This window comes from Barbus barbus, assembly GCF_936440315.1.
Source record: "Barbus barbus genome assembly, chromosome: 22".
Classification (NCBI taxonomy): Eukaryota; Metazoa; Chordata; class Actinopteri; order Cypriniformes; family Cyprinidae; genus Barbus; species Barbus barbus.
Window position 1 is genome coordinate 21,468,335 of NC_136750.1, and position 288,358 is coordinate 21,756,692.

General features: G+C 37.0%; 19 protein-coding genes and 1 pseudogene across 34 annotated transcripts; 13 read left to right on the forward strand and 7 right to left on the reverse strand.

Annotated features, from left to right (window-relative positions):
- Window positions 1-22,217: 22,217 nt before the first annotated feature.
- On the reverse strand, window positions 22,218-28,280 carry LOC306888678 (thyrotropin-releasing hormone receptor-like; the record flags this gene model as incomplete). The annotated part of the gene is made up of 3 exons (XM_079447101.1): window positions 22,218-22,913; window positions 26,551-26,968; window positions 27,895-28,280. The coding sequence occupies 3 exons, from the start codon at window positions 28,278-28,280 to the stop codon at window positions 22,218-22,220; spliced, it is 1,500 nt and encodes a 499-aa protein (XP_079303227.1).
- A 2,905-nt stretch (window positions 28,281-31,185) lies between these two features.
- Window positions 31,186-56,721, forward strand: LOC306888627 (zinc finger CCCH domain-containing protein 18-like). Of its 4 annotated transcripts, none has more exons than XM_079447063.1 (19): window positions 31,186-31,720; window positions 32,844-33,736; window positions 34,428-34,512; window positions 34,860-35,017; window positions 35,114-35,209; window positions 35,541-35,698; window positions 36,126-36,155; window positions 36,245-36,356; window positions 39,297-39,592; window positions 49,084-49,269; window positions 49,423-49,548; window positions 49,699-49,794; window positions 51,196-51,438; window positions 53,801-53,917; window positions 54,033-54,229; window positions 54,622-54,812; window positions 54,898-54,997; window positions 55,154-55,250; window positions 55,674-56,721. In XM_079447063.1, the coding sequence occupies exons 2-19, from the start codon at window positions 32,855-32,857 to the stop codon at window positions 55,897-55,899; spliced, it is 3,396 nt and encodes a 1,131-aa protein (XP_079303189.1). In that variant the 5' UTR covers window positions 31,186-31,720; window positions 32,844-32,854; the 3' UTR covers window positions 55,900-56,721. The 4 variants fall into 4 exon arrangements, with proteins under 4 accessions (XP_079303189.1, XP_079303188.1, XP_079303190.1 ...); XM_079447062.1 differs by having other exon boundaries at window positions 31,186-31,375; XM_079447064.1 differs by having other exon boundaries at window positions 31,186-31,375; window positions 54,901-54,997.
- Window positions 56,722-58,134: 1,413 nt separating this feature from the next.
- LOC306842515 (interleukin-17C-like) lies at window positions 58,135-59,817 on the forward strand. The gene is made up of 3 exons (XM_079373436.1): window positions 58,135-58,213; window positions 58,314-58,570; window positions 59,081-59,817. The coding sequence occupies exons 1-3, from the start codon at window positions 58,208-58,210 to the stop codon at window positions 59,310-59,312; spliced, it is 495 nt and encodes a 164-aa protein (XP_079229562.1). The 5' UTR covers window positions 58,135-58,207; the 3' UTR covers window positions 59,313-59,817.
- A 454-nt stretch (window positions 59,818-60,271) lies between these two features.
- Window positions 60,272-79,254, forward strand: LOC306888135 (transport and Golgi organization protein 6 homolog; the record flags this gene model as incomplete). The annotated part of the gene is given in 19 exon segments (XM_079446289.1): window positions 60,272-60,323; window positions 60,750-61,229; window positions 61,232-61,398; window positions 62,488-62,604; window positions 62,704-62,851; window positions 64,060-64,169; window positions 64,318-64,480; window positions 64,674-64,741; window positions 64,851-64,963; window positions 65,044-65,220; window positions 67,455-67,581; window positions 67,924-68,118; window positions 68,475-68,609; window positions 69,516-70,037; window positions 71,141-71,198; window positions 72,563-72,721; window positions 73,969-74,120; window positions 75,908-76,021; window positions 78,499-79,254. Coding segments are annotated over 19 exon segments (3,234 nt in total). The 3' UTR covers window positions 78,676-79,254.
- Window positions 79,255-79,617: 363 nt separating this feature from the next.
- LOC306888286 (uncharacterized protein) lies at window positions 79,618-83,053 on the forward strand. Its single transcript, XM_079446484.1, has 4 exons — window positions 79,618-80,189; window positions 80,310-80,436; window positions 80,648-80,776; window positions 82,393-83,053. The coding sequence occupies exons 1-4, from the start codon at window positions 79,768-79,770 to the stop codon at window positions 82,444-82,446; spliced, it is 732 nt and encodes a 243-aa protein (XP_079302610.1). The 5' UTR covers window positions 79,618-79,767; the 3' UTR covers window positions 82,447-83,053.
- Window positions 83,054-86,641: 3,588 nt separating this feature from the next.
- On the forward strand, window positions 86,642-95,611 carry LOC306888465 (hyaluronan synthase 3-like). The gene is made up of 5 exons (XM_079446787.1): window positions 86,642-86,693; window positions 88,347-88,786; window positions 90,315-90,941; window positions 92,015-92,116; window positions 92,218-95,611. The coding sequence occupies exons 2-5, from the start codon at window positions 88,778-88,780 to the stop codon at window positions 93,145-93,147; spliced, it is 1,668 nt and encodes a 555-aa protein (XP_079302913.1). The 5' UTR covers window positions 86,642-86,693; window positions 88,347-88,777; the 3' UTR covers window positions 93,148-95,611.
- LOC306888466 (chromosome transmission fidelity protein 8 homolog) lies at window positions 95,080-96,667 on the reverse strand. Of its 6 annotated transcripts, none has more exons than XM_079446789.1 (4): window positions 96,593-96,667; window positions 96,414-96,507; window positions 96,213-96,330; window positions 95,080-96,037 (listed from the first exon to the last, which is right to left on the reverse strand). In XM_079446789.1, the coding sequence occupies exons 2-4, from the start codon at window positions 96,434-96,436 to the stop codon at window positions 95,804-95,806; spliced, it is 375 nt and encodes a 124-aa protein (XP_079302915.1). In that variant the 5' UTR covers window positions 96,437-96,507; window positions 96,593-96,667; the 3' UTR covers window positions 95,080-95,803. The 6 variants fall into 6 exon arrangements, with proteins under 6 accessions (XP_079302915.1, XP_079302914.1, XP_079302916.1 ...); XM_079446788.1 differs by having other exon boundaries at window positions 96,580-96,664; XM_079446790.1 differs by having other exon boundaries at window positions 96,414-96,499; window positions 96,580-96,633.
- Window positions 96,668-99,465: 2,798 nt separating this feature from the next.
- Window positions 99,466-111,762, forward strand: LOC306888598 (TBC1 domain family member 15-like). Its single transcript, XM_079447027.1, has 17 exons — window positions 99,466-99,587; window positions 100,238-100,333; window positions 100,872-100,943; window positions 101,120-101,261; window positions 101,479-101,683; window positions 103,689-103,791; window positions 103,899-104,096; window positions 105,214-105,342; window positions 106,790-106,893; window positions 106,982-107,076; window positions 107,195-107,311; window positions 107,548-107,648; window positions 107,862-107,961; window positions 108,145-108,242; window positions 110,180-110,296; window positions 110,886-110,972; window positions 111,098-111,762. Exons 1-17 carry the CDS (start codon window positions 99,564-99,566, stop codon window positions 111,302-111,304), a joined length of 1,995 nt encoding a protein of 664 aa, XP_079303153.1. The 5' UTR covers window positions 99,466-99,563; the 3' UTR covers window positions 111,305-111,762.
- A 651-nt stretch (window positions 111,763-112,413) lies between these two features.
- On the forward strand, window positions 112,414-116,729 carry LOC306888599 (tryptophan 5-hydroxylase 2-like). The gene is made up of 11 exons (XM_079447028.1): window positions 112,414-113,384; window positions 113,798-113,941; window positions 114,085-114,268; window positions 114,353-114,492; window positions 114,748-114,815; window positions 115,088-115,284; window positions 115,392-115,527; window positions 115,617-115,743; window positions 116,076-116,171; window positions 116,263-116,396; window positions 116,488-116,729. Exons 1-11 carry the CDS (start codon window positions 113,151-113,153, stop codon window positions 116,660-116,662), a joined length of 1,635 nt encoding a protein of 544 aa, XP_079303154.1. The 5' UTR covers window positions 112,414-113,150; the 3' UTR covers window positions 116,663-116,729.
- On the reverse strand, window positions 116,661-119,001 carry LOC306888679 (apoptosis facilitator Bcl-2-like protein 14; the record flags this gene model as incomplete). Its single annotated transcript, XM_079447102.1, has 6 exons — window positions 116,661-117,373; window positions 117,525-117,788; window positions 118,007-118,086; window positions 118,201-118,293; window positions 118,379-118,533; window positions 118,880-119,001. The coding sequence occupies 6 exons, from the start codon at window positions 118,999-119,001 to the stop codon at window positions 117,332-117,334; spliced, it is 756 nt and encodes a 251-aa protein (XP_079303228.1). The 3' UTR covers window positions 116,661-117,331.
- Window positions 119,002-123,167: 4,166 nt separating this feature from the next.
- Window positions 123,168-127,957, reverse strand: LOC306888039 (uncharacterized protein). Its single transcript, XM_079446136.1, has 6 exons — window positions 126,971-127,957; window positions 126,671-126,784; window positions 125,309-125,500; window positions 124,975-125,131; window positions 124,279-124,467; window positions 123,168-123,869 (listed from the first exon to the last, which is right to left on the reverse strand). The coding sequence occupies exons 1-6, from the start codon at window positions 127,149-127,151 to the stop codon at window positions 123,668-123,670; spliced, it is 1,035 nt and encodes a 344-aa protein (XP_079302262.1). The 5' UTR covers window positions 127,152-127,957; the 3' UTR covers window positions 123,168-123,667.
- A 6,011-nt stretch (window positions 127,958-133,968) lies between these two features.
- Window positions 133,969-142,554, forward strand: LOC306887993 (zinc finger protein 143-like). Of its 2 annotated transcripts, none has more exons than XM_079446077.1 (16): window positions 133,969-134,428; window positions 135,981-136,096; window positions 136,188-136,277; window positions 136,513-136,608; window positions 136,748-136,828; window positions 136,934-137,118; window positions 138,722-138,784; window positions 138,889-139,002; window positions 139,131-139,206; window positions 139,289-139,414; window positions 139,550-139,729; window positions 139,883-140,110; window positions 140,197-140,330; window positions 140,516-140,671; window positions 141,100-141,243; window positions 142,210-142,554. In XM_079446077.1, exons 2-16 carry the CDS (start codon window positions 135,988-135,990, stop codon window positions 142,291-142,293), a joined length of 1,866 nt encoding a protein of 621 aa, XP_079302203.1. In that variant the 5' UTR covers window positions 133,969-134,428; window positions 135,981-135,987; the 3' UTR covers window positions 142,294-142,554. The 2 variants fall into 2 exon arrangements, with proteins under 2 accessions (XP_079302203.1, XP_079302204.1); XM_079446078.1 differs by having other exon boundaries at window positions 134,321-134,428; window positions 136,525-136,608.
- A 622-nt stretch (window positions 142,555-143,176) lies between these two features.
- Window positions 143,177-148,248, forward strand: LOC306888316 (wee1-like protein kinase 1-A). The gene is made up of 10 exons (XM_079446532.1): window positions 143,177-144,227; window positions 144,638-144,843; window positions 145,170-145,236; window positions 145,464-145,636; window positions 145,747-146,015; window positions 146,116-146,208; window positions 146,308-146,393; window positions 146,492-146,662; window positions 146,784-146,929; window positions 147,059-148,248. Exons 1-10 carry the CDS (start codon window positions 143,757-143,759, stop codon window positions 147,213-147,215), a joined length of 1,839 nt encoding a protein of 612 aa, XP_079302658.1. The 5' UTR covers window positions 143,177-143,756; the 3' UTR covers window positions 147,216-148,248.
- Window positions 148,249-148,607: 359 nt separating this feature from the next.
- LOC306888076 (switch-associated protein 70-like) lies at window positions 148,608-176,521 on the forward strand. The gene is made up of 12 exons (XM_079446205.1): window positions 148,608-148,772; window positions 149,392-149,532; window positions 153,369-153,542; window positions 154,308-154,535; window positions 158,160-158,306; window positions 158,472-158,580; window positions 159,441-159,622; window positions 162,202-162,309; window positions 162,806-162,972; window positions 174,730-174,928; window positions 175,085-175,181; window positions 175,591-176,521. The coding sequence occupies exons 1-12, from the start codon at window positions 148,614-148,616 to the stop codon at window positions 175,707-175,709; spliced, it is 1,830 nt and encodes a 609-aa protein (XP_079302331.1). The 5' UTR covers window positions 148,608-148,613; the 3' UTR covers window positions 175,710-176,521.
- A 38,208-nt stretch (window positions 176,522-214,729) lies between these two features.
- Window positions 214,730-217,137, forward strand: LOC306888401 (pro-adrenomedullin-like). Of its 3 annotated transcripts, none has more exons than XR_013785738.1 (5): window positions 214,737-214,865; window positions 215,205-215,317; window positions 215,403-215,531; window positions 215,762-216,047; window positions 216,392-217,031. XR_013785738.1 is itself a non-coding variant. In XM_079446661.1 (4 exons), the coding sequence occupies exons 2-4, from the start codon at window positions 215,217-215,219 to the stop codon at window positions 215,946-215,948; spliced, it is 417 nt and encodes a 138-aa protein (XP_079302787.1). In that variant the 5' UTR covers window positions 214,730-214,865; window positions 215,205-215,216; the 3' UTR covers window positions 215,949-217,137. The 3 variants fall into 3 exon arrangements, 1 of the variants encoding a protein (XP_079302787.1); XR_013785739.1 differs by having other exon boundaries at window positions 215,762-215,998; window positions 216,392-216,938; XM_079446661.1 differs by having other exon boundaries at window positions 214,730-214,865; window positions 215,762-217,137.
- Window positions 217,138-217,992: 855 nt separating this feature from the next.
- Window positions 217,993-232,410, forward strand: LOC306888398 (AMP deaminase 3-like). 3 transcript variants are annotated; one of them, XM_079446657.1, is made up of 17 exons: window positions 217,993-218,068; window positions 218,603-218,628; window positions 218,767-218,868; window positions 225,761-225,983; window positions 226,084-226,261; window positions 227,343-227,508; window positions 227,770-227,989; window positions 228,551-228,680; window positions 228,769-228,963; window positions 229,047-229,178; window positions 229,305-229,468; window positions 229,806-229,932; window positions 230,338-230,501; window positions 230,629-230,749; window positions 230,866-231,039; window positions 231,169-231,279; window positions 231,972-232,410. In XM_079446657.1, exons 3-17 carry the CDS (start codon window positions 218,811-218,813, stop codon window positions 232,146-232,148), a joined length of 2,340 nt encoding a protein of 779 aa, XP_079302783.1. In that variant the 5' UTR covers window positions 217,993-218,068; window positions 218,603-218,628; window positions 218,767-218,810; the 3' UTR covers window positions 232,149-232,410. The 3 variants fall into 3 exon arrangements, with proteins under 3 accessions (XP_079302783.1, XP_079302784.1, XP_079302782.1); XM_079446658.1 differs by lacking the exons at window positions 217,993-218,068; window positions 218,603-218,628; window positions 218,767-218,868 and adding an exon at window positions 219,586-219,724; XM_079446656.1 differs by lacking the exons at window positions 217,993-218,068; window positions 218,603-218,628; window positions 218,767-218,868 and having other exon boundaries at window positions 225,563-225,983.
- On the reverse strand, window positions 232,402-238,117 carry LOC306888400 (RING finger protein 141). Its single transcript, XM_079446660.1, has 6 exons — window positions 237,998-238,117; window positions 236,715-236,909; window positions 235,465-235,573; window positions 235,128-235,309; window positions 234,915-235,022; window positions 232,402-234,175 (listed from the first exon to the last, which is right to left on the reverse strand). Exons 2-6 carry the CDS (start codon window positions 236,846-236,848, stop codon window positions 234,025-234,027), a joined length of 684 nt encoding a protein of 227 aa, XP_079302786.1. The 5' UTR covers window positions 236,849-236,909; window positions 237,998-238,117; the 3' UTR covers window positions 232,402-234,024.
- Window positions 238,118-238,450: 333 nt separating this feature from the next.
- On the reverse strand, window positions 238,451-243,543 carry LOC306888680 (annotated as a pseudogene). Its single transcript has 6 exons — window positions 243,519-243,543; window positions 240,442-240,607; window positions 239,483-239,622; window positions 238,916-239,287; window positions 238,703-238,784; window positions 238,451-238,626 (listed from the first exon to the last, which is right to left on the reverse strand). The product of its transcript is annotated as an uncharacterized misc_RNA (transcript).
- A 457-nt stretch (window positions 243,544-244,000) lies between these two features.
- On the forward strand, window positions 244,001-248,397 carry LOC306888681 (uncharacterized protein; the record flags this gene model as incomplete). The annotated part of the gene is made up of 8 exons (XM_079447103.1): window positions 244,001-244,273; window positions 245,069-245,209; window positions 245,799-245,999; window positions 246,100-246,287; window positions 246,458-246,671; window positions 247,439-247,537; window positions 247,645-247,712; window positions 247,789-248,397. The coding sequence occupies 8 exons, from the start codon at window positions 244,001-244,003 to the stop codon at window positions 247,940-247,942; spliced, it is 1,338 nt and encodes a 445-aa protein (XP_079303229.1). The 3' UTR covers window positions 247,943-248,397.
- An 837-nt stretch (window positions 248,398-249,234) lies between these two features.
- On the reverse strand, window positions 249,235-258,619 carry LOC306888066 (eukaryotic translation initiation factor 4 gamma 2-like). 2 transcript variants are annotated; one of them, XM_079446189.1, is made up of 22 exons: window positions 258,333-258,503; window positions 257,556-257,664; window positions 257,178-257,272; window positions 256,822-256,887; window positions 256,622-256,747; window positions 256,287-256,389; window positions 255,266-255,397; window positions 254,149-254,215; window positions 253,906-254,057; window positions 253,687-253,797; window positions 252,490-252,672; window positions 252,203-252,341; window positions 251,958-252,121; window positions 251,737-251,847; window positions 251,298-251,426; window positions 251,088-251,192; window positions 250,772-250,987; window positions 250,415-250,673; window positions 250,102-250,306; window positions 249,798-250,006; window positions 249,551-249,672; window positions 249,235-249,458 (listed from the first exon to the last, which is right to left on the reverse strand). In XM_079446189.1, the coding sequence occupies exons 3-22, from the start codon at window positions 257,186-257,188 to the stop codon at window positions 249,393-249,395; spliced, it is 2,676 nt and encodes an 891-aa protein (XP_079302315.1). In that variant the 5' UTR covers window positions 257,189-257,272; window positions 257,556-257,664; window positions 258,333-258,503; the 3' UTR covers window positions 249,235-249,392. The 2 variants fall into 2 exon arrangements, with proteins under 2 accessions (XP_079302315.1, XP_079302316.1); XM_079446190.1 differs by lacking the exon at window positions 257,178-257,272 and having other exon boundaries at window positions 258,333-258,619.
- Between the last annotated feature and the right edge of the window lie 29,739 nt (window positions 258,620-288,358).

A 288,358-nucleotide genomic window follows, 5' to 3' on the forward strand; every position in this document is an offset into this window, starting at 1 on the left:
ACAGAAGCTGTATGCTGGCAGGCATGATTTCACCATGCTGTTGCTTTTGGCTCTGTTTGTATGACAGAGAACAGATCAGTTGTAGTAGCTATGCAGAAGATCAGGGATACAAGATATACAATGAAGAGATTACTGTAATGCAGACATGGCAAGTCATTCTAATTCTACAGCAATATAGCCTAATGCTACATTTTTAGAAAATATTTCTTATTATACAGCAGCTAGTTCCAGTCCTCAAACCTGAATCCGGTCGATTAGATCATTTTTCTAGTAGGTGGCGACAAGTGACTGTCTTTATGAACGAGTCGTTGAATCAGTAATTCAACCCGATTGCTTCAAAACACTGTATGGTTTAGGAAAGAAGCACCACTGTTGTGTGTTGTTCAGTGTTGCAGTGGGTCTACTGTGGCTTTGTTTAGAAGTACCTGTAGATGTAAGTTACTCAGTTTTAACGTACTGTTTATTGAACTGTTGGATAAAAGCAGAAACGACCCAAGCCACATTAGTTATTTCTTTCCTTACTTATAAATAAATATATACGCTACCGGTAAAAAGTTAAGATTTTTTAATCGTTTGAAAGAATTCACTTATGTTAAGCTAGGCTGCATATATTTGAATAGAAAATACAGTAAAACCAGTAATACTGTGAAATAATATTATATTTTAAAATAACAGTTTTGTATTTGAATATATTCTTGTAAAGTAGAATTGTATCAATTAATATTGGTGATTTTTGTCGCTTAATATTTTTGTGGAATCTGTGATAGTTTTTTAAATTCTTTTATGAATAGAAAATTCAAAAGAATTAGAAAATTTGGAACATGATCTTTACTTAATGTCCTAATGATTTTTGGCATAAAAGAAAAATAATTTCTTAAAATAATATTTTTTTATTTTTTTAAATAATTAATTTTGACCCACACAGTGTATTTTTGGCTATTGCTACAAATATACCCCAGCGACTTAAGACTGGTTTTGTGGTCCAGGGTCACAAATATATTATGTATAATATTATGTATAATGTTATGTATGATGTAAAAAAAAAAATACATGCATGTTAATAATGTATTCTTCAAAATAATATGTATTTAAGCATATTGTTTTATTTTAAAATTGTAAAAATTATTAAAAACTCACTGACAGCCTAGGAGGTTGGTCTCAGATAATACATTTTATCAGTCGCTGTGATTTTCTCTGAAAGACTCATATCATAATTAATGTTTTTCTGTCTAATTCTGCAGCCTTGCGATATATTGAGTCACAATCATGACCAATATCTCGCCAGCATGTTACGCGGGGCGTTAGGAATGACATCTCCGCAGTCTGTCAGTGGAATATCTAATTAAAAACATAAAGGAGAGGAGAAAAAAAGAGGCCATGACGACCAGGCTCTTACAGATAAAAACTCATTTTCATTAGGCGCAGAGTGACATGCAATCTGGGAACGGCCTCGTGTGAAAAGTTCACTGATAGTCGCTTCGTTTCATCCCTGTTTCCATCTCTGGAATTTCTCCATCAGTTTTCTGCCCATTTGCAGCCCATCAACGCTCCCTCACGAGACATTATTAAAGACGATTTGAGAATATCACACAGGTTATTATCTGGCTTGTAATTACGGAAGCCTGCTCCTCAAAGGCTCAAAAGATTCGCCATAACATTCTCATGATTTCTCTTGATAAAAAATTATTTAGACTAAATAAAGTCTGTGTAATTTGTGTATACTTCCTTTTTATTAAAATTACTTGTCTCTCCATGGACCTGCTTGTCTATCAGCAGGCCTTTGCCTCCCTCCGTTTCGCTTTTGTATTCTTGATCTGAGTGTTTATTTGACATCTGGATGTGCATCTGATTTTATTATTATATTCAACCCCTCTAGATATACCATCCACTATTTCCCCAATGACTCAGCATGTGGTAACTGCTCAGTGACTGGTCATTTCGTCCGTCTCCCTTCACTACCTCTACTACCACTATCTCAACTTTAAAGGTCACTGTAAGTTTATGTGTTATACAAGTAATCAGGCATTTGTAAGTGTCTTTTTTTCTGACTGTCAGTCTAAAAGTGTGCGTATGAGAATAAATGGACCAAAGGCTCTTGTCATCCTCAGACAACTGAGAAGTCAGATGAATGTGTTTTTGCTGGTCTTTTGTTGATAGGAGGCTTGAAGGAACAGTTCACCCAAAAAAAAAAATTCTGTCATCATTTACACAATCTTGTGTCATTTCAAGCCCGTTTGACATTCTTCCGTGAAACATAAAAGGAATGAAGAAATTTTTGAATGGTTTCAGTCGCAATGTTCCATTCAAATAGTCATCATGGGCATGAGTCTTTCAAGCTTCAAAAAGAAAGCTTGAGTCCCAATTCATTGTAATTGTACGGGAAGTCATACAGGTTCAGAACAACATGAGGGTGAGCAAATAAAGACAGAATTTTCGTTTTTGGGTCTCTTTAAGTTATGGGATAAAATGACCAAAGAATATCTGCCATACAGTGGTCATATTTTCTAAATCTGGAGACCAAATAATATCTTTTGAGAATCCAACAGGCCTGTATTAGAAACTATTGTCCATTCACGTGCTCTGCAGTGGGTCTGTTATAGGAGACAGAGATCTGATGATGTTTCTTTTTCTCCTTGAATGTTTCCAATGCTTATAATAAAGATTAGAAACATTCGGCCAAAGCATGGAAGGGGATTTTAAGCTTTGAAATTTTAAAGGGGTCACAACTAGTTATGTCACATGAAACGTTATTAATTTGTAGTTTTGTGATGTAGATAAATGATGGATGCTCATTTAAATGGATAGTGCAAGCAGTTATTTTAATGTTGTCTCAAATTTGCATGATTTTCTTTTTTCCATAGACCACAAAATCAGAGTCTGGATGTTGATAGAGCTTCTGGATGTTTGTGTTTGCATACTGTGAAAGTGAATGTTGTGCAGGACCTGTGAAGCTCCATAATTGACAAATAGGTCCCATGAAAGTATGTTGTATTCATATATTGTGGATAAGTTAGTTCACTCAAGTAATTTTATGGTTCTTTTATGGTCTTTTTTTGTCAATGTTGCAGAGAGCTTGGCAACCCCTGATTCTGTGGAATAGGAGGGTTCAGATTTTTTAAGTTGATAAGTTTTAATAAAGCCTTTTTTTATTTTCTTTTGTCTGCAATACATAAAGTGCAAAGCGCTCGGGAGGTCAAGGATTTCCTCTTGGAATGAGCTCTTCAGGTTTCCTTGTGTTCACTCTGACATTTTTAAGTTTCAAGAACATCTTTTCTATACTGAGTTTGACTTCTGATCCTTTGGGAGTCTTGGACCCATTATTTTGTCAGCTAGGATCTTTCAGGGAGTCTTTTTATCTACAGGGATGGTGTTGTACCATTAGGTTTTTAATTAATTTGTTGATTATTTTCAAATATTGTTCAACTTCAACTGTACTCCAGTCTGTATAGTTTTAACTGAGCTAAAGGGAACCCATTACATGTAAATATGTAATGCTGTATTTACATAATCACCCTTCAGAGGTTTGGGGTCAGAAAAAAAATATTTAATTATTAAATTCATACTTTTAAATTTATTCAGCAAGGATGCATTAAATTGATTCAAAATGACAGTAGACATTTGACATTTGCAATGTTACAAAAGCTTTCTATTTCAAATAAATGAGATTCTTTAAAACTTTCTATTCATCAAAGAATCCTGAAAAAATCTATCACAGTTAAGACAAAGATATGAACTGTTTTCAACACTGGCATTGGCAAATCAGCATAATTTCTGAAGGACCATGTGATACTGAAGACCAGAGTAATAGCTGCTGAAAAAGTTATTTCAGATTTTTCATGATGTTTAACATTATTTGATAGTAAATTTCAGTGGGCAAGTTTGGGAACAGTAAAAGACAAGCAAACATAGCCTTTAGTTGGAACATAAAATGTTGCAGATTTACGGACATCTACAGTGTGTTGTGGACATCTGCCAAGCATTTCATTCTGCCGTACAAGGTTCTTCTTTATTCCTCACTCATTTTTTTCCCACTCATGAAGTCAGACATATGAGAAACTTTTCTTATTTGCTCCAACATTTTGTAGATAAATGTTTACTGGAAAATGACCAAGAAATGGGAGGTACATATAATCCTGCCAGTCACACAAAATTATAACTTTACCTCATTCCTTCCTAAATTTTAGTTTCACCCCGTCTCCTCCACCCAAACTACCACCATTGTCTCTAATTACAGACAGGAAGTCACACCTCTTAAATTTTCTCCTTGTTGGCAGAGGCTATTTACACTAACGCAACAATACTGAGGTGCAGATAATTCCCACTATTTGTAACAAGTATAGTAGGCTATGAGTAGCAGAAAATCCTGGTATTTTAACATGGTGCAAACAGAATCTATAGCTATTGGCACTTACTGTAAATAGCATATAGCTAAGAAAATACTGCTATTCTCACTTAGTATAAATAGAATCCATTGCTATTTGCACTTAGTGTAAATAGCATCTATTGCTAAGAAAATATTATATTTTCACAGTGTAAATAACAGAAATAAATTACATTTTAACTTTTTTTATTTGAATTGTAGTCATTCACAATATTTAGTTTTTACTGTATTTTTCATCAAATAAGTGTAGCTTTGGTAAGCGTATAATATAAAAACATAAAAAAATCTTGCCAACCCCAAACTTTTGAACAGTAGTTTTTTCCTCTTTTCTCTCTTTAAAGAAATAACAAATTTGTGTAAAACCCTGATGATCATGCTTTCCAGCATGATTTGCGAAGTGTCTAAAGTGCATACTGTGCTTTGGTGAAGGCAAGTACATCTTTTTCTTTCAGTTTGCTTATTTGACCACCAGTGAGCTAAAAATAGTGCTTATGCTATTAAATACTTCTCATTAATTTTCCATCACAATGTTTTTTGTTTAAAATTGTTCAGAATCCCAAAATTTGTTTTGATTTTCAGCATGGACTTTGGGCCTCACTGTATATTTCTACAAAGCTCTAAAAACGGCTTCAGTCATTTTGTCAGGCAGATTTTTGGCAGACATGCCAGACGTTTTAAAATTGAGACATGTTCTCAAGTGCTAAAAGCTATGTTTTCTCTCTATAATAGTACAACGAGAGAATTTTTTGGTTGTCTTTTCCAAGATATTGAGAAAGGTGAACAGTTCTTGGGGTTAGAGGTCCCAGTGAGGTTTATTTTTCAGCAATGATTTGGTTTATATTACCTCTTTCACCTCACTATTCTGGGATAGATAGAGTGTTCATGTGTGCAGTTATATTCCAAAGCCACCGTGACCCTGACTCTCCGATAACTAAAGAATGGCACCCCTTCAACCTGCTGTTCTCCTCCCCTAATCATAGCCACTTTCTCTCCCTGTCTCTTTTTCTCTCTTTCTCCCATCCATCGATCAGCATGCTGTCTCTATCCCCGATTTCCCACCATCTTTTCAGCCAGTCAGAGTCAATGCACATGCTTTGTCTCTCTTCTTTTCAGATGAAGCAGCTCAATCCCCAAATCAATGTCCTCTCTATTCTTTCAAATGCTGGGAATTTGTTTTTCATGCATTTAATGGAGCCTGAAAGGGGGAGTTGGATGTCGAGGGGATGCAGAAAAGGAAAACAGAGCGAGAGAGTCGTCTTCTGTGGAGAGTGAGAAACATAATTGAAGTACAATTCACCAATAGAGCACTTAGAAAACTGCTGTTTTTATCGCTCTTATTGCTGTTTTCTTGTCTGGGCTGTTTGAGAGAGTGGTGTGACACACATTTAAACTCTGAATAGCGGCCTATCATGCTACAATTAAATATTTTGCATGGACGTAGATGTAGATAAATCAGTTATCGTTTCATACAGAATGAAAAGCATAAAGCCATTATGAACAAATGCAACAGTGCAATACAAACATAACACAATATTTCTGAAGGCACAGTCTCACGAGAAGAGGGAATGTTGTGTTGTGGGTTATTACTAGATGTCAGAGGTCACTCCTGGTGTAGAGGTCTATGAGAGAGACCCTTCTGGAACAGAAATCTGATGGCAAAGGTCACTTTAATAGCCATTTCTACTCCCCTGGCAGGAGCACAGATGCAACAAGAACAACCAGAAGCTTTTTCAGAAACCTCAGGAGTGCAGTTGTGAACTAACATGAACTCTGACAGTTTTGTTGCTCACAATGATGGGCACTATATGACTATACACTGTGTAGTCCTAAAAAAAGTGGTTTAGTATTACCTAGTGGCCCAGTGGCTATTTTCTCTTATATTTATGTTCAGTCTATTGCTATGGTAATCACTCATGTCACTCATAGTTCATCACCATCTCACAATGTTCTGTTATAATCAATGAAGCTGTCTACACTTCGCAATGAATCTCTTATTTACATCATGTCTACACATTGTTATAATCAGAGGATTTTCGTGCTTGTAGGAACTCAGCCCTGGACAAATACTCTGGTGTTTCAAACAGTGAGTGAATACTAATTTCAACACCTCTGATTAACCATTGCGATCAAGAAATCGACAAATATGTCTGTGATTAGCTACGTTGCTCAACGCTGTAAAAACACGGTGTAACACATGGCCATGCTACCACCTTGGCTGTGCTTTTTCAGTTATTTCACTTCTCCTTATGTTCCTTTTGTGCATTTATTTATTTTACCGGGTGATACTTTGTTGTGAGAGTGTCCCCACTCCAGGGATGTAGCTGGGGTTTGCGGGCCACAGTGCAGGTTGTAACTATGGGCCCAGTTTGAAATCGTGTAAATTGCACAAATAAATACAGAACAAATATAGAAAATAAACAATGAACAGCATTACTTACTTTACTTACTTACTTTTGTCATTTAGCAGACGCTTTTGTCCAAAGCGACTTACAAATAAGAAAAAGTAACTAAAACTAAAAAGTTACAACTCTATAAATACTATCTACCCACATATTTAAGAAAATAAAGAAATTAAATAAAATTAACACATGCATATAACAACAACATTTCAATAATAAACATATCAATGAAAAAATTAAATAAAAAGCTACTACTATCCCTTGCCGGTGTCCCTGCCCGGTGGAGTCGCACGGTAGAGTCGATGGTCTTTACACTCTTTGGTCTTCACACTAAGAGGGCTTCACACGACGACTGCCGCGACCGCTGCCGCGGTATAATAACCTTTATTATACCAAACCAACAAATGATCATTTCAATTCAGCTGGACCCACTTTCCTGTTTATCAACTACAAATGGCCAAGCAAGTGCACACACTGACAAGATACACGATACAGTACGAGACCAAACGCGATTTCAGCAACTCTCATCCTAGTAAACAAAATAAGCGTTTCCTAGCAACGGCAAATGCGCTAAACACTGAGACAAGTAAATACACTTACGAGCTGATTTTAAACTTCCGCTGATAGACTGCTTCTCTTAAAGACCACTTCATTACACTGCCTTACATTAGCATTACATTGTCTTCACTGCATAAATTAAATATAGATTAATTCTTGTTCAAGAAGCAGTCAAGAGCAGTGAGCGATTTTCTCTTTTTTTTTGGATTATTATTACAGACAAAGACAGCAGTTAGTAAATTAGGTACAATGTGCGTGTCCAATATAATGATACACGTTCGATTTCTTTCCCAACCGTTTAGGTTCAATTCAGACAGTTTTTCGAGGATAATCAACAAGACAGGTATTTCGCCAAGTTGGTATGTATTTTGTCCATTCCATTTGAATATTTAAATTGTGAGGTGGTTACTAGTGTTCACTCACACATTTATATAATATTTTCTAGATATGGCTCTCAAGGTAACAAACTGTGTTTATATCTCTACCATCTATGTTTACACCCACTTTCTCTTTCTTCTCTTCCTCTTTTTCTTCATTCCATCCATGTCTTACTATTTAATTCATTGCCCCACTTTAATCCAGGCAGGTCGACTCCATAAAGAAGCAGGTGTTGTAGATGCAGGACATTTGGCTCACGTGGAAGGGGCTGCCATCGTATTTATCCACGCTCGAGTGCTCAGAGGAGCCGATTGCACACAGCAAAAGAGACGAGGAAAATTGCTCATGACCCAGATAATCTGGGCCGACCCTCTGACAGGGCCTAATTTAATTACAGGGCAATTAAATATCAGTATGAAGCAGCGCGAGGCTGGCCTCATCACAGAGCTGATGATCCCCGTACAAGTCATCTACCTGCCGGCATGACAACCACTCACAAGCATGATGCATTACACGCTGCAGGAGAGAGTTTACTCCAGAAGTAGGTGATGTTTTGAGGTTACCGTGGCAGGCAATTTAGCGTTTTTGTATAATGCCATTTCATTTTCAAACTAGATTTTTAAACGCATACATCATGTATAAAGTCAGAAGCCTCCACCACACAAATGAGTGTTAGCTCATAGTGTAAGCTGTTGATGCACATTATAGAGGGAGGGGAGAGACGCCACCAGATTGACCTCTCGATTCACGCATAAAAACAACCAGAGCGTATAAACAATGGTCATAACATCAGACTCTAGCACTGAGCCGTCATTTTATAACATCAGCTCCGGGTATACACAGATAAATGGCAGCAGTGCTGAGCAGATGTGTTTTCTGCCCCTTACAACCATCAGCATATGTTCACAAACAATCAGAGTTTACTAGATTTACATTCAGAGGAATACACTTCTCTGTGCTTGGTTCTTCTTTTTTTTGTATTATTATTTTCCTAACTAAAGAGACAGGCAGCGAAAACCCCCAAATGAGGCTGACTTGACAGTAGGTGCATTGATCTGTAATTACTTATAGTTGAATTGAGGTGCCCTGAGCTCCCCAACAGCCGCCAATCACTCTTCTCACCTCAACATCTCCTGGGGGCCAGAAGGAGGATTTCCTCCAGAGCAGAGCTGAACCGTGAGATTAAATGTGACAATTTCCTTGCCGCCAAAGCGCAAGGGCTAATCCATTTCCCATCAGGAATCGGCAGGAGTGTGTAACATTTCTTCCAGAAGGATCACAAAACTGTCATACACATGTGCTGCCCACAGATCTGAGTCATATAGATCTTATAGATGAACTTATTTTGATTCACAACAGTGAGTCATACCACATATTCGTATGTGTGTTTGTGTGTGTGTGTGTTTCAAAAAGTGCCAGACACTAAAGAATGCAAGATTTAGTGTGTCTCAGGAGAAAGCATGACGCAGACTGAACTGTTTGAAAGTTAAGCCAGGCAAACAGTATCACAACAACATATCTTCAGAAGTTAAAGTTACATTTTAGTGGAGATTAAAACACGTTTTAAGTCTTTGCCACAATGCACTGCATATATATAGACTATAAAATGGGAAGGATTTCTTAGATAAGTCAGAACTACTTGCAAAACTAACTGCATAAAATTGGCTTAATTGGATAATAATTTGCAGGCTCTATAATTTAATTTGTTTCATCTAAAAATAAATAAATAGAAAAATAATAAATTCAACCAAGACTTAAACCATGATTTATCAGCAAGTTATTTGTTGCTGAATACCATTAAAATCTCAAATAGATCAAATTGACATGGACTATGCCAGTTGAATATGTTCAATCAAATGAAAATAAAGCATATATTGACTTTTAAAGAATTTTTATTCAGTGTTTTCTTCTGGCACAATAATGTAATATCTCTGAATCATCATCATTTGAGGAGTTTTTTCCGTCTATTAAATTGATTAAGGAATTACCATATGGACATGAAATACAGATTTTAGTTTAAATTATTTAATATATATATTTCTTTTTTTTTTTTTATAGCCCACTGCAAAACACTGCAACAGCATTACAGTATTATTAATACTGAACTTCCCTGAGGTCATTTTCAGTACAGTTGATAACTATGGCACCAGTTGCCCTTGTGTGAAACGAGAGCGAATCTGCAGAGTGATACGAGAGACATGAAAGCAGGGCTGTTTCAGTTACCTGAGCCCTCTGATGCCCTCATGAACAATGGCAAACATCAGAAAATATGGCTCAATTTACTAATGGATATCAAATATCCCAGAAAGCCACGTAATAAATCACCATGTAGTTTATTTAAAAAGTGTAATCAACAATTTTTAATAATAAAAAAATGAGGTCTCACTTTGAGGCCACTTAAGTGGCCTTAACTGCTATGTACTTAAATTTAAATTAATCATTTGATATAACGCACTTATTGTGTACATGCATGTTTTTACATTGTACATTGTATATATGTATATTAAACTGCATCTAATTACATCTGTAATTAATTTCTTCAATTGCATTTATAATTACACTGTTGACCCATCCCTTACACCTTAGCCCACCCTTAAACCTACCAATACCACCAAACCTTTCCCTAACCCTACCCGTATCCCACCTCAATAGCAGCAAAAGTATTTTGCAATACGATATGAACACAATAAATACATTGTAGGGACCTCACTATAATATAAAACTATATATATTTTTCTGTAACTCTCAGCTATGCCTTTAGAGATTCAGTCTGAAGGAAATGCTCAACAGGAGCTACTAATATGCTGTCATGAAGCCTTCCTGCATTTTTGCAGCCTCTGATGGATGTTTTTCTCCGTCTGGCTCTGCTAAAAGGCTCTGGAGGTCGTCCTCCTACTCAAGACGTGGTTATCACCACTCTACGGGCATGCAGCTGTCTTTGTGCCAGTGTTTCTGCCATGTTTAATTCATAGAGCCAGTCTGGCATGTGACTGTCTTTGAATAGTTACACACGACACTAAACCCTGAAGCACTCCAGCAAGCCCCCACAATGCACTACTACTCTCACTCGCCGTGTTTTGATATTTTCATCATCTCTCAAAGGGGCGTCCTCATTCACTAAACCCTTTTTTTTTTCCACACTGCCTCACAAAGTTCTTTTTTTTTTTGCTGATTAAAAATTAATTGTGGCTTATGGAAGGCACTCATGGATGTATTAATATAAATATTATACTACTGTAAGTGCATTGTTTTTTTTATAATTTAATGATTAACAGTGTGCGTCATTTTAGTTAATCACAAAAACGATGTACTTCTCTTAAAAATACATTTAAGTGATTTCCTTTTTCAGGCGCAGCGGAATGTTCCCATTTGAGAGATAAAATGTGGAAAAAGGGTTAGACTTGTTTCCATGGCTACATGTACATTACTTTTCACAAGGTCCCATGTGCTTTACAGGTTCAGCAGTTTAGTGAGTGTGTATTTGTTCACTTTTGATCTGCTTCAGCAGCTGAAGTACAAATAGTTAAATTTTTTGCACTCAAATATCATCAAAACATCTCTCAGGATCGATGCACTGAACAAAATATATCCAGACGTCTTCTTACAAAACGCAACTTACAGGAGGTTGACATTCAAGTCGCTCCATGTAGCAGAATGTCAAATGGAGTTTTCTTAACCTGCACACAGTCTGTGACTAAAGTAACCTTGTCTATTGCCATGACTATAAACACTCCCACAACCTGTCCACCCCTTGCATTTGTCAACCTATGGCTAAATCAGTGCGGAACAGAAGGTAGGCAGCAATCACATCTAACTTGCTGTGACAAAAACAAGCTAATGAATAAATCATGCGGCATGCCACACAATAGCTCAGTGCTGCTTAAAGGATGACTGGTTTATGCTTTTTTGTTTTTGACATTATGAATTTGACTTTTGCTGGTAACGCTTAAACGACTACAAATTATTTTGTCATTTGTGTATAAATCACTTGGTTGGTTTGTTCGAAGCATTACATTTCCTTCTTGTTTGTCTGTCAGCAGTTTAATATTTAATGTCACTTCCTTGTTGTTTTTTAGGTTACGAGAGCCAATCTCATATTTTAAATATTTCTTTGCTAGACGCCTAAAAAAAGCAGACAAAACTACTGCTTTGAAATAATCTAAGTTTTAGTCTTTCTAGAAGGCCTATTCAGATTTTTTCCCCTCATTTTGCTCTAATAGTTTTTCTGTGAAGCTGAAAGGTAGCATGCTTTTAACCTTTAATGCTTTTGCTATATTGCAAGGGCTCTGAGTGCGAGTCTGCTGGAGATCTATTCTACATTATTTAATTGCTATAGACTTAATAATTCCTTTCAGTCCCTGACATTGCAAATGTACCGAAAACATATCTGTATAATCAGACGGTATGAGATCATGCGACTGATGCGAGCTGCCCATGTGAAGTGCTCTTTTTGTTTGTCTGTACTGGGTTTGTGTGTACACCATGTGTTTGAAGTGCCGTCCTCCCTCTGTTGTCTAACAAAGCACATGTATCCCCCAAGCTTGTGTCCTCCACATTTAAAAAACAGGCTCTCAGCTCACCCTCACAGTCTTTTATTCTTCCTACACTTTATTTAAAATTGTCATACAACTCATTGTCTGGCCAGCTACGTGGTTATTGTGATCCAAGCACGGTAATCCAAAACAGATCATTCAAGTGTGGACATCAAACGAGTGGACCTTGAGCTCAAGAACAGGTGAGCACTTTTAACAATTGATATTTTATTACTGTTACTGCCTTTCAAGGGATGAACAGGAGCACTTGCATTTGGCCTGAGAGGACAGGTCGTGTTATTTTTTTTTTACCTCTGTACAAGTGCACATGACAAGTGCACACAGTACAAGACGTTCAGCAATATCAAATTTTGGTTTCTTTTTCTAAAAATGGCCATGGGAGCAGCTGTATTTTGGCTGTGGCCCTATAGCAGAGCAGACTAAGCTTTGAAATTGTTTTTCAAAAGTGTGAGGTCAGTATTTGTATAAAGAAAGGAATACTTCCATTCAGCAAGTGTGATTCAACCGGGACAGAAAGACATTGTGCTGATTCAAAGAAATGATGTTCTTTTGAACTTTCTATTCATCAAAGAATCCTGAAAAAATGGATCAGTTTCCACAAAAATATTAAGAAGCACAAATGCTTTCAATATTGATAATAATAAGAAATGTTGAACACCAGCATATTCAACATGATCTCACGAATAGCATCTCAAAGTATCTTTTTAATTAAAAAAATTATTATTTTCCTTCACATTTCTGGCCATTACATTTTATATATTATTTTTATAATCTCAATAAAATGGTTATGTTTAGGTAGGGTTAATATAGGTAATATATCTAAAATATAGCTATAAAAGGTAAAATTGCTACTACACAAATGCAAACTTTATAATATAAATATTTGTAAATATTAGATTTTTTTTTTTTTTTTAGCTGTCAGTATGTTATAAGTTGACATTTTAGATGTTGCTGTCCATATTATACATTTCAGCATTTACCCAAACATATATTTTTTTTACCTGTAAATGTTATGCATCAATGGCAATGGTTACATATTAACAATGAGACCAGGCTGGCATATTAAAATTATTTCTGAAGGATCATGTGACCAGAGTAATAGCTTCTGAAAATGCCATCACAGTAATAAACGACATTTTAAAATGTATTTAAAAAGAAAATAGTTCTTTCAAATAGTAATGATATTTCTCAATACAGTCTCTAGTGTATTTCTGATCAAATAAATGCTTTGTTGGGGAGTATAATTAAGAGACTTCTTTTAGAAAAGAGGATACCATCAACAAACCTTTTAACAGCAGTTTATAATTTGAGATAGTTTTCTAGCTAAATACATTGTCATGAACAATTTCAGGGCATTTTACATTAATTTCCTCTTTGCAGGAAAGTTTGTTTCTGCACTGGTGCAATCCATTCAACTCTGAAAGTTGGAACTTCCTACTTAGAAAAGTGCAATTGTGTGGTAACCACATGTCCGATTTCGTGAAATGCGGGGGTTTGACATCACACAAGCATGGTGGCGCCCAGGGAGATAATGATAATTATACGCAGCTAATGATACACAGCTAACGATAAACATTCACTTCTTTGCGAATGAAATGTATCAATTAGTGAAAGCTTCTACAAAAGAAAAATCTGTTTGCAAATACTTGTGTGTGAAATACGCGAGCATTACCTCTGCAATCTGAGGAGGTGTCTTTGGTGACAATGAACAATTGCTAAGCAAATTCTGCCATAGCGATTTGTTTCTTTGAATGTCATCTTCATCAGAAGTTGGAGATGCCTAGTAGGAGCATCCACATGCTGAGAAGGCAAGCTTTTTCGTTGACTAGGCTTGAGTGTAATTATGGGAACTGATCAATACAACTGAATAGAACAGGATTGACCAGCATTTCTATTATTAAATTAGTATCGTCCTGCCTCAAGCACTAAACAACAGAAGAGGTAATTACCCTCCACACTCACTGTCAAGCTACACATCACTTTCATTTGCCAAACTCCTCGGCCCAGCTAAATTATCAATGTCTGAAAGGTCATAGCCGTTTTCTTGCAGAAGAAGGAACATATGTTTAAACACAACAACACACCCACACGTCTACACACACCGGAATAGAGGAAACACAGCCGCTGTGTGATCGCTGTAGTATCATGGCCAAGCAGCTCTGGCATTCAGCACCCTGCGGAGGCTGGAAAGGACAAATTAAGCTGCGCTGTGTAGAACCTGTTCACACTGACATACATGAAAACACAGTGTTAACGGAGGGCAGGAATGCCTTCAGTGATAATGAGAACAATAGAAGAAATACTTCTCAGAATCCTACACACATCATGACTGCTGTAATTGGTATAAGAATCTCACATACGGTAGGGTCCAAATATTTAAGACCACATTCAAAATGAAGGATGATTTTTTTTTCTCAGTTTAACCAGGAAATAACGTTTTTGAAATCATTAAAACCAAGAAAAATGGCAAAACTTTGCCATATGGTCCCATAATTAACATTAGTTAATGCATTAAATAACAATGAGCAAATTAGTATTAATATTAGTTAATAAAAATACAACTATTCATTGTTAGTTTATGGTAGCTCAGGTCCATGAAATAATATTAACAGATGCAGCTTTTGATTTCAATAATGTATTAGTAAATGTTGACATTAACTAAGATTTAAAAATGTTTTAGAATTAATGCAGTTAACAAATTATTTATTTAGGAATAAGGAACATTTAAAGCATTCTGAAATGCCTTAATGCTAGTCTAAAAATGTTAATAAAATTTGGGGTAAATTTCTCAAACTTCTCATAAAACTTTTAATGCTGATTTGCAATGAAAAAAAAATTATAAAAAGAGAAAAATGTTTGAAAAATATTTGAAAAAAACAACTTATGGTCACACTTTATTTTAAGGTCCAATTATTGCCATTAACAAACCATTAACTTCGACTTTTGCCTCAACAAACTCCTAATTTGCTGCTTATTAATATAGTAAGGTAGTTATTAAGTTTAGGTATTGGGTAGGATTAGGGATGTAGAATATGTGCTTTATGAGAGCTAATAAACAGCCAATATGTTAATAGTCATGCTAATAAACAACTAGTTAATAGTGAGAATTGGTCCCTATACTAAAGTGCTACCAGAAATGTTTAAGATTCTTTTACATTTTGTGTAATAAAATGTTTTAATTATTATTTCAGATTAATTTGCTTATATTCAAATTGTAAAATGCAGAACAGAAGCAGTGGTTCTAGACTTTTGAATTCTACTTTTTGTTCATTGATATAATTCACTGATGTTGTAAATATGGAAGGTAAGAAAGCAAATGTTACAGCTGCCATTTGGTAGATGAAGCCGCGACAGTTCAGTGTAGTAATTGACCCTTTTTAGAGCGAGATTGAATCCTTTCATTGTGTGATGTCTCTTTCTGTGACACGTTTAGCTCAACAATTCTCAGAGCTACTGTGTCTCTTTCACTCCTTTATCCCTTTGCTAAGATTCGATCATTTCATCTGTGTCATGGTTAGCAGAGAGCTTATCCACACAGTCTGATCTCCCACCAAATCCTGAGCTTTTCTACACAAAGATACGAGCAATCTGACAGGGCGAAGATTTAGTGAGAGCAAGAACATGTGATACTTCAGTCTGCAGATATGGCTTCTTTGAAAGAGCACCATCAAAACAAAATCAGACTTTTTACCCTTGAGTTCTTTTTTTTTATGCTTCTGACTGTCAGACACAACAAAATATAGGTTATCAGTCTTGCTGTGGTGTTGAAAAACTGAGTCGTTTTGAAAAGGGCAGCATGTTTCAGACTTCAGAAAAGGGCTGCAAATATCACTTTTATTTCTCATGGGTATCTAAATCTCTTTTCTGGAAGTTCTGATTAGTCTTGTCTTTTGAGAAGAACATTACAATGCCTGTTAGATTTTATACAACAGTTAATGCTGAAAGTTGCAAGCATCGTTTTTATCAATTCACTTGTTTGCTCATTCCAGAGAGACTGGCAGTATTAATATCGGTATTAGTAATCATTCTGATTTGTTCAAAAGCACTGATTCAAGGATGGCATTATGTTGTTGTGGCTTTGTTTGGATCTATTTTCGTTGGTGAGATAAAAATAGAGAAAACAAACAACTATTATATTAGGATCATGTATACTGAACTTTTATAAAAAAGCAAGCACGCTTGTAATTACTCTCTTTTGCTTGTGTGATATTGCCTAATTTTATCCTGGATTTGAGAAAAAATATTGTTACCATTTATTTCATTTTCACTTTATTTTATGCACTTTAGACATTCTACTATTAACTTTGCAACTACATAGCAACTCATTAATTTGCAACTACAGTACATGTCAACTAACTCTCATAAGAGTATTAGTAAACTGTTAAGTTAGGGTTTGGCTTAGAATAAGTTAATGTACTTGCAAATACATTTATGTTCAGTGGAATATCTGTTAGGGGAGCATACCAATAAATTGTTAGCAGATATTAAGCAGACAGTCTATATCAGGGGTGTCAAACTTCATTGGGCCACAGCCCTGCAGCATTTTGTGCCAACCCTGCTCCAACACACATACCATGTAGTTTTTAAATACGCCTGAAGGACTTGATAAATTGGATCAGGTGTGTTTAATTGGGGTTGAACCTAAACTCTGCAGGGCTGTGACCACCACTGGTCTATATGCTCTACTGACTGTTAGTTGACATATACTTGCAAAGTTGCTTACAGTTAGTAGAATATATGGACTATCTAGAACTGCACTATCAAAATAAACTGTTACCAAAAATATTTTCAGAAGAGACTACTATAAGGCTTTATCTTCTCGCATTTTGCCAGAATATAGCGTTATTTCATGTCCTAATTATTGTATTTATTTAAAAGACATGATTAAGAACAAAATTGATTCATCTGTTTTTGACAGCCAGTGAATATCAAGCTCTGAACTTAAATAAGTGTTTTTCAAAATGAAGAAGAGAAGCTTTCAGGTAGGCGGGAAACTAACATGTCAGAAAGAATGTGAGAATTAGTTTAGATTAAAAATATTCATACGATATGACTGCACTGTGCTACTTTAAAAAGGTCAGTCCAAAAATATTCTGTATTGTAATTATTATATTAAAAAATGACAGGTTTTTTTTTTCACCTCCTTAGCGCAATTTAACAGACAAATGGCCCATTTCTAACAAATTGCCTGACATTATACTAAATATATGAAATAGTAGAAAAACCTCACCACTTAACACTTTTAAAGCTAAATCTATTTAGCCTACATTTTCTTTAAAATAACATTTTTGTATTGAAATATTACAAGGTGTAAGAATTGATGGTATTAGTACTCAGTCACATATATATATTCTAATGTGGACTTCACAGAAACTGAACAGGCTTTACTTCGTATGGCTATTATATCTTGAGAGCAAAATGTCTAACTTTTTCTAGTTTTAAAGACTCAAAAACAAAAATGATTGTAATGTGATGGGCAGTGGGCAGTCAAGATCATAGCCTTCTCCTCCTGCAAGAGAAAGTATTTGTTTTCATCAGCAGCGTTCGGTGATGAAAGGATTCGTTCGCAGGCGCCTGACATCATCAGCTGGATCTGTCAACTAATGCCATCAGAGAGAGAAAAGAAGAGAGAGCCGAAATGAGAAGAAGATGGTGATAAGCAAATCTGATGAAGTGTTTCTGCTTCCCGTTCTTCCCGAGGAACACATCTAATTTTATCTGTCCATCTTTTCCGTCAAGGCACAACACTTCGGCTCGCTTGCCCGCCACTCTCTCTTAGAGAGAAAATCTGTTTTCAGCTCTCTATGGAAATGACTTTTGACAGTTACTCATAAGTGGATGATTCACTCTCCGAATGAACAAAAGATGGCACAAAAAAAAAACGATTTAGATCTAACCCTCATAATAGATATGTGTTATTAAGTTATTGAGCGTTTTGAAGGCCAAGGGCACATGGTGGAAAAGCGAGGGCCGCTGATGAACACCACTCTGTCGGCAGCCTCATCTTGTTGAATGACACCTCAGTTTTGAAAAGATGGCTTATCAACACCAGGATTGGCACCACTGCACCTGGCCGGAAATCCATTCTCAGGGCCGTCTTATCTTCCCCGGCTACAATCCTCCAATCTAATCAGGCAAAAGTGAAGTGAAAAAGAATGTAACCCTAGCAACCAGCTGCTAAGTTACCTGCAATGCTTCATGCAAGCCATGTTGAGCCAAATATTATCATAAGATCACTATTTTTACCTTCTAGAAATGTTAGAATATCTGCATCTTTTGCATATCGATTGGACAAGGGAGAGTGTGAGGCATTTCGAGAATGTGTGTGTTTGAGTGTGGCTATGTGCGCTGACCTTTAGAGAGGAAACTGCACAGCCAATAGATCACGTCCCGCAAGGATGAACACAACACTTAAAGTGCACCACCGATTGCTGTGCAATTCACTGAGAGGGAATACAAGAAAACTACACAAACATTTTATATCAGAAAGAAACAGCTCTGTGGTTCTATATGGGTCAGTGTTGTTGTTCTAGTTCAAAACTACATTGAAAATCAGATTCAATTCATCCAATTCACTTGAATGATGAATAAGTTTTCAATATCTTTTTCAACTTCAATTTTAAAAAAAGAGTGTGTAAGTGATGTAAGGAAGATCGAGTTTCTGAAGATCAACATTTTGGTGGAAAAAAAGGAAAGAAAACATTTATATGGAATAATCATTTACAGTAAGATCAATAAGATGCATTTAGAAAATGTCTAGGTGATATAAGCCTGATTTTTTTATTTTTTTGTAGTTTTTGAAATATCATTATCTGAAAATATAGTAAATGTAGTATAACATCATTACTAACATAATCACACCCTAAAAATTTGATTAGTCTCTAAAAGTTTTTTTTTATTTCTATCATTTAGTAAAAGGAACATTTTGATGTTTTTATTTTAAAAGTTGTAAATGTTTTTTAAACAATGTATTAAAGATGGTGAGCTGAAAGAATTTTAGTATGAAACATTTGATGAAAAATGCATTACAAACACTACATTTCTAAGACCGTTTGTTGTAAACTACATTTTTGAAATATTTCTCATTTGTATCATCCTTGTTTGTCATTGACCCATATGTAAATCCTCAGAATTAATACAAGCTGATATCGACTCATTCGCTTCATATTGCAGTTCCACCAAAGCTGTTGAATGTTCAAGATCACATACAATGTGAAATCATCATTACTAGACTTTCTGCAACCAGTAATATTTTTTCTCCTCCAGGACATGTGGCAGCATCAACACGAATAAATCAACAACTCATTAAAATTCTGCACTTGTATCCAGCTTTAATTTTCACATAGGATGCCAAATGAAACCAGCAAGGAGAAAGATTTCATATGTATGTTTTTTCTATTTTTAAAAACAAGCAGAAACTGAACATGCTCACAGATCACTTGCACATAACTCTGATTTCAACTCGCAATTACAATCTGAGCAAACACAGAACGGGCTTCAACTCTAAAGCAAAGAGAAGCTTCATATCGCAATACCAACACAATATCAACCATGGTCTTCAAAATAGATTATGTATAAATAGCTGCTAATAATAAAGCTCGCTAGGCTCACAAATTGGAAATGTCTTCTTCGGCAACACCAAGTGAAGCATCAGCCTGCATAGGAAATCCACTCCTGGCACAGAAACAAGAGTAAAAACCGCAGCAATCAACAATTGCGAAACATTATGAGAAAGAGACAAGCGTAACCTAAAAACTCATAGGTTAAGCATAATACATTTGTTCTTTCGAATGTCTCTTTACATTGATGATATAAACCCAAAACATCGAATTATACGCAGAAAATGAATAAACATATTTGTAGTAAGCATATTCACGGTACATAAATGTCATATTTAACTGATCTTGAAAACAGTGCTTCAGTGCAGAGCTGCATTCTTCTCCAGAGCAACAACAAAACACTTGAGAGAGCAGTTAGACTTAATGGCGTACTAAAATAACAACACAGGGTTCACATTTCGACTAAAAATGACTGTCAAAGTCATGACAACATCAGGAAATTCTGATTTATGACAGATAATCACACCGATGTGGAGTATTATATGTTTCTGTATAAATACGAGGCATTAAAACACACAAAATAGCACTTGCTAAACAACAAAGTGCTTTGAGAATATGCTTCAGCTCCACTGCTTTCCTCCGGGAAAGATCTGTTTCTGTTTATAGATGATTTATGGTTACATCTGTCTGCTTGCTTCAACAGAAACCGTCGGCTCTGTTCTGCGCAGAAGGTGTTTCTTGCGCTCCACATAAAAAGATGAATAACTACACCTGACAAATGGATGCCTGGCTTCGCTCATCTTCCACTAGGTTGTAAATGGGTCTAAAAAGCTCAGACATACCTCTGGGCACACAGAACGGGTTCTGTTTATTTGGGCTGGAAGAAATGGCGAGGCATTAGATCTCCGCGTATTATGGAATTCATCCAGTGATGGCAAATGTTGGCTGTGGGAAAACACAAGTGTGTCATGATGCTTCGGGCCTTATTGTTGGACAAAAGCATTTTAAATGGATCTTATGCCCTGTAGCATCCTGCATGTTTTTAAGGGATAATTTGTCTGTGCTTTAAAAGCAGGATGAGGCTTGTTTGTTTCTCATTCCGCTGAGTTTGAAGACACAAAGTGGGTAAAAAGGTTTTGTGTTGAGAGAAGACACATCCTGGAGCTAAGTCTGCAAAATTACTTACATTCAAGTCAAAATTGTGATATGACCTTGTGTTATTATTAAAAGGCTGAGATTTTAGTTAAATATTTTAGTTTGTAGTTTGAAAGTGAAGGAGCCCCACTGTTTTGTGTCTTTTTTTGACTTGACTGGAGATCACTTTTGGGTCAACTGAAAGAATTTGGTTCTTTTAAAGGAGACTCAAGTGAGACTGCATGTAATGTGATGTAATGGAAGTATTGACAGATATTTTCTCCTGTATTGTGATGTATATCTGAATGAAACAGATTATCAAAAAAGAGACCAGTTGTTATGACCTATGCCTAACCCCGCCCCTAAACCTACCCGTCACTGGGGTGTAGACAAATCGTACGAGTGAGGTCATATGAATTTGTCCGAATTAGCCACCTTATAAAATATGTACGAATTGGTCGTGAGATAGTGTTGGAATGAAACATTCTTCAAAATATCTTCTTTTGTGTTCCGCATAAGTAAGAAAGTCATACAGGTTTGGAACAGCATGGGGGTGAGTGAACTTTCCCTTTAAGGAAAAGCCCAGTTTGAACTTATTGGAATAAACTTTAATTTGCTCAGACTTGCAGTCTGGAAGAATTAGCAATAGTTCTGTCGAAGGATGTCAAACATGTTTGATATTTTGAGTTGATTTTAGAGCACACATTGCATTCATTTGTCATGCATCTCATATGAGGCGTATGTTTCTGCATGTTTTCTTCAAAATGTCTTGAAAGTCTGGTGGTTTGTGATCCTCAGTTGTTCAGTGTATGATGTCTAGTTTTTCCTCAGTAACCCTTTACAAAGTCGGCAAGTGTATGATGCCTATTTTAACATTAGTTCAGATTTTAAAGGTTATGTAGGTTATTTCAGCCTCAAGACTCATGGGTGCTGTTTCAGTGTCTATATTTTTAAGCAGCAGCAATATGAGATGTTAAATGTTTCTTCAAAATAATATGTTTTGTAACAAACTAATCACCCCTAGCTGAAGCTCTAGCATTAGGAGGAATGTGATGCTGGTGCTGACAGCCAAATGGTTCCACTTGTAAATTATGAGGAGAGAGTGGCTCCAGTCTTGCCACCTCCACTGAAGAGTGAGGATGACGCCTGTAAATACAAGTTTGAATTCCAAGATCTGGCTTTAAAATGAACAACCAGGCTCTACTGATCAACCCTGCCACTTCAATGAAATATGTACAGTATGTAGTGGAGTGATCTATACAATGCTGTGATTTAACTCTATGTCATTCTGTTTGGCTTTCCCCACAGTAGATTTGAATTCATCGGTGACTAGCTGTGTCTGCTCTGTGTTGCTCATGTCAGCGATAATATCCTGAGCAGTATTATCACTTTCCTCCATTATTTTCCCATTATCATTAATCTTGCTCATGTCCACGTTCTCCACTATAGGCATCTCTTTGTCAACTGAGCTTTTCAGTTCATCTATGTTGCAGTCTTCAACTGCGTTTTTCTTGAAGCTTGCCTCAATCTCATTTTTTACGCCATCACTAATTAGCTTGTCTATATTTTCCTTGTTGATCTCCATGCCTTTGCTTGGTTTCTGCTCAGGAGTGACTGAACCGATTTTCTTAGGTGTGCCGTTGGTGTTGCTGCAAATTCGGGGGTCCCTTCCAAGGCTGTATCCGCTCTGGAACATTGAGAGCGTCCGCTGGTGCACATCTTCACTATGGCAGCGGTACAGCCCACGGAAGGCCAAGCGAAACTTCTGGGACATCAGGTTGTAAACGACAGGGTTGATCGCACTGTTGGCGTAAATGCAGGTCCTGCAGAAGAGCAGGAACCAGGCATCCAGGTATGGCGTGCTCACGAAGGAGTTAATGAGAACCAGGGTCCTGTATGGCATCCAAAGCAGGGCGAAGAGCACAACCACCACTGCGAGCATCTTAGTGACCTAAAGAGGTGAGAAATGATAAAAGTGGCTCTTTGAGGTTTTACATAAATAATCACATATGCAGCAATGGACATAGGTTAAAAGTATTCTTAGTATAAGCTTCCACATGTATACACTTCCTTTTAAGTATTTCTAACAATGACAGCAAGCATGTTTGCATACATATGTTCTCACTAATGTTCAAAAGTAAAAAAAAAAGTATAATGTTTCAAAATATTTCTATTTAAAATAAATGCTGTTTTTTTGTTTTTACTTTCCATTCGCTAAAGAAAACTGAAAACAGTATAATAAAATGATTTGTGACATTGAAGACTGGAGTAATGTGACTGCTTTTTTAAAATAATTAAACAAGCTACAGCAAATAATTTATTAGGATTTAGATTTAAATATAGGTCTAATAGCTTAAATTAGCTATAATGTAACTATAAATTCATGAAAATATGTCTACTCAAAAACTGTGGCTTACTGCGTTTTATTAATAATTTCAAAACCATCATAAGTCGCTTTAACAATTTTGAGGAAATCTTTGTTAGATAGCTCGATAGACCATGCTTATATTAAAATCTGCAGAATTCACAACAGTGTTCAATGCACCACAAAAAATAAATCATTGAAAATATTTCTGTTTTCAAGGCATAAAAACGCATGTACACGATCAATGAAAATAATATGTGGACTGACAATGCAGCACTTGCATGTTTTTTTGTTAAAGCACATGTATTTAGACTAGAGGTATTTAGAAAAAATACACAAACAGGCTTAGACTGGGTGCTTTGAATTCAATTGAAACTCATCCTTGTCTGAATCTCAAAGAAAAAATGGCATTTTTCATTATTGTTGCATTAAAGCAAATGTAGTCCATGGCATGCAAACAGAGGGAGTAGTGGAGAGAATGACAGAGAGAGACACCAAGACGAGACGCACTCAAACGTCTTGCATCAAACATCAGTCAAACATCATCTTTGCCTTCCCAGTGACAGTTAACAGGCAAACATTACTGAACCCCTGTGAGAAGGGTGGAATATATCCACACCAGGTTTTGTCTGTCAAAGAAAACAAAGCAGTCCTCCCTAGTGCTCATTTCAAGCGACAAACACATACTAAAATTCGTCCCATTAACATTCACAGGGACTCCTGTGGGGTTCGAGCATATTCATTGTCTCACGCTGGAGATAGACAACCAGTGACGGAGACCTTCAATAATAATGACAAAATTGTCTGCACAACAAAGCATCTAATTGAAGCTGTGTGAGGCTGGGAGGAGCTCCTTTAATTAACAAAGCAGGAGATAATGACTGCATGACTGGCAGTGACAATTTGAATATGCATTTGAAATATCTGGTTATTGTTATTGCTTATCAATGGAAAACAAGGTCTTAACACAGCACAAACAAAGCCGGCTACTACTCATGATTAGGTTAAATAAAGGGGAGCCTCTACTGTAGTGATGACTTTATCAGATTCATAGGAGAGATAACTTCACTCAACCACCGTGGTGGCACAGGCATCTTGAATCGTATTGAACTTTATAAAATTTGCAGATGTAGTGATCAAAGAGCTGGAGGTGCGCCGTAATCGAGGTACATAAACGGAAGAAAGGGAGCAGCTCTTATAACCTCAAAGAGCATAATCTCCTGGAGTATTAAGCATACTTGAGTGAACATCACAAATCATATTATGCAAATGTTCCGCTCAAGTGGGGCACTCTTGAATCTTCAAGATTTTGATCTGAGACGAACGCGAACACCTCCGCACACACATAAGTGCACTCGTGGTAAATGTAGGGACACGTGCATGTCAGGTCACTGAATGGTCTTGAATTGCATGATATTATCCATTCTTATCTGTTTGATGCTCTGAATCTATCATTAAATTCATTAGATCTATATCACTGAACTATCGTTAAAGTCTCAGAACTAAAAGTATATCTCTAAAAGTATATCTGTCAGGGTTATTATAATTAACTAAAACTAGTACCGTACAAAATGTATTACATGAAATTAAATAAATGTTAGCTTAAGTAAAATAAAATTAAAACATTAATATTTATTTTAGTCTATCTATTTTATTTTTTATTTTTTTTTTTATTTACAAATCAGTTTAAAAAAACTATATTGACAAAAAGACTAATAAAAAATGACAAAAGCTAAATTATTAAAATTTTGACTAAAATTAAAATGAAAAATATAACACTAAAAAATATCAAAATATTTTAAGAAAATAATAATAAAAATATCTTAGTGATACTAAAATACCTGGGTAGTCAACTAGTAGATAGATAGATAGATAGATAGATAGATAGATAGATAGATAGATAGATAGATAGATAGATAGATAGATAGATAGATAGATAGATAGATAGCAGCAGTCACTGTCAACTGTGTGACTGTTTATATTCGTTTTCATTCAGGGCAAAAATCTTCTGAAATACTTGACCTTTGCATGACTTCATGCATTTTGTTTTCTCACTGCCTGCATCATATCTCTAATGTCTATGATCTATCACAGAGTCTATTATTCCAGAGTCACAACACAGCTGTGGCTGATGTAGTGACGGTAATGTAGACCCAAATAGTACCCTGATGGCCCCTAATGCCTCTCTTCTGATGATAGATCCTGATGATCTGCTTTATGATGATATTTTGCCATTAGGTACAGTTTCACATAATAAATAATGAGCTCAGATGTTTGGTCTGCATCCATATATGTGTTTATTTGCACAAATGAAGGTGTGCAGAGATATTATTTTGCTTTATACAGAACTCCGAACCAAAAATGACTACATTTAGAAAACATTTAGAATAAATTACTTCTATTTTGATGCTATCAGTAAACGGTGTTGGTAATGGTTCCAAAATGTCACCCAAACAGACTTTTTCTTATCCTAAAGTACAATTAGACCTCATTCACTACATAAAGATTAGCATCTTTAATTAAGCATTGTCATATAGACAGCAAGTCAATAAATAGGAAGGTAACAGTCATTTATAATCAGACATAGCCGAAATTTGAATGTGGCTTCTGATTGAGTGACTCTGATTCAAACCTCTTACTCGCAAGCAGATTCGAAGCTGAGAATTCTTTTGACTGAATCATCAAAAAGAATCAGTGTATAGGAGTCATTTGTTCACAAATCGGACACCAAGGTTTGCGCTGTGTTAGTTGTTGCAGTTGTTAAGTTTTAGGACTGCCACCAAAGGCAGCTAGGTATCAATTACTGTATCTTTTCTAATTTTTATGCAAAATTCTAGGCACTTGGCTTTTACTAATTAAGATGCAACCAAGTAAAATATAATATTAAATAAAAGATTGATTTCATTATCTAAATATTGCCAATTTAATTTGTCAGTTACTTTAAATAGGCCACTATTTTAATCTCCGCCAGAAAAATATCGACACATTCTTCTCCTCACAAACTGACATTTAGTAGAGTGAAACATTATTCTCATAAAAAAGAGAACTGACCTTTCAAAAAACAAATATGAGATAATAATCATAAGGCACGGTACAGGAGGGAAGAACTGCCCCTCGTTTGCCCTCAACTGCAATCTCAGTGGATATCAAAATGTGGAATTAATGTGGAAACTGTCTAAACACAAACTTTTGCACGCGCGCACACACACACACACACACGCACCTGTTTCCGGGAAGAAAGCGCGCTCTTTGGGCGTCCCTGACGACCCGCTTTTCCGGCGTCCACTGGTTCTTTGCAGCTCCTCCTGAGAGTGGGGGCGGTAATGGTACCTGAATCTGGTGGGTGGGGCAGAGGATTCAGGTAAAGGATTCGGGCGATGAGACCGTAAAGAGCTATGGCCAGGAGCAGCGGGATCACGTAGAAGATGGTGAAGTCGATCAGGTAGATGGGCAGGTAGAGGTCTCGAGAGACGCGGTAGCCGCACTGAACACGACCATCAGGGTTCACCTGGATGTCCACCAGGAACAGCCAGAGCATACAGTATACACAGGTGAATGCCCACACCCCGGCAATTATACGTTTGGCTCGGGATACCGTACAAACCGTTTGAGCCCTCATTGGGTGACATATAGCGATGTATCTGTGGAACCACGATAAAATAATAATGGTTATTATTTCCTGAAATATATTTAATATATTTATATAAAGTATTTCTCACTTAGGAGGCACACTTGTGATTCTCATCAGCCAAAACAGATTTGTTAAAGTAATATTTCCTCTTTAACATTTTGTGTTTTGAAGGGATTTAATGGTAGACAAACTCTAATTAACTAGACAAACTCTCTTCAAATGACTGCACGACTCTTTCTATGCATCACTGATTTCTATATAAAATAATACAAATATTAGGAAAAAAAAAACATTACAAAGTAAAGCAAAGGTATTTTGATTGGAGCCATCTGGTGGAAAAAATAAAGAAAGTCATATGTAATACCATTGTGTAACCACTAGATGCATGTATAAGCCTAAATATAATAGGGTTGTGTATTCTCTAGTTGTTTATAAGAGTATTTTCGGGCATACGTACGTCATCGTGGCTTATTTAAATTGTACCCTAAATATTTGCTCTGTATTTTTCATTTATTTCTTTCCTTTTTTTACTTTAAAGATCATAAGTAAGACTAATTTTTAAGACTATTTATTTAGCCTTTTTTGTCTTTATATAGCAAGTGCCACAATACTCACCAAGTTTTATACCATTCCAATGAAGTAAAACCTTTATAAAATTCAGACCACCAGAGGGCTAAATATTGATATTTAAATGGCTTAAATCCTCCTTGGCAAAAAAAGAAAATAAATTATCATGTCAATTTTTTTTTTATACCTAATAATAATGAGCCAAAAAAACTAGCAATATTAATTTTTAGAGCATTTATCTTATCTTATTATCTTCATAAAATTTTACTTACTTTCATATTACATAACTATCAAAGTCTTCTTACAGACGTTGAGTCTAGCTCTGAGCCATTTAATTTTAGTTTTATGTTACTTAATTTTAGGTCTTACCTCTCCACAGTGAAGGCTGTAATCGAGCAGGAGGACGCATTAATACCAAGGTACTGGAAGTAGGTGATGCCCAGGCACCCAGCATGACCATACACCCAGGTGCCCATCAAGCTCTCTGAGATATTCGGCAGACCCGCGGCCACCAAGACCATCAGGTCTGCCACGGCCAAGCTCACCAGATAGCAGTTGGTGGGTGTACGCATGTGGCGTGTGGTAAGAACCACCAGCACGACCATGATGTTTCCCACTATGCCCACACCACACACCAGCAGCACCAGGAACACAGATACCGTCTTATACTCCAGGGACTCGGACACAGCATCCCCAGAACCCACCAGGGAGATGTTGGTGGGGGTGTCCATTCTGGAGCTCACATTTTCCTGCATGATTAGTCCTCTTGATGTGAGTATTTACATATAAGATGTGAAGAAACAGGAAGAAATCAAATTGGTGGTGGAGAAAAAAAGCAGAATATAATCTTTTTGATATTCAAAAGATTGAATATGAAAAAAACTGTCTGTTCAGTTCCAGCTTTTATTGATGTTCTTTTCTCTTATTAAGTATGTTGTTTAATTTTCTTGGCTTCAACAGCATAATGATGTTCATCTGCTGACCGCAGCCCATTATTTCTTCTGTAACAGTATCCTTCCATTAAAAGCACCGCATTGAATTCCAGAGGCTAATTTTTTTCCCACGTTAATGCAAGCGTCCATCCAATTGATCACTCTGGAATAAAAGATTGCAGAAGTCAGCAGGGAAAAAGCAAGTCTCAATCACTGCTAAGAGGATTTCATAGCCGTCGGTTAATTACTAAATAACAGTCCATTTCATCTGGCGCAAAAAGATAAGGCGTACATTGAGGTGGGAGCATCACATATTAAAATACCATGATGCAGACACTCTTTACAAATATTCCCATAACACTTACTCTAGTAAGGATTTTAGGACTTCCTCTGAACATTATTGAGACAGGATGAAAAGCTTTTAATTATTCAAATGAGACATTTTTAGTGGTGCAAGACGATAAGCAGGAAAATCACAGAAAGACTTAAAGCCACACAGCTGCTGTGGCAAATGGCATATTTAATATCCAATGATCTTTAAATCAAATACAACCTTTATATTGTTTTTTTCTTACTATTCAAATTACCTCAATAACTCTTTTTCAGTGTATATTTCACCAAATGGTATAAGTCTGTTGTATATTCATCAAAATATAAGAACACAATGTTTACCACAAATATTCTTTGATAACATATTTGAACATTAATTCTAGTCTGAAAATTGTGTTTTGAAATCCATTAAAGCCCCTAAATGGGGTCAAGACGTTGTTCACAGGAGCTTGAAAAATCCAGACATCTGTTGCTCTTTTCAACCGTCTCTTTGCCTTGTAAATAAGACTGCATTGCCTCTCGGGGCTACTCTAATAAATTGAGGTGGACACGATGTGAAAAGTCATTTAACTCAATCCCGACTTCCCAACCCTGTTAAACCCTGCTTGGAATTCATCTTACTCTATTCCATATTCCATTATTACTGCTCTGGCAGTGCAGATATGTACAAGAGCACTGCGGGTTCCAATCATGTAAAATGAAGAGGAACACGTGTGTGTGTGTGTGTGTGTGTGTGTGTGTGTGTGTGTGTGTGTGTGTGCCCCTCAATGTTTATTATGCTGTCTTTGCTTGAATAAAAAAAAAAAAAAAAAAGATGATTTTTATATAAGGGACATGTTAGAATAATATATATATATATATATATATATATATATATATATATATATATATATATATATATATATATATAATAAAGTAAATGGCAAATAATAATGTGTGGCTACACCTGTTTTTCAGAAGCACTACAGCATTTGTAACATCCATCAGATTTCTGCTGTCACTTAGCCTTTATAAAAGAGAGCTCTTCCTTTTCTTTCTCTGGGCTTGATTCGAAGATGATGGGAGATTCAGAAGTGCTGCTATGAAACATTTGTTTAGCTCTCCTAATTGACTGTATCACTACCAGAATCATAAATCAGTAGAATGCACTCTACGGCAAATAACACGGCTGTGTTCCAAAACCTAGTGAGCTGCCTACCTAGACTGCATTTTGGGACGCCACAGGCTGCTTCCAAAATGGTACATGCATAAAACCGCTGTCTAGGTAGTTATCTCACTAGATTTAAGCCACAGCCTATACTGTCCGTGCGAAAATCACAGTCTCATAAATGTGTCCCTGAACAGGAAAGCAGACGTTTCATTAATACATCGGAAATATTCATAATGAATAATTTAGAGTTTTGAACATTTTTAAAGCAACATTCCGTTTTTAAGCGAGTTGTTGTAGCAACATCCAGTTTGCAAAATATTTTGGCGCCTTAAAAGATTATGAATTTATGAACCTCTCGATTTATACCAAAAAAAAAAAAAACACGCTCAGCTTTAATTTTTATATGGCGATATTACAGTTCAATGAAATATTTTATAGAACTATATAAACGTTAGTAAACATTAGCACCGATCTTCTACCTGAGCAGCTTTATATATTATATTAAAATAGACTTGAACGAAACAAGCTAGAAGAATTTCAGTTTTGTAAAACGCGCAGCTCTTGGAAAATAGGCAATAATATAAGTGCATATTATACATACACCTTTGTCTAAAAAAAACTTTTAGGAATGAAGTTCTGATTAAAGAAATCACTTAAAATTTGCGTATTATAGGAAACTGACATCGATAAGTTCTTAAGATAGAGAATAAAGCGTCTCCTACCAGACATCATTCTTGTAGTTTGGAACCAAAACAGCTCTCGTGCCCTGTATCTGTATCTGTAAACCCCAGATGAAAAACTACATGCACTGATATGAAGTATTTGACATGACGAGCAAATAATCTGATCTTGTACAGAAGCGCTAGTAAATGCACTCTTTAACTGGAAGTCTTCTCAACTATTGGTCCCTTCATCACAATAGCGCCCCCTGGTGGACGAAATAGCCGGTCATTCATGCGTGTGTCGAGTGATTTGAGGTACACTGTGTAGCTGTAATTAAAAATGCATTCACAAAATGTTCTACTACTAAATAAACGAATATTTCTTTTGAGAAATGTGTATAAATGATGAAAAGTTATGTAATTTTATAATTTGCTCCTGTATGACCTCAGTAGTGTCCCCGTGTGTATGCCTCAGTATATTTGTGTATTGAATATTTAATATATTTATTTTACATTGTTTTCTAATAATGATTTAATATTTCCTTTCTTTTACTTTGTGTATTCTATTCAACGGGGGGGATAATCTGGTCGCGCTTTGATGACGTCTGGATAATGGCCGCTCTCACTGTGTAGTGCAGGGTTTATGAATTTCTCCGGTAGAGAAAAATAAGTACCCCAGACAGATCGCTCATTATTGAACACAGTCACCCCAAGGAGAGAGACCGGGTGACTCCCTACACTGAGACCCTGTCTCCCGAGACTCTGTGGTTTGAAAGGTGACCGAATGTGTTTTAATACGCGATGTCCGTGTGTTGTGCAGGAGGGAGCGCTTTATTGTTGCATGAGATTTTAGCCTGTGTGCATCGAAGAAACATCGTGCAACGCAGTAACTCGTGAATTTAGACTTAAGTAACGCATGTGTTATTTAAGCTCAAGTCTAGGCGTTTAAGTGGCGCGATCGCTCGGAAAATGTCGGAAATGGTGTCGTTTTCTCGTGTGCGGGCAGGATTCAGGCCTGTTAGCCGCATCGCCATCGACGAGCTCTCCCGTTAAAGATAAAGCGGCTAGTAAGACGTGTGTCGGTCTCCCTCTCATGAATCCATTGCCTTAAATCTGAGAAGGTAAACAAGTTCCAGATGATTCAATGATTGGCCTTTGTGTGGTATGGAAGAGTTTATGAGTTTAAGTTTTGAATGCGGTTAAGCTATTTTACGTTAGCAGGCTAATATTGAGGTGTTGTTATGGAAGGACTAGTAAGGTAATTAATTATTTTTAATAGGGATTTTATGAAAGTGTACCTTTTATATAAAATCACCATTGTATCATTTTCACCTAAATACCATCGATATTAAAATGATTGTTGCTACAATAAAACCTGTTAGCTTTGTATAAGACACTGTCCTTCAAAAATAAATAGTAACAAGCGTTTAATATGTGAGATATCAACCGCAGTAAAGCTTATTTTCGGTAATTTTACAAACAGTATGACATTTTAAAATATTTGAACAATGTTAACATATTTAAAAGCTGACAAGTACAAATAGTTGTAGTTGTTTTATATTTAGTTTTAAGTCAACCCTCAGAGGTCCAGCATTGACTTAATCTTGTTAACTTTTCATATATAATATATTCAGATGCAAAAGCTTCTAAGTGCCATCTAATTTTTCTTTTTTCTCGGACTTCTATGTTTAGGTTCAGTAGTTTTATTCTAATGGGGGGTATAGGTCCTTTTCTATGCAATTAAAGTGAAATAACTGAACATAAATATAGAAACTTGATTTAAAAAAAAAAAAGCTAATTTTAAAAGAATTTCAGACGGAAGTTAGGATTTTGCATCTGAACTCTTCACATATATATAGTTTTTGTAAATTAATATATTTATTAATACTTAGAATTAAAAAAGATCATATGCCAAATATGAATGTACTAAATTTGTTGTAGGCAGTGTTTTAGGAAGCTACTGGTTTTAGGATGTCAATATTTAAAATATAATTGTAAAACCTTATTTTAATGGAAAAATCTGTTCTTATCTTTATAAATGTTATGTTTTAATGTATTTGTTATTAAATGTAATTAATTAATGTTAATTAAAACATTACCTGCCAAATAATTATTTAGTAGATTTGTTCTAAGTGTTAGATTTCCAGTAGTTTGCAAAGTGTTTGAATTATTTAGACTGGGTCTTAGACTTTTTTTTTTCTATTCTGTACTAACTGTTTGGCTGATACTAAATGTCTGCTTCAGAGTTCTTGCTGATGGATACGCCTGAGAGCCCCACCCAGTCCCCACAATCTCCTGAGGAGGAGGAGAAGGGTCTTTCCGACAACGAGCTGCTGGAGTCGCCCGAGTCCCCAGCAGAAGTAGACAAGGGAGTGTCAGACAGTGAGCTTTTGAAGGATGATGAGAATGAAGTACAGGAGGGTGGAGGAGACTCGGACTTTGAGGATGGAGACAGGGTAGCAGCTGGACGAGAATATACTGAGGATGTATCAGACTTGGAAGACTACAAGATGGACAGGGAGGAGAGAGAAGACGTCCACCAACAAGACCTCGGTTTGACAGTCCGAGGAAGCAAACAGAATGCTAGCCAGTCTCCTGAGGAGGAAATCCTTGAGACGCCGCGATCACCTGATCCTGACTCGCCAGGGCCAGAACACGAACGACCTTTCACCCCAGCAGAAGAGGAGCGAGATGAGGAAGATGAGGCAACTACCAAGTCTGGCCTTGGCCGTGCTGAGCTTGAGGAAGAGGATGATGAGGAAGAAGAGAGGAGGCGGCGGAGGAGGGCGGCGATGGTAGTGAGTGATTTGAAGGACGAATCTTCTGTGTCCAGAGATCTGGATGAACATGAGCTGGATTATGATGAGGAGGTTCCAGAAGAGCCGAGTGCTGCTGCTCCTGAGGAGGACGAGGGAGAGAAGGGTCCCGCCGGGGAGGATGGAGAAGATGAGGAAGAGGATGATGAAGAGGTGGAGAAAAGACGGAAGAAAAAGGAAAGAAAACGAATTTTGCCCCCAGATAACAAAGACACAATACTAAGAAAATCTGAGGACTCGAGGGAGGGAGGCAGGAGAGTTTCGTTCCGTGATAAAAAGAAAGAGGAAGATGATGGAGAGATTGATGAGGGAGAGATAGATGTAAGTATGTTGAAATCATTTGTGATTAGCATAAGATAATAGGAGCTGTTCAATCTCAGTTCACCACTGCAGAGCAAGTAATAATATTTTTTTTTCTTGTTTTATTTTTTGCTGATAAAACCATTGCTTTTTAACTTAGTCTGTTTTTTTTTTTTAACCCAAGGACATTTGTGTAAGTTTATTTTTATGTAAATAAAATACGTAGTTACACTACCATTCAAAAGTTTGGTGTCATCAAGATTTTTAAAAGTTCTTAAATGTCTGTTTTTTTCACCAAGGCTGCATTTTATTTAATTAAAAATACAGTAATATTGTGAAATAATATTAACATTTAAAATAACTTTTCTATTTAAAAACATTTTGGAATGTAATTTTAATTTCCAACATATCGCAGTCCTTCAGAAATCATTTTAGTATGATGATTTGGTGCTCAAGTAGAATTTGAAAACAGTTGGCTGCTTTATATTTTTGTGGAAACCATGATATTTTTTTGATGAATAGAAAGTCGAAAGATCAGCGTTTATTTGAAATATGTTTCAATAGTCAATTTAATGCATCCTTGCAGAGTGAAGTATTTAAAAATCTTACTGACCCCAAACGTTTACACAGTAAATCACCTACCTTTGGTTTAGATTGATTAATAACCAGTCATTAAGAAGTTCTGTAGTGAGAGTTTTTGTTAATTTTTTAGGATGATGATCTTGAGGAGGGAGAGGTGAAGGATCCCATGGACAGGAAGATCAGACCCCGACCCATCTGCAGGTTTTTTATGAAAGGTAGTTCTAAATTCATGTGATTTCCTGGATAGTTTAAATCTGCTGATACAGCTTTTCTACATGTCAAATGGTGTGTTTATGTAGCCCAAGGCGATAATCTAACAATTTACCTTGATGATAACACGCTTTGAAGTTTGATAAGCCTCACGTTTAGTTCAGTGTGTGCCTAAATTACAACAGTAGGGGGAGCAATTGAATGCAGTATCTTCAAATTTGTCCTAAGAGCAAATATTCCAAAGCAGTGGATGGTTTTGATGTTGATGCTATGCCATTATTGGAATTTTTTTTAAACTATCAATATATTATATATTTAAATATTGCAATGGTTTCTGTCTGGTCTCTTGCAGGTAACTGCACCTGGGGCATGATCTGTAGGTTCATCCATCCAGGAGTCAATGATAAAGGCAACTACTCCCTCATCTCCAAGCCAGATCCCTTCTCTCCTAACGGAGCACCCCCTGGAGGAGGAGGTGGACCCCACCCCCTCATGCCTGCTAACCCCTGGGTATACATCCTTTGTGATTAATTTTCTACTATTTTGTTTCTTCCTAAATTAAAAGTTTAAATTTCAGTTCAACATTTGAATCTTGTTTTCTTCCAGGGAGCCCCTGCTGTGGAAGAGTTGCCTCCTCCTCCACCTCCTCTAGATCCTCCGGTGGAAAGCGCCTGGGAAAGAGGCCTTAGACATGCCAAAGAAGTACGGTTATCACCACCATACCTGTTTTAAAATTGTTTTTGAGTGAACAATTTAAAAAGTTCCATTTCTAGGTATTGTTATATTGTTTCTGGGTTTTTTGAGGGGAACTCAGCTATTCAGATGAGTCTGTAGTGTGTTCTGTAGTGGTTTTGTGATTACAAAAAAAGGGTTAACTGTGCAACTGAGACAACATTATATGTATTTTTATACTCATGCTATGCTAAATACGATGCTTTCTTTACTGGGCAGAGAATTAGTTAAACAAGAAAGGTTACCAGTTAAACTGAATGCCATGATCCAACTTGTTCCAACTCAAAATATGTTCCCTTAGGTGTTGAAGAAAGCCACCATCCGTAAAGAGCAGGAACCCGACTTTGAGGAAAAACGTTTCACTGTAACCATAGGTGAAGATGACCGTGACTTTGACAAAGAAAATGACTTCTTCAGGGAGCGCGGCTATCGTATCACCAGAGAAATTAGAGATGCTGGGTACGAAACAATGACTTATCAGGAACTTAATCAGAGAGTGATCTTTTCCATTTTTACCTTTGTTTCTGCTGGTTCATGAAGTTCAAATGTGGTTGTGGCAGTTTACATACTTAAAGGTAATTGTCATCCATCTAAAACTATTGTTAAAAGCATTTTGTTAATTCTTATGCATATTGGTTTCCATGACCTAGTTATATTTTTAACTACTATGAAAAAATGTATTTGTCACACTGCAGGACCATTTAAAATGGCAAAAAGGTGGTCAAAATGGTAAACAAAATGTTGATCCATTGCAGCACCCAAAATATACATTGTTTCTTATTAGTTCATGTAAATTTGATCCTAAATTATTCTTGTTTATTAAAAAAGATGGACGTAAGCTCTGACCCATATTGTAATGTTTTTGTTTTCTCTTTCTGCATTGCAGTGATATTGAGTTCAGAGATCCAGCTTATGGGTGAGTATCATAAATCAATTCCCATCGAAAATGCACATATTAACTTGTCCTTCCCAACTGTACATTTATAACAACTATTTATGTGGTAGTGATCCGTATGGCGACCCATACTATGATTATGAGATGGAAGCTTTTTGGCGAGGAGGCCAGTATGAGAATTTCCGAGTGCAGTACACTGAGACCCCACTGCCATACTACCCTGTGAGTACATACTCATGTAGTGTAGCTGTTTTACTGTTTTGTTTACTATTGTTCCAAAGAGCTTTTATTAGAAAACTAAAGTGCAAAGTTACTGATGCTGGGTCTTTTAAATGTTTACAGTGTGCATGCACATGATGTGTAGGCCAAATTATATAACAGGAATTACCAAAATACAGTCACTGGCCACTTTAATAGGTACACCTTGCTAGTACCGGGTTGGACCCAGTTTTGGCTTCAGAACTGCCTTAATTCTTCGTGGCATAGATTCAACAAGGTGTTGGAAACATTCCTCAGAGATTTTGGTCCATATTGACATGATAGCATCACGCAGTTGCTGCAAATTTGTAGGCTACACATCCATGATGCGAATCTCCCGTTCCTCCACATCCCAAAGGTGCTCTATTGGATTGAGATCTGGTGACTGTGGAGGCCATTTGAGTAAAGTGAACTCATTGTCATGTTCAAGAAACCAGTCTGAGATGATTTGAGCTTTGTGACATGGTGCATTATCCTGCTGGAAGTAGCCATAAGAAGATGGGTACACTGTAGTCATAAAGGGATGGACATGGTCAGCAACAATGCTCAGGTAGGCTGTGGCGTTTAAACGATGCTCAATTGGTACTAAGGGGCCCAAAGTGTACCAAGAAAATATCCCCCACACCATTACACCACCACCACCAGCCTGAACCGTTGAGACAAGGCAGGATGGATCCATGCTTTCATGTTCTTTACGCCAAATTCTGACCCTGCCATCTGAATGTCGCAGCAGAAATCGAGACTCATCAGACCAGGCAACATTTTTCCAATCTTCTATTGTCCAATTTTGGTGAGCCTGTGCGAATTGTAGCCTCCGTTTCCTGTTCTTAGTTGACAGGAGCGGCACCCGGTGAAGTCTTCTGCTGCTGAAGCCCATCTGCTTCAGGGTTCGACGTGTTGTGCGTTCAGAGATGGTATTCTGCATACCTTGGTTGTAACGAGTGGTTATTTGAAGTTACTGTTGCCTTTCTATTATCTATAACCAGTCTGCCCTTTCTCCTCTGACATCAACAAGGCATTTTCGTCCACACAACTGCTGCTTACTGGATATTTTCTCTTTGTCGGACCATTCTCTGTAAACCCTAGAGATGGTTGTGCGTGAAAAACAGTAGATCAGCAGTTTTTGAAATACTCAGACCAGCCCGTCTGGCACCAACAACCATTCCACGTTCAAAGTCACTTAAATCCCCTTTCTTCCCCATTCTGATGCTCGGTTTGAACTTCAGCAAGTCGTCTTCACCACATCTAGATGCCTAAATGCATTGATTTGCTGCCATGTGATTGGCTGATTAGCAATTTGTGTTACCAAGCAATTGAACGGGTGTACCTAATAAAGTGGCCGGTGAGTGTATGTTTATTATACAAAAATAGTTGATTTTTCAGTAGGGATGCTCCGATCAGGATTTTTGCAGCCGACACGGAGTACCGATTTCTTGTCATAGTGATCGACCGATGCCGATTCTGATGCTTCTAGGCAAGCTTTATATAACATATGTAATAATGTTATATAAATAATCACAAAAATTATTCCTTATACAGTTAACATTTTAATATGCCTTTAAATGGGGTTTATGCATATCTATGTATATCAGGATACTTAATATAAGACAAAAATAAATACAAACAAAATGGAGCAGTCTGATGCAACCCACACGGTTTATTTGAACATTATCCAATAGTAAATTCAGGAGGACAAAATAAACATTCAATCTCCTTAAATTGAGAAGACTGATGTAACTTAAACATTGTCCAATACAAGTCTGAGCAGGACAAAATTAATAAAAAAAATAAATAAATTCAACTCCTAAAAGAACTAATTGGAGTAGTTTGATGCAACTCATTAGGTTTAATTTAACATTGGACAAAATAAATCTAAACATTTAAACTCCAGCATGGAGAAGTCTGATGTAACTCATGAGGTTTAATACTGTGCAATATAAGACTGAAGAGGAAAGAAGATAGAAACATTTAAACTACTGAAAGAACAAAACAGAGTAGTTCGATCAAGGTTATATCCATGGGAGCTGCGGATAATCCACAGAGAGGGCAATAAAAATGCATTCTGATTGTTTGCGGGTGGGTCACAGGTGGATAAAATAAATGACAAATGATGCAAAAATTAACTACCTTTTTTTTTTTTTTTTTTTTTTTTTTTTTTTTTTTATCAGGCAGACGATTTCATTTGTGTGTGTGTTCGCCTGATTGGGAAGTTGCAGTGACAGAAACGGTGACATTCCAGATAAAGTTTAAAAGGAGTAAAGCCTGTGTTAATGCTATTGAGTAGGCTAATATGGCCAAAGAAGATATTTTTTGTTTTATAAATAAATGTTCATTTAAAAGCAGCCTACGATCAGCGTATTATGTTATCGTTACCCCTTACGGCGCCGATGAGGTTTTGTTCTGTCCTCCAAACACACCACGGCTGGCCGGTATAAACACATGCACTGACTAGAGCGGCCGCAATCAGCTCTGGCTCCCGTGGAGCCGTAACGTGCCGCAGACACTTACACTGATGCACAGATCAGCTCTAACGTCACTGAATCTGCTGTTAAAAATGAACCATCAATTCATCATGCAAAACATACACAACAAATAGCGAATTTTTCATTGTTTCTTGAAATGTCATAGCATTTCCACACCGTAGATAACATGACTGCGGTGCCAAATCATTTCTGTTCTCACACGTTGACGTCATCAAATTGTGATCGGTTTGTGAGATCGGCCTAGTGTAGTGAGTACTGATCGAGTCGTAAAATGTGATTATCAGCCATTACTGCTCTCCGGCCAAACAGTCGGCCAATCCCTACTGTTCAGTGCTGTATTTGATCAGAATGAAGTATTCCTGAGAGACACACGCATGTATTTGTACTACTGAACAACTGAGAATTGTTTTGTTTGCTTCAGGACCGAGAGCGGGAAAGAGATCCACGCGAGCGCCACCGCGAAAGGGAACGGGAGCGTGAAAGAGACCACCGTGAGCGGGAGCGCAGACAGAGAGAGCGAGAAAGAGAGAGAGAGCGGGAACGGGAGAAGGAGAGCCGGCGCAGGAAGGAGGAATGGGAGAGGGATCATCAGAAACGGGGCGAAAAGGAGGGACGGCCTAGAGAGCGCCCTCCCAGAGAGCCACGGGAGAAGAAGGATGAGAAGGATGAGAAGGAGAAGCCACTCAAACCACGTTCACCCATGAACATGCCACCCAGGTGAGTTTAAAGCTTCCTGCTTAACACTAGTCTTAGATGGGATGCTAAGAAGTCACAGACCGTGATGCACATTAAAATCTGGTGAAAAATGGCAGTTCCAATTTGAATGCCCAGCTGCTACGCAATTTTGAGGGTGGTAAGTCTTTTTAGTCTGTAAAGACATTTTTATTTAAAGTCTGCTGCAATGAATGAACTTGAAGTGTGCGCTGTTTGTGAAGTTCATGGTTAGTTGGTACTTAATTTGGGATGGAAATTCTGACCACAAAATCTACATGCATTTCCATTTAATATTTCGGTGTTGTCTGTGCAATCATTTACAGAGACTGCTGCATTTTAAAGTGATTTAAATTCCCCTTTGTTGCATGTTGCTCTATTATTGTGATAGTATCAAATTCTGATTAAAGGTCCAAGTATACTTGGCCTTTGAAGTATAGTCCACTTGAGGTGTACGCGAACGCATGAAAGCTTAATCATCTTTAGAAAGCTTCATCTTTGTCCAGCGTCTGCTCTATTTTTCTTTAGAAGTTACAAAAAGTAACTTCTGCGTACGTGTATGTGATGCTTGTACTATTCAGATGACGACATTCAATTCAAGTTCAAATCAGATTGTGAGGTTGACGAACTGAGAAGTAGAAATTTTAGCTATGTATCTTTTATAAAGTAAAACTAACTAAAATAAAAAGTGGATAAAAGGTAGAAAAAATAATACTTTTAATATTTTTGTTTTCACCCATTCAAAGTGAGTACACTTGCACAAGGTTCTTCATTATAGTTGCTGTATATTGGTATGTTACATTTAAACTGTCAGTGAACATTAAATGAATTGAGAACGCATCTATGGCCCAAATTCACACTTGACTAATTCTTTGTGGAAAGCACTGCAGGGTGACTGTTCTTGCATTAGCACACTTCAAGTTGCAAATTTATCGCTCATTTTGAAACTTCCGGCATTTTGGTCTTTCCTGACACTATCACAATAGTCTTCTCCTGTTAGTATTATTTCCCTTAACAGTAATTTCTTCTTTGCTGTATACACTTGCATAACCAAAGACTCAGATTGCATATTTGATTATGGTCACTTTATGGGAAATTTCCAGGAGGATTGTATCTCATGGCCACACCAGTGCTGCGCTTTTGACCTTCTATGTCAGGTCAGCTCTCATTTTTCCTAGATAGATTTGCATTTCATTAATTAAGCCAAAATCCCACACAAAATGGAAAAATTTCCGACTCACTTGTGTTGAGTAAATGACTTGTGTTCTCAGAATTCCTTAAAAGGAGACAGTAATACTTGCATGAAGTCATTTACCGGCAAGTTTAGGGAGAGATTCACACCTAAATGATTTGTTTGACTTCAGAGAACTCTGTTGCGTCTCAAATTTCTAAACTTCATGTCATATAACCAATTTCGTGTGAACAGTTAGGTCAACTTGAGACTTGTAAAAATGCACGATCATACTCTTTGCCCTTGTGACTGATCTATAAACAGTTTCAGTTCTACTGAGCACTTCTGATTTGGTTAGTAAAGTGCTTTGTGTTTCATTGGCAATGCTGGATATGCAATTCAGCATTGTTATTTGGGACCTGTCTTCTAATGGGCAATAATACTACATTAGCACCACTCATATTCAATTAAATTGTATGTTAAATTACAGTTATATTGGTTCCAAATTGTTGTTAATGTACGTACATAACCTCACCTTAGGCTAGAAGGTTGTGTATTTTGGTGTGATTGTGTATTGTGTCTGGTGTGAACACTTATGCCTTCTATCGGTCAAAGTTTTGGAATAATGAAAATCTTATGTTTCTAATGATTTCTGAAGGATAATGTAACACTGAAGAGTGAAGACTGGAGAAATGATACAGAAAATTCAGCTTTGCTATCATTGTAAATTGCATTAAAATATATATATATATATATATATGTATGTGTGTTTTTAACTGTAATATGTTTTCAGAATATTACTGCTTTTACTGTGTGTTTGATAAAATATGCAGCCTTGATGTGCATAAGACACTTCTTTCAAAAACATAAAAAATCTTCATTATTCCAAACTTTGTGTTTAGTTTTTGTTTGTTTGCTTGTGTAGCCTGCCTGACACAATTTTATCTTAATCAATTGGCTCAACCACCTAGAGTTTGGGATCTCTTAGTTTGACAAGTTGAAGATGGGAATTGTACAGGAAAACCCTGTTTTAAAGTTCATTATTTGTTCTCGGTGGTATGGATTAGCAATTATTTTATTTTATGTGTGTAATTGTACAACATGCATAATACATTGTCAGTGTTTCAAGGTTGAACTTTTTTTATTTAATATCCTCAGGAAACTTGTCAATGCAGTGTGGAAATAAAGCCTCCGCGACTAGAACATGTTGCATGATTTTGGAATTACTACATTAGCTTTGCATTACCTGCATCACTGGTGAAAGGTTGTCCTTGTGCTACCTATTATAACAAGCTGAAGTAAATGATTCAGAACACATTATTATAGTAGCAATCACGTGATCATGAAACAAGGGAATTTTTCGACTTGGCAAAGAAATTCAGGAAGGAAATCATTAAAGCACGGCATTAACCATTTCCCAGGTGTGGTAAACACGAGTGTGAACTTAGATCGATTCTGTTTGCTCGCAAACAATTCCCTGTGACGTTGAGAGGTGTGTCATCACCGTTTCAGGTTTTACCTGAATGTGTTGGGGCATCGCTACTCAGTGCTTTGATGTCTAAGATCAGTCTGATTCGTTTAAGGAAATTGATATTTGAAATGGCAATAATGGAATTGCAATGGCATTTCATAACTTTGCCAATGGCTGAAACTGCAACTAAATACTGCATTTGACTGATACTACACCTGAACTGATACTAACGCCATTTGTGGCTCAGTTTACGATAGAAGTAAATGTTTTTTGCAACAACTTATTATATATATATATATATATATATATATATATATATATATATATATATATATATATATATATATATATATATATATTAGTGCTGTCAAATGATTAATCGCATCCGTTTCATTCTAGGGAGAAATCCTAGGGTTGTAAATGGACATGTAAAATCGTTTCTGGATATTTTTTGCCCTTACCCTAAGCCACATACCTTCTATGTAGATATCAGAGAACAATTTAAAATACTGTATCAATGCATTCTATGGCACCTTTAAATATATACATGCATGTGTGTTTATTTACAGTGGGGAAAATAAGTATTTGATACACTGCTGATTTTTCAAGTTTTCCCACTTACAAAGAATGGAGAGATCTGTAATTTTCATCGTAGGTACACCTCAACTGTGAGAGACAGAATAAGAAAAAAATCCAGAAAATCACATTGTATGATTTTTTTTTTTAATAGTTAATTTCCATTTTATTGCATGAAATAAGTATTTGATACAATAGAAAAATATAACTTAATATTTGGTACAGAAACCTTTGTTTACAATTACAGAGGTCAGACGTTTCCTGTAGTTCTTGACCAGGTTTGCACACACTTCAGCAGGGATTTTGGCCCACTGCTCCATACAGGTCTTCTCCAGATCTTTCAGGTTTTGGGGCTGTCGCTGGGCAACACAGAGTTTCAGCTCCCTCCATAGATTTTCTATTGCAGAAAAGCACCCCCAAAGCATGATGTTTCCACGCCCATGCTTCACGGTTGGGATGGTGTTCTTGGGATTGTACTCATCCTTCCTCCAAACACGGCGAGTGGAGTTTATACCAAAAAGTTATATTTTGATCTTATCTGACAGCATGACCTTCTCCCATGCCTCCTCTGGATCATCCAGATGGTCTTTGGCAAACTTCAGACGGGCCTGGACATGTGCTGGCTTGAGCAGGGGGATCTTGCACGCGCTGCAGGATTTTAATCCATGACGGTGTAGTGTTACTAATGGTAACCGTTGAGACTGTGGTCCCAGCTCTCTTCAGGTCATTGACCAGGTCCTCCCATGTAGTTCTAGGCTGATCCCTCACCTTTCTCAGGATCATTGATACTCCACAAGGCGAGATCTTGCATGGAGCCCCAGTCCGAGGGAGATTGACAGTCATCTTGAAATTCTTCCATTTTCTAATAATTGCGCCAACAGCTGTTGCCTTCTCACCAAGCTGTTTGCCTATTGTCCTGTAGCCCATCCCAGCCTTGTGCAGGTCTACAATTTTGCCCCTAGTGTCCTTAGACAGCTCTTTGGTCTTGCCCATAGTGGAGAGGTTGGAGGATAGGAACGAATTCTTAATTCATGGTCATGAAATATTTAATTTCCCACTCTTTACCACAGTAAGAGATGCAAAAACCGTGATTTAAAAGTGAATGACAATAAAATAAACCTGAGAAATTAGAGGGTGAGAGGTGAGGATTTGGGAAAAGTACTTACATTTAAAGGGTTCATCGGATGCAATATTCACTTTTCAAGTTGTTTGAACAAATATGTGTTGGAAGTGTGTGTACACATCCATCCTATAATGATAAAAATCCACCCAGTGGTTTTTTAAAAATTCTCTCTCAATTCAGGCTGTTCTTAGAATCATATCAGGTTACATCAAATGGGCATCCGATGACCCCTTTAAAATGTTTCATATAAACAACAGTGTGTTTTAGATTTACCATTTATATTTATCATATATTTACTTATTTATTTTACTGATGTGCCCTCATAATTGAATTGAGTGGGACAAACTCACTCGCTTGATATCACAGCAGTAGAAATGGCAATGACCCAATCAATTGCCAATGGACGAAATCAAGTCACTCAGATGTAAGTCACAAAAGGGAAGAAAAGACTATTGCAATGTCCATTTCATGGCAACAACATGGCACGTTTCATCAACTTGTGAATAATGTTTTGTACTGTGCTGTGCATTTATATTTACATGTCACGATCATATATATACATGTATACAGTGCCGTGAAAAGATTTTTTGCCCCTCTCCTGTTTTTTTTTTTGCATATTTGTCACACTTAAAAGATTCAGTTCATCAAACTAATTTTAATATTACACAAAGATAATGCAACTTAATACAAAATGCAGTTTTTAAATGATGATTTCATTTATTAAGGGAAAAAAGCTGTCCAAACCTACCTGACCCCACGTGAAAAATGTATTGCCCCCTCCTGTTAAATCATGAAAGAACTGTGATTAACCACATTACTTTAGAAAGCGGAGTTAAATTTCACTAGACACACACAGGCCTGATTACTGCCAGACCTGTTGAATCAAGAAATAAGAACAGACAGAAGAAATAGTGCAATATACATTACAAAATGTGGCTTTAAACGTTAATATACTGTTTATTTTCATGTCATTGAACATAAGCCTACAGTTTATAATCTATTTTGTTGAAGTATTAATTGTTAGTTTATTTTATTTTTATTATTCCATAAAAACCCATTTTTTTTAATCACAGCTTCTTTAAAAAAAAAAAAAGTTTAAATTGTCAGTCATAATTTATCATTGGGTTTATTTTGAAGTATGCATTTGAGTGATTTTTTTTTTTTTTTAAATGGAAATGTATTTTTATGGAATCAGGATTGTCCAAAGATATGGAGAGGCCAGAAGAGGAATTGATCCTGGTTCTCTTTTTCATTGTGTCTATGTCTGGTATATTCCTCTGTGTCGCCCCCTTCATTGTTATGTATTGATCTTTTGGTCTGCTTCTCCTTAATTTGTATTATTCGGCTTCCTGTGATATTCCAGACTTCACTATAATGTCAGGGCATTTTGAAACATTAGTTGAACTGTTAGATGTCGTGCCCAGTGTGTCTTTGCTGACCTAGCAGTTATTCTGTGGTTTTCACCACTCTGTACTCTACGCTGACTTTCATTGTCACATTTTGTGTAATGTGACAATTTAGACGTACAATTTGTGTAATGTGACATTTAGACGTAGAACTGGAACTATGCCAAGCCAAGAATAAAATGAATGTCCTGTTTATAGCAAAATATAGCACAATAGTTAAGTATGCCGCAAAACAGGTTATTGGTAGAACCCTGTTTATTGTTTGTCCGCTTATGACGAGTGGCTCTTGCAATACTGGAATTGTGCTTTAGCGTCAGTTTTCATGTTGGTATTGTAGGTTTCATCATTGTACGTCACAAAGGTGATACGTTCAGAGAAAGGATGAAATGACAGGTATTCTGGTTTGTTCTTTGTAAACAAGAGTCATGTCAGAAAGGGGTTGTCCACTGAAAAATAGCCAAACGTGTTCATGCAGTTAGATTTAAAACCATTTAAAAAAAAAAAAGCAAATTATTTTAATTTGTCATATTTCACAAAGTCGTGATCTTCTAAGCTGCTTTGTTATAGCCTGTTTTTCCTTAATGGCTTTCTTCCTGTCTGAGTCTGATTTTAGTACAGCGCACCTTTATAACCTGCTCATGGAGGTGTGACTGAAAGTTACATCATCGGCTGAATATCTTCCAGGAGTCGAGTTTCAGATCATGCCGGTTCCCGTGATGAGGAAAAAAATGCAATGACTTCAGTCTTAAACTATCTTGATTCATTTTCCGATATTCTCTGCAGAGATAAGATGTCATGATTAGAGATTCTTCTGCAAGCATGAAGCAATACACTCAAATGTCTTTTCCGGATAGATTTGTTTTTTTAAATATTATTTTTAGACGCATGAATTACAAGCGTTGTATTTATCCTTTTGTTATTACAAATGTCTCTGCATCTGCATACTTTCCTGGAATGAATGTCAATCTTACAGATTTATATGAATAAATGAATGAATTATTTATTTATGCTGGAATCGTTCTGTATCAGTCAGAATATAATGCAAGTGTGTAATTTTTAAAGATATTCTTGTAGTGTAGTCACATTTGGAAGTCTTAACTCATAAGCGATCCTTGGAAAGGCCTGACACAGCTCCTAACCTCGGTTAGCTGTGGTTTTACCTGGAGCTCCTCTAAGGATCTTTCTGGTTTAGCGCAACATTGATATCTATCATGCTCACACTGTGAAAAATGACAACAAGGGCATCCCATCACACGAACAAGGTTAAAAGTCAGGTGTCTTCCTGTTGACAGAATGCTGTTTTTGATGAGAGAAACACCCAGGCTTGTTGACACGTGCCCTATGGAGCGCTGATGAAATACTTAAATCTTACATGCTTACATTTGTAAACATTCCAGATAATATTTTGGAGCTGTTATTTTTCTCCTGATAATGCATTTGACAAAATGCATTAAGCATGTGTAGAGCTAATACATTAAATTAAACCGAATTAAATTTATTAAATGTAACAGTAAATGCATTTATAATGTAACAAGATTTGTTTATAATAAATGCTGTTCTTTTGAACTTTCTATTCATCAAATTCTGAAATGTATCATTTCCAGAAAAATATTAAGCAGCACAAGTGTTTTAATATTGATAGTAATAATAAGAAATGTTTATTGAGCACCAAATCAGCTTATAGAAATTCTGAAGGATCATGTGACACTGAAGGCTGAAGTAAAATTTTAATAATACTTCACAATTTTACTATCTTTTTTTTTTCTGTTTTTAATCAAATAAATTTAGCCTCGGTGCAAAAATCTTACCAGCCTCAAACCTTTGAGTAATAGTGTGTGCAGTAATTTTAACAAATTGCTAATTAACTTTTGTAATCAGATTTTCACACAGTTAAGAATGAAACCGGATATTCAAGTATGACTAAACTGATCAAATATTTTGAACCATCAAAATAAGAAAACATTTGTCTCCCATTTTCTGTTACTTGTATTTAATTTTTTTATTTGGGGATTTGCCGTGTTACAGCTCTGCATTAATCCCTCTTCACGGAACGATCCGCTTCCTTTTTTCCGTACAAACAGGAAATTAAAGGTGAGCTCAGATTCCACTTCTAAAAATAGCTTCTGGTTGTCTGTACTATTTTTAGGTACACTGCAATACTTACCTTAGGTTTGTTTACTCTCTGACATCACCCAAAAGGACATTCCAGGTCCTAGGCTGGATCACGTTACTCAGAAGGCATTATTTAGTATACATGATGTGGAATGCCCAGAGTTTAACTAATAGCATAATGTAATGATCTTTAATTAACCAAAGGATTAATGAGCAACTTTTTCAAAAACTCCCAAACTTGAACTTTTGTCCAAACAGCTTTAGTAAAATTAGACAAGGAATATCCAGAGAACTTAAACTTGCATATGGGACTACTGGAGGGCCAGCTGGTCAGGCGATATGACCGCCAAGGTCTGCTCACTACATTTAATGGGCTGAAAGTCACCGAGTCTGATTTAGCACAGCTTAAGCCATGAATATCCAGATAAAATGAACATCCAAATCCATGAATATCCACAAAATTGAACATCCAATTGGGATTTTTGGAGAGCCAGCAATAACCAAGAATTTTAAGGCATTATTTTGACATATTATTAACAGTTCTCAATGCTTGTTTGAACTGAAGCACAGGGGAAATCTGGGGCTCATCTAAGGGAAACAAACATTAACAAAGATTATAAACTATATACCTAGTTGCCGGAAAACAACTGTTTACTTAGTATGTTGTACAGGAATTGTGTGGGAAGGTAGTTTCTCCATTTCATTCATATTACCTGCGTTATCTGGTGTGGTGTTTGAATGGTAGACAACTGCTTCAAAGTTATTATTTAATTACTAAACATGTGACCTGAGAGCACTATATCTCCTGGCGCAAATAAAGTGGGCTAAAGACGACAATATTGGTAATTTAGTAATTCAGCATAAAGCTAATACATTTTATTTGAACAACAGCTGACTGAATCCGGTTTTCAAGTTTATGCAAGATCTGCTTTGTGGGAAGGTGGGTACAAAGACTTGCATAAGACAGGCCTCTGAAGTGATACAAATAAAGGGACATTTGACACTACTTGAGAAGTTTGTTGGCAGCTCTAGCGTCCTGATGAACCATTGGATGACTTCCAAAGTCAGTGAAGAGAATATAGTCTGCTGCCTCCATATTAAATTACTTTGATACACTTCAGTTTACTGTCATTTCACAAAAATTAATTCAATTTTGTTACGTTTTTTTTATCACTATAGCAACTCCCTCCTGTGAACACTTAAACATTCTAAAATCATTCTAAAACGCATGACATCTAATGTTAACATTGCTTAATATTGTTACCTACTGGTGATTTGATAATGTCAGTTGGCATGCATATTTTTAGGGGTTTTCTATTGTTTTTCATGAAATTAACTGGTATATTGTTTAAGGAAAACTTGTGCTTATGTTGAGTCTAGATGAAATGACGACAAATCTATGCTGACTTTACCATGTCAATGACAGCTTCTTTTACAGAGAATGTGGAAATTCTACCTGCTAATTGTAAACATTTCACTTTCATTAAGAGAACTAAAGAATGTGGAAATTCTACCTGCCACTTTCATTGAGAGAACTTCCAATGTTAAAGTTCTTTAAAGGAAATAGGTCATTGAGATGTTTGTCATGTTAAAGAAAGTCACGCTATAGGTGCTAAATCCCCTTGTTTTTCTTTTCAGAGGGCCAATGGAGCCACCACCTAAGAAGGAGATGGTCCCATTGCCCAAGAGGCCAGATGAATGGAAAGACCCCTGGCTCAGGTCTAAATCCCCTAGGAGAAGACCTGGTCTTATGGGCTCGCCTCCACGTGGACGTAGACGACACAGGCCCTCCGGATCTTCAGTTTCCCTTTCCAATTCGTCTAGGTAAGATACCTGCCATGGAACTATTGAGACATCAAGAAATACAGATTAAGAATGACAGAAGAATGAGAAAATAAATTAATTTTAATTTTTGGGTGAACTATTCTTTTAAGCTAAGCGGTGATGCTTTATTTATACATTTCTCCAATTTTCCAGATCTTCATCCCGATCGTCATCGTTCACGGGTTCTGGCTCTTCCCATTCCCGATCTCGTTCTTCTTCAATGAGTTCCTACTCAAGTCACTCCTCTCAGCACAGCTCTTTCAGCGGAAGCCGCTCTAGGCAAGATATAACATTTCACGACAATATCTTGATTTGCCATGCTAATTTGCTGTAATGACTTCCAGAATATTCAGTATACTACATTTATAATTGACTGGCTTTTACTGTGACTGTTTGCTGTTACTAATAACTTTACTTTCCATTGTCTAGATCGCGATCCTTCTCTTCCTCACCCTCCCCGACCCCCTCAGCACAAAGGAACACTAATAAGAACAAAGCTGAGCAGCCTCCTGCTGCATTGAAAGGGTAAATACACACTCATGCTCTCAAAACACATTTGTTTTATACACTACTGTTTTACCAATTTTTCAGGATTTCTGCAGTATCTCATCCGTTTAAAAAAAAATAAAAATAGACGACATCTGTGGCTGCAAGCTAGGGACAATGCTATGATCAAAGAGGCTCGTGTTTGTAGTGCTCACTTCATATCAAAAATTAAAAGTGGTCTACTATGTACGTGTTGCCTACCTATTCTGTTAGGAGCTCGGGATCAGGCAGACAATCGCCATTAGCTAAAACAACTTTAGAATGGTACTGTTCCCGGTCCTGTGGTGTCAAAGACCTTGACACACTATGCCGGTCTATTAGCCACGCCATTTTTCTGACCCCATGCTGCGCGCGCACCCAACCTAGGCTTTCGATGTTTACAAACATTGAAGGGGTCTATATGTTTTTAGTGATCAGATATCTATCTGATTTGTTAAAATGGTTCCATTTACACTTAGCCACATAAATGTGTGTCTCTGCAAAATGGATTGAAATACGATCTTCAATTCCTGCGCTATATGCATATTTAACAGTTCACGTCACGAAAGCAACAGATATGCACTGCATTTTATTCATCATAAGCTCATTTCAAGATCGAAGACCGCAATAGGAGAGAGCACGGCATTAGCACTCGTAAGATAATTAAGTCTCACTACTTTTAACGAAGATTATTTTGTTTAATAATCAGCTAATTTTATTCATCATAAGCTAATTTCATGATCGAAGACTGCAGTAGGAGAGAGCATGGCATTAGCACTCGTAAGATAATTGAGTCTCAATACTTTTAATGAAGATGATTTTGTTTTGCGTCTGCGACTTTCAGTTTCATTTGCAGCAGTATGTGTGTCAGATTTCTGAAGAGATGCTCAGCTGCAGCGATGCATGTAGCATTATCGCTGTTATATCTGACAATAACATTTCATATAGCCTATAATGCTCTCACACCTTTATTATTTTATCATTTTGGGAGAAGTAAAATTTACATATGTGGTTTCAACAACCAGGTGCATTTGCGCTTGTCCAGTTTCGTCTGGAATGTGTCCCAGACCACTTCCTGAAGTGGTTTGAGCGATCGTATTTTGTATTTAAATCAGTCTTGAAAGCATTTCGTAGGGCATTTACACAAGGTCTTTTCACGATCAGGTAGATAACCTATCAGAGAAAATGCATGAAGTGACCAGGTGGTAAAATAGCCCAGAGACTTCTTACAAAAACATTCAAATATCTTACCACCCCCAAACTTTTGAATAACAGTATACTAGTCTATATAAACACAAGCTTTAGTTTTTAGTGTTTTGCCTATTTTTCTAGCTATAGTTGTCAGTACTGCTCTTCTCATTTACTCACTGCATGCACGTGCAAATGTGTATTTTCATTCAGCCACCCATTGAAGCCTGGTGCACTCCCCCCTCCTCGCAGGGAGAAAGGACCCCCCAAAATAATGCCCAGCCCCTCGTTGCCTGAACAGCCAGGGAAACCACCCAAGCCAATCACGGAGGCGGCAAAGCCCCCCAACCCCCGTCCAGCTGGACGACCTCCTGGTGGACCCAGAGAACCAAGAGAACCGCCCAACATGAGAGAAGGACGCAAGAAAGAACGTCAACAGCACAACCCATCTCGCAGGTACAGCACACATTACATGTTCATTCTGCCACTGACACACAATATCGCTCTTTGTTTGGTTGTTTCACAGTCATTCACCCAAAAATGAAAATTCTGTAATTATTTACTCGTGTCCTTGGAAAATGTTTCACATTTATTTATTTTGTAAAATGCAGAGGGGTTTTTTCCCTTCTCCACATGAGGTGATGATGGCTAGGATTGTCAAGTTCCAAAATAACAAACAGCAAAATAATAGCATAGTAATAGTTGTCTTTTTAACCAAGAGAGTTTGATGCCTGTTTGAAAATGGTTTTATTTGCAATCCTGCATGTTAAGTGGTGAATAATGACTTAAAATGTTCTGTTTTCTTGAGTTCAGTCTCTTTGTCACAGAAAGCTTGGAATATAGAGCATGAATCTATAGTTTTCTTTTTTTCTAATCTATTTTATTTGAATTTTGGAGCTTGGCGTTAGAGCCCTTTTTGTTTTCTTTTTTTTATTATTTTATTACACTTTGTTTTCCATGGAATAATATGTCAAAGGGATTTGGAATGACATGAGGGTTAGTAGTAAATAGCAGAATGTTTTTCTTTAAGGTTAAGGATTGCATCACCATAAGAGCTGGAGATTTTGTTTGTGGCTTGATTAGTGTGCTTGTGTCTTTGTTTAGTTTTTTTGACATTTGTGTTTTGAGTGCATTTGCATATGAACCATTACCCAATGACCAGTGTTCTGTGTTTGTGTGAGTGAGTGTCTAGAAAGGCGCTTTTCAGCACAGGGAAGCAGCATGTGACAAAGTTCTGTTATCTGTAGCAGTGAGAGTGAAGTTTCACTGTGGATGTGGAATACCCTGTGTGGGTGTTCAGGAAAATCTCCTGTCCTGCTTGTTCTAATGGTTCAGAACAAAGAAGCTTTTGTGGACTTCATAGTTGTCATAACTGTCATTATGTCATTGGCATTTGGCCAGATGTTGTTGGTATTTAGGAGCACATCTGATACAGAAAAACCTTTTAATATTTCATATTAATATCAGTAAGTAATTTTTTTTTAGGGCAGTATGGCTGGTGCTTGCCCATGCAAAACTTGTAGGTTGTTGCTCTGCGGTTGAGTATTGTGGGTGGCTGTTAGGCGGTTGTTAACCGGCCATGTCTACAAGATTTCTTTCGAAGAAAATCACCAATCACCATTATGAAGCATTATTCATGTCTGTTAAGGACATGCTACACTGAGAAGTCACTGAAATCTTCTGCATCCCCTTTGTTTGGATTTATATTTTTGTGCACGCTGTTATTTTGAAATGCGAGGATCATGTAGAAACTAGTCCTGTAATGTTGTATTAGCAACATTGCAATAGGGCAAAGGATAAACCCTTCAACAATAATAAAAAACTAAAGAAAAAAAAATTAACACGGATTATTTCAGTTGGCAAGAATTTGGGTGTGCTTTGCCTGTAAGGTGTTCAGATTTTCTCTGATTGAAAGTGCAGACAGCTGGCATTCACTTCACGCTGTCAAGTCATGTGATTTTTCACTTTTTTTTTTTTTGGTTTGGAAAGTCTCATATTCAATAAGACTGCATTAATTTGATCAAATATAGAATACAAATATTTTTTATATAAAAAGGGTGTAATATTACAATTTAAAATAACTTTTTTTTTTTAAACATGATTTTTTTCCTGTGGTAGCAAAGCTGAAAATCAGCAGCCGTTACTCCAGTCTTCAATATCACATGATCCCTCAGAAATCATTCTAATATGCTTATTTGGTGCTCAAGAAACATTTCTTATCAATGTTGAAAGCAGTTGTGCTGCTTAATATTTGTCTGGAAACCGTGATCATTTCTTTCAGGATCTTTAATGAATAGAATGTTTTAAAGAACAGCATTTATATGAAATAGAAATCTTTTGGAAGTTTGTAACGGTGTACTGTAGTGATTACTCTCTGTAGATACATTTACATTGAGAACTGGCTTCTGTTAAAGATTTACATTGTATTGTCCACAGTTATTATTGTTGAAGGGGAATATTGTGCTGTGATGCAGAAGAACATCAAGTGTGACATGGATGCTTTATGTGTTCTTCCCTTTGCTTTGGATTTTTCACTTGCTGATTTGTAATGACTACAGAAATACTTTGTGGTCTGAATTAACCTTCTGAAGCTTCATTATCAGGTTCATTGATTCGGTAACTGTTCAGATGGATTCAGTGAGTTGATTCAATGAAGGAATCATTAGACCGAACCTAACCTATAATCCATGAGTTTCTAAACGATTCATTAAAGGAATCAGTTCTGAACTCCACTAATTATTGACATTAGTTTCATCTACAATGTATAAACCAACATTTTATGTTTCTGTTTCTCTCTTCCTGTTTGTTTCTCCGGCAGGCAAACAGTGAGTGGCAGTGTAAGTGGCAGCAGTTATTCTGGCTCCAGCTCACGCTCAAGATCCCATTCCTCCTCCGCCTCACCATCCCAGTCTCGTTCCGGGTCCCACAAATCTAGGTATGCAATGCACCGAGACAAACAAAAAAACAAATCTATCTTTACATGTTCTCATAATTTAAAAAAATCAAATGCAAATATCATGGTATCACAGATTGTCTGTGTGGTTTCACAGGTCTCTGTCGGTCAGTAGCGTGTCATCTGTCTCATCCGCCTCCTCCAGCAGTAGCTCAGTCAGGAGCGCCGACTCTGATGACATGTACGCTGACCTGGCCAGCCCCGTGTCCTCCGCCAGCTCCCGATCACCCACTCCAGGCCATGCCCGCAAGGAAAGGGGCCCTCCACGGGACAGGGTCCCCAACAAAGACAGAGGTACTGTGGCCTTGTCGCATGAGACTCCAACAGGCCATTAATATAATTTTAACATTACTCTTTTGAAGTGATGTAATTGTGAACTAAAAATGAAACTAAAAATCATGAACCGAATTTAAGCCTCTGTGAAATAAAATATAAATATTACATGAAAAACTTGAAGTTAGAAAATATAGAAATGTTGCTTTGCAAATAGCTGCTGAACTATAACTGAAATCAAAATAAATCTAAACCGAAATATATACGAACTTTAAATACAAATGGGAAGCACATAAACTGAAATAAAAGGAAATGAAATGAAAATAACAGTAAGTCAAAGCATTATTAAATACTTTGGTAGTATATAAATATTACTAAAATAACAGTGCTCTTTTGTTTGGTGTGCCTTAAAGGAAAACCGCCAAAGAAAGACGAGCCTTTCAAAGATGAGCGAAAACGAGTGGACCCCTCCGGTCTCCCTCCCAAAACCAGCTCCAGCATGCCTAGATCTGGAAACAGAGGTCACCCCATGCACCCGCCTCCTATGGGTCCTCCAGGAGGATACGGCTCTCACAAGGACATCAAACTCACCCTGCTCAACAAGGTAAATGGGGAAGGTGTCGTTACAGTCATGTAGCTGCGCAGAAGTGTACGATGGTTCAATGACTTCTTTATTCCTATTTGGCTAGCAGCAAACCGACAGGGGCAATAGGAAAAGGTACTTTCCTGCTGATAAAGAGCGACCCCCTTCGCCTCTCAGCAAGAGGATAGCGCTTTCACCTGACAGAGGTAAACAACATGACACGGTGCATTAACTGTCCATTAGAAAACCCCACTAGAAAAACGGTTGTGGTTAAGCTCTTTGCTCAAAGGATGTCCGGAAGTTCATTCAGATGTGTACCTCGCAGTGATCTCCTCAAGCTTTACTCTCTGATACCTCCGTAGGTCGAGAGAGGAGGATGCCCGGTCGACCCTTGCTGTCCCCCAGAATGGATCGGCCCAAAGGACAGGGTCCTCGGCCCATGCCACCACAAGGAGAAAGGTACCCACTGCCACTTTCTTTTCAGTCACACATTCTGAATATCCCTTCAAATATGTGGTGATTTCCAGTAGTCAATTGATATGCTCATGTAGGGAAAAATGTTTGAATGAATTCAAATTTGTTGATTTGATTTGTTTGCATGACAACTATTAGCTGCCCTTTTAATATGGGTCTGTTTGTATAAATAACAGCGATGTCTCTTATTCTATTTGTTGAGTGGTTTTTATTATTAATCTAGCTTTTATAAAAAAAAAATAAGTAAATAAAAATCCCCATGTTTGTTCAGCATTAGTTCCCTTTTTATGTGCATGGTGGATCAAGGTGTTTTATAACAAAAGCTTTATCTTTGTGTGACTAAGACTAGAGATTTAAAAATATCCCATGTTTGTAATTCACTCTATTCCTTATATTTACTCTCTCAAGGAAGCGTCCTTTATCTCCACCACCCAAGTCTTCTGGGAAAGGTCCTGCTGCTGTGTCTGCAGGTAAACCACCTGCTCCCGGGGCTGGATCCGGTTCTGGTTCCGCTTCTAGTTCCGGATCAGGCAAGCCGAGCAGCACCCTTTCTCGTCGCGAGGAGCTGCTGAAACAGTTAAAGGCTGTCGAGGACGCCATAGCCCGCAAAAGGGCCAAAATCCCTGGAAAATAATAAACCTGGCGTCATCCAACTTCTGGGACATCTGTTTTCTCGACGCCCAGTGTTTGCCAGAAATGGGAAATGGTCGCTGTTCTGAACTCTAAGGGCATAAATGTCCTAGGGAAAGGAGACTGCCGTTACATTTCTGCTTGTTTTGCCCTCAGAGAGAGGTTGTCTAGATTTTATATTGATGTGATAAAGTTGAGAAGTGGCCATGTTCACTTGTTTGTTTTCGCAGGAAGACGGAATCTTTACTGTAGTGTGTCTCAAAGATTAAAAAAAACCTGTACATTCAGCGCACATTTTTGCTCTTCATCCTGCCACAATCACTTCTCTCTCATATTCTAGTTGCTTTATTCCCACTCCTGTTATTTTATGTGGTGCGTTGTGGTGTGACAGACGTATGCTTAAACTGATTGGACCATCCTGGACACATCTGCGCATTTGACGTTGGATCTGCTCAAAGAATCTGAAACTACCTTTTCATAACCTTACAGTTAGGAAAGTCCACCTTAACCAATGAATTTGTCTATCCACCACCACGTATTTAGCTGTTTTTCACAATGTACAACTACAGTCAGGTGACAGAATACCTGTTGCTTAAAGTGTATGATTCTAGAGAACCAATGACAGTGATGTGATGTGTATTGCTTTTTTAAGATTCTGAATCGTTTCCCCTAGCTTTTCAAGTGAAAACCTGCATTTTATCGTCCCTCATTTTTAGTTGAAAGTGTGAGAGGCTGCAATGGGGACACCCGGAGATAAAGAATAATTCCGTCTTGCTTTTTGTGACAGAAAAAAAGCTTCTTAATAAACTATTTTGATAAAGATAAATCTGTTGAAATGATTCCTCTTCAATGAAAAGATTGCATGGAGGACTTTTCCATCTGTGCACATAATTATGAAGGTCTGATGCTCTACTGTGTGCACTGGTTCTTGTGGGTTTATTTTATTGCTTAACCCTGTTGATCCTTTATCCTGCTTAGAATCAATACCTAAGGCAAATTAGTGAGATCATTTATTGACAGGGTTGGAACATTATTCATCTTCCGTTGTTTGTGCTTTTTTACGTCATAAGTTGTAGGAGTTAAATAATCTATGATACACCCACATTTTTTCGTGAGTCATTTTAAATGATTAAGCTTTCATGATTTTTAGAATAAGTGTTGTGTACTTCTGATTTTGTGTCAGTGTAGCTGAATATAATACAAATTACATATGACTTCAAACTCTTGGGTCATAAAAATTAAGTTTAGCATAAAAAACAAATAGTTTATTAATAAATATAATGCTAAATACATTTCTGAAAGTGCAGTCTGCTATGAATAATATGTATATGCTGATTATTACCAGAATGTGAGTGAAAATAATCGTCACAGTTTCACATTCTCTGTAGAATGTATAGAATTGATGCTTGGGGGACTCCTGGGGAGATGTTTTTCAGATTGGCTGATGTGATGATGCTGGGAAATTCACTTGGTCTTGTCCCATGATGGCAACCCCACAGGCAGGCAAAACTGCTATCAACTGCTCGTTTTAGTTAATGAATGATCTGTTATTGAGGGCTCTTTTGTCATGTGCAAAACATCCAGGGGGCTCCCACAATTTATCTCCACATTTACTCTTCCAGAGATTTGAAAAGGTCACAAAATGCTCAAAAAAAGGGGAATTTTCTCCATCTGAAGCAGAATATTGGTGATACGTCTTAGTGTTAAATAATGTTGTTAGTTTTGGACTTAGTGAAATGCAGGGTAACGGGTTGTCTTGCATCATTTCTCTTTAATATCAATAGAGCTGTTAACTATGGGGACTTGCATCTCCCCTTTCCTCTCAAAGAAGACAATGTAGAAGTATTAATGACTGAAGTACTGTGTTTAATGAATGAAATCTTTTACTGATCATTCCAGGATCAGGAAAAAAATGTTATACTGATCATGTGAGAGAATAAACTTCCACTTGCCCATTCAGATATCACAGATCCTACCCTGAATTTTTTCATTTGGCGATGGATTTCATTTTAGTCAACTGAAATCGTTTTACAGACTGATTGATAATGAAAAGGCTAAAAAAAAGTGAAGTTTTTTCTTCCAGGTAGCATGCAATATAACGTGCTTGTGTATGTAGCGCTTCAATTGAAAGAGGAAGTGCTGAAGTAAATATTTATTACTATTTCCTCATAGATTCGGATTTTCCCTGATGATGGGATACAACAGGTAGTATAAATGAGCCAGTTTAACAGTCAGGCCCGACACAACCTGAGCACTAAACTTCAGCATCACTGCGGGTCAAGGGAGTTTTAATAATAAACCTTGAACAAATTATGTGGGTAAGTAGAAATACAAAATAATGGATATCTTCATCTATAAAATGTATAATATAGTTTTTGCACTCTGCTTATTTTATTTATTTATCTCTTTATTTTGCAGTCTCCGCTGTTTTTTGGAATATTTGTCGTCTTGTTGTCGGAGAACATCGTGAAAGGAAAGAATCTGGGATGTTTCGGTGAATGTGAACATGGGTTCAGCAAGATTCACAACAAGCTACTTCAGTCTTTGCACCTGCACCGCGCGCACAGACACCAGCGTCTCCAGCCCGTCCGTCACGCAGAGAAATCCTGTGAAGATTTCGTTCGGTCTTCACCTGCGGAGCTCAAGGATCGCTCACTGTCCCCCTGGAGGATAAGGTAGATATAGCTCTCTAAATCACACATTTTGACAAAACCACAGAAATGCAAAAACCTCAGCAGCAAATGTACCCTGCAGCGTAATCAAATCATCCTTCCCATGATCTTAAACATTTGATTTAGTTGCATATATGTCATTTGATACTTTAATATAGACCTTCATAAACAGTTTAATATTGTATCGTCTTTTTTATTCGACTTCGCCATTTTCAGCTGCGTAGTTGCCTCATAAGTTGCCTACTATTTTTCTCTAATTTTCAAAACCTTTTATCATTTTTTTGCTTCAAAAGAAAGTATGTAATGTTGCAGTTAACCCCTGAGGCCGGCTATGTGTGTGTACATTTATTTGTACATTTATTTTAGAAAAAAATTAAAAGGAAAATGCCTGTTGAAAGCATTATGAGGCATGTTTAGTAGGCTAGTGTTTAAATAATAAAACAAGTGTGTAAATATGATGTTAAACCAGTTTCAGCTACATGAATAATGCATCTTTATCCCTTGTATTTTCAGAACAGTGGAAAATACAGACATGTACCCCTCCAAATATGAGGAGGCAGAGTGTCTGTGTGATGGATGCATCATTAACGGGGTTGAAAATAGGACCTACAACTCAGTGCCTGTGAAGCAAACTCGCTTATTCCTGAAGAAGGTTCCTTGCCCGTCTGACCCGAAGAAGTACTCCTTGGAGTATAAACTTGTGTCAGTGACTGTAGCCTGTACCTGTGCGGTTCCTCAGCAGTAAGAGAGGATAATACTATATAGACCAAAATTGTAGAGACAAGTCTCATGTACCATGTTGTGTTTGTTTTAAAATGCAATTTTTGATAAGGTACTTACATTGTTTGATATGCTTATATTTATAAGCTGAAGGTTGCATGTGTCACATGGTTTATTTTTTAAGCTTACAAACCAACATAAGCTTTCTTGAAAGGAAGTTGTATTTGTATTACTGTAAAACACTACTTTATTCAGACTTTATTTATTTATATAATAATAACTTATTTACTATTTATTTAACTGTTATGTGCATTATGCAAATATGTGAACTTTTGATCTTGCGCCTATCTGTCCTTATTTGAATCAGGTGTGAATTTGAGCTCTGTCAGTGACAGCAATGGTTAAGTTTGTTTCAGTGATAACGATAAAATGTATTCGTATGTTTTTTTTACTCAACTTTGCATTTTGTCCAGATGGTATTATGTTCATGTTGTGTAAAACAATAATAAAGTCTATGCTGATCTTTACTCATTCATTTGTCCTTCTCTGTAAATTCCTTTGTGGGTAAATTTCAAATGCACCTGAACGCGATATTTCACCACAGAATGAATGAATGAATAAATAATAACATTCTTCTGAATACTGTTTTGCAAAAAAATACTAATATAGCCTATTAGTTAAATTAAAGTGTTTATAAATTATGGTAGCATTTGTTTTAGTGCCTTTAAGCAGAAGTATAGGCTATAGTATAGTAACTAACCTACTTTGAGATTACTGAGATTTCCTGAAAATGTTAAATGTGGATGATAATTGTCATAAAAATGATTGTCAGTGTAATATATATATATATATATATATATATATATGGGGGGGGGGGCTTTTAATTTGTCAGACTTTGCATTTATTTTGAAATGCTTCTACCGTATACACGTTAAAGCAGTGCGACAAAGTATTTGTAGACAACACATTGCAGTGTGGATGAAAATGACAACTGCACTAATAAAGTCTCTCAGTATATTAACGAAACCTATTCGAGGTAAGAAAGAATATATGACAATCGTGGTAAAAAGTGTCAAAGCACAATTTTCTGTGTTGTTGGCTAAAGTCAATCAGTCTAGTCTGGCAGAAACATTACTCGCAGTCGCATGTTAAGAGAAAAAATATATATTATTAGCTGCTTTCTCATCCTTATGTTATTCCAAAAGTGTATGTTCTTTGGATGTCTTTCTTTACTAATTTTTAGGTAGGTAATTTACTCGGCTTACCGTTAAGTTTCAGTATATATATAGGCCTGTATTATATATTTTCAATATCTTAAAAATTGAATGTTGTCTGTCATTCTGCCCAACATCTAATATTCTGCTTCACGTAAGAAAGTCATGCATGTTTGTGTGATGTTTATGTTTTGCACATGTTTTAAATAGTGATTGCATGCAATGATGGACGCACACTCTTTTTTTAGAGGCTCAGTTGAGCCATGTTCAAAGCACACAAACAGCCCTTGTGTCGGCTCTCCAGAGGAACCTGTCAGAGCTTCAGGAGCACATGTCTGGGGGTGAAGACCTGGAGGAAGCCCGACAACTTCTGGAGGAGGTCAGAAAAGACATCACATGGGTGTGCAGTGATACGGATGACCTAACCTGGAGCTTTGTCCAGGAATGTCTTCTCTTATTGCTCTGCCTGGCATGTCACCTCAACCGCCTCCTGGAAGCCTTTCAACAGAATCCTACTGCACCAAATCCTGCGACCCCTGAAGCAGCTCCAGCGCTTCCTCCAGATGTTCTCAGTGTGGCCCAGCAAAAAACACTGGGCACTGTGCTGCAGTTTGTAGTCACACTGGGTCTGTGTCCATATTTATCTCCTGGTGTAGGGGTGGCCCTGGGGCTGCGCTCAGCTTTCGGGGCAGCAGTGGAGGGGGCAGTCCGACACGATGTGGCCCCTGCAGGGAACGGCGTTTACTTACCACCACTAATGTGCTGCTGGAGGTGTCTGCATTGTCATCGCTAGCGACACCTGTGTTTACACGCCATTTGGGTGACATCATGGCAGCTCTGTGTCAGTTAGCATATCGACCCCAGCGCCCTGAAGGAGATGGCATAAAGAGCAATAAGGTAAAGATACACAAATATTTTATCATTTTTTGACCACTTTATCCTATAGTCTCACTTTAGGTCCTGGGTTTCTAAAACCATGGAAAATCTGGATTTATCAGGGAATTATTCCAAGACCGGAACAGTAATGAAAAACGTTATGTAACAAAAATAATTTTAATAGTTTTAGTTAATCCTGAATTAGAAATGTATATCAATCAACAACTTATAGAACTTAAAAGCAAGTGGGCTGGTGATGGCGCAGTGGATAAGACACACCTTTGGTGTGAGAGACCCGGGTTCGAATCCACTGTGAGACACCAGTGTGTCCCTGAGCAAGACACTTAACCCCTAGTTGCTCCAGAGGCGTGCGACCTCTGACATATATAGCAATTGTAAGTCGCTTTGGATAAAAGCGTCAGCTAAATTAATAAATGTAAATGTAAGTTAGAAATGTTGACTTGGCAGCTAACTGAAATAAGTTTGTTAAAGTATTAAAATGACTAAAACAGAAAAATATAAATAGTAAAGTTAAATAGAAATATAAAAAACTAATAAAAATGACAAAAGCACATACCAAACTTAAACTAAACCAAAAATAAAATTAAACTAAAACTATTCTTTTTGTTAATTGAAATAAATATTAATATAAAAATACAAATATTAGATGAAAAACTGAAATGGAAATGAGAAATGCTGCGTTGGCAACTAATCAAATTAAAGAAGTTTTAAGTTGAAGTACTAAAATTATCAAAACTAAAACTGAAATAAATATAACTTAAGGCTAAAGAGAAAAAAATGCTAATAAAATGAGAAAAGCTCACAAAAACAAATTAAAATTAAAAGAAAAACTGCAAATATAGAAATGAAAGCTAATTCAAAATATAAATAAATATTATAGTATATAAATATTACTAAAATAACTTTTATATCTAAAATTATAAAAATATATTTTTAAAAAATCTTATGCTTTAAGAATGATAGGAAAACTCCATGGTATGATATCAAAATTCAAAAAGTAGGTTTGCAAATCCTGTAGGTTACTCTTTCATGTTTCATGTTGGCCGAAGCTAAATATTTAACCATTTCGGCCTTGTTTATCTTCCACAGGGGTTGACGGTAGAGGAGCGCAAGTCCTGCAAAGAAGCACTCCACAATCTTCTTGGGAAAGTGTATCAGCCAATTGTCATCAAAGAGCTGCTTGTTCTGCAAGGGGGTCCTAAACAGGTGTGTTTTGCCCACTATCTTTCTGTATTCTTTTCTGAGGTGTTAGTGTTTTTGTGACTTGATGGAGGCATGCCATGTGTGATCTGTGATTTGCTGTAGGCATCATCAGGTTCCAGAGGTGGAGGCAAGGCTCTAATACAAGCTCCTGCGTGGCTGAGGCGACTGTGCGGACAGTTGCTTTCTGACAGGTTAATGCAACCACAAGGTGTCCAGGCAGTGGTGAGGGCCATCCTAGAGGGGACCGGAGGTAAGGCTGGATTTAGCAAAGAGATCAGATGGCAAACATGTGAATTTGTCATTTCAACACCTGAAAAGGTTTATGATGGAATGGAATCAAGTTTACAAGACATTTTAGTAAAATTCAGGAATTTGCTATTATTCATTTAAATTATTAATAAGAGCATTATACCAGCCATTTATTTGGTTACTGACCTCAAAACTTGTTTCAACACTCATTCAGTGATGCCACCCAAATATAGTATATTTACTAAAAAAAATTGTTAAAAATTATATATATTTTTTTAAACATTTAAAATGTCTATAAATAAATTTTATTTACTTTTTTTAATCATTTATGACTTATATATGTGACCCTGGTCCACAAAACCAGTCATAAGGGTCAATTTTTCGAAATTGAGATTTATACATCATCTGAAAGCTTTCAATTTATATATGATTTGTTATGATAGGACAATATTTGGCCGAGATACATCTATTTGAAAATCTGGAATCTGAGGGTGCAAAAAAATCTAAATATTGAGAAAATCAAATTTAAAGTTGTCCAAATGAGGTTCTTATCAATGCATATTACTAATCAAAAATTAAGTTTTGATATATTTGCAGTAGGAAATTATCAAAATATCTTCATGGAACATGATCTTTACTTAATGTTCTAATGATTTTTGGCATAAAAGAAAGATCAATAATTTTGACCCATACAATGTATTTTTGGCTATTGCTACAAATAAACCCCAGCGACAAGACTGGTTTTGTGGTCCAGGGTTACACATAATTGGTAATTTATTTGTCCTTTACGCCTTATGCATGATTATAAATACATTTACAAATACATTGCCGTCAGTGTTCCTGCTCTGTTTTTTGTTGTCCACAAATTCTCATGAAATGCAATATCCTGGAACTGTGTCCTGTCTCTTCCAACAATTACCTCCAGGGTAGATGCCTGGGTTAGAATGGATAGAACTAAAAATAGGACTGATGAACTAAAAATAGGAGACATGGCAATGAGTGGGCAAGTGTGTTTTGCATATTCTGTAACCAGCACAGTGTCAGCAGATTCAGCCAAGTTATGGAATCATAATTTTTTTTGAATGGTGGTGGAAAACATGTATATTTTCATCCAGTACATGACTAAAAATTCCCAATGTGTTTCCAGTGGATTTATCATGTGATTTGATGTGGCATTCTTTTTTGCCTGTGTTTCACATTTCTGACCAGCAAGTGGCGACTCTGACTGGAAGAAATGTGATGCCGTGGCCAAGATCCTTGCCGCCTGTCCTCAGCAGTCCCTCTCTGCTGAGAGTTATTACAGTCAAGTGTGTCCACAGGTAAAGTAGTGTATTATTGCTATAATGGTGATTTAGAGTTTTGTTTGGTTTGCAAAACATAGTAATAGTCATATAATAACAATCTAAAATTCTATGCAGATTGTCTTAGATTGACTCTAATTATGGGATGTAATGTCACTGGATTTAGGTTCTGGAGCTTCTGCATTTCAAAGACAAGCTGACTGCACAGCAGTTCCAGAGAGTGGCCACCAGGGCGGCGCTCATCATGGTCCAAGATCGGCCTGAGTTTGCACTGCGATTCCTGCTCTTTCCTCTTCTCTCCCCCCTTCACCGCTGTGCAGAGGGAACTGGTTAGTATTTGTCTTAGGAGACTGGTTAAGCATTCTTTAGTGGCTGATTGATATAGGTTGTTATGCTCTGACTGAGTGATAAAGCTGCATCAATTTGCTAATGTTTGTCTCAATACACAGGCTTAAAATCATGTTAAGATGCAAAGCATGTAGTCTTTTGAGCACTATAAAATTAACTGATAAGCTTTTGCAGGAGATGACCTATCCCAGGATGCAGTGCAGGAGTGGGAGCTGACTCGCTGTATCGAGGATGTATATAAAGTAAGCAAAGCATTCTGTATTGTTTAAGCACCAAATCATCAATTATATTAAGTAAAAACAATGAAACTGCAATATCATTTACATAAGAGCGGTGTTTCATTCTGGTCAGATTTGTGTGGTGGGTAACAATCCATCAGAAGTGCTGCTGAAAGCTCTAGCAGATGTCATCTCAACACTGTTCAGTCTCTTTTGCTTCACCAAACAGAATGTCTCTCATTTACGGTCAGTGTGCATTCTGAATTTATGGCTGAAGTATTTATAAAACATTATATGTTTGGACTAAAAGTGTTTGTTCCTTATAGCACATCATGTCAGGAGATCCTGATATGGTTCCTGTCTCACTCAGAGCACTCGGTTGCTCTTTCACAGCTGAAACGTCTGTGTGGACTGCTGGGAGAAGTGAGTGGAGTCAGACACAGCTTTCAGTTCTCACCTGGCAGTGAAGGAGGGGCCAGACTTACAGTCAGAGAGCCTATCGGGTATTATTAACTGAGAACCCAATAATAATTATGTACTGTTTTGTGGAAAATCATAATATATGAGTCAGACTATATCGATTAGCTAGATGACTCTTTTGTCAACTCCAACATAAACAGAGAGCTTTGAAACAAACAATGCATGTTTTTACAGTGCTTATTGAAAATCTTCATACCCCTTAATTTTTTTCACATTTTGATGTTGTGTTATGTTAAACTGCTTTAAATTACTTTTTTCCTCCCACATAAATCTACACCCCACTCACCATAACGACAAAGCAAAAACCGGATTTATCACAACTTTGCAAATTTATTAAAAAGGAAACACTGAAAAAAATGACATTGCACAAGTCTTCATACCCTTAACTCAAAACTTAGTTAAAGCACTTTGGCAACAATTACAGCCTCAGGTCTTTTTGGGTATGATGCAACAAGCTTTGCACATCTGCATTTGTTTTTTTTGCCTTTCTTCTCTTTAGATCTTCTCAAGTTCTGTCAGGTTGGCTAGGGACCATCGGTGGACAGCCATCTATAGATTTCTCCAAAGATGTCTGATTGGCTCCAAGCCCCAGCTCTGGCTGGGCCACTCAAGTGCGTTCATAGAGTCGTCCCTAAGCCACTGCTGCATTGTCTTTGCTGTGTGTGTAGGGTGATTGTCATGTTGGAAGGTGAACTTTCAGCGCAGTCTGAGGCTCTGAGTGCTCTGGACCAGGTTTTCATTATGGATATCTCTGTATTTAGCTGCATTCAGCTTTCCGTCTTTTCTGATCACTTCCCCAGTCCCTGCGGCTGAAAAACACCCCCACTACATAATGCAGCCACCACCATGCTTCATCGTTGGGATGGTATTATGCAGGTGATAAGTGGTGCTTGGTCTCCCTCAGACATGAATAAGGAATTGAGGTTCATACCAGAGAATCTTTTTTTTTTTCATACTCTGAGAGTTTTTTTGGGTGTTTTTTTGTAAATTCCGATCAGAGTTTCATGTATCTTTACTGAGGAGAAGCTTGAGTTTGGCCACTTTGCCATCAAGTCCAGATTGGTGGAGTGTCGCAGTGATGTTTGTCCTTCTGTAAGTTTCTCCCATCTCCATATGAGATCATGGAGCTCAACCAGAGTGACCATCAGTGTCTTGATCACCTCTCTAACCAAGACCCTTCTCCTTCGATTGCTCAGTTTGGCCAGGAGGCTAGATCTAGGAAGAGTCCTGATTGTTTCAAACTTCATCCATTAAGGATTATGGAGGCCAAATGCTCCTGTGAACCTTCAACACAGCAGAATTTTTTTGTAGTCTTCCCCAGATCTGTCTCAACACTATCCAGTCTCTCAGCTCTGCAGGCCATTCCTTTGACTTCAGGGCTTAGTTTTTGCTCTTTTGCTCATTTCAGCTGTTAAACTTTGTATAGACAGGTGTGTGTGCCTTTCCAAATCATGTCCAATCAACTGAATTTGCCACAATTTAACTCCAGTCGGAGTATAGAAACATCTCAAAGACGATCCAGTGACACTGGAATGCTCCTGATCTAAATTTCAAAAGTGTCAAAGCACAAAAGACTTGTGCAATGTCATTTTTTTCAGTGTTTCCTTTTTAATAAATTTGCAAAGTTATGATAAATCCAGTGTTTGTGTTGTCATTATGGTGAGTGGGGTGTAGATTTATGTGGGGAAAAAAAGTAATTTAAAGCAGTTTAAGATAAGAACGCAACATAACAAAATGTGAAAAAATGAAGGGGTATGAAGGCTTTCTATAGGCACTGTAAATGCTTAGTGATGAATTTGGATTTCATTAACGTTGTGTGCATCTTATTTGCTTTCATTAAATTAAGCATGAATTATAGTATATCAGTATAATATCAATCATCAACTACCCTGATTTACTGTTTCCAAAATGTGGGGTTAGCAAGTTATTTTTAAAACTTCTATAATATGCATAATTCTTTCATGCACCAAATCAGCATATTAGAATGTTTTCTGAAGGAATTTGTGACACTGAAGACTGGAGTACTGGCCGTTGAAAATTCATCTTTGCCATCACAGAAATAAATCATATTTTAAAATATATTAAAATAGAAAACAGTGATTTTTAAAATGTAAAAATATTTCACAAAATTTGATTGTATTTTGGATTAAATAAATGCTACCTTGATGAGCATAAGAAATGCTTTGCTACATACACTGCCAATTAAAGCTATAAAATCATTATCATTACCTGTCTCTCTTTCTGTGCGTTTTGGCAGTGATGAAGATGACACCCTGTACGAGAAGGTCTCTGGTGAGCAGTGGAGAGTGCAGTGTCTGGTGCAGTTATTTGGGGAGATGATGGACAGTGACCTGCCTGGAGAGTTTTTTCTACTGCTGCTGCAGGTGCTGACCCCCTGGTTTCCAATGTAGCTCAACATTTGTAACTGCTGCTCCAAACTATCACACATTAGATAAGCTAAAGCTGTTTTTTTACGAGACTAAAGCAAAAATTGGAGCCTCAAGAATGCCTCAAAATGTAGACATTTAAATGAATTATTATCTGCTTACTTAAAGATTTGGAAATGTCCTTTTCTGAATTCTCTAAATAAACTGACTTTTGTGGATGCTGTGAAAGTGGTTTGAATGTGAAAGTGTATGCTGAGATCACCAGATTTTTTTTTAGCATGCTACACTGTGGTGAAACCTCACTCAACATCTGATATGTCTGTTTCATGCTGTTTCCAGGATTTAACGGCTGTGGCTGCTGAGCAGGAGGAGGTTGAGCAGGAAGTGGACACCTCATCTATAACCCTGCTGGAGTTAGAGCAGCACCTGCTGGGGCGTGTGAGTGGACATGGACAGAGACTGGCTCTGCTGCAGGTGTTGGCCATCATGTGTGAGGGTCTTCCATATACACAGCTGCTCCGCAAGCCCACTCAGGTGTGATATAGAAGAGATCGTGCAAACAATGTTATTTAAGCATATGAAAATGTTCCCTCGCTTCTCTTCCTTAAATCTTTTAAGCTGTTTTATCATTTTGTATTTTCTGCTCTTATTCGACTGAGGTTTTAATAGGGGAAACATGGGTCATCTAAAAATAGAGCACATCTCCTGGCCAGATCTGTTCCACTTAACTCACAACAATGAATATCTTCTCTCTGAGGGTTATTTAGGACATGAGTATGAGACTTTCTTGGCATAGTTTTGCTATTTCATAAGTTGTTACTTTATGTAGTGATACTAAGAGAAGGTGTGACATTTATATGCCAGCAATACATTCCTCTTTCTGTATACAGGTGGTTGGGTTCATAGTATCCATGCTGCAGAGGGCATGTGTTAGTCTGGAGTGTGGCACTGACAGCCCAGTGGAGAGTCAGACCCTCAGTATGGGAATGGGGCTTGTGGCCACTCTACTTTCTGGAGCTGCTGAGGTAGTGCATTATTATACATTTTGCTGCTGTCCTTTGCTTACTCTATCGTGAGAATTTTTGGAGAGCTGACATCTTTCAGTTTAATCCTGCATTTAGTCCAAAAGTGTTGCATGCTAAACTATTTTTAACAAAAATGTTCTATTTTTGTGTAGCTATTACATATGTAATTTTTATGACTGCATATTAATTGAGTAATTACATTTGAAAAATTTGAAAATGTGTTTGTCGCACCTCAGTATTTTTTAAAAAGAACTGCATAAAATTCGAAAGGTAATTCAAATGGTGAGAAATGTAAAAGAAACACCATACTACTCTATACTAGTAATTATATACTAATGTAGTTAATTTGGTGTGATTATTTAAAAAATGCAAAAAGGCAAAATAATAAATTCATTAAAAATATAATAATAATAATAATGTTGTTGAATAATATTAATTTGGAGAATTTCCTAGCAATATTGATGTCATTATTAGTAATGAATTAATCAGCATATTATTAAATTAATATGGTTTAAAAATTACAATAAATTGACAGTCCAAATTTATTTGCAAATTTCAAACTAAAATCTTGAAAAAATGGACCCTCTAACACCAGCATTTTCTATTCCTTTTCCTATTCTATCTACTGGTTTTCTTTTATATTTATTAAAATAATAATTATAATAATAATTAATAAAAAAAAACCTTGCTGCGTGTACTGCGTTAAACTAACCAAGACTTGTCTTAGCACTTACATATTATTGCTCTTTTGTTGGTTTTGATTACTTCTATTGTCCTCATTTGTAAGTCGCTTTGGATAAAAGCATCTGCTAAATGACTAAATGTAAATGATGTTGGAAAAAACTGTTTGTGGACCTTTTATGTATTATTTATTACCAAATTGTACCTGTGTATATCTTCTTTCAGCTCACTGCAGATGATTATTTGTCAATGGGTGAACTGTTGCCCCACCTTGAGCAGATTTCCCAGCAGCACCCAGAGGCAGTCATCCAGGAGCTGGCGTCTGATCTGAGAGCCACTATTGCCACACATGGGGCTTATCGCCCTAAAAATGTCCCCAAAACAGCCACCCAGCCCAGCACTGCCCACAGTCCTGCTCAACCTGCGGGCCACAGTTCAAACTCCCTCCCAGCTTGTACACAGTCATCTAGAGTTCCTTCCATACAACAGGACCCCTTACAACCAGTCTCGCATCCCAAACATACAACAAACTCTGGTGTAACACCTAAAGTTAATGACATTCAGACAACTGGAGGAATACCCAATTATGGTATTTCTGAACCCTCATCCAGTAAAGCTTTCTCTGAGTGCCTGCTGGAGGCCTTTGACCCAGATGTGCCCACTCGAGCTGTAGCTCTGCGTTCACTGACCCACTCTGTTAGAAATGGAGACAAAGAGGCAATGCAGAACAAGGACAAACTACTAACAGTAAGTGAGACAGTGTTTGTATATGTATGTATGCATGTATGTATGTATGTGTGTGTATATATATATATATATATATATATATATATATATATATATATATATATATATATATATATATATATATATATATATATATAACATTACACATTTTGTTCACATTTTATATTACACATATATTCACATTTTGCTGTGACCACACTTCTATAAATATATAAAATGTATTTATTACTGTGTACCATTTCCAATTCATCTATTACCGTTTATTCTAAATGGCTGGTGAATTTTCTTTGCATTTAGTTTATAAAAAAGTGTTTTTTTGGGGTAATTTTGAGTTCTAGAGTTGCACTTTGATGCCAGTGATCATTATAGTATCTGATAAACACTTATTCTCCCAGTATGCATTATTCTCTCTGATGCTAAAAGCCAGGTGTCACGTACACATCTCTCCTGGGGTATGCATAGACTTTTCCCTGGGTGACACTGTTTATATGGGCCAGTGATTTTCAATGTTCCTCATTCTCCAGTGTGCTGTTTCTGGGTGGGTGAGGGTCTAGAACATGTTTTATAAATGAGGTGGGATGTTTGGTGTGTAAAACCTCTTGCTTGAGGGTGCCTGAAGAGTCCCATGGGATCTAGTTTTGATGAGTGGCTTTGCAGTGTCTCATCTAATATTCTCTGTAATAAGAGCCTCTTCTGTGTCCATCCCTTCATAAATACAAGCAATTCACACATAAGCACGGACACAAGCGTCACAACGGTGACAACACCCAGTAATCCAGTAATATATGTGTACCTCTGGGAAGTTTCCGCCAAGCTTCCTTCCCTTTTGATACGTTCATTATGTTTTGGATATTTATTTGAGAACACATTTTGGTTATTCTTTAATTCTCTCTCAAGTCATACCACTTTACCTCATGTGAACTCATTTAAATCTCTTAAATCCTCAGGCCATAGACATGTTTTAATTTGCATTACTGTAAACGTGCTGAGAGCCGAGCTAATGGCTCCTTGAAAAACTGTCAGCGATAATTAGACGAAGGAATTAATTAACTCTGCCCTAATTCTTTGCTCAGCTTTCACTGAATTATTTCAATGTGTTGCAGCTCTTTCTGGAAAACCTGGAACATGAAGACTCCTTTGTGTATCTGTCTGCCATTCAAGGTAGTTCATTCATTAGTTTAAGAAAGAAATCAACCTGAATTTCTTAGAAATACAACAAAATATCACACTTTTTTTACATGACTATTAATGTTTTTTAGTAATGAATATCAAAATTTGATTTATTTGTAGCTGTGATGGTACATAATAGAACAGCTTGGTTTTTACTGGTTGAATGACTTTGTAAATGGAGGCGTAAAGCACAGACATTACATTTACCTGATTTACTTTGCCAGCAGAACTCACTGTCAGCTTTACCTCGGCACGTTATAATGTGTGTTCAGCTCCCACGTTACTCGTTCACTTGTTAAATGACCAGACTTTTGCTTTGCCATAATAAATAGATAAAGCATCCATTTCCTGAGCTCATCAATGTAGTCATTATGGTAGTTCTTATGTCTTCAGTTAAATCTGAATAGAATTTAATATATACTAAATCACTAATAATGATTAATTTTTATATATATATATATATATATATATATATATATATATATATATATATATATATACTACCATTCAAAAGTTTTGAGGTCAGTAAGAGTTTATTTATTTTTTTGGATAGACATTAAATTGATCAAAATTGACAATAAAACGTTTACGTTGTTACAAAACATTCTATCTCAAATAAATGTGGTTCTTTTGAAGTTTCTGTTCATTAAAGAATCCTGAAAAAATGCATCATGGTTTACACGAATATATTAAGAAGAATATGTTTTTAACATTGATAATAAAAATAAATGTTTCTTGAGCAGCAAATCAGCATATTATAATGATTTCTGAAGGATCATGTGACACTGAAGTAATGGCTGCTGACTTTATCTTTGCTATCACAGGAATAAATTATATTATATATATAATTGTAATAATATTTCATAATATTGCTGTTTTTGCTGTGCTGTGATTAGTTAAATGCAGCCTTGGTGAACATAAGAGACATCTTTTAAAAATATAAAAAATTCTTCCCCAGACTTTTGAGCAATAGTGTATATTGATCAGCAGTTGTGGAGGATTTTCTTTGTATATGTGTCTTTCTCAGAAATTACTGGATCAATCTCTGGTTATTTTAACAGTCTTGAGATTTACATGAACATTGTTTCTGGGCCAGCAAACAGATTTAGAGTGATCTATTTTGGGTTGATTAGCTAAACCAGCTCTATTTGGAACCAATATGATAGCACCTCTTGTCCATAAATAGTCATACTGGACCATCTCGACCCTTTTTAGCCCTATTGAGGAATAGCTGAGTTAAGGTTTTAATGCTCTGGCAGGCAGCCTGTTGTGGTTTTTATTCATCCAGTCTTAAAGAAAATCTGTCAGACGTTCAGTCTTTTTTTCTAAGCTGTTGTTTCTTTTTTCTGTTTCAGGGTTGGCAGTGTTGGCTGACTCTTTTCCTGAACAGATTCTGCAGAGACTGCTGGGAGAGTATCAGACCGGGGCGACTATCGGTTCCCCCAAAAGGGAGCGCTCCCTAGAGACACGCCTCAAAGTGGGCGAGGTTTTAATGAGAGCCAGCAGGGCCATGGGTGAGCACAGTCACTGTCTGTCTGTAGTCTTTCTTTCTTTCTGTATTTCTTTCAAAAAACTTTCTTTTAATAAACATGCTCCATTTCAGGACCTGTTTGTCAGATCTGGGCAGTGCTGTATCCTCAACACAAGTGTGTGGTTATTCATTGTGTCTCAAGATCATTCAGTCTGGGTCTGAGACATGTCGTCTTGGCCCGACTCCTTAACGCTAACAGACCAAGCTCTGAAAAAGCCCAACAGCTGCTACAGTCCACTGAAACCGCACAATGAGTCTCACAGCTCTCTGTCACATTCATAGTGCCTTCACACACAGCAGGGGGCATCACACACTTCACCCGCACACTTGAGCTCAATTTACATTTTCAACCCATGAGTATTATCTAATGGGACACTGATTTCAATACCAAAATCCTTGTTTTTGTAATAACTAAATATCTAACCACAACGTACTGTTTCAAAATGTACACATCCAGTCCGTAATTTTAAAAATCCTTTTCCTGCAGAAGTGTACCTCTGGTTTCTAATTGAACCTGTCACTTAATAAGGGGCTTGGACAGATGGCCACAGTTAACAAGAAGCACAGGATCAAAGAAGTGTAGGGTACACTTTTTCTTGCCTCTTTCTTTTGCCTCCCCTCAGACACACTTTTTTTTTTTCTCGTAGATCTAGCCCACAATAGCCATTAAAGCTCTTTTGATCTGTTTAGAGGAGTGGTCAGCTGAAGAAGTGGACATTCATGTCTGAATAGGTCCTGGCACATGGGTACTGGAAGGTTTTGTAGAGTTTGAATGATATCTAAAACAGAGCCAGAGAAATCAGCTGTGGGTAGCAAGACCCTCTGGACCCACTTGGAAGCTATTTTAATTGTTTTTGTCTTATTTTATTCTTATTAATTTCGTATAAAGAATGCTAATTCCTCTTACACTAATACCTATTAGTGTGAGGAGTTTTTTTTTTTTATCTGAGTCCTTTTCATATAAGCCAAAAACTCCCACTTTAGTGACTTTGCTCATGCTGTAGGAACGTGCTTTGGACTTTCTCAGACTTTCACACCGAGATGGAGAGATTGGAAGAGGAGTGGCGACTTCAGCTTTGTGTTTGTGTTTGATGTGTGTTCAGACTGGAGCTCTCATCCAGTGCACTGTATATGTGGTATTAGAAATAATTTGTTTATTTTTTATTATTTAAAGACTGAATGTCTTTATTTATCTGTACAAAAAAAAAAATCTTATCATTAATCTTTTAGGTGATCTTGCTGCACACTACGGCCGCCCTCTGATTGGTGTGTTTCTGAGCGGCACACGAGACGAGGACAGTAGTGTGCGTGCCAGCAGCCTCTCTAATTTGGGTGAACTCTGTCAACTTCTCAACTTTTCCCTCGGACCACTGGCGCAAGAGGTAGTACCACTCTAGAATTCAAAACCTAATAGTCAAGACAACCAGTCAAGCTGATGAAAAGCTTATTCTGTGTGTCATTTAGTCTGTAATTAGTTCTTTTTAAGCAGACCCCCAAGGCTGCTTCTAGTCTGATGTCATCATTCTCTTTACTCTGCACAGCTGTGTGTGTGTACACTTGTACATCTCTCTACACATGATTACCACGTCTAGTGCTGAGATCAGGATTTCTGCTAGTGCAGCTGGGTGTGAGATGGATGAACCTGAACTGCATCAATTTCACTGATTTGCTCTTTAAAATCAATTTCTTGACTACAAATCTTAATGTAGCAATCGATTATGCATGCTCTAATGTAAAATGTAAATGAAAATGTCCCATTTTAAGAATCTTTACGATTCAAAATTATCACATTTTTAGAATATTATTTTTAGAATTTGCAATTTTAAACTGAAAGCGATGACAATATTTGCATACTTGATTGTTTTTTTCTTTAATTCATTTGCATTCTAAATTGATTAGATTTTTTTTTTTTATATATATATATTTTTAAAGCCACCTGTAAAAGTGGCACAGAATGTTGATTATGCATTGTTGATTCTTACACAGCCAAAAGAAAATGGGAAAAAAATAATGCTTTTCGCTCGTTCTTAAAGGGATAGTTCACCCCAAAATTAAAAGTCATTAATTACTCACCCTCATGTCGTTCTAAACCCGTAAGACCTATGTTCATCTTTGGAACACAAATTAAGATATTTTTGATGAAATCCGAAAGCTTTCTAACTCTGGATATACAGCAACAAACTAAAACATTCAAGGCCCAGAAAGGTAGTAAGGACATCATTAAATAGTCTGTGACATCAGTGGTTCAACCTTAATTATATGAAGCTACAAGAATACATTTTGTGTGCAAATGAAACAAAAAGCTCTCGGATTTCATCAAAAAATATCTTAATTTGTATTCTGAAGATAAACGAAGGTCTTATGGGTTTGGAATGACACGAGGGCGAGTAATTAAGAATTTTTTCCTTTTTGGGTGAACTATCCCTTTAAAATCCCAAGATTGTTCTTTTAACTCTTTTCAGTGGCAGATGCAAATGTGTTTGTACAGCATTTGGACAGTTCATGATTCAAATGACTCTTGTGAGCTGGTTAATTTGTTGATTTTTTTTTCATTTGCAAGTGAAATGGACATGAATAAATGAAATATACCCAAATAGATCAGAATTTAATCCAATCAATTTGAGAACTTGTGAATCAGAATCAAATTCATCTGTATAGATACCCAGCCCTAATGTACCATGTAAATATTTTTATGCAGTAAATCATAAAAGCTTATCTGAGACTTTTAGTATTATACTTTTGCTGCCTTGCCAGCATTGATATTTCCTTCAGGAAATGCAGATCTAGTATTCTTTAAAAATTGTGCCAATGTGTGACTGCTTTGCACAGTTGGAAAGTAGTTTGTTTATTTTTATTCAGTGCTTGTACATACAGTTGTTGAGAAAATCTACTGTAAGCGGCTGAGCTGCAGCAGTGGTCTAGAGATCTTCATGAATAAGCATCTCTGTCAGTGTGACTAACTGGGCTGCTTATTCATGAAAGAGCCCGTCTGCAACAGGCTGTTCTCCACCGTCTTGACGATTAGCCTTCTGCAAACCCGTGTGCATGTGTTTAGACATCAATCGACCCTCTGCATTGACATTAAGATCAACTAGTGCAGCATTGCAGATCTTTGCGGCCTGTGTACGTCCTTTGTATTTGACCTCTGTTTGTGTGCTGGTTCCTGCAGCTGAGCACGTGTCTCACCGCCCTGATAAAGACGGACAAAGAAGCAGAGGTTCGAAGAGCTGCGGTCCACGTCATTGCTCTTGTTCTTAGGGGCCTTAGTGATAAAACCACTCAGGTGAGTGAGTTAATCATGAAACTTGTGATTGTGCAGTTGCTTGTATTAAAGGAGTATAAAAGGCTTTTTGTATGCATTTATTTTTTTTAAGTAAAATTAATTAGTATTTTTATTTAATCTGAAAAGTAAAATAGAATAATTTCATGTTCTTTTTGGTGAGACTACTATTTGATCATTACATCACGTCTCTCCTGGTATCATCGCATGTGTCATGATCCTTCAGAAATCATTTTGATATGCTGATTTGATTCTCAAGAAATATTTCTTTTTGTTATGAACATTGAAAAAAGTTGGAAGGTAGTGTAACTTTACTCATGCTAATTACACCTGTGTAATTATGTAATTTTATGGGTAAAATGTTCTGTATGATTGCTTTTATTTTTATTTTTTTTATTATTATTTCTAAATTAAATAAAACAAAAGATCAATTTTTCTGGTATTCAATAACATGCCACAAATACCATTTGCAGCCTGTTTTTAACTTGGAATAGTCTTTTAAAGGTGTAAAATCCCATCTCTGAGTTCAAATTATTAATGTGCAAAGACATCCACTTTTTTCTGAATAATTCTGAAAACCGAAAGACATTCCCTGAGTTTACAGAATATGTCTTGTTTGTGAGGTTATAGAGTAGGTTGTTAGGTCTCCCGATCTGGTGTCATCAGATCAACACGTGTTTAGTGGGAGGAATTCTTCCAGCATCTGGACTGATGAACAGCAGCTGTAACTTTCTGCTCTCTTATTTAGAAGTCACCTGCTGTGTAAGACAACCAATGCTCTGTCTAGTAATCACTATCAGCAGACACCCTTGTTCCCATGGCCCTGATCACTTTCCCATAGATGGCTTTCATTTTGGATAATAGCTCCTACAGGTCATTTGGTACACGATGAGTAAAATTAATACATCTAAACCATAGGATTTTTTTTTATTTTTCTCAGAAGAAAAGGTTGTCCTTGGTCATACAAAAGTGTGTTGTTGCCAAGACGTAATTGAAAAGTATTGATGTCCATAAAATGAACTGTTCAGGATGAGGTAATACATTTGAACTTTTAGGGTTAGGAGTTTGCTTTGAACCCTTTATAAAGTATTATGTATCACAAGTTTAGAGTTACAGCTGTAACTGTATTAACCAATCAGAGCTGTGTAACAGCTTACTTGGATGCAAGAACATTGAGTCTCTGATCCATTGGACTATTACGTTTAGCCTGTTGTAAAATCATATGAATTACACCACTGACTGATTTAAACAATTCATTGATCATTTTTTTAATGTTGTCAGCAGACTTGGCAGTCAATTGCCATTCAAGCTTTACAGACTACAGTTCTGTTCTACCATAATGCAGTGTGATAATCATATTTCAGTTAACTTATTTAAATATATTTTGTGTAATGTAATGGGGTATGAATCAGAAGAATGCCATAGGAGATATAAAAGGGAGATCTTTGATACAGCTTATGTTAACCATAATTTTCCTCTAATGGAATTATTTTCAACCTTGATGATGTCTTGGGATTTCATCCTAGTTGTCAGATTTGTCCAGGTTTATTATTGTTAGAGAAAATTTAAAACTAACCCCAAATGAACCCAAATAAATTTAAATAAATAATAATTAAACAGTTACTTTTAATAATTACATTATAACAAAATAAAAATATAATACAAATACAATTCAATTCAGAAAATATATTTGTATTTTTCAAATTGTGTTTTATACAAAAATATTTTTGTAATAATAATATTCCTCTAGATAAGATTTTTATTGAATTTTGTAGGTAGGTTGACACACAATGTGTCAGGCTGCTAAATCTTCATCTACTTTATCCTTTTACTTCTTGACTTTGCAACGCATGGAGGTTTTTTTGGGGGGGGGGGGGTTGTCCACATAAAACGCATCTTAAACTCCCACTATAAACACACATGAACTGATCCCAGTGACCTCAGAGCCGACTGAACTGGTCACTGCTGCTGCAAATGACCCCCTGATTTACAGCTCCAGTGTCCACCCTAGTTAGTACTCTCAGTCTTGAAATATTTGCACATGCACTTTATAGGATAGATTTTACCAGACAGGCTCAGACGGTGCTGTCCCTTGCATGCACCTTGGCATTGGCCCGGGCGTAAAGTCATATCTGTCATCACCGTCTGTTGGGTTTCCCAGGATACAGCTTCACAAAGGTCCTTCTGGTATGAGGAATGGTTGTTACTTGGTACAGCTGTTGCAGTAAGTAATGAGATGGCTCGTCCAGGTAAACCATAAGTCACAACGCCTGGTGTACTTTTAGTGTGAAGTTAAAACGGCTGACTGCTCACAAAAGCACTCTCCTGCTGGGAAGAATAAGGTCAAGAAACCATCTGCCTCATGAGACGCATACTGTACTCATTATTTTCTCTTCCTTGTTTGTTCTTTTTCTCACATTGAGTTGTACATTAAAACATCTGCTTAATAAGTGTTTTTCTCTCCCCTTCTGCTTTTTCAGGTTCTTGGGGATGTTTTATTGGAGCTGTATCGGGCTCTGAAGAGGGTGGTGTGGTCGGATCCAGATGAGGTGGCCGTACTCCACGCTCAACTTGCTCTGGAGGAGCTGGATGATGTCATGAGGAGGTTCATCTTCCCTCAGCAGAAACTTGAAAAAAAGATTGTGGTACTTCCTTGAAAGTGCTCCAGGACTTACAGGATTTTGTCTTGGATTTCCACCATCCATTAAATTGATACTTGTATTAATTGAAAGATTTATACATTTCAGGGTTTTTCTTTCTTATAAAAATTTTTCACAGCTATATTTTCATTCTCAAGCCAAAGAAAAAAACCTGTCTTAGCATTGATTAACTAGCATTGTGGCTTTTGTTATCTGGTACACTGAGGTTAGAGGGCAACACAGGCTATATATCTGTGTAAAGAGCTCTGCGGTAGCTGGTTTCCCCTCTATTCTGCACCCGTGATAAAATGCCTGTTTGCTTTTTATCGAATGTTTGTGGAACATATAAAGACGGCTAGGTCATGACCTCATTGTAAGATACGACAGGGCGATTAGTCATTCTCCTAAATTTTCCCCCTCTGCACAATACTGAAACTTTCCATTCATGTTAACCGTCTCTATGGCTGCCTGACCTCTTGGTTCTTCACCAAAACAGAGCTGGTTAAATATCATGTAAAAACAAATTTTAGCATTTATGTGAACTCAAAATGTTAGTTTGGTCATGAGGTGCTTCTGGAATAAAATAAGTGCTTTTCCAAATATTGTCTAATGTGTTAATGTTATTTTGTCGTTAACCGTTTCTTTTTCCCTTTACTAGGACTATTTTAAAGGCAGTGTAAGTGTAATTACATGTCCGAACATCTGGCTTAGGTTGCAGTGCCCAAAGTTCCTGTGCTGTAAGGTAATGGAGGTGAACCAACCATTTACCTGCTAAAAGTCGTTCACACTGTTGTGAACACATGAAGCACATAAAGCATTTGTGTGGTTATTATATTTGCTTATATTAAAATCAATATGGATTGATGTTAGCAAAGGATTGTAATATAGACGGTTTCAACGGCAACAACATAAACAAACGTTACTGCGCATGCGCGCTTTTGTGGCCCAAACTTAACTTCCGGTAAACTTCCGCAAACAATCAATAACAACCGCGTCAGTCCCTTTAGAGTATATTATTTATAATAATAAGCAGTATACATAACAAGTAAATCATAGATTAATGAGAGAGAGAGAGAGAGCGATAAGTAAATTAGCTAAAAAGTTAAAACCATGTCTAGCCAATATGCTTTTGAGTTGCCATTAGAAGAAAAAAACCGCTACTTTGCCAAACTTAAATGCGACAAGGTTAACGTTACTCTACCAGACCCGTTCAACAAAATGTTGAGACAAGAATTTTTTTCTACAGACCTGTCTAATTTACCGGAGGTCAGTCAGGTACACATCTTTGAATACCTAGTCGAGAAGGAATGCGTATATACAAGGGAGGCGTTCAAGGCATATCGGAGCTTGGATGCTTATAACTATTTTCATTCCGGAAAAGTTCAAAACATTCTAACTTACACGAATGGAAGTACCTGTGTTGTTTACGGGGAAATCGAGGCTGGTCAGACGCTTTCAAAGAGCTACTCCGCCTGGATAGTTGCAAAGAAGTCCGGCGAAGTCCAGAGTGGACATTGCACCTGTATGGCAGGGTAAGCATGGCTGGCTAGCTAAACAATACAGCACTGTTACATTTTACAGTAGCATTTAGATAAGCTTTTTCAATACTGCCATTTATCCCGCTGATAAAATGTCTGTTTGGATCTATGCAGCAATGGAGAAGTGTGTAGTCATGTGGGTACGATTTTGGTTACCGTGGAGCAGTGTGTCCAGGATGGACTCCAGAGTGGCCCATCTATCACTTCAAAACCAAGTGTTTGGTCACGGGTAACTAAGAAGGTGAATAGTTTAGCAATTATTATATTGATTAATAATAATAATTGTTATTATATAACAATTTATATATATTATATAACAATTTTATATTATATAATCATTATATACTGTTTTTTAATGGGGGTCATACAACATTACATCATGTGTATTTTCCTTAATTGTTGTTACTATAATGTGTATTAGTGTATAATGTATATTTCAAATATCCTTTTAGGCTGACCCACAACCAGTAGCTCAGTGCAATTTCTTGAAACCTGGCAAGAAGATCAAGCTACAAGCTCCCCTCTGCCTTCCCACTGTAAATCCAGATGGCTCACCAAAAAAGCTTTTTAAAGCCCTGAAAGTAAGTTATATCTTTACCAAATCAACCAGTTGGTCTATTGTAAAAGACTCAGTACTATATACTGTATGGCAGAGTAGGTAAGGTATTTTCACCATTTCTTTTAGGAAGTTGTGCCAGACTGCGCTCTCTTTTCTGTCATGTGTGACAGCAGTGAGACAGACACAGCCTCTGAGTCAGGTAGTCAGGATTTCCCCAGCAGTCAGGGAGAGCAGGATGCTCAGGGAGAGGATTTCAATGTGTTCAGCAGCTTAGCTCAGCCCCACGATGAACATGGTAGTGCTCTGAGCTGTCTAAAGTGCACAGCATTTTATGATGCATTCATTAAACTGAACCCAAATCAAGTGGTGGAACTAGAGAGAAACACAAGGAAACAGAGCATAGAACCACTCTGGCATGATGCACGCAAGCTGCGCATAACAGCAAGCACAGCCAGCAAGGTGCCTCAGCGTGAGGCAACTGACCCAGCTAAGTTTCTTAATGAACACCTTTACCCAAAGTTCCAGGGGAGTGTGGCCACAAGGTATGGGAAGGAAAGCGAGAGACTTGCTAAGGAGCAGATTAGAGAGAGGGGCTGCATAGTGATGGACAGAGGGCTGGTGGTGTGTGAAGGAGACCCATGGCTGGCAGCAAGCCCTGATGGTATCATTGATAACAAGTTGCTAGAAGTAAAATGCCCCATCACACTCAGTACTTGCACATCCCTTAATGATGCACTCACTTCCACAAACCAAGACATCAGAGTGGAGGGCGGGCAGTACATTTTGAACCCAAAAGGCCCCAGAGGTTACTACAGGCAGTTACAGTTAGGGATGCACTGTCTCGGGCTGAAAACATCCTGTCTTGTTATTTGGACCCCAGTACAGCACCTGGAGCTTGATGTGCCTTATGACAATGGTTTTGTCACCACATATATGCAAAGGCTACGTAGCTTTTACTTTAAACACATGCTTCCAAACATTGTGGATTCATTTTTTGAGGGAAGACTACAGTTGAGTGACCACTACATGAAAATGGTCTCAAAAGCAGCTCAATAGTGGTGATCTGAAATCAGTCTAACAAGAAAAAGGGTGTGTGTTTTTTTTCTAAAGAAAGCATTGGTTGTTCCAGCCTTTTTGAGCTTTTTACATTAAATACATTAATACATTAAAAACAGCAGAAATCATATTTATCAATCAGTAAATCAGTTAACCAATAGTTGTTAGTGTTCTTTATTGAATATATAATTTCATTTTATAATTACAATCTATGTGAAACATTGTGATACACAAGTGCAACACTTCAAATATTACAATTTCATGTTTTTCGTTATTATAATTAATGTATTTTCATTTTAATTTATTTATTAAAAAAAGTTATCTATCAAATTAATTTGTGGTTTCATTTTGGTACGAGTGGTTTCCCCAGATTTGAAAGTGCTGCACAAACAATTAATATTTTATCTATTGTGCAAAGACTGTTATCATTTCTCCGTTTGACCATGCTGACTGGCAGGGTGTTCCGCAGAATTCTGAATGACTTCAGTTTTCCTATGGCCCTTTCCACATGGATTCTCACTCGTGACATTTTTCTAGATTGTGTCACCTCTAATCCTGTCAATTGTTTTCTTCCCTTTGTAGATGCTGGTATATGAAGACGGACACATTTGGTGGCAAAATATTCAGGAAAATTGAAGCCTCGATCAGCCATTACATGGTCTCCTTGTTCAAGGAGGTCAATCAACCCAGAATTTTTGGTTATAACCTTGTCACTAGCACGGCCACCCCAGACTTTTGATAAAAATGTAATGGCTCCCGTTGGACTAATACCAACAAGGAACTTCACAGTGTTATGTGATTTGTAGTGGGAGTATGTGATTGCTCGTGTTTGCAAACTAGTCGGCCTCTCAATGAAAACTTCAGTACAGTCTATTATACATCTAACTTGTTGGAAACCTGTAGATTTGAAGAGGGTGGGGAGATTTCTTCTGATTGCTTTTCTGGAAGGCCACCGGACAAGGCATTGTAATTCTTTAGCCATCACATCGAGCCATTCATGAAAGATGTTTGAGACAGTTCCACAACTCACTCTGAAGCGAAAAGCTAGGTCTTGATGAGTTAAGCCTAGACGAAGCTTCATCAGGACTACAAGAAACTGCTCTGGAAGGGTAAGTATGGTTGATGATGCATTCCATATTGATGACAGGTAAGTGAGGAGGGTGAAAAACACAGAAGCAGATGGTAGGCCAGTGTAAAAATGAGTGTGCTTGTCCTCATTTAAAATAAAATCGGATAGTCTGCCAAACATATGATCTTGTAGTCGTTTTTCTTGAGACTCCAGTTTCTTCTCCAGTGAAACCATTTTTCTTTTTAACTCAATGTTTTCATTTTGTAGTTGGTCAATGTCTGCCATTGACAGATCTGTACCCACAGCAGTGCATCCTTCTTCAGAGTCAGCCCGGGTAACCTCTAAGGAAGGTGAATCCATGGGCTCAACCACAGATGATCTCCTCTGATGCCTCTGGTATCGCTCCAACTTCTGTGAACCACCAGTAGTGGTGTTTTTGTGTGCAAACACTGATGGAACATAATCAGGATGGCATGGGTCCACTGATGGTGCACCTAAAGTAAAACGAGTAACAGGAACAGTTAAGTGTTCATAGTACTGCACCTTGCTGGGCATCATACAAACTTTGCATAATCCATAACTTTTCTGGTTACATGACATTTTTTGAGTAAAAAATGCATTTCTATGATATTGTAAAAAAATATTAATACAAAAAAATATTAGTAACCTACTAGTACAATGAACTTAGATCAGTCAAATTTATTTGTAACACTTTTCACACTGCAAATTGTTGCAAAGCAGCTTTACAGATAAAATATATAATTGATAATGTAGTCAGTGAAAATGTTGTACAAGCCCTTATTTAGTAATTCATTTAAAGTTTCCTTAGAAAAGCTATGCATTATTGTATTATGCCCCCAGGGAGCAAACCAAAGCTGAATGTTAAATACTGCATGGTATTTGCATAGCATTGATTGAAAACCACTGTGGTTCTTATCATTCATAACGCTAGTTCAAATCATAGCTAAAGCTAATAAACACAGAGCAAACGTTACTGTTTAAAATCAATGTATACAATGTTATTTACGTGTGTAACAATAAATTTAGCTAATTCGTAACTATTGTCTGCTTATTACTGCTGGTCAGCTAGCTGTCTATGGCTTATCATGAGTTTGTTACCTGTAAAGAAGTGAGTGCTACAGATCCTTGAATTCTTGCCTGGCAGCCAAGCCTCTCTCCGCACAGCGGCGATCCATGCTTGCAGTCTCCCCTGGTCTTTTGGAAACCGAAACATTTTTATTTTTGACAAGGCATTCGTTCCAGAGGTCAGGTTGCATCCCACAGCACAACAACCTGAGCCCAACTTCAGTCTATTCATAACTTTACATTTAACTGCGTTTGTTGTCGGCGCCATATTACCATTCTAGATCAGTGAGCCAGAATGATAAACAAACACAGAACGGAAGTTAACTTAGGGCCAGACGCGTAACCGTGGCAACGCGCGTGCACCCGATGAAACCGTCTATTAAACGGATAGTTTGCCCAAAATATTAACATTTTGTCATCATTCACTCACTCTCATGTTGTTCTAAAACTGAACAACTTTCTTTCCTCTGGATTGTAAAATTAGATATTTTAAGAAATGACTTGAATTTTTTGAAGTCCATGGATATCAAAACTGATTGGTAACAAACATTCTTTGAAATGTTTTTTGTGTGTGTGTGTGTGTGTGTGTGTTTCACAGAATTCAGTCATACAGGTTTGGGACAACATGGGAGTGAGTATATGATGGCAGAATTTTTATGTTTGAGTAAACTATTGAGTAAAGTATTTCTGAGTGAAACAGGAAAAAATGTAAAACAGGAATTTTGGGGGCGTTCAATAACAATGGAGCCAGACTGAATGAGAGTTAGCTAAAACAATGCCTAAATGCTGCACTTATTACATTTTGAAAAAAAAAAATGCACAGATGAAACATTGACAAGACCAGTAACGCTCATTTAGAAATCTAAAGGCCAATTTAGATTTCATGTTGACCATGTTTACATGTTAATAATGCATTTTCTGTGTTCAGAAACTTAGAGAATAAGGAGAAACCGGGATGGGTATCATTCATAAACTTTTGAATAACAATCAAAGCAAAAAATCAGAGGTAGTTTGTTAAACTTTGTGTGTCCCCTTTTGTTTTTTTGACTGTGTAGCACCTACAGCTCTGCAGATACCTCCGAAGGATGCTAACAATTGGAAGTATCCTTGATCGTTTTAGTCCAGTTTTAACATTTTAGTTTGGAATGTTTTGTGACTTTGCATTAAAAAACCTCAATGGTGATTAATGTGCAAAAATCTGAGTTTATTCTTTGTTTTTTGTTTTATCACAAAGAGGAAAAATGCATGTTTTGGGCCTTCTTCAGTGTGATACAGTAAACTACCATATTGAATTGCATTATTTTGTGATTCTGTCATAATTCAATGCAGGCTTTGCGAAAAGGCAGTTATTGATGGATGGAGCGGTTACTCTATGTATTAGTGTAAATTATATTACACCTGACAGTACATTTCAGCTGTCTGCAAAGCATGGCAAAGTAGGGATGCTCACTTTGCCTATAAATATAATGCTTATATTGCAGCCTTAAAGGCATAATAGCAAAACTGAACAGCCTGTTTAATTCTAAGAGTCAGAGAGAATGGATTTTGTCCATGTTTTGATAAGTCAACTTTTTTTGTTTTGTTTATTGCACTTGTATTTAAAGCCATATTCAGGATGTGTGTGGCTAATATAATGACTGTGTAATGTTCAGCTGCCCGGTTGGAAGTCATAAACTTTAAAACCTCACAGGCTCTTAAGGTGTCTCTTATAATTGCATCTCTGGTTAGGATCCAAAGACGTTTCCACAGTAAGGGGTAAATCAGTGACGCCACTGCGCAGCACTGAAGCCAGGCCGATGGAGAGTCACACTTTCACCTTCCTTCCCCACAACCTTCCCACGACTGCAACTCAGCCATGAAAGAGCCATTACGCTAATTACTCCTCTTGCCATGCAGCAGAGTCGGAAAGAAAAAGGGCATGAGCGTGTTTTACCTGGCCGGTGAATTTCGGAGGAATCGTTTTGAAAACAGAGCAAGTTTTCATTGGGTGCCGGAGGAAGACACAACTGAGATTGGAATGTTTGGAGTTGCCGTGGATATTGATTATGTCCGATCTTGCTGCAGTCTATCTTTCTCTTCCTTCTCTCGCAGATCTCTTCATCAGCCGGTGTTGGACCTGCAGGCTGCCAGCAGAAGGGGTGCAGGGAGGGGTGATAGATAAATAAATAACCCAATAAAGGATGCATTGAGAGGGTGTGTGTGTAGCCAAGAGAAGAGGGTGCCTGCTCAAACAGTCCCGAGTCTTGTTGAAGGTTGGCTGCACTGCAGAGAAGGAGGAAAAGCACAGCGAAGGGACCTTGAAGGATTTCGGTCTGCACTGCAGAACGATGCCACTGCAGTACAGCACCGACACAGAGGCATGAGGTCCACCGGCGGACCCCCAGCCTCCTCGCACCAGGTGAGAACTTAATTCACAGCTGATAGCAGAGGCCTTCATGCCTCGGGAGGAGAGGGAGGGAGAGACACAAAAAGAGGGGGAGGGAAGCAGAGGAGGAGGAGGGTAATGGTGCTGTATTTTTGGAAAAGGGATCTCCTGAATTAAGTGTGGCTGGAATAAAGATGTAGTGTGAGCAGGAGGCTGAACAAGGACGGTGCTGTGCTCCACTGTGGTGGAGAGGAGCGGAGCAGACGCCTGGCAGACACACACTCGCGCACACACACCGGCTCAGAGAGACTGAGAGAGAGAGAGAGAGAGAGAGCCCACCGTCACAGCTGCGGGGCTGGGAAGGTAAGAGACGTTTAATTCAACTTGAGTTTAATCTTGTGTCTATGTATTGTGGGAGTAGATGAAAAATGAAATCATGTAGTTTGAGAGCTCTGTCATGTGTTCATTGTGTGGTTGTATGTGTGTGTGATACTAAAATTGAGAGAGTCAAAGCATGGAGTTTTTGGTTGGGTGGGTAGGTGTATTTTTGCACAAATAGGCTACTGTAAGCTTGTGTTTGTACGAGGTACTAAAAAAATCCCTGCTGCACTAAATAACTTAAAACAAATGGTTATGGATAGCTTTTAGTATTGAACTCGATGGAATGTGTGGGATTTTTAAGATCTCATATGTGTGTTTGTAGTAATTAGAAACTTAGTTCTAGTGGAATAAGGCCCTCTGTTTCTTGGCACCCTTGTTAGTGCCCTGAGGGTGAGTAAATTAGGGGGCAGCAGGACAGGGTAAAACAGGAAAGCTTCAGAATTTGTGTTTTAAGGGTTGTTGTCCAATTAAGGAAAATGACGTCTGTTTAGCTTTCCATGTCATCATACATTACATTGACAACACAAGGGTCTGGTTAGAGTTTTGAAAAATGCTTCTGAGTTTGTACAGTTTGTTTGGGACCAGAATAATGAGCAAATATTCAAGATTCACCCCAGCACATAATTTAAAAAAGACTTTGTAAATATTACATGAGTTCAGTGTGTTTTATTAAGTTTTAACAGGATTAAAATGATTCTGCATATTATCCCAGCAAATTCACTATTTTTAAATCAGTTTTATGTAACAGAATGTGAACATTAAATTATTAAAACATGAGAAATACATGACTCCGGGTGTTGGATTTGGATGGAAGTGCCACCTAGTGTTTTCTTTTATTGTTTTGATTTCTATTATTTCTACATTTCTCTCTAAAGCTATCATATTTAAATGTTATCTTTATTAGGGTCAATGACAAATAAGGAGAAATCATTTTAAAATCCTGTTAAAAAATGTGCCAAATATAATTTTGAATTTAAAAATTTAATTTTTGTTTACATGGTGGTTGCCTTTTTGTCACGTGACAAAACAGCTTCCCTTATGTTGGTTATGCCACATTAACTTTGATTTGGCATATGAAAGTTTTTAAAATATCAATAATATTTCAAATAATATATTTATTAAAATATTATGAAACATTAAAAAATGTTAACAATATTAACATTATTTTTATATATATTTTTGAATGTCATTCCTTATTTTTGTATTTATTTTATTTTATTTCTTAGAATCTCCGTTAAGTTACACTACCTGGACAATTTTGAATTTAAAAAGTATCCAAATTTAATTAATCAAAATTTAAGAAACCGAAGCCATGTTTATCATAAAAGAAATCTATTCAAGTCATTTACATTGTTAAAGGAATTATATTTTGAATGTATTTTTGAATCACTTAATAGATCCCAGGGCAAAAAAAAAAAAAAAAACATATCACTGACCCATTACCAATATAGCAAGCCAAGACATTTCATTGAATAGCTATAACACCAATAACAACATCACACATGTTGTGGAGAATGCTGTTTAAACATGTATTCTGTATCTGACAGTCTCATTTGATCATTATTTCAATTGTAATGCACTCATTGTATTGGCACATTCTCAATTTACCCAAAAACATCATGCTCTCCCTTCCAGCCATTCATCTCACTTCCTCTCACCTGCTGCCCTCCCTCTTCAGTCCTGGTGATTCCCAGCCCCCCTTCATCCCTCTCCCACCTCCTCCCTTTGTCAGTGTCCTGTCCTGCATCCAAAGTCCTCATTCTATCTGGACCACACCTGAGAATACAGACTATATCAGGGCAAGAGGCTTCGGCTGGTCACCGCCATACCAACCTGCAATGCACCTGTGATTTCCTACAGCACTTCTGGATCCTGTCTGCTTCTGTCAGGGCTGAGAATGCATGATTACCCATGATCATCCCCAGCATTACTCGCAAGAGAAACAGACCTGAGAACAACGTCCTGCAGTTTATGGAATTAAATAGATTTATTAAAGGCATAACTAAGGATCTGAGATAATTGAGCTCACATGAACTGATCTCCACCTGGGCTGTGAATATTTCATCATGACAACAGTGAGTAACCATTGACCTCTGACCTCTTTTATTTGTTGAAAATTAAGATGATTAATTTTCAGGTGTTATATACTGGCATACACTGTGACATACAGGGGTTATGCAGAATGCAATGCAGCAAATAAATGCATTTGTCACTAATCTTGGTTGTAACAATCCTAGTGATCAAAGGCTGTAGTTTGAACACCTTTCATCACACATATGGTTGTGGGTTTGTTTCTAGTATTTGGAGACTTAGTGATGGTTAGTGTCCTGTTTGACATGGAGCTCTTCTTCACACCCGTCCCTCTGAGCTAACAAGCCTCCGGAGATTTCCTCTAATTAGGGTCAAACATACCACTCTGTATGCCTGCTGTCTCTTTCTGACCCTCAGGGTCTATACGGTTTGTCTTTGTTCACATCACAGGAAAATGTATAGGACAAGATGAGAAGGAGATAAATCCATTACAGCACAAAAATCAATATTTTGTTTTTTTTGGCAGTTTTAACATTGCTTAAAGTTAAACCCAAATTGCTAATGTGAAAGGATCAGTTATGTATTTCTTGGAATTATATGATGTAAAACAGCTAAGTACTGGTCTGGCGCAGCTGTAAATAACTGTGGGAACAGTCAGTTACTGTGACTTGAAAAAGTGGAAGTCAAGTTCAGTGGCTGTTATGATATAAGGGCACTGAGTGAAGCGGCTCTTTCTTTCATGAAAGGGGGAGCAGGGGACAATCGAATGAATGAAAGGGGGGGATTGTTCCCTTGTCTGGGTGCCACTGATTACCTGCCAAACTTAGCCTAGCCTTTAATTAAAGTCATTAACCTGAGAGAATGAGAAAAAAAGTGAGAAAGAGCAAAGAGAGAGAGAGTGACTGAGAGAGAGTTTCACATGGAGTTTGTAGTAATCTAATATTGTCACAATGTCAGTTGTTGCCAAGTTTTTTATAAATACATTCAAAATTTTAATTGTTCTCATAATCAGTGAATTTCACAAAGCCTGTCAAATAAATGCCTTTATTAATTAATAAATAAATAAATAAGGGTATACATCATGGTAGTATTTGTTTGTACAATTTATTGAAAAAAATGTTTACATAAGATGACATATACATTAGGAATTACAAACAAACTCAAAAGTACAACATTCCATAAATTCATCAGATTAAGTATTAAAAAGTTTGTGTATATGTGTATATATATATATATATATATATATATATATATATATATATATATATATATATATATATAATTTTTATTTTATTTTGGGGTACTCGTGTCATCATAAGATTCACTCTAATTTGAAATAAAATTCTTATTACTGAACTACATTAGATCTCCCTTTGTGTCTGTCTCTATCTAATAAGATACTTGCTATAGATATTTAGATTTGTGACATTTCAAAACTCTTATACATCACTAATCCACTGTAGAGAAATATCTGGTAGGAAGGGAGAATAGAGGAAATGGTCAGAGAAAAAGAGAGAGGAGGTGATTGTTTCTCTCTACCCTTCATTGTTATCTCTTTTTCTCTCTTTTCAGATGCCCTCTCGCTTTGGCACTGCGGTGCGGATCTTCATCACCACCCTATTCGCAGCAGTGGTGCTTTTTGCCATCCTACTAGCTTACGTGACAGGTTACCAGTTCATCCACACCGAGCAGCACCACCTGTCTTTTGGCTTGTACGGTGCCTTTCTGTCCCTCCACCTCCTCCTGCAGAGCCTCTTCGCCTACCTGGAGCACCGGCAAATGCGTGGCCCCTCCAGACCCCACCCCCTGCGGCGCACTGTGGCCCTCTGCATCGCAGCCTATCAGGAGGATCCGGACTACCTTCGCAAGTGTCTTCGGAGCATTCGCCGCATTTCTTTTCCTGGGCTTAAAGTAGTGCTGGTGGTGGATGGGAATCGGCAGGAGGATGGCTACATGATGGACATCTTCCAGGAGGTGATGGGGGGAGTGGAGCAGACAGGCTGTGTGGTGTGGAAGGGGAATTACCATTGCGACGGGGATGGGGGAGGGAAAGGCTCGTTGCATGCCGAGGAGGCTGCACGGGTGGCCAGGGTGGTGCGAAGCTGCCGTTATTCCTGCATCATGCAAGAGTGGGGCGGTAAGAGGGAGGTCATGTATACAGCCTTCAAAGCACTGGGAGATACTGTGGATTACATACAGGTAGGTCTAGACCCCACAAAAACCGTAAATGTAATAAAACAAAGAATCCTGCCTGAATAAATGGTCACACAATAATACGACTAAAATAATAGGAATAAAGAGCATCCATTCCAGACATGCTTACTTGTTGCTCTCAGAAGGCCGAATGATTTAGGGCCAGATTTACAAACACCAGCGCAAACAGTCTTTTGGCATTAAAATAGTACTTTCAGGATTTACTAAAGACGTGCAGTGAAGAATTAGCCCTGAAAAGGTGTGAACAATTATTTTTGCGCCTGACCTTATTGAATATGCATTTGAAGGAGTTTCCCTTTCAGATGCAAAATTTATGGGAGTATTAATGAATCATGCAACATGGTTTATTAACATTTGCGCTCGTCAAATTACTGGTATTTTCACCATTATTTAACGCCCCAAAAAAAGCATGTCTATTTTGCTGCTGTGTCATAAGTAGGTCACCCACACCTGATGAGCGTTGGCTCTGCTTATTAGCGACAACGTTAATTTGCGCTGCGCAGGGTATATTGTGTTGGTCGATATGTAAATGAGATGTTGCGTCTGTGTTTTTTAAATTTGTGCATTGTTAGTAAATCACTTTCAGAAATTTCCATGCCCATTGGCGCTGTTTTGGAAATGCACTCCCGCACTAATTTGCAATTTTTAGTAAATCTGGCCCTTAGACTTTCAAAAACATTGGGTTTTAATATTGGCGAGTCAACCATTTACTGTGACTCTTCATGAGTCACCTCAATGTCACTGTAATCCGAATCCTTGCAGAACTGAGGTCAAAGATCAGTCGTCTTCCCTTCACCTGTAGTCCTGAGCACACCTGTGCTGTCATCAGCCTTTCGTTGTTCAACATATGACTGATATCTTTAGAAACAAGGATGACCTTGAAACATCTGTGAGCCAATGTTTGTGGTGCCACTAGTTCTTTGCAACAGTCCTTGCATTGTTCAGACAATCATTGCCAACATCAGCCTCACTTGTAAAAAGGAAAAGAGTTGTATATGAGTTGAAGTTGCTGAGAAGTCTTCTAAATCATTGTATATATCTCTTGGGTTTGTTTGCAGGTATGTGATTCAGACACTGTACTTGATCCAGCATGCACCATTGAGATGCTGAAGGTTCTAGAGGAAGATCCAGAAGTGGGTGGGGTTGGAGGAGATGTTCAGGTGAGACGTTTGCCTATTTTAGCCATTTTTGTCAGTCACTTTCAACAACTGAGACGTTTTCTTTATAGAACACCTACCAAGAGTTCCATTGTCTCTTTCAGATTCTGAACAAGTACAACTCCTGGATCTCCTTCCTGAGCAGTGTCCGTTACTGGATGGCTTTCAATGTGGAGCGGGCCTGTCAGTCTTACTTCGGATGTGTGCAGTGCATCAGTGGACCTCTGGGAATGTATCGTAACTCTCTTCTCCAGCAGTTCCTGGAGCCCTGGTACCACCAGACCTTCCTAGGAAGCAAGTGCAGCTTCGGAGATGATCGGCACCTCACCAACCGCGTCCTCAGCTTCGGCTACAAAACCAAGTTCACGGCACGCTCACAATGCCAAACCGAGACCCCCACGCAATATCTGCGCTGGCTCAACCAGCAGACCCGCTGGAGCAAGTCTTACTTTCGAGAGTGGCTCTACAACGCCCTTTGGTTCCACAAGCACAGCCTCTGGATGACCTATGAATCTGTGGTCACCGGATTCTTCCCCTTCTTTCTGGTGGCTACAGTCATTCACTTGTTCTACCGAGGCCGGTTGTGGAACATCTTGCTCTTCTTGCTAACAGTCCAGCTGGTGGGCATGGTGAAAGCCACCTATGCCTGCTTCCTGCGGGGTAGGCTTGTCATGATCTTCATGTCGCTGTATTCACTACTTTACATGTCGAGCCTGCTGCCTGCTAAGATCTTTGCCCTGTTAACTATTAACAAAGCAGGCTGGGGAACATCAGGCAGGAAAAAGATAGTGGTAAACCTTATTGGGGCTGTGCCTGTGACCGTGTGGGCAGCCATACTGCTCGGTGGCATGGTTTACACCATTTACTGTGAGGTTCAAGAGCCCTTTAGTGAGACAGAAAAGGCTCTTCTCATCGCAGGCACCATCCTCTATGCCTGTTACTGGCTCATACTCCTGGTGCTCTACCTGGCCATAGTGGCCAAGCGCTGTAACAAAAGAGAGGAACAGTATGACCTATCCTATGCCGAAGCCTAGCATGGTCTCTCCAAAACATCTCTACATGCTGTCAGGGCTCATTTGAAATGGCCCCGTCCTTACCTGGTGCTGCAATCCTGGTTATAATTATGGATCATGTGCAAGTCCAAGAATGTCGGTTGTTAGCTATGGCTACTTGAAGTTTCAAACCGTGGGTTTTTTTATGAGAGCCATAATTTACATGAGCTGAAATCAGGAATGGTGCTTCTAGTGATTATAAAGCACACAATAAGCAGGCAGCCAGCCAGCCAGCCAAGGTGGGAACAAAAAGTTGAGCCAAAGGTTAGTGTAAAAGTGGTAAGTTAATGTAATTAAGCTGGCACACTCATATTAGGTTAATGGTTTATTTTGGTGCTTGGACTTATAATTCTATATAATGTGAACTGTTGAGGATAGAGATGTGTGTGCCAACACTTGAGGAAACCTGCATAAGAGACTAAGCTCGCCAAGACCAGTCAGTATTTTAACATCCTTTATCTGACAATCCAGCATAATTCTGTATTTTATCATAGTGGTGCTACCCATACTTTAGTGGGGTAACATGATAGATAGAACCAACATTATTATGAGAATTTTATGGATCTTCACAAAGATTTACAATACTGTACATGTTTACAGTTCAAGAATATCAAGTAACATCCAGTTCCAGTGAAAAGGATAATGTCAGGCAACCAAAGAGGATTTTCTAGAGCATCTAGAATGTTTTGTTCCAACGTGTTTGGTTAAAAAAAATTAAAAATAAAAAAAAATGGAGGAAAGATTGGTCACCAATTTTTATTCCCATTCTCCTTTTTACCTATAAAACAAACTTGGTAGAAGTATATGATAATTGTTTTATTATTACTTTCATTATAGGTGGTGAAACCAGTGATATAACTAACATGGACAGTGATACTTAATTATTTTTTCCCCCCTCAGTCTTGAGATCTTCAAAGCATAAAGTGTTACATTACATGAAAACGATTTTCCCGTTATACTGCCTGAAACTTAACACATTACATTTTTGCTATAGCATTTTTAATAGTAATTTTCTATTGAGGTTTATAATTTAATTTAATTCATGCTGCATTACCTGTTGAGATCATTTTTAACATAAGAGGCATATAGACTTGTGATGTCATGATATTTACTGCTTTTTCTCACCCCAAACTGATTGATAAAAAAAAGTATGTTAGCTAATTCTGCATGCCAGCCAGATGTCACAGAATCTGACCACCTTTGCAAATTCTTACGACCCTTTCCTGTAATACATAAACTTACTATATTATTCCCATTAGTTTAATTAACATGTTCAGTTAGCTAGAGAGACACATACAAAAAAGTGAACTGAAGTAACTTATTTATGGTATGCAAAGTTAGGTGGTTTTAAAGATTAGTATATATGAATCAAAGGTGTAGTGGGCTGTTTTTGGCCCAGCCATGCAACAATTAGTAGATTTACTTCAGTAGCAGTTCGCCGTGAATGCGAACGCTAACTTTTTCTGCTCTCTTTCCTCCCAAAACATACATTAAACTCTGGCAGAGATCTAAACACTGAGGCTAGTGTGCAAGTTTAGAGAGAAGCTTTGAGTTTATGAAACACTTTTGCTTGTGCATTATGTGATAACTGTCTTAATGAACTGCAGCATCCTTTAAGGCTGCAAAAATAAATTGACTCCGATGACACAATGCAATTATGAAACCAGAGCTATATCATGTTTACAAACAAACTTGGAATGGCATTGTTCACATTTCTGTGTTTTCAGATTTTATGCAATTGAGTTGTAGACTGGGTGCCAAACTTTTAAGACTGATGCCCCTCAGGAACAGAGTGCGGGGCTTAAAAATGATACATTGACAAATTGGGTTTAAGCAATATACAACTGGTAGAAACCGAGCCACATTTACAGTAGGAAAAAACGTTTTGCTCTGCCGTCTGCCAAACAACCAGTTAATATGTAGATGAATAATTTTAATTTATCAGGTCATACATTCTTTCAAGTTTATTGTAAAGTAATATATATTTTTGTAATGTAAAATTCAAAGATATTTTAAACATGCAAGAATTCTGACGCATTTTCCTAGGAAACTTTATTTTATGGAAAACATGTTAAGTTATTTTCATAACACTGTACAGATTAGAGAATAATAAATTATTCACAATCCATAATAGAAGAGGTTAAGTGTTTTTAACCAAAATGCAGTTGTTTTACAGATCGCCACTGGCAGCTTACGTCTACTCACAAAATAAAATATTCAAGTGTTGATGAAACGCCACCATTTAGTCTGTTACAGCTAACCTGTACTTCCACAATGAACAATACCTAGAAATGGCTATCATGGTCTTTTTAATCTTACATGAACTTTACATATTATGTTTTATGTACATGCAAAAGAAGCTGGATTCTTTAAATTTGGACATTTCCCATGTAATTATTTTTGCAAACACTTGTAACTGATGTTTTGATACAATAAACTTCCATTCAAAAGAGAGCATTTTCTTTTTCTGAGGCCTATCACTTGCATATAATATTTATATTTTGTTCAATGTTATTGTCAATTACTCATTCCTGACAACAATGTACAAAGATACTAATCCACCATTCAAAACAACATTTATATTCACATATCGTTACAAATCTAGAATTCTGTGCTGATCAGTCTTTGGCACATTACGTTATACCTTCTTTGGCACATTAGTGATGATGGGTTTGGGTCGGGTTTTAAAGATAAGCTTTTTTTTGATGAGGGCGGAAACAGTGTAAGATGTTGGTTTCTCTTGGTTGGTTTCCATTGTTTCCTCTTCATCCTGAGGGAGTCCAGAGTGCTTCATCAGAACAGCAAAAGGCTTCTCCAGTTTGACCTGTTTGCCATAAAGGATGTGGTGTCCGACTATTAGCACCGGTACACCCTTGGAGAGGGGACAAGACAAAAATTTACCATAGGTGAATATATGAATATTAGTGTTTTTCCATTTTACGTTTCCATATTTAGTCCAAACGGTCTTTCAAATAGTGTGGAATAAAAAAGTACTGCAGAAATGACTAATACATTACTTCATTACTGTCTTTATACTGAAGACAAACCTCTTTTGTAAAGTGCAGGTCTCCCATCAGATTTCCTGCAAGTCCAGTATTCTGTCTGGACACCATTTCTCCCTGCAGCTCCACCAGCAGCCATTCAGCTGGACCTTCACCAGCTTTGCTGCAAAATACACCGAAAACCATTTTCAACAAGCACTTTTAGATCATAACCTGTAAAAACATAGCTTAGGTCTTCGCAACAACCTCGAGATGACTATTTGAACCATTCCTTCATCTGTTTCCTCTGTGTCAGGATTTACAAATCACACAATTCTTCCTGCTCTGTGGACCTTCTCATCTGAAACGTTGACAAGGATAAACAAGTCAAATATTACCGTCAATCCACAACTGACTGTCTACATGAACGCACCGAAATATACTACATTCGTCAATGAACTCGCTTCTCAGATCCGTTGTTGTGCGTGCCGTGATGACGGACACGCAAGTTTCCCGCCAGTGCGAGACTAGTTACATTTCAAAATAAAAGTCCCGCGGTGGCGTGAACCACTAGAGGGCAATCGAGGTTCCTCTACAAATATTGTTGAGCCAGTGCCTTTCGTAAAGCTTGACTTTTTCAGGGGTAGTTATACTAAAACTTTTTGTTCTCAAATTAATTATTTTTGAGGTCTCTGACTAAATAATTCATATAATTGCTACAATAGTCTTGTTTATGAATTTTGATACCATTGTTTATTAGAGATTGGAGACTGACAATACAATTAAAGTTCTTACTCTATCCAGAAAATAACATACATCAAGTAAAATATATGTCAATTGTACCCAATATTAGATGTAATGTGAGTTTTCCACTAACTTAAATATTTTTATGATTCCATATTTTTATAAAGAACAACAGTAAAGCTGACATGACATTAGTTAAAGCCTATGAATAATTTTTGTTATAGGTAGGCCTTATATCTAGTCGATTAGTAATCTATTGCTATTTCTTGCTAGATTTAACATTCAAAACTCCTTACATTTTTATTTTCAGGAAAGATTTTTATGTGTATGCAAACTCTTTAAGAAACTCTAGTAATTCTATTGCATGTAAGACTCTTTCATTGTGTAGGCTAAGTCTTATAAACTAACATATGCTTTGGATTATTGTTTGCAACCTTCATTGTCTTTTGTTCTTTCTTTGTCTTTGTATTTGTTGTTCTGTTATTGCATAATAAAAAAATAATATATACAATATATACAGGTGCTGATCATAAAATTAGAATATCATGAAAAAGTTTTTTTATTTCAGTAATACCATTCAAAAAGTGAAACTTGTATATTAGATTCATTCATTACACACAGACTGATATATTTCAAATGTTTATTTCCTTTAATTTTGACGATTATAACTGACAACTAATGAAATTCAGTATCTCAGAACATTTGAATATTGTGAAAATGTTCAATATTGAAAACCCCTGGTGCCACACTCTAATCAGCTAATTAACTCAAACCACCTGCAAAAGCCTTTAAATGGTCTCTCAGTCTAGTTCCGTAGGCTACACAATCATGGGGAAGACTGCTGACTTGACAGTTGTCCAAAAGACGACCATTGACACCTTGCACAAGGAGGGCAAGACACAAAAGGTCATTGCTAAAGAGGCTGGCTGTTCACAGAGCTCTGTGTCCAAGCATATTAATAGAGGGGCGAAGGGAAGGACAAGATGTGGTAGAAAAAAGTGTACAAGCAATAAGGATAACCGCACCCTGGAGAGGATTGTGAAAAAAAAACCATTCAAAAATGTGGAGGAGATTCACAAAGAGTGGACTGCAGCTGGAGTCAGTGCTTCAAGAACCACCACGCACAGACGTATGCAAGACATGGGTTTCAGCTGTTGCATTCCTTGTGTCAAGCCACTCTTGAACAAGAGACCGCGTCAAAAGTTATGTTCTCTGATGAAAGTAAATTTAGCATTTCCTTTGGAAATCAAGGTCCCAGAGTCTGGAGGAAGAGAGGAGAGGCACATAATCCACGTTGCTTGAGGTCCAGTGTAAAGTTTCCACAGTCATTGATGGTTTGGGGTGCCATGTCATCTGCTGGTGTTGGTCCATTGTGTTTTCTGAGGTCCAAAGCTACCAGTACCTGGTTTAAGGACCATGGTATCCCTGTCCTTGATTGGCCAGCAAACTCGCCTGACCTTAACCCCATAGAAAACCTATGGGGCATTGTGAAGAGGAAGATGCAATATGCCAGACCCAACAATTCAGAAGAGCTGAAGGCCACTATCAGAGCAACATGGGCTCTCATAACACCTGAGCAGTGCCACAGACTGATTGACTCCATGCCACACCGCATTGCTGCAGTAATCCAGGCCAAAGGAGCCCCAACTAAATATTGAGTGCTGTACATGCTCATACTTTTCATGTTCATACTTTTCAGTTGGCCAACATTTCTAAAAATATTTTTTTTTTTTTTGCATTGGTCTTAATTGATATTCTAATTTTCTGAGATACTGAATTTGGGACTTTCATTAGTTGTCAGTTATAATCAAAATTAAAGGAAATAAACATTTGAAATATATCAGTCTGTGTGTAATGAATGAATCTAATATACAAGTTTCACTTTTTGAATGGTATTACTGAAATAAATCAACTTTTTCATGATATTCTAATTTTATGACCAGCACCTGTATATGTGTGTGTGTGTGTGTGTTTGTAACTGTTTCTCCTTGTTAAAAATCAAATAAAAAAGATCTGATTCTCAAGAGAAAGGAAGATTAAATGACTCAAGAAAACACAACCGAGACAAAAGAAGTGAGAAAGAAAAAGAAATGTATATTTCCCAATTATATAACTTACATAAAAAAGCTTTTTTATTCAGAGTGTTATTGTTTCTGATTTCACTCAGCAACGTGGCAAAGTTAGACTTTTTTTTTTTTTTTTTAAAGTAAATTAACAGGTAAATATATAAATATAATATTACTAAAGTAAATATATAAATAAAAGACTATTAACACGAAAAAAATAAATAAATGTAAAAAAATGTAAAGCAGTTTCAGGGCAACCACTGCAAACTTCTAATGATGATGATGATAATTATTATTATTAAGCTTATAATTAAACTTAAAGTCGGCATGAAATCAAAATGGACTTCATTTACTTTGCTATCCTATTGCTAGTCTTGATACTAAAAATGAATCCGTGCAAGTTAATCTGCTGAAAAAAATTGTTTTTTGTTAATCTTTAATCACTTCCGCTCTGGAAAGGCGTTCCTTTTTTGATGACGGCTTTGGCGTTTTGAAATGTGCGTGTGCGCATGCGTACCGTTGGCCATGCGGAAAATGACTCGTCAGTGTTGTTGTGGATCGCTGACAGGCACGTGAGCGGTGCTACATAGTCTATTTAGCAGTCGACATGGCGGCCACAACTCCTCCCAAGGTACAGAGCATGCAGTTTTCTGAGTAAATACACGGTCAAAACGACAAATAGCTCAATTTTGCCGGTGTTTTTAGGTGGGTTGTGGCGTAGATATTCTGTTTGACTAGCTTTTTGAGCTGTCAGTGCTGGGAAATAGATGATACTGGCCTGATGAACTGCTGTGTTTAGCAACAGTTAGCCTGGCTGCTAACACTCTTGACATACAGCTGATAAAACTGCGAAAAACACGGGCGTCAGAAGCAGCGTTTACGCCACGACTGCAATTTTGATCGTGTTTGAGCCGTTTAGACCGTAAAAACAAAAATCACAGTTGTGTCTGTGCTTAACTAGTGTTGAGTCATGAGCTGCCTAGCAGGTTAATGAAGACCATAAGCATGTTTTGAGTTAGATGACCGATAGTTTATCTACTGATTCAGGCGAATTCATGTTTTTTTATTGTAAGGGAGCCTGCCAGAGCATTCTGTTTGTGTCAGTATGACAGGAGCTTTCAGTTCCTTAAGTCCTCAGGCTGCAGACTAATTTGCCTTTTAAGGCACAGGGCGCAGAGTACCATAATATGATCTTGAAATATTTGTTTTTAGTGACCTATTTAGAGAGAATAATATAAATCAAACTGTGTAATGTTCTGTTAACATATACTTGTTTTGTAGGTGGTGTTTGAACACGAGGGAGTCTTCATTCACTCATCTCCAGATGAATCTGAGGATCAGGATTTAATATCAGGGTTCCTCAGGATTGTTGATAAGGTCAGTTGCTTTATTTCTTGCTAGTAATATTATTTAGATTTAACGAGTGTACTCGTTAATTATTATGATTTACCTTAACTGGGTCATTGTGACATAAGATGTTATACCACATTCTTGTAATTGATTGTTAGGACAGCTAATACACTACAATTTTTCAGAAATCATTATAATATATTGATGCTCACGAAACATTTCTTCTTATTATAATTGTGCGTTTGAATAAAACAGTTGTGCTGATTAATATTTTTGTGGAAACCATTTTTTCAAGATTCTTTGTTGAATAGAAAGTTCAAAAGAACAACATTTAATTAATATTAATAGTTCACCCAAAATCATCATTTACTCACCCTCCGTTTCAAACCTACGAGTTTCTATTCCTTTAAGATAGAAATCTGTTGCAACATTTTAAATGTCTTTACTAACACTTCTGATCAATTTAATGTTTCCTTGCTGAAAAAAAAAACTTTTTAAAAACTTGTAAATGGTAGTGTATCTGTCTATCAGTATCTCCCGATATCTTATTTTTCTTTAAATGTAGGATGGTGAAACCCTTGTGGAATATAAACCACTGGAGGATGCAGATCCCTCAAACATGCTGTGTGCCTGCAAGGTTTGTTAGTTCATAAATTATGCATCTCCTGTTTCATCTGTGAGAGTTTGCATATTAATGTTGACTGTGAGTTCATATCACTTCTGCAGTTCATCTGTGCTCTGTACTGGTATTTTACGATTATGCATAGTTCTGGATAAGGATAACCTGATTTTTGTTTGTTTGATTGTGTGAAGGACTCCAGCTCAGTGGTGGAGTGGACTCAGAGTTCAGAAGACAACCCTCACCGTCCTATTGACCATCAGCTGAGCTATGAAACAGAGTGGGACATGATCAATGCTGTTTCATTCCGGAGAAAAGTCCACGCACATGGAGATGGTAAACAGTAGCACTTCTACAAGTCAAATGTGGTTAAAATGCTTTAAAAATCAAAATTGCTGTCACTATGCACTTTACTCAGCACCTAACAGAAAATGTCAGCATGTTATCGTGTGCATCAGTCAGTGAATTATATGTCTGGTATTTTTTTCCTAAACCAGAAGATGGAAATCTGTAACAGTAACCAAGCTTATTATTTATTGTCATATTGTCACAGGTGGATCAAACCACACAAATGACCGGAACAAGTGGGCCTTCTCTTTTAATGTGTGTGACCTCAGGTCTATCACAGTCAAATGTGAGGGTTGGTCGTACATCACTTTCCGCTTGAAGGATGGCACAGCGCTGCCAGCTATTCATTTCCACCAGGGAGGGAGCACAGCATTCTTGGATAGCCTGAGGAAATCAGTTCAGATCAACGAGTAAGTGACGTGTCAGGGGTTGATTTAGTCTAAATAGGTCAGGCATAATCTGTGGCTCAGCTGTAGGCAAATATTGCTAATATCTATTTCAATATCATTCTATTTATGAATTGTTTGCCAGTGCTGTTTTTTTTCAGCATTAGCCCAGTAGAGTGCAGTCATGAGTTACAGATATTTTATAAATTATTTGAATGCATTTTAAGCAGTGCTGCACAGAACCTGCACACTTATTTAATGTTTTTCTGTGCACGTTGTGGGGTTAGATCCACGGAATGATTTTAAATTCGGGTTAAATTGTAATAAATACCCTGTTACCAGATTTGGTGCCAAGTTTACTAACCGCTTGCGCCAACTCAACCCCTTTTTATTAATGGGAGGAGAGTATTTAAATGAGTCATACAAGTTGATTTACTACCATTTGCGTTATTAATTAACGCCCAAAAATGTCATGTATTAAAGAGCCCCTATTATGCCTTTTCGAATATTACCTTTCATGCAGTGTGTCATGTAGCAGTATGTGAACATAAACTTTCTGCAAAGTTGTGAAGCCGAAAGTGCACGATATATAAAGTTATTGTCTATCAAAAAAAAAAGTTGGCTCGCAATCGCCTAAACGAGTTGTCAGGAATTCGAATCATATTCTGTTACGGCTCTACGTCACAAAGTAATACATTTGCATAATGTCCGCCCATGGGCTGTCATTCGCGCTGTATGCAGTAGACCAATCACAAAGGACTGAGCATCTGACCAATTGCAGCAGTGAGGGCTCACGGAAAGGAGGGGTTTAGAGAGACTGATTCTTTGAACTGCACTAGTCACAGGATTTAGGAATCATTTAGAAATGAGGTAAAATTAAAGCTATTTTTTGAGAAAACTAAAGTGTTTTTTGACCTTGGATGCATGTAAACCTGTTTTAGGAGACTCATAAAACAATATTAGCAACCTTAAAAATGGCATAATAGGGTCATTTTAACCCATTTTGGCACAAGTGTTGTTAGTAGATTACACCTTTCTCTCCCCTTCCACTTCGTAAGGAAAGCTACAACAGCCGAGTGCATGAAGTGGCCAACATTTTCTTTCTTCCAGAGTTCATCTGAGTGTTTTTGCACTTTTTCTTTTTGGTATTTTCAGTGTGAACTCATTATTCACATGAATACTATGAATACTAAAAAAAGGCATATATAAGTGTGCTATTTAAAATGCACCTTATGTCTTTTGTTTCTGAGGGCATTAATAAGCATATTAGCTTCTACAAGTTCTTGTGTGGACTGTCAGGCGTCTTCCTCTGAATGAATATGGCTTAGATTTTTCACTATTCGTGTTTTTATCTTAAAAGTCACCCCTGACCTTTTAATTCACTGAATACCACAGGCACTAATATTACTCTCTGTGACTCACAGAATTCTTTATCCAATGATTTTGTCCTTTAAAACAGAACACATCAAACTGTAACCCAATCTGCATGCAAACGAGACGGAGTATCTCGGCACCTTTGAGGAAGTCTAGCATGTGTTCTGTGGCGAGAGGCCGCGAGCATGATTCATGTAAGGTCGAACAGCAGCTGTTCGTTTAGAGTTAAGGCTTTATGAAAGGGACAAGAAGACACTCCTCTTCCCTGCGTTAAATATCACACCAGATTAAATCCGCCAGTAAGCACGCTGAATTCAGTGCTGCCGAGGAAAAGATAGCTGTTATTAAAGTTCTTATCTGAGTCTCCATAATGAAACATAGGCTTGGCTTGGTTTGCTCGGCTTCTCCCCTCATTCAAACCACAGAGCGATATGGCCAGTGATATCTTATGTTTACAAGTTTAGTTCCAACCCTGCTCCAGCACACAAACCATGTAGTTTTCAAATAACCCTAAATGACATGATTAGCTGGATCAGGTGTTTAATTAGGGTTTCGTCTAAACTCTGCAGGGCTCCGGCCCTCCAGGAACTGAGTTTGACACCCCTGCTTTAAGGCTATACAATGAATGTTAATATAGTTGTTTCTGTCTTTAAAGGAGTCCCGATGATGAAAGTGTCTTGATTGTCAGCACCTACAGCAAAACCTTCTCACAGTCCTTTGAGAATCTTCTGGATGATACAAACTATGGCTTTGTACAGGTTTGTGATTTACACAGTGAATCTTAAGAGTAACCATGTAAAAATGTTCATTTATGTGATTTGAAAGTAGTCTTATAGTAGACACTATTATCTCACTTTCCAACCAGAAATTCAAGAAAGATCCTTATACAACAACGCTGGGTGGCTTCTCTAAAGTCACAAACTACCTCTTTGATGCGTTTCGGGCGCCTGAATTAGAGTGTCACCAGCGGCCTTCTGAGGAGGTGGCAGATTTGTTGGGAGAACTCATTCCTGGATTAGAGATTAACCAGCAGGAAGAGCCTGGATTTGAAGTCATCACCAGAGTGAGTGCTACGTTTACATGACAATGATGTAGTCAAAAACTAAAAGTTTTCCCCTTGCGTGTTTTAAAAAGTTTCACGTATACACGACAACGTTTTCTTCTTCTTTGATGTTTAACAGCGGTTGACATCCAACTTTAATGATGCATTACCGCTACCTACTGTACTGGAGTGTGGACCAGAACTAGACTATATCTATAACTATCTCAGCCCTGCAGAGTTTTGTTCCAACCCTGCTCCAACACACAAACCATGTAGTTTTCAAATAAGTCTGAAAGACTTGATTAGCTGGATCAGGTGTGTTTAATTAGGGTTGCATCTAAACTCTGCAGGGCTCCGGCCCTCCAGGAACTGAGTTTGACACCCCTGAGCTATATAGAAGTCGACAAAGTTTTCAAAACAATTTGTGTTTACATGTATCTGCGAAAACTGCCAAAAGCGCTTTATTATGTATGCCAGGCCAGTAGTTGGCTGTCACCTTGTTAGTAAACAGTACCTGTAGGGAAGTGACGATTAGCTCTTTGTGGGTGAGAGCTCTGTCACTAAAACCCCCACATCGACTGTTGCTCTACTCCTCATTCATAGCAATAGCAGCTTTGCGTTGGCAAACTCTTGAGCAGCAACAACACTACCATGTACTCCGCCATTGTTGTGTATGTTTGTTCGCGCTTGCCTTTAAAATCGACACGTACTGCACATGTCTACATACCTAGCATTTACATTTACATTTATGCATTTAGCAGTCGCTTTTATCCAAAGTTTTATTCAAGTTACAGTTTTTACATTTTATCAGCTCTTGTACTACAGCGTGTACTACATACGTGCATGACACCACTGTTTTCAAAGATTCCCGTATTGGGTGTTTACACAGAAACGATAACGGTGGCGTTTTCAAAAACTTGCACTTTGAAACCTGTTTTCAAAATTATGCGATTTCAGTCCCCAAAACGCTGTTGTCGTGTAAATGAACAGGCAAAACGCATAAAAAGTTTACAGTTTTTGGCTGAAAATTTTGTCGTGTAAACGGCCCCTTAGTTGAGTCTAGACGCACAGACTATATGAGCAATCCTTTATAAATAATGCTGTTATGGTAAATTGATTTGAGGTGTTTGTGTTTCAGCTCGATCTGGGACCGAGGCCAGAGGTGCAAAGAAGGGGGCCAGTAACAATGGAAGAATGGGCAAAGTACCTGGACTTAGAGGGAAGAATAACCAACGTACCTCATTTAAAGGATTTGATATTTAAAGGGGTAAGAAGTTACTTTGAATATGTTCGTTTAACTCATTAATCTACCTAATGTCTGACTCACAGAGTATCCTTTGCCTGTTGCCTATGCTGTTGTGGTCTTCTAACACACTACCCTTTTTTCACTGTAGCCTTCAGTTTCTCTTTGCTTGTGGTTTTTCACCTTTGCCCTTGTTTCTCCTCTTGTTAACCTTTCTGGTAGACTGCAAATGTTTAGGTCATGAGTTCATCTTTTTTACACGTTTAACCCATCCTGCTGTGTTCTGCATCATTAAGGAAATCACATACCCTACCTACCATTTATTTGATTAGTTAAGACGTTTTAACTTTGTAACATATTTGTAATTTATTATTATGATGACAGCTGAATTTCCAGCAGCCATTACTCTGGTCATCAGTGTTAGATGATTCTTTTATGAAATCAGTCAAATATGTTGATTTGGTGCTCAGGAAACATTTCGTAATTAAAGTTAAAACCGTTGTATCAAGGATTTTCAAAAATATGAAGCAGCAAATTTATCTGGATTCATTGATTTAATAGAAAGTTCAAAAGGACAGCATTTATTAGAAATTAGGGGTGGCACCTAATTGTTGTTAGCATAACTGTTGCAAAGGAATATACATTTTATATTTTAAAAAGTTGTATACATATTAGTTTTTATATATTATATAGCAAAAAACTTTAAGAATGTTTTAAAATATAAAATGTATGTTCAGTTGCAAGTTATGCTAACAACAATAAAAATACATTTATGACATTAAAACAGCGACATCTACTGACACACACCGTGCTGCATTGTCACGGGAACATCCCAGCTGAAGATTGAGGAAATTAGATTGCTCCCTTTGCCAAGTGCATTCCAAATGACTAAATAATGGCACGCACGTGCCCTGTTCACTCCGAAGTCCCCACTCCAAGGGGATAGGGATGATCACTTCCATTTGGAATTTGCCCCGTGAACCGTACGGTTCGTGGATCAAACCGTACCGTGCCACCCCTATTAGAAATTGATTTTTTTTTTTGTAACAATGCAATGTCTCTACTGATACTATTTATCAATTTAATGCATCCTTGATGAATGAATGTACTTAAAAAAAAATCTTACTGACATTGCTGAGACTTTAGAATGGTACATTGTTTAACTCATTCTACATCAGAATGAGTTAAAAGCATTATAGATGCATTAAAGGTACAGTATTTCAGTATCCCAGTCTGATACATTTGGGTGGATTTAAATATAAATACAATATAAAACACTACATTTTATATGTTCAAACTCAGCAACTTGATTTGGAAATGAGACAAGTCTGAGAAGAGCTGTTATGGTGTCCCATTTTTCCTGTGACTTCTTGTCCACCTCCTTTCACTTGGACCAGACCTGTTTAGTGGACTTGTTTTTAAATATTTCAGACGATGTAGCTTATCAAGGCTGCTGATTTGTTCTCTACAGGGTCTTTGCCACGCGGTGAGGAGGGAGGCTTGGAAATTTTTGCTCGCCTATTTTCCATGGAACAGCACTCATGAAGAAAGGAAGCTCCTGCAAAAGAGAAAAACGTATGTATGTTTCAATCAGTGTTTGATTTTAAAGCTCTCTTCTTATTAGATTAAGCATACATACAATCATGTGTTCATCTATCAACAGTGATGAATACTTCAGAATGAAGCTCCAGTGGAAGTCAGTAAGCGAGGAGCAGGAAAGGAGAAACTCAAGGTTACGAGATTATAGGAGCCTTATTGGTATGTACTTAATTACATCACAAGTTTATTCTTTAGTTTTATGTTTTCAAGATATATTTCCTTGCACCTTTTCATTACCTGAATGAAGTTCAATTTTGTGGTTGTTGAATCTCTTTAGAAAAAGATGTGAACCGAACTGACCGAAATAACAAGTTTTACGAAGGCCTGGACAACCCTGGCTTGATATTACTACATGACATCCTGATGACATACTGCATGTATGACTTTGATTTAGGCAAGTGACTACATGTGTTTGAATCATCGTTCAGTGCAGCTTCTCTTAATAAAAAATATCATCTACTGTTACGTGTACTTCCATGCCGATACCTTGTTTTTACCAATCATCTAAAATCCTTTGGTTTATGTCAATGTGATTTTAATTGCACATTTTATTATTTAGATTATGGATAATCTTAAGTGCTTTTCAGTGTAGCGTTGCTTTTATTTACCCAGTTTCTTGTTCCTGTGCAGGGTACGTGCAGGGCATGAGTGATCTGCTCTCTCCCATTCTCTTTGTGATGGAGAATGAAGTGGATGCCTTCTGGTGCTTTGTTTCCTTCATGGATGAAATGGTAATGCAGTGTGTTCATTACAGCACATCTCTCTTTAGCACTCTTGGGTCTGCTGTGTATGAGAAGATTAGGCTGCATCAATAAAGCATGTTTCTGTCCTCACGCTATTGCTGTTGTGTGCAAGCACGTTAAATGGATCTAGTCAACCTACAAATGGTTTACTTGTAGTTATCTAGGAGATTTTTTTTTTTTAAACCACTCATGTTTGTACAGCATGAAAACTTTGAAGAGCAGATGCAGGGGATGAAGACCCAACTAATCCAGCTCAGCACTTTACTTCGGTTGCTAGACCTGGCCTTCTGGAACTACCTAGGTAAGATACCCAGAGGAAGACTTATTAGAAACGTAATGTTTTATTTCTCATTTGTAAGTCGCTTTGCATAAAAGCGTCTGCTAAATGACTAAATGTAAATGTAGAAATAGTTTTTTTTCATTAATGTCAATTTCACAGGATTCTGTGACCATAAGTAGCCATTGTGTTTATTTGGTTTTACAGAGGCACAGGATTCTGGGTACTTATATTTCTGTTTTCGGTGGTTATTGATCCGATTCAAGAGAGAGCTACATTTTCAGGACGTCCTTCGCCTTTGGGAGGTGTGTAATAACTATCCGTTGTTGTTTTTTCTTTTGGATATTGGCCATCTGTACCATTTCTCTGTTTCTCAGTACAATGAAGCCATTGTCTGTGATAATTTTGATAATACTTGATTAAAGTATTGCCCCTATTATGGGTAATGAAAGGTTAATATTTTTGGTTTTGGGACTCCCCAACAACAGGTTGACATGCACGCAAGGTCAAAAAACACTTTCACTTGACCTATTATGCAAAAATCACTTTTATAAGGTGTTTGAACACAGTTGTGTGGCCGCAGTATGTGAAAACAACCAGCCTATAATGGTAGAAATCCACCCATTCATTTTTTTATAACCTAAAGAAAATCATAAACAGTCTCTCAGAACGAGCTGTTTCAGATTCTCCCTCTGTTCACGGCACCGAGGGGAAAAAGTCCTACCGAAAAAATTGGTAAAGTCCCCAATATGTGTAGGGATCAATACCAACGCTTCGTGCACGAAAGTCAGCTCCAGACAAAGTAAGTATCGTGCGTTTGTTTTCCAAATTGCCCTTCTGAAAGAGCTTCTTGACACTCTGTAAAGCTAATGATGCTAAAGCTACCATTATCTCTGGCTGTTTTCACTGGTGCTGTCTTCGTGAATGATCGCGAATAGGAATGCGGTAGTTAAAAGTTGCATATGAAAGCAATGCGAGTCAATCGCTTGAGTTTATTGAGCTCATAATCATGAGTGGGTCTTATAAAGTTTGGGATAGCATGCCATGCACCATGAGACCAGCTATGTTGTTATTTTTATCCTGCCGTGTTCCCCGTCTGGGTAATTCATAAACATTAATTTATTATGCACCGTATAATCAGGTGACTGACTTTGAAACAGAGTATGTTTTCTGTAAAGATAACAGGCTTGTACTAATCGTGGAATATTTAATGTTAATTAATGCTTATTCGTTGGATGTTTACTCCGCCCTCTTATCCGGGAGCACCAGCTCATTTGCATTAAAGCAACATACTCAAATACAGAGCGGTTTGGCTCATACTCCAAAAGTGGCAATTTTAACAAGCTATAAAAAATAATCTGTGGGGTATTTTGAGCTAAAACTTCACATACACACTATGGGGATATCAGAGACTTATTTTACATCTTGTAAAAAGGAGCATAATAGGTCCCCTTTAAAATATGCATTTATTTTTACCTTATTTGCTCAACGACTCTCCCAAACGATTCGTTCAACAATTCATTTTTCTAAACCCCTCCTTTGCGTGACTCTAATCTGCGGTGATTGGTCGATTTAATTTAAAGCAGTGTTTGTGAGCAGTGCTGCTTTGTGTACACCCGTTACCGGGGAAACAGCTATTTTTAACTCCCCAAAAGCTGCACCTAGTGGCAAAGAATGAATTAGCATTTTCATTCAGACCACCTGAAAATCAAGTTTTCCCAGGTCTGCTCTCACAACAAGTGGGTGGGCAATATGCTAATATTTCATGTTGACATCAACTAGGGCTGTTGCGATAACAGCAATATCGCAATACCGTGCTATTAACGAGCATAGACTGCAGCAACCGCAATATTTGCTTGTTTTCTTTTTGCGTATAAGGTTTCATTGGTTTCTGAATATGACCTCCTTACGTAGGAACACATACAAACACAGATTACAAATAAATATATACATCATATGGCGATAAAACAGCATATCGTGGTTTTGAGCCACTCAAAATGACCGCAAGTGAAAAATCCCTCACCGTGACGGCCCTGGCTTGGGATTCGTTTTAAAAACGACTCGGTTCAACGATTCAGTCGACTCTTTCTTTTGAGAGACAGAAACTTTATACACGGTGCACTTTCAGATTTAAAACTTTGCAGGATGTTTTCATTCACTTGAAAATCCATAATAGGGGCACTTTAAGTGTTATTTTGGCATTTGATGTAATGTTTTACTCAATTGATATTTTCTCCTTCAGGTCATGTGGACCAGACTGCCTTGCCAAAACTTTCATCTTCTGGTGTGCTGTGCCATTTTAGACTCAGAGAAACAAAAAATTATGGACAGAAAATATGGATTCAATGAAATCCTAAAGGTTAGTATTAACTGTATCTTACAAACTACCATTCAAAGATTTTTTTTTTTGTAATTACAATTTTGAAATGAAATGAATTAATTCAATTTAGCAAGGATGCATTGACGTTTAAGAACTTTTATAATGTTACAAAATATTTCTAAATAAAAAAATGTTCATTTAAATTTTCTATTCTTATATTATGGTTTCCATCAAATAATATTACATAGCATAACCATTTTTAACATTTAACAAAACATTTAACAAGAAATGTTTCTTCACCAAATCAGCATATTAGAATGATTTCTGAAGGATCATGTGGCACTAGACTGGATTAAAGACTGCGGAAAATACAGCTTTGCCATCACAGAACTAAACTACATTTTAAAATATTTTCAAACGGAAAACTTTTTTGAAAATGTAATAATAGTGTACAATATTAGTTTTCTGTATTTTTAATCAAATGCAACCTTATTGAGCATTAGAGACTTCCATGGGAAAAAAAAAAAATCATACTGACCCCAAAATTTGTGTTTTGTGCATCAACATTTTATAACATACGTAAATTAGCATGTAGAGAAATTGTTCACCTATTATGTTTTCTTTACAGCATATAAACGAACTCTCCATGAAACTGGACATCGAAGAAATCCTTAGTAAATCTGAAGCTATCTGCATGCAGATAAAGAATTGTAAGGTATGTCCTAAGCATGATTGCAGATAGTGGGTATGTGATCTATAACACTTTTTTTTTTCCTCAGTAATATGTGACTCTTTTATCCCATTAATACAAGTTTTGAATCTCTTCTGATTCCCTCTAAGGACTTGCCCCATTCAGTGAGCGAGATTCTGGGTCTCAACTCAGTCACTGAACCCTCAGCAGCTTTAGAAACCAGTGAATATGGAATTCTTGAGTCACCTCAGACCTCACCAAGATCCACACACAGACAAGATCACGTCGTCTCAAACGGCCACAGTCACTTAAAAGAAACAACACACAACGGCTGCAAAATAGCCTTCATTTCATAGTGTACAGCACTACAAGATGTATAGTACAGATTTTATAGCCCCTGCAAGATGAACATGATTGGGTGTCATGTAGATATTTGCTACCAAATGCCCATTGTAAAATATCACAGAGAAAATACATGAATGTAAAACTAAGATCCAAAAGGATCCCTAAAGCATTATTTTTTTAATATCTTGTACCATATTGTCTTTCATTGAAATAATCATTCCTTCTCACTGTATTGAGAGAATTATCATAATGTTTCAGAATGTGGGGTATTCATTGTTGAATATTATATATTTTTTTTGTTCTTATCAGTTTGCCCTTTTCCTAAATAATTCAGATTCAAATTAAAATCTGTCTTCCTTCTATTAGCTTGTGAGTTATATTTGTATTATGCCTTCGGGTTTTTTTGTTTTTTTTTGTTTTTGGTCCAATGAAATAAGCCTTTTTGTATTATGCATTAAATTAATTCGTTAAGAGTACTTTATAATTATTTGGTCACCTTGGATAAAAGACCCTCAAAAACAAAACAATTTAACCATCTTTTTGAGAGCAAAGGAGAGCATTTGCTTGGCCATATGAACTAAAATCACTAGTTACGACTGGCATGTAAATGTGGTTTTAGATTCAAAGTCTGTAGTCTTCGTTCATTCGGCCCATCATGACATTTGCAGATGCGATGGAGAGACTGTGAAAATACTGATTGAGGATGAAATGTCTTTTATCCACTAGTAACCACAGCCCACAACAAAGACACACCGAATCGACTTCCATCTCTTTTATTTCCTGTTCCACAGGAAATTGCCTCAGAGGAAGCTGATAGCTCTCTGCTCACCGCAGTAATGTTATTTCTCTTCTAGCTCCCTTTCATTAAAGAAACGGCAGCATTTTGTGCACTGACAAACATGCAGTCATTCCCCAAAACCCATAAACAATATGCATCTCTGGTCAAAAGGCAGTTTCCACAATTGCCCCAAACCCATTTTGCTTACGATGATGTTTACATAAATAATGCTGGCATTTAAGTTCATATTTTGTGAAAATTAAGGTTTTAATCTAACATTTTTTTTCTTGCTTTCTATATTGAACATGTTTCTAGGTGATAAACTGTGCAAAGGCCTCTATAGGGGGAAGTCGTGGCCTAATGGTTAGAGAGTCGAACTCGTAATACAAAGGTTGCAGGTTCGAGTCTCGGGCCGGCAGGGATTGTAGGTGGGGGGAGTGAATGTCCAGCACTCTCTCCACCCTCAATACCACGACTGAGGTGCCCCTGAGCAAGGCACCGAACCCCCAACTGCTCCCCGGGCGCCGCAGCATAAATGGCTGCCCACTGCTCCGGGTGTGTGTTCACGGTGTGTGTGTGTTCACTGCTGTGTGTGTGCACTTTGGATGGGTTAAATGCAGAGCACGAATTCCGAGTATGGGTCACCATACTTGGCAGTATGCCACTTCACTTCACTTCATATCTTTAACAAAAAAAAATGATGGGAGGTGTTTGCTTTTATCTCCCTCTCTTCCACTAGCTAGAAAATGAAGCCCCATTTATGGAAAACTTGAAATCTGAATTATTTTGCTCTAGATTCATTTCTCCTAGAAGGTGAGATGAGCTTATCCACTTCAATCAGGGCTTGGATGTGTCGACATTTCCTAATGGAGCAGCCATCCCCTCAAAAGCTAATATGAGCGATTGCCTGCCCCGTGAGTGGCCCTTCTCAACGTCATTCTTCAGTATATAATCCCAGCTCTGATACTGCCGGGGGAGGAGTGTCAGGTACTGTGGCACATGCAAGGAGCTCCCAGTGATCTCTGAAGGGGCAGCTTAAGGAGATATCGTCTGAGACAACAGCACCTTCGCCATATGAAATGCAGGGAAAGAAGACGTCTCAGACAGCAACTATGTCCTCTGAACTACAAACTAATCTAAAGGGGCCCCAGGCAGCCCCTAAATCACCCGTTGGGCTTCTCAGGAAGAGAGGTCAAGAAGCAATTCCAAAGATGCAACCCGCTATGATGATGTTCTCCAGTAAATACTGGGCTCGGCGAGGTCTATCTTTGGATTCAGCGATGTATGACCAACAACACCTTGCAGCCTCCATGGTGAGTACTGAACAGTTTTGATGGACCCTCTTTTGGACGCCACATCCTATATAGTCAAATTTCCTTGATATTCATTAAGATTTTTGGAATATGGAATATTTACACTGGAAAATGTCATTAGTGGCTGTTGGTGAAATCTAATGAAATGTTTCATTACAAAATTATATAATATACTGACTAAAAGCCTTGACAGCTGGAACTGGGCACAGTGATGTAATACAATATTTTAACATTATAAAAAAAAAGTTGGTCAAAGTGTCTCTCAGTATAAGTTATCCTTTTGAGGTTGTTAATTACCACCCGTGCATACTTAACGCTTGTAAATAAACATTTTAAATTACTTTTTAAAAGAAATAAGCCTTTATCTTTACCCATTTGTCCATCTTAAGAGTTTTATGTTCACTAAGCAACAGCTCCGCAGGACATCCTTTAATCGGATAGATGAAAGACCTGACAAAGAAGAACCAAAATCCACTCATGACCTTGGGAAATTAGCAGTGGTTTTCTCTCTGAAGAATGAAGTGGGCTGTCTGGTGAAAGCACTGAGGCTCTTTCAGGTTATTAAGCATCTCATCTTTTGGTGGGGTAGATTAATAGTACATTTTAATAAGTTTATCTAACGCATAGTACTTATTTAATAATAATTTTGATAGACTTTTGATTGAAAGCAAAGTGACATCCTGCCGTTGTATGTTTAAAGGAGAAGCATGTGAATTTGTCCCACATCGAGTCTCGGAGATCCAAGAGAGTCACCAATGAAGTGGAGATTTATGCAGAGTGCAACTGCACAAAGAAAGAGTTCAACGAGTTGGTGCAGCACCTGAAAGACCACGTCAACATTGTGTCTTATAACACACCTCAACACGGGTGGTCTGCAGAGACCGGTGAGCCGGAACTCAGAATAGCCATTGTAATTATGTTCTGGCTTTGTGACAATGTTACTGATTCATCTGATGTGTTTATTCCAGACTGTTTGGACTGTGTGTGCGTTTTGGGTGGGTTGCCAGATGGGGAAGGAATACCATGGTTTCCCCAAACGATCTCAGAGCTGGATCAATGCTCTCATCGAGTACTAATGTACGGCTCAGAACTGGATGCTGACCATCCAGTAAGTAAATCTGTTTAGTAAATTTGTGTAGTAACTCAATAGTAGAGTGAATGAAACCTCGTTCCAACGACAAACAATATACTGTTTACTCTTGATTTTGTAATAAGGGTCTATACATTAATATTCAGTAATGCAATAGCTAACAAAAAATAGTATGTTCTGTAAAAATGATTCTGTATTCTGTAAAAATTGTTCATGATGCCCTGGTTAAAAATGAAACCTTATTGTAAAGTGATTCTTTGTTCTTTGTTGCAGGGCTTTAAAGACAAAATATATCGGGAAAGGAGGAAGTACTTTGTTGAGGTTGCAATGAACTACAAATTGTTAGTATGGATTATAATATAGTTTATATTCTTGTGTAGTTGATTTTGGGTTTTTGTAGCTCAGTTGATTAACTAGTTGAAAATGGCTAAAATAGGTAAAAGCAGATGCATAATAAAGTTACAGAAATGGAACCAAAATGAAATTCAAGTTAGAATTGGAGTCTCGCAAACCGACTAACTGAAATGACAAATTGAGTTTTTTTGTTTTGTTTTGCTTTTTCATTTCTTGCTCAATATTAAACAGGTTTTTTTTTTTTTTTTTGTCTTTTCAGTGGGCAGCCCATCCCACGGATAGAGTACACACCAGAGGAAGTGAAGACATGGGGAGTCGTTTTCAGAGAACTTGCAAAACTCTATCCAACTCATGCCTGTCGCGAGTACTTAAAAAACCTCCCTCTTCTCACAAAGCATTGTGGGTACAGAGAGGACAACATCCCACAGCTAGAAGATGTGTCTCGATTCTTACGAGGTAAAAAATGTCACATCAACACAATTCTACTTGCATTATTAATTGCATTCATTCAATTCAAACGTCTACACTATTTAATCTGGAGGTTTTGATTGTGAACCTTGCAGAGAGGTCAGGGTTTATCGTACGACCTGTGGCTGGATATCTGTCACCACGAGACTTCCTGGCCGGTCTGGCTTATCGTGTGTTTAATTGCACTCAGTATATACGTCACAGCACTGATCCTCTCTACACACCAGAACCGTGAGTATAAACCAACACCAATGATTCTCGTGTAGAAAACCAATTTTTCTTCATCACCTCTAACCTGTAAACTGTTTTTATGTCCTCAGGGACACCTGCCATGAACTGCTGGGTCACGTACCGCTTCTAGCTGATCCCAAGTTTGCTCAGTTTTCTCAAGAGATTGGCCTTGCATCTCTAGGCGCTTCAGACAAGGATGTGCAGAAGCTGGCAACAGTAAGTTTGACAACAGCTTATTGAATTCTTAAATGTCATCTCAAACTTGACTGGCAGTCAATACGGAAATAAAAAGGTCACTGAAGTTTTTCATGGCATAAAGTTTGATCTATGGTGTTGAGTCACATGCATTTGCATTGAAATCAGATCACTGGCTCTGTATGGCACACTTCAGTGAGAGACGATCAGATCTGGGTATGAGGTTTTTGGTGGTCTCAATATGAGTGGGTATATCTCATTAAGGCCTGAAGAAACATCTTGTAGATAATCTTGCTTCTAAGCCTTTGCAATATATGCAATAAACCACTGTTTTTTGTTTTGTTTTTCCCCAGTGCTATTTCTTCACAATTGAATTTGGACTTTGCAAACAAGATGGCCAGTTGAGAGCCTATGGAGCAGGTCTTCTGTCTTCGATTGGAGAGTTGAGAGTATGAAGCCCTTTTGTAATCTATATGCAAGCACCTCATGTATTAAAATGTCAAGTTTTAAGTGAATGACTAATCTTCTTTGATTATGCAGCATGCCTTGTCTGACAAAGCAACAGTGAAAATGTTTGATCCCAAAACCACATGCTACCAGGAATGCCTCATTACAACATTTCAAGATGTTTATTTTGTCTCTGAGAGTTTTGAAGAGGCAAAAGAGAAAATGAGGTAAATGTATCCATTCAGTCATATGTAAAATTGGGCAGTAATCCACAATTAAGACTTCATAATGTCAATTAATGTTGTTCCTTCTAAACAGGGAATTTGCTAAAACAATAAAAAGGCCTTTTTCTGTCTATTACAACCCATACACCCAGAGCATCGATTTATTGAAGGACGCCAGGAGCATTGAGAACGTGGTTCAAGACCTACGCAGTGACCTAACCACTGTCTGTGACGCCCTTGGAAAAATGAACACGTACCTCGGTATCTAGCTAATCAAAATCATCAGTGCTTTATTGTAGAATAAAACTGCAACTGTTTTACATGATTCACTTCAAATTTCATTAATACTGTAACATCTGCAGTGCTGTTGATTATCTGGGCCAAATGACCATTAGTCTATGTTATGAGGATGTATGCCACACAAAATAAGGTGTGAAAGATTGCAACCACAGTCATCATTACAATGTATAAACGTGATATTCGTGAAATATTGATATTATTAGGAGCAACAAAGCAAAAGAAAGGATTTAGTGTCTATCTAGTCTTTGCCTCTTTGTGCCTAATGTTGTGAGTAAGACTCGTAGCAAGTGAAGGCATTTGATATGTACAATTACAGATGATAAAAAAATAAATTAGCCTACTTGTAAAAATCACTAGGCGCTCTTCTGATTCCAGTGGCATTCTCTATTTGTAAAGACTATGTTTGTGCTGCTTATTTGTTGCTGAAAAGCCAACTTCTCAGTCAATAAAACATTATATTATAGCATTATATTTGGCCTATTTTTTATTATTATGCAGCAATGAGTTAAGAACAGTTTATTAGTAACACAATTTTATTTTATATTAAATGTAAACAAGGACACATTCATAAAAATACTAGATGATATTAGATGATAATATCAATATTTCATCAAAACCATCCATTTCACAGTATCTTGTCAATGGACCTCTTCATCATCATCTTCATCAAAGATTTTCTCCTGTAGTGTGTCAGAGATGACATATAATTAGTGTGTTGAGCATTATTGTAATTATTTCAGTAAACTGCATTCATTTCAAGTAAACTGATTTATTTGAAGCAGTTATTTATCATTTGTTTTTACTAAATTTAACTGGTGCATAAACTCTCACCCAACCACCGCGCAGTTTAACCCAGGGAGCGAAGTTCTCCTGCAGGTACTGAGCTCCGTATCCCATGACCCTGTTCATGGGGTGTAGGTCCAGGGCTTTGAGTCTGCTGGTGACCTCGAAGGCCAGGGCGATCTGCTCACGTTTTTTGCTGTTCGGTAGAAATTCTGGCACACTACTCGTGATGAAGGCTTTAGTCAGTTTTTTAAATAAGTCGTAAGAGAAAGTTTGCTGCAGGTATCCTAAAAGCTCTTGGTTGCTCTGAATCTGAGAAGGCAGAGGGGACATTTAAGCTTTTAGGACTACAAACTGAACAGCTTTTTTAACGCTTTGATGTGACTCTTAAATGAGTTACAGTATTTTATAACTGTTCCAGATATCAAAACAAGTACATTTGTATTTAATGAAGTGGATTATCCTGAGCTACACACTAAACCAAAACTAATCAGTAACACTACAGTCTGTAAAGAGATCATGATGATTACCGTTTCATTCAGTTCGTCCCCTGATGTCTTCAGCAAGTCAACAAGCCTCACTATTACATCTGAGTTAGCCTCTTTAGCAACTAGGACAGACCAGAATAACAATCTGTATAATCAATAGTATTATAGAAGATAATATTTCAATGACTTCAACTTATCTGGTGATTGTGTTGTGTATAACAGACAGTACACTTTACCAGGACTGTCTGGCTCTAGTCCTTCATCATAAAGAAGTCCATTGGCTGCAATCTGGGCCAGTTTTTCAGCCACATTACCAAACTTCTCATCACCTGTTTTCAACAGACATGACAATAAACGTTATAATCATCTCAGAAAGAGTCACAGATCTCAAATACAGTATCTTTCTGGTCTGACCTGATGTTGCCTCCAGTCTGCAAAAACAGGCACTTTGCATCAATCCTGCGCTTGGATTCCTCCTCTTCTGGCAATATGTCTCAAGCAATCGATATTCATCACTACAAGTTATTAAAGGTGTGTCACCGTCCATCATGTGAAACAACCACTGGCTTCTGCAGATCAGGTCAAAATTAACGGGACATTTGACTTTTTATGTCACATCCGTCAAAAACATAATCACATCAAATCAAAACGAATGATGTAAACTTATTAACATTTCATATCTAAAAAGACTTTAACTGTTTAAGTTTGTAAACGGAAAAGAGTTATACAGTTTCAACTTTTCACGACGTTACGGATCATGTCTAACTTTAGTTCCTCTTGGCCGCTAATTTCAATGCAAAACGCACATTTCATGGTTCTAATTCTTTAATCGGGCCATATTAAGTCTCTTGAATTAATGCAAAAGCAATGTGATCTCTTATTAAATTAAAACAGAAAATAAACAACAAAACTTACCGGGAAATGCAAAAGTTTTCCTGAAGGTTGGAGACAGTACGAGCGTCGTATTGCGTGCACGGAAGTTGCAGGAGCCCCTCGCTGCAGAACAAAAATCCAGGGGGCGCTGCAGTGGAGACCATCTCGATTATGACGTCTCAGCTAGCTAATGCTTATAAATGTATTTTTGTAGGCCTATTGTTATATAGGGTAGAATAAAAATGCAAATGACTATGAGTACAAATACCTATCTTTCTTTGCGATTTGTCTGCAAAACTAAAAGTACATTAAGAACCAGGTAAAAATAATCTGTATTTTAATTACTAAATTAATTTCAGTGTTTATATCAGTAAAAAGTTGAATCCACTGGCAAAAGACAGTATTTAAAGAATATAGTTATTAATATTGTTGTCTTGGTGTGTCTTTTTATCCCTATATTAAGATAGGGAATAAAGGATAGCCAAATCTAACCTAAACCATAAAGTGCTCACCCGGCCGCAAGTTGAAGCTCTTCAGAAAGACTTATTTGAGACTTATTTTATTGGTTACAATATAAAGCAGTTAATGAAAAAATAAAACTTCAGCTAAACTAAGAGCTCTATAATCAAACTCTAAACAGCAGTAGGCTATTGGTGACAGGGTTTCTGGTATCTTTTACGCTTAATTCAAGAAGCATCTAAAAAGTACTTTACTCCTCAGTCTCTTTATATTTCTTTTTGGGCAATTCCACTTGTATGTCATTCATCAACTCATCTCCAGTATGATCCAATTTTTCTGTTGTATGAGTATCAGTCTTTGTAAATCATGTCTAATTCACCGGAGGTCCTTCCGCTGTCGCCTATGCTCTTGTTTTCTTCTCACACTTTTCCACTTCTTCATTATAGTCTTAATCAGTCTCACCTCCGCTTGTGATTTTAACACCTTCTCTTCTCCCCCACATGCGCTCTTGTTAACCTTTGTGGTTATTTGCGAACATTGTTCACGAATGTACTTTTCACACCGTTTGCTCATTTCAACCTGTTCTACAATCTAAACAAAAGGAAGTCAAATACATTTGTGTACTCTACGTCAATAGCATTTTGAGTATTTGTATATTTAAGCATATATGCATTAACTTCAAAGCAAGCAGTGTTGGGGGTAACGCATTACAAGTAACGAGTTATGTAATCAGATTACTTTTTTTCCAAGTAACTAGTAGTAAAGTGATGCATTACTTTTTCTAATAATTATGTACCTTAGCTATTTTGTTTCAATCATTTATTCACTGACTTCTCTCCTGTCCCTGTGTTGAGAGAAATTGGGAGTGATTGGTGTGAAAGGGCCAAAAATATAACTTTTGAAGTTTTTGTTATTAAAAAAACAAATACGCGAGAAGGGTCTGGCTGCAGACTTGCACTTGCAATCTCAGAACTTGCGCTTCCGTGAGTGGCGTCACTTTTTTAAATTTGTTCTATTTATTGCTTTTTTTTTTTTTTGAATTTTTCTATATTTTACAACAGTAGCCAGGTGGTGAAGACAAGAAAAAATAAACTAAATTACAATTTCACTTGCAATCGCCGCTTGCACTTTCCGCTACCTGCGACGTCACTTGCATTCGACACGAATCGTGTGTATTGCTAATGGAGACAAGATGCTGTGGTGATTAAACGATTAAAACTAATTTAGTACAATAACGAACAGGGTCCTGCAAGTCATCTGTAGGAGAAAAAGATAATGTAGCATAATGGACTAAGATGATAAAGAGCAAACGCAATATGCTCCTCATCATTATTAAAATATACATAAGGTGATCCCAGAATAAATGCAACATGCAAAGTTTCACGTTAAGCGTTTTTCCATTTAGAATAAACGGTCTACAGCTCTTTTATATCATTGTCTCCAAGACGGCCATCGGGACAAGATCACAAGAACCAGATGAGTCCTTTGCACAATCTGATTCTGCTTTAGCCTAGATTTAAACTGCTGATTTTGTCTGGCCAGAGGAGAATGACACTATTTCGACAAACTATTTCCCCGTCTAAATACTGTAAAGCTGATATAAAGCCACCCAGTTTTATATCAAGCCAATGCAAAGCTGCTTTGACACAATTTGCATTGTCAAAAGCGCTATACAAATAATATTGACTTGACTTGACCTATTATTATAATATAAAATTTAGTCCATTATGCCACGTTAAGCATTTTGCTGTATGGGAGGACAAGTGAAAGTTTGCGTATTGTGTTCATGGCAGTCTGCTTGCCTTGTAGAACATTTAATAATAACAGAATTTTCATTTTTGGGTGAACTATCCCTTTAAAGCAACTTTCCCCAACACTGAAAGCAAGCAAATTATCAACTAAAACAATACTATGCATAATTTTCAATGTAATAATCTAACAGAAGTGTTTTATATGTCATATTTCAGATAAATAAGCCATAATAGAAACTTCACTTTGGATGCTGTAGGTCTTGAGTCGTTGTTTGTTCTTTTTCAGCACTCTTCTTACAGCAAGCTAGTTGTTTTGCGCGGGACAAGTAAAACACAGGCCCGAGACAGGTCCCAAGACTGGGAAAGGTATGCATCAGATTCAAGATTAAACAGTGTGTGTGACTGATTTCTTCATCCCCATCCTTAAGTGTGAACATGTAAGGGGCGATAGCCAGGAGAGGTCCATAGATAACAGCTGAAGGGATCAGAATCAGCAAGGCATTCTTTAGTGCTCTGTTTTTTACAGATGATCCACCTCTTCCACCAGTTTGCCCTTCACCCGGACCTTTTTTGTGTAGTACTTGCACAATGCCTGTTAGACATGCCAGCATTACAAGTAAGAAAGCATCAAGGGTGATTGATAAGTACATGGCTAATTTAGGGAGCCTTTGTTGGTAGGTAATCACTGCAACGCCTAAAGTGACAATCCAAATTAGAGCCAAGCAGACAACACGATACTCCCATTTATTCCCTAGTTTCATGTAGAGGACTGGATGTGCTGCGGCCAGGTATCGCTCCACACACATACTGGTCAAGAGAAGGGGACAGCCGATAATGTTGAGGATTGAAATGGCCTCTGAAACTGTCAGGAGCTGTCCAGCGCGTTCAGTCATAGAAATGTACATATCAAAAGGAAGACTGATACAGAAGATGATGTTCAGCACGGCAAGATTGAGCCCCAAAACTTCAGAGGGTGATAGACCTTTCTCGCCCCTTACTAGCATCCATAGCATAGCCACATTAGTTGGAAAGCCCACCACAAAAGTAAAAATTTCTAGTGGCAAGCGAATATAGGAATAATCTTCATCATTGCACTTATCCACAATGGTAAGAAATAACAGATGCATATCGCTTGTAGCATCGCTCGTATAGTTGTTTCCATTTGATGTCATGTTTGCCATGTTGACTGAGCACTGTAGAGAAACAACAAAGAACATTGCTTGTAGTACAAAAACATGGCAAATAAAATTAATTAAACTCTCAAATGCATTTAGGTAGATGCTTATGCATGCATTTAGAAAGTAAAAACTAATTTTGTGAAGTATTATTAAAATGTTTTATAAATTTTATATTTTTTTATATATTTAAAATTGCAATTCATCCCTGTGATAGGAAAGTTCAATTTTCAGCAATCATCATTCTAGTGTCACATGATTCTTCAGAAATCATTAATTTGCTATTTCGGTGCTCAATAAACATTTATTATAATTATTGATTTCAAAACATTTGCTGCTTAATAATAAACCCATTTTCAGAATTCTTTGATTTGAAAGTACAAAACAACAGTGTTTATTTGAAATAGAAATCTTTTGTAACTTTATAAATGTCACTTTTGATCAATTCAATGCATCCTTACTAAAATAACCATATATTTCTTAAAGAATAAATCCTACTGACCCCAAACTTTTGAATGTTTAACCAGACACACACCCACACACAAATAATAAATAAATGTATAAACAATTACAAAATATCAGAAGTAAGATGTGAATAAAATAAGCAAAATAAGTTGTGAAAGTGTTACTGAAAATGTTGAGACATTAAAACTGACCTTTTCTTGCTACAAGATCACTTTAATTGTTCACTGTCCTTTTTCTTCTCTCTTTTTTGACAGATCTTAAATATATCAATCCTTGTTCTGTTGTGTTCATGTAAATTAAGTACAATTATTTGAATTTCTGAGTTGGTTCATTGAATGTATGGTGTCCACCACCCAATGAAAATGAGAGTGATTTTTTTTTTTTTTTTACCACATCTGTTCTGGTTTCTAAAAACCCATGTAGCAAATTTTACACAAATTGACAAGGGCGTCAAGACTCAATTGAGAACACAAGAAAAATAGATTGACACAACAATTTATTACAAATGAATCAGTGCAATAAAGTGCAAATTTTACAGTTAGGTTACAAATGGCTCATTCTAACTAAGAGTATATATTGCTGTTTTACAACACATTATGGATGCAATTTAATGAAAATGGGTGGTAATTGACCAGTGACCACCACTAGGAAATTTCTTAAATGTGCAAAACAAAACGATTCTGGTTTCGATTTTATGTTCATACAATACAATATCATCAAAACTTCTATTTACAGTTAGGTTAAATTATGTATCTTTAGTGTTATCAAAGATCTGACAAGAATAACTAGGTCCACCTCAAAATGGAATATATTTACAATATAGCAAATATTAAAAGACATCATCAACATTAAAAATATCAAAGTGCTTCTGGTTATGCCAAGCAGTTAAATCTGCCCACACATCTGTGCAATATTGTCTGTACTGTCTTGGCCACATTCAGTGCTGCTGATGAGAAAAAAGACTACTGTTTCAGGCAAGTCTATGTGTGAGTGACAGTAGGAGCATGTGGGGTCTTGTTTTTGGGAGGTGTAGAAATTTGTACATAAACTGGGGTGGTAGAAGAGGTGGAGGGGTTTGGCTCAGTTTGAACCCTTTGGAAAACAAAGGCTGGGTAGATTTGGTTGTTGGCGTGATATGTAGTGTGTGTGCTATGGGGGCTTCTCAGCAGACTCTCCTGACTCCTGTGTGGAAAGAAAAAGAGATTTCTGTAATGCACAAAATCACAGAAACTGAATCACATCTTATAGTATGACTTATGGCTTTATACGTCCTCCCACGCATTACATAATATAAAAAAATGTGGTGTGGTTGTAGAGAGTGGGCTCAGGTTGTGGGTTTTAATACACGTAAGGGGAGTAGTGTGCCACAAATATAGGCAGAAGAGAGACTATTCCTGTTGTAAGTTCCTGTTGTATTCTATTTTTACATTTTAAAATGTAATTTAGTCCTGTGATGGAAAAGTGAAATTTTCAGCAGCCATTACTCTAGTCTTTATTGTCACGTGACTCTTCAGAAATCATTCTAATAAGTTGATTTGGTGCTCAGGGGGTATTTCTTTCATTTTTTTAAAACAGAAATGTTTTTCCTTACCTCTCATACCCTCTGTTCTCATAGGCTCTGACGACCTCTGAATAAACGGGACTACCAGGAGGCAGCGGTCGGTCGAGATGCTGGGACAAGCTGAAAAGTTTAGGTGGAGGGAATGCCTCCCAGTCTATATACTCTCTCTCTAACCAGGACGGGCTCCTCCGAGATCTAGAGCTCTGTGTTTCTCTTCTCCTGAAGGTGAAGACAGTACCACCACATTTAGTATAACGATTGTTTAAGACTTTTATAGTGAATGTTGTCTCTACAAAATGGTGTTTAACTTTAAACATAATCATTATAACTTTAGACCACTGCATATCTGTTAAATTTGGACAATTTTGTACCACAATTAAAAATGCATGAGTTTAATTACATTCCATTAAAAAAAAATCAAATAAGTGTAACCTGCAAAAAAAATATAGTAAACCTCTTCTCATGATTTAGATTTTTTGGTTACACTTTATTTTAAGTTTGTTACAGTGTAATTATACATATAAGTACTGAGTAATATTTACTAACTACATCATGCAATTTACTATATGGTTAGGGTTAGGATTAGGGCTGGGCTTAGGCTTAGGGTTACTTGCAAGTTTGTTATTTTAATAGTAAGTACATGCAACGAGTGTAACAAGGACACCTTAAAATAAAGTGTTACTGATATTTTTTTAAATGGTTATTCTATGGATTAAAGTGACTAACCTGCTTCTCCCCGTCCGATGCTTTTCCTTTTTTCTGCTCATGCGCTCTTGACAACAGCAGACGATGAAGCAGACAGTCATGACAAGAATGACCACCCCGCTCACAACAGACACCAGTAAAGCAATGCGAAGTCCCTGGTCATTTGGCCGAGGGATACCTGAAAAAAATAGGGTTGTTTCACCAGATATGATGGCCAGTTATATATTCATAAAACCATATGTTTGCATACATCCAGTGGAAATGGACAAAGTTGGCTATGGAAACAATAATAAGGCATTTTTTAAATATTAGGATAATTAGGATGATTTCTTTGAATAAACAATGTTTGCCGTACTCTCACAGACTGGCAGGTAGCTGCTCCATCGAGGGACACCTGCATGTAGGATGCATGTGATTTTCTCATGGCCAACCAGTTGGTAGCCCCCCTTACACCAGAACACAAGCATGGAGCCCACAGACACCCCTGTGCCGTGCTCCACGTAGTACGATCCTCGTCGTGGGGGAAGCACAGAAATACATGCAAGTCCTGGAGGAACACAAAGACACACATAAGTGTAGATAAATACAATCAGACTTTGAATATTTTATGATGTGTTAAACTGTGATTAAATAGTACATTGACTCATGACACATGGCTGAATTTATTCAGTAAGATTTTAAATCCAATAAATGCATTATCATGAAACCCTCTGAGGAAGTGACTGCCACTGTATCATTCCAGTTCCAACATTCTTTGCATATGATATAGATGTTTTACTGCTGCATGCATGCATCTTGCTGTCACCACTGCAGACATCCGTTTCCTTTGCAGTGAGACATCTCAGGCATCTTTTTTTTTCCGGTGGTGAACCACAGTGAATTTTCATTAATGTGTACATGTCTGTCTTCTATTTGCATAATGCTCTGAGAGTATATGTTGCTTTGTATCTGTGCCAGCATATCAGTGACTGTCTTCCCTATCCAGCCTCTTGCCCATCCAGGCTCACTATCAAATCCCCCCAGTTCCTCCCCACTTTTGGAATCTCAACTGATTAAATAAAGATAAGGCCCTTTATCAAATATTGATTAATTCCACACAGTTCTCCTATTAAGTACCTGTGAAAGTGCACTTAGGCCATCAGCTGACATGTCAGACGTGTTTGCACACAGGTGAGGAGAAATTGTATATATGAAGTGCTAAAAGTGTCTGTCTGTCTGTCCATCTCTCTATCTCTCTATATTATATGTCTCTATATGTCTATCCATTTGCTTGTCTATCTATCTATCTATCTATCTATCTATCTATCTATCTATCTATCTATCTATCTATCTATCTATCTATCTATCTATCTATCTATCTATCTATCTATCTATCTATCTATCTATCTGTCTGTCTGTCTATATATCTGTCCGTCTGTCTGTCTATATATCTGTCCGTCTGTCTGTCTATCTATCTGTCCGTCTGTCCTTGTGTCTGCTGCAGTTTTTTCAGTTGTTTGCACTTGTGTTGTTGCTGCTGGGTGGATCTGTAGAGTCATTCTGAAGTTTTGGAGTGGTTGATTGTGCTTCAGTTATTGCATCAGAAGTGGTCATAAGCAGAATGGAACTCACTGAGGCTGCTTGAATGTGGAGAAACCATGTTTTTTAATTGGATTTTCATACATATTTATAATCCATAGAACATACATAAATATATGCATACAACCTCACATCTTACCTGTATCATTGTTGCTGGAAAAATCTGTAGGTTCAGTCGGATGTTTTGTATTGATTGGTTGCTCATCAGCTGTTGAATCAGAGGTTGGCATGAGCAGATTGGGGCTCTCGGAGGCTGCGTGAATATGAGGAACTCACATAATGAATACACACAAAACAAGTTCTATCTATCTATCTATCTATCTATCTATCTATCTATCTATCTATCTATCTATCTATCTATCTATCTATCTATCTATCTATCTATCTATCTATCTATCTATCTATCTATCTATCTATCTATCTATCTATCAGTTCTCACCTGTGTTGTTGTTGGGTGGATCTATAGGTTCAGTCGGATGCTCTGGATTGATTGGTTGTTCATCAGTGGTTGGATCAGAGGTGGTCATGAGCAGATTGGGGCTCACTGAGGCTGCGTGAGTGTGGGGAAACCACACCATCAGTCCACACACAACCCACATCAAGGACCACACTGATGTCATGATCAAAGGCCCCAGGACAAGGATCAAAACAGCAGATATGTCCTGAGGTGATCACAATACTGTGCATAGCAAGCTAAACATGGCTGATTATAATCCATTCATAGTGCCACAAGAAGGAATCTTGCAAATAGCTCCTTTTCCTTGAGGTGTCTGTGAATATCCAAGCTCATCCAAGCTTAGTGCATCCAAGCTTATGCCCATAGCTCTTAAAAATGGCAGATTCTTCTGTTTCTCCTGCTGTATTAAGCGTAGGCTTCCCTGTGTATGTACACAGCATCTGCTCTGCCTGTCCGCTCACTGCTTCTGTTATCCTACAGCATACAGTGAGGCAGTCAAGGCTCTTACATAACATAAAGTGCACGTGTGGATGTAATTTTGTGCACTCTTAAATCCCTGATCTCATCTCTCCAGAAACTTGTGCGCGCGCTCTCTCTCTCTGGACAGTCGAGGGTGAATCAGGGCATGTGGCTGTGTGCATGAGAGTCTATGTCCCATATCTGCAGAGAGGGAAAACAGAGCCACAATCTGCAGTCACACGGCATATTATATATTTATATAGTCAAATCAACATGTTGACTTATAATGTGTCACAATTTCTTATGCACCCCAAAGCATAATAAACATGTGTATCAACAGAGTGTGTTGCAGCAGATGGTGTTTATAGATGGCATGTGGACCTAACACCAGTACGGTTGAATGAATTCTGTTCATTTGGATGAGCACAGTGGGATTCAATCTCAATGCAGAGAGCCTGTTAGACTGCGTGGGAAGTGCAAGAAGGATGCTATTGGGAGGTTCCTCACTGCATAGCACTGAAACCTTGGTAACAGTGTCAAGATTTATTTATATCAGTATTTACTCTAACAAGTCCAGATATGATGCATTCAGTGCTGGCACTTCCTCTTTTGTTTTGTTTGCCCATCTATGGTCTGTCTTCCTGTGGAATGCCTTATGAATGTTTGATAAATCACAGAGCAGTCACAGGATGTATGTGTTCCAAGAGACACAATCAAATAACAACAGCTTTTATCAGCTGCATTCAGTGAGTTTACATTTTAAAAGTATTGGAACAATGATTTGTTGTTGATGCAGTATGCTACTCACATGTCAGATGTCCTGATGGCACACTAGTCAATCAATGACTGGCCATGGATGTCAAAATAATTACTAAGCATCTGCCGTAGTAATCTTCTCAAGCTTTAAGATGCTTCCATGCATTAAAATGTTTCAGTTGCCCCTCACTGCAGAACAAAGATCCAGGGGTTGGGGTTGGATCCACATCTAGGGGGTGGAGATGGTAGGTTTTTAGGGGTGCAGATGGGTGGGTTTAGGGATCAGGGGGTGGAGACGGGTAGGTTTAGGTCTATGTAAGGTGGTAGGAGTTGGATCTAGATCCTGCCACGCCCCCTGGATCTTGTGTTCTGCAGTGAGGACCATCTCAAATGTTTGGTGAAAAAGGATTCAAATCTTGAGATGCTCTCAACCGCAAAGATTAATTTACCCGCTCTATGCACAAAATATATAAATCTTTTCTTTTTTACTAGTTTTTTTGTTGTACTTTTTTTAGCATAGGTTAGTCATTTCCGATGCGATGAGCTGTGCACTGAATGGAAAGCATCTATTTATGAATATTAGCAGGGCAAGGTAGTAGTAGTGATATTAACACAATTAGCATAGATCCTACCATATATCCACAACTCATGTTCATATATATTGCATTCTCTGTAAACGGTGCTATATACGGAGGTGGATTGTAAAATATTAGATTTGCTGGGTCTATGCTAACTTGAGATCTTTAAAAATGTTTTCTGGGACCTGTGTGAATCAAATCCAATGATCAAAATGTTTTGGTATCTCTGTTTCCGCTGATAAGCGTAAGGCATCTTTACACAGTCAAGTTAAGGTTGCTCTGTACCTGCTCAAAGTTCTGTCTAGACTTATAGGCTAATAATGCATATTTGTATAAATGCATTAATACCACCTCTGAGCCGATTTTAGCATAAAGACATCTAAATGCCACTTCAGATGCACTTCTGTGCCTTCTTTGCAGTGTAAATTTCGTAGTAGACGTACAGTAGGCCTATAGCCCATGTGTCACTCATGACTGAAACAGAATATGTATTTTAAACGGAGATTATTCAATATAAAAATACTTTTGATGTTGTACTGAACAACTTGAAAGCTTGAGTGGTGGCAAAACGTACATAATATATTTTTCTAATATTTATATTATTTAAAAACAAATGTAGATTTGTAGATTTAAAATGAAGATAAAAAAAATGTATGATACTGATGTTCTTGCTCCTGTCGCATTTTAGCCACGGAAAAAAAGACTTCATTTCCCAGCTTCATTTCTTCATTTCTGTAGTTCTTTCAGTTGGAGATCAACTTTCCTCTCCAGCTCATCTGTCCTTTGTTTATTCAGTAGTGGAGATGACATGAACATTGGCCAGCATCTCCTCACTAAACAGTGGCATGGTGGAATGGAGGACAGACTGTGTTGGTTGCACCGGTGACATGGAAATTCAAAACAATTCATGGTGCCGCAGTGGGAAACCCTGGAGCAACATGGCCGGGATGAATAATGCTGGAGGTCTTTGATAATTTGCTCATAATGAGAGGCTGGAATCCATACTGCGAGCTGTTTGGGGACATGAATTGTCATCCCATTCCAGAAGAGAACCTGGAGTCCCAAAAGACCTTCATCACCTGTTATGAGACAACAGATCTGAGCCATTTTCCTAGGTTTATAGAGTTATGCATATCACTAATATGATGCTCACAAGTATTGGTTCAAAATTTGTATATAAATCTTACTTTTAAGCGAATCTCTTAGCTCCATACCGGAAATGACTTTTCCAGGCCCATATCGTCTCATGTCTAGCTCCCATGGTGCTAGAACGGTGTCTCCTGGTATGATACTGTGCCTGTGTGCACTGGCTAGACTAACCATATCAGGCTGGAAGGCTTGCTGAACTGTATTTAATGTTTCCATAAAAGTATTTGCTTCAGGTCCAAACTTATCAAACTCCACCGTATAACGATTTCCTCTGCCCTAGAGACAGACAAGAAATGTTTAATAAATTGTGATTATACATCTGTATTTGAACAAAAAAATTCAAAATTTCTATTTGAATTGAAATGATGCCTATATTTAAAGATATGCTATACCTATCTGAGTAATATATATATATATTTTTATCTGAAATATATTAATACTTTTTTTTCCCAGAAAGGGCATTAAATGCATCAAATGGGACAGTAAAGACATTTATAATGTTACACGGTTCATAATGTTACATATATCACAGTTTCCTCAAAAATAACTGTTTTCAACAATAATAAATGTTTTTTGAATCTCAAATCAGCATATTAGAATGATTTCTGAACGATCATGTGACACTGAAGAGTGAAGACTGGAGGAATGACTGCTGACAATTCAGCTTTGCCATCACAGGACTATATTACATTTATTATATTTTAAAATAGAAAAGATATTTTAAATGAAATAATATTTCACAGCATTACAGTTTTACTGTGCTTTTGTTTTGTGTTGTGACTGGTAGTGTTTATGATGATGTTCTGTATATTTTCAGTACCTGATGTATGATTGTCCCCAGGTAGTAAAACCCATCTTTCTCTCTCCTGGCTAACACACAGCAACCAGGAAAAAGCTCAGCATCTTGTATTACCCTTGCAGATACACATGATACTGTACTAAAAGGATTCATAGGGGAACACCTGTAAAAACGCCATAACCTCATTGTGGGATAAATATTCCACACTGTAATCATTTATTGCGTCTTTCACTCTTTCAAATTACAAAAAAGCTTACCAGCATGGTACAGAACAGACACAGCTTGTGCAGTTGTAGTATTGGACCTGATTGAAGTCCACTGAACACCATGGGTCCTCTGAATGTGATGGCTTTTGAATTAGGTCATCATCCGTTGAATGCAACAAACTGAGCTGTTTGACATTTTAAATAATTAAATGGCAAAAAAAATTTGGGATGAACGGTATAAGTGGTGGACACCATAGAAACATTGATTTAACATCTTACCTGGTCCACATTGCCAGCTGAGTTGGGTGTCATGATGTAACATCTTCATCTAGTGGTGGAAGTGATGCACTGCAAGAAGTCTGATATGTCAGTGTTCATGGGAGTCTTGTCAGATATGTAAAATGTATTCACAGGGCGCATCACCAGGGTTGATACTGAAGCTAGACATTGTGGTGGGTTGTCTGGGAGACCGCTGGTCACCAAATGGACAGACTGACAGGCAGGGTCAGAGAATGCTAAGGCCAGTGCTGAGTGGAGGTCTCTGCCAGGACTTGTCTGTAATGTGTGGATCCAGCTCAAGGCTTCATAGGCTGCATCATGTGAGAAGACCATGGTGTTGACTAGTAAAATATGAATAGATTTTAAAAAATAAATTAATATCATTTCTATCAAATAGCATAAGTCTAGCCCTGCGATGGACTGGCAATCCATCCAGCGATTCCAACCGGAATTAGCAGTTTGAAAAATGGATGGATGGTTGGAAAACACTGGCCTTTTAAAGTATTTCTATTGAATTTGATATGACTTTTGAATGTAATAAACAATAAATTAAGATAAAAAGTAATTTCTATAATATTGTATTTAAAACTTTTTTTAATAAGTCAAACATTTAGCATAATCAGTATTGAAGACAATAATACTGCATGGACAAATTCTTTTTTTTTTTTCTCAGAGTGATTCATTGTAAATTTACCTTGTATGAAAAGCTGATAATGTTGAAGAGCGAGTCTCTGAGTGAAGCTTTAGTAATCAAGGTTTGAATAGTAAGATTCTTCACTAGTCCCAGAAAGCCATTCATCCCCACAGAGGAGTCCAAAACAAAGGTGACATTTCTGCCTTTACCCATGAACAAGGGAAGGACACTTTGGCTGTGAGACACCTGAGGACTTGACGACATTGTCAAGTCTGACAGAATAATCTGCAACACAATTGATCTCGCTCAGTTATAGTTGACTTAAAGACCAATCTGACTAGCTTCTGGTAACACAAATAGCTTTTTCATCTTTTTGGATAGTAAGCAAATGTAAGAATGAGAAAATACACACAAACAAAAATAAGTATTCTTACCTTTCTTGATTCCTAGAGCACACTTGCAAACTGTAGCAAGTTCTGTACCTCACAATGATCCACTGAACAATGATTCCTGTCTCTACTGTGTACTGAAGTTGCCACAGTGAGCCACTGACCAGCCTTTAAACTATTAGTACATACTAATAGTTTAAAGCATCTGATGTGCACTTGGGAACAAAAAAGGATAATTTACACAAAGGGATAGGTAACAAAAAAATGAAAATTTGTCATAATTTACTCACCCTCGAGAAATGTCTTTCTTCTGCTGAACACAAAAGAAGAATTATTTTGAAGAATGTGGTAACCTAAGAGTTTCTGGTCCCAATTGACTTCCATGTTTCTTTTTCATACTTTGGAAGTCAATGGGGACCAAAAACTGGTTGGTTACTCACATTCTTCAAAATATCTTCTTTTGGGTTCAGCAGAAGAAAGAAATTCATTCATGTGTACACAAGGACAGAATTTTCATTTTTGAGTGAACTATCCATTATATCATTTCAAATCTGTATGCATTTATTTATTTTTCTGTGGAATATAGAAGGCATTTTATAGATCCAAAGCGTTTTAGTAACTTTTTTTTTTTTTTTTGGAAACATTTCTCAAAATATCTTTATGTTTTGTTTTGGAATGACATAAGAATGAGTAAATGACCAATTTGTATGTATCCTTTCAATACATAATATACATGCAAATTTGGTACTAAAACACATCTACAAATATGCATAATTTAAATCTATGTGGAATATTGAATAGTAAGTACAGTGATTGGTTTGAATGTTTGTTTATGGTTTTATTTATATGTTTTTATGATCCACTCTACTGGAACAAGATTTGTTGATGCTCTTGAAATGACTTTTACCCTCTATTTATAATTCAGCATTTGGACAGTAGGATTATCTTGGGTTCAAGAAGCTGCAGCATTAGTAAAAAGAAAGGGTGAAACATTAATAATTGTGGTTTGACAAGAAGTGCCACAGAATGTCATTCTACACCAGAAACTGGCACCTGAACCTGAGTGCTATGACGTCTGTCCCGTGACAGACTCTCAGTCCAAAAATAGACTCTTCCACAGAAGCTGAAACGTGAAGAAGACACTGAGGTGAGAAAAGATGATGAAAAATACATGATGTTTTGGAAAAAGGACCCAACTTCGTCAGATTAAAGAATATTGCAAAAGTAGAAACGTAGCCCTCTGACATCAGAGAAAACACAAATAATCATTCCTTCATTTGCAAGTCTCCTGCAAAAATGGACTCAATACACATTGTATTGGAATTTACACATTTTATATATAAAACTTCAAACTGAACTGTTGTCTTTCACCTTTATTATTAGTGCCAAGCGATACTGCGCCACATCCCTCGTTTTATTGTTCACAAAAATTGTCTTATTGCGCAACTTTAACTTTAAAGTTTAGAGAAAATATTATTTAAAAATATATATATATTTAAATATTAAAATATTTTAATACTTTATTTTTTCATTATATTTATTTTTAAACATTTTCAGACATTATATTAAAATGATATAAAAATAAGCAAGGAATAAGAATTTATATCCTTCTGGAATAAAACCTTCATAATTTGAAACAGAGTATTTGATATTCTTTTTCAGAGAAACAGAGAAGTCTATTCCAACAGCAAATGTTGAAGCCTTTCCTGCACTGCATTGCCCAGCATCCTCACTCCAGCCATGACATAATGCAATTCAAAATGGCTACCAAGCCTTCCGTGACACACTGTACAAATGTGCTGTTATAAAAACAATAAAACCACTGGTCACGTTATGACGTTCGAGGAAATGTACACAGATCCCGCCGCATCTATCCGCCAAAAGAATATGTCACGGGTAAACACTGCTGTGCTAGTTTTGCTTATTCACGCTTGAACAATACACCCAACAGACCCGAATGGCGTCCTCAAGGTGCCCCTGAACATGAATTTCTGACAGCACGAATCGCATGGGCAGGCGTTCAGCCAATGGGAGCGCGGCACTAGTCTGCTTCAGCCAATCACATAAGCGTATTAAGAATCAGTAGAGGAACTCTTCCGTTATTCAGGTTCTGGGGTAGTATTTTCTGCATAGCGTTTCCTGCCCTGGTGCATGGTGGTCGAACGAAGGGATTGTTGGAAAATTTTCGGAGGTTAGTATATAAATGTGGTTTTACCCAGTGTGCCTTATTTCCTCAGACGCCGCTTAGCCGGAGAGAGCGGTGATGGGAGTGTGTTGGAATTCGATGTGGGATGAAGAACGAAATAAAACAGTGAAAATGCATCGGAAGCGGTGTTTTATTTATTAAAGGCAGTTGGACGCAGCGTTGTTATCGGTTGTAAGGTTCCGATTGTGGTTGTCAAGTTACCGCAGCAACGAATTCAGTGGCTAACGGTCGATGCTTTGTCTTTAAACGACTTTATAAAGGATAGTATTGCTTTGCGTTAGTTTCGGGGATGGCATAGTTACATCAATCTCAACGGTGATTATAGTGTGTAAACATTAGGATGCGGCTAAAGTAAAACGCGAGAATTTTTGTAGCATATTTGCTAACATGTGAGTTAGCATTACAGATGTTCTCAAATAATAAAACGAATGACTTATGAGGAACTTTTGCATCCCTGTCTAAATATGTATAAAGTTATACTCCTAGCGTTATTATTTACAAAGTTGTTTCGTTGCTGTTTGGCTAAAATGTAGATACGTGATGAAATGTCCGTGTTAGCACGTTTTTAATTCGGCACGCGCCGAATCAATAAAATAGTACATTATATTCTATGGCAAGCTGTTTTAACATTTCGGTTTTGTTTTTATTCCACAAAATAACAAATGTATATTTTCGTATTGCTTGTACTTTTATAAAAGTATTTTTTTAAATAATATTTTATAATGATAAGTAATATTCCGTTACTGGTGGAAAAATTTATATTTTTTCCATTGAATCCTTTGGGGTCTGTGGTTAACATTAAATTTTGACTTAGTACCTACTTTAGCTGGTGGTATCTATTCTAATTTTACGAGTACAAGTTGAATGGATGCTAGAATATGCTCCAATTGGTACAAGTAAATAGAGTTGTTTTTGAACTATAACATTGACTCATCAGTATATGTGAAGTATAAAAAATAATGAAATGAGAAATTTTACAAGTTAAGTTGAAAGAGATACTAGTAATTACTGGAATTTATGCAGTAACTAGATAAATAATTCCTAGAAATGGGAAAGGTACCTGTAACATTTGGACTAATACTAGTTGATGTCTGAATCACAGATCCATAGTCACAACACAGTTACAATAAAATGAACAAATAAAGTGTTTTTAAAATGTAAAAGGACTAGGATGTCAAAAATAGATTAATAATAAAAAAAAACATATTAAAATTACTATATAGGGTGCAACATGACCAAGTACAGTTCTAAACCGTATAGTACTGTAGTAGTAACAGTACTAACATTAAAAAAATCAGGCTATACAGGAGGAGTACACAAGCACAAAACTATTAATAACTATAAGAAAATAATATCCCCCAATCTGTGTTTACATTATGTAAAATGAGTATTGTTAAAATAATTGTAAAATAAATAGACAGTCTGACTTTTGTAAAATAACAATGAGAGTACTGAACAAACCCTCAAAAGTCAAGGCCCTTGATTGCCTCTGGGTTTTAACATTAAAAATGTAATGGTTGTTGGTTGGTTTATACAGGCAGATCATGCTCTTAGCCCAGGTGAATCGGGACACCCAGGGCATGGAGTTTCAAACTATGGATGGGGACCCGCAACAGGTCACCCTTTGCCTGACAGAGGCAGTAACAGTTTCAGGTGAGATGGATGGGTATAATATCTCTGCAACAGTATTATATTTTGTGCATAGTGCAATGTAGACTCGTAATGGCCAACTGTTACTACACAGATGACAACATGGAGGGTATAGACACGGTGAGCTTGCAGGCCGTGACTCTGGTGGATGGCTCTACAGCATACATACAACATAGCCCTAAAGGTACTGTAACTACACATTTAGCATTACTTTTGGCATTAAGCTATTAATCAGGTTATGCTTCTGACTGACTGTATCTATATGGAATAAATGTAGAAAAAAAAAATACTAAGACATTTTATTTACTCTTTTGAAGTTGTCCTGTTTTCCATTTAGCATACAACAAATATTGTGTATTTATAAAACCTGTACAAATTTTCTTGCTTGGTCACTATTCAAATCTTACAGCATATAATAGTTTCTTTCACAGAAAACAAAATAATGGAAGGACAAGTGATTCAGCTGGAGGATGGATCTGCTGCTTATGTCCAGCACCTACCAATGTCTAAAACAGGTATTTCATATGGATTTCATTCTGATAGATGGAGCTTTATGATCTGTGACTGTCTAATTGCATTAGATAAGACACGTATGACTTCTGTGTTATAAAGACCACACAACATTTGCCCTTATGCTTTAAACTTATTTCTTAGGTGGAGAAGGATTGAGACTAGAAGATGGGCAAGCTGTGCAACTGGAGGATGGAACAACCGCTTACATTCATGCACCCAAAGGTCTGTCTCTAAAAATCTATTACTATGTATTGTGTGTCATACAGACACACATGTTGGATTCATGATGAATCAAATGAGTAAGTCAATGTGTTTAATCTTTTTTAGAAACATATGATCAGGGCAGCTTACAGGCTGTTCAGCTGGAGGATGGCACCACTGCATATATTCAACATATGCCTCCATCCAACACCATCTTGGCCATCCAGGCAGATGGTACTGTAGCAGACTTGCAGACAGAGGGCACAATTGACGCTGAGACAATCAGTGTGCTGGAGCAATACTCTACAAAGGTTAAGATCGTGTCACTTATTCTGATGTACACTTATTCTGTTTTCTTATTATTTATTGTGAGTTTATATGGTTTAGTTCCCTTATTATGATGGAAATTAATGTGAAATGGAGTGCTAAACCACTTGTGGTTTTACACTTGTGTAGTAGGGGTGTGCGATATGATGATTTTTGATCGTGGACGATAAAAATGTCTCTACTATCTGCTTTTGAAGAAATATCGTAGTATCGTGCTACAGCACACATTGTCAAATACAGTTCTGGCGCCTCCGTCTCTATGTACTGTACAACACGACATACAGCAGTAGAGTTACTCTGAAAGGACACTGCACTTATTCGCGATCGCAAAAGTACATTATTTGCAGACAAGCCTTGCTGGTTAAATGTTTCATTCGTGCGCTGGTCTGACGTGCGCTTTTTCTGAGCACATACACCTGAAGCACGCGCACTAAAAAGCCTGTCTAACAGCGCCAGATTACTCATCTAACTTATTTTTTGCGCTAATACTGTCAAAACACACAAGGTTTACATACAGACTCAGTTGGTTATCTCTAAAATGAAAGTAAATAGTTAAGAGAGAAACAGATGCGTGCCTGTATATTAGATGCGTGCAGCTCTTAAAGAGACAGGACACTAAATGTGCTGTCGACTGTCATTAAAGGGATAGTTCACCCTAAAATTTAATTTCTGTCATTATTTACTCACTCACATGTTTCCCAAACCTCTATTAATTTCTTGTTCTCAACCCAACAGAAGATATTTTGAAGAATGAGGGTAACCAAACAGTTGCTGGTCTACACTGAATTTGATAGTAGAAAAGAAAAATCCTATGGAAGTCACTGTGGACCAGCAACTGTTTGGTTTTCCACCTTCTTCAAAATAGCATTTATGTTCAGCAGAAGAAAGAAACTCATTCAGGTTTAAAACAACTTTTGAGTAAATGATGGTATAAAAATAAAACATTATGACAGAATTGACAGACAGATGACTTTAGTTTTGGGGGGGAACTATTAATTTAACGTTAACAAAACAACAAAACGCAAAGAGAAAAATCACTCACTATTCTTGACTGAAAAACTTTAATACAGTTGCTTTAGGAATCAGTCTATCTAGTGTTTTATTTTTATATTTGTTCATTCAATTTCATTGAATGCTCTGCTAAATACACCTATTGTACCTGAAAATAAAGCACTGTTTGTTTTATTTGTATATTGTGTATTTGTAATGCGTATCTTTGTTCTTATTTTTTAATAAGAAAGATAAAATGATGACAAAGATTTTTTATCTTCGCCCACTTTGGCCTAAATATCTGCCATGTCTTTTTTTTTTTTTTTTTGTTACCTTAAAAGGCTTTGTCTTTCTAGTTTGGCTGTAATGCTCAGACAACTTGTAAAACCAAAATAGTAAAACCAACATGACAAAGAATCGTGATTAAAATCGTGAATCGTGATATTTCTAAAAAAAAACGTGATATATTTTTCCCATATCGACCACCCCTACACTTGTGTATATACTTTGTGTACTGTATATGATGTTCCTTATGTTAATTTGTATCATATTGCAGTTCATGTTTGTTTAGAGGAAGTGTTATCTCTGTGTGTGCAGATGGAGGCCACAGAATGCAGTACTGGGTTACTTGGTCGAGGAGACTCTGGTGTTCATATGCAGGTACTGTTTCTACTGATACTATTTTATGCATTTATATAATAAGTAACTTTTAAAATGAATGCTTTGAATGTTTATGAAGCAGTGACCCACTTTTGTGCACTTAGATTGTACTGCAGGGTCAAGACCGGTCACCTAGAATCCAGCATGTTGGGGAAAAGGCCTTCAGATGTGAACATGAGGGATGTGGAAAACTCTACACTACTGCTCACCATCTGAAGGTGAATTCATGCAAGACAGAAGAGATACAGTACACATATTTCACAAAAGTTTTGTGTTCGGATGTGTACATTGTCTCTGTTGTAATTTATATACTTCTGAACTCATGTGGCTTTCTAAATATTTTTAGGTACACGAAAGATCACATACTGGCGATAAGCCATACATTTGTGAACATATGGGTTGTGGCAAAAAGTTTGCAACAGGTAAAGATTTTCCCAAAAACAGTTGTTTTTTTGCCTCCGACTTTTTTGTACATGCATTATTTTTCTTTCTGCTGTCTTCAAGGGTATGGTCTCAAGAGTCACGTCCGAACACACACTGGAGAGAAACCATATCGCTGTCAGGAGCTAAACTGCCTCAAGTCTTTCAAAACCTCTGGAGACTTACAAAAACACACAAGAACACATACAGGTGTTTGTCTCATTTAACTGGCCTGTAATAATGGTTTCATCTCGTTTAGAAAATTAAGTTGTCTTAAAAATATTTGTCAAATTTTGGTCTGTTTTTAAATGAGTTGTTTATGTTGCACAACTATTCATTTTGTAGGCGAAAAACCATTTAAATGTCCATTTGAAGGCTGTGGGAGATCTTTCACCACATCCAACATTCGTAAAGTCCACATCCGTACTCACACAGGCGAGAGGCCGTACTACTGCTCTGAACCCAGCTGTGGAAGGGCCTTTGCAAGTGCCACCAATTACAAAAATCACATGAGGATTCACACAGGTACCTGTCCTATCTGTTCTAACTGCTTCCAGCATCTAATAAAGCATAACTTCAAAAGAAATCAGAAGCTTTGAGGTTGCAAGCATTTTTTCCCCACAAAAATAAGGTATAATTTCATACCACAAGCTCAAAGTATGCTCATCTCATATTCAGGTGAGAAGCCTTACGTCTGCACTGTTCCTGGCTGTGATAAGCGTTTCACTGAGTACTCCAGCCTGTACAAGCACCATGTGGTTCATACTCCCTGCAAACCCTACAACTGTAATCACTGCGGAAAGACGTATAAGCAGATTTCGACCTTAGCCATGCATAAACGCACAGCGCACAACGACACCGAGCCCATAGAAGAAGAACAAGAATCTTATTTTGAGCCCCCAACAGGTCTGTTTATTTAAATATCCAGCTACAAATTATTATAATATAATATTAACAAAAAAATCTGAATTTTGAATTTGCACCTTTTTCAGAGGTTATTGATGACCCTGGGTTAATGTACAATCCAACAGTGGTGGAAGATGACTCTGGGTCTGAGCAGGTGTCAGGATCAGAAATCATGGGACAACAGCATGTGGCTCTCATATCTCAGGATGGCACACATCAGGTCAGTGATGTTCTAAATAAATTCCCACAAGTCCTATATTGATCACATACAACATCATCAGGGCCTATTTTATTCCATAGTTCAGTACCATACTTGTACTTTGTAGAACTAGATTACAATCTATGGAAAGGTGGTGCATATACAGTTATTTTCCAGGTACATATTTGTTGTCTTTTCTCTCTCAGGTTCTGTCTCAAGCAGATATGCAGGCTATGGGAGGCACGATTACCATGGTAACACAAGAAGGAACCACCATAACCATCCCAGCACATGAAGCGATGCTATCCTCAGGAGGAGCACATTCTGTTACTATGGTGTCTGCAGACGGCACAGAGGGACAGGTAAGTGTTGTTACTTTTTTAATAGTCCACCAAAAAATTTAAATTCTGTCATTTACTCGTACTCATGTTGTACCAAACCTGTATGAATTCCTTTCTTCTGTGGAACACAAAAAAAATATATTTTGAAGAATGCTGGCAATCAATTACAATTTCAGAATTCAATTGCATTTTTGTCCATACTATGGAAGTCAGTGGGACCCCAAACTGTTTGGTTACCAACATTCTTCAAAATATCATCTTTCTTTTTCCACAGAAGAAATAACTGCATACAGGTTTGCAATTACATGAGGATGAGTAAAAGATAACAATTTTCTTTTTTGGGTGGCCTATCCCTTTAAATAGCTTGCATTCTACTGAGGGACTCTATTACTTTACTAAATACACACAAGTTGAGAGCTTATTGTGTAAACTTTTTATTTACGTTTTAGGTGGCTATTGTGACGCCAGATCTGTCTGCGTACCAGACAGAAGAGGTGGAGCTTGTACAAGATCAGGAACAGCATGTGGTTTCCACAAGCCCACACCCAGTCACACTGCTGGCTACTTCTAACGGCACACACATAGCTGTGCAGGTATAGAATATATACACACAGCACACGTTATGGAATCTTCCTCTCACAGTCACATTTAACCTGCTCAGTTAGGAGGGGTCGCAAAAGCTTAAATCATGTGTTTACTTTAACTGAGAGTACATAATAAAACCTGCAGTTAATGCCATAAACCTTTAAGCCCCTTTTAAGGTTGGAACAGGCAATTATTCTCAAAAGACTAGACTGTTTGGGGGGTTGCAACCTTCTTTCCATTAGGTGTGTGTTGTTAGGATGTGTGCTATAGATGTAAGTCTCAACTGAATTTGAATTGGTTCTGTAGGTCTAATGTTTGGAAACTTTTGAAATTAAATGCGCTACACATTTCAGCATGATATAAATTTTATTAAACTAAGCCAGATCAAATGTATTTGATACACTGCCGGCATTCATTTAAAAAAAAAAAAAAAAGTTTATTTCTTCCTGTTGATTTATGTGCACTAATGTTATTTAGTGTTTTGTGGATCATTGAGAGAAAATGAGAGCAAAATGGGTGTAACTGTAAATGTAAAATTTAAGTACACAAAATCAGTCACCAGTTTTATGCTCTTGATATCTAAAATCGTGGCTTCTAAATAAACCTTAGTTAAGCATTGATTTCAGCTCTTAGTGTAATAATAACTGAGATCAGTAGCAGATAATAATCTAATAATTATGATTAGTGATTGTATCACTTGTCTTTTTTGCACTAATGGACAACTAATTGAGCAAACTGGTCTAGTCTATTCAACCTTGTATTGGTCTTTACACCGATGTGCCATTCAGTTCTGATTAACGAGACCTCATTGCCAACAAAGGGCAAGTGGGTTGTTTTTTTAAGAGGAGGGTGACCCTGTGTTTGGTGGGTAGTGCCATTAAGCAAGATTGACAATTTTTAAATAATTTGTTGTACTGCATCTGTAAGCAATTTTTATTAGATAAGTTTTATTAATTATTTTGTCCCCCTCTTAGCTGAGTGATCAGCCCTCTCTAGAAGAAGCCATCAGGATAGCATCAAGAATACAGCAAGGAGAAACACCAGGCATGGATGATTAACTCGCATTGTAAAACTTATCACTGTGAACTAAACGTCTCAAGGGTGGGTGAATGTGTGTGTGCGTGTGCGTGTGTAAGTCTGAGTATTGAAAATCTGTCAAGCATCATAGTTTTTCATAATGCTGACATCATGATCGCTATAAACCAAGAAGATATTTTTGTGTGGATATGTACATAACTGTTTTAAAAGTAGAGTTTTTCTGTATATATTTGATTATGCTATTTTTTGCAAGCTGTTAAGAAAAAGTCTACAATTATGATAAAAAAAAAGAAAAAATTAATAATTTCATTGTATTGTATTCTTTGACTTAACATCACCCAATGCAGAGTGCAGTTTACAGATTTCAGTGTTTCAGTTTCAAGCACAACAATCATAAACAAAAATCTGGTAGCATTCATTTTATATTCACCATATAAATTTTAGGGACTTTCCAAACATGATGGGGTTTATGTACATTACACTAAGAGACTGGAAAGCCCCATTAATATGTTAATGTGAAAAAAAAAACATTATTGAAACTAAGACTGCTTAAGTGATTGCTATTGTTAAGGGATTGCCAGTCACCAAAACTCTATCAAAACAAATCCATGTGGCTAATTTACACTACCATGAAAACACTTATAAAAGGATTAATCTCATCAAATATAATACCATGTAATTATTGTAATGTGTTCCTTTGTCACCAAGAACGGCTTACAATGTAGAATGTGAAAAGCTATCTTCACTTTAGCGTTTCACTGATCAAGATGAAAGAAAAGCATTCGCGCCAAATTGAAGTCATAGTCCTGAGCATTTCGGGGGAGGGGCTTGCTGACGTAGCACCTACAGAACCTCCAATCTTTTAAACTTTGGAAGTCGGCGCTCATTGGTACATACCACGTCACATGACCAACGGTCGCGGGAAGACTTTGACCACGCTTGTTGGTGGGAGGAGTAGCTCGCCATTCAAAATAGTTTTGTAAACATTATTGTCTAAAACGACACGATTTTGAACGCTGTGACATGTTTTGAGAGTTTTACCTTAGTTCGGCGTCTTATAAATCGCGTAATTGCTATCAGGAATTCATTTTTTTCTAGTTCTTCAGATATCAGTTGGAAGTTTGTGGAGCAGCCATTTTTTCACCTGAAACGTCGCGCTGGTTAATACGATTACAACGTCGTTATCAGTTTTTATGCGACCGAACTGAACTTGTTTGGACTTGTCACGGAGATATCGGTCAGCGAATAAGATATTTTCCTCGGATAATCTGTTGCAAATACATCGCTGTTTTTCTGGACTGTTGATCAGCGCTCGGGTTGTTGCATTGCACGGCCAGTATTAGATATGTTTACCTAAACTAACGTTACATAATCTCTGCCTGATTTGCCAGCCACTTTGGCTGGTTTTTATAGTTTTAAATTACTTGTTTTGTGTTTTTTATTAAGTTATCCTTTTACAAAAACTGAACTTTTGCCTGGAAAGATGAGTTTCGTTACACGGAGGCACGGCAAGTCTCCAAATCTTAAACCTGTTCGCCAAAAGTTGCAGTTTTCGGCCAGTGACGGCGAAGAAGACAGTATTGAAGACGCGAACAGCAGCACCGGAGCCGAGTCGGGCTTCACGGAGCTGGACTCGCCGGTGTCCGTGCGGCGCAGCAGCGATAAGAGGCCGGTGGAGCTGGGCAGCAGCAGCCCGCTCAGCCGAACCAGAGACGACGACGAGTCCTGGGACGAGGAGGGGTTCGGCTCACCGTCTCGGGCAAAACCAGCTTTTTACATGAAAAGCTCTCCATCGCCAAGGAAAAGTCCCCAGGCTTACGACAGTTCCCCTGAGAGGAGTTACATTCATGATGACATGGAAGGATCCAGCTCTCCTGTCCCGGACTGTCCTGATACACCACCCCATAAAACCTTCAGAAAACTCCGGCTGTTTGATACCCCTCATACCCCAAAGGTTTGTAGACACTGATATACAAAAATTGTAAACACAAATGGTATTTTCTGTTAACTTAGAAATTTGTATTTTTTACTTCGGTTCTACTTGAACACAGAATAGCGTTTGTTTATATACCCTTTTTTTTCGAAAATAAACTGAAGTAGTTATGATTTGAAAATCAGCTCTGAGCTATTACTAGGTGGATGAGTTCACCTGGTGACCCAGATATAGAACTAACTGTACAAAGTTGTGTAACAACAGTGAATCAGTCTATTGATACTAGCTCATCATTACATCATCTGAAATGTGTAATGTTCTGGCTGTTTGTGTGTTGACTTGAGTCAGTTTCTTCTGCTTTGATATTGGCTTTAAGAATGCGTTTTAAATGCTCTACAAATGGAGTATTATGCATATCATTGTATCTGCAGAGCTTATTGTCGAAGGCCAGGACGATGGCATCGACGAGCCGGAGAGTCGCCCTGTTTAAGAGTGTTGATTCCACAAGCAGAGTCTGTCTGGACGGAAGACGAAACCAGACACCTCTCGTAAACATCAACCCCTTCACCCCGGACTCCATTCTGGTGCAATCAACGACACTACAACGAAACAACAGGAAACGAGCACACTGGAATGAGTATGTTGACCATAGTTTAAACATGTATTTTCTAACCTTTCCTCGTGCTTTTTTTTCTAAACAAGTTAACCTCTAGTTTACGGACTGCCGTGAAGTAGTTTTAGTAGAATGAAACACTATGGCCATCTTGGACAGGTGTGGGACAGGTTTGCAAGACCGTTCGTTAAATCCGTTTACGAATTCTGTTCCAAGACAAAAAGTTGGCAAGGAACCAGTTCCTCGTGTTCGCTCACTCACCGCGCCATGTGCTTAGTCAGGCCTCTCTGCTGCCCCCTAGTGTTTGAAGTCTGTTTAAATCCTTTCTAAGAATGCCTCTTCTTCTGTAGCTCATGTGGAGAGGACATGGATGCAAGTGATCCTGAAATAGAGGATGAGCTCATTCCGCCCTCAAAGGTAAAATTTAGTTAACTTTTTATTATTGACTAGTTTTTATCTAATGAAACTTAAAAGTAACTTTTATATCAAGCAAAGATTGCGTTACTTGATGTTAAGTCGGCTTCAGCCAGGATTTTAAGCTTTGTAACACTTCACATGGAATGAATTTTGGAGCATTCCTACTTTGCCTTCTAGTTAAGTACTGCTTTATTTTTGTGTCTAATAAAAACTGATATTTTCCACAGAGGATCACAATGATGGAGAATAACATGATGTCCAGATATGCGTCTGAATTCCATGAGCTGGAGAAGATCGGCTCTGGAGAGTTTGGTTCTGTTTTCAAATGCGTCAAGAGGTTGGACGGCTGTATTTACGCCATCAAACGTTCCAAAAAGCCCCTGGCAGGCTCTGTGGATGAGTAAGTGAACATAACATCTTTTTTGATACTACTATATACTCTGTAACACTAACTGTAGAATGGAGATTCTTATTGCTTTTTATTTATTCCAATGAATTCTTCCCCAATAGGCAAAATGCACTTCGTGAGGTATATGCACATGCAGTTCTTGGACAGCACCCCCACGTTGTGAGGTATTATTCTGCTTGGGCAGAAGATGACCACATGCTGATCCAGAATGAGTACTGCAACGGAGGAACCCTGTCTGATGTTATTGCTGAGAACAATAGACGTATGCACTTCCTTTCTGAGTTGGAGTTGAAGGATCTGCTGTTGCAAGTTTCTCGTGGACTCAAGTACATTCACTCTACAGCACTTGTTCACATGGATATCAAGCCAAGTATGCATATGCTCGTTACACCCTTTAAAATATATTTTTAGATGTATTTTAGAGTTATAATGTTGTAATTTATATATTAATTTAATTAATTTTTTTTCAGGCAATATATTCATTTCACGCAAACCTGCTGCTAGTGTAGAGGAATTTGAAGATGAAGAAGATGGTCCCACCACAAGAGTGGTGTACAAAATAGGTAAGATACTCAAATTATTGATGATTGTAATGGTAACATGTTTTATACAGATTTGACTTTATGAAGTGGATGTGATTTTGACAATGTTTTCTAAATCAGGTGATCTAGGTCATGTCACAACGGTTACCAATCCACAAGTTGAAGAAGGTGACAGCAGATACCTGGCAAATGAAGTTCTTCAAGAGGTATATACTATTATTTATTCTTGGTCTTAAAAAAATTCCTAGCAGGTCACAATGGTCTGTTTAGTGCCACATACTAATTTTGCTGTTTTTGCCCACAGGACTACAGTAACCTAAAAAAGGCAGACATATTTGCCCTTGCTCTGACTGTAATCGGTGCCTCTGGAGCAGAGCCCCTTCCTACCAATGGAGAAAAGTGGCATAAAATCCGACAGGGCATCCTGCCCCATATCCCGCAAGTGCTTTCTCAGGAATTTTTAAGCTTGTTAAAGGTAAGGGTTCTACTACAAATGAATCCTCTAAACTTCTCACTAGTGCTTTCTATTTCTAACAGATTTGCATTGAATGGTGTCTTGAATGTTTGATTAAAATGTGCATATATCTTCCTGACAGCTTATGATCCATCCTGACCCAACACGGCGACCCTCAACCTCTGACCTAGTCAGACATCCTATTCTTCTGACTGCTTCCAGAATGAGTGCTGATCAACTGCGTGTCGAGCTCAACGCTGAGAAATTCAAGAACGCACTTCTGCAAAAGTATGATATATTCCTCCATTTCTAGGGGCAGATTTCAGGCTATATTTAGAAGCATTTTACTTATTATAGACCTATCAAATGCTATTGTTTGAAATTGTAACTGAAATAATTCTGGTTTTCGTTTCTCAGGGAGCTAAAGAAAGCTCAGATGGCAAAGGCTGCAGCAGAAGAGAGGGTTCTGTCCACAGACCGTGTTCTTACACGTTCCACAGTGCAGTCCAGCTCCAGAGCTTCTCGACTCATCGGGAAAAAGATGAACCGATCTGTTAGTCTCACCATTTATTGAACTGAACCCCTGACAAAGGAGATGACCAGTCCTAAGTGGGAACTACAGTGGGGCTTATCAAAGACTTGGGCACACAGACAGTTTTGTCTGTAGCCAGAAGGATGACACAGACTGTTTTGTGACTTATAGTGCTTATACTGTTTGGTACAAGTACCATGGTCTTTACTGAAGCTTGGGTCCTTCTGCATTTTATAGGCACTAGCGTTTGAGTACATAATGCAGATCTGCCTTACCATTTAGGTTTGCCTTCTCAAAATCTCTTGACAGAATTGCCTTAAGATGGACACTTTTTTTTAGTATAGTTCTGTCTTCCTAATCTTTGCTTTAAGTTCCATAGGTAAGGGTCAGAATGGTCTCCCTGCACTTGCTTTCTCAGAGGTGCAGTGTTGCTCTTTACCAAATGGGAGATGTGTGCCCCTATTGAGCCCTGATATGTGAATGTACCAGATCAAAGATTTGTGCACCTTACTGCCTGTGAAAAATACCTGTTGGGCCACAGAAGTTGGGGCTTGAGTTAGATTGCCATTAAAATGAGCACTTTGGAGGCAATGGTGAGCTTGCCACAGAAAGCCTGCTGCTATTCATGTTCGTCTGTATCCAGTTAGGGTTGGATTTTTTTGTTTGTTTTCTTTTAAATCATTTTATCCTTTCAAACAAGCAATATTTCAAAATCTCATCAAGCTCCAGTAACTTTTTTTTTTTTTTTTTTTTTTACAGATTTTACATCCAGCCATTTATTTTGCTCTGTCTAATCTTGTCAAATCTTGAATTTAACCATGTGACAAACCATGCTTAAAACTGGACGCAAATGATGATTTAAATGTACATATGCCTTTCAAATCTCCAACCCTGTTTGTAGCATTAAAACAATCTTTGTCCAGTTCATCTTATGTCCTTAATTAATAATGTATCATTCTGACTTTTGTGTTACTTCAACTACATTCATAGGGTACTGTTTAGATTCTTTGGTCTTGTTAGTCCTCAACTTCATTTAGTCTGTACATACGTTCATTTTAATAAACCGGTTTCACCTAAACGCGCCTGGTTTGTTTTATATGAACTTTGATATGAACCCATTCTGACACTGAAGCGCTCAAACAGGTTACTGTTTATGTGGTTTATCTACGGCGAAAACAACTTCCAATCGTTAGAGGCTCATTTTGACTTGTAATCTACCTTTAAGGTTAGTGAAAGTTTGTGAACCGAGTTGAACACGAATATTATGTACAAATCTAATTGTTGTGGGAGGCTTATAATTCTTAGTCTGGTAAACGCCTAATGATGTCATAGATTCCATCCAAGTCCTTCAGCAGCACGCGCTCATCGCTGAGTGGTGCTCGAGCCGCGAGTTCTGTAGTTCTGGTTCTAAGGTCATGTGACCGCTCTATTGTAAACCTCATGAGAAAACAGTTCACATCAAGTGCGACGCCAGTCAGTAGCTCAGAGACACTACCTCTGAAAATGGGACTAAGGGACGAGCTCCTCAAGGCAATATGGCATGCGTTCACAGCCCTGGATGTGGATAAAAGTGGGAAAGTGTCTAAGTCACAGCTGAAGGTTTGTTTTTGCCATCGACTTTTAAGTTTGGGTACTGGAGTGTAAACGCTGTTTCAATGGCCCAGTGGAGGAAATTCGTAGAGTTTAAGGACGTGTGAATCATAGTAGCTGTACTGAATGTAAATGTAAGAATGTTTCAAGTGACTTTTTTTCTTTAGCATTTCAAACTAGTTTCGAAACTTCAAAACTGCTTCTGGTGCCTTATTGTAGTGTGTTATGGATGAGGTGTTAGATAATATAATATAACGGCAGCCTGAATAACTGCACACCTTTAGTTATTTTCTAATCCTTCCCAAAACGTTGAATTTCTTTAAAATGTGTATTTAAATAGAGTTTTCGTTTGCAAATTAAACTAATTATATCAATATTTTGTCTAACTTCTTAAGTTATAAAGATAAGAATATATAAGGAATAGCTGTGTATAATGTAATATTTGCATGCAGGCTCTTAAAAATATATAATGAATACACACAAAATTATTGAGTGCTTTGATGAATTATGCTAAAAATTAAACCTTAAAAGTCTTTAAGCACTGATTTAGATGATTATTAAATTTTAATTGACATTAAGGAATTATTATTGGATATGTTTTGGTATTGAACTCATTGGTGTCTTTCAGGTGCTTTCCCATAACCTGTGCACAGTGATGAAGATCCCTCATGATCCTGTAGCTCTAGAGGAACACTTTAGAGATGACGATGAAGGTCCTGTTTCCAATCAGGGATATATGCCTTACCTGAACAGGTTCATTTTGGACAAGGTGAGCACATTTGTCATTGTAAATAGGACTTTTCAGATGTCAGGGTTATGAGGATTGTGGGTCCTTTGCACTTTTTCATAAATGCTAATTCTTTTATGGATGTTCATTTTATCATGTGAAAGTTTGTCATTCTCATGGTAGACAAACCCCAATTTGACTAAAACAACTGGTGCATTTACTGTAGATCTATTGAAAGTAAATGTTAGATAACATAATGAAAAGCTTCTGGGCATGAGAATTTGCTTCTTTTTGCAAGATAAATGATGTTGAAAGTAACATGGAAGAATTGCTTTCTTTGCAATTTCAAATTTTCTTGTGCAAAAAGGAAACAGAAGGAGGGAAGAGATTTCACAATGCACCACAAAACAGTTAGCTCTGGTGTATAGGAAAAAATATTTTGTTGCTGAAAGGTATTATAGGCAATGTTGAATTTTAGTGCTTAAAATTCCTACAGTGGCAAGGCAAATTATACCGTTTGCCTATTTTATGTTTGTCTGAGGTCTCGTGAATCGTGATTAACTCACTTTGCGGATTTACATCACTAGCCACGTATTGTCAGCTTTCTGTGGTCACATTTGTATAGTTGTGAGTGACCAAACACACACACACACACACACTCCACCCTGCTGCAGAGAGACCCGCCTTTCCCCTTTCTCTGCCTTCCACTTTGACTCTGAGCCAAGCAATTTAACTTGTGGTCAGTGGGAGAAAACAAGTTACAGTGCTTAACTTGGTTTTACACTGATACATTCACACACATGCTAGCCATTCGCTTCTGTCTGAGACGGTACACTAACAGCTTAGTCACACATCTTACTTCTCGTTTTAAGATGATGTATGATTGTGATTTTTTGGGTAAATTATGCCCCACTTCTTTCTCACCCTTTCAGCTCTTGCATTGTCTGTAAAGTGCTCTGATGTTAAATGAGGAACAAAAGACGTAGACACACTCCACAAACACAAGACCAAAATAGAGCGATGCTATCAAAATGGGCTAGTGCTTTGTGACCCACTTCTTTTAATACATTGCGTGGTTATACTCCAGTATGACATGCTGTGACCACAGTATGATCAGGTTGAAAACGTGTTCGTTTCTCAGCTATGTTTTACTTGAGACGATGGTTAGATGATGGTAATAAAATGTCTAAATGACAAGAAACATACACTGTCTTTGAGGTCAGTAAGATATATTTATTAATATTTATTAAAGTTATTTTGTTCAAATAATGATGCATTAATTTACATAATTGTTACAAAAACATTCTATTTCAGATAAATCCTTTTTTTGCTTATTTATCGACGAATCCTGAAAAATTGTATCAAGGTATCTATAAAAATATTTAACAACTGTTGTAAAATATTTTTTGAAAAGCAAATCAGCATATTATATATTGACTTCTGAAGGTTCATTTAACATTAAAGAGTGGAGAAATGATGCTGAGCTTTGCCATCATTGGAATAAATGACATTTTAAAATATATTAAAATAGACAGCAGTCGTTTTAAATTGTAAAAATATATTTATGATCAAATAAATGCAGCCTTGACGGGCATAAGAGACTTTTTTTCAAAGACATTAAAAGTTTGAACATTAGTGTACATTATTTAATATTTGTCAAAGTGACACAGTTATCTAGAATGCTTGATTCTTATTGGTCAATCGCAGCGTTTTACGGTTAAATAGGTTTTAATAATCACCACTAATGTGAATAATTGACCATTGTCCCAAGCAATTCATTTCCTGAATGTGCTAGTTTACTCAGCGCTGCCTTTCTCCTTGCATAATAAAATATTAAAATACTTTAAACTCAAATCAGCATTTCAAGTCCATTTATTTATTTTCCAAGTATCTGTGTAAAGTAGGATAATGGACAGGCGACTTCATTCCTTTCTTCTTTATATTAAATAGTTGACTTCATGTGATTTCTAGCTCACAATATTCAGTGACATTTGATTGTACAAGTAGGTCCTCTATAGCTAGAAAATCTGATTTCATTGACTGGCTGTCAGAGTCCATGAAGTCTTGCTCATCCCAAACACTTCCTACCGTAAAACTTAAGACTTTCTCACCCTCAAGACCCCTCACAGTCAGAGAAACCATAAAGCAGTTATTCACAGGCGTGATAAAGTCTATTTATGAATGTGATGGAGCCCGAGCTCCACTGAATACAAATGAACAGCTTCATCTGGAGAAGAACAGAGGCTCCACTGGCCACTCAGGTCTCCACAAGGCCCCTATTGTGAGCCTCCCGGAGAAAGCTGGGGCGCGATGGGAGGTGGGTGTGCGAGTGAGGGATGAAATCTGGCACATATACTTGTAAAAAGGAGCTGCCATTTCAAAACAAACAGACTTACACCACTGCAACCAAGACAGCGCTTGAGTTGGTGGATTACAGTGACTGTTTCATGAGAGTTGTCTGGTCTCTTTTGTTGCAAACTTTGCTCCACCAAACGGAGGACTATAAATAGTGTTGGGCTATGATAGTTCATTCGAGCAGTTCTAAAAGTTCTGGTTTTAAAGTACGAGTTCATAGCAGTGAATTAATTAGAACTCCGTTTAAGCTGTCTTAAGTTTAGTTTAGTTTATTTTCTTATATAGCACATTTCTACTGCCTTCAGAGCAGCCCAAAGTGCTGTACAATGCATTCCAGAAAAACCAAACACATACAATGACAAACATACATTACATCTCTCCTAAATCAGATTCAAACGCCATAAAATAAAAATGCTTCTTCAAAGCCGTTTTAAAAGCGAACACAGAGGGGGTAGCACGAATGGCTAGAGGTAGATTATTCCATAGCTGAGGACCGGCAATCGAAAAGGCCCCATCCCCTTTTCACTCAAGTCGGGACCGCGGTACCTGGAGTAATTGCTTGTCAGCAGATCTCAAGTTCTTAACAGGTTTATACAAGGTAACAAGATCTGACAAATACAAAGGTGCGAGACCATTTTAAAAATGTTTAAATGGTCTCGCACCTTTGTATTTGTCAGATTAAAATCGATCCGATATCTAACAGGTAGCTAATGCAAGGATGCTAAAATTGGAGTTATTCTATCCCTTTCCCCTACCAGTCAATAGTCTGGCAGCAGCATTTTGAACAAGCTGTAATCGATTTAATAATGACTGAGAAATTCCTAAATACACAGCATTACAATAATCCAATCTAGATGATATAAAAGCATGTATGATTGATTTTCATTTGCAGCCACAGATGAAATCTGCACATTTTAAGTGCTTATTTCTGTATAAAATATGTGGAATTCTGTTGAATTGATTGAAATGTGATTTTTTTTTTCATTGGAGATGAAAGGATAAATTACACAAAACATCTGAAAACCCAACCCAAATTCATATTAAATAATGACTGTAATATGTGTTAGAGTAGACTAGCTTCCATTAGCTTTTGACTTATTGTGTCCAACACAAATTTAGTACTTTATCATTTGAATTTTGCCATTTGAAGACATAATTAAGTTTGGGTTAAGCTTGCTTTGCTAAAATGTTTTGCAGTTTTCTCAACAGAATGTTCAGCACTAGTCAGATGGGCACTGGATGCAAAACTGTGCCCAGAACTCTCCAAAAGTATCCATGGGAACTCTAGTTAAGTACTGGGGGAAAAACATGTCTTATTTGCAGTGTTGTGTGTGCCTTGAATAGGTTTCAGGCCTTCTTTGCACTTGTAAACCAGAATCAGGACATTTTGTTCATTTTGATCTGTATATCAGATTTAATTAGTGTTTCTAACACTTTTTTTTATTGTTGTTTGGCACCTCCCTGTTGTTTTTGCATTTCTCAGTTCCATAAGGTCTCATCAGGACATTTTTTTTTTTCTGCAGGTCCAGGATAACTTTGACCGAATAGATTTTAACAGGATGTGCTGGACTCTGTGTGCCAGAAAAAACCTCAACAGAAACCATCTGCTTGTCTCAGATGATGATGCATTTAAGATTTGGTGCATTTTTAACTTCCTCTCTGAGGATAGATATCCACTGGTCATGGTCTCAGAGGAGGTGAGGATAACTATATTTTTGCAACAATTTCTGCAACAAAATTTTACAAAAAGGAGCAAGAATGCTTAACATTTGCAAAGTGATGTAAAGGTAGATGCAGAGATTTGTTTTTGTGATTTTCTGTGACTTTTCCAGTAGTTTGTGATTACTAGATATAATTATGTAATTGGACACAAATAGCAGTTCCGTTCTGACAAAATATTTTACAGCCTAACAACAACAATTGGTATTCAACAAAACTTTTTATTCATTACTCATTCAAAATTCCTCTATATTTCCATATATTTTTGGAAGCCCTGTAAAAAAAAGAGAACAGCCTTTTTCAGACTTCTTTTCATGATTAATAGTGTAGTTCCCATTTCTAATCTCCCATGATATTTTTATGTATATAAGATTTTTTTTATTCTTTGGTACTTCTGTTTTAAAAACTTCTGTTTAGTTCTTCCATTCTGGTTATGATTGTGAACAGTCTTTTAAAAAGGAAGTTGTCAGCTTGCTGTTATTCTATGTGACTATGATATCTTTTTGCTTAATAAAGAGGGAACTGTATCAGGATTATTATACTTACTCTTAGTGCAATCAAAGCAGTCCTTCAGTCATTATGTGTTTTTCTGAATGTGCTGTCAATGTTGTTGCACAATAATAACTAGCATCTAAAAACAAACATGCATTTGTTTTATGGCCACGGAAATACATGCAGTTTTCACGTATTTAAATGTATTATAAATTATTGATATAATTATATGTTCATGCTCTCACCCCCAGATAGAGTACTTTCTTCGTAAGCTAACAGAAGCCATGGGTGGCAGTTGGATTGAGGAAAAGTTTGAAGAATACAAGCTCCAGCTGAGCAGCAAGCACCAGTGTCTGAATGTGTGGGAGCTGATTGAGTTGGTGGGTATGGGTCACTTCAGTAAGGGCATGGACCGCCAGACCCTCTCCATGGGCATTAATGAAGTGTTCCAGGAACTTATTCTGGATATGCTCAAACAGGTAAGAGGAGTACGGCTCCAGTATAATAGAAACTGTATATAGTCCACGCATACATACAGGGTCCAAAATGTACTTTTTTGCCATGTCTTCCAGTGGCAGTGAATTGAGAAAATCTTCTGGCCATAAATACTTCTAATCACCCATCAAACTATGTTGTACTTATAAAAATGTAATTACTAGGCTGTTTTTTCTAGCATATGTTTGACAAAAAATATTGTTGCAACTCTCTCGTGATGAGCCAGTGTTCATCTCCAAAGGGAACTTGTCACAAATGCTTTTTTCCTCGTATTATCATTTTGATGCCGTAAAAGAATATTCCGCATGACAGTACATTTTTCCTCTCATTCACTGTAAAACCGAACAATGAAACGAATTATATGAAATTAGTTAATTTCACTCAAATATTAATGAAAGTTCATTGGACTTAATTGAAATAAGATCTGTAAACTCAAAATGTTTGTGGTGAAGAGTAGAGCCTGTGGTTAGGTTGAGGATGGACAGCAAAACTTAAAGACTATATATAATGCATGTTGTTTGACTATTTTCATGCAAGTGTTGTGAGTCTTTTAGATAACTACATTAGCGTGTGCCAGTGTGCTTCTGAATGAATGTGTTGTTTATGGAAGGAAGTTGTATATAATTATCTTTGTGATGAGTTGGGTGGGATCATGGAAATGAGGCTTGGCTTGGCTCCCATTGCCCCACTTATCAAAATTTGTAAGCTCCACTAACTTAAAAAAAAATTTAGTTTGTTTAACTGAAATGTTTTGAGGCAATAATTTTCCTCAAATGTTTTGAGTATTCTTAACTAATCAGGTTTTACAGTGTGGCATTTGGCAAGTGTTAATTTTGAAGCCTACATACATATGTACATTTTATTATTATATTATAGACAGTTGTGTTCATAAATTCACATACCCTTTGCAAAAACAAGTTTGATTGTATATAAACACTTTATATAGGCCTAGTGAAATACAATTTAATATATTTATTATTTTCATGTATTTTAAAATGTAATTAAGTCCTGTGATGACATCATTCCAGTCTTCAGTGTCACATAATCCTTCAGAAATCATTCTAATATTCTGATTTGGTGCCCAATAAATATTTCTTATTATTATCAATGTTGGAAATAGTTGTGTATATAATAGTGCTGCTTAATATTTTTGTGGAAACCAGGCTTCGTTTTATGAATAGAAAGTTCAAAAGAACAACATTTATTTTAAATCTTTTGTAACATAAATATATTTACTTTTATCTGTTACTTTTGATCAATTTCCTGAGTAAAAGTATTCATGTTTTTAAAACAATTGTTACTGACCCCAAACTTTTGAATGGTAGTGTGTATCAGATAGTTAAGCATATACGTACAGGTCCTTCTCAAAAAATTAGCATATTGTGATAAAGTTCATTATTTTCTGTAATGTACTGATAAACATTAGACTTTCATATATTTTAGATTCATTACAACACAACTGAAGTAGTTCAAGCCTTTTATTGTTTTAATATTGATGATTTTGGCATACAGCTCATGAAAACCCAAAATTCCTATCTCAAAAAATTAGCATATCATGAAAAGGTTCTCTAAACGAGCTATTAACCTAATCATCTGAATCAACTAATTAACTCTAAACACCTGCAAAAGATTCCTGAGGCTTTTAAAAACTCCCAGCCTGGTTCATTACTCAAAACCGCAATCATGGGTAAGACTGCCGACCTGACTGCTGTCCAGAAGGCCATCATTGACACCCTCAAGCAAGAGGGTAAGACACAGAAAGAAATTTTTGAATGACTAGGCTGTTCCCAGAGTGCTGCATCAAGGCACCTCAGTGGGAAGTCTGTGGGAAGGAAAAAGTGTGGCAGAAAACGCAGCACAACGAGAAGAGGTGACCGGACCCTGAGGAAGATTGTGGAGAAGGACCGATTCCAGACCTTGGGGGACCTGCGGAAGCAGTGGACTGAGTCTGGAGTAGAAACATCCAGAGCCACCGTGTACAGGCGTGTGCAGGAAATGGGCTACAGGTGCCGCATTCCCCAGGTCAAGCCACTTTTGAACCAGAAACAGCGGCAGAAGCGCCTGACCTGGGCTACAGAGAAGCAGCACTGGACTGTTGCTCAGTGGTCCAAAGTACTTTTTTCGGATGAAAGCAAATTTTGCATGTCATTCGGAAATCAAGGTGCCAGAGTCTGGAGGAAGACTGGGGAGAGGGAAATGCCAAAATGCCTGAAGTCCAGTGTCAAGTACCCACAGTCAGTGATGCTGGTGTTGGCCCACTGTGTTTTATCAAGGGCAGGGTCAATGCAGCTAGCTATCAGGAGATTTTGGAGCACTTCATGCTTCCATCTGCTGAAAAGCTTTATGGAGATGAAGATTTCATTTTTCAGCACGACCTGGCACCTGCTCACAGTGCCAAAACCACTGGTAAATGGTTTACTGACCATGGTATTACTGTGCTCAATTGGCCTGCCAACTCTCCTGACCTGAACCCCATAGAGAATCTGTGGGATATTGTGAAGAGAAAGTTGAGACGCAAGACCCAACACTCTGGATGAGCTTAAGGCCGCTATCGAAGCATCCTGGGCCTCCATAACACCTCAGCAGTGCCACAGGCTGATTGCCTCCATGCCACGCCGCATTGAAGCAGTCATTTCTGCAAAAGGATTCCCGACCAAGTATTGAGTGCATAAATGAACATAATGGCCATTCTTTTATTGGTCGGATGAAATATGCTAATTTTTTGAGATAGGAATTTTGGGTTTTCATGAGCTGTATGCCAAAATCATCAATATTAAAACAATAAAAGGCTTGAACTACTTCAGTTGTGTTGTAATGAATCTAAAATATATGAAAGTCTAATGTTTATCAGTACATTACAGAAAATAATGAACTTTATCACAATATGCTAATTTTTTGAGAAGGACCTGTATAAGTATGTGAACATATGAGCAGAATTGTATATTCTTTTCAGCACATTCATTGAGCAGGTTTTTTTTATTTTTTATGAACGAGGTGAATCTGGATCGACATAATCACTGTGTTTAATTGTGCTGGTTGTTGTCAAACCTGTTACATTTCCATTTCCTCATGTTTAAGAAAGTAGGTCATACCTGAAATGTTCATGTCTTAACCAGAATGTAGCCTGTGCAATATGCATCTGCTAATAACAACCTTTATTAGACTGACTTGACTGCAGCCTCGATATGACCTGTGTTTTGAAGTCTGTATGTTTTGGAGATTTGAGAGCTCTGTGAACAAAGCACACTGGCATCAGTGTTGTTTTCTGCTTTGACTATGAATGAGAGAGCGAGATTGGTGCCAAGGCCAGCTGTGGAGCCACAGTCAGGGTCAGATACAGATTAACTAAGTCATAGGAAACTGGTGCTTAAACAGGATGCAATATTTGTATGGTGTGAAATGCACATTTAGCCTTAACAAGGCCTAAGGAAAACATAATATGTGAGTCAGCATGCAGGATCCAGACTTTTAGCACTTATAGCTGTGATACAGAATTACTCAGAGATCATTTGAGGAGCAGGACTCACTGTTGTTTCCACTTGTTGGCTCCACCAGCAGGAAACTGTCAACTGAACTGCAATGTGACTTGTTTCTTTGACCTGTTACAGGGTTACATGATGAAAAAGGGCCACAAAAGGAAGAACTGGACTGAACGGTGGTTCCTGTTGAAGCCCAACTTAATATCATACTATGCCAGTGAAGATCTTACAGAGAAGAAAGGAGACATACTACTAGATGGAAACTGTTGTGTTGAGGTAAGGGCTCAAAGAACAATTTTACGAATAATTAATGATTTATTCAAAATATTATTTAAGCTTGGCTTTTACTGTAACTAAATGTGTCATTTCTATGGTGACATCATTCTCATGGATACATTTCCTTTTCCTCTTATTGTGATGACCTCACGCATTCCTCTGCAGTCCTTACCTGATAAGGAGGGGAAGAAGTGCCTTTTCTACATCAAGTGTTCAGACAAAAGCTTTGAAATCAGTGCCTCCGATAAAAAGAAAAAACAAGAGTGGATTCAAGGTGAGATCTGAATCATCCCGATGATTCATTCTATTGTGGCTTTCACAGAAAAAAAGAGAGACTACCAGTCAAATGTTTGGTCACACTGAAATTACATTGAGTTCTATTTTATGATTTCAAACATTTTTATTTATATATTAATGTTTAAATTGCTTAAAATTATTAAAAACTATGGCAGCTCATGAATTTCTTTATAAAATAAAATGATTTAAAATGTTAATGAATGGATTGGGCTGGATAATAAAGGAAAAACAGCAAACAAGTTTCCAGCACACATTCAGAGTTTTAGCATAGCAGCTTTAAGGAAACTCACATATAACACATTTTTTAATAATTTGCAAACTTCCATTTGTCATTTCATAATTTTGATCTAAATACAATAGATAAATAATAATAAAGTTGTAATTAAAAGTGTGGCATAGGAAAACGATGAAAATGCACAATCAGTATGATACAATAGAATTGAACTGAAAAAAAAAAAAAAAAAGCTAGAACTAAGATTCAGTCTGCGTCTGACAATAAAACATATTCCCCGACATATTGCTTGAAAGGGCCCCAAGCTTTATTAAACTGGTTAGATGAGCCTCTTATGGAATGTTTGAACTTTAGAAAAAAAGAGGACACCACAAATCCATTGTGTTGGTGTTGGAGTGATGACATCAATTCTACATTCATTTTGACTGTGGTTCAAAAATTGTGAAACTATTAAGAAACATTTGTCAAAATTTGTAAGTCTTTTATCCATAATTTAATTCAAATGAACCATTTTTTTAACCAGTGTTTAGTACTGTATATATACTGCATGTATTGCATTATGTTCATATTAAAGTATATAACTTCTGTCCTTTATCCTCACTCAGCTATTCAGACTTGTATCACACTCCTGAAGGTGGGACGTCCAGCTCCACACCACGAGGCACGGCAGAAGCGGCGAGAGTTACGACAGAAACAACAGGCCGAGCAGGAAGAACTGGAGCTGAGGATGAGAGAGCTGCAGACGGCCAATGAGAACAAACAGAGAGAGCTGGAGGCCATGAGGAAGGTCTGTAATGTTCAATAATATCTGCAAAGCTTCCAGTCTCCCTGTGTTTCTAGCAACTCACACAAACATGTCTCTCCCAGCACCTTTACTAGAAACTGAATGGTTTGTCACATTGTTCCTTCTACGTTTTAATATACAGAATATGGCTGTTATTTGGTCATAAGAAACAATCCATTCGAGATGTCACCATGTCAGGAAATACAGATTGCTGGATTTGTAGAAAGATTTATTCATGCATGTGGAAATGGCAACACAGCATCTTGCGATTAAAAATAAAAGATAAAGTGCTGTTGGTCTTGGAACAAAACTACAAACGTACCCCCTGCAGGCAGTTTAACGAGTGAAACAGGAACTGTTGCCACACTGACCATTCAAGAAACAGTGTTTCCCCAGGAACACATGGTGGCTCCTTGTAATCTCTCTGCTATTCATGATTTCTGATTTCACTGAAACTCTCATCTTTGATTTCAAGTACCACCTTCTCTATTCAAGCCCTCTACAGAAACCTGTCAGCAGAAGTTGTTTCATCCTAAACGGCCTGTAGTGAAGCTGGAATTAGATTAGCTCAAGTGTGTGGTTTCACACCCTATATCGAGATTGAGCATGTATGTATGAGAGTTGGGGGCTGGGTGAGGAATTGTGGTTTTGCATTTAACCCTTCTTAACTTTCTTTCATCTAATCTCTCGTTATTCTGATTATCTTTTCCGGTTGAGTGTTTTAATATCGTTAAATCAGAGTTTATCCAGGCTTATCCCCAATGAGTTTTGTCATTGGCAAGTGGATTTAAATCAGTAAGATAAGCATGACTGTGTTACAGATTCAGCACATTGGTTAATCTACAAAATCTTGTGAGATTTTAAGGGTCAGCACTCAAATGTTGAGTAGAGTGCAGGAAAAGGATTTGTCTGTCATTTCTCTTCGTTTATAGACTTTACAAAATACTAAATTAAATGTTTGGCATAAATATATAATCCAGTAATTAAGACTGGATTCTTTGACTAACTATATGCAACAACAACCAAAATAAACAATTTGAAAACATTCAAAAATATAATGTACTGAATACATTTTTAATTATAAAAAAAATATAGATATATATATTTATATATAGATATATATATATAAAAAAAAAAAATATATATATATATATACACACACAAAAAACATTAAACATGTTTAATCACTTAAATGTGTTTTATATATATAAAAAAACATTTAAACATATCTAGTCGAATAATCAGGTATTAATTATTGTTTTACTTTAGGTCTATAAATTCAGACAAATCAAAAACATTTAAACACATTTAAACAGTGTTTATATATTTATTAATATACCTGCATTTATAGACTTTAATACTACGCTACAGTTTGATGTACAAATATAAATCAGTAATTAAGACTTGATTCTTTAACTAGATATCGGTTTATAGCAATATGCAAAAACTACAATAAACGTTAAAAGTATTCAAATTAAACAAAAATATGCTTGATTGATTTTGTTTTTCATTGTCTTATATTTAAAAACATTTAAAAATATATAAAATGATAAAATACATTGAATTTCGTGAATAATGTGAATTTCTGTACAAAATGAAATTTAATTGGATGAATTGTACTGAATAGTTCAGGAAAAGCAACAAAAATGTATTTGAAAACCATTAAAAGCATAAAATATTGGCATAAAAATATTAAACAATAATTAAATTTGAATCTTTGACCATTTAAAAGAGTATGCCATATAAACCACAAATAAACTGCAAAGTCTAACAGCTGACAGCTGATTACAGTAAATTACACAAAACACAATATTCTCTGATAGAAAACCCGTCTGACACAGTACATATAGTGTTAACTGGGCACAATCATTTGATTTACGTTGATGACAAGTTCTCATTGTCTGATCTAATTGTGTCTGAACTGTTGTCTGCATGGAGAACAGTCCAGCATTGATGTGTCAGAGCCTCTCCCCCGTACTCTAATACATAGCAGGACAATAGGTGCCTGGGGAGAGAGCTAGAGAGGGCCGTTCCAAACCCTGAAGAGTTCATACTAAAACAATACCTGCCCTGTCACTCAGCACGGCCACCTGGGATCTCACACTGACCTGCCATCTGACCACAACCATACAGAAAGTGATTGAGGGATGAGATTGTGGTCAGCTGGGTTAACGGAGGATACTGTTGTTGCTCATTTGCATTTAACTAAAAGATTAAAGATTCTCATTAAAACCTGTTGTGTTAAAAGGAAAAAATTTATCTCATATAGACAAAGTGTGATTTTATTTAATTTTTTTATTTAATTTTTTTGTGCACTGTGTAAAAGGTTTACGGGTGTGACAGATGTGTCAGGTTGAGTAGTTTTTTGTGTTTTCTGAAAGGTCCCTGCTGTGTTGAAGTTTGCATGCAAAGTTTTATTGGCTGTAATCTTGGTTTGAACACTTGCATTCTGGGTAGTGGTATTATGATCCAATGGGGAAAATTAGCTTGTTTCCTCCTTTTATAGCCAACATTTTCAATCCAGTGCAACATGATGTGTGTCTGATTACTTTACAAATGAAGAAAGTCTTTGTGTTGCACAGAAACTGGAGGAGGCCGCAGCCAATGCAGCAGAAGAAGAAAACAGACGTCTGCAGACTCAGAGCGAGCTACAGGATCTTTACCGGGTGGAAATGGAGAAAGAGAAAATGGTAGTTGCTTGCTCCTTAAACTTGGTTGGTGACTCTTTGGCTAGCATATTGTTAACATGGCTTGCAGAACTGACTCTTCTATGCCCTTTGATGTCATGTACCTAGAGAGGTTATTCTGACCAGTGAGGTGCTGGTTTACTTCAGCTCCACAGGTCCATATTTGGAATATTACAGGAAGTATGCTCCAGCATAAGTTCTGCTTTCTACAGTTATAACTGGAAACGTGGAAGCACGTAAAACTAAGCTGTCTGCTCTGATATTTTTTTAAAGGGATAGTTGCTTGAAAATTAAATTCGTCATAATTAATCCTTCTAATGTTGTTCCAGACCCAACTTTACTCTCTTTTGTGGAACATAAAGATATTTAGATTTATTTTTTAAGTCAATTGGGTCCAATATTCTTTTGAAAGCTGAAACATTCTTTTAAATATCTTCTTTTGTGTTCTGGAGAATAAAGAAAGTCAAAAAAATATTAGATAATTGTATGTGTGTTTTAGGTGCGGCAGCAAATGGAGGAACAGGTGGCTCAAAAGTCCAGTGAGTTAGAGCAGTACCTGCAGCGCGTACGAGAGCTAGAGAACATGTACCACCGTTTAGAAGATGCACTGGAGGAAGAAAGACAGGCCAGACAAGATGAGGAAATTGTCAGAAAACTACAGGCCAGGTAAATATATTTAAATCATGACAACTCTCTGAATGGTTTTAGCATGTTAATGGATATGACAATGTTAATGCATTTGGTGTTGGCTCACTAGATCTTCTATGCATGCTGCTGCTGCCAGTAGATACAGACACGCTGCTGTGAGCATGAAAGATGTGCAGTTGCTGCTGCATGGATTCATAAATTCTGTAGAAGATCTAGACAGGTGGAGCTGGGGGAGGTGGAGGGTCTCCGAGGACTCTGCAGGACTGCTAATAGCAAACACTGAACCAGAATATATTAGCATAAGATGGAATTTTTAAAAAGCTATAAAAAAGGCAGTGATCAGAAATACTAATATTTATTGTGTGTGTGTGTGTATAACAGCGCGCACACACACACAATATATATATTTATACAGCAGTTCTTCCTGGTCCTCGAATCTGATTGGCTTAGAGCGTTTTCCGGGAGCGCGATATTCTAGTGATTACGGAACTCCAACCGTTTCACTGTTTGTATCACAGCGCTTGCAGTATTTCTCACAGTGTGTGTCATGGCTGCCTTTGTACTTTTGCCAAACAACTTTTATGATGGCTGTTGTTGTTTATTTATTATTATTGTTATTCATTAAATAATATTTTATATAAATAATAGTATTATTTAACTATAGTATTTAGTAGGGCTGCACGATATATAGTTTCAGCATCGATATCGCGATGTGCGCATCCGTGATAGTCACATCGCAGGATGTAAGATGTTTAGTAGGCCTATACTGATCGTTATATTTACAGGTACATCTCAAAAAATTAGAGTATCATGAAAAAGGTCAATATTTTTTGTCACTCATTTCAGAAAGAGAAACCCATATATTATACAGATTCATTACACAGAGTGAAATATTTCAAGCCTTTATTTCTTGAAATTTTGATGATTATGGCTTACAGATAATGAAAACCCAAAATTCAGTGTCTCGGAAAATTTGAATATTACATAAGATCAATAAAAAAAGGATATTTTAAACAGAATTGTCAGGCTTCTGAAAAGTATGTTAATTTCTATGCACTCAATACTTGGTTGGGCCTCCTTTTGCATGAATTACTGCATCAATGCGGCGTGGCATGGAGGCAATCAGCCTGTGGCACTGCTCAGGTGTAATGGAACCCCAGGTTGCTTTGATAGCGGCCTTCAGGTCATCTGCATTGTTGGGTCTGGTGTCTCTCATCTTCCTCTTGACAATACCCCATAGATTCTCTATGGGGTTCAGGTCAGGCGAGTTTGCTGGCCAATCAAGCACAGTAACACCATGGTCATTGAACCAGCTTTTGGTACCTTTGGCAGTGTGGGCAGGTGCCAAGTCCTGCTGGAAAATGAAATCAGCATCTCCATAAAGCTTGTCAGCAGAAGGAAGTATGAAGTGCTCTAAAATTTCCTGGTAGTTGGCTGCGTTGACTGTGGACTTCAGAAAACACAGTGGACCAACACCAGCAGATGACATGGCAGCCCAAATCATCACTGACTGTGGAAACTTCACACTGGACTTCAAGCAACATGGATTCTGTGCCTCTCCACTCTTCCTCCAGACTCTGGGACCTTGATTTCCAAATGAAATGCAAAATTTACTTTCATCTGAAAAGAGGACTTTGGGCCACTGAGCAACAGTCCAGTTCTTTTTCTCCACAGCCCAGGTAAGATGCTTCTGACGTTGGTTCAGAAGTGGCTTGGTAGCCCTTTTCCTGTAGACATCTGAGCGTGGTGACTCTTGATGCACTGACTCCAGCTTCAGTCCACTCCTTGTGAAGCTCTCCTAAGTGTTTGAATCAGCTTTGCTTGACAGTATTCTCAAGCTTGCGGTCATCCCTGTTGCTTTTGCACCTTTTCCTACCCAAATTCTTCCTTCCAGTCAACTTTGCATTTAATATGCTTTGATACAGCACTCTGTAAACAGACACACCTTTCAGTAATGACCCTCTGTGATTTCAACATTCGTCTTCTGGATCATTGCCAAGTCAGCAGTCTTCCCCATTATTGTGGTTTCAAAGACCAAGAGATACCCGGAATTTATACTGTAGGGATGATCATTCATTGAAACTCAAATGTAAATATTCTAATATTTTGAGATACCGATTTTTGACTTTCATTAGCTGTAAGCTCTAATCATCAAAATTAAAACAAAAAAACTATAGAAATGTTTTACTTTACATGTAATGAATCTAAAATATATGAAAGTTTCACTTCTTGAAATAAGACAAGAAAAAATGAACTTTTTCACCATATTTAAATTTTTTGAGATGTACCTGTATACTGATTGTTTTCTTTGCTCGCACACAGACACTGCATCTACACCAGACACGACAGCTGTACAGAGATATCCATTTTTAAATAAATTTAGTAGCAGAACTACTGCAAGTGATTTTCAGTGCTGGAAATCCATTTATCCTTTGCTGAAACTTCCGTGTCAAGTTGCTTAGCCACAAGAGCGCAAGTTCCCGAGCGCTTTGGAAAGAAGGAGAAAGCGACACGGCTGGCGTTTTCCACGCATTTTTAGCCGCGACATGTGAACGGCCCCAAAGTCTGTCTACACTAGGTATGGCTCGATACCATAATTTTGGCCTCGGTACGATACCAGAATGTAATACCTCGGTATCGATACCATAGGTGACAAATAACCAGCCTCAAAAGATAAGTGAATTGAAAACAATTATATTACAATAATAATAAAAAAACAGATTTATATCTTAATACCTTTGTATCAAACTGTAACAAAAAACCTACCGGGAAGATCGATTACATTTTGACTGAGTTTGAAGAAAAAAAAAATACAACTGAAGTAACGCAATTAATTCAACAAATGTTGCTTTATTGTAAAGTGTTATTCTAACAGTCAAAATAATATTCAAAATCACGTTATTATTTTTCTCTCTCAGATTTTTTTCAGATTTCAGACAAAGAAAAAGCATTAAATAAATCTCGCTCTCTTGGCTGCTTCATATTAGCGATCGGCAGCGCGTCGGAAACATTCCCTTCATATTATTGATACGAAAATGAATGTAGCAAAACTCTTGCTTAATTCAAATTCATTAATATTTCACTGTATAAAATACACGTGCATATATTACGTGACCAAAACTTAACTGGTTCTACTGTATCACATCTTATGTATGTGCGTTGATCAGTTTTAAATAAAAGTTAAAATTAAATCTGAATTTTTGAATAATGCACTCACCTGTCGATCTCTTAATTTTCTGAAAAGATCAGAATGAGCAAGCGACAAGTGCTTAAAAAGGTTTGATGTGTTGTCTCTGTGGAAACACATGATTTATAGCAGGGGTGTCCAAACTACAGCCCGCTTCGCTAAAGCCACACAACAAATACAAAATAAAAAGTAATATATAAAAAACATATACCCTACAAAACTGGCACAATTGTAAATAAGTTACTTGTTTTAAAAATGAAAGTGTTCATTTGTTTTAAAAATGCTTAAAATGCTCTGTAGACTTAATAAAATTCAAAGCTTCATTTGTCATAAACATTATGCGACCCCTCACTTAATGTGGAAAACCTGATGTGGCCCTTGAGTCAAAAAGTTTGCCCACCCCTGATTTATAGCAACGCTTGCATACAGGTGCAGTAAGGTCAGTTCATTCACCTTTGTCATCTGTTTTGTATGCAAAGTAATGCCATATTTCACTTCTACGGTTCTCTTTATTTATTAATTTTGGGTGCGTTGATAGTTTCATCTGTTTGATTCATCGCGTTGTTCTGTTCTCACATTTACCGGCTGCCCAGCAATTTGGGAAGCACTTTGCAACTGCAGCATATGAAATACCGAATTGAGCAAAATTATGATATCATACCATTTGAAATATAATATATACTGTTATTTTTCCAGTACCGGTATACCGCACATCCCTAGTCTACCCTAGATTCCGCATCAGATGTAGACACGGTAAGAGCCACGCAGATGCACGTGAACACTGAATTTTGGTCTAATTGTGCCTGAAATGACACATGCGCGCGGAATTATGTAAAAATGCAAGTATCCTTGTCTCTGCAAGTATCCTTGTAAACACAGTTGCTTATGGCTTAGGTGGAGGTGAACAACTGAGAACGAAAATGGATGTGTAACAGTAGCTCACAGTAGTATTCACAGTAGTTTGCAGTATGCTGATTTACTAATATTTAGTATAGCAAAATGGTGCGTTCGTGATGGTGATTAGTTACAGTGTTCCACCATTAGATGGCGACAAGAGACTGTTTTTATGAGTGAGTCAGCAGTAAATACTTTCATATTGAAAGAGACTGAAACAGGGTTGTAAACAAGAAAGTTATTTTTACTTTCAACAACAGCTTGTAAGATGCACCCAACAGTTCTAAAGTGACGTTTTCGAATTAGTAACGGAAGCTTGTGCTCAGCTGTTAAACTGAGATTTGAATCCGTGGTGGAAGACAGTAGTTCCCCACAAAATATATACTGTATATGTATATATAATATATATACACTCACCTAAAGGATTATTAGGAACACCATACTAATACTGTGTTTGACCCCCTTTCGCCTTCAGAACTGCCTTAATTCTACGTGGCATTGATTCAACAAGGTGCTGAAAGCATTCTTTAGAAATGTTGGCCCATATTGATAGGATAGCATCTTGCAGTTGATGGAGATTTGTGGGATGCACATCCAGGGCACGAAGCTCCCGTTCCACCACATCCCAAAGATGCTCTATTGGGTTGAGATCTGGTGACTGTGGGGGCCATTTTAGTACAGTGAACTCATTGTCATGTTCAAGAAACCAATTTGAAATGATTAGAGCTTTGTGACATGGTGCATTATCCTGCTGGAAGTAGCCATCAGAGGATGGGTACGTGGTGGTCATAAAGGGATGGACATGGTCAGAAACAATGCTCAGGTAGGCCGTGGCATTTAAACGATGCCCAATTGGCACTAAGGGGCCTAAAGTGTGCCAAGAAAACATCCCCCACACCATTACACCACCACCACCAGCCTGCACAGTGGTAACAAGGCATGATGGATCCATGTTCTCATTCTGTTTACGCCAAATTCTGACTCTACCATCTGAATGTCTCAACAGAAATCGAGACTCATCAGACCAGGCAACATTTTTCCAGTCTTCAACCGTCCAATTTTGGTGAGCTCGTGCAAATTGTAGCCTCTTTTTCCTATTTGTAGTGGAGATGAGTGGTACCCGGTGGGGTCTTCTGCTGTTGTAGCCCATCCGCCTCAAGGTTGTGCGTGTTGTGGCTTCACAAATGCTTTGCTGCATACCTCGGTTGTAACGAGTGGTTATTTCAGTCAAAGTTGCTCTTCTATCAGCTTGAATCAGTCGGCGCATTCTCCTCTAACCTCTAGCATCAACAAGGCATTTTCGCCCACAGGACTGCCGCATACTGGATGTTTTTCCCTTTTCACACCATTCTTTGTAAACCCTAGAAATGGTTGTGCGTGAAAATCCCAGTAACTGAGCAGATTGTGAAATACTCAGACTGGCCCGTCTGGCACCAACAACCATGCCACGCTCAAAATTGCTTAAATCACCTTTCTTTCCCATTCTGACATTCAGTTCGGAGTTCAGGAGATTGTCTTGACCAGGACCACACCCCTAAATGCATTGAAGCAACTGCCATGTGATTGGTTGATTAGATGATTGCATTAATGAGAAATTGAACAGGTGTTCCTAATAATCCTTTAGGTGAGTGTATATGTAAGTGAGATATATACAGTCATGGCCAAAAATATTGGCACCTTTGGTAAATATGATCAAAGGCGGCTGTGAAAATTAATCTGCATTGTTAATCCTTTTGTATCTATAATTTATATAAAAATTCACAAAAATCTAACATTTCATTGGATAATAAGAATTTAAAATGGGGGGAAATAACATTATGAAATAAATGTTTTTCTCAAATACACATTGGACACAATTATTGGCACCCCTAGAATTCTTATGACTAAAATATCTCTGAAGTATATTCCCATTCATATTTACAATTTTGAGCACTCCACAGGGTGATTATGAACATGAAATTATCCAGCCATGGCTTCCTGTTTCACAGAAATATAAATGGAAAAACAAAGCCCAAATTCCCTTAATCATCCATCACAATGAGAAAAAACAAATTATATATTTCTGATGTGCAGCAAAAGATAATTGAGCTTCACAAATTAGTGAAGTGGCTTTAAAAAAAGAGCTAGAGCAGTGAAAATTCCCATTTCCACCATCAGGGCAATAATTAAGAATTTCCAATCAACATAAAATGTTACGAAACTGTCTGGAAGAGGACTTGTGTCTATATCGTCCTAATGCACGATGAGAAGTAGAGTTTGAGTGGCTAAAGACTCTCCAAGGACCACAGCTGTTGAGTAGTTGAGTCTCGGGGTCAGAAAACCTTAAAACAAAGTTGTCAAACAGCACCTACATCACCACATATTGTTTGGGAGGGTTTCAAGAAAAATTCTCCTAGCTCATCCAAAAACAAACTCCAGCATATTCCGTTATCAGACTCGACTGGAACTTCAAATGGGACTGGCTTCTATGGTCAGATTAAACAAAAAAATTAGCGTTTTAGCAGCAAACACTCAAGATGGGTTTGGTGAACACGGATAAAAGTACCCCATGTGTACAATGAAATACACTGCTGTATTTTTTTAAATTGTGGGCCTATATTTCTGCTGGAGGTCCTGGACATCTTGTTTAGACACATGGCATCATGGATTTTATCAAATACCAACAGATAAAAAAATCAATAAGTGACTGACTCTGTCAGAAATCTTATAATTGGCCATGTTTGGATCTTCCAACCGTACAATAATCCAAACACAAACCTCAAAAACAACACAAAAATGGGTCACTGAGCACAAACCCAAGCTTCTGCTATGGCCATTCCAGTCCTCTGACCTGAACCGAGTTGAAAATGAGTGAGGTGAACTGAAGAGAAGGAGCGCTAACATTGAGCTGGGAATCTATCGCTATGCTATTAGCAGTCCTGCAGAGTTCTCGGAAACCCTCCACCTCTCCTAGCTCCACCTGTCTAGATCTTCTACAGAATTTATGTATTCATGCAGCAGCAAATGCACATCTTTCATGCTCACAGCAGCGTGTCTGTATCTACTGGCAATGTAAGCGATATGTATATGTGTGTGTGTGTGTGTAAGCGACACAAGCATACGGAAAACAAATGTAGCCTAAAAAATAAAATCTTCCAAATGTTCAAAAATTGTTTCCAGTTTTTTTTCCTGATGTGTGTTATTTAAAATTTTATAAACATTTGTGGGCCATTCCCCCGAATGGGTGCCATTTGCTTCCAAAACTCTTCAAAAAAAACTTTTTTAAAGCCTGAATCTGTTAATACACATATTTAACTATTTAAAGTCTGTATTGGTCCATCTCCGGTAACTTTATTTATTTTTATTACACAATTTTAAAGTGGAAGATGGATGCATTTTTCTCAGTCCTGTTACCAAAACTCTAATGTCTTTTAAAAAGCATGTTTAAAAATGTCAACAAATTCCTTCATTTGCCCCTCAGGCAGGTATTTATTTTAAAGAAATTGTTGGTTTCAAGGCCAAAAAAGGCCATTATTTTTTATCATAAATCACTATTTATCTATACGGTGTGTTTTTACACAAACATAAGTACACAAACCCATTTTTTCATTTTTAAAGGCAACTCAAACCTCAAGCTTATAATTTTTCTATGATGCAATTTATTAAACAATGGGATAAATTATGAACCAAACTTAATTAAAAAAATAGTGGTTCGTTTAACTTTTATTTTTTAAAGAAAAAACTATTTAGTAACAGGAAGGAGTATCCATTATATTAGTATACAGGTTTGACTACACATGTGAGGTATTAATAACCGCACCGATATAGTGAAAGTGTTGAACATTGACTAGTGAGCTGACCTCACTGCTAAAAAAAAAAAAAAAAAAGGCCAAATCATGTTTCTATTTAAATATAGTGGTCTGCAGAGGTTTTTGTTAGGGTTACGTTTAGGGGCAGAGGACTGGTTAGAAGATAAGATATAAATAAATAACAAAAATATAATAAACATTAAATAGGACAGAAATTTCAAGTACATTTTCTGTCATACTTGCAGGAATGTAATATAAAACCACAATGCAGAAACAACCATAGGTTTTCTCTGGGCAAAAGCATTGTCTCAGTGTGGATAGAAGGCCTAAACTTTGAGAAAAAGATGGATTTTCAAATTTATCTAGATTAATATCGATGTAGCCTAATATTTACATTAATAAATCTGATGACACTACTCACTCCTGTTAATTTTACTCAGTTACTATATATAAGTATAGGAGATATGCAGTGTTGGGGAGTAGTTAACTACAATTAGCGACGCTACTAACTTAACTACATTTTTCAGTAGCTTGGCAGTAGCTCAGTTGCTTTTTAAACAGTGTAGCTTTTCCAGTAGCTAACTACTTTTTGCAGCAAGTAGCGGTGTAGCGCGAGCAAAAGCTACATTGCGTTTTGTCAAGCCTGCGCGAATCAGCGCGATGCAAGGATATTCTTCTTGTTAGATTACAAACTCATTTTTTGCTAACGGTTCACTGACGTACAGAAGTGGGTTGACACACCCATATTATCCATGATGGAGCAAGACGTGGCGGCAGATTTGGAGGATGGAGAAACAACTAACGTTAATTACCCATGGCCTTATTTGTCCAAGTTCATGTCTCTCAAAGAAACGACAAGTAAAGGTTACACTTTTTGTAACAGTCTGAGATATTTGAGTGTTGTGTGTAATAAAACAATACTCTTTGAAATCATAATTGTATTGCATTGTTTTAAACACTAAATATTTTACTTAAACCATTCCTCAGACACTTATTCGGTTATTTATAATATACGTTGTTCAAAAAAATCAAAAGTAGTTTCAATGTAGCTAGCTACTTTTTGATAGTAACTTGTAGTGTAGCTAACTACTTTTCCAAAAGGGTAGCTTGACTGTAGTTTAACTACTTTAACTTACGAGTAGCTTGTCAAACTACAGTTTCAGAGTAGCTTCCCCAACACTGGAAATATGAGTATATGAGTAACAGGACTGAAAGTAACAGGACTGAGATTTTAGGATAAAATTAGCAAATAAATATAATCTAGCCACATGGAGTACATGCTAATATTATGAGAATACTCAGCAAATTATAGTGATTCACCAAAGATTAATATTTTTAAAATAAACAAGTAACATCTAAGAAATAATTTAGGTAACAGGACAGAATATTTATAATGACACTCCCAGCCACCGTTACAATATCATCAAATATACAGAACAGAAAATAAGACCACATGCTTTCGGTCATTTCATTGCCTTCAGAAGATCCAGATGTTGCAATATTATGTTGAAAATGTGTCTTGTGGAATTTTCCCAGTTTTTTAGAACGGGAATGTGTTAGGGTAACAGGACTGAGTGAAAACCTGAGGGACTAAAATGTGTATTTTATCCAAAGTATTATGAATTTATTTGGAAATAAATGTATTTAAAACACAGATGGGATATGGAGGTACACAAAAATGCAAAATAAAAATGATTTCTGAAGGATTTTAAACATATTTCATGTTAAAATGTAGCATTAGACACTGGGGACATGTACAAATGCTATATTGTCAGTGTTTAAGGTAATGTTTAATCTTTTTTTTATTGTATATTTTAAATGTGCAGTTAGATTAATGCGCTGGACACTTTGCTTAATAATAAAATGTATTTTGCATGTTTGTACCTATAATGTTGTGGGGACAGAAATGACACCCATTTGCTGGATGGCACTTTAATAAAGTGTTTTTTTTTTTTTTTTTTTATTTACCACTTAGGCAGGTTGACAATAACGTATATCTTCAACAAAAATTTAAGATGTTTTCAGTGGACTTTCAAAATTTGCTTTGCTTGAGTAAGCTGTAAAGCTCTGACCCGGATAACTCGTTAAATCCATGAAATGAAAGATGGAAAACGAAAATTTGGTGTCCCATGCATTTAATGGCTGTTACACGACAACGCACTCCTCTCATACATGAGAGATGAACTCTTTCTTGGCGTTAAATAAAGTAAAGACAAAATAATAACAAGAAGGCAGAGCGAACTTATCATCCATGGTGGTTCTCATTACACAGTCACGTAGTCCGTATGTCACCATATGCACGTTATAAGTGAAGTAATCAGTCTCTTAAAGGGCACACCGCTCAATAATGTGATGTATGCAAATACATAGTTTTGGCCATTACAAAGCATGAAAATATACAGTTACAATGTTTTTTTTCATTTGATTTAGTCAAATTATTTTTGCATATTTTTCTGAAATCTGCCACATACCAGCAAACGACTGAGAACGTGCAACAATCCTGACGAGTCATAGCACCAAAGCTGCTGTGAATCCGCTCGCCCGGAAGCTTCCGTAACTGACGTAGATTTACAGAAAATTACCTTTTTTGTCAAATAAATAAATTTTACGCACTTCTTCCCAACACTTAAGCTTTAAGTTACATCTCAAATGACAAGGGATCAAATTATAATCATGTTTATATTAATTAGTCTGTGAAATCATCATTCTCTCAGATGGCCTGGGTATGCAGAGCATTTGCAGCTTATGTGGATGGAACCCCACTGAGATATATATCTATGTCTGATCACTGCCTTTTTGATAACTTTTGAAAAATTACTTTATGCTAATATTCTGCCATTAAATGCACGTGAATTATTAAACTGAATGTGTTAACAAGGTCATGCTGTCTGTAATACAATGATCATGACCCAGTCTGTTTCTTGCAAGCCTGTTTGTTCAGTTCCTCACCGTAGTGTATGTGAGAATAAGGTTTAAGATGAAGTCTAATCTGGCCAGCAGTGGCAAAGCAACATATTATTATACTATAGACACAGTTACGGCACAACAAAACTTTCAGAGTAAGGTCACATGACACCTGGAACGAGGCAACCGACAAAAGGCTGTCCATTTCCTTGTAAGGTGGGAAGTTTGAGTAGCGGCACCGATACGAGGATGTCTGAGATGTCTGTTCAAGTCTGCAGTTCCTGTTCCCTGTCTCATCCCACGAAACCCAACTCTCTTCCTGTACTTGTGCTGACCCATCACCAGCTCATCACTTTACCCAAACTCCCACAAAATGGCACAATCAACTCTATTACCAGCATGTGAATTCTATTGGCTTGCAAATGTCATTCAGCCACTGTTTAAGAAAATGTATTAAGTATATATATATATATATATATATATATATATACACACACACACACACACACACACACACACATTTTTATGTAAATATATTTGTTTTATACAGTCTATTTTAGGTCACCTGTGAATTTATACAAGGTAAAACATATCTTAAATTTATTTCACATTGCATTTGTAACTGGCAGTGCTTGCCAGAGTTGTGAGCCATTTAGAATGGTTTTTAACTTGTCATGACCAAATCTGAATGTTAGCTTGACAAAGCCTTGTTTAAAAGTTTTTAAAAAGTTTAGAAAGGCTTGAAGTTTGATTATTAAAATAATTAAAAATTTTACAATATAACTGTTTTTATTACATATTTGATCAAAGTGACAATTTTTTTGAGGCACCTATTGTAACACAAGAGATTGCGACATATAGGATTTCCCATTTTCTCCAACTTTTCTGTCTGTCTCTCTACTGCCTGTCTAATAGAGATCTAAAAAGCTTGTAAAATATCATGTGTAATATCATTTGACAATGCTTTTTAAATGTGAGCATGTGCATCTGTGTCTGCTGCAGGCTGCTGGAGGAGGAGGTATCCAAGCGTGCAGAGCTGGAGCAGATACACCTGTATCAACAGCAGACCATTTCCCAGACACAGGCGGAGAAACAGGAGCTGGAACTAGAACGGCTGGCGAAGGAGAGCGCTTTGCAGTCTGCCATGCAGCAGCTGCAGCAGCTGGAGGATGACAGACAGGGTGCACTGGAGCAATACGAGGTAAGAGCTAGAATAACATAGTTGGAGGCTAGTTATGCTAAAGTTGTGATCTTTGTTGCTCTGTGTAGATTGCCATCTGGTGGCTGAATAGAGTAATGCACGCAGTCTTATATATTGCTACCTCTGATGGTGAGATTAGATGTGTTATGTGAACAGGAGGTGATGAAGAAACTAGCAGATGCTGCTAATAAAACAAAGAGCTGGAAGGACAAGGTGACTCAGCATGAAGGACTCATACGGCTCATTCAGCCAGGTGACTTACTCTTCTCTACTCTTTAATTATTTTTAAGAATGCAAAGATTTTTTTTTTTAATTTCAGCGCTTTTATTTAACATTTATTTACCAGCATCTAATCATTTCACAAATGACTGCCATTTATAGGTTAAGCCTTATTTACTTCATAATAAAATATAATAAAAATGAAACAATGCATCTCTATGAACCCATTTACACCAAATCTAAAAAATTATTCTGCTATGGTCCATCATTTTGTTAAATACAAAAAAATAACAAAACAAATTATTATTATTATTGTTGTATAATAAAAATAGATGTATTATTCTTGTGCTCATAATTGTCTAATTTTGTGATTGTGGATATAAGTGTCTACTGAACGAATTAATATCCATACCTTATTCGTCTTGCATGTTTTGTCTTTTCAGGTCCCAAGTACCCTCAGAAAATCACAAACTGGGGACCTGCAGCTTTCACAGAGGCAGAACTGAGCCTGAGAGAGAAAGACTGGCAGGAAAAGAAAAACAGGCCTCCTACACCCCAGTAGTGTGTCCAGTCTGTAGATCTGCTGTCCTGTTAATACACGTTACTGTAGATAGTCACTAGTGAAGTATATATATCTATATACTGCCTCTGTGGGGTTAGCCTCGGACCACACTAAAATTGTACGCCACTTGACTTTAAACAGTAAAGTTGAGCCTGGCCTCATCTGAAGAATTGTCTCACCATTCCAATCTCTACTGTAACATTCCAGTGTCATTTTGTCCTTTGAAGTGATTTTATACATTTTTTGTATGATGTTCTACATCTTGTGAATGTATTCATTTTGGTGCATTGCCACCAAAGTAATGGCAGATTTTTCTTCCTTATAATTCATTAGTTTAAAAAAAGATATTTTTAAGTAAAAAAAAAAAAAGAATAACCTAACCAAGTAATGTTATTGTTAAAAAAGTGTAATTATGCATGCATTGCATTGTCATCTCTAATTTAGTTTTTAAAAAGTATCAAAAATGTCAATTTTACAAATTTAAAAAGTAATAAAGCATGCAAAATGGACTAATAAAACATTTTGTAATTAATACTTGTGATAGAACAATTGACATAGCTGGAACATATATAGCAGTTGTTCACATAATGTAAAGGCAATCTCATTCAAGGAGACATGACTGCAGTATTAACTCATTTATGCGCTCAATTTATTAACACAATTGTGTTTTTATTGCAATTTATCTGTGATTTTGGGATTATTCAGTTATGTACAATACCGTACCAAACTGTTTTTTGCCTTAAACTAATGTCCAGATTTAAGCCTGAGACTGTATTGTTTGTCATTCAATAAAGGCATTATTTAATAGTTGTAAATGATTGGTTTTCAGGAGTAATATAGAGTCATTTTGTTGAGTGGATAGAAAGTGATGGTGGTTTTTAAAGCCACTAGGGGTCGATAGATCACTGTATTTGCAGCCTGTCTTTTTCCTGCTGCTTGGGATATTAGGTGCTAAGGAAAATTAAAATGAGTTTAAAGGAGACATGGCTATTATTTGAAATGTTTAGATGTATCTATAAGTGTTATGTATTCATAATTTATAATTTTTTTATCATTTAGTTTACATTTTAAGTTTAAAACCAAATAGTCTAAGCTTTTATAGTGGAATGTCATGATTATATCTTTTTAAAATGTACTCAAAATTGTATTATCTTGAAAGGCAAATTGTGAATGAGACGGGCAGAAGACTGTTTTAACTGGCATGTGCATAAATGTGTTCCTGATCAAGTGTAACGCAAGGCTATTAAAAAGGTTGGCCACCTTCATTCTCCATGGATATGATAATTGGATTCCTGATACACTCACAGTTTCCATAAACTATTTCTGTATAAGTAATTGAAAATCGCTCGTAGTCTAAACAAAGCACAAATTTAACTCTGACTTGGTGGAATGAAGATGTATCATCATCTTAATTTCTCAATGGGGAGCAATGTATTCAGATAACAGGGAAGAAATTGAATTTCTTATTTAGCATGCTTGCTCATGTACAGGATGGAATGATTAAAATGAGATTGGAATTGTGATTATTTTAAGATGTATAATTGAGTTGGATTAGAGGTTAATGCTGCTCTTACCTAAGAGGACGACAGATGAACACTTGTACACACTAAATTTGTATTGCTGCCAGTCTTGTTCGGAAGTGTCAGATTTGTGTTATTAGCCACAAGGGTCCATTTGTTTTCCATGAACTCATCTTGTGAAATTTTAACAAAAATTCTTGGCAGATATTAATTTCTAGTTGGTTTACATGAGTGTTGAGTATCATTTATGGGTAATAGTAAAACTTAAAGCGATAGTTCACCCAAAAATGAACATTCTGTCATCATTTACTCACCCTCAAGTAGTTCCAAACCTGTATGAATGTCTTTGTTCTGCTGAACACAAAGGAAGATATTTTGAAGAAAGTCTGTAACCAGGCTGTTTTGGGGCACCATTGGAATACTATGGAAGTCAATGGTGCCCCAGAACTGCTCTGTTTCCCACATTCTTCAGAATATCTTCCTTTGTGTTCAGCAGAACAAAGGCATTCATACAGGTTTTCATTTTTGGGTGAACTATCCCTTTAAATAGTACAATTTAAAATAGTAAAACTTCATTGCAAATAAACAAATATATATATAAAATAATGTGATTATAATATTTATGAAAATTTACATTTTTAATATATGTATTTAAAAATATTTTATTATTATTATCATAATTATCAGTAATTAATGTGCTTTTTGGAGTGTTGCGTGTCATATGGATAATAGTAAAAAAGAAAAGAAAAACATGCCTACATTATTAAATTAAAAAGACCAGTCTGTGCTTAAACACCTTTATATGTTAATAAATAAATATTTATGAAATATTCTAAAATATGTTATATAATATTTATATAAATATATATTTAATAAAACAATACATATATTATCTTAAAAGATTTATTCTTCTTATTAGGGGCCAAGCACAGATGGTGCGATGTATCTGTTAGAATTATTCTTCTTTGTAGTAAATTTATTTTTGTAATTTTGTAATAAAATACTATATTTTATGAACGCATTGACGTATCGTTACGAAACTTGGTATGGTTCATCAGCACGATGCCCTGAAAGAGCCTGAGAAGCTTCGAGCCAGTGCCACCTAGTGGTCACAAGTTATAATGAAGTTTCAAATAAATGCTAATAGGCCTTTATCACACTTCCGCGTTCGAAAAGCAGAAGATTCAAATAGTAGCATAAAAGAACTTCCGCTGCAGCCTCTATCAACGGCTGGGCCCATAGCACGGCATTGTTGTGGATTATTTATGTAGAATTCAGCACATATATGTCTTCTAAAGACACCAATCTCAGTTTACAACAATTAATTGAGTATTATGAGACGAAGGAATATGTTGTCATGATATCCTGATGCGTATTTCGTGACTTAAATAGGCGCGCGTGAGCCATACTGTATGTGTATAGGCAATGTCTGATCACCTTATTTCATTACAGAACAGCGAGAAAACTATACAAACAACATATCACATTAATAAGCATTAAAATTAGCCAAAGCTTAAAACGTTAATTATGACTAAAGGCTGTATAGAAGGATTAAATTAAAGGTTTAGGGCAAACTTGTTGTATTAAACATAATGCTCAAATTTTTTTTCACGCGCTGACTTTATGATGCAATTCTCTATAATTGCATCAAATTGAAGTTGTTCAAATTAAATATTTCCAGCCCATAGACAATAATTAAAAATAAATTTGATTATCTTAATCGAGTTATATTCTCCGTGATTGCGCGCAACGATTGAATGTTGTTATACTGTGAACAAGAGCGGGAGGTTAATCACAATGAATATAATTAAAAAAATAAACAAAATAATATTAAAAATAAAATTGAATCAGTCCGAGTAGGCCTATTCCTCTGGCAGTAACTGCGTGCTCTTCATTAATCTGACTGGCAGCGGCTCATGTTACACATTAAAATGAAGGATAACATGATTCGTGGTATGGAATCGGCATAAATACGCAGTTTTAACATTGACGTTTATTGCGTCAATGTTCAATTAAACTAAATTAGTTTAATTTTCTTCACAAAACTTGAAGTGAAGTGAAGTGACATACTGCCAAGTATGGTGACCCATACATGGAATTCGTGCTCTGCATTTAACCCATCCAAAGTGCACACACACAGCAGTGAACACACACACACCGTGAACACACACCCGGAGCAGTGGGCAGCCATTTATGCTGCGGCGCCCGGGGAGCAGTTGGGGGTTCGGTGCCTTGCTCAAGGGCACCTCAGTCGTGGTATTGAGGGTGGAGAGAGCGCTGGACATTCACTCCCCCCACCCAATTCCTGCCGGCCCGAGACTCGAACTCGCAACCTTTGGATTACGAGTCCGACTCTCTAACCATTAGGCCACGACTTCCCCTTGACATCTGTCCATTGACAATAAAGCAGGCGGAAATTCCTTTACGCTACTAATCGGAGCCGGATGTGACGACACGCGGACTGTGATAAAGGCCTATAGCTTTCTGTGTATTTTGCCTATTGTAATGAGACTGGTATTAATAAATTCCTTGGGTCATACTGAGAACAGTGATACCAATGTTGCCATTGTCAGCCAAACTTCGAACTCCTCCTAGACTATTGGTCCGATTTTCACCAAAACTGAAACAAATTTTTTATGTTTCTGAAAACCAAAACTTAAACGTCTGCCCCATTTGCATCGTGCTTGTTTGTGTCTAGATGTTTTATAGTAGGAAACTGTGCTGCAGAAAATGATTTTTTCCTGCTCTTGTTTAGTCAGATGAATTATTGCGTCCATGAAGTTTATGTACAGCAATAGCTATACCACGCAAACACTGAGGGCAAAAGGTGCACTGCATTAATATCTTATGTAACACGTCCAGCTGTGATTGTCATAACGGTCTGACAACACCACTTAAAGCTGTATTTACTGCTGAGACCGACCTACTGACCCCCAGGCCCGTCCAACAACCTCCAAATTTTGCAGTCAATTTCTGCTGAAATATTTTGGCTCATTAAGGTAACCCGGTCCTCACATGTGTTCTCACATGCAATCAGATATTTGATGATAAAAGCAATATTTATTTCAACTACGCCCCCCCCCCCCGGCTGATCGATCAGCTCTGGTGAAAGACGTCATTAGTGATGTAAATGGGCGATTCTCTGCATTCCTCCAAATCTGTCTGATGTGCATCCAGAAAAAAAGTGCTGCATTTATTAAAAAACGAGCACAACAACAGAATCATTTGCAATATCGCGGCCCACACTTACGCATCCATCATCATTTGCAGTTCCGTCACGGACTTCACGTCTCACCACTCGACACTTGGAAAAGCCCGAGTTGATGAAATATCTTTTCAGTGAACTTCAAAGTTATTTATATATTAAAATAAAAATCGAATGATTGTGCAAATATCTGCATACTACATGAGTGACGGAGAGCAAGAAGCAGGCTAGGGGTAAATGTGCAGTCCAGATGCACTAAGGCTTTACGCAACGAGACGGAGGGTCATTAACGGCGGTGCTTGCGAGGCGGTGCTCCGGATGCGCCCCGCTCCCCAGCAGCGCCTGTATCCCATCATTCCTCTTTTCAAACTTCCTTGAATCCATCAGCTCCGGTTTGGGGCCTTCTGCGCTAGCGCAGCATTCCAGAGAAATGATGTGAAACAGAAATGCATCAAATTCCTGATCTGGAATACATCGCTGGGTTATGCCTGTCCGTGGCCCCTCAGTAGATACTGTAAAAAGGGGCTCTGGGGTGTCCACGGAAAGGCATTTTTACATCTGTGCTGTGCGAAGCTGCTAGCACCTCTGGGGAGCCATGTGTTCAGTTTAATTCTTTGAGTCTTTGGAATGTGTGAGTGCTGTAAAAGTCGCAGCTATCTATGGAACTGATTAGTGGCTTGTTCTGCATTGATAGTCTGCAGGCATTTGTTTAATCCATTAAAACAAGGTCGAAATAAATTACGGTAAAAAGATCCATAAAGGTTACAGTTCCAAAATGATTTAATTGAACTCAGGTTTATAGGATGATCATATGATAAAAGGGTCATTTTTTGTAATCAAAGCTGTACAGAGTAAAAGTAAATGACCCCCAGCACTGCACACATACTGTTCATGCACCGCAATGAAGAAACTGTCTGACATGACCTGCTAGAGCTGATGACATTTCTAAACAAGCTCTGACCGCCCCAAACCACCCTCTACCAACACTGGTTCTTGCTCTGGTCTATAATGTTATAAATGCTGTGATAATAAGGATTGGTCAAGATTATTCAACTCACATTACTACTATAAAGTGTCTATTTTCGGTGAATCAGATGAAATGATAAGGTCAAATATAGTTCATAAAAAATATAATGATATAAAACAGTTTAAATATATGAATAAATAATGGAATAATTATGAATTAGATCTCATTTATTTCTCATTACTATAATGCAGTAATGCATTTTTTAAATGTATACAAATTTGATGCATTTTTAATGCTTTTTATGCATTTTAACTTTTTTCAAATCACAATTTTCAAAATTTATTTAAAACTTTTTTCAAGAAATGTGTATTTCTATTATGCATTAAAATCACAGTGAAGACATTTGTAATGTTACAAAAGATTTCAAATAAATGTTGTTCTTATCAACTTTCTTTTTCATGAAAGATTCATGAAAAAAAAATCATGTTTTCCATAAAGATATACAGCTGCAAAACTGTTTTCAACTGATAATAATAGGAAATGTTTCTTGAGCACAAAAATAGCATATTAGAACGATTTCTGAAGGATCATGTGACACTGAAGACTGGAGTAATGGCTGCTTTCACATGAATGAATTACATTTTAAAATGTAAAATAAAAATGACTACAATATTACAGATTTTACTGTAAGAGACTTTAAATTTTTTTTTTTTTTTAAATCTCACCGACTCCAAACTTTTGAATGGTATAGTGTAATTTTGGAAATAAAGCTTCTAATATCTATCTATCATGCATAGAGAATTTAGATTAAGACTATATAAATACTAAGATTTGTTAAAACCAAAAAGGCATAAATTCTGTTGTTTATTTTATGCACGTTGCAAAATACATTAAATGTGCTGAGCAATGATTAGATACTGTAATAAAAATTATTTAGACATATCCTTTGCTCATTTTCCCCAGTTTCTTGACCTCTTCCTGAGGCAGTGGGCCAATGTAAAGAATGAGCCTCAAATAATTTTAATACAAACCTGGATAATTTTTTACAGGAAACAGTAGGATATTGAACCCCCCCCCCCCCTTCAATTGTTCTCTCTGGTTATAAATACGCTCACTGACCACCTCGACCTTTGTGAAGCCGTTTCTATAGAATGGAGACTCAAACAACACAGAAGTTTCATAATGACAGACAAAAAGTCTACACCGCAACTGATTCATTTTTCTCTCTCTCTCCCACTCGAGTCCTATGGGAGCATGGCGTGAGTACGGCAGAGTGGACTTGTGCATCTGTTTGAAATGCTGGACGTGCCAATATGTTGGAGGGATTTTTTTTTAGACACAGTCCTTCCTCATCCCAGTTCCTCTTCTTCTTCTAACACAGAGGAATGTGAGGAAATGAGCAAATATAAAACATCAGTGCCTCCACAAAAAAAATGTGAACCACCCCCCATGGATCTAACTCCTTTCCCGCCAACTCCTCACAATCTGTGTCTCCTTATAATTCTCTGGCTTTGAGACGTCTGGCCTGGTTCAGGAGTCTGGACTTTAACCAACATATTGTTTACCAGCATCATTCTGCTGAAATTTACATCGAAAGTAGTATAAACGAAGAAAGACAGAGGCACAAAGGCATATGAATTTGTCAGGGTCATATTAATGGCATTGGAGTAGAGCATTATGAGACAATTATGAGTGAGTCAATGTTTTCCAATTGGCAAGAATATATGTTTTAGGGATAAGGAAAGACTTAACAGAGTAACAGTTAAAAAATGCACACATTTGTTTTCTATGTGAAAACTTTTTATTTTTGTTTTACATTTTTTTAATAATAATAAAGATAGTGTTTTGTATCATTTTTATTTACAGTGATTTTTTATATCTAAGAAGCTCTTTGCACAAAACATTTGCATTTTATGCAAAACACAATTATTTTGTAAGCTGGTAAATAAAAAAATATGTAAAAATGTATACGATTGTTATATCTCAGACGTATATTCCCTGAAATTAAATTAAATTAAATCTTTGCATGCTGCAAAATACATTACAGTATCTAATAATTGTTCAGAAATGGTGGTTAAACAGGTTACTATGGGTTGCGCAAATCGCTTTTGGCACATAAAAAAATAGACCAGCCAGATTTTGATCAGTATAGAAGTACTATGCAAAGCTTGTTATTTTTGGATCAGTCTTAATGACCGGTAGCAGACAGATCCATCCTTCTTGGCTGGAGACTGGAGCTGATCATCATGACCCAATATCTGGAAAATGTCTACAGGACACGTTTGGACAGCCCATCGCCCTTGTAGAGGGACACAGAAATGTGAGAAAAACAAACAAACCCCAAACAAATAAGGATTCACTCACTGGCCCATTAATTTAATAAGTGACAGAAGCCTAAACAATGAAATGAGGACGTAGGTGGTGACTGGAATATGGTAATACTTCAGAGTGCTTTGCTTGTGATTGTTTAGCCAATTCCTCATTGTGCACAACACATACAACTGATTACAGATTACGAACAAAAGTCTTTTTTTCTACCACGAAGACACAAGTTAAACCTGACAGAATCAATATAATCTAGTTTGTCTAGAGCAGTGATTGTCAATCTTTATTTTAATCTAGGCTTCTCGACTGTGCACAACGATATTCAAAGGCCCCATGACTTTTTCAGTTTTTAGTCATTTCCCAGATAAGGATTTCCAAGAAATTCTTGGCATAACTAGGAAAATGTACATTCATTATAAAAATGCATATGGAGTTACAAGTTTGCATTAATTTACATGACTTCTCCAGGTCTAGAAATCATACTTTTAAAATTACACTTTCATACAAATGTTCGGGATCAGCAAGATTTTTATGTTTTTTAAAAGAAGTATCTTTTGCTCATCAAGGCTGCATTTATTTGATCAAAAATAGAGAGAGAGAAAAAAACAAATATTGTTAAATATTATTACAATTTCTATTTTATTATACTTTAAACTATAATTTATTCCTGTGATGCAAAGCTGAATTTTCATCAGCCATTACACCAGTCTTCAGTGTCCCATGATCCATCAGAAATCATTCTGATTTATTATCAATATGCTGCATATTCATAGCATATTCAGCATATTCAAAATTGAAATCCTTTCTAACAATATGTCTTTACTATCACTTTTCATCAATTTAACACGTCATAATTTCTTAAAAATCCCAAACTTTTGAATAGCAGTGTAGATTACCTCATACATACAGGTTTTTAAATACAGTGGTTCTTCAAAAAAAGTATTTAAGCATAGGTTTTCAAAATTCTTTTCCATATAACGACAGCTCATTATTACCACTTCTGGCAAGCTCCAAAATTAACCAAAATACACCATAAAATATAAAATTAGTCCATACACTGTAAAAAGTGATAAGTTGATATGCCTTAAAATGATCAAGTAAATAATAATTAAAAAAATTTTAAGTTAAGTGAATTGTTAGGTTCACTTAACTTACTTTTTAAAATTATTATTTACTTTTTAAGGCAAGGGGTTTCCTCAATTGTTTTTAAGTTAAGTCAACTTATCACTTTTTACAGTGTATGACTGTTGTTTTCTTGAAGATTTACAATCTACAATCAATATGAACAATAGGAATTTCATTGTTTATCAGAATCTCTCCTTTTGTATTCTAAAGCCAAAACAACAACATAAGGGTGAGCAAATAATGACAGAATTTAATTTTTGGCTGAGCTATTTATTTTCTGTCTCAACACAGTGAAATTGCTTTAAATTAACAATTAAATCTGTATCACAATGATTCTATTAATAGTAGTATAAACCAAATCTGCCACTCTGAACCCACAAAATACTACAATTCTAGCATATATTGTCTGATGTCATGGTCTCTAGTTGCCTGCGGTTATTGGATGAAGGAAGAGAGACTAATAGAGAAACTCAATACAGGCACCTCTGACCTCTCTCTGCATCTGCTGCCAGCTGGCTCAGACAGTCTGCTGCATTTAATAACTGGATGTGCTTAATATAATACAGGATAGACAGTTTTGAGAGAAAAAACTATGAGGGCCAGTGCAAAAAATAAATAAATAAATGCAAGTATTTATTCTGGAATAAATCTATAAACAACCCCAACGGGAAGTGCTAGAAACACTTTTGTCAATGATGAAGTAGGGCATTTGTTTGTATAGAGAAACTGCATTTATTTTAAACAGTTGAACCAGTGTTGCACAACAGGGAGAAGTCTAATTGTGCTGTAGGCAGAATCTGCCGCTTCTGGTTAAAGATACAATCACCCATAAACAGGAACTTGCATATATACAGTTATACTACCAATTACCAAAACGTCAGCAGATCAAAAGCTGTGAACCTAAAGTGATGTCTAGACTTTGTGGGTATTTGGTGAGTTTTCCTGCTGGAATCATTGCAGTGGCTTTAAACAATAGTTTCAATTCTTTCAGTGGAGGAAAGCCAATATGTCCTGGAGTCCAGTTCATATGCAAGTTATGATAATGTCATGATGGATATCAACAATAAAGGTAGGTGTGCAAGGTTCTTTCCAAACACGTCATCATCCAACGAGTTAAACAGTGCAAATGCTGCCAACACTGAGCAGTGAGGTCCCAATCGCAAGGCTTATTACAGAAATTAAAATGCCATTAACTGTTTTTAGACATCAAACTGTTCAAATTCTCCAACATCAAAGTGTTTCATAACCCTGTGTGCTGTTAATTTGACCGAGACGAGAACGGGAAATACCAACAGAACAGCCTGTGGCTATGGTCATGTGATCTCAGAATGTGTCAGATCTGCACTCTCACCCTTAGCAGGTAGCTCATCTTCTGCAGCCTGATCCCTATGGACCACCACTGAAAGTCCTCTGTCATGGCTTGTGTAGCTGTGATGACTGTGTTAACTCTGAAAACTTATTAAGCGCTCTCTACCACAGCACAGGTCGTTTTTCCAAATAAGTGCTAGAACTGACATTAAGCAGACTACGTAAAATATAACATGCAATTATTAAAAAAACTAAAAAACTATTGAAGTGCATTTAATAATATTTTGAATTGGCTTTTTATTTTTATTTTAATTTTAGTTTCAGTCTGTTACGGTACGGGCCTCCAGGTAGGCAGAACAAACACAGGTAGACAGGAGTATCCAAAATTAGAGAGGTTTTAATAATGAAAGCTTCCAACGTGTAACATCAAATAATAGCAGACAAAATGGCAAGGGTGAACACAGGCTTATAAAGGCAGGTCATCATTAGGGGAGAACAGAAACAGGTGAGGAGTTAATTAACTAATCGGGGAAACTGGGTCAATGGAAAACAAGGCAAAAACAGAACAGACTCGTGACAGTTCGCCCCCTCCCGGAACGGTGCGTCCTCGCACCGAGAAATGCAGACCAACCGAGGAGGGAGGGTGGAGGTTCAGGAGGCGGGCATGGAGTAGGAGGGATCTGGGCAATAGGGAGCAGGAAAAAACAAAAACAGTCCAAAAAATGAGTCCAAGGGGGAGTGGAGGGTGGGAGGAGCCAGGGAGGAGCCCGGAGCAGGGGAAGCCAGATGGCAGTCCAGAGGCCAGCCAGGATGGCGGCCCATGGCGGAGTCGATGGCGGGAGGAGCCATGGTGGGGATGGGACCACCGACACCATGGGGCCGACTGCCGGAGATGACGCCGGTGGAGAAGGAGCCCAGGATGGAGCAGAGCAGCCGCAGAGCCAGGGTGACACGGATGGGCCGGAGGGCCACGGCGGAGACGGCGGCTCAGGCGAGTGAGGCGGAGGCGGGGATCCCGAGTGACGCGGTGGAGCCGGAGTGACAGAGGACAACGGTGGAGCCCGAGGGAGGGAGGAACCCGACGGAGCCAGAGGAATGGAGGGACGAAGCGGAGCTGGAGGAGTGGAGTTCCGTGGAGTAGGCAGGGGGACGACTGACCAAGGCGGAGCCGGAGGGACGAGGGAGCCCGGCGGAGCTGGTGGAGTGAGGGGCCACGGTGGAGATGAGGGAGCCACGAGCCAAAGTGGAGCCGATGGATCGGAGGGCCGAGGTGGAGTCCGGGTCTCGCAGGCTGGAGGCGAGGACTGGGGATCCTCCAATCCCGAGGTGGTAGATTGCAGGGAGACCCGAAGCTCAACCGATCCACCGGACATGGCGTGCTGAGGATGAGCTGAGGGGCCTTCCTGATGCAGCTGAGGGAGGACTGAAGGACTGGCTGACTGGTACCGAGGAGGCGGGAGAGGGAGGCTGGGAGGGAACACGGAAGGACTTGAGCTGGACGGAACCAGCGGAGACACAGGAGATTCAGGGCTGGACGGAACCAGCGGCGACGACGGAGATTCAGGGCTGGATGGAACCAGCGGAGACACAGGGGATTCAGAGTGGGGTAATGCCTCCCCAAACCAGTCAATAAGAGTTTCTTCGAAGAGGTCCAACAGTTCCTCAAAATAGCTTCCAGAAACCAGCTGTTGCTCACCCTCAGCGGTGGAAGCGTGGGCTGGGGATTCCTCCATTCCCTCGATCTCCACTAAGACTCCCACGACGCACGATGTTGCCGGCTCACACACCTGGTCAGTCGCGTCGAGTACGGTTCCCGAGGCAATGAGCTGCTTTGTCACTTCCCGCGGTGACGGCACTATCCTCGCGGCCGGCTCAGGCTCTGCGACTGTGGTGGGCTCTGGCGAAACCTCCGTGCAGCGAGTTGGTGAGGGCTGGCTGGGCTCTGGATCGGGAGTGGGGCTGGAGCTGTCCTCAGCAGGGCCACCGAAAATAAACAGTCCATTATTTTCCAGCACCCACTCCACGCAAGCGGCGAAATTCTCCCTGGGACCGTTCGCTGGTAGGCGTGCCTTACACTGCTCGCTCAGGTTGGCGATGTAGAACACACAGAGCGAGCGGTCTTCAAAGTGTGTAAGGCGCGCCAGGTTGATGTAATCCATGGTGTGTTCCACCAGCGAACGGTCCTTCTGCTCCAGGCAAAGGAGTAGGACGGCGGGATCCATACCGGAAGGGAGAGGAAAAAGAAACAAAAATGAGCAAAAAGAAAAACGCCGCCAAAAAAAAAAAAACTGTTTCGGTCTGCTATTCTGTTACGGTACGGGCCTCCAGGTAGGCAGAACAAACACAAAGGTAGACAGGAGTATCCAAAATTAGAGAGGTTTTAATAATGAAAGCTTCCAACGTGTAACATCAAATAATAGCAGACAAAATGGCAAGGGTGAACACAGGCTTATAAAGGCAGGTCATCATTAGGGGAGAACAGAAACAGGTGAGGAGTTAATTAACTAATCGGGGAAACTGGGTCAATGGAAAACAAGGCAAAAACAGAACAGACTCGTGACACAGTCATTTATGTGCTTCTGTCATTTTTATTCTTCATTAGTTTTAATTAAATTTTAAATTTCTGATTTTAAAATTTAAAATGTAATTAATTTGAATACTTTAGCAGACTTATTTTATTTCATTTGATTGCTAAGGCAACATTTCTAATTAACATTTTATTTTATTTCAGCTTTATTTAAATTAATTACATTTTTTAAAAACAGTTTTAGCTTAAGAACACTAATTTAGAATCAGTTTTTATTTAGCGATAATGAACAGTTGCCTGTACATTATCAAGCTTATTACACTGCAACCCACTAAACAATTTAATACATGGGCATGAAATATTGATTTTAATTTTAAGTTATTTAATAATATTAACTGTAGGTTATATCATCTTAAAGCAACAGCTAAGAAAATAGTCATTTACAATGTATAAAACCTTCAGCCAAGCAACAACACAAAACCTGCAACAATATTAGAGTAATATTAATAAATTCTCTTATTAGGCCATTTTTACAACAATCGATAACTGAGATGCAAGATCACTTGAGTTGCATTTGTATGACTCAAGAGAGAGTAAGTGTGCGGTGTACGAAACTAGTGGCGAGTCTTCTGATATACAGCGTTGTCACGGATGACGGCTAATATTAGATAATGGCTGTGTCCAAATTCAGGGTCTGCATCCTTCGGAGTACTCATTTGAAGGATGTTACGTCACAGCGCCGCGACGAAGGCTGTCCAAATTCGTAGGATCCTTCAAATGCGGCCCACAAATACGTCCTCCTTTTCCCCGAATTGGAAGGATGGGTGTGGTGGATCCTTTCCCGTCCTACCTATCCCATAATTCTTTTCGGCAGAGCGTAATGGCGGACGAAGCGAGCGGTAGCGGAGTGGGAGAGGAGTTTCTCTGACAAAACAAGCTAAAGTTTATGCTTCGGCTCAATGAATTTGTAGGAGAAATTAGTAGAATACTTAAAAACAAATAAAAATAGGCTATAATGGCTTACCTGGATGTGACTGTCTTCTAGTCTGATATAAAAAACTCTCCGACAACGAGCAAAGAAAGTATTTAATTTATTTAATTGCTTTATTTCTTCCAAAAGAATTAAAATGAGGAGAATAACTCTTTGTTTGTCCATTTTCCCGATTCTTGCTTGGCGCTGTCACGGTTGCTAGGCGACAGGATATGAGCAACGGGTAAGGGAGGGAACTGAAAGAAGGGTAGGCTGTCCAAATTCACAAACACCGACTTCCGGGTTTTGCGGACGTCGGAGGATCCCTCCTCCTTCAACCGGGTAGGAAGGATCCTAAGGAGGATGCAGACCCTGAATTTGGACACAGCCAATATCTGACCACTGGATGGCGTGACTGGCCAATCAAAATCGAGTAATCCAAAGAGTGGATTTGTTATCTTTGCGCACAAAAAGTATTCTCGTAGCTTCGTAAAATTACGGTTGAACCCCTGATGTCACATGGATTGTTTACCTTTCCGGACCTTGATTGTGTAAGGACCCTTGCTGTCTATGGGAGGGTTATAGACTCAAAGGATGCATCAAAAAATCTTAATTAGTGTTCCAAAGATGAACGAAGGACTTACGGGTTTGGAACAACATGAGGGTGAGTAATTAATGACTGTAGAATGAAGTAATTCATTTTTGGTTGAACTAACCCTTTAAAGCACAACTGGGTAAAAAAAAACAGACTGTGAACATGACAACGACATTTATTGGCCTACAAAGCTATCAGGAGATATGCAGAAAATGAAATGAATTATTTAATGTGCAATAATAAGCATAAAACATGTTATACAATTTTTAAATATATTTTCATTACTTCACTTGTAAATGGAAAAGCAAAAGAAAAGTCCCAAGAGCCAAATTAACCCCAGTTGACCTCTGGACTGAAACTCAATCTAAAGTGTTCAGCGGGGACACAGTAGGTGTTGAAAAGAAAGGTCTGCTATTCCACTGATGTATTCTTGGAATGTCTAAAGTTAGAAATATATGGCCTAAAACTAAAACCAACAGCTCTGAAACTTCTAATCCCAAATGAATTGAGGGAGCAATTTTACTACTTTCAAATGGCTAAGGCAGTCAATGTGGATTTAGCAGAGAGCAAACAGACAAAGCCAGGAACATTTAATGGAAGAAGACAGTCCATTGAAGGGTTTCTCTGTGTATTATCACCCCTCAGTGTGAAGTGCTCTAGGGTCATATGGGGTACGCCATAACAGCCATCTTTGTTTGGAAAGAAAACATTATGATCCTTCCCATCGATCAGCACACTCCAAGCACCGTATTTTATTTCAGATCAGTATAATCTTTCAAGAAAAACAAGTGTAACTCTAAACAGCATTAATGAACTGTGTCAGTATAGGAAGTCATGTGTAAAGCAGACGATGGATATTTTTCACTATGTTGAATTTTCTTTACGACTCTTTCCAGTGAGGATTTTCACCTTTAACTGTTTTGTCTCAAAACAAATGCTTCAGAAGAGAGGTCAATCACATATCTACGATTATTTTAACCTTTTTGGAAAACATGACGTTGAGCAGTCGTGGATGCATATCTGGGCTCTACATCTCACTAAATGAGACTCTTAGCTGAAATGTTTTATCTGACCTTGTATATTCTGTGACAATTATATCAGAAAATGCTTTGTGGTGAAAGCAAACTATTTTAATGAGACAGAAGAATTTCTATTGGTGAATCACACACAGACTCTAAATAGTCCAATCACATATCATTTACTTTATTTATAGACCTCAAAATCATCTTTTGGTAATGAAAATCACATGTTTGTGCTGCAGAAATAGCTCAGCACAAAAGCAGAACGATTCATTTTAATTTAAAGGGCACCTATTATGCCCCTTTTTACAAAATGTAATATTGGTCTTAGTTGTCCCCAGGATGTGTCTGTGTAGTTTCAGCCCAAAATACCCAAAAGATAATTTATTATAACAGCTAGAAAATGTCATTTTTGCGGTGTGTCTAAAAAAAGAGCTGTTTTGGGGTATATCGCTTTAAATGCAAATGAGCTGCATATTCCCGCCCCGTCTCCAGAAGAGGGCGTCGCGTATATGTCTCTCTGCATTGTATATCTACAACAATAAACAGCTGGTAGAAACAACATAACTGAGAGCAAGAGAACCGGTGTTTAGCCTTACATATGGGAACCCAAATGCACTGAAAGTGGGATGAAACAGCAAGACGTTACCGAGCTCGCGTTACGCTGACCTGTCATCGGCGCGGATCAATTGACCGAGCCGCATGATCGCGCTACCGAACGAATCTCGAGCTACGAACAGCGCAAAATAATCTCACAAGTGCAGCGCTGATCAGTTAAAAAATACTTAATGTACGCACACAAATATGGTTAAAACGCTCAGCACAATAACAATATGACATTCACAAAGGAGTCTGGAGTGATACACGTATTTAGGTAGATTTTGAGGCGCATTACCTTGAAAAATGAAAGTAATCCACAGCATCCTCAGCAGCTCAGATGTTGGGAGAAAATGAAGACTATTATGTTCAGTCTTGCATCCAAACACAGAGCATCGGGATTGCTTGCGAGACATTGTTGACATTACAGCTGCTCGAGCGCGGAGAAAATGGAGGACAGCGTACCGTTTGAGGGCGGAAACTATAGCACTGCAGGGCTGTCGATCAACCCCCATAGCCCGGCCCTATGCAATGTGACGTCACACTGCATGAGAATCAAAGCAGCAGGCCTAGTGAGACTGACTTGGTTTAAAGGGGATTAACATTTCTTATTATTATCAATGTTGAACAGTTGATTATTTTTTTAAATATTTTTGTGGAAACCATGATATCAAAATTTAATAGCATTTCTTTTTATAGCACACAACAATCTGTCAATCCGTCAAACATTATACAATAAAATAATGCTAATTACTGTCATCACTAAATTATATGCATAATACCGAGACAAATAATTCTGCAGGATATGTTTCCAACAGTGTTTCATTTGAAAGGAAACTGTTAATCTGTGATGGGTAACACTTTTCTGTCTGTTGTGAGTGACATACGTGGCTGTGAGCATGTATTAGCACCTCAAAAGTGACATGCTAAAGACATATTACATGAACAGGTCAGCATAGAGAACACTCCATCTTGAGAATTTCTAAGAAAATGTTCACTCAAGCCTACGTTTGGTTTCATCTGCATCATTATGTAAAAGTGATCACTTCCTTTTGCATGCCATCTCTGGGCCTGCATGAATTCGCAGAGGTTTGGCACTAGTTCCAACCTACGTGCTGTATCACCATCAACAACAATCCTTGCATGCTTTCAAGAATGTCACTAATGTGTCTGGAAAAACTACTAATCCTATTCTCTATGGTTGCAGACAGCAACCTCCAATTAAACTCTTGTGTCTAATTACAAAGCTTATGAGATTGCGGACATGGAGATGAATCAAGGGAAATCATGCTATGGGTTAGATAACGATTCCTAATGATGACAGTTGCAATCTAGAAGATTTAGGTCAGAGTTATTTTTCCTTTCACAAAACCTCAAACAATGTAAGCAATTTTAATCAGTTGACAAATATAATATTTCTTAAACCCATAAAGTAGCAGCTCCTTTTTTATAATAAAATTGTAAAAGCTATCTGTAGCTGGTGGTACATGCCATCCACTGTGGGACCCTCAATTCTTTATCCCCCGGTTTCACAGAAAAGGCTTAAACCTAGTCCTAGACTAAAATATAAGTCTGAGCTGTTTCAACTGAAATAAACTTGCACTGACTGATCATCAAATATATCAGTGCCTTTGATTTGCCTCAAGATGTACCCACAGTAGTGTTTTTTTTCTAAGCATGTTTATAAAAATTACTTAAATGTCCTAATTGAACTATGGCCTAATCCTGGCTTAGTCTAAGCCCTGTCTGTGAAACCGGGCCTATAAAATCTAGAGTTAAGTTAGGATTACCTGCCATGCACTGGCACATTATAGACCTTATAAGGAATGTGCAAAAGTGTAATTAAACTGTTGGCGAACATTGCAATGCAATTTACCGCTCATTAATAGACATCATCACTATGCCTTGCTCTGGATAAACAATATTATTAAAGCACATATTTCCCATATTGATGAATGACTTATATGAATAGTGGGATCAATGTGGATATGGTCCTGGTACATGCCAATAAATATATATTATGAATATGAGTATATGTGACACTTCTCTATAAATAACAGATTGCTGGTGATGTAAAGCACATTTGGACACAATAAAATCATTACTACGTAACATCAATACGTAGTATGCATCATTACGTAACAGAGCAGACATCTTGGAAACATTTTAATGAAATAAATTATTAGGGCTAGCCACAGATCAAAACAATTGATTGTGATTAATATAATGATTTTCACAATATTACTGCTTTACTGTGTTTTGATCAAATAAATTCAGCCTTAATATGCATAAGAGATTAATTAAAGTTTCAAAAGCATTGAAAAAATCGAATTTACCCCAAACTTTATACCTTCCAGTGTACTAGAATGACTACGAAGGCTTTTTTTTAAATGTCTCATATGAATTTCATTCATAAATAATTTTTACAGTTACCGTGTTTGTTTTTAGCAATGTGTTGATAGATGTGTCTAAAAAAGTCATGGAGCAAATTACAAAAAATAATGAAGCCAATGACGATTTTTCTTATGCAGTTCAACAGCACATGATCTACTTTAATCATTTATCTGCACTTAAAATGACCTTTTGCGTGATTCTACTACAAGCTATTATAAACATTATACTGTCCACTAGTGCACATATATTATTTTTACTGTGTTCTCATATATTCTGAGCGAGGCAAACATATGTGCATTCCGGTTACATAAATCAATAAAAAAACTGAACAGACTATAACAGCGGCCAGACAATCTGTTCTGATTTATCTGTGAACAATTAAAGACCTTTTCAACACTGGACACTGAAACGGCATCAGTCAGAACCTGCATGCTTCCGAGACACAGAAGGGTTTCGTTTTTAAGGATGTTTATCACATCGGCTTGACTATTAATGACCCAAACCTGATGTTCCAGACCCAGAACTCGACGCACGATGACTGACGAAGGGTGCATTCTCAAACCTCTGCCCCAAATCCATCAGGCTTTCAGTTGCTCTGTTTGTGCTCTTCTGCTACGGTACACATGTGTTTCGCCTTAAGCGAGTGTATTTTTAGAAAGCGATGGGGAGGTGGCAGACTCTGAATGGTACACATGGGGGCAGAGGGTGATGGCTGGGGGCAATTACTAGAAGTGTAATTATATGAGAGCGGGTTGAAGTTCAGCAAATGATTAATATGAGGAGAATGCAAAACATCCTTACAATGGAATAGGCTGATGAGGGATGAGCTAATAATTGGTTTAGTCTTTCAAAATCCTGTGTTAGTCTTCCTTCTATATCCAGCATCTTTAATCAGAAAGTGGAGTAAGTGCCTTTGTTACTCACACATAGACAAAAATATATTGGAAACACATGGCCAAGTCCCTGTTTCTGTGTGAAGTGGATAAACATTTCAACGTGCAATGCCGAAAACAACAATGTAAACCAAACGAAAGCTCTGCATTCCTGACTAACATTTACTTATTTACTTTTATTCCTGGTAATTTGGATGCTTGTAAAAGAAAGATGGGATTCTCTGTTGTGGTTTGGTTTGCTGGGGGCAGAAAACAGTCTAGGAGGATGAATTATATGATTTATGACATGGAAAGAAAGGGAGTGGAGAGGAGTCAGCATTTAGTCTTTAAGGGGTCATTATATTTCACTAGGGCAAGATGTCTCTCAAAAGCTTAGCTTGCATGTTAAAACACCTGCTCCTGTTCTACAATGACGTCAAATCATAAAACAGATCAACAATTCTTCAAAAAAAAAAAAAAAAAAAAAAAAGTAGTGCTGTTTACTATTTAATGAATCTGTGAATGAATTCTTCTTGAACGATTCGATTCAATAAATCACCTATAATAGTCACTTGTTTTATTTCAGAATGAATCAGTGTTTGTCAACGAATTCTTTGAGGAAATGATTCAATGACTTATAAAGACTGGCAGCTAGTTGCCACCTACTGGCGTAACAATGTAATCTGCAGTGACTGAAAATTTGATCATAAAGAATAATTTAAATACATTACTGTTCAAAAGTTTGGGGTCAATAAGATTTTCAGGGTTAGTAAGTTTTCAAATGTTACAAGTAATAATGTTTAATGACATTAATGTTACAAAAGGTTGTATTTCAAATAAATGTTTTCTTTTTTTTAGCTTTCTACTCATCAAATAATCCTGAAAAAAATGTACTTTACAGTTTCAACAAAAGTATTAAGCAGCACAACTATTTTCAACATCATATCATTGGTAGAAATCATATTAGAATGATTTCTGAAGGATTGTGTGACACTAAAGACTGGAGTAATGACTGCTAAAAATTCAGATTTGCCATCACGGTAATACATTACATTTGAAGATATATTAAAATAAAAAAACTGTTATTTTAAATAGCAACAATATTACATTTTTACTGTATTTTTGAACAACTAAATGCAGCCTTGGTGAGCACAAGAGACTTATTTAAAAAAAAAAAAAAAAAAAAAAATCTTACTGACCACCAAGCCTAATATAAATGACTTAATCTCAAATAATTGTCTCAATAAAAATGGGCATAGGGAAACTCAATGCTATTCTCATAATCAGGTGAAGGCGCACCTCTTTTTTCTGAACTTCACCTTGAGCCTGTCAGCTGTTCAATGCTTCGCTCCTCCCTTCTTCACAGAATCCGCAGTGATTGCCACCCAAATGCAGGTGCTTCCTCTCCTCCTCCCTGAGCCGACTCACACTCTGCTCATCTCTTATTACTGATCTCCAAATTAACCTGCCCTCTCCCGCTCTTTGTTCATGTTTTACCCCTGAGCGGTGGAGTTTTCCATGAAACTTGGCTTGAAAACACACTCTCAGTCGCCCTAATGAACAGTGAAAAGATCCAGCCCCACAGCGACAAACAGCACCGGTTAAACACAGGACATGTGCTACCTTACAAGATGACAGGAGTCAATCCAGCAGAGGTCTTGGAGAGAAAAAACAGAAACGAATCTTGGTGCAGACAAGTGGTCAACAGGCAGAGACAAAGTTTGTGTAACTTAATTTGAAATACAGAACAAAGCCTTAGGTTCAAACACAGATGGTTCTTTTTAAATTTATTTAGTCATTTAGCAGATGCTTTTATCCAAAGCGACTTACAAAAGAGGACAGAAGCAATCAAAACCAACGTGCAAGTACTATTACAAGTCTTATGACCTTCAATATGAACTTTCAGTTTGGTTTTTTGTCTATCCCCCGACACACATATTTTAAAGTCAGCATTCAGTCAGACATGATCAAACACATCCTTACAACCTCAACCTTAATGTTGTCTTTCAGCACGGCCCAGTGTACGTGCCATCTTCAGCGAGTCCTTAAAAACCAGAGTTCAATTATAAGGGCATGTTTGTACAGTATCTTAGACACACAATTAAACACTTGACATACAGTTGGGCAAACAAGTATTTAGTCAGCCACCAATTGTGCAAGTTCTCCCACTTAAAAAGATGAGAGAGGCCTGTAATTTTCATCATAGGTACACTTCAACTATGAGAGACAGAATGGGGGGAAAGAATCCAGGAAATCACATTGTAGAATTTTTTAAGAATTTATTTGCAAATTATGGTGGAAAATCTCAATATTTTGTTGGCAATGACAGAGGTCAAAACTTTTCTGGAAGTCTTCACAAGGTTTTCACACACTGTTGCTGGTATTTTGGCCCATTCCTCCATGCAGATCTCCTCTAGAGCAGTGATGTTTTGGGGCTGTCGCTGGGCAACACGGACTTTCAACTCCCTCCAAAGATTTTCTATAGGGTTGAGATCTGGAGACTGGCTAGGCCACTCCAGGACCTTGAAATGCTTCTTACGAAGCCACTCCTTCGTTGCCCGGGTGGTGTGTTTGGGATCATTGTCATGCTGAAAGACCCAGCCACGTTTCATCTTCAATGCCCTTGCTGATGGAAGGAGGTTTTCACTCAAAATCTCAGGATACATGGCCCCATTCATTCTTTCCTTTACACGGATCAGTCGTCCTGGTCCCTTTGCTGAAAAACAGCCCCAAAGCATGATGTTTTCACCCCCATGCTTCACAGTAGGTATGGTGTTCTTTGGATGCAACTCAGCATTCTTTCTCCTCCAAACACGACGAGTTGAGTTTTTACCAAAAAGTTCTATTTTGGTTTCATCTGACCATATGACATTCTCCCAATCCTCTTCTGGATCATCCAAATGCTCTCTAGCAAACTTCAGATGGGCCCGGACATATACTGGCTTAAGCAGGTGGACACGTCTGGTACTGCAGGATTTGAGTCCCTGGCGGCGTAGTGTGTTACTGATGGTAGCCTTTGCTACTTTGGTCCCAGCTCTCTGCGGGTCATTCACTAGGTCCCCCCGTGTGGTTCTGGGATTTTTGCTCACCATTCTTGTGATCATTTTGACCCCACGGGGTGAGATCTTGCGTGGAGCCCCAGATCGAGGGAGATTATCAGTGGTCTTGCATGTCTTCCATTTTCTAATAATTGCTCCCACAGTTGATTTCTTCACACCAAGCTGCTTGCCTATTGCAGAATAAGTCTTCCCAGCCTGGTGCAGGTCTACAATTTTGTTTCTGGTGTCCTTCGACAGCTCTTTGGTCTTGGCCATAGTGGAGTTTGGAGTGTGACTGTTTGAGGTTGTGGACAGGTGTCTTTTATACTGATAACGAGTTCAAACAGGTGCCATTAATACAGGTAACGAGTGGAGGACAGAGGAGCCTCTTAAAGAAGAAGTTACCGGTCTGTGAGAGCCAGAAATCTTGCTTGTTTGTAGGTGACCAAATACTTATTTTACAGAGGAATTTAACAACTAATTCATTAAAAATCCTACAATGTGATTTCCTGGATTCTTTCCCCCCATTCTGTCTCTCATAGTTGAAGTGTACCCATGATGAAAATTACAGGCCTCTCTCATCTTTTTAAGTGGGAGAACTTGCACAATTGGTGGCTGACTAAATACTTTTTTGCCCAACTGTATATTGTCATTGTAAAGTTGTCTCTCTTGAAGTGGTTTGGGTTGATCATAACATCATCACTTTAGTGAATGCCTCACCTTTATCTGTATGCAATGAAAGTAAGAGTTTTTATCCTGTAGGGTAAAAGTAAGCTGTGTCAATGAGGTCAAATATTAATACACCAAATTTTATTTCGGAATGCCTGATATCAAATGAAATTATATATGGCCATAGAAATACAAGATCAAGTGTTTCAATCCAAATTATGACTCTACATCAGGGCTTCAAAATAAAAATAAAAAATTGCTCTATTTAATAATTCATGAGTAATCATTAGCTAAGTAAGTTACGTGGTTTTATATACTGCCAATTCACCAACATGTGATTCAGATTTTGTTAAAATAAGAAATATAGAATATGTTAATTTTCTGCTATAGAAAAACTAAATTTTTCAGTGAAATCACTCTTTACATTTCTCAGTCACAGGTAGCTTTATAAAGGGCACTTTATGCATCTCATTATCATATTGTGCATTGAAATGTATTGATGATGGAGGAGACAGCTTACCCACTGACATATCTTCCCTAACCTTTTTTCTATATCCCACAGATGATTTTATGTTGGGAACGTACACAACATATTTTGATCAACTCATACTCTCAGTATAATCAGATACATACAGTATTATACTTTCAAACGAAAATTAGATCACTTATACAATACATTCCTCTTTGTTTCTAAAGTGCGCTCCAGTATGTGTTCAGTTTCTATTCTAGTGTTCCTGACAAGTATCAGCAAAAATAAAAAATGCATCCATTGCATCCATATCATCCTGGGGTGCCAAACAGTAATTCAACTACATATGAAACAACTCTTCTAAAACAAAGCGAAGGAGTCTGGTACATTCCACAGCGCACACATTTTTTTCCATTGCTTGCTCTTTACTCTATGTTTATAGCATGTCCTTGTGCCCCATAAACAGTTTGAGCAAACAAGCTGCAACGGTTTAAGATGCTTAACATTTTTTGCCTGGTTCTCTGGTCTATGGGGGGTCATTAACTCAGCATTAATCAAATGAAGGGAAAAAAAAAGCCTGTGGTCTGATGGGAGGAAATAGCAAGGAACACAACAGAGTGCAGTTCTCGCAGTCAACACGCAACACTGGCGTGTGCACACTCTTGGAATGGATGCTGTGCCGTGGATGCAGAGAGACTTCGAGAGAGGGTCTAAATAGGAAAAATGTGTCTGCGGCCTCATAGGTTCAAAGAGTTTGGCAATGTGATTTATTCTTTTATTTTCCATGTTGCAATGAAGCTTGGACTGATTTGGGGAAATATCTGCAGGGGTCAGAGGCAAAGCAAGTGGATGGCTTATATGAACTATTGAATGTAAAAAGCCACCAAAAATGGATTTCCTGTTTACTTTTAATGACTTCCAAGATTTTAGTCATAATGGTGCATCATGCTAAAGCATTTGGCACAGATCATTCATTCACACCACCCTCAGTCACAAACAGCATCTTTGAATCATCAGCGCTGACATCATTGCTATTCTTGTTGAAACACATTTGAATCTGACAGGTCTCAGGGCAGTAACTCTTGACAATGTAATGATGTTAATCTAATGGCAACTAGCAGATATATTTTTAAGCAAATTACTTTTTATTAATTCTATTGTGTTCCATTAATTTTGACTAATCAAATACTGGAAAAAAAATGTATCACGGTTTCCACAAAAAAATAAGCATTGATAATAAGAAACAGTGTTTCTTGAGCAACAAATCAGCATATTAAAATGATTTCTGCAGGATCATATGACACTAGAATAATGGCTGCTGAAAAATCATTTTAAATTGTAATATATTTTTCAATTTTACTATTTTGTTCTGTATTTTTGATCAAATAAATGCAGCCATGAGTTTAAAAGACTTGATTCAAAAATGCTTTTGAATGTGTGTGTATATATATATATATATATATATATAGAGAGAGAGAGAGTTAAATTTAATTAAAACAATTTGAATATCAGTCTTATTTTTAATGTGTCCTCAGTTTTATCAAGCTGCTTAAACTCCAAAACCTGATGATTATATTCTGCAGCATACTTTAAGATGATCCAAAGAGCATCCTGTGCTTTTGTAAAATGATCACACTTAAAAATAGTGTTGAATCTTAAATATTTCTTCTTAAATTTATGTCTTTTATTCAAAACCTGTCAACTTTGTTTATTTTCTGGTCTATTTATTTGACCCCACTCAGATAGAGATAAAATTCAAGAAGAAGAAAAAGAAGAAAATGCTCATCTGTTGTCCCCATATTGGCCCCTGTTCTATCAAACATTTACATTCCAACTGAAACACACACACACACACAAAATATTCAGTCACAGCGGTTGTTCTTAGAATCTGATTTTGTTTTTCATATTCCATTTAAAATGAATGTAAATCAAATGCAATTATCTCGTGGGCCGTGAGGGGTGAAGTAATTATTTTTGAGATTACAGAGGATTGTTATGAATTAAATTAGCTGGCTCGGAGAATGTTTAACAAACATTAGAAGGATGACAACCGCTCCATCTTACTTAACATGGCACATGATTGGCACCCTTACTAACATAACATTTATCTTTTTCCACTAATAACTCTCCCGTTCTCAAACATAAACCTTGCGGTTCCTTCTTAGTGCTTAAAGTATCGTTGTAAACCCGCTACTTTTATACAGACAGCTATAAACCCGTCTGTCATGTGCTCTAAAGCACAGCTCAAAAGCATCTTGTCATCTGACTGATACTCTTTTGCAACATCTGAATGGCTTTTCAAATGCCAAATGGGAATAGTCACAACCCTTAGATACATAATATGCACAATTTATCACTTTAACTCACATGAATTTTGACTCATCATTAAAAACATTTCAAAATACACCAGAGGCCTCAGGAATCCACCTGAAATCCTGCTAAGATCTTCCTATTTACTCAAAATCCAGCCGCATAACCGTAAAAATGCAGAACTGAAGATGACAGTGCTTTTAATCATTACTACAATATTATGATTCCAGAGACAGCCCAACAGACAGATAACATTCTCCGGACTATTTCTGGCAAAAAAATCAATTATCTTTTTATGATACCCTTTGGACCCGGTGGAATGAATGTCTAATTCAAACCAGAGAGGGTATGCTATTGGGGTGTCAGATGTCAACTGTCCCAAATCTGTCTGTTGTCGTTCACAGCTGTATCCCCATTTTCTAGTTGAGCCCTATAAAATATGGAATGATTACAGCTGTTAGTATATTTATCCCGTTAACATTGTGATTCATCTGCAGATGAGCCAGTTGTTAGTGCTGATTTTGTTTGTCAGGGTGTTTTTATTGTTGCTGTTGCTACATTGAGAACACACAGATATTTGTATTATGTTGCAGCCCAGATCAAGAAAACACGGGTAATATGATATGTACAAATACAGATGACTCCAGTTTTGGGATTAGGGTGTGCAGGTGTTATGGTTACAGCTTGCGTTCCCGACACTGTTTGTCTGTGCATGTGTTAGGATGTAACCATGGAAACAAAATGGGAGCCCATGCAAATGATATGCTTCGATCACACCCTGTTTGCTCAAGGTATTAGAATTCATATAAACAAAAAAGTACGATTTGATTCTCAATTCAGTTCAAATAAGGGGGTCTACACAAACACACTCTGATTTATAGCAATTGGCATTGATTAATGTTTTTTATTAGTCACAGTTTTTTTATTTTTATTTATATGCATGAACCCACAATGAGAGAGATAAATTCTTCATTTGTTGGCTTTAGACACAATACAGCTGTTAAAATACAGTAAAGTCTTTTTTATTTAACTTGAAGCTTGAAGATATAATGGTAACAATAAGGTTTCTTTTATTAACTACATTAGTTAACATGAACTAACAATGAACAACACTTCTAGAGCATTTATTTATCTTTGTTAATGTAAATTTCTACATTTATTGATACATAAAAAAAATCATCTGTTAACAAACAAAGACTGATTGTATTTTTATTAACTAGTATTAACAAAGGTTCATATACTAAATGCCGTAAAATATATTGCTAGTTGTTATGAACTAATTCACTAACTAATATGAACAAAATAGGCCCTATTGTAAGTTGTTACTGATACACTGTACAACTATTAAGTTGAGCTCAATCAACAGTATTTGTGGCATAAATTTGATTAACATAAAAAATAATAATGTTTATTATTGTTTATTGTGTATATAAGTTGTAAAGTTGTTTCAAATTTTCTGTCTGTGCACCACAAAATAATAATAATAATTTTTTGAAAAATGTTAAAGTGTTTTTTGTCCATACACTGAAAGACATTATTTAGAGAATTTGTAGAACACAAAACAAGATGTTTTGAAAGCCAGTAAATACTAACAGAAAAATCATTAACAGATATCATAATATGGCAGGGCACCCAAGTATTATTCCTAGAAAACATAATATACTCGGAACTTGGAAGGTTGTGCACATCTGAATGATTTTTATAGCCCCATTTAATCCAAAAAGTGCACAGATGCTTCATAGATGATGTAGCGACAGCGTATAGTCACAATTTGCTTGGCTGGAGCCAGTAGGGGCTGAAGCAGTTAAGAGGTCCCGCGTCTCTCTGCTCTGACTCCAATAAGCAGTGCTTATCTCTGGCACAGTGTCAGAAAATGGCACGAGCCTGCAGACCCCCCTTCATCCACAAGGAACTCATAAGGAAACAGTCTCACTGCTGCAGGCTATAGGCTGCTCTGCCTTATGCTCTGCAGATCAACCGCCAACCACACTGATGGATATCTTGTATTCACAGCAACAAAACAGCACAAAGTGTTAAGTCAACACAAAGATTTTCAGCACGGAAAGAGATCACGGTCAGCACGCTGCATTTGTGATAAAAACTGAAGTATAAAACAAGCAAACATTTATATTTATATTTATATGTTAATGGGATATTCGTAGTTAATTCATAGTTCATTATTAGAGCTGTAAAGTTGCTCTCATCAATTTTATGGTCATTTTAGAGTTTATGGTGTTTAAAAACTGGACATTAACCTTACAAAAATTTGCTGTAACCCAGATCTATTTTGTTAAAGAAAAGGAGTCTAAACTAATTTTTGTGGAAATCACATTATGCCATAAGTGCTCTTCATTGAGTTTAACTTGCATTGAACACAGAATGTGTGAATCCAAAAATGACTGCTGTACAAAGCAACTGTATGCATCTGTAAAAGTCCTTTAAGAGTTAAATACATTCTGTGCTGCAGCTTGCCATTCATTTGACTTCTGACACCAGAGTCACTATAAATGCCACACATTCCATGCGCACGAGGTAATTCTGATTGGACACACATGTTCTGACAGTATCTGCTGTCTCATTTCAGCCAAATCATATCTGGGGGATAAACAAGATGCATCTACAACTATGTTGCATTTCAAAGCAATCATAGCATATTATTGTAATGACTGAAAAATAGCCACTAAGCACATGTTTTGCATTTCAAACGTACATGTGCAATGCAGCTTTTTAATTACAAGATGACCCCACCTGACTCTATAAACTTAGAGTTGGGGTTTCAAAGCTAGTCGGGTTTGACGATGGATGATGGGAGAACCTCAAATGTTTTCCAATTAAATATCCATATTTTACACAATGATGCAAGTGTTTTATACAATATGGTATGAGTGTTACAATATGAGTTTTAAAGTCATATGCTGTCTCAAAAACACATTTTGTCAAGATGCTTTAACATTGAATGCTATTTAAGAGCATCTTTTCAGAGCAAGGATTACACCCAAATGTAATTTCACCCAAATTTCACCCAAAAATGAATATTCTGTCATCATTTACTCATCATTTACTGTCGTTCCAAACCTGTTTGACTTAAAGTGTCTTCTGTGGAACACAAAATATTTTTTGTCAATACAAGAAAGTTTGGTCAAACTTTGTTTATTTTCTCTTGTGTTTCATACAAAAATTCCAGTCATACCATTGTGGAATGACATAATGATAACAGAATTTTTATTTCATAAAAAGTGACCCCCCCCCCCCGCCCCCCCGCCCCCCGCCCAAGATTGTTATTTTGAATTATTTTTTACTTTATTTGTAGCTTATAGTGCTAATTAAGTGAATTCTGGACATGTAAAAAAAAAAAAAAAAGAAAATTCTAATGTTCTTTCCTAATAAAAATTGAAAACTCCTTTTGCAGCTGTGACCATTTGCTTTATATACAGTAAAGCTTTCCAACAATGAAACATGATCTAATGTTTACACAACATAAAGCTTCATTTGACTACTCTTTAATGCAGTTTGTGTACAAATTTAGTTACACCAAAAGAAGAAATAAAAAAGGATGTAATTTAAAAAACCTGTTCTGAATAATTCTGACATGTAAAAATTCTTATTTTCCTGACCTTTTGACACTAAAAAATAAACTTAATCCCAGAGTGACTGTGGTTTACGTGCGCTAAATAAACACTCAGAAATTCTGAAGTGCTGAGTCAAAAGTCATCTGGAGGAGCGAATTCAGTCACGGATCATAAATAAAGGGCAGAATTGGATTAAATCAAGATGTGAACAGGGAATGTGGTCACAGATTAAGAATGAATAGCAAAGGGACAGTTAACACAAAGCAGATTATGAAGTAAATGCTAAAAATAATTCATATGCACAAACCGTCTCATCTTCACGGAGTGAAGTTGTGTGCTTGAAACCACCCCCTGGTGCCTAACACAGGCCAAGCGAAGCATCGATCATTTATGTTTTCAACAAACAAGAATCTGGCAGCAGCCCACACACATTTTAATCCAACAAGTTATGGACAAATGCATCATAGCACGTGTACTTATAAATTCATAAACAGATAAACAGAGGTAAACAGATAACCTGGTATATTATCTGATTAGCCATGTGTTGGATTGGAGTAAAGGTTTTCTTTTCCAAATAGTGAAAGGTGTCAGAAATAATGAAATTTGGGTTTTCGAAACCAAATTCAGCAGATCTCCATCTGTTTTGTGAGAAGCTCTGATGAAGCTGTCCTTGGAACGTGCGGCACGTCCAGCATGGCCCCTTTGCAGATGGATGTTCAGGTGTTCTCTGTGGGGCCTAATTCATTTCATGGTCAGAAGTTAGGAATGTATGAACACAGATTTCTATGGCTGATCAGAAATGCCAGAATTGTTTGCATTCCGAGAAGATTTACTATTTTTTTTTTTTTCAGAATTTTCTGCAATTAAAACTACCCGAGCTAACTAATTATGCATGAATGACTTTGCATTCTAAACAGATTGCACATTCCTTAAAGGAATTGTTTACCCCTAAATGAACATTTGCTTAAAATGTACTCATCCAAGATGTAGATGAGTTTGTTTCTTCATCAGAACAGATTTGGAGAAATATATCGTTAAATCACACTAGCTCACCAATTGATCCTCTGGAGTGAATGGGTGCCGTCAGAATGAGAGTCAAAACAGCTGATTAAATCAACACAATAATCCACATGAATCCACATGAATCCAGTCCATCAGTTAACATCTTGTGAAGTTGCAAGTTTGTAAGAAGCAAATCCATCAATAAGGTTCCACCAACATATTTATTTAAAACTGTTCTCACTTGTAAAACAAGTGTTTGATCTGTGCATATTTCTCTCCTGATTCAGACAAGACAACTTTTTCATTGTAGAAAGCAATATTATGGATATATTAACTTTGAATTAAAACATTTTTTTTGCAAACACATAGTTTTTCACTTCACAAGAAGTTAATTGATGGACTGGAGTCGTGTGGATTACTTGTGGATTATTGTGATGTTTTTTTAGCTGTTTGTACTCTCAATCTCATGGCACCCATTCACTGCAGAGGATCTTCTCCAAATCAGTTCAGATGAAGTAGTATTTTTTTATTTTATTTTTTTAGCTATTTTGATTTTTGGGCTAATTATTCCTTTAAAGATCCAACACACTTATTGCAATATCACTGTGTTTGACTGAATATCTGACAAAGCATGGTGTAGCTCCAGGGAACATGTAGCACTTGCTTAAACATTATACATGCGTGTGTGCAGTGCTTCTATGTTCTCAGAAAGTTTAAACTACAAGGAAAAACACAGATAACTGGAATCCCATCACGTGTAACATCAGCAAATCTATTCAGACTTTTGTGCTTAAAACACATGCCGCACTTCTCAAAGAATATTTGATGCTGATATGAATAAAATACTGAATAATAATAATATTAATAATATTAAGAAGAAGAAGAAAAAGAAAAAAATTATGATTTGTAATATTAAAACATTAGTATGGGGTAGTGGTCAGTCTTAGGACATTATAGTTGTGCAGACTGGAAGATTTTCAAGTAACCCCAAAATAACCCTAAATGTTAGGAATGCTGTCTCACATTACTTCCTGAACCCTCATTGTTACAGGATTTAACCATTCATCTTAAAAAACATTTTAAGTGAATTAAATAAAATAAAAAACATATCTGATTTTGACAGAATCTTCTCGTAACTTCCTCTTGAATGTGTACTGATGGTAATAAGATACAATTAGCATGCGCGGCAAACCTTACAATAGACCTCCATGAAAGCAGGCTGAAAATGAAGTGATTCCTGTTGTATAAGATAAATAAGAACCGTTTCATTGAGTCCATGTCTGATTCTTTAGTATAAAGATTACATAAGCAAAAGTAAGGGTTATGTAGTGCAACTCAGACATCTACTAATATCACCACAAAGAAGATAACAAGCCAAGAAACAAAGAACTAAATTCGACATAACTAACAAGCAAAATTAGACTGTGCGCTGCTCATAGCCAAGGAAAAATCTCTAATTACTGTGTCCTGATTACTGACACAGTCTGGCTACAATATTAAGATTACATAAAGAGGAGCATGTGTCATCACTCATATAATCATTCACTCAGTTTTTAAAAATGCAGTGGAAAATATTTTATTGTACTTTGAGAGCAGGTCACATGACATCTAATGAACACACCCTGAGGAGGTAGAGTGTGACTTCGTAAGACTTCACAGTACACCATGAACTCAATAAATAAAAAATTATCTGAGCATTGCAGCAGTAATTTCATGACTTAAAACTTTACCTAACGGTCATCACAATTAATTGACTTACTTTACTTGCACATAGACTTAATTCAGTCTTGTAATTAAAATAATAGTTTTTACTTAATTCGCATTTAACTGGCTAATAACAATGAAAGACATTGTAACATAGCCTTGCGGAGACCTGAAACAGGATTCTTTCATGTTATTTAATATTATTTACAGAAATAATTGATTTGATTTACTCATAACCATAATGGTGACCGACTATTATTTACAACAAAACAATATCAGCATCACCAAACTTTTTGAACATACTAATATTCTCTTGCTTTAGACAGTAACATCACCTATACAGTGATGAGAAGTGATAAAAAAAACTATTTCCTTGTTGAGGTTGACAAAAAAAATTAATTAATTTTTTAATTTTTTAACAATACCGTTTGGGGTAAGATATGTTGATGTTTTTGAAAGTAGCCTCTTATGCTAACAAAGGCTGCATTTATTTGTTTAAAAAAATACAGTAAAAGCAGTAATACTGTAAAAATAGTATTCAAATTTAAAACTGTTTTCTATTTTAGTTCAATTATGTCTGAATTTATTATGTCTGTATAGGTTTTTTATTAAGTTTTAGTTTGATTTAATTTGAGTTATTTTAATACTTCAACAAACTAAATGGAAATGAAATAATATATATATATATATTGAATTTTATAAATGTGTATATGTGTGTGTGGTTGTACACATATATGTAGTTGTCTTTTTGGTGTTTGGCTTAGCTAGTGTTATGTTAGAATCATAATTATACTCTTATACCCTTTGTTCTTTGATTTTTTGAATTGTTTTTAGCTTTATTTATTTTTTTTCCATTTAAATGTTTATTTTTGAAATTTTGTTGTATGCATTTGTCATTTTTATTTAATTTCTTTATTTTTAAAATGTGTATAGGTAGTATTTATAAAGTTTTAGCTTTTAGTTTTGGATCTGTTTTTAGTTGTTTTAATACTACAATTGATTGCTTCTGTTGTCCTCATTTGTAAGTCGCTTTGGATAAAAGCGTCTGCTAAATGACTAAATAAAATATAAATATATAAATATATAATATACATGCTGATTGGGCATCAAGAAACAGACTTTTTTTTATTCTTTGATGAATAGTAAGTTCAAAAGAACAGCATTTATTTTCTGTTGCTTTTGTTTATTTAAAAATCCACAAAATTAAGTAAATATTAATTCTGAAGAAAAAGTGACAGGTGTTTGCTGGTGCCAATGTGTGTTGCTATGGCGTATTGCTAGTGGTCACTATGATGTTCTTGGTGGGCATAAGGGCACCTTATCTAATGCTGAGACCAGAAGAACCCACTCCTGAATGCATATACTTTTCAGAAAAAGTATAGGCCCCCTTTTTCCAAAAGTCACCTCTACTACTAACCACATTATTTCAGGACACAGCACATCTATTTACAGTGTAGTTTTCCATGCTGGTTTTCTGCTCCACAACTCTGTTGGCATACATTACAGGCATTTCTCTGACACTTATTAACCTGCTAAGCACTAAAAGGTGGACCTCTGGACCAGGAGAATGCTGGCAAATCAAAAACTATGAAACAATGAAAACATTTACTTGTCATTTCAAATCATTTGAATTGTGTGGACTCAATTCAGGCAAAGCAATTCATGCTTTTACTATTAAGGGCATTATACCGATACAGTTCTCTTTATGATTTCAGACATCGTAGCCCAAGAAATATGTTACAAAACATTGTCTATTGAGTGTTTTGCATTGATAATTCATTACCACATCCTATCCCACATAAAAGTCCATACTTGTAAGAAGACAAAAAAAGCATGATTATAAACTGCATGACAAAGATATAATGTCACAAATGGCAACAGATGAGCGCTAAAACAGCTATGCATGAGAGAATATGAGCACCAGCACAGCAGAAAATGATTGTGACAACGACGGATGGTTGACCATCAGGGAATCATGTTTGCATTTCCAAGAATCATTACTTTAAAGCCTAATACTTCACTTCACATTCACATGCTAGACATAAGTGATCCACAGCGTCTTTACAATCAGATTAGGCGTAATGACTGACCAATCAAAACTGTGCAATACCAGCAACTGTGAGTAATAAAAAATCCAGACAATAATAGCTAGAAAAATGCTACGGAAGATTACTTGTAAGTGTTTCCAGAGTGCAAAAATGCCTTCGAATTGAAGTGATGATGTGACTCAAACACAAAACAGAGAATAGACAAGTATTGTAAAGTGCATGAACAGGCAAAACTAAATTTATAGTTTACCAAACAACTTAGAAATCAATTCCTCAGAAAGTCATTCACCACTTTCCAGTGATAATTCCCAGAAAGCTGCCAGTTAAGTACCTGAAACACGTTTGATGTTTTTAACTGAAATAAAGAGTTTGAATCACCCACTGTTCCTGTTAGCCGGGTGTCTTCTAGTTTTCCTAAAAGCTAGTTTTCCAAAGAAAGTTTGGGACTTGTAGCTGCTAGGAAGTCATTAATGAGAGGATGCGTGACTCTTAAGCATGTCAAAACATTCAGGTTTTGGTTAAGTATGCTATGAATCCTTGAAAATGTGATTTTGAAGTCTAAAATCTTTAAACACGAGCTAAAAACTGAACAATGCACACACAATTCAATTCAGATTATTAAATGGCACAATTTATGTGTACTTGTGGCCTCCTTGTTTATATATTTTTGTCTGTGAGATAAAAAAAAAGCAGACTACAGGTATCGATAGTCTATGCAAAATTAATGAAGTAAACCCAAAGAAGGACCACAAGAGCTAAGGGTGCCATTTAGGACTGGGCCTTAACGGTGTCATGATCTGACAAATCAAAATTCCCTTGATCTTTTGCTATATGAGGTTTTTGTGCTATAAAAACATTCTGGAAATTTCTCAAAACTTTCTTGTTAGTCTGAAAACAGAATCCAAACAAACGTTTTTTGATTAACTTTATTTTTAATGTCAGAACACATCAGTAAGAACTTGGTCCTTTGTTAACTTCATTTTAACGCGGATTCATTTACAAACGAGGCACAATTCGATCCAGGGTTTTCAGAAAGACTGAAACTAAAAGACGATGCTGTGCTGATTATATTGGATCCGATGTCGCAGCACACAAATGTGAATAACTGTTTTTATTGCGTGGTCACTATTGCTTTTTCTGTTATTACAGTTTGTTTTATATGTACTTAGTATTTATGTGTTTTTAACCTAAATCACAGCAGCGTCCATCTGTGAAGGAGACTGTCAAACACATTCAAGTGTTAGCCAATCAAAGCAGTGGGCGTTTACATCCGAGTCTACAATCCGCCACAACTATTCAAACAGATGAGCGGTCAAAACAGAAAATAGCCAACATTATGATGTTTTTTGATGTAAAAATCTTGATAACATTATAAGTGGACCTCAGAGAACAGTATAAAAAATAATTTAAAAAAAGGCAGTTTATGATCCCTTTGAAGCCAATTTTACAAATTCTATTGGGTTTTTGTCGAGGGAAGCTGCTAATTTCTGGGTTGGCCAACAAAAGCGTCATAACTACAGTGCTCTATTGCACTGCAAAAATAATTTTCTTAATCTGTATTTTTTTTGGTCTCATTTTCTAATTAAAATGTCAAAACATCATTAAAACAATATTCATTTACTTAAAAAGCAAAACAAAGACTTGTTTTCAGATAACAATCAGTGGGGTAAGAGAAATACATTTATTGTTTAAAAACAAGTATTATTAGGTCATATAATCATAGAGCAGAAAAAATGCTCTAAAATCAAACAGAACTACTGTGGTAATTGGCAGGCCACATAAACGCTTCCACGAAACAGAGTTGAAATAATCACACTTCTAAATCTGTTAGTGATTTCTCTTTGAGCACGAAAACAGAGTTCACACCATGCAAAGACTGATAGTAAAAAAGATACGACCCACTTGTTTTGAATCAAATCCACTGGATCTCAACCAGGGGCTGGTTATAAAATCAGCCTGTGAGGAGTAATATTAATTTTGATGCACAGATTATTAACAAATAAATAACATGTGTTGTCTGAGTGAAGTGACATTCAGTGAAGTGACATTCAGCCAAGTATGGTGACCCATACTCGGAATTCGTGCTCTGCATTTAACCCATCCAAGTGCACACACACAGCAGTGAACACACACACACCGTGAACATACACCCGGAGCAGTGGGCAGCCATTTTATGCTGCAGCGCCCGGGGAGCAGTTGGGGGTTCGGTGCCTTGCTCAAGGGTACCTCAGTCATGGTATTGAGGGTGGAGAGAGCGCTGGACATTCACTCCCCCCCACCTACAATTCCTGCCGGCCGGAGACTCGAACCCGCAACCTTCGGATTACAAGTCCAACTCTCTAACCATTAGGCCACGACTTCCCCAGAGGCTTCCACGAGCGTGTTATTACATCAAACCACTTATATAATACAATATATACAGGACACCCGATAGTAATAAAGAAAGTGCAAAGCAGATATCTTGCTGAAAACAGAACGGATTTTGCATAAAATGTCACGGTGGTTTCGCGATGCATTACTTGGCGAGTGTAAACAAGAGAGCATCTATGTCATGACATGGGGATGTGATGAGATGTGTCAGTTTCATGGAGGAGATTCTCTTCCTGAGGCTTAAAATAATTTGTGGCTGTCTGTATTCATTGACATGATGATGTTGCAATAACAATGCCTTTAGGGGACTTGCCCCATCTGCTTGGAATACACCCTCAATTATTTTGGAGTCGTCGCTCAAGCACTGATATAACCAAAGTCTGGTTTTAACCTGCTTCAACCACATTTAGCAGCTGGTAATGTACACAGAGGGGGGACTAACATATATGTAATCACTCTATTACTGAAAAAAGGAAATGCATCACAGCTGAGCTGTCATGCTTACATTAAATCATGTGACCGCCAAAAGAAGTTCACTATGGACGTAATACTTTGATGCTGTTAGAATCCAATTCTGGTTTATTCTAGCCTTCTTCCTGAGACAGTATTATTTTTACCTCTAATCACCACACTATATCAATCCCTCACTATTTCTGCTGTAGTTTTGTGTAGCACGATAGAAAACCACAAATGGATTCAGACAGTCAGTTTGTCACTTAAACCAAGACTGTAAGACTGTGGCAGAGACCAGAAACATCTGAGCGAGAGCACAGCAGATTGCGCTTTATCGTTCCAGAACACTCGGTACCTTTTAAAAAAAAATTGACACTGTGTTTCTACTTTCTACAGATAAAAAGACGAGAGGGAGAGGCTTTGCTCTATAGCCTAAATATAGAATTGGGTGTTGTTGAACTTAATGGAAACTGGTAGGAGTAAAGTTGTCTTTCCTGAGCATGTCTTCACTTGGCAGAAACATTTCCAGCAACCTTATGAGACACTTAACATAATGTTACCATAGTCACGCAGCCTATTTGCAATTCTATTGTGTCTAATGTGCTGAAATGGTGCTTTTAAAGACCAGACACAACTGTGTACAACAGTAGCACTTAAATAAAAAAATTAAAAACAGACATTTTTATTATTCATTTATTTATTTTTTTAAATTGGGTATATAAAATAAAAAAAGTACTGGTTAAAAATTTTTAATGTTGAGAAATTAACTCTTTTTCCCATGCAAGGACATGTTAGATGACAGTAAAGACATTTATAATATTATAAAATATTTATTTTATCTTCTTTCTATCATTGTTTCCATAAATATATTAAGCAGCACAACTGTTTTTAACATTGATAATAATCAGTATTATCAAGTATTATTAGTATATTAACAAATATATTAGAATGATTTTTGTAGGATCATGTGACACTGAAGACGGAGAAATGATGCGGAAAATTCAGCTTTGCCATCATTGGAATAAATTACACATTAAAATATATTAAAACAGTAATTTTGAATTGTAAAAATATTTGAGAATATTATTATTTTACTGTATTTTTGATTAAAATAGTTGATCAGCTTTGGTAAACATAAGACACTTCTTTCAAAAACATTAAAAACATTTCTAAACTTTTCGAATCATATAGTTTATACAATGTATACAATGAATGTAATTTATTTACATATCCATGGAAGGAAAAATATGCCACACATTCTCATAACAATCCAGAGAAAGAAGAACCAAATCCTATTTTTGGGGTGAGCAAAAAATATTTGAGCAGTTATAATTATCATCTACAGTTTTTCTTTCTCTTTAGTTACAAATTTGGGCATGTTCCATTCACAAATGATTTTGGCAAAGCATCTGGTGTCATATTAGCTGTACTCGATATAGGAAACATTAATTCCACATTCCTAACTTGTTAACAAAATGTGTAGGTGGCTGGAATGTGTGAGGGCTTGTACGGAGTCATTATCCCAAGGACAACATCTCCCAGTCACATCATTTGAAATAAACTCGATCACCAATTAGATGTGCATTCCAGATGCTTCGCAGGAAGTTAATCATCAGATGTTTACAAGGCTGATTCTGAAGCATATTTGTCTGGTAAATGAATCTTTCCATCTACAATTCTGTCTGTCCATCTACAATTCAAATCCTCTCCGACCCTGTAAATACAGACAAGCAGGAGATATGAAAATGATTCGGAACCAAAACAAATGGTGTCATCTAATTAAAAACAATATTACAGGAATGCAGAAGTATTGACTTCTCTCAGGAGTTATATTCCATCCTTTTAAGACAGGGCATGTAAAGTTGTTGGCTAGTTTAGAACAGGGATGTGGCTGCTATCACTCAAGACAATTCCCGCCCCTTCCCACCCCCTGTAAAGTGTATAAAGCACTCAGGTTTTTCTGTGAAACTCAGACCATTAGCAGTGTCACAGCTGAATACTCATCCCTAGCCAACCAAGATCTGGATGCTAATACACAATAATACGGACTTCGCCATCACCACTTTTCGAGTGAATTCTAGACTGGGCTGAAATTATCAGGTATGTTTTCTTGGTTTGTTAACACTGACTTGTGGATTTTTGGCTTTGGTGACCTCAAAGGTCAAAAAACTCACTTTATAGCAAGTCATCATCATTGCACCAAAGATGCACTTGACTCCACAGGCAAGCATAAGACTTACTACTGGGAAATGACATGGTTGAGCAAAACTTCACCTCTGTGTAACTTTGAAAATAAATTAATGACTAGTGTGGAGTCAACCAGGAAGAGGAAGATCATGTCATTTGGACATTTGTTCAGAACTCATGAGGTGTAAGAAGCGAAAATGAGCATGTTTTTTATATGACTAATTAATTACCTTTCTGCATGTTTAACCACAGGTTCCATTCACAATGAACTCGGTGCTTCAGAAGGCTTTCCTGTGGTGTGTGCTGACAGCACTTCTGCCGAGCATCACGAGTGCAAAACCTCTGAATACAGATGGTCTGAGAAGGTATGCTCATGACTGAACCACTCATCTCATTCAAAGCGCCCTGATTTTGAATCAAATCTAATGGCTTTCTCTTGTCATCGGCTAGGCTCAGTGTTTGGCTTCAGGGTAGGGTGAGGAGAGATGTCCACAGCTTGTCCGAGAGGAGCGAGAGCGAATCAGCAGCTTTGCTGACTCAGAGAAGCAGCGATCCTGAGTCATTTGTACCACAGCACAGGTATGTCACATTCTTTGACTGAACAGACACATATGAATGTCCAACTAAAAGTTCCAGAAAAAACATTCCATGAATAATGTGTAAATAATGTTTTTCTGCTAACATTTTGAGCACATCATTAAAGACCAGATCTAAAATTGTTGGAAGAATGTTTGTTCATAACTTTGAGAGAACATTCCCTGTTAGCTGGGTACCGGCAGGAGAATTAATTGCTTTCTGTTTTTCTCCAGGAGTGTGAGGGTAAAGCGTACAGAACCAGCCTACTCAATCAAAAGAGTGGAAAGAGCGGGATGTGTTCTGTCCACCTGCTCGGTGCATGAACTGGCCCACCTGGTGAATTTAATCAACACAAAGACGAACAACGCCCCTCCTGAAAAGATCAGCTCAAAGGGCTATGGACGGAGGCGGAGACGTTAGTTCCATCAAACCTCCCTGCGCTAACTTTCCACGAAGGCCGTCTAAAGCTGGCATGTGTTCAATCTCACCATTAAAGAACAACCCGGGAACACCTCTGCGGTTTGTCCTGAGCCTTTGGCTCGGTTGACTGAGATACTTCTGATACTACCTTTGCTGAACGTTAGTGTACTCTCTTCAGGCACGAAGGAGCAACTGGAGCATCCTTCTCTCCATCCTCTGTCTGATGGGCTGGACTGAGAAGGATTTAGATCACTTAAAGTGGAAAACAGGAGTGCTATCAGTTGGAAAAAAAAAAAAAATCCAAAAAAAATAAAATAAAGTGTGGGTCTTTTTTTCCTGTGTGCAATACGACAGGAAATAGGTGGTCAATGCTCTGTGCATGCGTTTAGCATTCTTGTCATTCTAATGGAGCTTTGGGACTTGACTCTCTGTCTCTTCTGCAGCACTGATGCGCCCTCTGCTGGAGGAATGAAGGAACAGCCTAGAACCCTGCCAGCCCAAACTTTCATTGAAGAGGACGGAGAGAGAATAGCAAGAAGAGGGAAAAGGAACTAACTTTTATAACTTAAAACTATTTACCTTGAAGGACCAATGATGAAAAACGCAGAGAGAGAGAACTCTTTATGGAAGAAAATTTTTTTTGTTGTCCTCAAGGACATCTGCATACTTGAAGACTGATTTATATATATACTGTGGGAGCCGTGCAATATTTCACTTTAATGTTATGTAGTCTATTATTAATGTGTACAAATATGTATATATATGAAAATACTGTATCTTAAAAGTTCATATTTATATCTACATAATACATGTATTCTTAAGAAACTATTGTATTCAGAAAAAGGGCATCTATAGTTTATTCTGAAATAAGATGTTTATCCTTTAAGTTCATATCGCTATAATGAGAAGCATTTTTTTCCACATGAATCGTTCAATAATGTGACACCTGCTAATTAATAACCTATTAAACTCCAGCAAGAGTGAGTAAGGAAAATTGCCTGTGTTATTTCCATTATTTCCATGGCAGCTTTCGGTTCTTTACCTTGAAAAAAATCATAATAATAAAATATTAAGTGGTCCGAATGAATATTAAAACTTGTGTTTTGATTCCATCAAGCCTGATAGTGATAAAATGAAATTACATTTTTAGTGTATTTAATTTCTTTAAACAATAAAAGTTTCGCTTTTCAAGTACTGTCACTTAAGTGAAGTAGACACGGTATAATACAAAATGTTTACCCAAAATATCTTCAAAAAAGCTAAATAAAAACAAATCCGTTTAATTTAATGGTCTGTGGGAAAAAGTAGAACTTCAAGAGCGACATTAGAAATCCAGCAGAGGGCGCGCTTTCCCCTTCAATTATTATACACGCTAAACGCAACATATCGTCATGTTAGAAATAACAAAAGGAGAAGTTACATAACCTACAGATAAAAAGGCAGTCTTGCGAAACATCGTTCATGTGATGAGTTGTGAAATAACTAAGCGAAACAGACATTTTTTTTTTCCTAATTTAAAGAAAAGCTACATTTAAAAGAATTGTACTTCTCAAAATTATGCTAAAAATAATGCACTCACAGATGAAAAGATCTCGAGATGCGTTTTGTAGAAGTTCATGTTATTATTTGACATGGAAGAAAAATTAAAAGCGACACAAATAAGTTATGCCTGAAAGGTAGCATTGGTTACCATCTCAGTGCCAGGTCTCTGCTCAGATGAATAGAACGGCAGGTGTATGTCTACAGTGAGTAACATAACCAAAATATGACTTTTGTGCGCTCATTTTTGATTGATCTGCAAACATACGGTAGGTTTAGGCTATATAACAACAGTCTCATTAAACACCTGAGCAAATATGAAAAACACAATAAACGTTTCAGAGAAATTAAATTCCCAGAACCCCCCACCAGACAAGATTCAAGCCTCATAAATACAAAGTTTCCACCACCAGCACTGAAAGGGTTAAGTGCTGTGACATTTTTCAATTGCAGATGTAGCTTGTAAGAACCTTGAGGCATATCTTCACACCCAGTGAGTGTTGCACTGCAGAGCACAGTGTTTCAGGGGACAGTCACACACAGAGGGAGAAAGACAGCAAGAAGAGGTCTGCACCCGTAAGGTGAGTTGGTTAAAATCTTGTTAAAACAAAGTTTACTAACCCCGTGTTTGGTTACCACATAAGTGCTGTAACCTGTGCCCTCTTTTCAAGCATCTCCTGCAGGTCTGAACCTGTTGTGGGCTCTTGCTTCATTCCACACTACTTTTCTTGAGTCTCAATCCATGTACATAATTTTTCTCTTTCTTACATTGTTTACATATCTCCCTTTGTAGAATGGATTAACCTTTAAAACTGATGGATTACAGATACAGTTTTATAAGGGGTGGTGGCATGTTTTGAATGTTCAAGCATTTCCTTACTCAGAACTGCAGAACTGTGTTCTTGTAGATAAGACAACTAACAACATTCTAGCATTTAACGAGAGCTTTAAACAGCCAGTAAAATGCTGTAAAAAAGTGCTCAGGATATTCAGTAAACACACTAGGAAATAGCAATTTCCTTATGTGTTTTGCTTTTTTTATCTGGCGTTATAGTAATAGTGTCTGCCAGATTGTTAGTATTTACTAATTTCCTTTTCCTGTTTCTGAATACCAGAAGAGCTGTCATCAACTCACTGAGAGGTAAACAGCCCATGTTAATGTAGCATACTTATAAAATAACAACACATACATTCATCGTGGTGTTGTTACTGTGGAGTCTTTCAGGAATATTCCTGCAATGCATTTTAAGAACATAAGGAGTTTGCCGCTGTCTATCAGGTGGAAGTTTCATAGATCGTGTTGCATCTACTACGCTGTGCAAAATGAACAGAAAAGGAACTCCTCTATCCAAGCAACAATCAACGCCCAGTTTAGGAAGGGGTAAGTTTGGCATAGTATATGATATTGTATCTGAACTACATGCTACCTTAAAAATATGCCACTTTTGTCTTTGTAAAAGACCAGTGTTCATGTCCACTGGAACAAACTCCTAAAAAGGTGGCCTGCAAACATATTGTCTGGTGTTGTCACTCAGTCAAAGTAGGTTAAAAGCATAGCATTAAAAGGTGTCCGTAACATTCTTTGCAAGCATGTCATAAAGTGCTCTATCAAAAGAGCGCTGCGCGTTTCTATAAATAACCTATTTGCAATGAAGCACTTTCCTCATGCCAAGTGTCGATGACTTGTGCAAGCCTCAATGACTTGACACAGGATGTAAATGTTTGTTTTCATTTAAAGCTATATTTAACAGTTAGTTTAATTAGAGTAATGACATGCATAAAATTTGACTACGTTAATTATTTGCTTTTTAATATGGCTTCACTGTAATTTAATGGTTTGCTCCCTTTGATTACATGAAATTAGAGTTAACTTTAACCAAATGCTGCAAAACAAGAAGCATACTGCAAATCTATGGCACTAAGTGGACTGGACTTGTATGTTCAAATGAAAGTAAGTCTCTTCCGTCTTTGAGATGGTGTAGAAAGTAAGTTAATCCTTCAGACAAAGAGAAAGGGAGGGGGCACAGGCTCAGTAGGATGGGCAGGAATGAAGCCAGTGCTGCACTGCAGGGCGGAGTTCAGCTTCTCCCAATTGTTTCCCTACAGACGGGGAAAGGTCGGAGGAGACACGGTGTTAATAGGCGCAAAAAAAATTATTAAAAAAAGCTATTCTGTCTGTCACCCCCTATACTCTCTTCGAGACAACTCTGTGGTAGCCTGACCTTCTCAAATCGCAGGTAAATAAATGCTCTCACTGGAGTTTCTCCGAATTGGTGTATTTTGAGAATGTTTTGCTCTTTTACTTTAAGCCTTGTGTTCTTCCATGCTCATTTCAAGGTCTAGCAAAACAAGGTGAGTGTAACTTCAGTCACAGTGCTGTATGAATACCAATTATGACATTACGGGATGCTGTTTGGAACGGAGTATTCCACTGGGTCGTGTGCGTGTCAGCTTGTGCTTTCCATAAGCTAATAATACTGCACTTACAGTACACTGGTGAGTTGTGTTGACTTAAAAAAGAATAACCTGTTATGCAAGGTAGGGCATAGTTGGCGTGGGTTGGTTTAAAATCAGGTTGAGCTGTCATACATGAAAAGTTGTTAAGGTTGAGCTTGGAACTGTAAACATGGCTCTTAGTGCCATGCAGTGTATATTGCATGCATGTTAAGCCATACCATATGCAGCCGTCCTTTAAAGGTTGAGCACTGACAAAATGGGTATTTAAGTGATTGTCAGAAAAATAGTTAGTGTCGTAAATTAGCTTCAGCTAAAAACACTATGATGCATACATCAGATGACTGTTTAAGCTTATCTATGTTTTTTGTATCCGTCCCTATTTAAATAAACTATATAAATAAATAAAAAATAATGTTTCTGGAACATGAGTGAGCCAGGGCCAAGACAATGTTATTCCCTTATAAAAACATAGGGGCTGGGAAATTACCCTGACAGCTCGCAAGCTCCAGAACCTGCCAGCATTTAGAAGAGTCTCAGGTTCAGGTCGCAGCTTGTTGTGACATCCAGCCAAGCTCTCTACTGACATGATGCTGTCAGATGCTTTAAATAGGGGGGGAGCGGGATACTCAAGACTGGAAAACTCTGAAGACCTAGAACTGAAGACCGCAGTTAGGAAACAACAGGAAAATAGAGAGTCCAAACACAGAGATCCAGTAAAACCATGGCAAAAATAGCCGCTGAAGGTAAGAGAAAGTGTCTATTCCAACATTTGGTACAATAGGGTTGCTCAAGCAGAATAATAGGGTCAGGAACAATCAAAAGATTGGACATTGGAAGGGTCAAACGGAAGTAAGGGATAAACTGTGGCAAGCTTTTCTTCAATAGAAAGGTGACATGTTGGTTTCACGTGTTAAACAATAGCTCAACAATAGCACAATTCTTCTGACAAAATGGGTATTTTCAATGGGTTAAAATAACAAGTGATTGACAAAAACTTGTTTTATTTACTATGAATTGATTTTTATTCTTCTCTATAAGTATATATATATATATATATATATATATATATATATATATATATATATATATATTTAAGTGATTGTCAGAAAAATAGTTAATTCTATAATAAAATAAATATATAAAATAATTTATATTATATTAAAATAATATAATGTATATATACAGGTACATCTCAAATATCATGAAAAATATCATTTTTTCTTGTAACTTATTTCAAAAAGTGAAACTTTTATTTATTTTAGATTCATTACATGTTGTTTTAATTTTGATGATTAGAGCTTACAGCTCATGAAAGTCAAAAATCTGTATTTCAAAATATTAGAATATTTACATTTGAGTTTCAGTTAATGACCATCCCTACAGTATAAATTCAGGGTATCTCTTGTTCTTTGAAACCACAATAATGGGGAAGACTGCTGAATTGGCAATGATCAAGAAGATGAACATTGACGCCCTCCACAAAGAGTGTAAGTCTTAAGTCAGAGGGTCATTACTGAAAGGTGTGGCTGTTTACAGAGTGCTGTATCAAAGCATAATAAATGCAAAGTTGACTGGAAGGAAGAAATTGGGTAGGAAAAGGTGCACAAGCAACAGGGATGACCGCAAGCTTGAGAATACTGTCAAGCAAAGCTGATTCAAACACTTAGGAGAGCTTCACAAGGAGTGGACTGAAGCTGGAGTCAGTGCATCAAGAGTCACCAAGCTCAGACGTCTTCAGGAAAAGGGCTACCAAGCCACTTCTGAACCAGAGACAACGTCAGAAGCATCTTACCTGGGCTGTGGAGAAAAAGAACTGGACTGTTGCTCAGTGGTCCAAAGTCCTCTTTTCAGATGAAAGTAAATTTTGCATTTCATTTGGAAATCAAGGTCCCAGAGTCTGGAGGAAGACTGGAGAGGCACAGAATCCATGTTGCTTGAAGTTCAGTGTGAAGTTTCCACAGTCAGTGATGATTTGGGCTGCCATGTCATCTGCTGGTGTTGGTCCACTATGTTTTCTGAAGTCCACAGTCAACGCAGCCATCTACCAGGAAATTTTAGAGCACTTCCTGTTTCCTTCTGCTGACAAGCTTTATGGAGATGCTGATTTAATTTTCCAGCAGGACTTGGCACCTGCCCACACTGCCAAAGGTACCAAAAGCTGGTTCAATGACCATTGTGTTACTGTGCTTGATTGGCCAGCAAACTCGCCTGACCTGAACCCCACAGAGAATCTATGGGATATTGTCAAGAGGAAGATGAGAGACACCAGACCCAACAATGCAGATGACCTGAACGCCGCTATCAAAGCAACCTGGGCTTCCATTACACCTGAGCAGTGCCACAGGCTGATTGCCTCCATGCCACGCCGCATTGATGCAGTAATTCATGCAAAAGGAGGCCCAACCAAGTATTGAGTACACAGAAATGAACATACTTTTCAGAAGCCTGACAATTCTGTTTAAAATATCCTTTTTTTTATTGATCTTATGTAATATTCAAATTTTCTAAGACACTGAATTTTGGGTTTTCATTATCTGTAAGCCATAATCATCAAAATTTCAAGAAATAAAGGCTTGAAATATTTCACTCTATGTGTAATGAATCTATATAATATATGGGTTTGACTTTCTGAAATGAGTGACAAAAAATATTGACATTTTTCATGATACTCAAATTTTTTGAGATGTACAGTATATATATATATATATATATATATATATATATATATATATATATATTATACGACCTACGTAATGTATTCGATTTTTGCTGTAAAATATGTTCTATACTGTATATGATTGATTTTTACTGAGATATATTAAGAGGGGTTTACTTCCATGCGTAAGGCTTAGCAGTTCTAGAAGTGCGGTGAAAGTGACATCTGGTATCTAGGTTTCCTAGATGGGCAGGGCGAGGAGTAGCCTGGAATCATCTATCTGAGGCTTGTCAAGCTTCTATATCGCAGGCTTGCGGACTGTTGACAGTGCAGTGAAATATCCAGTTACATGTCAACACAGATGGAAGTCAACAAAGAACTTGCATTTGACTTCATAACCCTGTCTGCCATTAAAACTGTTTATAGGGATGGACTTGACCTACATTCCTTTGCTTTATAAGCATAGAACCTCCTATAAGCAGATGTGATCTTTGATGTGATATGGGAAATAGAAAGGTGGCCAAGACGTGGGAATTATGAAACTACAACCTACTGGACAGGATGTAAATGAGGTTATGACTGATAGCCCAGTGAGTCTGTGTGTGAATGGAGGAAGTGTGGTGAGGTTTGTCTGGTGAGGGTAACTGTCACTCTCTTACTAAAATAAAAAAGCAGCAGGCCTAAAAATGTATCCAATATTAAAGCTGTCAACTGAATAGCAATAATTGTCAAATATGATTTATTTCCCTATTTTGAAATCAGAATGAAACCATATTTTTCAACAAATGTTAAAAAATATTGCATAAAACAATTAATTGATATCTTATGTTATTATGCTAACTTTGACAACCCGGCTGCGTGTGTGAAAACCTCTGTATGATTGTTTTCTTGCATTTTGTGTGCCTTTGCTTAGTGTTGCATTTAAAACTTAACCACAAAGTTACACTTTGTGAATGTGCTGCATACACTTCTGCTTCACATTGCTGGTTGTTCAAGTATTCTGATATGAAAGAACAATGATCCAATATTTAACATGCTCTTGATAATCTTCCTCACTTAGAGCACAAACATTAATGCATTCTAGTGAATATTACATTAGTTCATCTTTCATTGTGTTTTTTTTTTTCTCATGGTTATCTTTAAACAACTTTTTTATTGCCTACAGTGGGAAAATTTATTTTTTTTATCCCCTGCTGATTTTATATGTTTGCCCACTGACAAAGAAATGATCAGTCTATAATTTTAATGGTAGGTTTATTTGAACAGTGAGTTTTTTCAAAAACAGTTATATATTTATTTATTTTTTTTCAAAAAAAGTTATATATTGATTTGCATTTTAATGAGAAAAATAAGTATTTGACCCCTTCGCAAAACATGATTTAGTACTTGGTGGCAAAACCCTTGTTGGCAATCACAGAGGTCAGATGTTTCTTGTAGTTGGCCACCAGGTTTGCACACATCTCAGGATAGATTTTGTCCCACTCCTCTTTGCAGATCCTTTTCAAGTCATTAAGGTTTCAATGCTGACGTTTGGCAACTCGAACCTTCAGCTCCCTCCAATGATTTTCTATGGGATTAAGGTCTGGAGACTGGCTAGGCCACTCCAGGACCTTAATGTGCTTCTTCTTGAGCCACTCCTTTGTTGCCTTGGCTGTGTGTTTTGGGTCATTGTCATGCTGGAATACCCATCCCATCCCCTTAGCAGTAAAACGCCCCCAAAGCACAATGTTTCCACCTCCATGTTTGACGGTGGGGATGGTGTTCTTGGGGTCATAGGCAGCATTCCTCCTCCTCCAAACACGGCGAGTTGAGTTGATGCCAAAATGCTTGATTTGACCACAACACTTTCACCCAGTTCTCCTCTGAATCATTCAGATCTTCACTGGCAAACTTCAGACGGGCCTGTACGTGTGCTTTCTTGAGCAGAGGGACCTTGCGGGCGCTGCAGGATTTCAGTCCTTTATGACGTAATGTGTTAGCGATTGTTTTCTTGGTGACTATGGTCCCAGCTGCCTTGAAATCAGTAGCAAGACCCTCCCGTGTAGTTCTGGGCTGATTCCTCACCGTTCTCATGATCATTGAAACTCTACGAGGTGAGATCTTGAATGGAGCCCCATACCGAGGGAGATTGACAGTTATTTTGTGTTTCTTCCATTTGCGAATAATCGCACCAACTGTCACCTTCTCACCAAGCTGCTTGGCGATGGTCTTGTAGCCCATTCCAGCCTTGTGTAGGTCTACAATCTTGTCCCTGACATCCTTGGCCAGCCCTTTGGTCTTGGCCATGGTGGAGAGTTTGGAATCTGATTGATTGATTGCTTCTGTGGACAGGTTGTCTTTTACACAAGTAACAAGCTGAGATTAGGAGCACTCCCTTTAAGAGAGTGCTCCTAATCTCAGCTCCTTACCTGTATAAAAAACCCCTGGCAGCCAGAAATCTTGCTGATTGATGGGGGATCAAATACTTATTTCAATCATTAAAATGCAAATCAATTTATAACTTTTTTGAAATGTGCTTTTCTGTTTTTTTTTGTTTGTTATTCTGTCTCTCAATGTTCAAATAAACCTAACATTAAAATTATAGACTGATCATTTCTTTTATCGGTGAACAAACGTACAAAATCAGCAGGGCATCAAATAATTTTTTTCCCCACTAAAGGTCCATGCCATGCTTGCCATGCACCGTGTGCAGTTTGCTGCCACACAACAACTGTTCTGACATGTTGGGAATCTAGTAACTGACCTCAGGACAGGGATTTAGTTGACCTCACAGATACCCGACTTCGACAAAGGCACCAGATGCAGAGTGAAACCTGAACTGTGTGGACAGATACTTGAGGACATGTTTATAACCATGATTTGTACAGTTTCAAAACTGCCATGGCTTACACTTACACATAAATATATATATATAATAAATATTGCATATTAAATCATGTTAATTTTACCACCTTTAATAATAGTTTTTTCATTATGGCAAAATATATTATTTAATTTCTTATCCAAAATGTTACAAATAATACTAATAGTGCCATGCCATTCATTTCAAAGTAAACGTCGTAAGAGTCTCAGTTGTCAGGTCTTGGCAACATGTTGGTAACTCTGCTCTTTATGGTTATTCGCACAACACAAACACACAGTAAACTTTCACTCCTTGCAGAAATGCCTCGTCAGTTCACAAAGATCTCTCTCCACGAGGTGGATGAGAGAGTGCGACTCTTGGCTGAGAAGGTGTACGCTTCAGCTCTTAAGGAAGAAGACACTAAAAACACCTTGTCTATGTTCACCGTCCCTGAGGACTGTCCCATTGGCTTGCATCAAGCCAAAGAGTGGGAGCTACGCAAAGAGATAGAGGAGCAGAAGTCAGAGGAATCAATCAAGAGGTCAGTAAACTCAAAAATTGTACTGGATGCAGAACCAATCAGCAATTTGCATTAATGTTATATTGAAAATTTATTTCTTATGCTGTATGCCCCATTTTAGGAAACAGAGTTTCAAGCTGATGCGATCCCAGTCAATTTCCTTGCAAATCCCAGTTGCTCCAGAATGGGCAATGTCTGTGATTTCTCCCCTGCTGACCCCGTCCTCACCTACATGCACCCTGCCAGTCAATATCCCAGAATTCCAGAGGGTCACCATCAGTGGAGACTACTGTGCAGGGGTAGGAGATATATATACACATACACATTAAATATCATATGTGACCCTGCACCACAAAACCAGTCTTAAGCCGCTGGGGTATATTTGTAGCAATAGCCAAAAATACATTGTATTGGTCAAAATTATAAAATTTTCTTTTATGCCAAAAATCATTAGGATATTAAGTAAAGATCATGATCCATGAAGATATTTAGCAAATTTCTTACCGTAAATTTATCAAAACTTCATTTGTGATCAGTAATATGCATTGCTAAGATCTTCATTTGGTCAACTTTAAAGACGATTTTCTCAATATTTGGATTTTTTTGCACCCTCAGATCAAGATCTTCAAAGAGTTGTATCTCGGCCAAATATTGTCCGATCCTAACAAACCATACATCAACGGAAAGAAAGCTTATTTATCCAGCTTTCAGATTATTTATAAATCTCAATTTCGAAAAATTTACACTTAAGACTGGTTTTGTGGTGCAGGGTCACATATATTAAATATAATGGTACAAGTTATATAAAATGTGTATGGTCTATTTAATAATGCGCACACACACACACACACACACACACACACACACACACACAAACAAATTAGGCAGTTCAAGAAAGTGAATAAACAGGGCAGGGCACCAAACAGCTATGAATTAGGGAGGCTAAAAACAGTACAAGCAAGTGACACCAGTTCAGTTATGCAAGACCAGTTGAGGTGTTTTCAAAGTCAAATACTTTGAACGCGGTGGTAGATTAGTAGACTAATTTAAGAAAGATGATACAGTAATTACTGTTTGGATATTCATATTATGTTGGAGCATGAACAGACTATTTTGTATGTGTCCACATCTCTTACTTTTAAAAGTACACTAGCATATATATACACCCTCAAAGATGTAGACTAAGTCACAACACTTTAGACATTAATATTATAGAGGTATATATACACTACACTAATGCAGTTACACTAATACAGGTTTGGGGTCAGTGAGATTTATTTATTTATTTTTTAAGAATGTAAAACTTTTGATCACCAAGGATGCATTAAATTGACAGTCAAAACTTGACAACGTTAATTCATCTATGATCACTTCTGACAGATAACAGTCGAGGATTATGAGCAAGCAGCAAAAACCCTGCTGACAGCACTCTTCATCAGAGAAAAATATTCTCGGCTGGCATATCACCGCTTTCCCAGGACAACAGCCAAGTTTCTAAGGAGTGCCAATAATGAGAAATGGAGTGAGGAGGAAGAAGTGCAGCCAGGTATGTCATGGTCGGCAACAGTGCATGCAGCAATAATGCACAATTAACTATTCAAAGAATTATAACGATAATAGCTATTGGATGACATTAGAGTTAAATTACTGCCCTAAATCCTAAATATTCTTCTCAAAGACTGTAGGTTGTATATTATGTCTGGGAAATTGATAATCAACTAGTCATGTTTCAATTTATGGCAGGACATAAATATAACATGACATAAGCTCTAAAAGTTCCCTTTATGCTTTATTTTCATGGCAACAGATGTCTGCCCCGCTCCAAGTGAGGGTGAAGATCCCTACAGTATGGAAGACCTTCCACAGAATCTGAACTACTCCCTGAGGATTAAAGACGGAATCATATATGTCTATGATAATGAGGATGCCTTAAAACAGGATCAGCCACAGAGCTTGCCGTATCCTGACTTGGAAACCTTTGCTATTGACATGAGCCACGTCCTTGCCATGATTGCAGATGGACCAACGTGAGTTTCATCATGTCATACTTCTCCTCTGCAAAACCTCAAACCCACTTAAAGGAACAGATCACCCAGAAATGAAAAATAGCCGAAAATGTACTCACACTCAGGCCATCCAAGAAGTAGATGTGTTTGTTTCTTCATCAAAATTGACTTGGAGAAATTTAGCATTACATCGCTTGCTGACCAGTGAATCCACTGCAGCTGATATAAAAAAAAAAAAACAATAATCCACACGACTTCAGTCCATCAATTAACGTCTTGTGAAGCAAAAGCTACATGTTTATAAAAAAACAAATCCATCAAGGCATTTTAACTTTAAACCATTGCTTCTGGCTATAATTTAAACCACTGCTATAGTCTGTATATATCTCTTTCATCTATTCCGATAAACAAACTCATCTACATCACTCTCAGCAAATTTTCTTTTTTGTGTTAGCTATTCCTTTAACACAATGCAATCTCAAAATTGATAACACTGCATTCACCTGTTGCTACATAATAAACAGGATAGGTTATATTCAGCAAAAAAGGAAATACATTATTTAGACATTTTCTTTTTTATAGGAAGACCTATTGTCACAAAAGGCTTAACTTCCTGATGTCCAAGTTCCAGCTACATGAAATGCTGAATGAGATGGCCGAGTTAAAGGAACTGAAAAGCGTTCCTCACAGAGACTTCTACAATGTCAGAAAGGTATTTATATCTTGGTATTTACACAAATATTTATACTACCTCCAGTATAATGCTTCTTTTCTAAATATACATATTTGTGAATATTCAGGTCGATACGCACATTCACGCAGCTGCCTGCATGAACCAGAAGCATCTACTGAAGTTCATCAAGGACACATATAAGACAGAAGCAGACCGGGTGGTGCTGGAGAAGGGCGGAAAGAAGTTCACCCTCAAACAGGTGTTTGAAACTCTGAAAATGGATCCATATGATCTCACAGTAGACTCATTGGATGTACACGCGGTACGTATTTCACTTGACTTAATAATTTGTCTGCATTTTCAAGCAGAATAGATCTGTAATTAAGAAATTATTGTTTGTTACAGGGCAGACAAACGTTTCATCGCTTTGATAAATTCAATTCCAAATACAACCCAGTCGGTGCTAGTGAGCTCAGAGACATCTACATCAAAAGCGATAACTACATCAATGGAGAATATTTTGCACGTCTCGTCAAGGTAAGACTCATCAACTCGCATGGTGATTTAGCAACTAATACATAAGCTACAATAAACTATAGTTGTCAGAGCATCCAGATTATTTTTTTAAGCAGAAAACAAACAAATTGTTACTGTTCTGCACAGGAGGTTGCTCATGACCTGGAAGAGAGTAAATATCAGCACGCAGAACCCCGTCTCTCAATTTACGGCCGAGCCCCTGAGGAGTGGGACAACCTGTCCAAATGGTTTATCAAGCAAAAGTTGCACTCCCCTAACATGAGATGGATGATACAGGTGCCCAGGATCTAGTAAGTCCTCCTCAAATATAACTTAACATACCAATTTAAAATAAACATTTGTAATTGTAATAAATAAGTATAAAATAATATTAAATAAAAAGTCTTATATATTTTCAATTATATATACATTCAAAAAATGTAATAATTGTATTTATATATTAATTTAGACTTAATAATTAATACTTATTTTGATATGTAAGAAATTATATATACACACACAAACATTAAATTCTTATTTATAGCAAAAAAAAATTAAAAATTCAATAATCAAAAATATATATGAATAAAATTACATATTTAATTTTAGTTCTGCTTCCTAAATTTAAATTGCGTACTTTATTTTTAGTGACATTTTCAGGTCAAAGAAGATTGTTCCCAACTTCGCCAAGATGCTAGAGAACATCTTCCTCCCACTGTTTCAGGCCACCGTTAATCCTCAGAAACACAAAGAAACGTTTGTCTTCCTGAAACATGTAAGTGCTTCATCACAGCTGTCAAGACCAGTCAAAGCAGATTCATGCCAAATTAGAACATTTAGTAACCAACAAGGCAATTAACAGCTTTAACACAAAACAGTAATTTTACTACGGGAACAAGCTTTCATGCCAAATCCCTTCTGAACAATTAAATGGTTCTCATATGACTATGACTTCATGTACAATTGTCATGCACAATAAAATCACAAAAACAGACAACAGAAAACATGGATTACACTCAAATCAGTAATGTACTCAATGTGTGGTTGATGTCACACATGCCGATGTCTCTATATTTGAGCAGCCTGGTCAGTCTTTATATAAACCACGGGTCTTAAAGAAAATAAGGGCAAAACGTAGCTGTGGATAGATTTCAGCAAAGCTTTGGATGTTTTTCTACAGGTGACAGGGTTTGACAGTGTGGATGATGAGTCCAAACACAGTGATCACATTTTCACCTATAAGAGTCCAAAACCTGAGGAGTGGACCATGGAGGAAAACCCACCATACACTTACTACCTCTTTCACATGTATGCCAACATCATGGTCCTCAACAACCTTCGAAAGTAAGTCGCTATAAAGATCAAGCTGATTTCAGCATTCAAATCTATTGTCATCACAGAACAAATTAATAAGCAAGTTATTCCCCTCAAATTTAGCCTAACTGAAGGTTATTATTATTTTTTTTTTTAGGGAACGTGGTCTCAATACCTTCCAGTTCCGTCCTCACTGCGGCGAGGCAGGATCCATCACCCATCTGGTGTCAGCATTCCTCACAGCTGACAACATCTCTCACGGACTCAACCTGAAGAAGGTCAGTCTCAAAGACGGACCGTCTGTGTACACATCAAACCACCAAACAAGTCTTGACAAACAGTATTAATGTAGTCTTTTCTTATGATTTTTTTCTTGTCCAATTTCTCAATACAGAGTCCTGTCCTGCAGTACCTGTATTATTTGGCCCAGGTGCCCATTGCCATGTCTCCACTCAGCAATAACAGCCTGTTCCTGGAGTATTCCAAGAATCCCCTCAGGGAGTTCCTGCAAAAGGGCCTGTGTGTGTCTCTCTCCACAGACGACCCGTTACAGTTCCACTACACAAAGGTCAGGGAGAGCAGTTTCTGGGAATGATGTGCATGGAATCAAACACTTCTGATACTAAATGAGTCAATTATTAATCTACTTCTTAGTGCAGTCAGGTGATGTGATTTTATGTTGTTTATGTACCTGCAGGAGGCCTTGATGGAGGAGTATGCCATTGCAGCACAACTGTGGAAACTGAGCACGTGTGATGTGTGTGAGATCGCCAGAAATAGTGTGCTTCAGAGCGGTCTGTCTCATCAGGTACTCTCTCTGTCCTACTCTATAAAGCAGGGGTTTTTAATCTTTTAAATAACTTGAATGCCATTTAGTTTTATCATCATATCGTGGGTTCTAATTTACAAATAATTTCAGCTTGTGACACTGAGGAAAAGCCAATGGAAGTAAACGGGGTGAATTGTTTAAAACGTGAGGCTTTTAAGTTAATAAAAGCAGTTACAGATATTCTTTCATTTTAAACTTGTTTCTTGATCTGTAAAGTAGTCTAAAACATTTTTAGAGTCATTTTAGGGTTTTAGACTTCATGGCATTGGTATTTATGACCATTTAGTGTTTATGGTCAAAGTAACAAAGCTGTAAAATTGAATATAACTTTACACAGAGAAGAAAAATCATGTTAACATGCATATTGTTTTGTGGCTATATAATTGAAGCATTGAGTATTTTGACCTTTCTGAATTTGTCCTATTCACATCAATTGTAAGTACCTCACTGTAACACAAATTGTTGCAATTTTTTAATGAAAATTTAAAAAAAATGTATGCCACAAATGCTCGAGTTACTTAACCCAGAATATTTCCTAAAGAAAAATCCTTCAGTGCTACTATTAAACACATTCCAACACTAAATTGAACATCCATACACTACAGCCCTTTCATACACAAAAAAGCTGAATGGTTTTCTTGCTTAACCTGACATTTAAATTACCCTTGCAGGAGAAGAAACACTTCCTGGGTGAGAATTATCTACAGGATGGACCAGAGGGAAATGACATCCGTAAGACAAATGTGGCACAGATCCGTATGGCCTATCGACATGAGACCTTGTGCAATGAGCTCAGCTTCCTAGTGGATGCTGTCAAGTCACAAGCAGTGGCTGACAACGCCTCGTAAACATGGCAGGGTGACAGATAGGCTAGAACACGGGCCCATATGAGTGGACCAGACATTAGCATAAAACCTTATCTTGCCACAGGTGATGCACCAAACAGCCATGGAAATACATAATTCTGGTAGCAAGTCATGGAGCCATGCATCTGGTGCCTTATAAAGGACATAGCCTTTCCCATAGCACCTTACGGGATGGATATATCCATTATACATCTTAATAACATTATATATCTTATATATATATCTTTTTTTTTTTAATGGGACGTTTTGATAAAACTTTCCTGTGTTTTACATGGTTAATGTTTCATGGTACATGAAAAAGATGCTTTGAGGGAGGATAAATTTGTTACCTTTGGGTTTGTGATTCTTTTGTTCAGATAAACATTTTACACAATAAAAAGGTTGTGGTGCAGAGACTAGAAGAAAAATTTGCCTTGATAAACTAGTTTGTTTGCAACCTGAGATTTTGGGGCTGTTATTCTGTCGGGCATCCTATGGGGTGGCGTTTTATCTTTTGTCACAAAATCTTGTGTACTTGAACTTTTGTACACCAATGGAGATTGTTAAGCTGTTTTGTTAAGGAACAATGGCTTTTGAAAACATGCCTGAGTGCTGCATATGTTCAGTAATATTTGAATATTGCTTTCAAAGTAAAATAAATAAAGTGGTGTAAAAAAGAGCCTTTCATGATGTGACTTAATATTCCAGATAAGTAGAAAAAATATTCTTAATTTGCTCAACACTGTAGCCCAGTGGAAGTCGTGGGAACTGCTAAAGCTTTCAAACAAGAACTAGCTAGAACAAAATATTCAATTTACTTTATTATTCGAGATTTACACAAGAAAAGGGAACACCGAACATCCCAGTTCAGTCCATATTTAAAAGAACACTCTTACAAGAGAAAACAGCAACTAGTGTAATTTTCTCCAATAAAACTACTACCAATCAGGCCCATCTCTATAAATCTGTGAGAATATTGCAGAAATTAACATTTTTAAAACTAGATTAGCAGATCTTGATAAACTAGATTAAATCTTAATAAACTGCCTCACCAATTTAGACTTCCATATAAAGTTTGATCTATACATATCTTTTATAATACAAGTGAATTCCCTAAGCCCACAGATTCAGTCTCTCACACACACAAAAGTGCAAAATGAAAAGTCTAGGATTTCAAACCAGATAAAATATGAAAGGGTGACTAAATTCCACTGAAAGCATCAGTGATGCCCTTTAAAATAAAGCTTTCATTTGCAACTAAAGAAAACAAGCAAATTAGCTCATTCTCAAATGTTAATCCTTCCTAATTATGTTCCATAACGAATGTGATATGAGAGTCACGTCCTATAATTAACATTTGATCCAACTTACCCACAGATAAGGAGTTCATGTCAAACAGATCACTATAGTTATTCCGTTGAACCTAAGATTATAAATGCACATCAACCGTACAGTTAATGTTACTGATTCACATGTGACTGAATTGCACCATCAATACTATTAAACTGTTGCACATGTTGATACTGTGACGCTTATTCAGGTATTACAAGGCCTTTACGGAACAAACAATTAATTCACAAACAAGATAAAACGGCAAGTGCAACAAGGAAATTAAGTTTTACAGCTACATCTTATCTAGCATTTACCTACATACAGTTCACAGTAACATGTCTATGGATTGGTCAGGTCAGGTGTTATAATATGATGCATTAACCTAAAAATAGTTCATTAAAAAGTCAAAAACTCAGCAGTTATTGCCTCCAGTGAGTGACACGATATAGTGCAACAAATACCCAAAGTTACCCTATGAAATAACTGTTTAAAGAAGGTCATCTGTTATGGGGAGACAGTGAGTATGACAGTGGCACAGTGCTTCATTTTAAGGTCTGTGTGGGTGCCCAGCTTCATCAGCTAGATTGAGAATGTACCCAGCTATATCTTCCTCCGTGGGAGCATCTGACATGACCCATGATTCATTAGCGGCAGTCACCTGAATCCGGCAGACGGGGCAGTTTCGGCTCTGACCGCTCCTATATGAGGCACAGACACACAATGGAGCTGGGTTTGTCATGGCTGATTAAAATGATTTATGGATTTTGTCATTTTTACGGTCATAATGTTGATCCAAACCTGTTTGACTTTATTCTTTATACTTTTGGCCCATTTAATTAAGAGAGATTTTGAGATTTTACGGTTTTGTTCTGTAGGGACACATGGTATTAATCTTATTTGTGTTGGTCTCAAAAAGTCTTAAATTTGGTTTGAAAAATAGATACCTTGCATTCGGTTCACAAATTTGAAAACTGAACTGGTCACAGTTCTGAACAAAACATTCAGATTTTCTGCTTTTGTGTTCCATAGAAGAAAGTAAGTCATACAGGTTTGGAACAATATGAGGGTAAGTAAATGATGATAGATTTAATTATTGATCTAAACTGATCCACCCAAAACTGAAAATTCTCTCATTATTTACTCATCCTCATGTTATTTGAAACCTGTAGGACTATCTGTCTTCTACTGAAAACAAAAGAAAATATTTTAAAGAATGTTGGTGAACAATTTGTTCCCATTGACTTCCATTGTATTTTTTGCCTATAAAATGGAAGTCAATAGGAACCAACATCCTTTTAAATAGCTTCTTCTATGTTTCACAGACGAAAGTAAGGAAGAAAGTAAACAAGTTGTACAGGTTTAGTACAACATGAGGGTGAGTGAATGATGATCATGTAATCCATTGATAAATCCTGATAATGAATCACAGATTCCTACCACTTGTCAATACACTTCTGACAGAAGCTGTGTGCACAGGGTAGAATAAGGTCTGCTTTCCCATCCATACAGATACAGCATTCCTCCTCATCAGTCAGCTGTTTCACCCTGTTACAGAGCAAATTTTGCTTGGTAAGACAATGAGTCATCTATTATGTATCATTACATCAGGTGCATATTTGGTAAACAGAGCAAATGCAGTCTGTAAAATACCTGCCCATCCACATGCTGGCCTGGCAGGTGTCTTCTAATGACAGCGGTCCAGAGGATCCCTCTGCTGTAGCCTCTGAACAAAATACTTCAGCTGCCTGACTGGTGATGTCTTTGTAGAGCTGGATAAACTGGTACAGATTCATAATACGGGAGGCCTCCACCGTTCCATCCTCCTTGTTAATCTACAAGCACACAGAGAGGGCAGTAACAATTGCCATCCCACCCTAGACTAACATCAATCACACATTTCAAATTTGCAGTACAGAGCAAATGACTATATTATTTAGATAGAAAATCATTCCACCTATAAATCCAGATGTCTATACATTAATCTCACCTTGGTGCACACTATTCTCACAGCAACCTTCCATAACGCTGTTGCATCAGATCCCGGCTGTACATCAAACAAAAGATGTTTCTTTTGTCCAGAAGCTAGTTTAGCAGTTCTGTGTATAAAAAAATGAATCATATTACCCATCACATCACATCAGACTGGATAATATGTTTTCATATTAAACTCCAAATTTAAAAATAAGCAGGAAATATAGTGAGCTATATTTTTGCACCTTTATAAATACAGTAATATTGTATGTATTTTTTTTATTTTTTGTATTCTTATTACTATTATTCAAAAAAAGTTAAAATATTGTTTCATTAATATTATTTAACATAAAATCACTGATTTAGGGTTTTAGAGTTTATTAAATTGCGTTGTCATTGTGACAAGTTGTAAAATTCATTATAACTTTACACAGAACAGATTAGTAAGAGATTTGTCTCACACCAAAATCATGATAACAAGCATACTGTTTACATCTTGTGGCTATACAACTGAAACTGTAAGTTATTTAACAATTATGAATTGGTCTTTGCACAGTCCCATTGTAAGTGCCTTGTGTGTTGTAACCCAGATTGTTGCTTTCTTTAATGATGTTATTAAGTCCTAATATTTCCTACAGAAAAATGATCCAGTACTAATTTTAAACAGCTTTCAATGATAAATTTATCATCCAAACATTATGAACATTTTACTAACATAAGCTCACATTTAGATTTCCCTTGCAGGAAAAGAAACACTTTATGGGTAAGCATTATATAAAAGATGGACAAGAGGGAAATTGATTTATACATTTATTTTTTATATATTATTTAATAATATAATATTTCTATCAAGAGAACTCGCTGAAAATTTTAGCATGGTAATGGATCTGCTACGCTGCTGTAGCATATACAATAACTTGTAGCAGATCTATACAGGTGGAGCTGGGGAAGGTGAGGGTTTCAGAGGAACTCTGAAAGCATGCTGCGAACTGCTCTAGTGAATGCTAACTAGCCATTTAAATGTAAAGCAATAACCTCATTGGCTGCGTATGCAATCTGAACCAATCATCCTGTGCCAACTGCCAAGTAGTTTAACACTGTGAATATTATCATCAGTTTACATTAACGACCCATCAGTCTACACCATCAACAGTTTCACGACAGAACTTGGCATTACTTTTAATATCATCAATAATTTTCACTTTCTTATCTAACTGCAGCAGGTTATTGTGTCACTAAAATGATTAATCCTAACACCTCACTTACACATCGTTGAGCTCTGCCACACGACCCAAGAACTCATCATAGGTGAGGTAGCCACTGTCACGCATTAGCCCCACATGTTTGATCAGTTTCTCAGGTAATCTGGTCATTGCCTGGCCAGAAAGCTGCTGGCCCATCTTGGCTCCAGATGGAGGGCTGTTCCAAAACAACTCTAGACCTCATTCACTGCTGGAGGCTCTAAATAAGAGAAAATGTTGACATGACAAATCATGCTAGACTTCATAAAAACTATTCTAAACAATTATTTCTTACACATGGAATTTTATGACCTCACGTTAATTGATAGCATACAATGGATGTTTGTATTTCAAATTCATTTGTCACACCAAATGTATATTTAAGTGAAGTCCAAAATGCTAAAATGTGCTCAAAAGTGTTCAAATAAATGGTGGCCAGTCACAGAACCCAAATATTTCTTTATAGGGTCATAGAAGGTAGGGTACAAAACTCTGAGAAACTCTGATTTTGGTTAAAAATGGTAATATGTTGATATTTTTTAATAGATGTAATTTTGTTACACTGATCATGTGAACTTGCTTGCTTAAAATATAGTCTACTTAATCTATACGATGCTTTGATTTGAATGATTGTCAAATCAAAGGAATAACCTGATCACATTTCAATTAAACACTTTTTAACTTCTTTGCTGAAAACATAATTTGTAATTGAAACATGGACCCCACTGTCCACATATTTTACCCTAAAATAAGGATAAAAATGAAACTTAGGCTCATGTTATTAGTCAGCTAATTTACAGAGAAACAATGTGAACGTAATGTGATAAAAAAAAAAAAGCATGGCCACAAATGAATCATACCTAACATCACCTCTCTACTTATATATTAATATTAATTACTCATGTTACATCAGTCATTTTACATAGATATCGATGAAGGTCTCATGTGACATTATAGTGACATTAATCCCGAAACAATGATTCATAATAAATGTGCACCAATACTTTCGAAATTAACAGGTGTTTATTCATCTTACCTACCCTATTGTTTACCAAAAATAACAAACTGTCTTTCAAAAGACGTAACAAGCAAACGAGTGAACCATATACATTTGTTTCAGAATGTGAAAAGGCTGTTTAACTACAGACGATGCTGATATAAAACATTTACTGTAACTTAGCTAATGTACTAGTGTTAGCTTGGCTAACCAAAACAATACATAGAGGCTGTAACAGAAACACACCCAACACTCAGTATTAGCTACAAACGTACGTGAGACCAGTGAGATGAAAACAAGTGATTACAAACCTGCTGACATTTGTTTTATCCGGCAAATATTCGAGATGACAAGTAGGATAATAACAAGAAAACCTTGACGCGGGTTGATGATGTCACGAGCACGCTCAACGGTAACATCCATTGAACCTTGATACAGACAACAGTACAAGATACTGTAGAGTATAGAATAGAGGAATAGAGTACAACTAAGGAATTTAAAGAGTACAAATTATTATCATTTAGCCTTATCATACAGCACTATTAAGAACAGACTAGCATTTACATCCGTTACTGATATTTGAAAGTAAAATAATTAGAAAATTAAATGAGCAGCAAACTAAGAACAAAGTTGACTAACATTTGAACACTTTTTCCATAAAACACACACACACACAAATGTTCTTCCAACTTTCTTTCCTCTGCTTTTTAAAATTTAAATTTTTTTTTTTTTTTTTTTAAGTGTTTTTACAAAAATGCAGTTTTTTAGGGTGAGTCCGGGTCTTGTTCCGTTTGAAGGAGGACGTTGCATTTCATATAATTGTTTTCTTTGCTGGTCTGTTCTGGCATACAATGACTCACTTATTCGTTTCCACATCTCGGTTTCAATAATCTCTTGTGGCCTCATTCTGATCCAGGATGGAAACCGTTGTCTTCTTTTACTAAAGCAAAGCAGCACATCAGTGAAGAGTATGCATGTAACAAGTGTTTTCTCACGACAGTGGATTAAACACTTACATTTTGAGATACCAAGCTGCACCTGCCGCTGCCAGCAAGAACAGTAGCACGATGGAAATGACAACAAATGTTTTGGGACCTGCTAAAATATAAAGACAAAAGGGTGTGATAAAATTAATGTGCAAAGTTATTCAGTTATTAAGGAGGTGATCTAAGTTTCAAAACCCAACCTCTATGATCTGCTAGGTGTTGTCTGGGACAATGCAGGCTGGCCTGTAGGAGTTGAACTATGCTGAAGAAGAAAATCAGTGGATGAATGAGAGGAAGACGAGGGGGATGAGGTTGAGAATTCGAGTGAAGTTCTGGGAGATGAAGTAGACAGAGGGCTTGTTGTTGCCTGGGAACTGTCACTGATGTTAGAAAGACTAAGTGTTATAAATGTTGTGGAGGAAGTGTTGAAAGCAGAGGAAATGGATGGGGTGGATGTAAAGGGAAGAAGGGATCTTGATGTGTAAGCAGGAGTAGAGGTTGACTTAATGGATGATAGATGGGTTGTTTTAGTGGAATAATGGTTGTTTGATGGTGTTCTTCCTCCTGTTGTAGATTGAGGCCTGCTTGATGTTGTTTCAAATGATCCATCAGGACCTGAGGTGCATTGTGAGAGACATTTTACTGACAATCTTAGTAGATTTATTTACTGATTTTACAATTATATGTTCATAACAAAATCCAGACATAAGCATATTGAAGATTTTTTATATCACATTTTAAACACCATTATTCCCGATTGCAGGACACTGATTATTATGAAGTATTTTCAGAAACATATTATGCATATACCTGCTGGCTTAAAACAGTAAACGTCAAACACTTTGCTCAAATCAGCTCTCCAAACAGAAACGCCTAACTTGTTTTTACCACATTCTTCACGCTTCTCGATTCGAGGAATAACTGCGATTTTCTCCTCAACCCAACCAAACCTGTGTGAAAACATGATATTGCACTCTTAGAAGAAACAGAATCTGTAGAGTTCAAAAATAACTTCTAACCATCTCACACACACACACACACACATTTCTACTCGGATAATGACAATATGTAACCCTGGACCACAAAACCAGTCTTAAGTGTAAATTTTTCAAAATTGGGATTTATACATAATCTGAAAGCTGAATAAATAAACTTTCGATTGATGTATGGTTTGTTAGGATCGGCCTATATTTGCCTGGGATACAACTATTTGAAAATCTGGAATCTGAGGGTGCAAAAAAAATCTAAATATTGAGAAAATCGCCTTGTCCAAATGAAGTTCTTAGCGATGCAAATTACTAATCAAAAATGAAGTTTTGTTATATTTATGGTAATAAATTTACAAAATATCTTCATGGAACATGATCTTTACTTAATATCCTAATGATTTTTGGCATAAAAGAAAAATCGATAATTTTGACCCATACAATGTATTTTTGGCTATTGCTGCAAATATACCCCAGCGACAAGACTGTTTTTGTGGTACAGGGTCACATATATCCACAAAATTCATTATACATTTGGGTATTGAATGTATTTGTAGGTCTTTGTGTTGGACATTCATAAAGAATGCTCATATTATATTTAATTTAAATGAGTCTGGTATTATACTTTGAAATTATGTATATAAGGCATCCAGGTTTTTAAATGTTATTTAAAAACAAGAATCATATTTCCTAAAAGAGCAGATCAAAGCCATATATCTACAATCATATTTTAAATTTGACTATAATGTCTGCTTAATTGTCTCTCATTAAATAGTGTTTTACCTGCACGTCTGTAAGCCATTTTTGTTTGCTCTTTCCACTTCAGCCTTTTTAGCAATTCTCATTTTAATAGCCTCACATGCTTCTTTGGCTGTGGTAGCATTAAAACTGTACACATTGTTCTTGGTTTGGACAAACAATACTCCAGAAATTCCATCATTTGTAGGGACTAAAAGCAACCAACAAAAGATGGTTTTAATAAAGTGCAAAAGTATAGATTCACAAACTATTTTAAAAAATTGCATTTAAATCAACAGAACTAGAAAGAGATAAACCTACCTCGGATTAGACTCACATCTACACAGAGTGTGCTTGTAAATAAGAAGAGCGGTAGACATAATTGTAACCAGACTCTAGCCATGACTGCAGAACATGCCACCAAAACTGTCCATAAGTTTGAATACAATCATTCTGACGATGCTACAGAAAGAGACCTATGAAAATAGAAAACAGGAGGTTGAGGATGATCTGTAAGATGACCTTCCCAATGGGGGCATTTAAAGCTAGGGCAGAGGACAACAAAAAAACTTTCACTTCCTGTGGTCGTGCACCAGTTAGGTCAAATATCTTTAAACTCATTTGATATATCATGCACATATAGACATTCTGGACAACTGGACAAGTTGGAAAAATATCTGACTTCAGTTCCATATCGGAGTCACATCTGACTCAGTTAAGTACATAAATCTCTCTCTCTCGCTCTCTAAAATTTAGAGTTGTTATACTAGACAGAAATTCATTGTAAATGTTGACTTTAAACATTGTTGATGTCCTTTGATGATTTGTTATCCAACTGAGAAAATATTTCCTCTCAATGTGTCCTTGGACAAGTGAAAATTTTATAAGCCTAATGTGTAGCATCTGTGACGTTAGTAGAAGACAGCTGAATTAGGCCTGCTTCCTTCTGCAGATCATTCTTTCCAGGGTTGTCTGTGATTCTGAAGGCTAAATAAACAGAAAGGCTCATTATTACCATGTCACTTTCAAAGCAACCAGCCAAGTTGCATGCTATTGCGAGAAGCTCTGGGACCGAGAACAGTGAATTACAGGCTACGTTAGTGCATAGTGATGACTTGTCAGGCATGCAGGCAAACATAGAGAGCATCTCCTCTAAATGAACCCACAGGGAGGTGTAGAAAATTACAGGAAGTTATTCAAAGCATCCTGTACCATTTTTGCAGATTCAAATAATTATCTAATCTCAGAATTCCAGACATAGAACAAAAACACATCTTTCCCTGACTTTTTTATTTATTTATAGAGCTCAGGAAATAACAAAACCATGACAAAAGTTTTTGACTGGGATTTTCAGTATTATTCTTTTGACATTTGAATAATTTTGTGTACTCATATTACTAAACTAGTTGAAATCACAAAAATGCAGTTTATAGTTATAACAAAATCAAAAACAGAGCTATCTGGGCCAGTGGAAATTGTTCTATTTGTGCTGCTTCACTCTGCTTGAATAATACATTTACAATGAAGGGTTTTGAGTTTCCTTCTTCTGTAAAGTAAAGGGAATCAATCTTGTATACAATACTTGTAACGGATCTGGTGATATAGACAATTACTATAGTAGGGATATAATACAGAACCATTCTGAATAATAATTTAATTATGCTATTTACCTGTTTTAATGTGTTATTCACTTGTGAAATTGTGACAATGAGTGATCACAAAATAAATAACTGATATGAAATATTGATTTGAGTTTAATCTATTATTTTTTATTATCTTAAACTTACCCTTAGAAAAAAGTCCATTAGGAACCGTTCACACAGGACACATTTTGTGTTTAAAAACGTGAGATGCAGGCCAGTCCGTTTTTCAAAATAGTTAGGCGTAACAGTCAAACATGTCCCTCTAGTCTAGTGCATGTTTACATAGAGAACCAGCACAGAGGAAAGCAAAATCGCATTCTGTGTGAATGGCCCCTTAAGGGTTCAGTGCATGTTTACATAAAAAAACTAAGGAAAAGCAACACAGTTGAAAGCAAAAGCATGTTCTGTTTGAACAGCCCCTTGAAATGTACAAAGCAACCTGCTAAGCAACAGATGAAAACTGCAATGATATTACAGCTAGTGCTATTCTCTCTATAGCCTACTCTGTAAGTTGCTTAGGGGCCCTGAACCACCAGGGGACCCCTTGCTCTCAAAGATGATTTAATGATAGGGTGGGGCGTTTAATATAATTTTGTTTCGTTTTCGATTTTGGCTTCCAACTATTATGAAAATGTAATGTTGCATTCTGTTCTTTCAAAGTGCCCTTCCTATATAACATCTCCTACTGAAAAGAGATGCTGTTCCCCAGAAAGCTTTCTGTGCCCGTGATCCAGTGTAACTGTCATAGGCCAGTAAGAGTTGTGCGTGTAAACCTCACTCCACTGGGGCCTGTACCATGATGGTAGATGAACAAATTCAGAGTTATAGGATAAGTTTTGAGTTGACAAAACCAAATCACTCCAATCTGGCTTTGTTGGTACCGTGAAGCTGATCATCAGGCTTGATCCTGAGCTAATGGAGGGCGTGCACATGAATGTGTGACATCAGCGGCGAACAGCCAATCACAACACAGAGCAAGTGTGATTCACTTCTCGCAAGAGAGCCAGCGAGATTCAAAACTCTTATGTTTAAGGTTAAGAGATTAAAGAATATGAGGAGCAGGGCGAGTAGGACTGGTGACACCAAGATGGAGTGAAATATATGGACAATTTTGGGCCTCTGGTTTGCACTTAATGGACAAATACACACAAAAATCAAAAGTCAGTCAGTTACCATGTTTAAAGTAAACAAACAGTTGGTAAAGTAATCGAGTTCTTGTCAGTATATTAGAACTGTGCATTTGGTCTTAAAGTGACAGCAGCCTAATAAACCTGCAACTGTCTCTGTCATTAATCCAACAACAAAAGAAAATGAGAGAATCATTCACTGCTCTTCACTGAATAACTTTAATAAGAATCAACATGACAGGGGGCCCCTGACAGTTTTGATTAGGGCCCCAAGAAGTCTAAAAGACCAGCACTGGATTGCAGTAATAATAATATTGAAATCTTCTGAGGTAATTTTTACTATAATCCATACCTGAGATGTAAGATGTGTTCAACATTTTTGCCTGATGGATGATAAAATGGGGGAATTTCCAAGAGACTGATATAGAGTCATAATGATAAGAATATCACAGACACTTTTGAGGAACCACCCTTAACACCATAGCATCTTGCTAGCAGGTATACACCAGTCACATTTTCTACAGAAATTCTTCAGTTCTGGCATTATTAATATGGTGTTAACCCTAACCAGCTCATTTCAGGATGTTGAGAAGCACTATGGTGCAATTAGTCAAGGATGAGATGAGCTGTGTTTGATCCCTTGTGGTAGCATAGAGTTTCTGCTCCCTGTGAGTTGGTATAACATTTCCTCATAAATTATTGAACTAGGCTGCATGCTGGTGAGTCTCCTTAGTTCCCATTGCATTTACGTCTACAGGGACTTTAGGTCAGCAGGAGGAAAACACATTTCTCAAAATGTAAAGTTTGCATCTGGTTTCAGCGTCCGTGTGAGCGATGAACCTAAGGACCAGCTCTCATGGAGAGCTCCAGGCTTTGACTTCACTGAAGACCCCTGCTTCAGACAGCGGTACTTTTAAGTTTCTTTCTCACAGCAGCAACAACATGAGTGGCCGATTCGAAAGCATTGAGGAGATTAAAGGAGTTTCGAAACCCACACACCCTCCTCGAAGACCTATACGTGCAGTCCGACCCGTGAGTGCTCTGAGTGCCAGCGGCTCCTTCCTGCAGATCAATTACCTGCAGGGAGAACTAGTGAGGAAGAGGAAGGTAGGTGCTGACATGATGAAGGCAACATCCTGTGGGCACATTCAGAACAAAGGGTGTATTTTACTAGATCACACACATTAATTTAATAGAATTCTGTATTTGTATTTGAGGTCTTTCTCAAATATTCTGACTTGGGCCTCATGTGAATGGCATAAAATTAAAAAAAAGTCATTTTCAGTGCTAGTAAAATAATAATAATAATAAATAAAACTAATACTTTTCCATATATCTTGTCTTTTAGATTTTCTTCTTTTTAGAATAGAGTTAACCAAAAAATAACATTCTGTCATCCTTTTAGAGTCATTATAGTTACTTAAAACTGAAAAAACCCCCTGAAATTAAGTGCAACCATTAAAAAAAGTTTACTTGAAATGAAATAAATGTTAACTGAATTTTTTTCCCCAGTTGTTCAGTTTATATATAGCTATATATGAACATGTGTATGTATACAAAAACTACTAAATATATAAAAAAAACCTACAAAAATTACTAAAACTTTAACTAAAATTAAAATTGAAAATGGGAAAATATACAAATATAAAACTGATTCAAAATATTAATATGAACTAAAAAAAATTATAATAGTAACTCAATTATACTAAAATCACAAAATAAAATATCAATCTAGATAGATAGATAAATAGATGGAAATATAGATAGAATTAAAAACATTATAAACTATAAGTATAAATTATAGAATTTTAAAGAAGAAGCTGGGAAAGCTGCAACATTCTTTATTTTGTGTCTTATTGGATGCATACAGTCCATCATTTCCACTCTATCTGTGTTGCTCAGGAATGTGAAGACCTAAAAAAGGAGAACAAGTATCTGTCTAATGAAATTCACATGGAAAGGATCATGATGAGGACTGAGAGTGAGCTCACCATGAGAAACATACGCAATCTCAACCAGGAACTCCAGGCGCAATTAAAAGAGGTGTGCGCATTACACATCTGGAATCATAGTCAATGTAGAAGAGCAGAACTGCTGCTGCTAGTCGACATTGAAAACTAGTCAACTAGACAAAATTTCAGCTTGGCGTGGGAGCTTTTTACCTGTTTAAAAGAGTTTCTTCAGAAAGGTTTTGTTAACATTTTTAATGTTATCGTGGTACAATGCCTAATAAAATAGTGTTTATCAGCTCAGTGCTGTTTTGTTCACAGTGGTAACCCTTGAAACCGGTGTTTCTGCTTGTCCAAAAGCACCACCTAATGTCTGATAGTGAATTTGCATTTTCATTCATCACGTCTGCTGCTTTTGTTGCCGTGTTGTACATTTTAACGGTTTGATGGAAAATAAAACAACTCCAATAATAATGTATCTGGAATAATTTAAGGGTTGTTCAAAAATAAAGTATTTAAAAGTGGATTGCATATTACACACAATGTTTTTGACTATCTTCTGAGGCTCTTTTAGATGAGTCGACTAGTTGGTTATGTCCATTTAAACGATTTTGAAATTAGTCGTAGCAGAGCACACCCTAATTAAAGCCGTGTTTGACTCTTCTTTCTTTGGCAATAATTAGCTGAAACAGAAGCTGCATCTCAGCCAGCAGAGGGCGACACTGTGCTCCAGGGCAGCTGAGGATGCTGATAGAGGACGAGCAGAGGCGGACAAGAGCAGGGCACTGGCGGAGGCTAGGTCAATAGACAGCAGGCAAGAAAAAGATTTTGCAGTAGCTGACAAAACACGGCTCAGTGAAGAACTACATCTGCTGAAAAAAGAGGTACAGATACAACATCAAACACATAAATGCAAAATAATGCAAATGCAAAATAATTCTATATATGGCTCCACTGAATTCATTTGCATGCTCTCATCCATAGCACAATGATGTCCAGCTACTTTTAGCACAAGCTGAGAAGAATTACTTTGAGACCAAGCTAAAACTAGACAGGGTGTCAGGAGAAAAGCAGGCTCTCCATGAGGAGAACAGAATACTGGAGGATGAGAGGAACACGTTACGACACAAACTGAAGGAGCTGACTGAGGAGAATGTGAAGATAATGGAAAAGTAAGCTCGAAAGCCTTCAGTAATGCCATTAATCTTTGGTAATACAAGCATTGTGAAATGTGAATGGATCCTGACGTGGCAGCTTTCATGCCATTATATTGCAATAAAAGCTAAATAGGAATAGTCTGGTTCATGATGCTGTCTATCACTGTCATCCTCTCTCTCTGTAGGGAGGTGAACTCCAGACGCAGAGCTCTGGTTGCTGAAGAGCAGAGAGAAAGGGCCAATAAAGCCCAGCAGGAAGCGGAGCAGGAAAGACATTTAGCTGAGCGGGAGAGGGAAGATCGCACCAGGGTGTGTCTCACCTGGAGAGAGAAACACCAGGTTCTGGCAGAAGTCATCAGAGCCCAGGAAGAACTTAAGTCTCTGAGACAGACCAAAGCAGTATGTCCACCATTCCTTTTGTATCTTGAATGTAGAAAAATAATTTTGCTCTCACTTATTGACATTTTCTCTTAACAAATCAACAAATATCCAGAACAATGTAATATAACAACACTATTGTTTTTTTTTTTTTAAATTAAAGTTAGATTTTGAGTTGGCAAGGATGCATACAATTGATCAAAAGTGACAGTAAAGACATTTACAAAATATTTCTACATCAAAAAATTGTTCTTTTTAACTTCCTGTTTATCAAAGAATTCTGAAAAAAAGGTATTACAGTTTCCACTCAAATTTTAAGCAGCACAACTGTTTCTTTCTGATGGATCATGTGACACTGAAAAGTAATGACTGCTTAAAATTCAGCTTTGCCATCACATGAATAAATTATATTTTAAAATAGACTAAAATACAAAATATGTTTTACATTGGAATAATATTTCACAATATAAAGTTTTTACTGTATTTTTAATGTGTAAGAGGTTTTTTTCTTCTTAAAAACATCTTACCGATCCAAAATTCTGAGCAAATTTTGAACAGTCGTGTATGCATGGAAATAAAAACTTTTTATTTAAATTTAATATTCATGGGCATGACATTAAATAATAATAACAATGATAATGATAGAATAAATACCCTAAAGAACTAACCCTAAAAAAAAATGTATTTTCAAAATGGAACTATGACCTTGTGAAATGATAGTTTAAAATTTATATATTTTTTTTTTCTGAATTGATGGCACAATAACATATGCTTGCATCTCACTTCAGTGTCAAGCTAATATTAAGAGCTACTTCCTGTGTATGACTGAAAGTGACCAGAGGGTTAAGATCCTGAAAAATCAAGATGGCACACCAAGGAACTTCACGGTAAAGTTTCTTGTCTGTAATTCCAATACATTATTAACAAAAAAAAAACAAGTGTAAACATCTGTTTTGTTACTATATAATAGCAGTTAATAATATGCACATGACAGGAAGGAGACCCTGTGTATATCTCCACGCCTGACCTCAACAGTGAGGAATCAGAGAGAAGTTCAGGAAGGTATGTGTTATTTTTCAAAGGCCAATCTTTGATTAGTAAATGTATTGACTGTTCATTTGTCTTATCTGCTAAGCAGGACGATGTTTAGGGTGGCTGCACCTCGAGTTGGACGGGACACCGGCCCAGCCCACTTCAGCGAGCTGTCACCAATGGCAGACACCCATGAATCGGGATTTTCAAGGAGAAACAGGAAAGTGGAATATTTCTGGATTCCCACTGACGAGGAATAAATGTAAATGTCTAGTTTTACATATGTCTAAACAAAATATTAGTTATAAACATGTTGCAAAATCTCCTATTTAATTTGCCTAAATTTAATTTTGTAAATGTTTTCACCTACAAATATACGTTAAACTGTACTGTATCCATGTGAAAAAAAACATCTGGTAAAATTGTTCTACCTTCAATAGAAGAGATTTCGCTCAATGAAAGGTTACATTCTCAAGAGAATTTCTTACAAAAAAAAAAAAATCTCAAACACTTCAAGTTTTCTGATCAAGTTTGTCCTTTATTGTGAATTCAGCAATAGTGGTGATGAATACAGCACTAAAGAGCCTTACAATGGCATGATCGTAAGCATTTCCTTTCTGACAACTGGATTGCAGTTAACATGTTGGCAAATGCAAGTGTACAAGATTAACTTTGTCAAACAGTTAAAACACCTGTCAATAAAAGGTTGTCTGCGAACCCCTTACTGACAAGGGCAAAAGCCTTTCACCTCAGTTTTTTTCTGGATTTTTCCCATTTTCTTTTACATTTAATGACCCATTAAAAAGGCAGGTTAAAACAATCCCATCACTTCGATGTTTAAGATTGGAATAATTTGCAGCAGATCAGTGGGACCTGAAGGGCAACATTACTACTGCCATTAAACAAAGAATACATTTTAGTTATCTTGTCAGAACACACTGTAGACAACATTAATGAAGTAAGGCTGGGGCAGCAGAGGCATTAAGTTGACACTAGTAGCTTGATTTCTGCATCTTCAATGGAAAGCACTTAAACTACTGCAAGCTGAGATATTAGGTAGTGTGTTGTGCAAAATCAAACTACGCAGATGTTCTGGATCTTTTCAAGACTAAAATTTTAGACACCAGCAGCCAGCACTAAATAATGCTTATTCAGTTGGAGGTAGAAATGGAAACCGCTAATATGTTACAGTGATTACAGTTTTACGGATGTTTAAATCATGCACGAGGGGTGAAGAATATTGCAACCGACCCAGAATAACACTAATAAAAGCGTCTACAGCGTAACCTACAAAAGGCCATTCAACCAGGATCTCATGATTCATTTTAATCAATCCCCAAGACAGACCGTAAACAAATCATTGTTCTATATAACAGTTTCACTTCTGCGGAGACGCTGAAAGGTTTTCTGTCCCGTGTCTTGTGAAACAAAAACGTAAGGAAGATTTGGCTACCACTTTTTCTACTGAAAAAGCATAGTGGTTCTGAAACTAAAGCAGATAACAAGCCTGACATTGGTTATGATGAGAGAAAACACTTTAGAGACGTTATGATAATGGTATTACTACATCTTTCGTTTAATTCATGAGCCTAGCAGCAGTGTACTGTAATTGGCTGAGTGTGAGCTACTGCAAAGAGTGCAGGAACCAAAGAGAAGACAGCAAGTCATGTAGCAGGAAATTAATGTGTACTAGAAGACTAGTCTGGTTCCTCAGTCAGCTTCCTCCTCAGACTCCTCTTCCTCCGCCGTCTCAAGCCAAGTCAGCCACTGGTTCACCTGAAAATAAAGATTGAAGCCCAGTAAATCTACATACTTGCACTCAAAATGGTAAAGACCTTTCCATTTGAGAACATTTTGGTTAAACTTACCTGGAATAAAGCTTTTCCTTTTCCAGGAAATTCTTGGGAAATGTCTTCTTTCCATGCAAGGAAACCTTCCTCCTCAACGATCTCCATGTCATAAAAGTTGACAAAGTAGCGAAGCAACATACCTAAAAAAAATAAATTAAAAAAAACCCAGAACCTCAAGTTAAAAAAAATAAATAAAAAAAGTCATGGTTCAATTGATTCAGAAAATCTCAGGCACAGCAGGATACAGAGAGTGTAGTTCCTGTACCTTTTGGGAAAGCGTTGGCATTGCAGTGCACCTGCAGGGCATACAGGGCGCTGACCTGCAGATCAGCGTGATCATGGAGGAACTTCTGCATGACTGGCTTGAAGGAGAGTAGCAGTTGCTTCTCCTGGTCCAGCTGCTCTTTAGAAGGGGAGGCTAGTTGCTCATCACCTTCGTTCACGCCAAGCTCAGCAAAGATATACTGCAAGAAGCTGTTAAATGGAAAAACAATAATGACATCAATTATATCAATCTCAGTCTCACATATCTCCATTTATGAATGTAATGCATATTCAATGGGCTGTACCTGGTCATAAGTATGTTGACGAAGCCCTTGTCGGTGTGGAGTTTGGGAGAAATGTTGTCTTTGATCCACTTGTAGATGGTCTGAGGGGAGGGGTCTGCCTTGATCTGCTTCAGCAGTTCCTTCTCCAGTTTCAGCAAGGGGAAAAGGAAACTTAAACCTTTCCCCTCAAGAACCTCCAGCATGCGGTCCTTATTCTGGTCAATTTCTGAGAAACAAAAATCTTTAGTTAAATACAGCACATGATTAAAATCAGTCCTATTTAACAGAAAAATATCAATATTGAAAAAGAATTGTGTGTAGGAAGGAGACATACCAGGAAGCATCTTCTGCATGTTGACCTTGCTCTGCTGGAAGAGATCTGTGAGCCACTCACGGTCCTTGAGCTTGGAAGCTTGCTGCAGGCATAGCAAGAATAGAGGAAAGTGGTTGCCATTCTCCAGTGGATGAGCCAGTTCTGCCACACTGACCAACTCCGCAATGAGGGCCCGTCCTGCAAACTGCGCTAGGCATGACTTCACCAGAGGAATGTCCACCTCAATCTTAGGGCACTGATCTAAGATATTCAGCAGAGCCTGGTAACAAAAATCATAATTATGGAAATTAGACAATGAAAAACTAAATACAAATATTTTGACTGCTTAAGGGGGAAAAAAAAAGCAAGGTAACTTACCTGCATGAAGTTTTCCCCTGTGATGAAGCCCTCAGTACGCAGTGTATGGATAAGAGTGCTAGCCTGTTCCCGGTCTTCGTCAGTCCTCTCCAGAGAACACAAGATGATCTTACTCAACATCTCTGGCAGAAAGTGTTTGGGAGCTTTCATCTCTTTCACACCACTGACAGCATCCTCAATGTTCTTACTGTTCAGATATTCAGTCACAATGTTCTCCTGTTGTAAACAAAATCAGGAAACCATTAAGAAAGTCTCTAACAACCGGTGATGAAAATGTTTTGAAAACAAAAGGGTAGTGCAACAAAAAGATACGCACAGTCATTTTCAGAAGTTCCTCCTTAGCAGGTGCTGGTTTCTTAGTAGTCTTCTGAGGTTTCTCCTGGATCAGGGGTGGGTTGGTTTTCAGACCAAGTTGTGGAGGCTAAAAAAAAAAAGCCACATGAAGTCATTCCATGAAATCTAAATGAATTGATATGCAATAGTAACCCCAACTAAAGAGTTCAGCAAAGTTGAGCGAATTTTCTACCTGTCCAAGTGGTGGAGTCTGTGTCCGTGGAGGCTGAGCACTGGGAGGAATCATGGTGGGAATCTGGGGCTGCAGTTTTGGCACTTGGTTTTTATTCACGAGGAACGACTGAGCAGGTCTAAGGCTGATCTGTAAGCATGGATCATGGGAAAACATACAGAACATGGTTAGGCTAGTTACAAAGATTTAAATGCTTGATACTATTTTGACAATTCACACCCTCATATCTCATAATCGCAGTCAGCGGACTGGCTGGCAGTTTAAGAGTGAGGGACAGAAGAGAAGCATAAGGAGGAGATAAAAAGAACTGGAAGAAACAAAGAACAGACAAAGTATGAAAACTGCCATCCAGTGGAGTCCCTCAGAATAACGCGTCTTTTTATAATCACAGGGTGGAAGATGTTTTGGTTTTACTCAGCACTTAGTGTCTCTGGTTTACCTCGTCTGTATTGAGCTGCCCCTTCTTGAAGCGCGGAGGCATGTCCTTAGATTGAGCTTGCTGCTGGTTTGAATAGTTCTGGTTTTGGTTGTGAAAATGCTGATTCTGTCCCTAGGGATATATAGTTGTTTAGTAATCTCATAATAATGATAATTTTATTTTTAAAATAAATTTTTATTTTTAATTATTGCTGTAAGAGCTGCAAAAACATTTATGCTTACCTGGTTAGACTTGATGAAAGGCTTCATACCCAAGTCAAACTGTGACTGTGGTTGGGAAGCCATGTGTCCACTGTGGCCATTGAAAAGAGTATTTGTACGATGACGTCCTAGGGTGGGGGAAAATCGGTCCTGGATCACACCTGGACCAGTCCCTATGCCACTACCTGCAAAAATAAATATGGTGAGGATGAAGTCATGGCTCATTTCTCTACAAACAAATTCAATTGACAGGTGATAAGACTCACCTGGCATCTGACCAAACATATCGGCCAATCCCCCGAGAGTTTCTCTATCCAGTTTAATCCTGTTTGGCATGAAAGGGCCTTCTAGGAAGAAGTCCATTCTCATGCCCTGATTCATGGGTGGAATGAAAACACCCAAATCCTTCAAAGAGGGAAAGATAAAGGCATTAAACACTTTAAACACAAACACTTTACATTTTTTTGTAACTCGCATGGCATTACAGTTTTTGTAAAAGTAACAAAAAAAAAAAAAAAAAAAAAAAAAAAAAGATAAGCCCGTGCTGACTCACCTTCACTGCATCTTGACGAATCTGGTTAATCGTCTTTGGTCCGTTATCGATGAAAGCTTTGCGAGGAACCCAATTGTTCTCTCTCAGCTCCAAGGTGTCCTGCAGTAGGAAACGAATCCTTGCAGACAAATCCTTGTTGTTCATTAAGGATTGCATACGGCCAAAGTACTGATCCATTAAAGACTGTGGGAAAGGCAACAATGGATGAGAGATCATGCCCACAAATTACATTTACGTAACTTAATGGCTGTATCATCCTCTTAAAACTGCTCCGCAAGAAAAATTCTCTCATCTCAGTCTAAGATCTGTTTTGTTCATGAAAACAAGACATAAGGCACTTTGGGTACTTTCCAAAAAGTCACCATGACATTATTCAAATCAGTCATGTCTGGTTCATTCAAATACACAGCCAATTTCCGGCAAATTGACCAATTTTAGACAAGGTGAAATAAAGTACATCATTCAAGGATCAATTTTGAATTGGTGTTTAAAGTCCGTGTAAAGAGAATTCTGAGAATTGTTTCTAAACATTACAAATGTTAGAAATGTATTGCTGAAACACATTACAAAGACTATGTAGTACTGAATTGTGGAGTTAAACCGTTAAACAGTTTTTCACCAAGTGTGTTAGTTTTTTTTTAGCGCCCCTTACACTATAATAACTACGTTGAGAGGTCAAGTTCTTAGTTTGTCTTTTTTAATATCTGTGATGTTAGATATACAGATTCTAGGCAGGGACGGTTCTAGGGTGAATGGATACCCGGGTCTTAGCCCGTCTACAATTACATAAACTTGCACGCTCAAACATATACGGCTGTATAAATCCAATTAAGCTACTAAAGGTAGTATCAGTAGCATCCATTCAGGTTGTAGCGGTATTTGACAGTTGAGAGAGACGGCCGCTTTCCCGCGAGTGGGCGTGGTTTCAGCGCTGACAGCGAACACGCACCCAGCATTTGAGAGCAGAGAGTCCTGCTTATTTTTCAAAGATTTTGATAACTTATTTTAGTTACTTGGCGCTTTTTTTAAACATTCAAATTTGGCTGGGTGGTTAATACCACATTTTTCTGTTGTGTGACAAACTCAGAACACATTTTAATATCACTTTACACGGACTTTAAATATTTATCAATCAATCCTCTTTTGCACTGCTGAATAACAATAGTGACCCTTAATGGTTATGGGTTTAGGTGGTACCTTGGCTTTTTCATGGTCGAGTCTGGGCCCCACAGTCCTCATTATCTGACAGAGACACTCCAGATCCTCTCGAATGTCCTTGAGCTGGACCCTCTTCTTTTTCTCCAAAAGCTACAAATAGTGTAGAGAGTGTGAGTCATCAAAATCACTGAGCCACCACTAACCAAAGCATATAATGGAGTGGAACTAAAAGACTGATATGTTGAGTGGGATACACACTGTTTTGATGCACTTATGAAGGATAGATTCATGGATGAGGTCAAGTTTGCCGAGTTCGCCGATGAATTTGATATTGCCAAGCATCTTGATCTTGGCAATGGAACGCTGCTCCTCCTCCTCAGAGGTGAGAGGGTTGTCTTGTTTGTCGTAGACTAAATGAAGACAGAGTTGAATGTTAAAAACCTGCAACAGCATAATGTCTTGCAATAAACACCTAGGATGTTGGGGGAGGGAGTGACTCACTGTCAACATTTTTGGTGCGGTTTTCAAATTCATCTTGAAGCTTGGAAATTAGAAGTCTTCTGAAAGTCTGTAGGCAAACACAAAGTATGGTGCTCTATTAGAAAAGTGAAACTACAGGGGCAATTAATTCGTTTACCAATGACTTATTTGGGAATTAATACACATAGCTCTTTCAGATTCAATAACCCTTAAAGGGATCCCCGGGTATTAAGACATGTATAGCTTAATATAACGTAAATTATGTCTCTTATTTAAATATGTAGTAGAAAACCCATGAAAAATGTATTTATAAAAAAAACAAACCAACATCGTTTTTGGACTATGCCCCCCATATGGACTATGCCATTATTTTATGTGCACAGTACATTCTGCGACGATGATGTCAAATGGTTGCACTCAGTGAGCTACTGGCGCATTTTACCGCAACAACTCAGAATACACAACTAAAAACTAAAATACTGACATGATACCATATTGTGTGGTTTTTGGTTGTAATTATCAGTCAAAGGGCAACAAGAAAAGCAATGCAAGACTTCACTGCTTTCCTAGCGATAAGAAGAGGAGAAAAGAATGGGAAGATGCCTGTGGACAAATAAAACTTCCTAAAGTCCCGTATCTTTTTTTCTCTCTCCACTTTAGCCCTGATGCCTTTGAGTCTTTTAGTAGACCACAGCTACTGAAAGAGCTTACAAACGGCTGAGACAAGAAACGCTAGATGCCATCTATTAGGATGTAAATATGCTGACGCTAAACATGACGCGAGGAGTTTCTCAGCGCGGATTTCCCTCAATATCCAGGGCCTTTAGACTCCTTGTGGGGTCTAAAGGACCCCACAAGTGCCACCTGTTGCTAAAAATAGCAACAGGTAGCACTAGTAGCTCACTGACTGCAACCATTTTACGCCATCAGAATAATGGCACCCCCCCATAGTCCAAAATACATAAAAATTTGATTTTTAAAAATAAATCTTTAATGGATTTTCTACTACATATTTCAGTAAGAGACCTCATTTACAATTGATATAACTTATAATAAGCCATGCAAGTCTTAATACCCAGGGATCCCTTTAGTAAATGCGGTTATGCCATTCAATTTATAATGACATTCAGGTACTCACTGTGCTCTGCTTTTGTGATGACTGGATTTCAGGAGTTGGGCCATCAAAGTTTGGAGCATCTTCTGCCAAACGCAGACATAGCTGAGCATAGAGTGAGCTGTATTTGGGCTCTTCTAGGGCTTTGTCTACGATCTATAGGATAGATGACAGAAGATACCATAGTAATTCTGTAATGCATGAAATTGACATCGATATCTATAGATAAGTCATTATCCTAACATGTCTGGTATCACTGACAAAATGGTTCGTGTTTCACACACATGAAATGCACTGTTGTTGCTTTAATGGTCAGCATTATCATTAAAACATTTCAGAGAGCTGTTTTTTTTTTTTTTTAGGAGTGGCAAAGTAATTAAGCTAATGACTAATATTTGAGGGAGGTTTGTAAGATATATTCTAAATACTTATTTTAATATTAAAATTTCCACCACAGGGAAACAATTGATTGCATGAGCAAAACCCATAACCCACACTATCAAGGTTTCAGCCAGTAATAAAAAAATAAAAATAAAATGTATTCAAGAAGGATGCCATAAATTACACCACAAATAAATAATTGCTGTTCTACTGAATTTTACATTAAAAAGAATGCTGAAAAAAAAATTATCATGGTTTACGCTCAAATATTATGCAGGACAACTGTTTTTAACATTAATAAAAAGTACCAAATCAGTGTATTAGAATGATTTCTGAAGGATCATGTAACACTGACGACTGGAGTAACTGCTGCTGAAAATGCAGCTTTGCCATTACAAGAATAAATTAAAAAAAGTTACATTGCAATATTTCACAATATTATTGTTTTTAGTGTATTTTTTTACAATCAAATAAACAATAGCATTAGACACTTTTCAAAAGAATTTAAATCTTAACCCAAACAGTAGTGTATTTTTTTTAATTTATTTACATTTTGGCCATTCTACATAACATGTCTATCAGATTTCTTACATTTTAAATGGTTTAATCAAATTCATTATGAAACTTGGTAAAATTTATATATAAAAAAAAAAAGCCATCTTACCAGCAAGATGATTCCTTTGAGGACAAGTTTAGAGTCTACGCCCACATTGAGTAGCTCAAGGCATAGCTTGTCAAACTTTTCAGGGGTCAGCTTATTAAGTATGCTACAAGAGAGAAGCAAGAGCAAAGAATAAACATCTTGAACCAGTTAAAACAAAGACCACTGTTTACCACGTGTAATTTGTGCTCATCTGAGCTTGAGATCGTCAGCTGACTCAACCACAAAAACATGCTCACAAGGCTCAGGGCACAAAGAACAAAAGAGCTCAAAAACAGAGGCTTCTTTAAACTCCATCTCTGCTGAAGTGAATATTCATTCTCCTTAAGGACACTCACCCTCTCACTTTCCTAAATATTGCATCGTGATGTTCTTTTTCATTGGAGGAGTTGACATCTCGTCTAGTGCTTCGTGAAGGAACCCATCTCTGAACGCTAGGCCCTGGGGTTTTCCCCAGGTACTCGCTGAAAGGAAACAAAGAGATTAGCGTCTCCAAATATTACAAATCTAGACTATTCTTGACTTCAACAAACCATACCTGTTACCGACAGTCTTGGGATAGTGCTGAGGTGCACCCCTACCTCCCCCTCCGCCCGAAGAAGCACTAGAATTATAAACGCAATACTAGATTAGACAACTTCAGAAAACCATTCACACAACAACCACAAGACAATACATAACTGAAGTTGTGGAAGCCATTTTAAAAAGCAAAGCAGCAGAAAATGGAACTGGTGGACCAGTTACACCTTATGACTTTTTATCTTTAATGTGGCAAGTTCCCCAATATCTGAGTGACTCCATTTTAAGACACCCATCAAAAAGAGTTCCCCCATCTCCATCAAATTTCAATCTTCAATTCAAAAATCCTTTTAAAAATTCAGGCAAATGCTTTACCCCTCGGTCATGAGTTAAGTTAAATCAACTGAACTGTCCACTTGCTCAAGGTGACTGGTGTAGCATCAACGCAGATGATCGGGTCTAAAACGCAACTGAACCAGTGTGCAATAGAGAGAAATGTCAGTCAATACACAATGTTTATGGGGCTTCATCTGAAAATAAGCCTATACACACAATCTTGAAGTGAAAAGCTTCAACATTCGGAAATCCCATCTAAATTGGGTGCCTCAAAATGAAGCCTTTTGCCGAACAAACAATGATATAAACATAGGCAATTTGTCATTATATTTTAGGGTACAGCTAAGCTATGTTTCTTCTATTGATGGATAAAAACTGGTAGCCAAGTCCTGGTCAATGTATGGTGTTTGAATTTACCTGAAACGAGAAGCACCCCCTTCTGCAATCACACTCTCCACTTTGGCGGCTTGACAACGAAGAATCTTCAAAAGAATAATAATCAAAGGGAGGGGTGGGGAAATCCGAACTGTATTAGAGAGAAAGAAGAACACAAAGAAAGAGAGTCAAGGAAACAGGAGAAAACACATCTGCCACGCTCAGAAATGGCTACGTATTACACAGACTGGAGGGACAAGTCTGATCAGATTTAACAATTTCCTCTTCCTCTAAAGATGAAAAGGCCTGCATCAGAGATTGAGATTAAATATGATCAAAAATTGTTTATAGCACCAATATATTTGGTCGGAATCAAATTATTTATCCCCTTTCATATCAAAAGAGGCCAAACCTTTAGCTAGCTAACACAGTGACGAGGCTAACAAAGAAAAACGAGCAAACACTGGTTAACGTCTTTCAGTTCATTATTTTGAAACCCTGAACGACGACCAAATCACCTAATAACAATAACAGATATAACTTAGCTCAACATTTCCACAAATATAACAGCTTTTGCGTAATAGCCAGCATGCGTGCGGTGTTTGGTCATGTAACATTTTCCACGCTTCAGGACACAGAGTGAAGCAATAATAGACATATTAATCGATCTAACGACTCACACGTATATCGATATTTTATATAAACAGCAATACAAGCAGAAACCCTCAGGTGTTTGTTCATAACGACGCCATTTTCTGCATCACGCACTCCTAACAGCAGCCATTTTATCTTACGTTAAATACAACACAAAAAACCTACCTTTACTAAGGCAACTTCAGTTTTGATTTTGGTTTTGTTCCTCTAAAAGAGAAAAAAGGATGGATATAAAAATAGATATGTTTTTGAGAGTATTGAGACGGTAACCGGTCAGACACGATAGCAGCTCAGTGTGGTGAGAAATGTTGTGCGCGAGCCTCCTCCTGCCTGACTGCTTGACGTCACACAGGAACTTGATTGGTATTTGTCGGGACTTTTCGTTGGCAGTAATTTTCCATTATTATGAGAAGAACCACATTGACTACAGATATTTTGGAATGATCTCCTACAATTTTGTTTGTTTATTTTTTAAAATTTGTCATTATTATTTTAGAATCATACATTTGATAATAAACAATACGGTTGATCATATACTATCATTTGTGACCCTGGACCACAAAACCAGTCATAAGGGTCATTTTTTTTTAAATTAAGATTTATGCATCATCTGAAAGCTGAATAAGCTTTCCATTGATGCATGGTTTGTTTGGACAGAAAAATGTTTGACCGAGATATTTGAAAATCTGGAATCAAAAATATCAAAATATTGAGAATATCGCCTTTAAAGTTTAAAGTTCTTAGCAATGCATATTAATAATCAAAAATCAAGTTTTTATATATTTACGGTTGGAAATTTACAAAATATCTTAATGGAACATGATCTTTACTTAGGCCTAATATCCTGATGATTTTTGGCATGAAAGAAAAATCAATCATTTTGACCCAAACAATATATTTTTGGCTATTGCTACAAATATACCCTTGCTACTTATGACTGGTTTTGTGCTCCAGGGTCACATTTAGTCTACACATGGACAATGACGCGGCATCCAATGCAACCAGGATGTTAGTGTAGGCCTTTGCTGATATGATTGTATTTCAGAATGTAATGCATTTTGGACTCTGTAAGTCTTTTCTGATTTCCTCTGATGAATTTAGGGTCAATCCACGATAGTTGTTTAGGTTTCTTATGTTGTTACAAATCTTTGGAGCACAAAATGAATGAAAGATAGACAATCAATCAATCAATCAATCCACAGTATATGCAGGCTAGTCCATTCTTCCATATGGCAGTGATTTGCAGCTTCGTGGATTTTAGAGGTCCTGTTCAATTCAATTGTTTGAACTGATATAAATAATATGATAAAAATCGGATAAACCTAATATATGCATGTAGTTTTGCTTAGTTTCATTATAGTGCTGTTGATATTTTGTGAAGTTATTGTCACAGAGCAAAGTGCAATGTTTCCTGAGGCTGCCACAAAAATTATGAAAAGTTCATGTTGAAATCATCTGAGAATCTGCTATTCTGTGAAATATTGTTAAATAAGGAAGTTGTTCTCATTCCTTAGAAACACAGCAGGTTTAAATGAACATAAGTCATTTCAGATTTCCAGTTTCTTTAAGGAAAGCACAGTGAAGGACAGGGTGACTGAAGCATGAGTTAACACATTAGGCTATCTTCACTTCCCACTATTCAGAAACAATTACAACATATTGCATTATTGGAATTAACAGGGCAGTTTTTATTTTTTATTTTTATTTTTTATTGCTAACCATAAGTGGTTTTTAAGTTACATGATAACTTTTCTCTAAGAAAGACAGGAAAAGCATTGCAGAATAAACTTCTCCAGTGGTAAAAGTGAGAAAGAATTTGACATTAGAGAAAAGGGAATGGGATATGTTCCATACTGTAATTTGTAAATGCATTGCAGATAATAAAATACAGTAGAGATATGTATTATTTAATATTGAAAAGTTCTTTAAATATCCATAAATTCACAATGAAATCATCGTTTGGATGTTTCTGAATAAAAATGAAAAAAGACAGACAAATGTAAGTCAAATCACAAAATTAAATTAGTTGGTAAACTGAATTTGAGTGCTTTTACAAACCTTATTATAAATATAAAGTAAATATAAAATATATATTTTTGTTTCACTCAGTTTGAGTGTCTTGGAGGTCAAAGGATGTAGAAACACATTTAGAAGTGTATTTGTAAGAAATATGTCTATATTTTAAGAGAAACCTTTTCCTTTTTTTTCTTTTTCCTTTTGTGGTCTGAAGTTGTTTAAATCAAATGAATAAAATAGTTATCCGAACATCCCATAAACATAATCCATACACGGTCAAATTGCACTTCTTACTTTAGCCACTAAACTGCAGTAGAGACCTTGTAAATATCCTTTCAGAAAACCCAAAGCCCAAAGTTGCTTCCAAAAGCTGATCTATGAAGTTAATTTGCACATATAAAGCTTTAATAATTAAACTGTAGGTTATATAAATCTGCCTTGAATGAATAGTTTTATGACTCTTTCAATCTTATAGTATACTTGTAAGTTTTTTTAAAATTCATCATGTTTACCATAAGATAATAGTTTCTTCCATTAATTTTTGTTTATGTAATCCACCTGACCAAGGTTCAATAATTGCAGTCAAACATTTGTTATTCTATAAACTATTCTATATTCACACTATTCACATATTCTATAAGTGATAATAGTCCTATATCATCCATGACCACAACACAACTACTATCCACTGAGCATGAAAGTTTAATCTCATAAACTGAAGTCCTACGAGACCTAATCTTACAAATGCTTGCACATTGAGATTATTTCATTTTATTTTGACCCCAGGTGAAATACAGTTCTGTAAAATAATTAATTTATCTGATACAATGCAGACTAGATCTTAGACTTCCTTTCATATATACATACAGCGCATATTTTTGTGCAACACAAAGAACATATTTCATATGTTTTCAACATATTTTATGGGACTGTAAAAATTTCCATTAGCGCTGTACATATTGAAACAACATATTTCTAGGTGGCAGCTTGGGGGAAGCTTTATCACAAATTTTAATGGCCCCTCTTTGACCTCCCCCAAAGATGGAGATAGGATATAAAGGTCATCAAAGTAGTAGCATCAAATCCATAATATTCACAAAGGCTTGATTTCAGTGAATCCTGGACACAGTTACTATTGTACATAATGTCTATAAACAACTGTTTGTGCAAGTGTGAACTTTAATACAGTGTGAAAATGTTAAGCTGCCCTTTAGAGTACACTCATCTCTCACGGTGCACTGCGTTCCCTTGCTGTTCCTTTATAATTTGTCCTGTTCTCTTTCCTGAGAATGCAAATTCATTAATCAGTATTTCAAAGGCCCATAAGCCAGTATCAAACATACCACAAACAAGTTTCTGAAATTGGGAATGGCCTCTCTCTGAAGAGATCGTTTCCACACAATCAAAGAATGTGCATTCATCATGGGAACATGGAGATTCTTGCACATTACCTCTAGTTTAAAACAATATGTTCATAAGGTCCCTGATGCAATAATGTTCAAAGTCAAATCTAGTCTCTCGGGTGTCCCTCACAGTATGACTTTGCATTGTGTTTGTATTGCAGGCCCATTGAACTACGAAGGATACACACAGTGACAAAAATAAATTTGCTTTGGTAACAGCCACTTGATTTCTTGTTTACGTCCCACTGCTGTTTTGTCCTTCAACTGCGACATGATTTAGAAGTAATGAGGTAAACTAAAGACACCTTATTTGTTTTCAGATGTGCTAACTCAAGCACTTTTATATGGAAAATGCATTCAACGTAACATAAATGGTCTCTGTCCATTTGTTTTTTTTTACCTAGGGAGAAATTAATTTAATAAAATGTTGTGAAAAAAACCAACTTATTTCCAGTAAGGATTTTTCTAAATACAGAATAGTTGTTTTGCAATGTATTGCATCAATTCAATGTAAAATGGAATTGAATTATTTAAAAAACCACAAAAGACTAACAATACATATAACTTCATATGTGCTTGTTGTAATGCCTGGGAGGATTAAACTAAAAAGCGAGTTTTCGGCTGTTGTCTCTTGTTGGGACATAAAAAATTGATAAGGATTAAGCAAGAGAGCTTTCACAGTTAGTTTGCAAGTGCGAGTGCACATTTTTGTGAGTGTACAAAAGTGTGTGAACTCTAAAGACGAAAGTCACTCAGACCCAGACAACGGCAACAAACATCTGTTTCACATGTTTTCTCAAATATTCAAGGCTGGTCTTGTTGACAACTGATCTTTGCACAGAATGCTTTCCTTGGGTTATTTCCAATGTTTGCACAAACCTTCTCCTTCTGTCTGCTTTCACTGTCATAAAGAAGAAATGAAACATTGATCGATGGGGACCCTCATGTTTTTATCCAACACTCAATCTGATTTGTGAAATCAGTCACTGAGGTTGAATAAAAGGCTAAACCTTGGTGTATTTTTCTAGGTCCTGCCATAATAGTGCCAAAAACCTTAACAAGATGTGATGCATCCAATCATTTCCTTCCCTCCTGAAGATGAGCGAAGTGGTCCTTGTGATAATTAAAAAGCCATCGCTAACAGGAATCTTCTGCCTCATTAAAACCCTTCAAGCTCATAGATTTTATCTGCTGGAGGGAATGAGTACCGGTAGGGTGGCAGCCAGAGGGCCGTGTTTCAAAGATGTGTTTCAGATGATAGCGTCACCTTGTGACTTCAAGGTTTCCTAAAGGTTGAATTTTGGCCCATTTTAACATGATCACACACTTATAATTGAGAGTCCATATAAATGATGAACACTAGGTTATTTAGACCTGTAAAAATGGAAGAAAATCAAGAAAGGGCAAGGGAGTGGAGAATAATATTTTGAAAACCACAAAGAATCATGGGTTGAGACAATGTGTCAAGCTTAAACGGCTCTCCTTTGTCACACACACGCACGCACGCACGCACACACACACACACACACAGGTTAACAACATCATTGTAGAAATACTTGCAACTGGCCATGATTTATTTATTTTGCGTACATAATTGTAAATATTTCAACATTTTAAATAAACATTTTCCAAAAGTACTTTTAACTTTTTGAGGAGTAAAATGTTAAATCTGCAAATTTTAATTTTTGGTTAAACTATTCCTTTAATGTTTTATTAAATCTAAGGCAGACTATTTTTTTATCTACTGATAAAGCATTCAAAGTGAGACCATGAACATGCATTAAGCAAAGTAAATAGGGTCAACTTTGATTTCATGTTGACTTTAAATGTGTCATGCATATTCTATATTACAAAGACTTCACTCAGATATGTGAAATAATAATATCTTGAAATGATTCTCTAGAGAGTACAGCAATAAAATGAGAAATTCATCGTAATATCAACTGATTTGTATTCAAATATAGGACACGCAAGGAAATGGACATTTCTTTCATCTGCCTTCAGCATTATTATACATTTGGCATATATTTATTGGTACACATAGGAGTGTTAATATTCATGTTGGTTCATGAGGTTCAAGAGAGATCCTTGATTTTATGCTATAGACACAACGTACATGAAAGTCTGGGAAGAAACACAAAATCGGTTTTATCAGTGGAAAGTGTACTTTTTTTCTGGGAGTTTCTGCATTAGCACAATGACCCCAGGGCCTTTTATTTCTTATTGGAAATATCATCCTTTTAGATTTGCACATGAAAGGCCAGTACCCTTTCCTCAATGAAAAAGGGACATTTTTGAACTTCAAAGAATTCAAATGATGAACAGAGCTTTTGATAGGCTTTGAGATAACACATAAAAAAAACACTGTTCGGACACTGTAATTCCAACACTGTAAGATCATGACATCCTTGATTTGCTCAGATGTTAAGGGCCACGCTTAAGATTTCCCAAAGCTATATGATTGCTGCACACAAGGTTTGCTTTTGATACTGCATTCAAAATTATATGAATACACAAATATGAATATCTTTCACAGCACCCTATAATCTAGATCTTTACAGGATTTAACCAAAGCAAAAACATAAAATCCTAATTCATGATTTATGAATTCATTAATCAAATACACCTGTGCAATCAAACCATGTGCAATTTTCACCACTATCAGATCTATTGCAATACATTCTTCCGCGGAACCCTTGAGATATCATTTTAATCAACAAAATTGATGATATGCAGTTTAGGGTCATTCTGTTCTGAGCTTCATTATTTTTCAAAGAAATGCTTTATTAGATGTAACTTGAATTGCCACACGCCACACATCCTTAAGAGGAATATTTTTAATCTACGTTTCTAACAGGACTCAATCAAAAGCTCATTTTCCATAAAGCCACTGTTTTTTCCAGCTAAAATGAAGAAAGTCAAAACTGCCACTGGACTTGATCTATAAATATTAGTGTATTACTGTCGTGTTTGTTTTTTTCACAATGCTTTGTGACTGTAAAAGTCAATTTGGAGAAGGCAGTGGAAAATAGAATAAAACATATGCCAGATCTAGATTCTTTTCTGCCAACTTCGTTTCTGTTGTTTATAGCTCAGGTTGCACATAACCAACAGAAAGTGAAATACAAACAGTTACTAAATTTAACTGTAAGCTAGGGTTGAAAAGTCGTTTCATCTCGACACCCACAACCTTGACAGAAGAAAGGAGGCAGAAATAATGGTTTCCAGGGGGAAATGATTGGAGGTTGTCCCATAAATCTGCAGCAAGAGAGCCGTTGAGGGCCGGCCATGCTGTGCACCAGCTCGTTCTGATATTTCATGTCACGGCTTGAGCATTGCATATAACTCCCCTGTTTGTGGGTGCAAGGGTATTAATTTTGGTTAATGTGGGTGTTTTTGACTATACTTCCCTTGCAATTGCAATCACCTGGACTTTACCATCTAATGTGGTAATGCTTTCCTTCTAAAACATGTTTGTAAACTGCTTCATTTTAGCAAATCACACACCTAAATCCATTACATCCAGGCAATCAAATAAAACCACACACCTAACAGGGACTAAAAAGCCGTTTCTATTCCTTTTCCTAAAGCTATATACATGTGTTTTTCTTTGTGAGGTCAGCAACTTCAGCAAATTGTTGTAAGAGCCGGAGGGCCATGCTTCAGGGATAACGTGAATAATCCCAGCCATAAGATTCAGTGATTAGTAAAACATAGTGTGTCAGCTCGCAGAAGCTTCAATTTCAAGCAATTGAGATATATTTAGACCAACATTTCACTCTAAGTTAAAGCATTTATGTACTGTACTTCTTATAACGATTAACATTCATAATCTTTGCAGAAAAGAGTATGGTAATTCTCTAAGTGATGTTTTTTTGCACACCTGCTCTGTTGTACAGTTTTGTGTTTTCATTATTCAACAGAATGCATAATTCATTCCACTGAGATATAGCGAATAAATATTATTTAACTAAATAAAGATACTGTCATATATTTTCTTTTCTACTGCAAATTAAAATGTCCTTAATGAACTCAATGTATTTCTACACCACATATTGAACTGAAAATGTGAGATTAATCTATTGGCAAAATATTTGCTATATTAAAGTCAACATGAACGCAAAAGATACCCTCTTTACTTATTAAACAAATTTCTGGTCTTGTTGAACACAATTTAAGTAGTATAGAGGAAACAAAAACTTCAATAATTTATTTATTCTTGCATCCCTATGTTTTTAAAAGATTTGTGTTGGCCTGTCTTTTATTGCTTTGGTGTCCTGCAGGATCAGAGACAAACAGGAAATAGCCCTTTTAACATCTGAAGTTTGCACAGAGCCCTATTCATTTTAGACTAAATTTGCTGGGTATCTGTGGCATTAATACAAGAGGTGACTTCATAACTTGAGTGAGAAAGCTGAAAAAAGTTTGTAGAGAACAAACAAAAAGTTGAAAATGTAACTCATCATCAGGATGTACATCTAAGATGTAGATGAGTTTATTTCTCATTAAAACAGATTTGCTCACCAATGGATCCTCAGCAGGGAATGGGTGCCGTCAGAATGAGAGTCCCAACAGCTGATAAAAAACATCACAGTAATACACAAGTAATCCACATGACTCCAGTCCATCAGTTAACATCTTGTGAAATGTTGTATGTTTGTAATAAACAAATCCTTAAACAAGTTCAAAATTCAAAAAGTCAACCCCCTGTTGTACATCCACATTAAAATCCAATTTGTTTAGGATGGTTTTGGACTGTTTTTTACTGATTTTAAATGGTGCATATTTCTCCAGATCTAGACAAGACAATTGTTTTCTTCCAATTAAGAAACAAACTCATCTACTGTACATCTCGGGTGCATCTTGTAGTAAATCTTCTTTTTGGGTAAACCATTTCTTTAAGAGTAGTCACACATTACACTATATCTAAAAATGCATTTTCAGTACACCAATATGATTTATAGTCAATATTTTAAATGATGTACACTGTAAACAAAATGCCAGGCATTTATGGTTTTGTTGTTGTTATTGATTCTTTTAATATTGAGTTGATTTATATATGTTATACTATGAACATTCCCCTGAAGCATTTTTAAAGAAAAGTTAATGCCGTTCCATAAAACAAGTTTTCTAAAGGCTGATGAACCTTGTGTCACACCTTTCTGTTTTTCTGTCTGATGTTGCATTTCCTTCCTCCCCACAATTCTCAGCAGCCCTCCAGCAATCACAATACAGACCTGAAAGTGTGCAGGAAAATTATATTAAATCAGAGCATAGAGAATTTGTCATATCCACCTTATTTTTTGTGATGACCCTGACCTACAACAACTCATAAAAACCTGTGATGTTTGAATTTTAATATTTACACAATATTGTTTGCCATTATTTCCCATTAAGTGAAACAAGCAAATTGCATGATCTCATATTCTGATAAATCATCCTCTGCAACATCTCAATCATTACAGCGTTATTCTCAAAAGATTGTGCATTGTTATTCATTTATCCTGTTGTATTCAAATAAAGTAATCTGCTTGATAGAGCTTGGAGGGCATTATCAAAAGGAATGATGGGTTTGTAAATGAGTATGTATGCATGCGAGGAGAGAGCCCTGAGGGATCCATGAAAGCCTCCAGCCTGGTAGTTCATGGAATCTAAAAGAAGGCCATCCGCTCTTCTCTCTGCACAGAGGAGACAGTGAGAAAAGACAGACATTTACAGGCAATATCCAGAAGCGCAGCGAAGACACATCTCTTTGTCATTACAGAAAACGTCAGTGTATCAGGCAATATTCCAAACACACCCTTGACATTTCATATCTAGCGCCAGGATCTCAGAACAGACGTATGCGGGAGGAAATATCATGACATCGCACTCTGCCACATTCTTTACCATGCATGGTTGATCCGTGTTAGCCGAAGACAATTTGGCTGCCATAAAATATGCATGTGGGAAAGGTCAGAGGTTTGATATTTAGACATTTGCTTCAAGGGTCACTTCCGCAAAGTTCTCTCTATGATTGGCTCCATCCCACACACTCGTATCCGAATCAATAAGGACAGTTACAACTGATAAAGGAGCTTGACACACTCAGAGGCCGTATCACATGACCCCAATCAATAGTCTGGAATGCGTAGTTCACCGCTGAACCACCCACCATGTTTTTCATTGATGTGAGAGATACTAGAGACTGAGATGTATTGTATTTAACCAAGTGGAAGCAGAGGAAAGGAGAGAGAATGAATCATGTTAATAATTAACAATTATTAAATGGTACAAATGACTGCAATTAGTGAAAAATGAATGCACAAGACAAACAAGCTCATCAGCAGGAGCCCCAGTTTTACAGAGGTACACACTGAATCCCAAAGACAGAGCCCTGTGAATTCAGGCTAAAATTGGCATCTTAACAAGTCCCTTGATAAACCTGAAGAATAAAAGTGATTTATTTATATGATGATTTTTACAGATTGTATTCATAAATTTTCTGTTCACTGCAGGGAAAACCCTTTTGCTGTATAGACCTTTTCATTACTACATTCTGCTCTAAACTCTTTTGTAATATGTGACCCTGGACCACAAAACCAGTCTTAAGTTGCTCTGACAATTTCGGAAAATTGACACTTAAAACTGGTTTTGTGGTCCAGGGTCACATATGTCTAAGGTTACATTTTCTCTTATTAAAGCACATAGAGCACCCATTCATTTTGGTTCATGTTTGTTCAGTTAGGCTGTGAGAATTGCAGTCAGATTAAAATAATTTTAACTTTTAAAAACGTGTCTCCAGACACTGCATTCTGTTCCATTCTTGAGCGCTGCATCTTGCGTAATTTAAAAAAAAAAGTAAAGGGCAGTTCTTTCATTTTAAAATTAATGCAGTTTTTACAGAATGCTTAGAGTTAATGCAAGTTCTTTATCTTCCATTGGGTGCTTTACTGTAATCCTGCTGTTTGCTGTGACAAGTCTAAATAATTTTCTTGTGTAATCAACTTTATGCAACATATGCTCTCTATTAATTGTATTGACCTGGAACATTATTTTAATATAGCAGGGGAATCAAAGGTGTATATGTGATATATAGTCATGGATTAAAGGTAATTTTACAGTGTTTTAAATTTGATAATGCTAGACCAATCAATTCTAACATAAGCATGCATGAATCACCTCGTATTACAGTAAGCCTGAATAAACAAAAATCATTATAAAAATTTCACACATTGTCATGAATTGCTTTGTGTAAATAAAACCAGTTTTTACCCCAACACTTCAGAAAAACCAAACCCCCCCCCCCCCCCCCCCAAAAAAAAAAAAACAGTGTTATGAATTAATTATAGATAAGTGTGACACCCCCAAATTCTGGAAAAGAAGCAAACAGACTTGTGTACATGTCAACAAATATAACATCTGGAATGAAAGCAGTCATGGTCTCACCCTAGGTCTAGTAAAAACAAAAAACAAAAAAACAACAACTTTGTGTCACAGATCGACCAGGCTCTCACCCCAGCCAATCACAGTGAGCACCCTCACCCGAGCTCTGATTAGACACACCTGCACATCATCACCACCTCATCAAGACTCCCCATAAAACCACACACCTCACCACAGCCAAACGTCCGGTCTCGTTTATGCGAAGTGGACTCTTGCAAGTATAGTCTGTTACTTGCCTGTTACTTGCCTGTTACTTGCCTGTTACTTGCCTGTTACTTGCCTGTTACTTGCCTGTTACTTGCCTGTTACTTGCCTGTTACTTGCCTGTTACTTGCCTGTTACTTGCCTGTTACTTGCCTGTCTGTGAACTACCTCTTGTCCTTCCTCCTAGTGTTGTCGTCCTTGTCCTGGATCCCTGCTTGTCAGTCCCGGAGCTTCAAGACGAAGCGTCGAGGTGTGTGGTTCCCGTTCATCCACGAGCTCCTGTCGAAGAACACCACGGTTCAGTGAGAATCTCAATCCCAGCATACATCTCTGCATCTGAAACTTCTGTTATCTCCTGCCTTCACTCATCTGTACAATAAACCTTACCTTTTATTACATCCCGAGTGTTCCGTCTGCTTCTGTAACACCTTGATGGGCTTTGAATTATTTATGAGTTTTATTGCAATCTTGTCTTTTGAACGCAATCAAAGCAGGTTGCAATTATCTCCTGGAGAGGACCTTTCAACATAGATTCAGGGCTCTTACTGGGAATTTGCATTTATAATACTTTTCCCCATGCTTTAGTTGTCCTGAAGAGTTGTGATTAGGTCTTACCTGCCAGATATCCTGGAGCGCAGGGATACAGAAAAATCAAATCAACGCATTAACAAATCATCTAACCAATATCTTTACTGGACGTCTGCTGTGAACAACTTAACAGTGAGCAAAATCAGATTTTGTGTTGAAACATTTACTCAAATGATTTATGTTGCTTTCTTGATCGTTTTATGGCACAGTAGGAATAGGCAAAAAAATGGGGGATTGAGAGGGGAAATGGAATCAGGACATGCCCCAAATCAGACTCAAACCTTGGTTCTTGTAGCAGCTCTTATGTGTCACTAGCAAGTGCACTATTCGGCAACTTTTGTTTCATGCAGTGCATTTACTGAATGATCATAAATATGAATAATTTCCATTGCTATTATTATAGCATTGTTGAAACCAGACAGCTAATTTTCACTTCACTTGAGTAAATATTGAAATAGGGTGATCATACGTCCTCATTTTCCCAGAATTGATTTTGTTTGCTGTTGACATGCTCTCTACTGTTCTCATATTTTATATGTATGCGTATTTGCATTGCTTTGACTGTTATCTATAGATCCCACTTTCTCTCGATTGGTCAATCACTTAAATGCCTGCACACTATTGTTTAAACTAGTTTTTAGTCATTACCTTTATCGTATATGAAAACAAAGACAAAACTCTGGCATTTAGGCAATTTAGAAATCCTTATGGAGAAATCCATATACAAGTTGAGGTTGTATGTATAGGTCACCCTAATTGAAATTAAATGCTCTTTTTGAAGAGAAAAGGATGTAGAAGAGCGTCTGTTGTGCTGAACACTTGAGTTTTATCTTTGTTGTGAAGAGTGGAGCTTATATCTGAGATGTGTTGCATGCTGTTTTACTCAAAATGGAATTATTGTTGAAATGCCAGCATGACCAGTTTTCTTCTTTGTGCTTTTATGTTAATACTACACATTTCATTTTGCAAAATGATGCAAAATATTCAGTTGGGTTAGTTTGACATGTTGTGCAGGTATTTAGCCTTTACAGTGTATCTGCAACATTCCAATATTTGGAAACGTTTGAAAGTCTGAATTCCGTTTATTTTTAAGTTTATTAAATTTATTTTAATATCAAGGCAAGAAACAACACTGTGCATTAAAAAAAGAAGAAACACCACTGTACAGAAAAAAAGGAATGATCACACTTGACAGTACTTTTTCATACTGGATTATGAAACTTTGCTGTGCTTGGGGAATAATTCAGAAACTTCTCAGACAGATAAATATTTTTTCATAACCAGAGTCATTTCTAATGCCTTTTTCTCCCCATGAGGGCAGTCAGTCTGTCTAAGGGTGTTAAACAAGTTTGCACCTCGCTGGTGCTAAACAACGAAACATAATGGGAAATCGCACTGTCTCTGAGAGATTTCTCAAGCCTCTGAGATAAGTCTCCTCCATAACAACAGATGCCGTCCAATTGTTCTTAAGTTATTACACAGAGCCTTGGAGCTCATCATTATAACAACAAATTGTCTGTGCCAAATGTCATTATGTATGGCATTATTGCTAGTTGAAATAGTCAATTCTTGCTTGTTTCCTGTCAAGTTCTTGTCAGTAGTGAAATCATGGCTTCTTTAATTACATGTATTATTTCTTCCTCAGTATGCAGACATTTATGAAATCTGATTAGCTGTCAAGTCATAATATCATGCAAAAAAAATTTACGTGCTTTGTTCTCTTGGCATATCAACATCAGCAGCTTGAGCTGTAATTTAGAATATATTTGTATTAGTTCCAGTAGATAAAAACATCTAATTGGATTATCATTACCTAAACTTCTCTCTTTAACAAGGTTATCCATCAAATGCAGTTTAATTACCACAAAAGCAAACACTAAGAGGGCTGACTTGCAGCAACGTGATCAGAATGGTTAGCGTAGGCTAGGCGGTGTGTAACAGCGGAGACGTGAATGACACAACTGACTTCAATGTTTTATGGATGAGTTCCTCTATAGGCTCCTAGGCAATATCTGTCAAAGCACAGCTCCTCAAGGATTGAATTAGTCTTTTGATCTACTAATTGATTTGGAAAGCTAAGAAAAAGAAACACTGGAGTTTTCAACTAGCAAGCATGTAAGAAATAAATCACTTTTGGCTGCTGGCTGTCAGAAGCTATGGGGAAAATGCTATTCTTTTCACCTGTTTTTCAAACTGGTGTAAGGATACTTCACATCCTCATTCATTATGATGAATATTCAGAGTTTGTCATAATGATGTATGAATGTAATTTCCAGCGTTCAATTTGGAAATGTTGTATATTTGAGTTATGTACTGTTTGCTTACAATGTTTGGAATAACAAAACCTTACTCTTAAAGAATAAAATGAAAATTTGCTGAAAACGTACTCACCCTCAGGCCATCAAAGATGTAGATGAGTTTCTTCATCAAAACAGATTTGGAGAAATTTTGCATTAGATAATTTTCTCACCAATGGATCATCTGCATTGAATGGGTGCCGACAGAATGAGAGTAAAAACAGTTGATACAAACATCACAATAATCTACACAAGCCATCTATTCCATCTTTAGTCCATAGTAATGCTTTAGTTCATAATAACTAACTATAGTCCATAATAATGCTTCCTCCAGAGGAAAAGTCCACCCCCTGTTGTCCTTGTTTACAATTGTCTTGGACTGTTTGCACTTGTAAACGGTGCTTGATCTGTGCATATTTCTCTTCTGATTCAGACGAGACAACTTTATTTTTAACTTTAGTTTTAACTTTTATTTTTTTTTAATGAACTATTCAGGATACTGCTATCTTTATGTATTACTCTCAATGTGCACAGGTCCATATTGAACAATATTAATCATTTTACAGGGCAGACTTTAGAAATTTGCATGCAAGCGGTGGCATATTGAAATGTGGATGGATGGAGCAGGTGAGTGTTTGATGATGACAAAGCCCTAAGAGAACCAGAAGTGATTAATGAGGACTGAACACAACCCACACCAATCTTACACACCACACAGGCCAGAAAACTGGGTCAGACTCAAATGTTCATATAATACTGGTTTGGAACAGAAGTTGAGTAGAATACTTAAAGGGACATTTCACTGAAAATGATTATTCTTTCATCATACTCACCCTCATGTCATTCAATATTGTAAGCATTCATTCTAAAGCATAAGGACTGCTTAGCTTGTCTGTAAGTTCTGTGAAACTTTTTTGCATTTTCTCTGTAAAGCTGCTTTGATTACTGTGTAAAGCTGCTTTGGAACAATATATCGTGTAAAGCAAAATGCAGACCAAGCAAAGTAAATTAACCCTTGTGTTGTGCTAAAATGACCAGACTTTTTCATGTAAATCTTTATGCCGTATTCTGACCAAAGATCATGGGCCTCACTGATCTGAGCTTATGCACCTCAGTTTTGGAGTGAAAAATTTGTGGACATATACATTTTGCCAATGGTCACTCAGAAACTGAGGTGCAAAAGCTCAGATTAGTAAGGCCTATGATAACTCAGTTTCAAAAGCAATTTTTGTAGGCCAGAACACCAAAAGCAAGGTAACAAGATGGGGAAAAATATCAAAAAGTACAAAAATTCTCATTTTTTTTGTTGCACCCTGTGTGAGCAAAGTCACTTTTGCCAATGTGATAACATTTTTGGGTGATCATAACACGAGGGCAACAGTTTTCAACCATAATCTATAATTTGGTTATAGACTTATCAAAAATCATACAACCTCTCTGGAAGGACATCCTGTTAGAAAAAAACAGTGCTATCAGGAGCAGAATGACCTGGTTGACCTGCGCCACACACTGCATATTTCATGCATTAAGCACAAATTGCTAATTTTGGATGTCTCAGCTCAGTGAGTTCATGGTTTTGAAACTGTATTTAAATTCTGATCACATCAGGGATGCAATTAATCATTGCATGGTTTTAGGGTCAAACTGATGAATATTTAGTTATCTATATAAAATTGCCTTGACCTCTCTTGCCATAACTTTCATTTCATTATTCTAACTAGAGCTGAGGCTTACCTGATATCCCAGGCCGCAGCCTTAAGAGGCATCTGCTCCTCCATGGATTCATAAATTAGATTCATTGCGCATAACAATTTATCAGAGTTCTGCCAAACTGCTTGATATGAATTCATCATAATCTTATTGAGAGTTAAAGGTGTTTATTCTTCTCCTGTTTTAAACATTTAAAAGGTTGATTTTTCTATTTTTGGGACCCCATGGAATGGAAATTGATTCTTTTGAAATTTTAATCTACTTTCAAGATATTGTTAATAAAAATCAAATTAATAAATTAATGAATGAGAAAATGAAAGAATGAAAGAGTGAAATAATAAATAAATAAATATATATATAAATACAATCTTTACCTGGACAAAACTCATTACTTTACCCCAGAGATAAGTCTTAGTGCTACTGCTATTTTAATGTCTCAGCAGGACTTTTCTACACAGCAGTCTTCTTGCAAGTATGCTAATAATCCACATTACATTGTGTTTACAACTTTGCAATGTTTTAACATTTCAGAGCAGATTACATTGCCTTTTTTATTTTTATTTTTTTTGTATCAGCCAAATATATTTTTGAAGGCAAGCCATGCTGAGCTGCTAATAGACATTATGTTAATACAATCCAATATTTGTTTCAATCTTAAAGGGAAAGTTCACTTTGCTAGATGCATGTTCACACCAAGAATGCTAACTATAAAGATAACAATAATAAAGAGTCCACACCATGAACGACAAAATTTGGTATATTATGAGTGTGCACTGCCATTATGTCGTCTGCCACTATGATTCCTTGAGCTCTTTAAAATCAGGTGGATTCTGATTAGCAGTCAATCTTTTTATCGTTCATCAAGCTGGAAAAAATCATTCTGAAGGTAATTCCACTTTTATAGAACGATTATTAAATCTTTATAGTTATAATCCTTGGTGTGAATGGTCCTTAAGTGGAAGCTTTGAATGAACATTTTATGTTTCATCATTTCTTGATAGCCTGACATTTTCCGTTTCAAAATTGAGCTCTCTGTGCTTCTCTCACTTTTTCATAGCCGAAATGGATCTATTCCCTTGGCACTTTGGAAAACCCATTTTTGCTGCAGCTTCATTGTTCTGAAATGATGTATTTTTAAAGAGACTGTCTTTAAAAGTTTTTCTTAACCATCAGTTTTTGAATAATAGTAAACCACATGATGGCCCCAATATAGTGTGACTAGACCCTGAAAATGAAAATGTGCATAGTAAGAGGGTTTCAGCTCATATATGTTAGATGGTTATTGATTGGAGATTGGCAATATAGAGCAATTACTCGCCACTGGACAAGCTGAAGCTTGATCTATTGCTCTGGTTTAACTGTGCCCGATCAATGCCTGTGCACAGCAGACGCATACATCATAATATTCTGACATTCAAAAGTCACAGGGCAAGAATGGAGTGCCACTCTCAGAGACTGATGATAAAGCAAATATTCACAAGCAAATATGTTGTGACAGCAGTTTGACAAACACTTTTCAAAAATTGATCCTGCACGTCTGTCTATTCCTCCAGGGGATACATATGCAAAGGCAAAAAAGAAGAACTGAGAATATCCTATTTATGCAGTCACAGTTTGGTTTAATAGTGGATGTTATTTTAGTATCATTGAGATGCTATTGTAATTAATATTTTGAATTCATTTTTGTTTGTATATTTTGAATTTAATTTTAGTTAAAATTTTAGTAAAGATTTGTAATTTTAGACAGTTTTTTTTGTTTTACATATATATGTCTATGTAGTTTTAGTGAACTATAATAACCATGTCATTACACACACAATATAATGGTTAGATGATTCCAATTAGATGCTCAAACACTGCCAACCCAGTGATATGGAACAGGCATCTCAGTATGACATTGATCGCAAGCAACAGCTATCGGAAGCATCCTGTGTTCCCTCCCCCTCTATTCTTCTTATCTTCTCTTAATTGCCAACTGTCTACCCAAATCATTATTCAACCCTCTATTAAAAGAGCAGAGCAGACATGGATCAGATATGGTATCCTGCGCACTCTGCCAGCCGCCATTCTATGTCATCACTTCCTGTGTACGCCCTGCTCTCATTAGAGCTCCAGCCTGCCACTGTCTCCTGCTGCTGATCCACAACTTGCTCATCAGCTGCACACAGCAAAATCAATACCCTTCCTGGAAAAGCTTGAAGGGTCCATTCTATATCTAACCCTTATTAGTGCAGCTACTGCCCATGACATTTACCATATAAGACCTGTGTCCATGTCAGCGACCCTCAACCTCGTCCCAACCCCCTGAAAACAAACCTCCTCTCACAGTATCACTCCAAAACTGTCACTGTTGCTATGGCAATGCCTTTTTCAAGATAATTGTTGTGTTGTGGAAACCAAAAGCACCCAAATAGTCTGCATTGGAAATGGTACAAACATCTTTAGGAGCAGTAAATTATTGTGGGGGGAATCAGGGGATTAAAAACATGGTCCGATGGAAAGGACCATTTCACTGATGTTCTATTTTAATCACTAAAATTAAATACATTATTATGGATCTAACAAAAATGTAACTATTGGCTTGCAAAACCACCTTTGGAAAAATGAATGTCTTTGATGACCTTCCCATGAGTATCTTGATCCTCAGTTGGCGTTGTAGAGAGCTGTTTATGTAATCGAAAGATTACCCCCCCCCCCCCCCCCCCCCAAAAGTGATTCCCAATCAAATACATTTTAAAAATCACATGAAAAGATCTCAAAACAGAGATCAGACCAAAATGTAGACAGATGTGGACTTGAATCTAAGGGAAAAAGTGATCACAAGGAAGCAGCAAAATTACAAACAAGAGATATAAAAAGCTGCCCAGCTTTGTATTTTTTGGAATATGATTTAGTCAAATCACACTGTAGTTTCATACACTGGAATTTGAGAATATTCTTAGAGCTCTACTTGGTGTGATTGTATGAGAGGTGGAATATAGCACCCTCACGGTTTTGACCTTTCCAGCTTTGGATTGCTGTAGTTTTGATATTCTGTCTATATAGCTGCTATATCCTGCAAGCATAATCACACATAGTGGTCATTTGAATTCTGCACAGGGGTGTCTCTGTTCACTTGTGTGCTCTGTGAGAAGATCCTAATGATTTCCAACAATCAGAGAGGTGAGAATACTGATATTTTAGCTGAGATAACGCTTGACTTAGGAGCTGGGCTGTCTGGATTTCTGAGGATCTGCCTGTCTGATAGGGATCTTAAAGGGTAGAACACTGCTGATTGGATCACCGGTCCCCTTGGTGAGTTTCTAAATAGAAGTTCTGCTATTTTTTTTAAAACTCATGGTGATTATGTTAATTCTAAGTGGCGTGCTGATGTCTTAGTAGGGTTAGGAAAACCATTATTGATAATATTCTTACAATTCTAACTAAATGTTTTAGTTTTTTTTCTGCAACTAGGCACTGGTGTTCATTATAGGTTTATTTTAGTTGGATGTCAGAAAGCTGAAAGCAGTTTCAGATGGATCATAATGGCTCATCATAATGTTGACTATGAAACTGGACAGTGTGAGAAATTTGTCATGAGAGTTTTGTGGGTTATGCACTATCCAAGCACACGCAAATTCATGCCACGTTGACTATTAGATATTGTTAAACAATAATTCATACATTTTATGACATTGCATTAATTATACCATCAAAGATTAATGTTATGATTTGCATGAATAAAGCTGTTTTGTGTATTGTGTTTGCCAAAAGAGACTTTGTATTGGCTTGGATAATGCGTTGGTGGAGACAATATGAGTTTCATTGTGTGGCAGAACACATGCTGGCACATTTTTCCCATAAGATTCATAATCTCATTGTGTGCTCTCTGGACAGAGTTATTTTGTGCTCTGTGATAGTGATAACTGAAGCGGTATAAGAAAATAAAAGAGATGTAAACGGTTAGTTGTTCATTGCTGTCAGTTTCGGGGCTTTCTCATCTTGTACACTGTTTGTGAGCAATTCCCATTGAGCAGAATTCATAAAAGAACAGTTTTATATTGACTGTTTTTTCTAGGTTCCCTGCAGTTGATCGATCTGTTCAAGCACATTGCAGTTTTTATGCTTAAATTGCATTTTATTTGAGTTGGCTCTGAACAAGTCCCCCGTTGATGAATAAATAGTGGCTTTCCTTAAAAAAAACATTTAACTTAACAGGTAAAGATGTTGAGATTTCTGTGGCTTAGTGAATTTACATCAAACCACGTTTTAGGTTTATTCCCTTTTGAGCAAAATAAACAATAAATGCAGACAGTTTTAGGATCAGCCCTTATGAGACACCTTTTCTGAACCTTTTTTAAAATAATATACTGTAGTATGTCGGATTTATTGCAGTAGAAGCCATTAAAGTGATTTTAGAACTATGCAATTTGTATGAAATTTGCAGCAAGCCCAATGGACAGACGTGTTTATAACCTCTGTCCTACATATTTGCCCTTCTTTGAAAACTTTAAAATGTCCCTCAGAAAGCTGTCCTTTGAAGGCTGTTTAGAGGAAGAACATTGATTGACTGGGAGCTTTCAGAGTCTGTGAAGTAGAGCATGCAATGAGGCCTCAGATAATGTTGAGTTCATGCAGCATTCAGGCATATTTTAAAGCCAGTTTTGCAATCTACGGACAGTTCTTGTTGAGGGGCTATCAGCTCACTGCAGGCGGGTGGATGCAAGCATTCTTGCATAATATATCGAAATCCATCAATGCGAACATTGATATAAATATTCCAAATAACTGGGCAAGATAAATGTAAGCATATGTTGCACACAATTTTAGCTTTTGCATTGAATATGTGTGAATTTAAGCATATTAGATTCCTTGCATTTCTTATTCGGAAATTTGAATAAAAGTGTGGTAAATTAATTTATGTAAATGCTATGTTCGTTTTTCAAGGCAATTTTACATTCTGTATATCTTTTTTTCCAAGAATTTGTGTTGTTATAATTGTGAGTCATTGATTCAAGCATAGGTATTTCATGAGAATGTATGTTACTCACCATGAACGACCTTAATAGCTCAATTTTCTCTATTGATCATTTTTAGTTTAAGGGCTCTCTGACGCCTTGTGTTGCTAGAAAAAACATTGAAACCATTGTTTTCTCAGAACCTAAGAATTTGTTCTTTGCTTGTTTTTACGTAACATTATGTCTAAAAGCTTCATGATCAAATTAAACAAATAATATTTCAGAATATGTAAATGTATTATGAATTACGTTATATAATTATTCATCTTTTTATTCTTTTGTATTTCTAGGGTGCAGTTCCACACCTAAACAGCTGCACATTTCCAAATGATTATGAACAAGGGCTATAAGTTAATACACTACTTTTAATATCAACCAGTTGTATTGATCCATTATCTTCCTGCATCCTTAGCGTGAATGAAATGCAAACAGTGTAGTACTTGATGGGGCACCACATCACTTGTAACTTTTACAGGACAATATGATTTTCTGTGCTCCTCAGAGCTTTTTTCTGTTCCCATGGTACTGTAAGGCTCCACCCATCCGGCCCAAGGAAGGTTTCCGGTGGTGGATGAAGGTTTCCTGCGTGCTCGGTCTTTCCAAATGTGCAAAGTTCTTCAATTTAAATTAAACTTTAATCTGACTCCATTTTATCATTTAATCTGACTCCATTTTAGCTTGACCTCGTATTTAGCTTGAAATACAAATTGATTGCTTGTCCATTTCTAATTTATTATTCTGATATTTGATTATTCTAGTTAACTCTTAACTTTATATTTACTCGTTCATTCGGTTGCTCATGTCTTTAACAAGGATGCAACGTAATCTACTAGAGTCAATAATTACAGAGTAAAACAGAATAAGGTCAAATGTAACAATTTATTATCAGTCAGGTAAATACTGTATGTATTATCTCAATTCCACAGCAATTCAAAGAGATCAAATCATATCAATACAAAACATAGAATTCTCAAAGATAAATCTATGAGTAAAGAATGCAAACCTGACTTTATAGAAATACGTAGTGTGAGTATTGACACAGCACACTACGGGCTTCTGGCTACAGAAATCGCCCTGATCCTTTTGCCAAATTTCTTTAAGTACTTCAGACCAGAATAAACATCCCCCAAACTCGAGACAGGAACTAACAATTTGGATTTGCTTTGATCAAGCCAAGTTGGCACCTTTTGGGACAGAAGGTAATTTGCATGAAAACCACTAGGTGTTGGTCCGCCCTCTACAGTATGCAAAATGTCTCTGAACTCTTAGGATTTGTATTACCTTTTAGTTTACTTCTTATAAGAATGAGACCATTGTACCAGTCGCCCTGAGACAATTCAAATGATACCAAACATGACTGTAAATAACACTTGCATTAATGTAGAATATTACATTCTTCTATTGATCATTCTGAGTGAAGGGAAGGATGGGTGATGGAAAGGAAGGGATGAAAAGGAGTTTATGCATATGCGAGGGAGGCATTTTCCCGCATTTTCTCTCAGTGGGATGTGGAGACAGATGTCTGTATGTTAATGCACTGTGTGTGTGTTGTCCATCTCAGAAGTCAAAGTGTCTGAGATTCTGTAATCCTTACAGTACCAATGTTCACAAGAAACCCAGCATATGCCAATCTACTTTTGTAGGCAAACCAGAAACGCTAATCGATTCTAACTTACACTGAGATAGAGATTCTCCTGGGTACTTAAAAATGTATAAGAGGTCTGAATAGTGGACTACACACACCTCTGATGTCAGAGATGTCTTTACCTACAAGAGATCTCAAAGGGCCTAAAATATGAATATCAGTAACTGTACAAAATATCCTGTAGGCACTTTTCATTTGCTTTTAAGAAGCATAGCTGTCATCAGTCATATTGTAGAGAAGAATGTGCCCTATATGTCTGTTGGACCAAAGAATCAGATAAATATTAAAGATGCACTCAGTATATGTATAAATGTAATTAATGTAATATTAAAATTATAATAATACTGATGTATCATTTTATTTGTTATTTTATCATTTTATTTGTTATGATTTCATTATTATTGTGGTGTTATTTGATACATTAGTATTCTACTTTATTGTCCTTTATGACATATGCAAGATTTTTAAATTTTTAAATTTACATTTTTTATATATATTTTCAATGTTTTTTTTATTTAATTATTATTTTTGAGTGTTGACAAATAATAAACAAGAATAATGACTTTTTGACATGCACATTATTCTGTTCATTACAAACATCTATACCTGTTGTCAAGTAGTTACAAGTTATGAGCTGAATTGAAGAAAGGTGTAAACACACACACACACACACACACACCCTCAAGCCTGTTTGCTTGGGAAAAATGAAATATGAGGCTTCTCTGTGAGTCATGGTAGTTTGGTTGGTGTGAGCTGAAGCTGTGAGGTATTTACAGGGGGGTCCACTGCAGTGATACAGAAAGCTATGACCTTTCCTTTAAGAACAGCCACTAAATCATTGTCTCTGTTGCAGAGTATCTTAGCTGGCTAAGACAGAGTGGATGGCTATATCAAGGGCTCTGTCTCACTGCCTTTTGAAATCTTTTCGATTAATTGCAGGGGTGGTGGATGAAAGGCCAGTCACCTCTGTCTAAATAATCCTGGATAATGAAAATTCCCTGACAAAATCAGTAGCAAGGGATGAATATCCAGTGCCCTAGACTTCATGTTCAGAGGTAAAAATACATTTAGAGCAGATTACATTGGCATTACTTACATATTCAGATCCATTAAGTAATCTCACTTCACAAATAATAACATGTATCCGTTACGCAAATAAATCTGTTTGAAAACACCTAGAAATGTGGTGATTTTTGGAAGCGAAACTATTGTGTAACATTTTATTATTGAAAACATTATCTACCTTAATTCAACAAAAACCTTCAGCCCCTTTTTTTTTTTGGTCAGAAATTGATATTTAAAGCTGATTTTTTTTTTTTTCACTCCAATGTTAAAATAATTGCTTCTATCCCAACCTATTGTGCCATTGACTCAATGAATGGAGTTGGGACATTTCGTTTATCAAAATAATGTATCACCAATAAGGTGATGTGTTTGGGAAACCCATTTGGAAAAAGCAATGATTTTTGTGATTCCATTTGATGACAATAATGGCACTGAATTTACATGCCTTTAAAAAGAATGTCAACAGTTGGACTGACAGCTTTAATGCAGTACTGTAAAAAATATTCTGTTAAATTTACCGTAAAAAAGCTGACAACTGTGGTTGCCAATAATTCAACGTGAACACCAGGGATGGTGTTTCATGTATTGCAGGATGGCATGTATATTTAAAAAAAAATTGTGGTACAAAAGAAAATCACATCATAAATCAGAGTTCATGGTGAGTGGTCTATCCATAAAACATGGGCAATACTTGTATATATAAACAGACAAAACGCCATCGGGGTGTAACAAATTGACCTAAATGGATAACACAGATGACATCAGAATAATCCAATAAACATAACATAAATTGTAACACAAAATTATAATTATATGTGATGTGTAACATCAAAATTCCATTTACTGTTTTTCATTGTAAATTATAAATCGGATAGTTCCGGTCCTTGATTCTGATTGGTTGAGCTAAGTTTGAAGCTGTTGTAAATTACTCTACAAACATACTGTCACAGATCAGCCTCATTCACCTCCTAATCACAACGCACTCCATCACCTGAGTCTTAATTGCACGCACCTGCACATCACCAGCACCCTCATCAGCCAGCATACAAAAGCACACACCTCACACCAGTTCATGGTCCGATCTTGTTCGTTTGAAGTGGACTGATGCTACTACAGCTAGTTACCATTTACTTACCTTGATAGCCTACTTACCGCCTGTCTCATCTCCAGCGTGTTCCTCCCAGCTCTTCCATTGTCTGTGTTTCCCAGGATCTCCATGAGTGTGTGTCCGTTGTCCAGGATTGTGAGCTACCTGCTGACTCCACCGATTTTAAATAAAATAATAAATAAAAGCAATAAATAAAAGGGGGTTGTAACCACTCTGCTTCGCATCGTGCCTAACAATACCCCTTAACTGTTATAAATTCATTGTAAACCACGGCTTCTTGGGGCTTATTGCTTTATTTTATGATAATTCATAACTTTACATCCTAAAACTATAAATTTAAAGTATTTTATGTATGATGTATAGGTTTTTATTTTTTATTTTTTACAGTTAATCAATTAACAGGGTTTAACTGCCATTTTTATTTATTATTTTTTTATTTATTGTAAACAAAATTACAACCGTTTTTACAGAGTGGAGAGATGATATCATTAATGCTCTTGTGTGCACAATAAAAAAATTATATGATCAATAATGCGTTTTAAGGTTATACAAGATTTAACTACCTTTTTTTGAAAATCACCTTAATATAATTTCAAATGAAATATTGATTAATAGCCTACTTTACTGTAGCAATTAAACTTCAATTTTAAGTTGAAGTATGTGGAAATGTTCACAATGTAAATCACTTAAGAGGTTTTTCTTTGTCAGGACACCAAAAAACACTTGAAAATGCTATAATGCATTGCCTTTTTCGGAGTGTCTATTTACACTTACATTTACACTTAGTGCAAATAGCCCGCCTTGTTGGCAGAGGCTATTTACACTAACTCTGCCCACTAATGTGTGATTGGGATAGTCAACAATATAAAAAACTGCTATGAGTCATCAGCTCCAGTGGTGCAGATGTTAAAGATAGTGCTGTGGTTTTTTTTGGATTGACCTGGGTTCGAACCTGCCTTTTGCCTAACTTTTTTTTCTCCTTTTTTCAAATCTCATATCATATCGTAAAGGCATTTTATTTTCATTAAAAATGAAGGAAATAACCAAAAACTTGAAAATAAAGTATCGGGTAGGGAGGGCTTTATTGTACCAATAAGGTGGCATCCATTTAATAATTTGAATTAAAATTATAATTTACACTCAATACGTTATTGCATACTGTCTTATAATGTAATACAATACTGAAGTGCAGATAATTGCCACTATTTGCAACAAGTAGTATAAATAGCAGAAAATCCTGCTATTTTAACAGTGTAAATAGAATCCACTGCTATTTGCACTTAAACAGCATCTAGCCTATCGCTAAGAAAATATGCTATTTTCACGTGTACATAGCTATTTACTTAGTGTAAAAATAGCCTCTATCGCTATTTGCCTTTTTTTTTTACTTTGTTATATTGAAGAAGAAAAGCAAAGGAAATTTTCTATGTAATCAGTGACCCTTATGAAATATCTGTTGCTTTATCATTAGCTGCATTTGCTTGAAAGCAGGTGAAGTGAACTGATGAGGCACCTCAGTGAGATTTACTCATCAGAGCTGGATTCTCGGCTCACAGGGCTGTGAGGAGGTCTCTGACACACACCTTCTCCAGTCATGCCCTGTTAGTTCTGCCGTGAGGCGAAATAGAGGGAGACACATTGCATCGTCCAAGGACCCCACATCCTCTCTGGCAGCAGGCTTTTTTTTTTTCTTTTTCTTGGAACTGTCAAGTTGGTTGAGCTGGGCAGCAGCGGTACCTTTCTCCCCCTCAGTTTCATCCCTCTCCGCCCTCATTGAGAATTCTGGTGCTCACCTGACAGGGCCTCAGCAGGGGCCTCCTGCCATCTGGCCTCATCTGCATGCTGGTACACCGGAAGCCAATGAGACTCTCTGGGAGAGCTGGGCTTTAATGTTGGTGTCTCCAGCGACTGACTCCAGTTATATCTCAGACAGCGAGGCATTAAGAGCTAAAGCGCTAAATTGCTGTCTGGAGATCCTCGACAGTTTTAAAAGGGAAAACCACTAAGATGCTCTGCAGAGACCTTCCGTTTTGGAAAAAATTAATTCCTGTCTAATCAAGCTAGCCAATAAAGCATATAAGAAGCTTAGCCAAGGCCTTTTCATTTTTGGCACTTAATGTAGCGTAGATATTATGTAAATAAATATTTCTAGTTTTTGTTCAGGGAATGGGCTAGTATGTGAGTGATTTCTTCTTTTCAGTGCTTTCAGAAAGTTTCCAGAAGTTTGAAAAGTGCAAGATATGTAAATGCAGCAAGGTGTGCTTGTATCTAGGCTGTACTTTAAGATATTTAGATATTTTGTCAGAGTTTCATGACAGCTATCACTGTTTGGCAGAGACCCTATAATGAGTTGGTTGTGTTGTAAATGAGTTCTGCTGGATACAAAATTCACTGACTTCTCTAAAAAAGTAGATGTAATGCTTTTTTGAGCTAAGTTTATGTAAGCAAAGTTTGCAGTTCTGAAAGGTACAGTATGTTTTCGCAATACAATGAACTTTTTCATCTCAAAAGATAGAGAAGATTTATTCATCTATTGTATTTATTGCAGTTAAATTCATATTCTAATTCAGTGACTTGGAAAATCAGTTTTATGTTGAAAGATGACTGCACTGAATGAAACTAAGCAGAAATGTCTTATGACTGTGGAAATGGCATGATTGCATGGTAATACCATGTTTTGTACCATAGTATTCTTTGAAGTACCTTCTCTGAAGTACCAGAAATATTGAGGTACGTGGATATAGTAAAAAAAAAAGCCTCTTTCCATCCTTACATTAATAAATCAAAAGGGTAATTGTGAGATACAAAGATACAAAATATTTATACATGTATTCAACGGGGAATGCATTAAACTGATAAAAAGTGACAGCAACATTTAAAATTTAAACCATTTATGTTACCAAGGATTTCAAATAAATGCTGTTCTTTTGACCCTTCTAGTCATCATAGGTTCCTGAAAACAATTTATCTAATTTTTCACCAAAATATTATAGTACAAAAGTTTTAACACTGACAATAATAATAAATGTATTTCAATTATTTCTTAAATGAGCACAAAAATAAGCATAATAGAAGGATTTCTGAAGAATTTTGACACCCATATTTAGATATGCACTCAATAAAAACGCCCTGCAATTGTACTTTTAGTACACTAAACTGGGATACTTAAAGTCTGCTAAATTGGAACAACTAATATTTTGTGCATTGTGCACTAGTACACCAAATAAAGTTTACAGTAATTCAAATTTTTTTATGCCAGTATGTCTCGAGCAATAAGTATGTTAAAAGATTTTAACTATACTTATGAAATTAATGTATTTTAGATATATTACCTTTTTTTAGGGGGGACCGGAGTAATGGCTTTTCCATCACAGGACATTTTACAATATATTAAAATAGAACACATATGTTAAATTGTAATAGTATTTCAGAATATTACTATTTTTAATGTAATTTTGATCAAATAAATTCAGCATTTTAGGTTAAGTAGACCATTAGAAAGCTGCAGCCCATCCATAACGCTGCTGCCAGGATTCTGAAAAGAACCAGAAAATTTGAGCATATCACACCAGTCCTCAGGTCCTTACACTGGCTTCCAGTTACATTTAGGATTGATTTTAAAGTACTTTTACTCGTTTATTGTCACAATGCTCAGGGAGCAAGGAGCACGTTCTATAATCCTTCTTTATTGAAGCCAACACATGGAACTCGGTGGTAACACAAACAATACCGGACATGGGAGACATAGAGACACAGGGCTTAAGTACACTAGGAAATCAAACGAGGAAGAACAGAAACGGATAAGGAGTAATTAAACACAGGGCTGGGGAAAAATTAACTAATAATGACTGTAAACGAGGAAAAGAACAGGAAGTCCAAATAAGGACATAGGGAAACACAGGGAGCATGTGGAAACACAAGACACAGGGAAACAAAGTCTGACAGTTTATAAGTCACTCAATGGCCTAGGACCTAAATACATCACTGATATGCTCACTGAATATAAACCTAACAGACCACTCAGATCATTAGGATCGAGTCAGTTAGAAATACCAAGGGTTCACACAAAACAAGGGGAGTCCGCTTTTAGCTATTATGCCACCCACAGTTGGAACCAGCTTCCAGAAGAGATCAGATGTGCTAAAACATTAGCCACATTTAAATCCAGACTCAAAACTTATCTGTTTAGCTGTGCATTTGTTGAATGAGCACTGTGCTATGTCCGAACTGACTGCACTGTATTTTATGCATAATCATTTTCTATTCTTAACTGTTTTAAATTCATTTTAAATCAATATATCATTTTAAAATTCCTTGTTTTTATTATTATTTTTAATTCCTTGTTTTTGTTGCTGTCTATTATTTTTAATGACTAGTTCACTTTCTTCTGCACTGTAAAAAAATGCTGTAAATTTACAGCAGAAATTTACGGTACTGAACCGTTATCTAAAATTACAGTTTTTTACCGTAAATTAGCACGTGATCTGTGGGGGAGGAACGGCAAGAGTGAGTGAGTGAGTGACACGACCTTTCAGTGGAATCTAGTTTTCATCAAGTGTGAAGTTGAAGCTCATTTACAGGTAGCAGATCACAGGTGAATATAAAACAAGTGTGCTCACTTTTAATCTTATTATTTTCATTTATTTTTTCGCTTTAAAACAGTGGATGTAGCTAAATTTATTGTTCCTCAAAGTTAAGTGTGTGTGTGTGTGCGCGCGCGCGCCTGCTTGCAGCTGGCATATTTTTGTTCTTTTATTGTGCAAAAGTTAAGTATACCCTAATATAGAGGGAAATGTAAAATAAGTGCATTCGTTTGATCATTTTATTAAATTGGTTTTTGAATTTGCCGCCATTTGGCAGTATGTTTTTTTATGCAGTGGGGGGTGGTGGTGTTGGTGGAACAGCTAACAGTTAGGTTCTTTAGCACGAGCTAATTGCATAGCACGTCTTTCTCAGTGGAAGTTATCCACACAGTTTTCATCTTAAATCTCATTTACAGGTAGTAGACCACAAGTGAATCTAAAATATGTGTGTTCAATTTTAAGCTCATGTACTTTTAATTTTGCACTTTAAGACAGCTAAATGTATTGTTCCTCAAAGTTAAGTGTGTGTGTTCGCGTGTGTTGCATATATTTTTGTTCTTTTATTGTGCAAAAGTTACCCTAATATAGAGGAAATGTAAAATAAGTGTGTTCGTTGGATTATTTTAAGTAGGCTTTTGAATTTGCCGGCTTTTGACAGTATGTTTTTTTTTTACACGGAGGGGGGAAGTGAGGTTCTTAATTAGCACGAGTGAATTGTGTCTCACTGGACGTTATCTGCACTGATTAAATCTCAAGTCTCGTCAAAAGCAACTTGGGGTAATCTAAATAACATTATTATGTTGGCTTTGTACAGTATATGAACACAACCGTTTTAACAGCATATTTTTGCACTCGATAAATTTGCTCCAACTACGTACATTGAACATGAAATTCACTTAAATTTTAACTTCCTCAAAGTTAAAACACGTGTGTTTGATAGCTAGATTGTGCTCGACTGAATGTGAAAAGGCTATTATTGAGTCTGAAAACACAGAGATGGCACTCCTGCATGTCAAGCTTCTAATGTCCCATTTTCAGGAACATGAAGATGGACTGGTGTTGCATGCAGATGTGAGTATTTAGTTTTCTTCTTTCTACTTTGCTAAATTATATTATGTATTCTGACTTGTGTTTTGTGTGTCCTCCACAG

Excerpts from the sequence above, each read along its gene's own strand:
- LOC306888627 (XM_079447063.1), top strand. The coding sequence starts at position 32,855 with ATGGATACGCCTGAGAGCCCCACCCAGTCCCCACAATCTCCTGAGGAG. Across the intron at positions 49,795-51,195 it reads CCTCCTGCTGCATTGAAAGG|CCACCCATTGAAGCCTGGTG; the intron begins GTAAATACACAC and ends ATTTTCATTCAG. Across the intron at positions 54,998-55,153 it reads AGCGCTTTCACCTGACAGAG|GTCGAGAGAGGAGGATGCCC; the intron begins GTAAACAACATG and ends ATACCTCCGTAG.
- LOC306842515 (XM_079373436.1), top strand. Across the intron at positions 58,571-59,080 it reads CTGTCCCCCTGGAGGATAAG|AACAGTGGAAAATACAGACA; the intron begins GTAGATATAGCT and ends TTGTATTTTCAG.
- LOC306888286 (XM_079446484.1), top strand. The coding sequence starts at position 79,768 with ATGTCTAGCCAATATGCTTTTGAGTTGCCATTAGAAGAAAAAAACCGC. Across the intron at positions 80,190-80,309 it reads CATTGCACCTGTATGGCAGG|CAATGGAGAAGTGTGTAGTC; the intron begins GTAAGCATGGCT and ends GGATCTATGCAG. Across the intron at positions 80,777-82,392 it reads AGCTTTTTAAAGCCCTGAAA|ATGCTGGTATATGAAGACGG; the intron begins GTAAGTTATATC and ends TTCCCTTTGTAG.
- LOC306888465 (XM_079446787.1), top strand. Across the intron at positions 90,942-92,014 it reads ATACTGTGGATTACATACAG|GTATGTGATTCAGACACTGT; the intron begins GTAGGTCTAGAC and ends GTTTGTTTGCAG. Across the intron at positions 92,117-92,217 it reads GGGTTGGAGGAGATGTTCAG|ATTCTGAACAAGTACAACTC; the intron begins GTGAGACGTTTG and ends TGTCTCTTTCAG.
- LOC306888466 (XM_079446789.1), bottom strand. The coding sequence starts at position 96,436 with ATGGTTCAAATAGTCATCTCGAG. Across the intron at positions 96,331-96,413 it reads GTTCAAATAGTCATCTCGAG|CAAAGCTGGTGAAGGTCCAG; the intron begins GTTGTTGCGAAG and ends TGTATTTTGCAG. Across the intron at positions 96,038-96,212 it reads ACCTGCACTTTACAAAAGAG|GGTGTACCGGTGCTAATAGT; the intron begins GTTTGTCTTCAG and ends CCCCTCTCCAAG.
- LOC306888598 (XM_079447027.1), top strand. The coding sequence starts at position 99,564 with ATGGCGGCCACAACTCCTCCCAAG. Across the intron at positions 101,262-101,478 it reads AGTCCACGCACATGGAGATG|GTGGATCAAACCACACAAAT; the intron begins GTAAACAGTAGC and ends ATATTGTCACAG. Across the intron at positions 107,649-107,861 it reads TTTCCTTCATGGATGAAATG|CATGAAAACTTTGAAGAGCA; the intron begins GTAATGCAGTGT and ends ATGTTTGTACAG.
- LOC306888599 (XM_079447028.1), top strand. The coding sequence starts at position 113,151 with ATGCAGGGAAAGAAGACGTCTCAGACAGCAACTATGTCCTCTGAACTA. Across the intron at positions 115,285-115,391 it reads TGTGTCTCGATTCTTACGAG|AGAGGTCAGGGTTTATCGTA; the intron begins GTAAAAAATGTC and ends TGAACCTTGCAG. Across the intron at positions 116,172-116,262 it reads CTTCGATTGGAGAGTTGAGA|CATGCCTTGTCTGACAAAGC; the intron begins GTATGAAGCCCT and ends TTGATTATGCAG.
- LOC306888039 (XM_079446136.1), bottom strand. The coding sequence starts at position 127,151 with ATGACATCAGTGTGGTCCTTGATGTGGGTTGTGTGTGGACTGATGGTG. Across the intron at positions 126,785-126,970 it reads TCCACCCAACAACAACACAG|CCTCCGAGAGCCCCAATCTG; the intron begins GTGAGAACTGAT and ends ATATTCACGCAG. Across the intron at positions 123,870-124,278 it reads GAGAACAGAGGGTATGAGAG|GAGTCAGGAGAGTCTGCTGA; the intron begins GTAAGGAAAAAC and ends CTTTCCACACAG.
- LOC306887993 (XM_079446077.1), top strand. The coding sequence starts at position 135,988 with ATGCTCTTAGCCCAGGTGAATCGGGACACCCAGGGCATGGAGTTTCAA. Across the intron at positions 137,119-138,721 it reads TGGAGCAATACTCTACAAAG|ATGGAGGCCACAGAATGCAG; the intron begins GTTAAGATCGTG and ends CTGTGTGTGCAG. Across the intron at positions 138,785-138,888 it reads ACTCTGGTGTTCATATGCAG|ATTGTACTGCAGGGTCAAGA; the intron begins GTACTGTTTCTA and ends TTGTGCACTTAG.
- LOC306888316 (XM_079446532.1), top strand. The coding sequence starts at position 143,757 with ATGAGTTTCGTTACACGGAGGCACGGCAAGTCTCCAAATCTTAAACCT. Across the intron at positions 144,844-145,169 it reads AAACGAGCACACTGGAATGA|CTCATGTGGAGAGGACATGG; the intron begins GTATGTTGACCA and ends CTTCTTCTGTAG. Across the intron at positions 145,637-145,746 it reads CTGGCAGGCTCTGTGGATGA|GCAAAATGCACTTCGTGAGG; the intron begins GTAAGTGAACAT and ends CTTCCCCAATAG.
- LOC306888076 (XM_079446205.1), top strand. The coding sequence starts at position 148,614 with ATGAGAAAACAGTTCACATCAAGTGCGACGCCAGTCAGTAGCTCAGAG. Across the intron at positions 153,543-154,307 it reads TGGTCATGGTCTCAGAGGAG|ATAGAGTACTTTCTTCGTAA; the intron begins GTGAGGATAACT and ends TCTCACCCCCAG. Across the intron at positions 175,182-175,590 it reads CATACGGCTCATTCAGCCAG|GTCCCAAGTACCCTCAGAAA; the intron begins GTGACTTACTCT and ends TTGTCTTTTCAG.
- LOC306888401 (XM_079446661.1), top strand. The coding sequence starts at position 215,217 with ATGAACTCGGTGCTTCAGAAGGCTTTCCTGTGGTGTGTGCTGACAGCA. Across the intron at positions 215,318-215,402 it reads AATACAGATGGTCTGAGAAG|GCTCAGTGTTTGGCTTCAGG; the intron begins GTATGCTCATGA and ends GTCATCGGCTAG. Across the intron at positions 215,532-215,761 it reads TCATTTGTACCACAGCACAG|GAGTGTGAGGGTAAAGCGTA; the intron begins GTATGTCACATT and ends GTTTTTCTCCAG.
- LOC306888398 (XM_079446656.1), top strand. The coding sequence starts at position 225,691 with ATGTTGGTAACTCTGCTCTTTATGGTTATTCGCACAACACAAACACAC. Across the intron at positions 229,179-229,304 it reads ATTTTGCACGTCTCGTCAAG|GAGGTTGCTCATGACCTGGA; the intron begins GTAAGACTCATC and ends TGTTCTGCACAG. Across the intron at positions 230,750-230,865 it reads ACGGACTCAACCTGAAGAAG|AGTCCTGTCCTGCAGTACCT; the intron begins GTCAGTCTCAAA and ends TTCTCAATACAG.
- LOC306888400 (XM_079446660.1), bottom strand. The coding sequence starts at position 236,848 with ATGGGCCAGCAGCTTTCTGGCCAGGCAATGACCAGATTACCTGAGAAA. Across the intron at positions 235,310-235,464 it reads TGAGAATAGTGTGCACCAAG|ATTAACAAGGAGGATGGAAC; the intron begins GTGAGATTAATG and ends GTGTGCTTGTAG. Across the intron at positions 235,023-235,127 it reads GCCAGCATGTGGATGGGCAG|GGTGAAACAGCTGACTGATG; the intron begins GTATTTTACAGA and ends GCTCTGTAACAG.
- LOC306888066 (XM_079446189.1), bottom strand. Across the intron at positions 251,193-251,297 it reads AGACTCCACCACTTGGACAG|CCTCCACAACTTGGTCTGAA; the intron begins GTAGAAAATTCG and ends TTTTTTTTTTAG. Across the intron at positions 249,673-249,797 it reads TGCCAACGCTTTCCCAAAAG|GTATGTTGCTTCGCTACTTT; the intron begins GTACAGGAACTA and ends TATTTTTTTTAG.